This window comes from Rutidosis leptorrhynchoides, chromosome 2 (assembly GCF_046630445.1).
Source record: "Rutidosis leptorrhynchoides isolate AG116_Rl617_1_P2 chromosome 2, CSIRO_AGI_Rlap_v1, whole genome shotgun sequence".
Classification (NCBI taxonomy): Eukaryota; Viridiplantae; Streptophyta; class Magnoliopsida; order Asterales; family Asteraceae; genus Rutidosis; species Rutidosis leptorrhynchoides.
In genome coordinates, this window is record NC_092334.1 from 238062354 (window position 1) to 238350711 (window position 288358).

The 288358-nt window shown below is 35.7% G+C and overlaps 1 long non-coding RNA gene across 1 annotated transcript; it reads right to left on the reverse strand.

Moving 5' to 3' along the window:
* Positions 1-174184: 174184 nt before the first annotated feature.
* LOC139891718 (uncharacterized) lies at positions 174185-176125 on the reverse strand. The gene is made up of 3 exons (XR_011773812.1): positions 175814-176125; positions 174454-174593; positions 174185-174377 (listed from the first exon to the last, which is right to left on the reverse strand). It is a non-coding gene; the product is annotated as an uncharacterized lncRNA (long non-coding RNA).
* Between the last annotated feature and the right edge of the window lie 112233 nt (positions 176126-288358).

Sequence of the window (288358 nt, forward strand, 5' to 3'; positions counted from 1 at the left end):
CGATATGAGACGTTTTTCAAAGACTGCATTCATTTTTAAAACAACCATAACCTTTATTTTATCGATAAAGGTTTAAAAGCATTACGTAGATTATCAAATAATGATAATCTAAAATATACCATTTACACACGACCATTACATAATGGTTTACAATAAGAATATATTACATCAAAAATAAGTTTCTTGAATGCAGTTTTTACATAATATCATACAAGCATGGACTCCAAATCTTGTCCTTATTTTAGTATGCAACAGCGGAAGCTCTTAATAATCACCTGAGAATAAACATGCTTAAAACGTCAACAAAAATGTTGGTGAGTTATAGGTTTAACCTATATATATCAAATCGTAACAATAGACCACAAGATTTCATATTTCAATACACATCCCATACATAGAGATAAAAAATCATTCATATGGGGAACACCTGGTAACCGACATTAACAAGATGCATATATAAGAATATCCCCATCATTCCGGGACACCCTTCGGATATGATATAAATTTCGAAGTACTAAAGCATCCGGCACTTTGGATGGGGTTTGTTAGGCTCAATAGATCTATCTTTAGGATTCGCGTCAATTAGGGTGTCTATTCCCTAATTCTTAGATTACCAGACTTAATAAAAAGGGGCATATTCGATTTCGATAATTCAACCATAGAATGTAGTTTCACGTACTTGTGTCTATTTTGTAAATCATTTATAAAACCTGCATGTATTTTCATCCCAAAAATATTAGATTTTAAAAGTGGGACTATAACTCACTTTCACAGATATTTCCTTCCTCGGAAATAAGACTTGGCCACGGATCGATCCACGAACCTATAACAATTATGTACATATATATCAAAGTATGTTCAAAATATATTTACAACATTTTTAATACGTTTTACTGTTTTAAGTTTATTAAGTCAGCTATCCTTGTTAGTAACCTACAACTAGTTGTTCATAATTAGATGTACAGAAATAAATCGATATATATTATCTTGAATCAATCCACGACCCAGTGTATACACGTCTCAGGCTAGATCACAACTCAAACTATATATATTTTTGGAATCAACCTCAACCATGTATAGCTAACTCCAACATTACTGCATATAGAGTGTCTATGGTTGTTCCAAATAATATATATAGATGGGTCGATATGATATGTCAAAACATTTGCATACGTGTCTATGGTATCCCAAGATTACATAATATATTAGAATACATGTATAATACAATATAAGTTAGCTAGGATATGATTAATATAGATTTATTACAAATTTTCACGTAGCTACAACAAGCAAAAATAACCAATCTTGTTTTACCCATAACTTCTTCATTTTAAATCCGTTTTGAGTGAATCAAATTGTTATAGTTTCATATTGAACTTAAATTTATGAATCTGTATAGAAAAAGTATAAGTTTATAGTCAGAATTACAGGTTACAAGTCATTTTTGTAAAGGTAGTCATTTCAGTCGAAAGAACGACGTCTAGATGACCATTTTGGAAAACATACTTCCACTTTGAGTTTAACCATGATTTTTGGATATAGTTTTATGTTCATATGAAAAATTATTTTCCCAGAAGAACAACTTTTTAATCAAAGTTTATCATAGTTTTTAATTATCCAAACCAAAACAGCTCTCGGTTTCACTACGACGGCGTATATCCGATTTTATGGTGTTCATCGTGTAAGCATCTTTTAAATCATTAAGTTAGCATATCATATAGATATAGAACATGTGTTTAGTTGATTTTAAAAGTCAAGTTAGAAGGATTAACTTTTGTTTGCGAACAAGTTTAGAATTAACTAAACTATGTTCTAGTGATTACAAATTTAAACCTTCGAATAAGATAGCTTTATATGTATGAATCGAATGATGTTATGAACATCATTAATACCTCAAGTTTTCTGGATAAAACTACTGGAAATGAAAAAAATGGATCTAGCTTCAAAGGATCCTTGGATGGCTTGAAAGTTCTTGAAGCAGAATCATGACACGAAAACAGTTCAAGTAAGATTTTCACTCGAAATAAGATTGTTATAGTTGTAGAAATTGAATTAAAGTTTGAATATGAATATTACCTTGAATTAGAAAGATAACCTACTATAAATAACAAAGGTTCCTTGATCTTAGATGATTACTTGGAATGGATTAGAAAGCTTGGAAGTAGACTTGCAAACTTGGAAGTATTCTTGATTTTTATGAAACTATACTTATGGAATTTATGAAGAACACTTAGAACTTGAAGATGAAACTTGAGAGAGATCAATTAGATGAAGAAAATTGAAGAATGAAAGTGTTTGTAGGTGTTTTTGGTCGTTGGTATATGGATTAGATATAAAGGATATGTAATTTTATTTTCATGTAAATAAGTCAAGAATGATTACTAATATTTTTGTAATTTTATGAGATATTTCATGCTAGTTGCCAAATGATGGTTCCCACATGTGTTAGGTGAATCACATGGGCTGCTAAGAGCTGATCATTGGAGTGTATATACTAATATTACATACATCTAAAAGCTGTGTATTGTACGAGTACGAATACGGGTGCATATGAGTAGAATTGTTGATGAAACTGAACGAGGATGTAATTGTAAGCATTTTTGTTAAGTAGAAGTACTTTGATATATGTCTTGAAGTCTTTCAAAAGTGTAAGAATACATATCAAAACACAACATGTATATACAATCTAATGAAGTCGTTAAGTCTTCGTTAGTCGTTACATGTAAGTGTTGTTTTGAAACCTTTAAGTTAACGATCTCAATTAATGTTGTTAACCCAATGTTTATTATATCCAATGAGATGTTAAATTATTATATTATCATGATATTATGATGTATGAATATCTCTTAATATGATATATACATTAAAATATCGTTACAACGATAATCGTTACATATAAGTCTCGTTTCGTAATTCTTGAGTTAGTAGTCTTGTTTTTACATATGCAGTTCATTGTTAACACACTTAATGATATATTTAAATATCATTTTATCATGTTAAATATAGTGTATCAATATCTTAATATGATACATATGTATTTAGTAGACGTTATCATAACGATAATCGTTATATATATCATTTCGAGTTTCTTAACTTAGTAATCTCATTTCTTATGTATATCACACATTGTTAATATACTTAGTGAGATACTTACTCATCATAATCTCATGTCAACCATATATATATGTATATATATACCATAACATGTAGTTTTTACAAATTTGTAACGTTCGTGAATCGCCGGTCAACTTGGGTGATTAATTGTCTATATGAAACTTATTTCATTTAATCAAGTCTTAACAAGTTTGATTGCTTAACACATTGGAAACATTTAGTCATGTAAATATCAATCTCAATTAATATATATATAAACATGGAAAAGTTCGGGTCACTACAATTTAGGCCCCGCTAAATATAAATTTAAAACTATTGCTCTCACCTCTCGATAGCTGATTCTGATGCCTTGCGGCCTAACGACAATCCATAAATAAAACCGTCTGTTTCGGTCATATCAACCGCATAATTATGAATGGCCGCTTAATGACACTTTTCCGAATACTCTGCGATTAGTGATAAGTCACTGTGAAGATACAAATGATGACACGCGCTAACGCAATGCGTTTGGATCACCTGTTTTAATTCTAAAAAATGCAAAACATTCAAAAGTGCAGCGTCAACTTTCTGATAATTCAGAAAGTGATCCTGAAATTATGGAAGTCACAAGAATTAAGCGTAAAAGGCCTGGAACACCGATTCCATGCTATATTGAAGAAGGCGAAACTTCGCAAGCCATAAAAAAAGAAAACGCGCAGATGTTTCTTATAGATATGTTTCAAAAACCTACGCCAAAAGATATGCAGCGTAAGTTTGAACAACCTGATGTTATTCAAAAGATGATTGAAAAGTATTGCTCTGACAGTAAAGAAACACGCACTAAAAAAGCAACAAAAATCACTTTTGTGACGGATAAGTTTGTTTTGCATATTTCAGATTATCCAATCACAACGCCACCAATTATGCCTACAAAATAGGGTGTGTACTCAGGATTGAATGATCCACTAGATTTTTTACAGCCGTTTGAAGGCGTAGTGAGTACATACAATTGGGATGAGCCGGTTGCATGTCGCGTTTTTCCTATGCTTCTACAGGGACTTGCGCGAGAATGGTTTCACAACTTGAATGCGTGAAGCATTGTTGGTTTCATTGATCTTCACGAAACGTTTCTCTTGCAGTTTCAAAATCTCTTGCCGCAGAAGAAAACGCACATTGAGTGCCATGATATAAAGCAAGGATTTAAGGAAACGCTTGGTGGTTTGCTAACACGCTACACTTATGAGTGTCAAAAGAAACCTAATTTGCATGAAGATCAAAAGATTTCAGGATTTGTTCATGCTATTAATCCGCAAAAACATCCTATGCTGGTGCGACAATTGCGAAGAGATGTACCACAAAACTTTGTGAAGGTTATGCACGAAACTTATGATTATATTCGTTGTGGAGAAGACATCAATATTACACTGAATTTTAATTAGGAAAAAGAGAAGAATTGGCACGATGATCATGACTCTTACCGTGATGGTAATCAAGACAGTTATCACGATAATAAATGCGGATCAGGATATCAGCGAAGAAATTACAATGGAGGATATCCACGCAATGATCGAAAGCGAAACAATGGTGATAATGTTAACCATGTTTACAACAATCGCGACCGCAATTCTTCAAGAAAGTGGAGCAATAATTCATTCAGTATAATCCAAACATTGTCAAAAATGCCAAAGGAAATTTTATTGTAAGAACGCATTGCAAGAACTTTTCCAGATCCGCCATCGCTATCTGAAAATAACAGGCGCGATAAATCAAAGTTTTGTATTTTTCATGACGATTATGGTCACGACACAAATAGATGAAGTGACCTGGTTCAGTTAATTGCTGAAGCAAAAACACAAGGTAAGCTGGATTATTTGTTAATTGCTAAAACAAAGAGCATAACAAATTCAATGATTGCGCCCATTCTATCTAACACGCCAAAAACACCAAATGTCAGCGCAACTGTGCAATAAGAGCGAAAGGCTCCCACAGTTAAAAATTTGGGCGCAAAGGTTGTAGGGAAAAAGCAAAATTTGCAAGAAATTCAAGTAATCAACATGGTTCAAGTGAGCAATGGTACGCCGAAGAGAAAGGCGTTGGAAAATGGCAGTTTTGCCAATAACATTTCCTCCTGTACAAGATTCCGGATTATCGGAAGAGCCTATAATTATTTCTTGCAAGATTACAGATACAGGAATTGCCATCATGAAAGTGTACATAGACACGGGCAACAGTGTCGATGTGATGTATGAGCAATGTTTTCGCAAACTGCTGGAAGATATCAAGGCAAAATTGAAGCCAACCGCAGTTTCATTATCTGGATTTTCTGGTGAATCTACATGGGCTTTAGGCCAGTTAGAGCTAAACATTGAGCTCGTGGATGTGGTAGATGCAAAGCTAACACGAAAAGCATGTTTGAACTTATATGTTATGCGGTCTGCTTCATGCTTTAATGTGCTCTTAGGATGCACTGAGCTTTGTAAACTTGGTGTCATTTCCTCAACAATACATGGCATGGTCAAATTTGCAACATGTAAATGGATTGCAATAGTAACCTCTATGGACACAGAACCAATATGCGCATTGATTCCTACGCAGGAAAATGTGGGTGTTGAAGGTCACAGAGTTGTGACCAACTGCATTGTTCCAAAACAAAACAGCAGCAACTTGGATGATAATGCAAAGCCAATGGCAATGGCAGTGCAAATTATAGCGCAACAGCCAGTTCATTTTGTTGCAAAAACACCTACTGCGGAATGCCGTAGTGGTTTGTTTAAAGCAAAACTTATGTGCACATTATGCCTTGTTACGGAGGGATTGCTCGAATATTTTAAAAGGAAATTCACACATGTTTTAATGGATATGCTAACCTCGATTAAAATCGAAGGATCTGTTAACATGATCACGCATGCAAGGGAAATCAAAACACATGCGTTGTTTGATCAGAATACAACATGAAATGTTGCAAAAGAAGAATATGAACATTGCGGGAATTATGCAAGTTTAATGAGCAACAATTAATGAGCAAAGTGCTTCATTTTGGTATTCGTGCAGTATGACGCAATATCAGGAACATCGTTACGATGCACAAAAAGTTGTGAATATTATGAAAATTGTTACCTCATAGAGGGCTGTTTGTATGAAACTTTTGAATTGGTGCAATGATGTTATGCTTTATGCATAAGAAAATTTTAATGAATAAATGAAAATTTTGTCACGCTGTTGTGAATATCTTTTTTGGCACAAGTAATGATCAGTTTGCATAGAAAGCCGCATTAATTTTTAAAGCGATGGATAAGCCCGCTTCATTGAATCATCACATATTATAAGTATTGACAGAATGATGGAACTTACACATATTATTATCCTAAGTTTTTGAGTTAACTCAAACATAGATGCTCTGCAATACATACTTGGCGTATTTTAAACGCATATTTTGCCTAAGGGTCTTTTCGACGGACTTAGAAGATTCATATACGATAAAAGATTGTTTCACAATAGTAAATATTTGTTATGTGCACAATAATGAATATCGAAATTGCAAAGGACAAGTCTAGAAATTATGAATATAAAATGGAAACAAAGCGCTATATAAATTTAAACAGTTGCAACTGAGATATAAAGAAATTTCATTACTATACGCAATAGAATTGCCTCAAATAATTTACAATGCATTGCAATCAAATTGAAGAAATATACGCTATACAAAAGAAACTATGCGAAAAAACTACAATTTGAGAGCCATTATATCTTCCGCAGTCACATCATCCTTGCGGCTGATCTCTAACAGCGCAGAAATCTCAATATATTTAACTTCTGGCACACACTTGTCATATGCTTCAATTGCATCTTCCATTGGGCACACTTAGATCATAACGACTTCAGGCAGTGGCTCGGCGTGGTTGGTGACTTTATTTAGAAGATCTAAAAACTCACAACGCTTTTGAATTCTTGCAGCCTAGAGATAACTGCAAAACTTTTCAGTCACAGGCGCAGAATCTATGATCTTATAGCCTAGCTCAGGCAAATAGTTAACGAGTTTTTTGAATTGATCTTCTGCATGTTTAGCTCTCTCACTTGGCTCTGGTGCAGCAGCAGACATCCTGGCAACTTGATCTTGAGATTCTTTAAGTGCAGATCGCGCAGTCTCAAGATCTAAGGTCAATTGCAGGTTGTCCTCTTCAAGTCTGTGAACTATTGCTCATTGTGTTTCGGTTGCCAACCTTTCAGCTTCAATAGTTCTTAACAGCGCATCGCGATGCTTTACGCCATCTATCATCGAACAGACTGCATTAAAGCAGTTTTGAATGTAAACATTCTCTACGGCCATATCACTAAGTTTGTGATACTCGTCACACACATCAGTTGGCACAACTTTGTGAAACCTCTTGAGTTGATCAGTGACTGCAGCCCCACTAACGCTAAGGTTTGCAGCAAAGTTGTCAATGCACATGGACTTGATTGGATTATAGGGAGACTTGAAAACATTTTGGAGGTCGGGGTCGCTAAAGACATCCGTAGGAATGTCTTGGTTGATGATGAATTGCTCATCCGTGTCTTCCATAAGGTCTACAAATTTAGGTAAAAATCATAAATACACATGTAGTAAACACAAGGCAAATGCATAAATAAATTCGCATAGCTGCTACATAAAGCTATTGTACTATTTACCTTTCTCGGTAATCTCCTCCGCAATAGGAGAGATGCGAGGGTGTTTGCGCCTAGTTTCTTTTGCAGTGGACTCACTTGTGGTGCTCTTGCACTTGCCTTTATCAGTGCCTTCTGGAATGATGGCAGTATTGAACAGTGGCTCTTCTGTAGTGACCCGAACTTTTCCATGTTTATATATATTAAATAAAATTGATATTTATATGATTAAGTGTTTCCAACATGTTAAGCAATCAAACTTGTTAAGATGTGATTAATTGAAATAGGTTTCATATAGACAATTGACCACCCAAGTTGACCGGTGATTCACGAATATTAAAACTTGTAAAAACTATATGATGTCATATATATGGATATATATATATATATATATATATATATATATATATATATATATATATATATATATATATATATATATATATATATATATATATATATAGTTAACATGATATTATGATAAGTAAAAATATCATTAAGTATATTACCAATGAACTACATATGTAAAAAACGAGACTACTAACTTAATGATTTTGAAACGAGACATATATGTAACGATTATCGTTGTAACAATATTTAACTGTATATATATCATACTAAGATATATTAATATATCTTAATATCATGATAATGTAATAATTTAACATCTCTTTAGATATAATAAACAATGGGTTAACAACATTTAACAAGATCGTTAACCTAATGGTTTCAAAACAACACTTACATGTAATGACTAACGATGACTTAACGACTTAGTTAAATTGTATATACATGTAGTGTTTTAATATGTATTCATACACTTTTGAAAGACTTCAAGACACTTATCAAAATACTTCTACTTAACAAAAATGCTTACAATTACATCCTTGTTCAGTTTCATCAACAATTCTACTCGTATGCACCCGTATTCGTACTCGTACAATACAGAGCTTTTATATGTATGTACTATTGGTATATACACTCCAATGATCAGCTCTTAGCAGCCCATGTGAGTCACCTAACATATGTGGGAACCATCATTTGGCAACTAGCATGAAATATCTCATAAAATTACAAAAATATTAGTAATCATTCATGACTTATTTACATGTAAACAAAATTACACATCCTTTATATCTAATCCATATACCAACGAACAAAAACACCTACAAACCCTTTCATTCTTCAATTTTCTTCATCTAATTGATCTCTCTCAAGTTCTATCTTCAAGTTCTAAGTGTTCTTCATAAATTCTATAAGTTCTAGTTTCATAAAATCAAAAATACTTCCAAGTTTGCTAGCTTACTTCCAATCTTGTAAAGTGATCATCCAACCTTAAGAAATCTTTCTTATTTATAGTAAGATATCTTTCTAATATAAGATAATACTCATATTCAAACTTTATTTCAATTTCTATAACTTTAACAATCTTATTTCGAGTGGAAATCTTACTTGAACTTGTTTTCGTGTCATGATTTTGCTTCAAGAACTTTCAAGTCATCCAAGGACCCTTTGAAGCTAGATCTACTTTTCTCATTTCTAGTAGGTTTATCCACAAAACCTGAGGTAGTAATGATGTTCATAAAATCATTCGATTCATATATATAAAACTACCTTATTCGAAGGTTTAAACTTGAAATTACTAGAACATAGTTTAGTTAATTCTAAACTTGTTCGCAACCAAAAGTTAATCCTTCTAACTTGGCTTTTAAAATCAACTAAACACATGTTCTATATCTATAGGATATGTTAACTTAATGATTTAAAACCAGAAAATACAAAAAACACCGTAAAACCGGATATACGCCGTCGTAGTAACACCGCGGGCTGTTTTGGGTTAGTTAATTAAAAACTATGATAAACTTTGATTTAAAAGTTGTTATTCTGGAAAAATGATTTTTCTTATGAACATGAAACTATATCCAAAAATCAAGGTTAAACTCAAAGTGGATGTATGTTTTTCAAAATGGTCATCAAGACGTCGTTCTTTCGACTGAAATGACTACCTCTTACAAAAATGACTTGTAACTTATATTTTTGACTATAATCCTATACTTTTTCTGTTTAGATTCATAAAATAGAGTTCAATATGAAACCATAGCAATTTGATACACTCAAAATGGATTTAAAACGAAGAAGTTATGGGTAAAACAAGATTGGATATTTTTTTATTGTTGTAGCTACGAGAAATATTGTAACAATTCTATACAAATCATATCCTAGCTAAGTTGTTGAAAAGTCCATTTCATATTGATTATAAACGTTCCATATTAATTGATTTCGTTGCGAGGTTTTGACCTCTATATGAGACGTTTTTCAAAGACTGCATTCATTTTTAAAATAACCATAACCTTTATTTTATCAATAAAGGTTTTAAAAACATTACGTAGATTATCAAATAATGATAATCTAAAATATACTATTTACACACGACCATTACATAATGGGTTACAATAGAAATATATTACATCGACATATATTTCTTGAATGCAGTTTTTACATAATATCATACAAACATGGACTCCAAATCTTATCCTTATTTTAGTATGCAACAGCGGAAGCTCTTAGTATTCACCTGAGAATAAACATGCTTTAAACGTCAACAAAAATGTTGGTGAGTTATAGGTTTAACCTATATATATCAAATCGTAACAATAGACCACAAGATTTTATACTTCAATACACATCCCATACATAGAGATAAAAAATCATTCATATGGTGAACACCTGGTAACCGACATTAACAAGATGCATATATAAGAATATCCCCATCATTCCAGGACACCCTTCGGATATGATATAAATTTCGATGTACTAAAGTATCCGGTACTTTGGATGGGGTTTGTTATGTAGTGACCCGAACTTTTCCATGTTTATATATATTAATTGAGATTGATATTTACATGATTAAATGTTTCCAACATGTTAAGCAATCAAACTTGTTAAGACTTGATTAATTGAAATATGTTTCATATAGACAATTGACCACCCAAGTTGACCGGTGATTCACGAACGTTAAAACTTGTAAAAACTATACGATGACATATATATGGTTATATATATAGTTAACATGTTTTTATTATAAGTATGTATATCATTAGGTATTTTAACAATGAGTTATATACATAAAAAATGAGACTATTAATTTAAGAAACTCGAAAACGATATATATAACGATTATCGTTATAACAACGTCTTACTAGGTACATATGAATCATATTAAGATATTGATACACTTGGTTAATTATGTTAAATGATAAGTAAATATATTATTAAGTGTATTAACAATGAAATACATATGTAAAAATAAGACTACTAACTTAATGATTTCGAAACGAGACATATATGTAACGATTATCGTTGTAACGACATTTAACTGTATATACATCATACTAAGATATATTATATATCATAATATCATGATAATATAATAATTTAACATCTCATTTGTTATAATAAACAATGGGTTAACAACATTCAACAAGATCGTTAACCTAAAGGTTTCAAAATAACATTTACATGTAACGACTAACGATGACTTAACGACTCAGTTAAAATGTATATACATGTAGTGTTTTAATATGTATTCATACACTTTTTAAAGACTTTAAGACACTTATCAAAATACTTCTACTTAACAAAAATGCTTACAATTACATCCTCGTTCAGTTTCATCAACAATTCTACTCGTATGCACCCGTATTCGTACTCGTACAATACACAGCTTTTAGATGTATGTACTATTGGTATATATACTCCAATGATCAGCTCTTAGCAGCCCATGTGAGTCACCTAACACATGTGAGAACAATCATTTGGCAACTAGCATGAAATATCTCATAAAATTACAAAAATATGAGTAATCATTCATGACTTATTTACATGAAAACAAAATTACATATCCTTTATATCTAATCCATACACCAATGACCAAAAACACCTACAAACACTTTCATTCTTCAATTTTCTTCATTTAATTGATCTCTCTCAAGTTCTATCTTCAAGTTCTAAGTGTTCTTCATATATTTTACAAGTTCTAGTTACATAAAATCAAGAATACTTTCAAGTTTGCTAGCTCACTTCCAATCTTGTAAGGTGATCATCCAACCTCAAGAAATCTTTGTTTCTTACAGTAGGTTATCATTCTAATACAAGGTAATAATCATATTCAAACTTTGGTTCAATTCCTATAACTATAACAATCTTATTTCAAGTGATGATCTTACTTGAACTTGTTTTCGTGTCATGATTCTGCTTCAAGAACTTCGAGCCATCCAAGGATCCGTTGAAGCTAGATCCATTTTTCTATTTTCCAGTAGGTTTATCCAAGGAACTTAAGGTAGTAATGATGTTCATAACATCATTCGATTCATACATATAAAGCTATCTTATTCGAAGGTTTAAACTTGTAATCACTAGAACATAGTTTAGTTAATTCTAAACTTGTTCGCAAACAAAAGTTAATCCTTCTAAATTGAATTTTAAAATCAACTAAACACATGTTCTATATCTATATGATATGCTAACTTAATGATTTAAAACCTGGAAACACGAAAAATACCGTAAAACCGGATTTACGCCGTCGTAGTAACACCGCGGGCTGTTTTGGGTTAGTTAATTAAAAACTATGATAAACTTTGATTTAAAAGTTGTTATTCTGAGAAAATGATTTTTATTATGAACATGAAACTATATCCAAAAATTATGGTTAAACTCAAAGTGGAAGTATGTTTTCTAAAATGGTCATCTAGACGTCGTTCTTTCGACAGAAATGACTACCTTTACAAAAACGACTTGTAACTTATTTTTCCAACTATAAACCTATACTTTTTCTGTTTAGATTCATAAAATAGAGTTCAATATGAAACCATAGCAATTTGATTCACTCAAAATGGATTTAAAATGAAGAAGTTATGGGTAAAACAAGATTGGATAATTTTTCTCTTTTTAGCTACGTGAAAATTGGTAACAAATCTATTCCAACCATAACTTAATCAACTTGTATTTTATATTATGTAATCTTGAGATACCATAGACACGTATACAATGTTTCGACCTATCATGTCGACACATCTATATATATTTCGGAACAACCATAGACACACTATATGTGAATGTTGGAGTTAGCTATACAGGGTTGAGGTTGATTCCAAAATATATATAGTTTGAGTTGTGATCAATACTGAGATACGTATACACTGGGTCATGGATTGATTCAAGATAATATTTATCGATTTATTTCTGTACATCTAACTGTGGACAACTAGTTGTAGGTTACTAACGAGGACAGCTTACTTAATAAACTTAAAACATCAAAATATATTAAAAGTGTTGTAAATATATTTTGAACATACTTTGATATATATGTATATATTGTTATAGGTTCGTGAATCAACCAGTGGCCAAGTCTTACTTCCCGACGAAGTAAAAATCTGTTAAGTGAGTTATAGTCCCATTTTTAAAATCTAATATTTTTGGGATGAGAATACATGCAGGTTTTATAAATGATTTACAAAATAGACACAAGTACGTGAAACTACATTCTATGGTTGAATTATCGAAATCGAATATGCCCCTTTTTATTAAGTCTGGTAATCTAAGAATTAGGGAACAAACACCCTAATTGATGCGAATCCTAAAGATAGATCTATTGGGCCTAACAAACCCCATCCAAAGTACTGGATGCTTTAGTACTTCAAAATTTATATCATATCCGAAGGGTGTCCCGGAATGATGGGGATATTCTTATATATACATCTTGTTAATGTCGGTTACCAGGTGTTCACCATATGCATGATTTTTATCTCTATGTATGGGATGTGTATTGAAATATGAAATCTTGTGGTCTATTATTATGATTTGATATATATAGGTTAAACCTATAACTCACCAACATTTTTGTTGACGTTTTAAGCATGTTTATTCTCAGGTGATTATTAAGAGCTTCCGCTGTCGCATACTTAAATAAGGACAAGATTTGGAGTCCATGCTTGTATGATATTGTGTAAAAACTGCATTCAAGAAACTTATTTTGTTGTAACATATTTGTATTGTAAACCATTATGTAATGGTCGTGTGTAAACAGGATATTTTAGATTATCATTATTTGATAATCTACGTAAAGCTTTTTAAATCTTTATTGATGAAATAAAGGTTATGGTTTGTTTTAAAATGAATGCAGTCTTTGAAAAACGTCTCATATAGAGGTCAAAACCTCGCAACGAAATCAATTAATATGGAACGTTTTTAATCAATAAGAACGGGACATTTCATGTTAGGCCCAATAGATCTATCTTTAGGATTCGCGTCAATTAGGGTGTCTGTTCCCTAATACTTAGATTACCAGACTTAATAAAAAGGGGCATATTCAATTTCGATAATTCAACCATAGAATGTAGTTTCACGTACTTGTATCTATGTTGTAAATCATTTATAAAACCTGCATGTATTCTCATCCCAAAAATATTAGATTTTAAAAGTGGGACTATAACTCACTTTCACAGATATTTCCTTCCTAGGAAATAAGACTTGGCCACGGATCGATTCTTGAACCTATACAAATATGTACATATATATCAAAGTATGATCAAAATATAATTACAACCATTTTTATTATGTTTTAAAGATTTGAGTGTATTTAGTCAGCTGTCCTCGTTAGTAACCTACAACTAGTTATCCACAGTTAGATGTACAGAAATAAATTGATATATATTATCTTGAATCAATCCACGACCCAGTGTATACACATCTCAGGCTAAATCACAACTCAAAGTATATATATTTTTGGAATCAACCTCAACCCTGTATAGCTAACTCCAACGTTACTGCATATAGAGTGTCTATGGTTGTTCCAAATAACATATATATTCATGGGTCGATATGATATGTAAAAACATTTGCATACGTGTCTATGGTATCCCAAGATTACATAATATATTAGAATAAATGTATAATACAATATAATTTAGCTAGGATATGATTTGTATAGATTTGTTAAACATTTCCCGTAGCTAAAAAGATCAAAAATATCCAATCTTGTTTTACCCATAACTTCTTCATTTTAAATCCGTTTTGAGTGAATCAAATTGCTATGGTTTCATATTGAACTCTAATTTAAGAATCCAAATAGAAAAACTATAGGTTTATAGTCGGAAATTTAAGTTACATGTCAATTACTAAAGAGGTAGTCATTTCCGTCGAAAGAACGACATCTTGATGACCATTTTGAAAAACATACTTTCACTTTGAGTTTAACCATGATTTTTGGATATAGTTTCATGTTCATATTAAAAATCATTTTTCCAGAAGAACAACTTTTAAATTAAAGTTTATCATAGTTTTTAATTATCCAAACCAAAACAGCCGCCGGTTTCACTACGACGGCGTATATCCGATTTTATGGTGTTCATCGTGTTTCCAGGTTTTAAATCATTAAGTTAGCATATCATATAGATATAGAACATGTGTTTAGTTAATTTTGAAATTCAAGTTAGAAGGATTAACTTTTGTTTGCGAACAAGTTTAGAATTAACTAAACTATGTTCTAGTGATTACAAGTTTTAACCTTCGAATAAGATAACTTTATATGTATGAATCGAATGATGTTATGAACATCATTACTACCTCAAGTTTTCTAGATAAAACTTTTGGAAATGAGAAAAATGGATCTAGCTTCAAAGGATCCTTGGATGGCTTGAAAGTTCTTGAAACAGAATCATGACACGAAAACAGTTCAAGTAAGATTTTCACTCAAAATAAGATTGTTATAGTTGTAGAAATTGAATCAAAGTTTGAATATGAATATTACCTTGAATTAGAAAGATAACCTATTGTAAATAACAAAGGTTCCTTGATCTTAGATGATTACTTGGAATGGATTAGAAAGCTTGGAAGTAGACTTGCAAACTTGGAAGTATTCTTGATTTTTATGAAACTATACTTATGAAATTTATGAAGAACACTTAGAACTTGAAGATGGAACTTGAGAGAGATCAATTAGATGAAGAAAATTGAAGATTGAAAGTGTTTGTAGGTGTTTTTGGTTGTTGGTATATAGATTAGATATAAAGGATATTTTTAATTTTGTTTTCATGTAAATAAGTCATGAATGATTACTAATATTTTTGTAATTTTATGAGATATTTTATGCTAGTTGCCAAATGATGGTTCTCACATGTGTTAGGTGACTCACATGGGTTGCTAAGAGCTGATCATTGGAGTGTATATACCAATAGTACATACATCTAAAAGCTGTGTATTGTACGAGTACGAATACGGGTGCATACGAGTAGAATTGTTGATGAAACTGAACGAGGATGTAATTGTAAGAATTTTTGTTAAGTAGAAGTACTTTGATATGTGTCTTGAAGTCTTTCAAAAGTGTAAGAATACATATCAAAACACAACATGTATATACATTCGAATGGAGTCGTTAAGTCTTCGTTAGTCGTTACATGTAAGTGTTGTTTTGAAACCTTTAAGTTAACGATCTCAATTAATGTTGTTAACCCAATGTTTATTATATCAAATGAGATGTTAAATTATTATATTATCATGATATTATGATGTATGAATATCTATTAATATGATATATGAAGATATTTCGTATGCCCGAGAGACATATTAAATTAATGTGGCTAATATGTTTTGATCCAAGTCAGGTCATACCCAATAACAAGCTTATCGACACCTTATTCGTATTTGATCTTAACGATTGGATCATTGATTAAATACGCGACACTTGAAATTTAAGGAAAAGGTTTCTTAAATAATATTACTTGATATGTTTATATAAGTTATGGAACAACTTATATAACAAGGATTTAATTATTTATAGGTTAAATAATTAATTAAGTTATGTTGCATTTTATAAAATTGGTTTTATAAAATATACATAACAAATAATATACAATTTTATAAAATGTGTTTTATGAAATCAAGTTTTATAAAAACTGATTTTATAAAATCAGTTTTTTTATATAAAGTATATTAAAAAACTGCATAGAATTCTGCTCAAAAAGAGCTGAAAGCCGTGGCCTTTTTTTGGACTCAAGGGAGTTCTAAATTTTGTTTTACAAGCTCATATCTAGTGTCAATCAAATCCTAACTAATTACAAAGGTGTTGGGGTTATTGCTTGTGGGTATTACACACTTGAGGCTTCAAGTTAGAGGCTTTCTTACCATCATCTTCATCATCATCTTGCACTTTTGTAAACTACCCTCAACAAGCTTGAGGAGGTATGAATCTTCTCTACTTGTTCTTATTTGTAAGCATATATTCAAGACTTGATATTATCATGGAATTTAACTTATTATATTAACATGTTAACATGAACTTTTCATAATGTTTCCGCTTGTTTTAACTCTATTTAATTTATATAATGATCATGTTAACTATGAGAATATGTTGTTTTGAAACTTGTTAAATTCCATCAATGGTATCTAGAGCCGAGGTCTATGGATTATGCTTCTTATATGATCTTTAAACCCACTAAATTTGCATTCTAAGTACATGCATGAAAATGGAATGCAAAAATTTTCGGGTTTGGGAGTGTTATTAAAGTTGGTCGATTTCTAAGGGGTTCCAAAAGGGTTTGGAACTTGCAAATTGGTCATATTTGGTTGTATGTTGTTGTTCACAATCTAGCCAAGACCTTGTGTTTGAATGGATATTTGTTTGGTTGATTTATTATTTTGATATGGTTGTAATATTCATTCAATTTGGTTTGTAAAATTAATTAATCATTTGGTATGTAATATTAATTTTGGTTATGTAATTTATTTTATATTTGGTATGTAAAATAGATTAGGTTGTATTTTCATTTTTTAGAAAAAATGTATTAGGATATATTTTGTAAAAATGAAGATGCAAGATGATGACTTGAAGGACACAAGAAGGAGCATTTGGATGCAAGATTAAGTGGGAGATTTAAAATCTCCTACTTTGTGTTATAACCCCTTAACCGGTGACATTTGTTTTCGGCTAAACAAATGTCTACCAAAATGGCTTGATTGTGAACACATTAGTTTTGCATGCATGGTTGTATATTGTGTTTGTATGTTTGGTTACTACAAGTTAATCACAAGTTAACAACAAGCAAAATGATAATTTAATTGGTTAAATTAGACATTATTTATGACATGAAAAACGACGATTTAATTGGTTAAATTAAAAATGGTAAAAGGACATTAATAAATGGTTATTAAGAACACCAAAAGGATTATAATAAATGGTTATTGAATCACATATATAAAATGGTTTATATCAAGTAATTGGCTAAATTACAAGACATGAAAATGGTTTTCCATAAGTACCATACACTAAATGCATGTTGGTGTATGGCATAAAAGTTTTCTTAAACTAGAAATAATGGAAACTTAAAATCCCTTCAATTAACAAGGTAAACAAGTTGAACGCCATCCTTTTGTGCAACACTTAAAAATATTAGGGGACTCATAATGGGATAAAGGTCACTTAACCGTTATGAGCAAACTAATATGATTGAGGTAAATTTCGCACACTTGTGGGATAAAGGTCACCTAACCACTTGTATGTTAAATTTACACGTTTACGTAAGTAGGACGACTTGATTTGGGAATCATGAACTTAGGTCACCGAAGCATGAGGAACAAATAGGCGTTGATGGGATAAATATGCCATGCAAAAGGATTGCATGATCCCATAACTTAGAAGTTGCAAAAGGATTGCAATTGTCATATAATGACTACCTAGCTAAATCAAATGACGGGATAAAGGTCACCTAACCGAAATTTGGTTTACCATTGGATTCTAAAATTTGATAAATATCAATTGGATTTAAAGGGTATTGATTGTTAAATTAAAATTAATACTTAAACAACTTTGTTAAATTTTGTAGATGGCCGCCAATAACAACAACATTCCAAACGCACCTATCAACTTTAACAACCTATCGTTGAGGTCAATCCTCGAAAAAGAATAACTCAACCATACGAACTTCATGGATTGGTTTCGCAATCTAAGAATTGTCCTCAAACTAGAGGATAGGGTGTATGTGTTGGAAGACCCCATTCCCGATCAACCGGACGAGGATGATACGGAAGCCATGGCTTACTGGGAGAAATATTGCACCGATTCAGTGCAAGTTTCTTGCCTCATGCTTGGGACTATGATACCCGAACTCTAAAAGGATTTTGAGCATCATAGTGCATATGACATGATCACACAGTTGAAGGAGATGTTCCTTCAACAAGCTCGTGTCGAGCGCTTCGAAACGGTTCGAGCGCTTCATGCATGTCGGATGGACGAATCCCAATCCGTTTCATCTTATGTCCTTAAGATGAAAAGCCTAATTGATCGAGCAAACCATCTAAATTGCAACATGTCTAATGAATTAGCCACGGACCTTATTCTCAACTCATTGTCAAAAAGGTTTGACACATTTGTAATGAATTACAACATGAATGGTTGGGATAAAAGCATTGGCGAATTACATGCCATGCTTAAGACGGCAAAAGCAAGCATGAGTAAAAGGACTTCACCCGTGTTTACGATCAATGAAGGCGGGTCCAAAAACAATAACACTTCTAAGCCGAAGGCGGCTAAGACGAAAGGACCCGCCTACCAAGGCAAGGACAAGGGAAATGGGAAGATGGTTACCCCATCCCACAACAACAAGAAGCAAAAGGTTGCCGGTAAAGCTAACCCCAAGGAAGATCCGTGCTTCAGTTGCGGTGAAATGGGTCACTGGAAACGCAACTGCCCTGTCTACCTGAAGGAGTTGAAAGAAAAGAGGGATGCAGGGCAAACCTTAGGTAATGTATATATGGTATACATTGAGCTTACTATTACTTCTTCTAATACATGGGTATTAGACACAGGATGTGGAACTCACATTTGCAATTCTATGCAGGGGTTCAAAAGAAGTAAACAAGAAGCGGGAACATCAAGTCTCTACAAGGGAAATGGAACTAAGGTGCACGTAGTAGCTCAAGGTGACTTTGTTTTAAAGCTTCCAAGTGGTTTGGAACTTATTTTGAAAAATGATTTGTATGCACCTGATTTATCTCGAAACATTATTTCTGTATCCCGTTTGAAACAATGTGATTTTAATCTTAATTTCATTAATGATGATATCCATGTTTCTTTAGATAATGTGTTCTATTTTAAGGCTTCGCCTGTGAATGGTATTTATGAATTGGTTCATGATGACACATCATACAATAGCTCAATATACCATGCAAACACCAAGAAACTCAAAAGGGATTTGAGTGATTCCTACTTATGGCATTGTCGCCTTGGTCACATAAACTAGAATCGAATGCATACACTTCAAAAGAATGGACTTTTGAAATCAAATGAACTAGACTCCTTTGATGTATGTGAATCTTGTTTACAAGGCAAAATGACTAAAGCACCTTTCAAAGGGACCTATAAAAGGGCTAAGGACTTATTGGGATTAATACATTCGGATGTATGTGAACCCTTTAAGCCCATGACTAGGAAAGGTGAAAGATACTTCGTCACTTTCATTCATGACTTCAGTCGTTTCGGATATATCTACTTGTTAAGATACAAGGACAAAACTTTTGAAGCATTCAAAGAGTATCAAAACGAAGTACAAAATCAACTCAACAAGACAATCAAGGTACTTCGTACCGATAGAGGAGGTGCATACCTAAGCGATGCTTTCCAAGATCATCTTAAAGGTTGTGGGATTATCTCGCAGCTCACTCCTCTGGGAACACCCCAACTAAATGGAGTTTCCGAAAAGAGGAACCGAACCCTAATGGATATGGTTCGATCTATGATGGCTAGAAGCTCATTGCCTCTATCATTTTAGGGTTATTGTCTATGCTCCGCGGCTCGTATTCTAAATATGGCCCCAACCAAGAAAGTGGAACGAACTCATCATGAGATGTGGTTTGGAAAACCTCCATCTCTATCATACTTAAAGGTATGGGGATGTGAAGCTTATCCTAAGCGTTACGTCCCCAATAAGTTGAATGCTCGATCCACGAAGTGTATCTTCATAGGATATCCCAAGGATGATATGGGATACTATTTCTATGATCCAATCGAGCAAAATGTATTTGTTGCTCGAAAGGCTAAATTCCTTGAAACTAAGTTCCTAATGGAAGGAAATAGTGAAAGGAAGATAGATCTTGAAGAGGTTCAAGATCAAGTAGATGATACACAATTGGTTGACACTAGTACTCAACATGAAAATGTTGAGAATGATCAAATGGGTGATCAAAATACACAAGACGTTCACAGATCTGGTAGGATTAGTAATCCTCCTGAGAGATATGGGTTTCTCATGGATGGTTGCTATGTAGTTGATTTGGATGAACCAACAAACTACCAAGATGCTTTATCAAGGATTGATAAGGATAAATGGCAGGAAGCCATGAACGCTGAGATGCAATCCATGTATGACAACTGAGTTTGGGAACTTATTGAACAACCTACTGGCTCAAGGCTAGTTGATTGTAAATGGCTTTTCAAAATGAAAACCGACATACATGGAAACTTGGATACATATAAAGCTAGACTTGTAGCAAAAGGTTTCACTCAAACTCAAGGGGTTGACTATGATGAAACTTTTTTTCCTGTGGCAATGCTAAAGTCTATTAGGATATTACTTGCCATTGCTGCTCATTATGATTATGAAATATGGCAAATGGATGTCAAAACCGCTTTCCTAAATGGACATCTTGAGGAAGATGTCTATATGGTTCAGCCTGAAGGTTTTGTTGATCCAAAATATCCTAAAAAGGTATGCAAGTTAAAGAAGTCAATCTACGGATTGAAACAAGCATCTAGAATGTGGAATCATCGTTTTAATGAGGAGGCCAAGAAATTTGGCTTCATTAAAAATGGTGATGAAGCTTGTGTATACAAGAAAGCTAGTGGGAGCACTATCATGTTCCTTGTATTATATGTGGATGATATATTATTATTTGGAAATGATATTCCATTAATGCAAGGTGTTAAAACTTGGCTAAGTAAATGCTTCTCCATTAAGGATCTTGGAGAAGCACAATATGTTTTAGGGATTGAGATCTACAGGGATAGATCCAAGAAACTGATAGGTTTGAATCAAAGTGCATACATTGAAAAGATCTTGAAAAGTTTCAAGATGGAGAACTCTAAGAAAGGTCTGGTACCTATTCAAAAGGGAACACTTCTCAGTTCATCATAGTGCCCCACCACGAAAGATGAACAGGAGAGAATGAAGAAAGTCCCATATGCGTCTGCCATTGGGTCAATCATGTATGCAATGATATGCACTAGACCGGATGTGTCATGCACTCTTAGCCTGACAAGTAGATACCAGAATAACCCAGGAAACAGTTATTGGATTGCTGTCAAAAGTATATTGAAATACCTTAGAAGGACTAAGGATATGTTTCTGATATATGGGTCTGGTGAGGAGGAACTCACTGTAAAAGGTTACGTGGATGCGAGTTTCCAAACTGATCGAGATGATTCTCGATCACAATCCGGTTATGTCTTCACATTAAATGGAGGTGCAGTCTCTTGGAAGAGTTCAAAATAGAATGTTGTTGCTTTATCCACTACAGAGTCGGAGTACATCGCCGCATCATTGGCAGCTCTGAAAGCTGCATGGATGAAGAAATTTATCGATGACTTAGGAGTAATCCCTTCCATTCAGGACCCTCTTGAGATCTTTTGTGACAACGAGGGTGCGATTGCTCAAATCAAGGAACCTCGTGCTCACCAAAAGACCCATCACATTGAGCGGAGATTCAACTACATAAGCGATGAAGTTGAAAAGGGAAAGATATGTATTCGCAAAGTTCACACAGATCTTAATATAGCGGATCCTCTCACGAAGCTCTTACATGGATCAAAACATGCAGGACATGTTTGTGCATTAGGGCTTGGATATTCTAGTGATTGGTCATGATCTGTTTTAAGTATAGTAAAGGAACAAAATTGTTCAACTCATTAATATAATTATGGTATTAATTTATTTTGAGTTATGTTATGTAATACCCCGTTTTTCCTGTGCGTATCGAAAGGTACATACTTAATCATTTATACGTTTGAAACTCGCTAGTTTATGCGTAATGGTATAGATATATGTGTGTGTGTGTGTGTGTATATATATATATATATATATATATATATATATATATATATATATACTTGATAATGGGTGCGCATACAAGTTTATGCATGGGCCTTGATAGCGTTAAGTCTTATGAGACTATTATTGAAGGTTAGGCGAATGTAGGAGGCGGGATTTAAGTGTACGAATTAAATAAAATCAAATTTTGTTTAAGGTTGTCGAAGTGTCCAGGTGACGGCCAATGCCGCGCCGCGACAAACTGGGCCGCGCCGTGGCATATAAAGCAAATCCAGAGCAGAATGTGGGTTAAGAGAGGTTGCTTTTCCTTCGTAATGTCGCGCCGCGACATATAGCACCGCGCCGCGGCATCTCTGCTTTTCTGACTCCGATGTTTACTCTATTTAAAAGGGTTTTAGGGGTAATTTGGTCTTTTCGCGTGTAGATCAGATTTGAGCATTTAATCACAACCACTTGTTCATTTAATGTAATTTCTTTTCTCTTTTCTTCCCAAAACTTAAAACCCATTTGGATTAAAAGTGAGATTTGGAGTTGGAGAATTGTGAATCAAACATTGGAGCAAGATTTAAAGTTGTTCCTTGTATCTCTAGCTACGCGTTGATAATCTCAGTAAGTTCTAACTCTAAGTTTTGAGTTTTAAATTGATTAATGACTAGGGTTTGGTTACTAGAGATTTGTATGACCCATTTGGGGGTAAAATGGGTGAAATTTGGGTTATGTTGTTGTTATGGAACCCTAATAACCATAATCTAGGGTTTGGTTTAATGAAATGGAGTTTGTAGGTGTTAATGGTATTGTCAAGCATTAAACACTTGTTGAAATGGTAAATAGGTCATGTTTGACAAGTTTGGTAGTGAAAGTGTTAAATGGATCCAAAATGGGCTAGTTGACCTAGTTTGGGCGAAATGGGTATAAATTACCCTAAGTTTGTGTTAATTGAGGTTATTAGACTTTAATGCACTAGCTTTAGTGGTTAAAGTCGGGTCTTGGCCATTTAAGGGCGGTATTGGTGTGATTGAGTCATTTAATGTGAATTGGGTCATTAAATGCTCAAGTAAGTGTAATGTGGTTAATTCCACTAGTTGGTGTATTGAATGTGTACTTAATGAATTTAGGTACATTGTCTTGAAGTTCGAACGTGCATAATCATCATCCTTGTGTCAAGGTGAGTGGAATAAGTATACATGTACGTATATGATGTGTTTACTTGTAGAAATGGATATGTGTTGTCCAAGTTAGTGATATATGCGTTGTACGCTAACGGTTTTAAGAACGAATATATGTTGTCTAATTTAGTGATTATATGTGTTGTACACTAATGATTTATGAATGGATATGTGTTGTCCGATTTAGTGTTATATGCGTTGTACACTAACGATTTTATAAACGGATATGTGTTGTCCAAGGGTTAGTCATATATGTGTTGTGCACTAACGGTTGTTATGAACACCAATGGGAAATTAGAGTACCATTCCTTTTACGATTGGTTAACCATGGTTGTATGAATTGTGCATTAGCATACTTAAATATGAACTATATGCTTTTGTCATTGCTAGCTCAATGTGAATTGCGGTCATTGGTATATGCATAATGTTTTGCATGGTTGTCGAATTGCTAGCTTGTGTACGGTGTTGTGTAAGTGTCTGCAAGTAGATATATTATATATGTGTATGTATAATTATTGCATTCACTAAGCATTAGCTTACCCCTCTCATTGTTTATCTTTTTAGATGCATGCATGGACAAGGGCAAGGGGGTTATTGGGCACTAGGTGTCCTTGTTGATGTTGTGATGAAGCTTTTGGAAGTTGACCTACGTTTTGGGTAGTTTAGTCCCAAACCATGCTCAAGGGGTCGTTTGAATTATAAACTATCATTTGTAGTTGGTCAAACTTGTATCTCATTCGTTAATGGCCTTTGTGCCTTTTTGTAAACATTAAACTCGTAGTATGTTTTAATGAAGCGTGTGGAATGGTTTACATATTTAATTGGCGCGTAAATGTGTATCATTTTAAAAAAGAAAAATTTATCGTACGAAGTACGGGTTGGGTTGTTTCAAGTGGTATCAGAGCATGGTCTAAGGAATTTATGCGACTTGAGATAGGTGCCTAGACTTAGACTTTATTGTGTATGCGCTTTTATACGGGACTTGTAGGACTTTGGGTCCAATCGGGAATTGTTAGTACTTTGGTTTATGTGAACTAACCTCGTGCTAATTGAATTATGTTGTGTTTAGCAATCATCAAGCGAGATGGATGTTGTACTAGCGAGTTAATGCGACGTGTTCGCGTAACAATGATTAGCTACCATTATTACGGGTGCAAATCGTGTCAAACAAGTAATGTACGACGATTGTTGAGTAAGATGGAGTAGTGTGGGGTATACGTATATGCATACGTGTTATGTCCTTTTGTTTCGTTCGTTGTTTAATCTTTTCCGTTTTATAGAATGAAGATGAGAAACGGACACGACACCGAAAATGGGGGTACGAGTGAGGACGTTGAGTTCACGGCCAAAGTTGAGGCCATCTTTAAACATCAAAAGGCGGAGTTCCTCGAGGATGTTAAGAAAATGTTTCTAGATACGATTGACGAGCAATTAGTCAATGTAGTCAAGGAGCAAGTGAAGGCCGTTCATCAAGAGGATAATGTGGGGAGACGGGACTTCTTTTATAAGAATTTTAAGGATTCTCAACCTCCCACCTTTGACGGTGAACGAGACCCTCTCAAGAGTGCCTGATGGATCTCCGATATGGAAGGGGCTTTTCGTACTTGTGAATGTCCTCTTGATAAGAAGACAAGGTATGGTTGTAGCATGTTAAGGGGTGACGCCAAGCTATGGTGGGATGCGAAAATCCAAGTTTATGGTGAAGAACAATGCATGGATTTTACTTGGGATGAATTCAAGGTAGAGTTTTTCGATGAGTATCGAACTTCGGCCGATCTAACTAGGCTTAAGGACGAGTTACGTTCCTTGAGGCAAGGGTCAATGGATTTGAACACTCTCAAATCCGTGCTTTTGTCCAAAACCCAATTTTGCCCAGAGTATGTCGGGAATGATAAGATGTTGAAGGAAGATTTTTATAGGATCTTGAATGATAATTATGAAGAGAAAATTAGTGTGAACGTGGTGAAGAGTTTTGATGAATTGTTCAATATGGTGAAGGGTTTTGAAGCGCTTGTGTTGAGAAAGAATAGTTTTACTTTTGGAAAGAGGAAGTTCGAGAATTCGAGCCAATCGAGCTTTTCCAACAAAAGGAACAAGAAGGGCTCCGAAAATGTTAACAGTGTGAAGAAAGGTGGCTCCGGTGGTCATGTACCCACTTGCTATACTTGTAGGCAAAAAGGTCACATCTCTCGTGATTGCCCCAACTCACCTTCCACACCCAAATTTACTTGTTTCAATTGTGGCAAAGAAGGGCACAAGTGGCCCGAGTGTCCCGAGTTGCGCAATGATAATGTTAAGCGGTTAGAAAAGGCGGCGGGTATGGCTAGGGGTCGAAATTATTTGATGACCAATGATGAAGCCAAACAATCGAACGAAGTTGTCTCAGGTACTTTCATTGTTAACTCTAATCCAGCAAGGATTCTATTTGATAGTGGTGCAAATTTGTCTTTTGTGTCATCTCGATTTGTACCTAAACTTAATAAGCTATTGGCTAAGTTAAGTCGTCCGGTAGAAGTCGAAATAGCGGACGACAAGACGGTGCTAGTGGTTGACGTATGTAAAAATTGTGATGTTGTGTTTGGTGCCGAAAACTTTAAAATTGATCTCATCCCTATGACTTTGGGCGATTTTGATATCATTGTTGGTATGGATTGGCTCGATCGAAATAGAGCCGATATCGCATGCCACGAAAAATCTGTTCGAGTGAAGACCCCAAGTGGAGAAGAGTTAGTTATTCACGGTGATAAGCGTAGGAGACTTATGCCGATATGCACTTTTGTACGGGCACGTCGTTCTCTTGTTAGTGGTGGCATCGCTTTTCTTGCCCATGTTGTTGATACTCGTGATGAGCCACCACCTATACGTGAAATTCCGGTGGTTAGTGAGTTCGAAGATGTTTTTATGGATGAGTTACCGGGTGTTCCGGCGGAAAGACAAGTAGAATTTCGCATTGAGTTAGTTCTGGGAGCTACTCCCATTGCTAAAACTCCTTATCGTTTAGCGCCGACAGAAATGCAAGAGTTGTTAAATCAAACCCAAGAGTTGCTAGAAAAGGGTTTCATTCGACCGAGCTCCTTGCCATGGGGTGCTCCGGTCTTGTTTGTGAAAAAGAAAGATGGAAGTATACGGATGTGCATCGATTATCGGGAGTTGAACAAAGTGACGATGAAGAATCGCTATCCATTACCTAGGACAACTCCAAGGTGCAACGTATTTTTCTAAGATTGACTTACGGTCCAGCTATCATCAAGTACGGGTCCGTGAGGAAGACATAGAGAAAACGGCTTTTCGAACGCGTTATGGGCATTTTGAGTTTGTAGTTATGCCTTTTGGTCTTACGAATGCACCGGCGGCATTCATGGATCTTATGAACCAGGTGTGCCAACCAATGTTGGACAAGTCGGTAATTGTGTTCATCGACGACATACTTGTTTATTCTAAGAGTATGAAGGAACATGAGCACCATTGCGTGAAGTGTTGAAGACATTGCGGAAGGAGAAGTTGTATGCAAAATTCTCCAAATGTGAATTTTGGCTAAGGGAAGTTCAATTCCTTGGCCATATTGTGAATCAAGAAGGAATTCAAGTAGACCCGGGGAAGATAGAAACGGTGAAGAGTTGGGGACAACCGACTACGCCTACGGAAATCCGAAGCTTTCTCGGATTGGCCGGTTATTATCGTCGGTTCATCCAAGACTTTTCTAAGATTGCTTCTCCTTTGACTAAATTGACGAGGAAGAACGTAAGATTCAATTGGGAGAACGAGCAAGAAATCGCTTTTCAACTGTTAAAAGAGAAGTTGTGTCAAGCTCCGATGTTAGTTTTGTCGGAAGGGGTGGAAGATATGACGATTTATTGTGATGCGTCGTTAAATGGGCTCGGGTGTGTTCTAATGCAAAGAGGTAAAGTCATTTCTTATGCCTCTTGATAATTAAAGGAACACGAAACGAGATATCCGACTCATGATCTTGAATTGGCGGCGGTGGTTCATGCGTTGAAAATTTGGTGCCACTACTTGTATGGTGTCAAGTGTACGATTTATTCGGACCATAAGAGTTTGAAACATCTCTTTACTCAACGAGATTTGAATTATCGTCAACGTAGGTGGATGGATGTGGTAAAGGATTATGATTGTGAGATACTTTACCATCCAGGAAAGGCAAACGTGGTCGCAGATGCGATGAGTCGAAAGAGTCAACATCCGGCGATACGAGTAGGATCGTTACGCATGATTATTACTAACGATTTCCTTGTAAAGCTTGGTGAAATTCAAATAGAAGCGTATGTTCACAACAAGCATGAAGATCGGATTGTGGGGCAGACGGAGTTCATTACTATGGGCTCGCGTGGTTTGTTGTCATTTCAAGGAAGAGTGTGGGTACCTAAGATGGGTGGTAACCGACAAGTGCTACTTGATGAAGCACATAAGTCAAGGTACTCCATTCATCCGGGTGCAACAAAGATGTACTATGATTTGAAGAAAGATTATTGGTGGCCCGGTCTGAAGCGTGATATGGTTAAGTATGTTGAACAATGCGTCATGTGTTTGCAAGTTAAAGCCGAACACCAAAAGCCGTATGGTAAGTTACAACCCTTGGAAGTCCCGAAATGGAAATGGGAGCACATTACCATGGACTTCATTACTAAGTTACCGAAGACGGCGAGAACCCAATGTGATACGATTTGGGTCATAGTTGATCGATTGACGAAAAGTGCTTTGTTTCTTCCCATTCGGGAAACGATATCATCGGAGATGTTATCCAAGTTGTTTATCAAGGAGGTGATATCGAGACATGAGATTCCTATATCTATTGTTTCGGATCGAGATACTCGTTTTACCTCCCGGTTTTAGAACAAGTTTCATGAAGATATGGGTACTCAATTGAAAATGAGCACGGCGTATCATCCTCAAATGGACGGTCAAACCGAACGTATGAATCAAACTTTGGAAGATATGTTACGAGCGTGCATTATTGATTTCGGTGGTAGTTGGGATGAGCATTTGCCTTTGGTGGAATTCTCGTACAATAATAGTTATCATACTAGTATCGGGATGCCGCCATATGAGATGCTTTATGGGCGTAGGTGTCGAACCCCGATTTGTTGGGGTGAAGTGGGACAAAAGGAAATCAGGAGTTCCGATTTGGTCTTGGAGATGAATAGTAAGATTGAAATGATTCAGGCTCGACTTAAAGCGGCTCAAGATAGACAAAAGTCTTATGCCGATAAAGGTAGGAGAACGATAGAGTTTCAAGAAGGTGACATGGTGATGCTTAAGGTTTCTCCATGGAAGGGTGTTATCCGGTTTCGGAAACGAGGAAATTTAGCTCCTCGGTTTATTGGTCCTTTCAAGGTTTTGGCATGTGTTGGTGAGGTTGCTTATCGACTAGAGTTACCCGAAGAACTTGTGGGAATTCATAACACATTTCATGTTTCCCATCTTTGTAAGTGTCTTGCGGATGACTCGACTTGGGTGCCTTTAGATGAGATTACGTTGAATAATAAGCTAGAGTATGCGGGAGAACCGGTTGCAATCCTTGATGAGAAGCTTAAGATGTTGCGGAACAAGGAAGTTAGAACTTTCAAGGTGCAATGGCGACATCGAAGGGGTTCCGAGTTTACATGGGAATCCGAAGAGTTTGTTTTGATTTATCTTCCTTCTTGTCATGCGGCTTGGATCGCGAGGACGCGCTCCGATTCAAGTGGGGGAGAGTTGTAACACCCCATTTTTTCTGTACGTATCGAATGGTACATACTTAATCAATTATAAGTTTAAAACTCGCTAGTTTATGCGTAATTGTATAGATATATGCGTATATATATATATATATATATATATATATATATATATATATATATATATATATATATATACATACTTGATAATGGGTGCGTATACAAGTTTATGCATGGGCCTTGATATCGTTAAGTCTTATGAGACTATTATTGAAGGTTAGGCGAATGTAGGAGGTGGGATTTAAGTGTACGAATTAAATAAAATCAAATTTTGTTTAAGGTTGTCGAAGTGTCCAGGTGACGACCAATGCCGCGCCGCGATAAACTGGGCCGCGCCGCGGCATATAAAGCAAATCCAGATCAGAATGTGGGTTAAGAGAGGTTGTTTTTCCTTCGTAATGTCGCGCCGCGACATATAGCGCCGTGCCGCGGCATCTCTTCTTTTCTGACTCTGATGTTTACTCTATTTAAAAGGGTTTTAGGGGTAATTTGGTCTTTTCACGTGTAGATCAGATTTGAGCATTTAATCACAACCACTTGTTCATTTAATGTAATTTCTTTTCTCTTTTCTTCCCAATTTCTCTCCCAAAACTTAAAACCCATTTGGATTAAAAGTGAGATTTGGAGTTGGAGAATTGTGAATCAAACCTTGGAGCAAGATTTAAAGTTGTTCCTTGTATCTCTAGCTACGCGTTGATAGTCTCGGTAAGTACTAACTCTAAGTTTTGAGTTTTAAATTGATTAATGACTAGGGTTTGGTTACTAGAGACTTGTATGACCCATTTGGGGGTAAAATGGGTGAAATTTGGGTTATGTTGTTGTTATGGAACCCTAATAACCATAATCTAGGGTTTGGTTTAATGAAATGGAGTTTGTAGGTGTTAATGGTATTGTCAAGCATTAAACACTTGTTAAAATGTTGTTGAAATGGTAAATAGGTCATGTTTGACAAGTTTGGTAGTGAAAGTGTTAAATGGATCCAAAATGGGCTAGTTGACCTAGTTTGGGCGAAATGGGTATAAATTACCCTAAGTTTATGTTAATTGAGGTTAGTAGACTTTAATTCTCTAGCTTTAGTGGTTAAAGTTGGGTCTTGGCCATTTAAGGGCGGTATTGGTGTGATTGAGTCATTTAATGCGAATTGGGTCATTAAATGCTCAAGTAAGTGTAATGTGGTTAATTCTACTAGTTGGTGTATTAAATGTGTACTTAATGAATTTAGGTACATTATCTTGAAGTTCGGACGTGCATAATCATCATCCTTGTGTCAAGGTGAGTGGAATAAGTATACATGTACGTATATGATGTGTTTACTTGTAGAAATGGAAATGTGTTGTCCAAGTTAGTTATATATGCGTTGTACGCTAACGTTTTAAGAACGGATATATGCTGTCCAATTTAGTGATTATATGTGTTGTACACTAATGATTTATGAATGGATATGTGTTGTCCGATTTAGTGTTATATGCGTTGTACACTAACGATTTTATAAACGGATATGTGTTGTCCAAGGGTTAGTGATATACGTGTTGTGCACTAACGGTTGTTATGAACACCAATGGGAAATTAGAGTACCATTCCTTTTATGATTGGTTAACCATGGTTGTATGAATTGTGCATTAGCATACTTAAATATGAATTATATGCTTTTGTCATTGCTAGCTCAATGTGAATTGCGGTCATTGGTATATGCATAATGTTTTGCATGGTTGTCGAATTTCTAGCTTGTGTACGGTGTTGTGTAAGTGTCTGCAAGTAGATATATTATATATGTGTATGTAAAATTATTGCATTCACTAAGCATTAGCTTACCCCTCTCGTTGTTTATCTTTTTAGATGCAGGTGTGGACAAGGGCAAGGGGGTTATTGGGCACTAGGTGTCCTTGTTGATGTTGTGATGAAGCTATTGGAAGTTGACCTACGTTTTGGGTAGTTTAGTCCCAAACCATGCTCAAGGGGTCGTTTGGATTATAAACTATCATTTGTAGTTGGTCAAACGTGTATCACATTCGTTAATGGCCTTTGTGCCTTTTTGTAAACATTAAACTCGTAGTATGTTTTAATGAAGCGTGTGGAATGGTTTACATATTTAATTGGCGTGTAAATGTGTATCATTTAAAAAAAAAAAAAATTTATCGTACGAAGTACAGGTTTGGTTGTTTCATGTTCCTATTTTTCATATTTTATCCATGAATAAGTAATTATTCTAAATTCTGTAGTCGATCACATTTGTGGGAACAAGTGTGAGGTTTAGACTATTATGAACTTGGATTGGTACACATTCACGGGATGAATGTGGGGTAAGGTTGCAACCAAGGTTCATAGATATTTGTGGGACACAAATATTGAAAGACCCGCCCTCAAGACTTACTAAATGGAGCCTTTGTGGTTGATCACATGTAATCTTGATTAAAGGCGAATATCATTGTATCCTCTGACCTGAGATACATATTGGATTCGAATATTTACCAAGTATTGTGCCTTGATTCTTTCCTTCGCTATTCTGAAATATGGTAGTTCACAAGGAAGAGCTCAGGTATAATGCAAGGTATATATTTAGGATGTATGTAGTCAAGATGGAATTTGTCCCTCTTATTCGTTGAGAGTCAGATGTCTAAGGCCTGATAAAGTTAAATCTAGAAGAGAGTGATCACTCTATGTCTCTTGGATTTAACATGACATCTAGGACGAAAGGAAATAATGAAAGATTCACCTATTCATATTCAAGATGGGAACTCAAAAGGGATGATGTTATTGAATGGCACAAAGTCATAACATATTGGGGGTGATGGATGGTCGTTAGGTGGTATCCATCACTTGCATTAATTTATTATGTTTCTCGTGCAAGTGGGAGATTGAAGGTATTTTGTATGCCCGAGAGACATTAAATTAATGTGGCTAATATGTTTTGATCCAACTTGAAATGTCCCGTTCTTATTGATTAAAAATGTTCCACATTAATTGATTTCGTTGCGAGGTTTTGACCTCTATATGAGACGTTTTTCAAAGACTGCATTCATTTTTAAAACAAACCATAACCTTTATTTCATAGATAAAGGTTTTAAAAAGCTTTACGTAGATTATCAAATAATGATAATCTAAAATATCCTGTTTACACACGACCATTACATAATGGTTTACAATACAAATATGTTACAACAAAATAAGTTTCTTGAATGCAGTTTTTACACAATATCATACAAGCATGGACTCCAAATCTCGTCCTTATTTAAGTATGCGACAGCGGAAGCTCTTAATAATCACCTGAGAATAAACATGCTTAAAACGTCAACAAAAATGTTGGTGAGTTATAGGTTTAACCTATATATATCAAATCATAATAATAGACCACAAGATTTCATATTTTAATACACATCCCATACATAGAGATAAAAATCATTCATATGGTGAACACCTGGTAACCGACATTAACAAGATGCATATATAAGAATATCCCCATCATTCCGGGACACCCTTCGGATATGATATAAATTTCGAAGTACTAAAGCAGCCGGTACTTCGGATGGGGTTTGTTAGGCCCAATAGATCTATCTTTAGGATTCGCGTCAATTAGGGTGTCTGTTCCCTAATTCTTAGATTACCAAACTTAATAAAAAGGGGCATATTCGATTTCGATAATTCAACCATAGAATGTAGTTTCACGTACTTGTGTCTATTTTGTAAATCATTTATAAAACCTGCATGTATTCTCATCCCAAAAATATTAGATTTTAAAAGTGGGACTATAACTCACTTTCACAGATTTTTACTTCGTCGGGAAGTAAGACTTGGCCACTGGTTGATTCACGAACCTATAACAATATATACATATATATCAAAGTATGTCCAAAATATATTTACAACACTTTTAATATATTTTGATGTTTTAAGTTTATTAAGTCAGCTGTCCTCGTTAGTAACCTACAACTAGTTGTCCACAGTTGGATGTACAGAAATAAATTGATAAATATTATCTTGAATCAATCCACGACCCAGTGTATACGTATCTCAGTATTGATCACAACTCAAACTATATATATTTTGGAATCAACCTCAACCCTGTATAGCTAACTCCAACATTCACATATAGAGTGTCGATGGTTGTTCCGAAATATATATAGATGTGTCGACATGATAGGTCGAAACATTATATACGTGTCTATGGTATCTCAAGATTACATAATATACAATACAAGTTGATTAAGTTATGGTTGGAATAGATTTGTTACCAATTTTCACGTAGCTAAAATGAGAAAAATTATCCAATCTTGTTTTACCCATAACTTCTTCATTTTAAATCCATTTTGAGTGAATCAAATTGCTATGGTTTCATATTGAACTCTATTTTATGAATCTAAACAGAAAAAGTATAGGTTTATAGTCAGAAAAATAAGTTACAAGTCGTTTCTGTAAAGGTAGTCATTTCAGTCGAAAGAACGACGTCTAGATGACCATTTTAGAAAACATACTTCCACTTTGAGTTTAACCATAATTTTTAGATATAGTTTCATGTTCATAATAAAAATCATTTTCTCAGAATAACAACTTTTAAATCAAAGTTTATCATAGTTTTTAATTAACTAACCCAAAACAGCCCGCGGTGTTACTACGACGGCGTAAATCCGGTTTTACGGTGTTTTTCGTGTTTCCAGGTTTTAAATCATTAAGTTAGAATATCATATAGATATAGAACATGTGTTTAGTTGATTTTAAAAGTCAAGTTAGAAGGATTAACTTTTGTTTGCGAACAAGTTTAGAATTAACTAAACTATGTTCTAGTGATTACAAGTTTAAAACTTCGAATAAGATAGCTTTATATATATGAATCGAATGATGTTATGAACATCATTACTACCTTAAGTTCCTTGGATAAACCTACTGGAAATGTGAAAAATGGATCTAGCTTCAACGGATCCTTGAATGGCTCGAAGTTCTTGAAGCAGAATCATGACACGAAAACAAGTTCAAGTAAGATCATCACTTGAAATAAGATTGTTATAGTTATAGAAATTGAACCAAAGTTTGAATATGATTATTACCTTGTATTAGAATGATAACCTACTGTAAAAACCAAAGATTTCTTGAGGTTGTATGATCACCTTACAAGATTGGAAGTGAGCTAGCAAACTTGAAAGTATTCTTGATTTTATGTAACTAGAACTTGTAGAATATATGAAGACACTTAGAACTTGAAGATAGAACTTGAGAGAGATCAATTAGATGAAGAAAATTGAAGAATGAAAGTGTTTTTAGGTGTTTTTGATCGTTGGTGTATGGATTAGATATAAAGGATATGTAATTTTGTTTTCATGTAAATAAGTCATGAATGATTACTCATATTTTTGTAATTTTATGAGATATTTCATGCTAGTTACCAAATGATGGTTCACACATGTGTTAGGTGAATCACATAGGCTGCTAAGAGCTGATCATTGGAGTGTATATACCAATAGTACATACATCTAAAAGTTGTGTATTGTACGAGTACGAATACGGGTGCATACGAGTAGAATTGTTGATGAAACTGAACGAGGATGTAATTGTAAGCATTTTTGTTAAGTAGAAGTATTTTGATAAGTGTATTGAAGTCTTTCAAAAGTGTATAAATACATATTAAAACACTACATGTATATACATTTTAACTGAGTCGTTAAGTCATCGTTAGTCGTTACATGTAAGTGTTGTTTTGAAACCTTTAGGTTAACGATCTTGTTAAATGTTGTTAACCTAATGTTTATAATATCAAATGAGATTTTAAATTATTATATTATCATGATATTATCATGATATTATCATGTATGAATATCTCTTAATATGATATATATACATTAAATGACTTTACAACGATAATCGTTACATATATGTCTCGTTTAAAAATCATTAAGTTAGTAGTCTTGTTTTTACATATGTAGTTCATTATTAATATACTTAATGATATGTTTACTTATCATAGTATCATGTTAACTATATATATATCCATATATATGTCATCATATAGTTTTTACAAGTTTTAACGTTCGTGAATCACCGGTCAACATGGGTGGTCAATTGTCTATATGAAACATATTTCAATTAATCAAGTCTTAACAAGTTTGATTGCTTAACATGTTGGAAACATTTAATCATGTAAATATCAATCTCAATTAATATATATAAACATGGAAAAGTTCGGGTCACTACAGTACCTACCCGTTAAATAAATTTCGTCCCGAAATTTTAAGCTGTTGAAGGTGTTGACGAATCTTCTGGAAATAGATGCGGGTATTTCTTCTCATCTGATCTTCACGCTCCCAGGTGAACTCGGGTCCTCTACGAGCATTCCATTGAACCTTAACAATTGGTATCTTGTTTTGCTTAAGTCTTTTAACCTCACGATCCATTATTTCGACGGGTTTTTCGATGAATTGAAGTTTTTCGTTGATTTGGATTTCATCTAACGGAATAGTGAGATATTCTTTAGCAAAACATTTCTTCAAATTCGAGACGTGGAAAGTGTTATGTACAGCCGCGAGTTGTTGAGGTAACTCAAGTCGGTAAGCTACTGGTCCGACACGATCAATAATCTTGAATGGTCCAATATACCTTGGATTTAATTTCACTCGTTTACCAAATCGAACAACGCCTTTCCAAGGTGCAACTTTAAGCATGACCATCTCTCCAATTTCAAATTCTATATCTTTTTTTTAATGTCAGCGTAGCTCTTTTGTCGACTTTGGGCGGTTTTCAACCGTTGTTGAATTTGGATGATCTTCTCAGTAGTTTCTTGTATAATCTCCGGACCCGTAATCTGTCTATCCCCCAATTCATTCCAACAAATCGAAGACCTGCACTTTTTACCATAAAGTGCTTCAAACGGCGCCATCTCAATGCTTGAATGGTAGCTGTTGTTGTAGGAAAATTCTGCTAACGGTAGATGTCGATCCCAACTGTTTCCGAAATTAATAACACATGCTCGTAGCATGTCTTCAAGCGTTTGTATCGTCCTTTCGCTCTGCCCATTAGTTTGTGGATGATAGGCAGTACTCATGTCTAGACGAGTTCCTAATGCTTGCTGTAATGTCTGCCAGAATCTTGAAATAAATCTGCCATCCCTATCAGAGATAATAGAGATTGGTATTCCATGTCTGGAGACGACTTCCTTCCAATACAGTCGTGCTAACTTCTCCATCTTGTCATCTTATCTTATTGGCAGGAAGTGTGCTGATTTGGTGAGACGATCAACTATTACCCAAATAGTATCAAAACCACTTGCAGTCCTTGGCAATTTAGTGATGAAATCCATGGTAATGTTTTCCCATTTCCATTCCGGGATTTCGAGTTGTTGAAGTAGACCTGATGGTTTCTGATGCTCAGCTTTGACCTTAGAACACGTCAAACATTCTCCTACGTATTTAGCAACATCGGCTTTCATACCCGGCCACCAAAAATGTTTCTTGAGATCCTTGTACATCTTCCCCATTCCAGGATGTATTGAGTATCTGGTTTTATGAGCTTCTCTAAGTACCATTTCTCTCATATCTCCAAATTTTGGTACCCAAATCCTTTCAGCCCTATACCGGGTTCCGTCTTCCCGAATATTAAGATGCTTCTCTGATCCTTTGGGTATTTCATCCTTTAAATTTCCCTTTTTTAAAACTCCTTGTTGCGCCTCCTTTATTTGAGTAGTAAGGTTATTATGAATCATTATATTCATAGATTTTACTCGAATGGGTTCTCTGTCCTTCCTGCTCAAGGCATCGGCGACCACATTTGCCTTCCCCGGGTGGTAACGAATCTCAAAGTCGTAATCATTCAATAATTCAATAATTCAATCCACCTACGTTGCCTCATATTCAGTTGTTTCTGATTAAATATGTGTTGAAGACTTTTGTGGTAGGTATATATAATACTTTTGACCCCATATAAGTAGTGCCTCCAAGTCTTTAATACAAAAACAACCGTGCCTAATTCCAAATAATGCGTCGTATAATTTTGTTCGTGAATCTTCAATTGTCTAGACGCATAAGCAATCACCTTCGTTCGTTGCATTAATACACAACCGAGACCTTGCTTTGATGCGTCACAATAAATCACAAAATCATCATTCCCTTCAGGCAATGACAATATAGGTGCCGTAGTTAGCTTTTTCTTCAATAACTGAAACGCTTTCTCTTGTTCATCATTCCATTCAAATTTCTTCCCTTTATGCGTTAATGCAGTCAAGGGTTTTGCTATTCTGGAAAAGTCTTGGATGAACCTTCTGTAGTAACCAGCTAGTCCTAAAAACTGGCGTATGTGTTTCGGAGTTTTCCCACTTTTCAACAGTTTCTATCTTTGCCGGATCCACCTTAATACCTTCTTTGTTCACTATGTGACTGAGGAATTGAACTTCTTCCAACTAAAATGCACACTTTGAAAACTTAGCGTACAATTCTTCCTTCCTCAATACTTCTAACACCTTTCTCAAATGTTCACCATGTTCTTGGTCATTCTTTGAGTAAATAAGTATGTCATCAATGAAAACAATGACAAACTTGTCAAGGTATGGTCCACACACTCGGTTCATAAGGTCCATGAACATAGCTGGTGCATTAGTTAAACCAAACAGCATGACCATAAACTCGTAATGACCGTAACGTGTTCTGAAAGCAGTCTTTGGAATATCATCTTCTTTCACCCGCATTTGATGATACCCGGAACGTAAGTCAATCTTTGAATAAACAGACGAGCCTTGTAGTTGATCAAATAAGTCGTCGATTCTCGATAGTGGGTAGCGGTTCTTGATGGTAAGTTTGTTCAACTCTCGGTAGTCGATACACAACCTGAATGTACCATCTTTCTTCTTGACAAGCAAAACAGGAGCTCCCCACGGTGATGTGCTTGGTCGAATGAAACCACGCTCTAAAAGTTCTTGTAATTGGCTTTGTAGTTCTTTCATCTCGCTGGGTGCGAGTCTGTAAGGAGCACGAGCTATTGGTGCAACTCCTGGTACAAGATCTATTTGAAATTCAACGGATCGATGTGGGGGTAATCCCGGTAATTCTTTCGGAAATACATCGGGAAATTCTTTTGCAATGGGAACATCATTGATGCTCTTTTCTTCAGTTTGTACTTTCTCGACGTGTGCTAGAACAGCATAGCAACCTTTTCTTATTAGTTTTTGTGCCTTCAAATTACTAATAAGATGTAGCTTCGTGTTGCCCTTTTCTCCGTACACCATTAAGGGTTTTCCTTTTTCTCGTATAATGCGAATTGCATTTTTGTAATAAACGATCTCTGCTTTCACTTCTTTCAACCAGTCCATACCGATTATCACATCAAATCTCCCTAACTCTACTGGTATCAAATCAATCTTAAATGTTTCGCTAACCAGTTTAATTTCTCGATTCCGACATATATTATCTGCTGAAATTAATTTACCATTTGCTAATTCGAGTAAAAATTTACTATCCAAAGGTGTCAATGGACAACTTATTTTAGCACAAAAATCTCTACTCATATAGCTTCTATCTGCACCCGAATCAAATAAAACGTAAGCAGATTTATTGTCAATAAGAAACGTACCCGTAACAAGCTCCGGGTCTTCCTGTGCCTTTGCTGCATTAATATTGAAAACTCTTCCGCGGCCTTGTCCATTCGTGTTCTCCTGGTTCGGGCAATTTCTAATAATGTGGCCCGGTTTTCCACATTTATAACAAACTACATTGGCATAACTTGCTCCGACACTACTTGCTCCGCCATTACTCCTTCAGACACCATTTGTTCCTTTCGTTCTATTAACCCCTGGTCCGTAGACCTCACACTTCGCCGCGCTATGACCATTTCTTTTACACTTGTTGCAAAATTTGGTGCAGAACCCCGAATGATACTTTTCACACCTTTGGCATAGCTGCTTCTGATTGTTGTTGTTGTTACGGTTATTATTGTTGTTGGGACGATTGTTGTAGTTGCTGTTGTTGTTGTTGTTGTTGTTGTTGTTGTTGTTGTTGGGCCGTTTGTTGTAGTTGCGATTGATGTTGCGATTGTTGGGATAATTGTTGCGATTATTGTTGTAATTGCTGTTGTTGTTGTATTGGTGATTCTTATCACCGTTTTCCTCCCACTTTCTTTTGACTTGCTTCACATTGGCCTCTTCAGCAGTCTGTTCTTTAATTCTTTCTTCAATCTGGTTCACTAGTTTGTGAGCCATTCTACATGCCTGTTGTATGGAGGCGGGCTCGTGTGAACTTATATCTTCTTGGATTCTTTCCGGTAATCCTTTCACAAACGCGTCGATCTTCTCTTCCTCATCTTCGAATGCTCCCGGACACAATAGGCACAATTCTGTGAATCGTCTTTCGTACGTGGTAATATCAAATCCTTAGGTTCGTAACCCTCTAAGTTCTGTCTTGAGCTTATTGACCTTGGTTCTGGGACGGTACTTCTCGTTCATCAAGTGCTTGAATGCTGACCACGGTAGTGCGTACGCATCATCTTGTCCCACTTGCTCTAGATAGGTATTCCACCATGTTAACGCAGAACCTGTGAAGGTATGTGTAGCGTACTTCACTTTGTCCTCTTCAGTACACTTACTTATGGCAAACACCGATTCGACCTTCTCGGTCCACCGTTTCAATCCGATCGGTCCTTCGGTTCCATCAAATTTCAAAGGTTTGCAGGCAGTGAATTCTTTGTAGGTGCATCCTACACGATTTCCTGTACTGCTAGATCCAAGGTTATTGTTGGTATGTAGCGCAGCCTGTACTGCGGCTATGTTTGAAGCTAGAAAAGTACGGAATTCCTCTTCATTTATATTCACGATGCGTCGAGTAGTCGGTGCCATTTCCTTCAAAATAGTCAAATGGAACAAGTTAATCATACAGAATATTAAGAGTAGTTAATAGTATTTCGTAGCATAATATGAACTCATTTATAAAAGCTTTTTCTTCATATTAGCATTTTATAAGTTTAAATTCGGGTAGTACCTACCCGTTAAGTTCATACTTAGTAGCTAATATACAATTCAACTACTACAATTCTATATGAAAAACTGATTATAATAATATTTCGCGTTCAAACTTTTATACAATATTTTACAAACTTACAATACCGCTTATTTTACATATAGCATGAAATATAGCACACAATAAATTTGATACAAGATGGTTGTGAAGATAATTCTAGCTAGTACATAAGTCGTTCAGCAAAGGCAATAAAGACACGTAATTCAGACGTCCAGAAACAAGTCATGCATTCTGGTTTTACTAGGATTACTTCCCATCCTTGGTCTTGTGGAACATAACCGTTATGGCCGTTGATAAGACAGCGTGTTGTAACATCGTCAAAGGGATGAGGGTTACGTAATGTCCAACAGTCCCGTAACAATCTAAAAACCTCATTTCTTACCCCAATTATCGACTCCGTCACTTGTGGAAACGTTTTGTTTAATAGTTGTAGCACGATGTGCTTGTTCTCACTTTGGTGAGAAGTGAACATTACTAATCCGTAAGTATAACATGCTTCTTTATGTTGCATGTTAGCCGATTTTTCTAAATCACGAAGTCCAATATTCGGATATATTGAGTCAAAATAATTTCTTAACCCATTGCGTAAAATAGCATTTGGGTTCCCCGCAATATATGCGTCAAAGTAAACACATCGTAACTTATGGATTTCCCAATGTGATATCCCCCATCTTTCGAACGAAAGCCTTTTATAAACCAAGGCATTCTTGGAACGTTCTTCGAATGTCTTACAAACTGATCTCGCCTTAAATAGTTGTGCCGAAGAATTCTGACCGACTCTAGACAAGATTTCATCAATCATGTCTCCGGATAGGTCTCTTAAAATATTGGGCTGTCTATCCATTTTGTGTTTTTATACAGTAAAATAGACAAGAGTTAGATTCATAAAAAAAATACTTATTAATACAAGCAATTTTTACATATATCATAAAGCATAAGCACACTATATTACATATATTACACCACACGAATACAACTATCTTATTCCGACTCGCTTGTTTCTTCTTCTTCGGTTTTGGTTCGTTTTGCCAAGTTTCTAGGGATATATGATGTTCCCCTAATACGAGCCGTCGTTTTCCACATTGGTTTAGAAAAACCTGGTGGTTTAGAGGTTCCCGGGTCATTGTTACAACTTAAGGACTTCGGGGGTTGACGATACATATAAAGTTCATCGGGGTTGGAATTAGATTTCTCTATTTTTATGCCCTTTCCCTTATTATTTTCTTTTGCCTTTTTAAATTCAGTTGGGGTAATTTCTATAACATCATCGGAATTCTCGTCGGAATCCGATTCATCGGAGAATTGGTAATCCTCCCAATATTTTGCTTCCTTGACGGAAACATCATTGACCATAATTAACCTTGGTCGGTTGGTTGAGGATTTTCTTTTACTTAACCATTTTATTATTTCCCCCACCGGTTCTATTTCTTCATCCGGTTCCGATTCTTCTTCCGGTTCCGATTCTTCTTCCGGTTCCGATTCTTCTTCCAGTTCCGACTCTTCTTCCGGTTCCTCTTCGGGAACTTGTGAATCAGTCCACGAATCATTCCAATTTACATTTGACTCTTCATTATTATTAGGTGAGTCAATGGGACTTGTTCTAGAGGTAGACATCTATCACATAATATCAAACGCGTTAAGAGATTAATATATCACATAATATTCACATGTTAAAAATATATAGTTTCCAACAAAATTTGTTAAGCAATCATTTTTCAAGTAAACACGGTCGAAGTCCAGACTCACTAATGTATCCTAACAAACTCGATAAGACACACTAATGCAAAATTCTAGGTCTCTAAGACCAACGCTCGGATACCAACTGAAATGTCCCGTTCTTATTGATTAAAAACGTTCCATATTAATTGATTTCGTTACGAGGTTTTGACCTCTATATGAGACGTTTTTCAAAGACTGCATTCATTTTAAAAAAAACCATAACCTTTATTTCATAGATAAAGGTTTTAAAAAGCTTTACGTAGATTATCAAATAATGATAATCTAAACTATCCTGTTTACACACGACCATTACATAATGGTTTACAATACAAATATGTTACAACAAAATAAGTTTCTTGAATGCAGTTTTTACACAATATCATACAAGCATGGACTCCAAATCTCGTCCTTATTTAAGTATGCGACAGCGGAAGCTCTTAATAATCACCTGAGAATAAACATGCTTAAAACGTCAACAAAAATGTTGGTGAGTTATAGGTTTAACCTATATATATCAAATCATAATAATAGACCACAAGATTTCATATTTCAATACACATCCCATACATAGAGATAAAAATCATTCATATGGTGAACACCTGGTAACCGACATTAACAAGATGCATATATAAGAATATCCCCATCATTCCGGGACACCCTTCGGATATGATATAAATTTCAAAGTACTAAAGCATCCGGTACTTTGGATGGGGTTTGTTAGGCCCAATAGATCTATCTTTAGGATTCGCGTCAATTAGGGTGTCTGTTCCCTAATTCTTAGATTACCAGACTTAATAAAAAGGGGCATATTCGATTTCGATAATTCAACCATAGAATGTAGTTTCACGTACTTGTGTCTATTTTGGAAATCATTTATAAAACCTGCATGTATTCTCATCCCAAAAATATTTGATTTTAACAGTGGGACTATAACTCACTTTCACAGATTTTTACTTCGTCGGGAAGTAAGACTTGGCCACTGGTTGATTCACGAACCTATAACAATATATACATATATATCAAAGTATGTTCAAAATATATTTACAACACTTTTAATATATTTTGATGTTTTAAGTTTATTAAGTCAGCTGTCCTCGTTAGTAACCTACAACTAGTTGTCCACAGTTAGATGTACAGAAATAAATCGATAAATATTATCTTGAATCAATCCACGACCCAGTGTATACGTATCTCAGTATTGATCACAACTCAAACTATATATATTTTGGAATCAACCTCAACCCTGTATAGCTAACTCCAACATTCACATATAGAGTGTCTATGGTTGTTCCGAAATATATATAGATGTGTCGATATGATAGGTCAAAACATTGTATACGTGTCTATGGTATCTCAAGATTACATAATATACAATACAAGTTGATTAAGTTATGGTAGGAATAGATTTGTTACCAATTTTCACGTAGCTAAAATGAGAAAAATTATCCAATCTTGTTTTACCCATAACTTTTTCATTTTAAATCCGTTTTGAGTGAATCAAATTGCTATGGTTTCATATTGAACTCTATTTTATGAATCTAAACAGAAAAAGTATAGGTTTATAGTCGGAAAAATAAGTTACAAGTCATTTTTGTAAAGGTAGTCATTTCAGTCGAAAGAACGACGTCTGGATGACCATTTTAGAAAACATACTTCCATTTTGAGTTTAACCATAATTTTTGGATATAGTTTCATGTTCATAATAAAAATCATTTTCTCAGAATAACAACTTTTAAATCAAAGTTTATCATAGTTTTTAATTAACTAACCCAAAACAGCCCGCGGTGTTACTACGACGGCGTAAATCCGGTTTTACGGTGTTTTTCGTGTTTCCAGGTTTTAAATCAATAAGTTAGAATATCATATAGATATAGAACATGTGTTTAGTTGATTTTAAAAGTCAAGTTAGAAGGATTAACTTTTGTTTGCGAACAAGTTTAGAATTAACTAAACTATGTTCTAGTGATTACAAGTTTAAACCTTCGAATAAGATAGCTTTATATGTATGAATCGAATGATGTTATGAACATCTTTACTACCTAAAGTTCCTTGGATAAACCTACTGGAAAAGAGAAAAATGGATCTAGCTTCAACGGATCCTTGGATGGCTCGAAGTTCTTGAAGCAGAATCATGACACGAAAACAAGTTCAAGTAAGATCATCACTTGAAATAAGATTGTTATTGAAATGTCCCGTTCTTATTAATTAAAAACGTTCCATATTAATTGATTTCGTTGCGAGGTTTTGACCTCTATATGAGACGTTTTTCAAAGACTGCATTCATTTTAAAACAAACCATAACCTTTATTTCATCAATAAAGGTTTAAAAAGCTTTACGTAGATTATCAAATAATGATAATCTAAAATATCCTGTTTACACACGACCATTACATAATGGTTTACAATACAAATATGTTACAACAAAATAAGTTTCTTGAATGCAGTTTTTACACAATATCATACAAGCATGGACTCCAAATCTCGTCCTTATTTAAGTATGCGACAGCGGAAGCTCTTTGTAGCGACCCGACCAAATCATGTTTGACGGCGCCGTCTACTTAGGTCCCGTTACGTGGTCATAAGTCTTTAAGACAAAGTTTGACCAAAATATGTCGCCTTCATTTCAAAATAAAGATTGTTCCCAAAGTTCACAAGAATTGTTCAACCAATAGTTAAGTTACAACGTTATAATACGAATGAAATCTAGGCGACACGGTTTAAAGTAAAGTCAAAAGACGCTCCATGAAATGCACATATACTCGACATCCAATGCAAGTATCAAATAATGAGCGGAAGCATGTATCATGTATCGTTCAAAGACCTGAGAAAAAACATAGAAATCTGTCAACGAAAACGTTGGTGAAATCATAGGTTTAAGTAAGTAAGTACAAGTGAACCACAAGATTTGCATCAATGAAATAATAGTAATACATTCCAAAAGTTTGTTTCACGAGCACCCAATTATCAATGCTTAACATTTCCTTCCATTGAACCCCATCACTTAGTGCTAGAACATACACTGTTTCTCGAAAATATATTTCATTCGTAAACGGTAGCGAACCGTTTGAATGAGGGTTTGTCAAACCCATATGGATCCATACAACATAAGTTCTCGCTTACACCCGGCAAGTGTAACTAATGATAATCGAATTGAGGATTTTGTTCTAAACTCGTATGTAGAATGTTTGTTTTCCTGTACTTGTGTTCACTTAGTAAAAGAAATGTTTATGTTTTCTCATCCCAAATGTAAGTTCAAAAAGAGTAAAAGTGGGACTATGATCTCACCTTGAGTGCACGAGTAGTAAAGTACTTCGACAAGTAAACGTGTGCAAAGAACAATGCTAGTCTTGACCTAAACAATAGGTTTGTATCAATAACGGTAAACACAATAGGTCAAAGATGTTCAATTAGTCCTATGGCTCGTTAAGACTCGATCATAATAGCATGTGAATCAAATTGTCATGTTTCATGCAAGGTACAAGTATAAAAACATGTTAGAACGATCGTATAATTGTTTGGTTAAGTTTGACTAAAAGTCAAACTTGGTCAAAGTCAAGGTCAACGGGGTCGGGTCGGGTATCCGACAATTTTCCCATGATGAGAAATCATTTATGAGCAGAATGGCCAAGTTTCATGTTAATCGGAGTTACGGTTAAGCGGGAAACATTTCGTGAAAGGAAAAATAAAAACAAAAATGAGCTGGGCATATGCGCGGCGCGCAATGGGTTGCGCGGCGCGCACCCAAGTGTAAATCCTGGTCAGAACTTAACCAAAGGGGGTAAACATCTGGGATTTCTGTTTTGCGCGGCGCGCGGGTATATGCGCGGCGCGCAATACCTGGGAAACATGCAGTTTGCAGAAAAATGGTCCAAGTCACGAACCAAAATACAAACAATCACATTTTATGATCCGCAAACAATTAGAACATGTATCTTATATCATCGGAAAGGTATTTTTACAAGGAATACAACTAAACACAATTCATCAATCACAAACATCATTTACAATAGCCGAAATCTCATCAAGTGATCAATAAAAGTCCATTTTCAAAGTTTCAAGTTCGTAAAACGTATTTTATGATTCGGGAATCCAATTTACACATACGATATGCCGTTCCGAAGGTAATTAAGCATACAATGTGTCTAAACACTTACTAACAACATTAACAAGCATTCAACGCAACAAAAGTTCATTTCAAAGTCTATCAAACCCTAACCAAAATTCACAAAAATCAATAATCATGTTCATGAAGTTTTCTAAGGCAACCTACACATCAAATTGAAGCTAGTGATGCTAGTAACACAATTAAAACATTAACTTTTAACATCTAACAACATATGATCATCCAAAATTCAAGAACAACACACCAAAATTCAAGTTCATGCTAGTTACACTAAAACAACGAGATCGAGCATACAAATTACATACACGACATCACAATGAGCCATAGACACTAACTAACACCATTTCAAGTCAAAAACACGAATTTAGAGAAATCTAGAGTTTTAGAAATGTTACCCAAACGAGATGAAGTTGGTACCAAAATGAAGAGGATGAAGAGAGGATCACGAATATGTAATTTATTTTGTTGTAAGCCTCCTAGATCGGATTTAGATGATGATTGAATGAATTTGGTTTTGGGTGTGTGTTCTTGCTAGGGAGAAAGAGAGAGAGATGGAGGTGGAAATGAATGGGTGAAAGGGGTTGACCCTTTGACCTAGTCAAGGGTTTGATCCCTTGTCAAGTTTAGTCCCTCAACTTTCGTTCGGGTGCGGGAATTACCTAAACGAGATAATTTAAAACGCGTATCAACGGGAGATGTTATAAACATATAACGGACTTTATATTAGTATAACGGAAAAGTAAATGGAAAAAGGCGGGATGTTACATTACCTACTCCTTAAAAGAAATTTCGTCCCGAAATTTAAGTAGGCGTAGTAGTCGTTGTTTCTTCCTCGAGATCTTGCGTTTCCGAATTCACGAATAGATGAGGATACTTCCTTTGCATTTGATCTTGTCTTTCCCAAGTAAACTCGGGTCCCCTTTTGGCGTTCCAACGGACTTTAACAATCGGAATTCGGCTTTGTTTCAATGTCTTGACGGAGTTGTCCACAATTTCAACCGGTTCCTCCACAAAATGAAATTTGTCATCAATAGTAAGTTCTTCGAGAGGGATGACGATATCGGGTTCGGCAAGACACTTTTTCAAGTTAGATACATGGAAGGTGGGATGAACGGAGTTCAATTGAGGCGGAAGATCTAAACGATAAGCAACGGTTCCAATACGCTCCAAGATTTCGAAAGGACCAATATACCGCGGATTTAGCTTCCCGCGTTTCCCAAAACGGATTACACCCTTCCAAGGTGCGACTTTTAACATTACTCGGTCACCGACTTGAAATTCAAGATCGTTGCGTCGTTTGTCGGTATAGCTCTTTTGACGACTTCGGGCCGTCCTAAGCCTATCTCGGATTTGAACGATTTTCTCGGTGGTTTCGTGAATGAGTTCGGGTCCGGTGATTTGCACGTCGCCTACCTCGGCCCAACAAAGAGGTGAACGACATCTGCGGCCATATAGCGCTTCAAAAGGTGCGGCTTTAATACTCGCGTGATAACTATTGTTGTAAGAGAACTCGGCGAGAGGTAAGTGCTTGTCCCAAGCTTTTCCGAAATCAACCACGCAAGCTCGTAACATGTCCTCTAAGGTTTGAATTGTACGTTCGCTTTGTCCATCGGTTTGAGGATGATATGCGGTGCTCATGTCTAAACGCGTTCCCAACGCTTCTTGCAATGTACGCCAAAATCTAGAAACAAAACGGCCATCTCGGTCGGAGATAATCGATAATGGTACACCGTGTCGGGCTACGATCTCCTTAATGTAAAGTTGTGCAAGTTTCTCCATTTTGTCCGTTTCTTTCATGGCAAGGAAGTGTGCGGATTTGGTGAGACGGTCAACAATAACCCAAATGGTATCATAACCGCCCGTCGTTTTTGGTAGTTTGGTGATAAAATCCATCGTTATCCTTTCCCACTTCCATTGCGGGATCTCGGGTTGTTGAAGTAGTCCGGACGGTCTTTGGTGTTCGGCTTTGACTTTGGAACATGTCAAACACTTGGAAACATAAGTAGCTACGTCCCTTTTGATGTTCGGCCACCAATATAGTTGTTTAAGGTCGTGGTACATCTTATTGGCACCGGGGTGAATCGAGTATCGTGACTTATGGGCTTCATCTAAAATAAGGCTTCGTAGATCCCCATAACTAGGCACCCAAATTCTTCCGGCGAAATATCGGAGTCCGGTTTCTTTAACTTCGAATCGAGAGGTGAGGACGTTCAAGTGTTCGAGAGAGATGTTTTCATCCTTGAGAGCCTCATCTTGGGCTACCCGAATTTGGCTATTAAGGTTGCTGTGAATGGTGATGTTTAAGGCTCGGACACGGAGAGGCACCGCTCTTTCTTTTCGACTTAAGGCATCGGCTACTACATTTGCCTTCCCGGGATGGTAACGAAGCTCGCAATCGTAGTCGTTTAAGGTTTCAATCCACCTTCGTTGTCTCATGTTTAGTTGCTTTTGATCGAAAATGTGTTGAAGGCTTTTGTGATCGGTGAAGATAGTACTCTTGGTTCCATAAAGATAGTGTCTCCACATTTTAAGTGCAAAGACAACGGCTCCTAGTTCGAGATCATGTGTCGTATAGTTTCGTTCATGAATTTTGAGTTGTCGAGAAGCATAAGCAATGACTTTCGTTCGTTGCATCAATACACACCCAAAACCATGTTTTGAGGCATCGCAATATACAACAAAGTCATCATTGCCTTCGGGAAGTGACAAGATAGGAGCGGTGGTTAGCTTCGTTTTCAAGATTTGAAATGCGGATTCATGTTCGGTCGCCCAAATGAATTTCTTTCCCTTGTGAGTCAATGCGGTTAGAGGACGTGCAACCAAAGAGAAATTTTCGATGAATCTACGATAGTACCCGGCGAGACCCAAAAATTGACGAATGTGAGTAGGAGTAGTAGGAGTCTCCCATTTGCTAATGGCTTCGATTTTCGTTGGATCGACTTTAATACCTTGGTCACTTACAACATGACCAAGAAATTGAACTTCCTTTAACCAAAATTCACACTTGGAGAATTTGGCATAGAGTTGTTCTTGTCTTAAAAGTTCAAGCACAAGTCGGAGATGTTGTTCGTGCTCTTCTTCATTTTTAGAATAGATCAATATGTCATCGATGAACACAATAACGAATTTATCGAGATACGGTTTGCACACGCGGTTCATAAGATCCATGAATACCGCCGGTGCGTTAGTGAGACCAAATGGCATGACAAGGAATTCATAACTACCATAACGAGTTCGGAAAGCGGTTTTGGAGACATCTTCCCCCTTAACCCTCAATTGATGATAACCCGAGCGGAGATCGATTTTCGAATATACACAAGACCCTTGTAGTTGATCAAAGAGGTCATCGATGCGAGGGAGAGGATATCGGTTCTTAACCGTCAATTTATTTAGTTCACGATAATCAATGCACATTCGTAGGGATCCGTCTTTCTTTTTAACAAACAAAATCGGAGCGCCCCAAGGTGAATGGCTAGGTTGGATAAAACCTCGATCAAGTAGTTCTTGGATTTGACTTTGCAATTCTTGCATTTCAGATGGAGCGAGTCTATATGGTGCACGTGCTACGGGTGCGGCTCCCGGAATAAGATCGATTTGGAATTCAACCGGTCGATGAGGTGGAAGACCCGGCAATTCGTCGGGAAACACGTCGGAAAAGTCACTAACAATTGGCACATCATCGATATGCTTCTCATCGGACTCGACTTTCTTAACGTGGGCAAGGATCGCAAAACAACCCTTACGGAGTAGTTTTCTAACTTTAAGGCACGAAACGAGGTTGAGTCTGGTGCAACTTTTATCGCCATAAACAATCAAAGGTTCACCATTCTCGATAGGAATTCGGATTGCGTTAAGATCACAAAGGATGTGAGATTTCGTTTTGACTAACCAATTCATACCGATTATTACATCAAAGCTTCCTAGTTCCATGGGTATCAAGTCAATTTCAAATTCCCTACCCAAAATGTTTAACGTACACCCCCGGTAATATGTGTCGGCACTTAATAGTTTTCCGTTAGCCACTTCAATGGTATAAGTGGTATCTAATGGAAGAGGTGGAGTGCTAAAAGAATGGGTCAAAGTCTTGGATACAAAGCATTTATCGGCACCCGAATCGAATAAGCAAGAGACATAAGAATTGTTGAGAAGAAACGTACCCGTGACTAGTTCAGTGTCATCCCGAGCTTCCTCGGTGTTGATGTTGAAAGCTCGGCCGCGCGTATTGGGGTTATCTTTCTTCTTTGGGCATGCATTTCTATAATGACCCGTTTGGCCACATTCGTAACAAGTGCCCGTCTTTGGTGCATTGGGCCACTTTCGAGCGACGGGAGTGGCACTTTTACAATCGTTGGCCTTATGACCAATTCCTTGGCACCGATGGCAAATTAGCTTACTACATTCGCCAAAATGATGTTTGTTGCATTTGTTGCAAAAAGGTAGATTCCCGGCATAGCCCTTCTTGCCGTCGAAAGTGAAAGATTTCTTGGCAAAGTTGTTGTTGCTTGATTGGGAGGGTTCCCACTTTCTTTTGTTGCCGCCCGATTTATCCTCGGCCTTAGGTGCCGGAACTACGATTTCGTCAACCGTTTCAATTAGTTGGCGAGCCATGTTCATAGCGGCTTGATGAGTAGTGGGTTTGGATGACATCACCCCTTGTTTGATGCTTTTTGGAAGACCAAGCATGTAGAGCTCAATCCTTTGAGATTCGGGGTTAACAAGATTAGGACACATCAAGGATAGTTCGGCGAAGCGTTGATTATAAGCTTTAAGATCGTTTCCGACCGCTTTCAAAGCTCTTAGTTCTTCCTCAAGTTTTCGGGTTTCTTCGCGCGGAAAATATTCAACAATCATCTTTTCCTTTAGATCGGCCCAAGAGAGGGCATGAGCTTCATCGGTACCCACCGATTGAACATAGGTGTTCCACCATGTTAGAGCAATCCCGGAGAAAGTGTGAGTGGAGTATTTGACCTTGTCTTGGTCCCGACAACCGCTTATGCTAAAGACGGCTTCCGTTTGCTCAAACCATCGGGTGAGCACGACCGGTCCCCCGGTTCCATCAAAAGTGTGAGGTTTGCACCCCATGAAAGCTTTATAGGAGCATCCCTCGTTTGAGTTTCCGGCTCCATTGTTGTTGTTGTTGTTGTTGTTGTTGTTGTTGTGGTTGTTATTATTATTGTTGTTGGATGAGTGACCGGCCATGGCCGCATCTACGGCGGTAGCTATCATCCGTTCGAGAGCTTGTTCGGGAGTTTCATTGCGGCGTACACGACGAGGAGCCATTGTTCCTTCAAGACACAAGAATATCATTGATTAGTATTCTCAATAATACTAACCGTGATATAGAATAAAGATAAAGAGAAGTTTTTCCTCGACTCGCCTTAAATTCTTTATGTCATAATGTCGGAACGTTCATATGAGTCACCGTAATATAATCCCGGAAATTATATTACCCTGATTCGTATGTGCATTCGACATCATTTCATATAGTCAAGGTGGCGCGTCAATCAAATTAAACAACGTGAGATTAAGATGAACTAAGAGTAGATATGAGTAGAAGCGTTCGAGTATAAATGCACAAGTAGTCAAGTAATTCCTACTTCAAGTCTATATGCCGGTTGTAGTCTAGACTCACCAATGTACCCTATGACTCGGGGTTGACACTAATGAACTCTAAATCCCTACAACCAACGCTCTGATACCATCTGTAGCGACCCGACCAAATCATGTTTGACGGCGCCGTCTACTTAGGTCCCGTTACGTGGTCATAAGTCTTTAAGACAAAGTTTGACCAAAATATGTCGCCTTCATTTCAAAATAAAGATTGTTCCCAAAGTTCACAAGAATTGTTCAACCAATAGTTAAGTTACAACGTTATAATACGAATGAAATCTAGGCGACACGGTTTAAAGTAAAGTCAAAAGACGCTCCATGAAATGCACATATACTCGACATCCAATGCAAGTATCAAATAATGAGCGGAAGCATGTATCATGTATCGTTCAAAGACCTGAGAAAAAACATAGAAATCTGTCAACGAAAACGTTGGTGAAATCATAGGTTTAAGTAAGTAAGTACAAGTGAACCACAAGATTTGCATCAATGAAATAATAGTAATACATTCCAAAAGTTTGTTTCACGAGCACCCAATTATCAATGCTTAACATTTCCTTCCATTGAACCCCATCACTTAGTGCTAGAACATACACTGTTTCTCGAAAATATATTTCATTCGTAAACGGTAGCGAACCGTTTGAATGAGGGTTTGTCAAACCCATATGGATCCATACAACATAAGTTCTCGCTTACACCCGGCAAGTGTAACTAATGATAATCGAATTGAGGATTTTGTTCTAAACTCGTATGTAGAATGTTTGTTTTCCTGTACTTGTGTTCACTTAGTAAAAGAAATGTTTATGTTTTCTCATCCCAAATGTAAGTTCAAAAAGAGTAAAAGTGGGACTATGATCTCACCTTGAGTGCACGAGTAGTAAAGTACTTCGACAAGTAAACGTGTGCAAAGAACAATGCTAGTCTTGACCTAAACAATAGGTTTGTATCAATAACGGTAAACACAATAGGTCAAAGATGTTCAATTAGTCCTATGGCTCGTTAAGACTCGATCATAATAGCATGTGAATCAAATTGTCATGTTTCATGCAAGGTACAAGTATAAAAACATGTTAGAACGATCGTATAATTGTTTGGTTAAGTTTGACTAAAAGTCAAACTTGGTCAAAGTCAAGGTCAACGGGGTCGGGTCGGGTATCCGACAATTTTCCCATGATGAGAAATCATTTATGAGCAGAATGGCCAAGTTTCATGTTAATCGGAGTTACGGTTAAGCGGGAAACATTTCGTGAAAGGAAAAATAAAAACAAAAATGAGCTGGGCATATGCGCGGCGCGCAATGGGTTGCGCGGCGCGCACCCAAGTGTAAATCCTGGTCAGAACTTAACCAAAGGGGGTAAACATCTGGGATTTCTGTTTTGCGCGGCGCGCGGGTATATGCGCGGCGCGCAATACCTGGGAAACATGCAGTTTGCAGAAAAATGGTCCAAGTCACGAACCAAAATACAAACAATCACATTTTATGATCCGCAAACAATTAGAACATGTATCTTATATCATCGGAAAGGTATTTTTACAAGGAATACAACTAAACACAATTCATCAATCACAAACATCATTTACAATAGCCGAAATCTCATCAAGTGATCAATAAAAGTCCATTTTCAAAGTTTCAAGTTCGTAAAACGTATTTTATGATTCGGGAATCCAATTTACACATACGATATGCCGTTCCGAAGGTAATTAAGCATACAATGTGTCTAAACACTTACTAACAACATTAACAAGCATTCAACGCAACAAAAGTTCATTTCAAAGTCTATCAAACCCTAACCAAAATTCACAAAAATCAATAATCATGTTCATGAAGTTTTCTAAGGCAACCTACACATCAAATTGAAGCTAGTGATGCTAGTAACACAATTAAAACATTAACTTTTAACATCTAACAACATATGATCATCCAAAATTCAAGAACAACACACCAAAATTCAAGTTCATGCTAGTTACACTAAAACAACGAGATCGAGCATACAAATTACATACACGACATCACAATGAGCCATAGACACTAACTAACACCATTTCAAGTCAAAAACACGAATTTAGAGAAATCTAGAGTTTTAGAAATGTTACCCAAACGAGATGAAGTTGGTACCAAAATGAAGAGGATGAAGAGAGGATCACGAATATGTAATTTATTTTGTTGTAAGCCTCCTAGATCGGATTTAGATGATGATTGAATGAATTTGGTTTTGGGTGTGTGTTCTTGCTAGGGAGAAAGAGAGAGAGATGGAGGTGGAAATGAATGGGTGAAAGGGGTTGACCCTTTGACCTAGTCAAGGGTTTGATCCCTTGTCAAGTTTAGTCCCTCAACTTTCGTTCGGGTGCGGGAATTACCTAAACGAGATAATTTAAAACGCGTATCAACGGGAGATGTTATAAACATATAACGGACTTTATATTAGTATAACGGAAAAGTAAATGGAAAAAGGCGGGATGTTACACTCTTAATAATCACCTGAGAATAAACATGCTTAAAACGTCAACAAAAATGTTGGTGAGTTATAGGTTTAACCTATATATATCAAATCATAATAATAGACCACAAGATTTCATATTTCAATACACATCCCATACATAGAGATAAAAATCATTCATATGGTGAACACCTGGTAACCGACATTAACAAGATGCATATATAAGAATATCCCCATCATTCCGGGACACCCTTTGGATATGATATAAATTTCGAAGTACTAAAGCATCCGGTACTTTAGATGGGGTTTGTTAGGCCCAATAGATCTATCTTTAGGATTCGCATCAATTAGGGTGTCTATTCCCTAATTCTTAGATTACCAGACTTAATAAAAAGGGGCATATTCGATTTCGATAATTCAACCATAGAATGTAGTTTCACGTACTTGTGTCTATTTTGTAAATCATTTATAAAACCTGCATGTATTCTCATCCCAAAAATATTAGATTTTAGAAGTGGGACTATAACTCACTTTCACAGATTTTTACTTCGTCGGGAAGTAAGACTTGGCCACTGGTTGATTCACGAACCTATAACAATATATACATATATATCAAAGTATGTTCAAAATATACTTACAACACTTTTAATATATTTTAATGTTTTAAGTTTATTAAGTCAGCTGTCCTCGTTAGTAACCTACAACTAGTTGTCCACAGTTAGATGTACAGAAATAAATCGATAAATATTATCTTGAATCAATCCACGACCCAGTGTATACGTATCTCAGTATTTATCACAACTCAAACTATATATATTTTGGAATCAACCTCAACCCTGTATAGCTAACTCCAACATTCACATATAGAGTGTCTATGGTTGTTCCGAAATATATATAGATGTGTCGATATGATAGGTCAAAACATTGTATACGTGTCTATGGTATCTCAAGATTACATAATATACAATACAAGTTGATTAAGTTATGGTAGGAATAGATTTGTTACCAATTTTCACGTAGCTAAAATGAGAAAAATTATCCAATCTTGTTTTACCCATAACTTCTTCATTTTAAATCCGTTTTGAGTGAATCAAATTGCTATGGTTTCATATTGAACTCTATTTTATGAATCTAAATAGAAAAGGTATAGGTTTATAGTCGAAAAAATAAGTTACAGGTCGTTTTTGTAAAGGTAGTCATTTCAGTCGAAAGAACGACGTCTAGATGACCATTTTAGAAAACATACTTTCACTTTGAGTTTAACCATAATTTTTGGATATAGTTTCATGTTCATAATAAAAATCATTTTCTCAGAATAACAACTTTTAAATCAAAGTTTATCATAGTTTTTAATTAACTAACCCAAAACAGCCCGCGGTGTTACTACTACGGCGTAAATCCGGTTTTACGGTGTTTTTCGTGTTTCCAGGTTTTAAATCATTAAGTTAGCATATCATATAGATATAGAACATGTGTTTAGTTAATTTTAAAAGTGAAGTTAGAAGGATTAACTTTTGTTTGCGAACAAGTTTAGAATTAACTAAACTATGTTCTAGTGATTACAAGTTTAAACCTTCGAATAAGATAGCTTTATATGTATGAATCGAATGATGTTATGAACATCATTACTACCTTAAGTTCCTTGGATAAACCTACTGGAAAATAGAAAAATGGATCTAGCTTCAACGGATCCTTGGATGGCTCGAAGTTCTTGAAGCAGAATCATGACACGAAAACAAGTTCAAGTAAGATCATCACTTGAAATAAGATTGTTATAGTTATAGAAATTGAACCAAAGTTTGAATATGATTATTACCTTGTATTAGAATGATAACCTACTGTAAGAAACAAAGATTTCTTGAGGTTGGATGATCACCTTACAAGATTGGAAGTGAGCTAGGAAACTTGAAAGTATTCTTGATTTTATGTAACTAGAACTTGTAGAATATATGAAGAACACTTAGAACTTGAAGATAGAACTTGAGAGAGATCAATTAGATGAAGAAAATTGAAGAATGAAAGTGTTTGTAGGTGTTTTTGGTTGTTGGTGTATGGATTAGATATAAAGGATATGTAATTTTGTTTTCATGTAAATAAGTCATGAATGATTACTCATATTTTTGTAATTTTATGAGATATTTCATGCTAGTTGCCAAATGATGGTTCTCACATGTGTTAGGTGACTCACATAGGCTGCTAAGAGCTGATCATTGGAGTGTATATACCAATAGTACATACATCTAAAAGTTGTGTATTGTACGAGTACGAATACGGGTGCATACGAGTAGAATTGTTGATGAAACTGAACGAGGATGTAATTGTAAGCATTTTTATTAAGTAGAAGTATTTTGATAAGTGTATTGAAGTCTTTCAAAAGTGTATAAATACATATTAAAACACTACATGTATATACATTTTAACTGAGTCGTTAAGTCATCGTTAGTCGTTACATGTAAGTGTTGTTTTTAAACCTTTAGGTTAACGATCTTGTTAAATGTTGTTAACCCAATGTTTATAATATCAAATGAGATTTTAAATTATTATATTATCATGATATTATCATGTATGAATATCTCTTAATATGATATATATACATTAAATGTCTTTACAACGATAATCGTTACATATATGTCTCGTTTAAAAATCATTAAGTTAGTAGTCTTGTTTTTACATATGTAGTTCATTGTTAATATACTTAATGATATGTTTACTTATCATAGTATCATGTTAACTATATATATATCCATATATATGTCATCATATAGTTTTTACAAGTTTTAACGTTCGTGAATCACCGGTCAACTTGGGTGGTCAATTGTCTATATGAAACATATTTCAATTAATCAAGTCTTAACAAGTTTGATTGCTTAAAATGTTGGAAACATTTAATCATGTAAATATCAATCTCAATTAATATATATAAACACGGAAAAGTTCGGGTCACTACAGTACCTACCCGTTAAATAAAATTTCGTCCCGAAATTTTAAGCTGTTGAAGGTGTTGACGAATCTTCTGGAAATAGATGCGGGTATTTCTTCTTCATCTGATCTTCACGCTCCCAGGTGAACTCGGGTCCTCTACGAGCATTCCATCGAACCTTAACAATTGGTATCTTGTTTTGCTTAAGTCTTTTAACCTCACGATCCATTATTTCGACGGGTTCTTCGATGAATTGGAGTTTTTCGTTGATTTGGATTTCATCTAACGGAATAGTGAGATCTTCTTTAGCAAAACATTTCTTCAAATTCGAGACGTGGAAAGTGTTATGTACAGCCGCGAGTTGTTGAGGTAACTCAAGTCGGTAAGCTACTGGTCCGACACGATCAATAATCTTGAATGGTCCAATATACCTTGGATTTAATTTCCCTCGTTTACCAAATCGAACAACGCCTTTCCAAGGTGCAACTTTAAGCATGACCATCTCTCCAATTTCAAATTCTATATCTTTTCTTTTAATGTCAGCGTAGCTCTTTTGTCGACTTTGGGCGGTTTTCAACCGTTGTTGAATTTGGATGATCTTCTCGGTAGTTTCTTGTATAATCTCCGGACCCGTAATCTGTCTATCCCCCACTTCACTCCAACAAATCGGAGACCTGCACTTTCTACCATAAAGTGCTTCAAATGGCGCCATCTCAATGCTTGAATGGTAGCTGTTGTTGTAGAAAAATTCTGCTAACGGTAGATGTCGATCCCAACTGTTTCCGAAATCAATAACACATGCTCGTAGCATGTCTTCAAGCGTTTGTATCGTCCTTTCGCTCTGCCCATCAGTTTGTGGATGATAGGCAGTACTCATGTCTAGACGAGTTCCTAATGCTTGCTGTAATGTCTGCCAGAATCTTGAAATTAATCTGCCATCCCTATCAGAGATAATAGAGATTGGTATTCCATGTCTGGAGACGACTTCCTTCAAATACAGTCGTGCTAACTTCTCCATCTTGTCATCTTCTCTTATTGGCAGGAAGTGTGCTGATTTGGTGAGACGATCAACTATTACCCAAATAGTATCAAAACCACTTGCAGTCCTTGGCAATTTAGTGATGAAATCCATGGTAATGTTTTCCCATTTCCATTCTGGGATTTCGGGTTGTTGAAGTAGACCTGATGGTTTCTGATGCTCAGCTTTGACCTTAGAACACGTCAAACATTCTCCTACGTATTTAGCAATATCGGCTTTCATACCCGGCCACCAAAAATGTTTCTTGAGATCCTTGTACATCTTCCCCGTTCCAGGATGTATTGAGTATCTGGTTTTACGAGCTTCTCTAAGTACCATTTCTCTCATATCTCCAAATTTTGGTACCCAAATCCTTTCAGCCCTATACCGGGTTCCGTCTTCCCGAATATTAAGATGCTTCTCCGATCCTTTGGGTATTTCATCCTTTAAATTTCCCTCTTTTAAAACTCCTTGTTGCGCCTCCTTTATTTGAGTAGTAAGGTTATTATGAATCATTATATTCATAGATTTTACTCGAATGGGTTCTCTGTCCTTCCTGCTCAAGGCATCGACTATCACATTTGCCTTCCCCGGGTGGTAACGAATCTCAAAGTTGTAATCATTCAATATTTCAATCCACCTACGCTGCCTCATATTCAGTTGTTTCTGATTAAATATGTGTTGAAGACTTTTGTGGTCGGTATATATAATACTTTTGACCCCATATAAGTAGTGCCGCCAAGTCTTTAATGCAAAAACAACCGCGCCTAATTCCAAATCATGCGTCGTATAATTTTGTTCGTGAATCTTCAATTGTCTAGACGCATAAGCAATCACCTTCGTTCGTTGCATTAATACACAACCGAGACCTTGCTTTGATGCGTCACAATAAATCACAAAATCATCATTCCCTTCAGGAAATGACAATATAGGTGCTGTAGTTAGCTTTTTCTTCAATAACTAAAACGCTTTCTCTTGTTCATCATTCCATTCAAATTTCTTCCCTTTATGCGTTAATGCAGTCAAGGGTTTTGCTATTCTGGAAAAGTCTTGGATGAACCTTCTGTAGTAACCAGCTAGTCCCAAAAACTGGCGTATGTGTTTCGGAGTTTTCGGGATTTCCCACTTTTCAACAGTTTCTATCTTTGCCGGATCCACCTTAATACCTTCTTTGTTCACTATGTGACCGAGGAATTGAACTTCTTCCAACCAAAATGCACACTTTGAAAACTTAGCGTACAATTCTTCCTTCCTCAATACTTCTAACACCTTTCTCAAATGTTCACCGTGTTCTTGGTCATTCTTTGAGTAAATAAGTATGTCATCAATGAAAACAATGACAAACTTGTCAAGGTATGGTCCACACACTCGGTTCATAAGGTCCATGAACACAGCTGGTGCATTAGTTAAACCAAACGGCATGACCATAAGCTCGTAATGACCGTAACGTGTTCTGAAAGCAGTCTTTGGAATATCATCTTCTTTCACCCGCATTTGATGATACCCGGAACGTAAGTCAATCTTTGAATAAATAGACGAGCCTTGTAGTTGATAAAATAAGTCGTCGATTCTCGGTAGTGGGTAGCGGTTCTTGATGGTAAGTTTGTTCAACTCTCGGTAGTCGATACACAACCTGAATGTACCATCTTTCTTCTTGACAAACAAAACAGGAGCTCCCCACGGTGATGTGCTTGGTCGAATGAAACCACGCTCTAAAAGTTCTTGTAATTGGCTTTGCAGTTCTTTCATCTCGCTGGGTGCGAGTCTGTAAGGAACACGAGCTATTGGTGCAGCTCTTGGTACAAGATCTATTTGAAATTCAACGGATCGATGTGGAGGTAATCCCGGTAATTCTTTCGGAAATACATCGGGAAATTCTTTTGCGACGAGAACATCATTGATACTCTTTTCTTCAGTTTTTACTTTCTCGACGTGTGCTAGAATAGCATAGCAACCTTTTCTTATTAGTTTTTGTGCCTTCAAATTACTAATAAGATGTAGCTTCGTGTTGCCCTTTTCTCCGTACACCATTAAGGGTTTTCCTTTTTCTCGTATAATGCGAATTGCATTTTTGTAACAAACGATCTCTGCTTTCACTTCTTTCAACCAGTCCATACCGATTATCACATCAAAACTCCCTAACTCTACTGGTATCAAGTCAATCTTAAATGTTTCGCTAACCAGTTTAATTTCTCGATTCCGACATATATTATCTGCTGAAATTAATTTACCATTTGCTAATTCGAGTAAAAATTTACTATCCAAAGGCGTCAATGGACAACTTAATTTATCACAAAAATCTCTACTCATATAGCTTCTATCCGCACCCGAATCAAATAAAACATAAGCAGATTTATTGTCAATAAGAAACGTACCCGTAACAAGCTCCGGGTCTTCCTGTGCCTCTGCCGCATTAATATTGAAAACTCTTCCGCGGCCTTGTCCATTCGTGTTCTCCTGATTCGGGCAATTTCTAATAATGTGGCCCGGTTTTCCACATTTATAACAAACTACATTGGCATAACTTGCTCCGACACTACTTGCTTCGCCATTACTCGTTCCAACACTATTTGTTCCTTTCGTTCTATTAACCCCTGGTCCGTAGACCTCACACTTCGCCGCGATATGACCATTTCTTTTACACTTGTTGTAAAATTTGGTGCAGAACCCCGAGTGATACTTTTCACACCTTTGGCATAGCTGCTTCTGATTGTGGTTGTTGTTGCAGTTATTATTGTTGTTGGGATGATTGTTGTAGTTGCTGTTGTTGTTGTTGTTGTTGTTGTTGTTGTTGTTGTTGTTATTGGGCCGTTTGTTGTAGTTGCGATTGATGTTGCGATTGCTGGGATAATTGTTGCGATTATTGTTGTAATTGTTGTTGTTGTTGTATTGGTGATTCTTATCACCGTTTTCCTCCCACTTTCTTTTGACTTGCTTCACATTGGTCTCTTCAGCAGTCTGTTCTTTAATTATTTCTTCAATCTGGTTCACTAGTTTGTGAGCCATATACATGCCTGTTGTATGGAGGCGGGCTCGTGTGAACTTATATCTTCTTGGATTCTTTCCGGTAATCCTTTCACAAACGCGTCGATCTTCTCTTCCTCACCTTCGAATGCTCCCGGACACAATAGGCACAATTCTGTGAATCGTCTTTCGTACGTGGTAATATCAAATCCTTGGGTTCGTAACCCTCTAAGTTCTGTCTTGAGCTTATTGACCTCGGTTCTGGGACGGTACTTCTCGTTCATCAAGTGCTTGAATGCTGACCACGGTAGTGCGTACGCATCGTCTTGTCCCACTTGCTCTAGATAGGTATTCCACCATGTTAACGCAGAACCTGTGAAGGTATGCGTAGCGTACTTCACTTTGTCCTCTTCAGTACACTTACTTATGGCAAACACCGATTCGACCTTCTCGGTCCACCGTTTCAATCCGATCGGTCCTTCGGTTCCATCAAATTCCAAAGGTTTGCAGGCAGTGAATTCTTTGTAGGTGCATACTACACGATTTCCTGTACTGCTAGATCCAAGGTTATTGTTGGTATGTAGCGCAGCCTATACTGCGGCTATGTTTGAAGCTAGAAAAGTACGGAATTCCTCTTCATTCATATTCACAGTGTGTCGAGTAGTCGGTGCCATTTCCTTCAAAATAGTCAAATGGAACAAGTTAATCATACAGAATATTAAGAGTAGTTAATAGTATTTCATAGCATAATTGAAATGTCCCGTTCTTATTGATTAAAAATGTTCCATATTAATTGATTTCGTTGCGAGGTTTTGACCTCTATATGAGACGTTTTTCAAAGACTGCATTCATTTTAAAACAAACCATAACCTTTATTTCATCAATAAAGGTTTAAAAAGTTTTATGTAGATTATCAAATAATGATAATCCAAAATATCCTGTTTACACATGACCATTACATAATGGTTTACAATACAAATATGTTACATCGAAATCAGTTTCTTGAATGCAGTTTTTACACAATATCATACAAACATGGACTCCAAATCTTGTCCTTATTTTAGTATGCAACAGCGGAAGCTCTTAGTATTCACCTGAGAATAAACATGCTTTAACCGTCAACAAAAATGTTGGTGAGTTATAGGTTTAACCTATATATATCAAATCGTAACAATAGACCACAAGATTTCATATTTCAATACACATCCCATACATAGAGATAAAAATCATTCATATGGTGAACACCTGGTAACCGACATTAACAAGATGCATATATAAAAATATCCCCATCATTCCGGGACACCCTTCGGATATGATATAAATTTCGAAGTACTAAAGCATACGGTACTTTGGATGGGGTTTGTTAAGCCCAATAGATCTATCTTTAGGTTTCGCGTCAATTAGGGTGTCTGTTCCCTAATTCTTAGATTACCAGACTTAATAAAAAGGGGCATATTCGATTTCGATAATTCAACCATAGAATGTAGTTTCACGTACTTGTGTCTATTTTGTAAATCATTTATAAAACCTGCATGTATTCTCATCCCAAAAATATTAGATTTTAAAAGTGGGACTATAACTCACTTTCACAGATTTTTACTTAGACGGGAAGTAAGGCTTGGCCACTGGTTGATTCACGAACCTATAACAATATATACATATATATCAAAGTATGTTTAAAATATATTTACAATACTTTTAATATATTTTGATGTTTTAAGTTTATTAAGTCAGCTGTCCTCGTTAGTAACCTACAACTAGTTGTCCACAGTTAGATGTACAGAAATAAATCAATAAATATTATCTTGAATCAATCCACGACCCAGTGTATACGTATCTCAGTATTGATCACAACTCAAACTATATATATTTTGGAATCAACCTCAACCCTGTATAGCTAACTCCAACATTCACATATAGAGTGTCTATGGTTGTTCCGAAATATATATAGATGTGTCGACATGATAGGTCGAAACATTGTATACGTGTCTATGGTATCTCAAGATTACATAATATACAATACAAGTTGATTAAGTTATAGTTGGAATAGATTTGTTACCAATTTCCACGTAGCTAAAATGAGAAAAATTATCCAATCTTGTTTTACCCATAACTTCTTTATTTTAAATCCGTTTTGAGTGAATCAAATTGCTATGGTTTCATATTGAACTCTATTTTATGAATCTAAACAGAAAAAGTATAGGTTTATAGTCGGAAAAATAAGTTACAAGTCGTTTTTGTAAAGGTAGTCATTTCAGTCGAAAGAACGACGTCTAGATGACCATTTTAGAAAACATACTTCCACTTTGAGTTTAACCATAATTTTTGGATATAGTTTCATGTTCATAATAAAAATCATTTTCTCAGAATAACAACTTTTAAATCAAAGTTTATCATAGTTTTTAATTAACTAACCCAAAACAGCCCGCGGTGTTACTACGACGGCGTAAATCCGGTTTTACGGTGTTTTTCGTGTTTCCAGGTTTTAAATCATTAAGTTAGCATATCATATAGATATAGAACATGTGTTTAGTTGATTTTAAAAGTCAAGTTAGAAGGATTAACTTTTGTTTGCGAACAAGTTTAGAATTAACTAAACTATGTTCTAGTGATTACAAGTTTAAACCTTCGAATAAGATAGCTTTATATGTATGAATCGAATGATGTTATGAACATCATTACTACCTTAAGTTCCTTGGATAAACCTACTGGAAAAGAGAAAAATGGATCTAGCTTCAACGGATCCTTGGATGGCTCGAAGTTCTTGAAGGAAAATCATGACACGAAAACAAGTTCAAGTAAGATCATCACTTGAAATAAGATTGTTATAGTTATAGAAATTGAACCAAAGTTTGAATATGATTATTAACTTGTATTAGAATGATAACCTACTGTAAGAAACAAAGATTTCTTGAGGTTGGATGATCACCTTACAAGATTGGAAGTGAGCTAGCAAACTTGAAAGTATTCTTGATTTTATGAAACTAGAACTTTTGGAATTTATGAAGAACACTTAGAACTTGAAGATAGAACTTGAGAGAGATCAATTAGATGAAGAAAATTGAAGAATGAAAGTGTTTATAGGTGTTTTTGGTCGTTGGTGTATGGATTAGATATAAAGGATATGTAATTTTGTTTTCATGTAAATAAGTCATGAATGATTACTCATATTTTTGTAATTTTATGAGATATTTCATGCTAGTTGCCAAATGATGGTTCCCACATGTGTTAGGTGACTCACATGGGCTGCTAAGAGCTGATCATTGGAGTGTATATACCAATAGTACATACATCTAAAAGCTGTGTATTGTACGAGTACGAATACGGGTGCATACGAGTAGAATTGTTGATGAAACTGAACGAGGATGTAATTGTAAGCATTTTTGTTAATTAGAAGTATTTTAATAAGTGTATTGAAGTCTTTCAAAAGTGTATAAATACATATTAAAACACTACATGTATATACATTTTAACTGAGTCGTTAAGTCATCGTTAGTCGTTACATGTAAGTGTTGTTTTTAAACCTTTAGGTTAACGATCTTGTTAAATGTTGTTAACCCAATGTTTATAATATCAAATGAGATTTTAAATTATTATATTATCATGATATTATCATGTATGAATATCTCTTAATATGATATATATACATTAAATGTCTTTACAACGATAATCGTTACATATATGTCTCGTTTAAAAATCATTAAGTTAGTAGTCTTGTTTTTACATATGTAGTTCATTGTTAATATACTTAATGATATGTTTACTTATCATAGTATCATGTTAACTATATATATATCCATATATATGTCATCATATAGTTTTTACAAGTTTTAACGTTCGTGAATCACCGGTCAACTTGGGTGGTCAATTGACTATATGAAACATATTTCAATTAATCAAGTCTTAACAAGTTTGATTGCTTAACATGTTGGAAACATTTAATCATGTAAATATCAATCTTAATTAATATATATAAACATGGAAAAGTTCGGGTCACTACAGTTATAGTTATAGAAATTGAACCAAAGTTTGAATATGATTATTACCTTGTATTAGAATGATAACCTACTGTAAGAAACAAAGATTTCTTGAGGTTGGATGATCACCTTACAAGATTGGAAGTGAGCTACCAAACTTGAAAGTATTCTTGATTTTATGAAACTAGAACTTGTAGAATATATGAAGAACACTTAGAACTTGAAGATAGAACTTGAGAGAGATCAATTATATGAAGAAAATTGAAGAATGAAAGTGTTTGTAGGTGTTTTTAGTCGTTGGTGTATGGATTAGATATAAAGGATATGTAATTTTGTTTTCATGTAAATAAGTCATGAATGATTACTCATATTTTTGTAATTTTATGAGATATTTCATGCTAGTTGCCAAATGATGGTTCCCACATGTGTTAGGTGACTCACATGGGCTACTAAGAGCTGATCATTGGAGTGTATATACTAATAGTACATACATCTAAAAGCTGTGTATTGTACGAGTACGAATACGGGTGCATACGAGTAGAATTGTTGATGAAATTGAACGAGGATGTAATTGTAAGCATTTTTGTTAAGTAGAAGTATTTTGATAAGTGTATTGAAGTCTTTCAAAAGTGTATAAATACATATTAAAACACTACATGTATATACATTTTAACTGAGTCGTTAAGTCATCGTTAGTCGTTACATGTAAGTGTTGTTTTGAAACCTTTAGGTTAACGATCTTGTTAAATGTTGTTAACCCAATGTTTATAATATCAAATGAGATTTTAAATTATTATATTATCATGATATTATTATGTATGAATATATCTTAATATGATATATATACATTAAATGTTTTTACAACGATAATCGTTACATATATGTCTCGTTTAAAAATTATTAAGTTAGTAGTCTTGTTTTTACATATGTAGTTCATTGTTAATATACTTAATGATATGTTTACTTATCATAGTATCATGTTAACTATATATATATCCATATATATTTCATCATATAGTTTTTACAAGTTTTAACGTTCGTGAATCACCGGTCAACTTGGGTGGTCAATTGTCTATATGAAACATATTTCAATTAATCAAGTCTTAACAAGTTTGATTGCTTAACATGTTGGAAACATTTAATCATGTAAATATCAATCTCAATTAATATATATAAACATGGAAAAGTTCGGGTCACTACACAAGTCGGGTCATACTCAATAACAAGCTTACCGACACCTTATTCGTATTTGATCTTAACGATTGGATCATTGATTAAATACGCGACACTTGAATTTTAAGGAAAAGGTTTCTTAAATAATATTACTTGATATGTTTATATAAGTTATGGAACAACTTATATAACAAGGATTTAATTATTTATAGGTTAAATAATTAATTAAGTTATGTTACATTTTATAAAATTGGTTTTATAAAATATACATAACAAATAATATACAAGTTTATAAAATGTGTTTTATGAAATCAAGTTTTATAAAAACTGATTTTATAAAATCAGTTTTTTTATATAAAAGTATATTATAACATTGCAATGTGAGTGGCATGGGAGTTACAATAAGCATGCATTTGTTTATTACTTACTACCCATGCTTAACTAAGACCAAGACTTAGTATTCTACACTTACACATGCATTCAAACATATCAAGGAAGCTTAAAAAAAAACTGCACATAATTCTGCTCAAAAAGAGCTGAAAGCCGTGGCCTTTTTTTGGACTCAAGGGAGTTCTAAATTTTGTTTTACAAGCTCATATCTAGTGTCAATCAAATCATAACTAATTACAAAGGTGTTGGGGTTATTGCTTGTGGGTATTACACACTTGAGGCTTCAAGTTAGAGGCTTTCTTACCATCATCTTCATCATCATCTTGCACTTTTGTAAACTACCCTCAACAATCTTGAGGATGTATGAATCTTCTCTACTTGTTCTTATTTGTAAGCATATATTCAAGACTTGATATTATCATGGAATTTAACTTATTATCTTAACATGTTAACATGAACTTTTCATAATGCTTTCGCTTATTTTAACTCTATTTAATTTATATAATGATCATGTTAACTATGAGAATATGTTGTTTTGAAACTTGTTAAATTCCATCAATATATACATTAAAATATCGTTACAACGATAATCGTTACATATAAGTCTCATTTCGTAATTCTTGAGTTAGTAGTCTTGTTTTTACATATGTAGTTCATTGTTAACACACTTAATGATATATTTAAATATCATTTTATCATGTTAAATATAGTGTATCAATTTCTTAAAATGATACATATATATTTAGTAGACGTTATCATAACGATAATCGTTATATATATCATTTCGAGTTTCTTAACTTAGTAATCTCATTTCTTATGTATATCACACATTGTTAATATACTTAGTGAGATACTTACTCATCATAATCTCATGTCAACCATATATATGTCTATATATACCACAACATGTAGTTTTTACAATTTTGTAACGTTCGTGAATTGCCGGTCAACTTGGGTGATCAATTATCTATATGAAACTTATTTCATTTAGTCAAGTCTTAACAAGTTTGATTGCTTAACACGTTGAAAACATTTAGTCATATAAATATCAATCTCAATTAATATATATAAACATGGAAAAGTTCGGGTCACTACACTTGTATTGTATTATACATGTATTCTAATATATTATGTAATCTTGGGATACCATAGACACGCATGCAAATGTTTTGACATATCATATCGACCCATCTATATATATTATTTGGAACAAACATTGACACTCTATATGCAGTAATATTAGAGTTAGCTATACAGGGTTGAGGTTGATTCCAAAAATATATATACTTTGAGTTGCGATCTAGCCTGAGACGTGTATACACTGGGTCGTGGATTGGGTCAAGATAATATATATCAATTTATTTTTTGTACATCTAACTATGGATAACTAGTTGTAGGTTACTAACGAGGACAACCGACTTAATAAACTTAAAACATTAAAACGTATTAAAAATGTTGTAAATATATTTTGAACATACTTTGATATATATGTACATATTTGTTATAGGTTCGTGAATCGACCAGTGGCCAAGTCTTACTTCCCGACGAAGTAAAAATCCGTGAAAGTGAGTTATAGTCCCACTTTTAAAATCTAATATTTTGGGATGAGAATACATGCAAATTTATAAATGTTTTACGAAATAGACACAAGTAAATGAAACTACTTTATATGGGTGAATGATCGAAGCCGAATATGCCCCTTTTTAGCTTGGTAGCCTAAGAATTTGGGAACAGACCCCCAAATTGACGCGAATCCTAAAGATAGATCTATTGGGCCCAACAAGCCCCATTCTGGAATTTGGAATGCTTTAGTACTTCAAAATTATCATGTCTGATGGGTGTCCCGGAATGATGGGGAAATTCTATATGCATCTTGTTAATGTCGGTTACCAGGTGTTCACCGTATGAATGATTTTTATCTCTATGTATGGGATGTATTGAAATATGAAATCTTGTGATCTATTATTTCGATTGATAAACATATAGGTTAAACCTATAACTCACCAACATTTTTATTGACATTTAAAGCATGTTTATTCTCAGGTGATTATTAAGAGCTTCCGCTGTTGCATACTAAAATAAGGACAAGATTTGGAGTCCATGCTTGTATGATATTATGTAAAAACTGCATTCAAGAAACTTATTTTTGATGTAATATATTCTTATTGTAAACCATTATGTAATGGTCGTGTGTAAACGGTATATTTTAGATTATCATTATTTGATAATCTACGTAATGCTTTTTAAACCTTTATAGATAAAATAAAGGTTATGGTTGTTTTAAAAATGAATGCAGTCTTTGAAAAATGTCTCATATAGAGGTCAAAACCTCGCAACAAAATCAATTAATATGGAACACTTATAATCAATATGAACGGGACATTTCAGTTGGTATCCGAGCGTTAGTCTTAGAGAACCAGAAATTTGCATTAGTGTGTCTTATTGAGTTTGCTAGGATACATTAGTGAGTCTGGACTTCGATTGTGTTTTCTTTAAAAACGATTGCTTAACACTTTTGTTGGAAACTATATGTTATTAACATGTAAATATTATGTGATATATTAACCTCTTAATGTGTTTGTTATTGTGTGATAGATGTCTACCACTAGTACAAATCTCATCGACTCACCTAATAATAATGAAGAGTCGAATATAATTTGGGAAGATTCACAAATTCCCGAAGAGGAACCGGAAGAAGAGGAACCGGAAGAAGAGGAATCAGAAGAGGAGGAACCGGAAGAGGAGGAACTGGAAGAAGAAGAGGTTCCGGAGGATGAAATTTTGATACCTACAGTAAATCGATTAAATAAAAGAAAATCATCAACCAACAGACCAAAGTTAAAAATGGTCAATGGTGTTTCCGCCGAGGAAGCAAAATATTGGGAAGATTACCAATTTTTCGATGAATCGGATCCCGATGAGGATTCCGACGATGTTATAGAAATTACCTCAACCGAATTTAATATGGCAAAAGAAAATAATAAGGGAAAAGGTATAAAAATAGAGAAACCTGATTCCAACCCCGATGAACTTTATATGTATCGGCAACGTCCATATTTCCTAAATTGTAACAATAACCTGGGAACCTCTAAACCACTAGGTTTTTCTAAACCATTGTGGAAAATGACAGCCCGAATTAGAGGAACATCATATATCCCTAGAAAATTAGGAAAACGAACCAAGTCCGAAGAAGAAGAAATCAGTGATTCAGATTAGAGAGTTGTAATCATGTTGTGTATTATATATATTGTAGTGACAAGAAATGATCTAGCTTCAAAGGATCCTTGGAGGGCTTGATTGTTCTTGAAGTAGAATCATGACACGAAAACAAGTTCAAGTAAGATTTCTACTCGAATTAAGATAGTTATAGTTATAGAAATTGAATCAAAGTTTGGATATGAGTTTTACCTTGAATAAGAAAGATAACCTACTGTAAATAACAAAGGTTTCTTGATCTTATATGATTACTTGGAATGGATTAGGAAGCTTGGAAGTAAACTAGTAAACTTGAAAGGATTTTCAAAGTGTTCTTGAAGTGTTCTTCCTAAGATGATTATAGCTTGAATCTTGAAGTAATTTTTGATAAAGATGATGATTAGTTACTGGAAAAATTCATTCATAAGTGTGTGTGTGTATGTGTTGAGAGAGAATTAGAAAGAGAATTGAAGGTGAAATGGAGTGAATGATGAGTGGTGAGTGGTGAGTGGGGTTAAAAGGAGTTCTAGTTAGTTGACTAGTTCATGGTAGAAGTTAAAATTGATTAGTCATGCATGACATAATCAAGAGTAGAATCCCATGCTAGTTCCTATTGGTATATACCCATAGTAAGTACGTCTAGAAGCTGTGTATAATACGGGTATGAATACGACAAGAATTCTTGATGAAAAAAAAGAATGGGAATGTAACTGTAACCATTTTCGTTAAGTATGAGTGTTTTGATATATGTCTTGAAGTCTTCCAAAAGTGTATTAATATATCTTAATACACTACACGTATATACATTTTAACTGAGTTGTTAAGTCATCGTTAGTCGTTACATGTAAGTGTTGTTTTGAAACCTTTAAATTAACGATCGCATTTAATGTTGTAAACTCATTGTTTATTATATCTAATGAGATGTTAAATTATTACATTATCATGATATTATGATGTATGAATATATCTTAATATGATATATATACATTAAAATGTCGTTACAACAATAATCGTTACCTATATGTCTCGTTTCGAATTCCTTAAGTTAGTAGTCTTGTTTTTACATATGTAGTTCATTGTTAATACACTTAATGAGATACTTACTTATGATAATTTTCATGTTAACTATATATATATATCCATATATATATCATCATGTAGTTCATTGTTAATACACTTAAGATGATTATAGCTTGAATCTTGAAGTAATTTTTTATGAAGATGATGATTAGTTACTGGAAAAATTTTTTCATAAGTGTGTGTGTGTGTGTGTGTGTTGAGAGAGAATTAGAAAGAGAATTGGAAGTGAAATGGAGTAAATGATGAGTGGTGAGTGGTGAGTGGGGTTAAAAGGAGTTCTAGTTAGTTGACTAGTTCATGGTAGAAGTTAAAATTGATTAGACATGCATGACATAATCAAGAGTGGAATCCCATGCTAGTTCCTATTGGTATATACCTATAGTAAGTACGTCTAGAAGCTGTGTATAATACGGGTATGAATACGACTAGAATTCTTGATGAAAAAAAAGAATGGGAATGTAACTGTAACTATTTTCGTTAAGTATGAGTGTTTTGATATGTGTCTTGAAGTCTTCCAAAAGTGTATTAATATATCTTAATACACTACATGTATATACATTTTAACTGAGTCGTTAAGTCATCGTTAGTCGTTACATATAAGTGTTGTTTTGAAACCTTTAAGTTAACGATCGCATTTAATGTTGTTAACCCATTGTTTATTATATCTAATGAGATGTTAAATTATTACATTATCATGATATTATGATGTATGAATATATCTTAATATGATATATATACATTAAAATGTCGTTACAACGATAATCGTTACCTATATGTCTCGTTTCGAATTCCTTAAGTTAGTAGTCTTGTTTTTACATATGTAGTTCATTGTTAATACACTTAATGAGATACTTACTTATGATAATTCTCATGTTAACTATATATATATATATATATATATATATATATATATATATATATATATATATATATATATATATATATATATATATATATATATATATATATATATATATATCACCATGTAGTTGTTACAAGTTTAAACGTTCGTGAATCGCTGGTCAACTTGGGTGATCAATTGACTACATAAACTCATTTCAATTAATCAAGTCTTAACAAGTTTGATTGCTTAACATGTTGGAAACATTTAATCATGTAAATATCAATTTCATTTAATATATATAAACATGGAAAAGTTCAGGTCACTACAGTACCTACCCGTTAAATAAATTTCATCCCGAAATTTTAAGTTGTTGAAGGTGTTGACGCATCTTCTGGAAATAGGTGTGGGTATTTCTTCTTCATCTGATCTTCATGCTCCCAGGTGAACTCGGGTCCTCTACGAGCATTCCATCGAACTTTAACGATCGGTATCTTATTTTTCTTGAGCCTTTTAACCTCACGATCCATTATCTCAACGGGTTCTTCAACGAATTGTAGTTTTTCATTGATTTTAATTTCGTCTAAAGGAATAGTGAGATCATCTTTAGCTAAGCACTTCTTCAGATTCGAGATGTGAAAGGTATTATGTACATTGGCGAGTTGTTGAGGTAATTTAAGTCGGTAGGCTACTGGTCGGACACGATCTAAAATCTTGAATGGTCCAATGTATCTTGGATTTAGTTTCCCCCGTTTACCAAATCGAACAACGCCTTTCCAAGGCGAAACCTTAAGCATGCCCATCTCTCTAATTTCAAATTCTATATCTTTCCTTTTAAGGTCCGCGTAGCTCTTTTGTCGACTCTGAGCGGTTTTCAACTGTTGTTGAATTTGGATGATTTTCTCGGTAGTTTCTTGGATTATCTCCGGAACCGTAATCTGTCTATCCCCCAATTCATTCCAACAAATCGGAGATCTGCACTTTCTACCATAAAGTGCTTCGAACGGTGCCATTTTGATACTCGAGTGGTAACTGTTGTTGTAGGAAAATTCTGCTAATGGCAGATGTCGATCCCAACTGTTTCCAAAATCAATAACACATGCTCGTAGCATGTCTTCAAGCGTTTGTATCGTCCTTTCGTTCTGCCCATCAGTTTATGGATGATAGGCAGTACTCATGTCTAGACGAGTTCCCAACGCTTGCTGTAATGTCTGCCAAAACCTTGAAACAAATCTGCCATCCCTATCAGAGATAATAGAGATTGGTATTCCATGTCTGGAGACAACTTCCTTCAAATATAATCGCGCCAACTTCCCCATTTTATCATCTTCTCTCATTGGCAGAAAGTGTGCTGATTTGGTGAGACGATCGACTATTACCCAAATAGTATCAAAACCACTTGCAGTCCTTGGCAATTTAGTGATGAAATCTATGGTAATGTTTTCCCATTTCCATTCCAGGATTTTGGGTTGTTGAAGTAGACCTGATGGTTTCTGATGTTCAGCTTTGACCTTAGAACACGTCAAGCATTCTCCTACTATATCTTGCAATATCAGCTTTCATACCCGTCCACCAAAAGTGCTTCTTGAGATATTTGTACATCTTTCCCGCTCCGGGATGTATTGAATATTTCGTTTTATGTGCTTCCCCAAGTACCATTTCTCTCACATCCCCAAACTTTGGTACTCAAATTCTGTCATCCCTATACCAGGTTCTGTCTTCCTGAATTTTAAGATGTTTCTCTGATCCTTTGGGTATTTCATTCTTTAAATTTCCTTCTTTTACAACTCCCTGTTGCGCCTCCTTTATTTGAGTAGTAAGGTTAGTACGAATAATTATATTCATAGCTTTTACCCGTATAGGTTCTCTGTCCTTTCTACTCAAAGCGTCGGCTACCACATTCGCCTTCCCTGGGTGGTAACGAATCTCAAAGTCATAGTCATTCAACAATTCAATCCACCTACGCTGCCTCATATTCAGTTGTTTCTGATTAAATATGTGTTGAAGACTTTTGTAGTCGGTATATATAATACTTTTGACCCCATATTAGTAGTTCCTCCAAGTCTTTAATGCAAAAACAACCGCACCTAATTCCAAATCATGCGTCGTATAATTCTGCTCGTGAATCTTCAATTGTCTAGACGCATAAGCAATTACCTTTGTTCATTGCATTAATACACAACCGAGACCTTGCTTTGAGGCGTCACAATATATCACAAAATCATTATTCCCTTCATGCAATGCCAATATAGGTGTCGTAGTTAACTTTTCCTTCAACAATTGAAATGCTTTCTCCTGCTCATCCTTCCATTCAAATTTCTTTCCTTTATGCGTTAGTGCAGTCAAGGGTTTTGCTATTTTTGAAAAATCTTGGATGAACCTCCTATAATAACCAGCCAGCCCTAAAAATTGGCGTATGTGTTTTGGAGTTTTCGGGGTTTCCCATTTTTCAACGATTTCAATCTTTGTCGGATCCACCTGAATACCTTCTTTGTTCACTATGTGACCGAAGAATTGAACTTCTCCCAACCAAAATGCACACTTTGAAAACTTAGCGTACAGTTTTTCTTTCCTCAATAATTCTAGCACTTTTCTTAAATGTTCTTCGTGCTCTTGATCATTCTTTGAGTAGATAAGTATGTCATCATGAAAACTATGACAAACTTGTCGAGATATGGGCCACACACACGGTTCATGAGGTCCATGACCACAGCTGGTGCGTTAGTCAATCCAAACGGCATAACCATAAACTCTTAATGATCGTAACGCGTCCTAAAAGCAGTCTTTGGAATATCATCCTCCTTCACCCGCATTTGATGATACCCAGAATGTAAATCAATCTTTAAATAAACCGACGAGCCTTGTAGTTGATCAAATAAGTCATCGATTCTCAGTAGTGGGTAGCGGTTCTTGATGGTAAGTTTGTTCAACTCCCGGTAGTCGATACACAACCTAAATGTACCATCCTTCTTCTTAACAAACAAAACAGGAGCTCCCCACGGTAATGTGCTTGGTCGAATGAAACCACGCTCTAAAAGTTCTTGTAATTGACTCTGAAGTTCCTTCATTTCGCTGGGTGCGAGTCTGTATGGAGCACGAGCTATTGGTGCAGCTCCCGGTACAAGGTCTATTTGAAATTCAATAGATCGGTGTGGAGGTAGTCCCGGTAATTCTTTCAGAAATATATCGGGAAATTCTTTTGCGACGGGAACATCATTGATGTTCTTTTCTTCGGAATTGACTTTCTTGACGTGTGCTAGCACAGCATAGCAACCTTTTCTTATTATTTTTTGCGCCTTCAGGTTACTAATAAGATTTAACTTCGCGTTACTCTGTTCTCCGTACACCATTAAGGGTTTTCCTTTTTCTCGTATAATGCGAATTGCATTTTTGTAACAAACGATCTCTGCTTTCACTTCTTTCAACCTGAAAGGACCCGTTCATATACATTATAAATGATTCACAATAGTTGATTACATTGCGAGGTATTTGACCTCTATATGATACATTTTACAAACATTGCATTCATTTTTAAAAGACAATCTTTCTTTACATCAAAAATTGACAGGCATGCATACCATTTCATAATATCCACTATCTAACTATAAATTGATTTAATAATAATCTTTGATGAACTCAATGACTCGAATGCAACGTTCTTCGAAATATGCTATGAAAGACTCCAAGTAATATCTTTAAAATGAGCAAATGCACAGCGGAAGATTTCTTTAACACCTGAGAATAAACATGCTTTAAAGTGTCAACCAAAAGGTTGGTGAGTTCATTAGTTTATCATAATCATTTATTTCCATCATTTTAATAGACCACAAGAATTTCATTTCCAGTTCTCATAAATATACGTCCCATGCATAGAGACAAAAATAATCATTCATATGGTGAACACCTGGTAACCGACATTAACAATATGCATATAAGAATATCCCCATCATTCCGGGATCCTCCTTCGGACATGATATAAATTTCGAAGTACTAAAGCATCCGGTACTTTGGATGGGGCTTGTTGGGCCCGATAGATCTATCTTTAGAGTTCGCGTCAATTAGGGTATCTGTTCCCTAATTCTTAGATTACCAGACTTAATAAAAAGGGGCATATTCGATTTCGATCATTCAACCATATAATGTAGTTTCAATTACTTGTGTCTATTTCATAAAACAGTTATAAAAACAGCGCATGTATTCTCAGTCCCAAAAATATATATGGTGAAAGCATTTAAAAAGGGAATAATGAAACTCACGCATATAAATATTGTAAAAACAGTTAATACAGCATTTGCATGTATTCTCAGCCCAAAAATGTAATGAGTAAAAAGGGAGCAAATGAAACTCACCATACTGTATTTCGTAGTAAAAATACATATAACGTCATTGAACAAGTGCAAGGTTGGCCTCGGATTCATGAACCTATATTAATTATATATATTTATATGTTGGTCAATATTTGTATAGCAATTTAGGTCAGGTCATAGTGTAATCCTATCCTATAGCTCGAGTCTGACTCTACAGTATAGTAACATGTTATATTACTCATGCTCAATTAAGATTCTAGTAAAAGGTGACGTGTGAAACAACGTAACACAAATGGTTTCATAATCATAAAATAGTATTTTAGGTTTTTTTTTTTTTTTTTTTTTTTTTTTTTTTTTTTTTTTGAGAAAATCAATACAAAAAGTTAACTGAAAAGTTAACAGAAAAAGTCAAAGTTCAAAGTCAAAAGTCAAAGGTTAAAGTCAAAAGTCAAAGGTCAAAGTAAAAATGAGGTCGCATGCAAATATATAATAACTTATACAAAAATGATTTTCGGTCAAACATGACTAAACGGGCCACTTCAGCTATTTTTAGAAAAATTATCGGAACTCCGATTGATAAACGGCCAAAGATAAAAGTTACACATTACCAAAAAGATTAAGCATAAATATTACAGAAGTAAACTAAACCTAGACAACTCGTAGTTGCCAACACGTTTTCGGCATTTCAAAGTTAATTTTTCAGCTTTAATAAATTTACAAAAGTGACCGAGTAGCCTACTTTGGAGATTTTTAGAAAATTCCTCAAAACTCGTATTGACAAACGGTCAAAGCCTGCAAATTCTCATTACCACAAAGATATAACATGATTTTTGGCAAGAGTAAACACATATCAGGCCGACCATGACAACTGATACAAAACTGACATTTTTAAATAAAAAAGTTTCAGCTCTTTTTAGAATTTTAAAATGTGACCAAACCGTCAACTTTGATGATTTTTAGAAAAATCGTCGAGACTCGAATTGACAAAACGGATAGAGTCGTTTATTAGACCTTATAGCAAAGAATTCAGTGGTATTTTTTTATATATGAAACAACGCAGATCAGCGAGAATTTCAATTCCCGTTTCGACATTTCATCAAAATTTGCAAAACTTCTTTTGTCCATAACTTGACAACCGTTCAACGAAATGAGACATGCTTTATATGAAAATTCATCTACTCGACGAGTAGAATCCAAATAACCGCTTTTTATAACCCAGATAATTAGTTCACTAATTATCATCAGCAATTTTAATTACGAAATTAATTATGCAATTTGTTTATTTCATAACTTTCTAACCGTTACTTGGATTCAAGTGATTCTTAAACCAAAATTCAACTATTTTTCGCTAGCTTTCCAACGACATGCATATCTTATACCTTATCTTAATCGTATATGTAACTAATTCAGGAATCAACATAACCTATCTAATGGCAATATCAAAAGTACAAGCATGCATAATCCTATATACTCGAGCACTAGTCAGGGATACACTATTAGTATGTAAAAATTAAATTATGAGTACTCACATATCAATATTGAGATTCAATATTGCAGGAAAGGTACGTAAACGCAACGGAGATGATAAACACTATATTGACCTCACGAGCATACCCATGAACCATACTCAATCACCTCCATAGCTATAACCCATAATTTGCTTAATCCTATCCCACTCGAAAAAACAACTTCGAAATTACTCGGACAGCACTCCGTCGTAATATTTTATGTATACTAATAATATCTTGAGATAATACGGAGTAAATATATATATGTAAATCGATTGAGAGAGTTTAGAGAAAACTATTTTCAAGTTTCTATGAAATAATGAAACCTATTGAATTCTATTTATAATAGATTTTTGAATTATTAAAGTGAATTATTAAAGTATGAATTATTAAAGTGAATTATTAAAGTATGAATTATTAAAGTGAATTATTAAAGTATGAATTATTAAAGTGAATTATTAAAGTATGAATTATTATAGTGAATTATTAAAGTATGAATTATTAAAGTTAAAGTAAAGTAAAAATAAAGTAAAGGTAAAGTTTAAGTATAGTAAAAGTATAAAACTATGTACGTATAATACGCGTACAAATATATATAATATTAATTTAAATCGTTATATATATTTAATAAAATAAAATATAAATATCGTTATCTTTATCATACTAGTTAAGTAATGAGTTGTCAAAACTGGTTCTAGATATTTATAAAAGTTATATACGTTTTAATAATAAAGTTCTTTTTAAACTGAAAACGTTTTTGTACGTTTGAAACTAAATAGATTAATCGAGTCTTTATGAGATTCAGTCTTCCACTATCCTTTGTCTAGTTCTCAATGATTGACAATTTGTTCATATTTATAAATCAATTTACCATTTTCCGAATATTGTTAAAATGAAAAGATTTCTCAAATCAAAGTGGGTCTTTAAACAGAGACTTGTAATCATAAATCAATATATCTGATAATTCAATCATTTGATCTTATCTTCTAATTCTATTGATAAACATTTTGAAACAGATACAATCATATAAAGTATTTAATCTAATATTTTGTTTACGTTTCAAGTTATAATATATATACACATATACATATATAATCATATTCGTTTAATGGTTCGTGAATCGTTGGAACTTGGTCGAGGTTGAATGAATGTATGAACATAGTTTAAAATTCTTGAAATTTAACTTAACAAATATTGCTTATCGTGTCGGAAACATATAAAGATTAAAGTTTAAATTTGGTTGGAAATTTCCGGGTTGTCACAGTACCTACCCGTTAAAGAAATTTCGTCCCGAAATTTGAGTGAAAAGGTCGTGAATGATAATAAGTATGTTTTCATGATGCATACGGGCTGAAAATTAGAGATTTATCATCAGCGAATAATTTGGATAAACAATCCATTTATATGAAGAGTACGAATGAAGCTAACATAGAAGAGTGAAATGAGTAAGTGTAGATTCATCTTATCATTTGACGTAGATATGATTGATTCCCAGATTTTAAGGGATTTGAAGAAAATCTTCTTAATAAGATTTGACTCTCCGGTAATCAAGGGAATTAGGATCCGCTTTAAATGCGATCGTCCATTTTAATTGTTCTATCGGAGATTTTCTTATAAATTCACCTCCTTCGTTTCCTTACAACTCACACCATCTGTTGATACATTTTATGCAAGTCCCTAGACATCTACCCACGTCCATTGCAGGTACAACAGTTTACAGGCCACCATGATTGCTCGTTATTATCCTATCCATGTTTGTATGTGGTTACAGGAACTGCAGGAACGAGATTTAGATGTTTGACTATGTTAGACTTAGTCAGACGTACGAGTGAAGCCTCACTAGTACGGATGACAGGCTCATACGCATGGTTGATGCTGAGCTAAGTCACAATTATAACCTAAATGATAAGACACGAGTGAGTGATCACCCGTACAGTTGATGAAGCCAACTCGTACGTGTGATGAATGAATCGTATGGGTGTGTCAATAGCAGGGGTATATAAAGTCTTATGTTCTTCATTTTAGGTTAAGCCTCTTATTTGTTACACACACTCAGATCTAGTGAGCTCCTTCGATTCTCTCTCAGTCCAAATCACCCATGTGGTGAATAATAGCTCTAGGTGTTGATCTAATCACACTTGATTTAGTTGTGGTTTGACTAAATTAATAAAAAAAAAAAAACTTAACCTATTCACTAGAGGGTTTGATTCACTTATTCTGCCATTGTGTGAGTTAAATCTGTTGATTTCTAAGTTCCTAGTCATGTTTCATCACCTTCTATTCTTTCTCCCTCAACTCATATTTTAAAGTATTCATCAATATGCTCCATCCAGCTCTGATTCTCGATATACTTCTAACTTTCATATCGGTCATTCTTCTTTTTCATCTACCGCCGGAAGAATCTATTTACTTCTACTATACTCTTGGGTTTATAGTGTTCCTAGTTCTCCCGTGTCTTTATATTGCCATATGCATCGATATATATGGTTTATAATTTCTGGTTTGTCGTTGGGCTTTATATGTTCCCTTATATTTCAAAGTCTCTTCTTCTGTCTTCTATAATCATTATCATTCACAGTTAATGCTCTCTTTTATTTGCTGCAATTTATACCCCAATTTCTATTTCAGAGTTTTGTCCTTTCGTTTCTTCTTCTTGCGATTAAGCACCGCTTGTAATGGTCCAGAATTCACAGATACGAATTTCGAAATGAACATTGTTAATGTTCTAGGAAGGAAATTGTGATGGCACGATCTTGACTTGTCAAATTACTAAAATACCTTGGAAAAGGCCGAATCATCAAGAAATAATTTCTTGATATTTTAGAGGTTAAATAGAATACAAGAGTCGTATAACATGGCACATGATGATGTTATGATCTGTGAATCATCATGTTCCATTTAGAAACTCAGCATGACTTACTGTAATATAATCACATTGATCAAGTGTCATTATATTATACTAATTCATGCTTCAGTTCTCAACACTACTTCAAAATATTCCTATTTTAAACTTGAATCTTTCAGAATTTAGAAACTAAAATAGTTTCTTTTATGATGTAATACAGATAGCGCGAAGAGGTAAATGATTTCAAATAAGAAAAATTAAGAAAATATCTTCAGAAATATGGAGGATATTTATAATGAAAGATATGATGATATTTTAGAATTTCTAATATCAGAGGATGATGAAGAATATTGTCCGCAGGGGTTTAGAGTCAGGAGCAAGGTATTCGTTAATGACTTCAGAAGATACTGAATTATTTGGATCCTTTGAAGTCAGGTTCAGTCTTTGTAATTTGTCCACAGCCTCCTTCCTACTTTGATCAATCCGTTTTCCAGTTCCAAAACTTCTCTTTTTCTGCGCTTTGCCAGCACACTTCATCATTATCATCCAGCTTTTACCATTTAAAGTCGTTTATAGTTTTTGCTGCTTCATCAGCATTTTTTCCATTTTCGGAGAACCAATTTGTAGTTCGAAGTGTTTTTCAGAATCTTCACATTCAAATTAAGTCCAGAAGATAGACGTTATATATACACATATAACTGTTGGCGTAGACATGCTGCGAGATTTCAAAATACTGATTGCTAATTCCCAATGATTCGTATGGAAATTCTCATTACAAGATGCGAATGAGTAAATGATGGGGTTTCAATGAATAATTATAATGACTTTTTGGAGAGGCTAAAGTCAAAGGGTAATGAAGTTGTTGGTACATCTGCTAATAATATGGTGGAATGTAAAAGGTTCCCTGGTAACGATGGTGTATATCTCAAGGTTATAATAAGGTTAGTCTGACTGAAAAGTCGAAGTTGACTTGCTGGAGCTGTGACAAAACTGGCTACTTTGAATAGGAGTCGCAAAGTTATTTTTGCTAATAAATGCTAAAGAATCTGACGCGGATACGTTGTTTAAACTTTTACTTTGGTTTCAAGAGTTTTTCAGGTACATAACTGTGGGTAACATGTGGTTGGATCATCATCTCGATTGCTCATCATTCGAAGTGTCTTCAGAAATTTTCGAAGGGTTTGAACACAGATTGTAATCGTTAACATACATTTGATGTTCTAACACAGTTTTGAATTCAAAATATAGCTTGTGAAAGATGTAAGGATCTAAGAGTGATGATTTTGGTCATATCTCAAGTTAAATTTTGAGATTTCAAAATCAGAATATGTAATTAAATTTTGAATGAGTATGGTTGTTTTGATTTCTATAAAAGAATGTATATTGTTGTGAAAGTGGGGAGTATAATGGATGATTTGCTGAATCAGATTCGAAGAATGTAACATATTAATTGTGAATTTATATATCTCTCGGGTATTACCTACCCGTTAAAAAAATTTCACAATTAATATTTTGTACAAAAGAATTTTATTACAGTCTTTATGAAAATATATATATGTATATTTTCTTCAGATGTAACATAGATTTAATGAGTTAATGTTAAATTAAACTCATTTGATTTACGGTTGAAACTAGAATTGAATAATCCCTAAAGGCTTTAAAAAGTACATAACTTTTACGCAGTATTTCTTTAATGACATTGAAATTATGAATCAATACTTCGTTATTTGTTGATGTATGATGTTCGGTTCGTGGAATTCTTGTGAATTTCGCAAAGTACGAATGATGTTATCTGAAAAGTTTCGGGTACATTGATGATGAAAGTGTAAAATCAAATATATACTTGATTTATTATGAATTGGAATTTGTTGAATTGCGACAGAGATTGTAGTTAACGCTGGTTAAGTTGCTGCCTAAGGACGTACATTATTGCATATTTGTAATATGAATTAACCGAGTAGTTAAGATTCACACACAATAGCTTAGCACGGAAAGATTTATTTTTATTTCAAAATATATAAAATATACATATAATTTCTTCAAAGGGAATGAGTTAATTCTTCATAACTCGTTGATACAATATACGGGTTATTGATTCGTAATGATGTCCATAGTGATTCTTGAGCTGACGGAGTTTGTGATGTTATAGGTGTTGTTGATTCTGATGTTGACTGTACTGATGATGCTGGTGACGCTGACGGTACTTTTGATGCTGTTGGTAAAACAAGTTTAACTTGTTAATCACACACCATTTTTGTCAGGGTTTCTACTCTTCCTTCTATCATTTTGGTTCGCTTAACTGATTTATGGTTAGGGCTAGATTAGATAATCTCTAAGACTTTAGAGATTACATAATCTGCGCGGAATGTTTCTCCAATGAAGTTATGAATTAATACTTCGTCGGTTATTGTTGTTGGTATTCCTTGGTATCTACAGGGCGTATGACATTGGTGCTCGTGGGACATTGTGTAAAGTTGAGGTTTACGACGTGGTTGTGGTTGGGGTGGTAATGGTACTATTGGCGTTGATGATGGTGTTACTGGTTATGCTGCTGATGCTGTTGCTAGTGTTTGTAATCTCTGCACCATATTCTCCAAAGCCACTACCCGAGTGCGAAGCTCGTTGACTTCTTCTATTACACCGGGGTGATTGTCGGTTCGGACGAGCGGATAAATAAAATCTAAAATTTGATGTAATATATAATCGTGACGAGATACTCTGGAAATGAGCGAGAAAATGGTGTTTCGGACAGGTTCGCCGGTAAGTGCTTCAGGTTCTTCATCAAGAGGGCAATGTGGTGGATGGAAGGGATCACCTTCTTCTTGTCTCCAATGATTGAGGAGGCTACGAACCCATCCCCAATTCATCCAGAATAGGTGATGACTGATTGGTTGATCTATTCCGGTCACCCTGCTTTCGGAGCTTGAATGGGATTCCATTTCGGAATCTGAGTGACTTGAACTGATGACGAATTCCATTTCGTACGATTGGATAAAGGATTTTTTTCTTTCGATATGAAATGATTTTGGCTAACGGATGGTATTCTAATTACATAGAATATATATATATATATATAGATCAAAAGATTTTGTAGATTACGGAGGACTTTGCGGGATATGTCAGGCAAAGTTTAAAGTAACAGATACGATAAGATATGATTTAGCAGATATGCTAAGATATGAATTTTTGTCTATACACTATTCATGCAATCAATACAGCAAGACGTGTCTTAGACTAAAAATGATAAGCAGGTAATTTCCTGAGGATGATAAGTAGTTAATTTTTGACACAAAATGATAAGCAAAACTTTTGACATGCAGATACGGTCGAAGTCCAGACTCACTAATGCATCCTATCGACTTATCAGTTAGACACACTAATGCAGACCTGGTTCGCTAAGACCACCGCTCTGATACCAACTGAAAGGACCCATTCATATACATTATAAACGATTCACAATAGTTGATTACATTGCGAGGTATTTGACCTCTATATGATACATTTTACAAACATTGCATTCGTTTTTAAAAGACAATCTTTCTTTACATCAAAAATTGACAGGCATGCATACCATTTCATAATATCCACTATCCAACTATAAATTGATTTAATAATAATCTTTGATGAACTCAATGACTCGAATGCAACATTCTTCGAAATATGCTATGAAAGACTCCAAGTAATATCTTTAAAATGAGCAAATGCACAGCGGAAGATTTCTTTAACACCTGAGAATAAACATGCTTTAAAGTGTCAACCAAAAGGTTGGTGAGTTCATTAGTTTATCATAATCATTTATTTCCATCATTTTAATAGACCACAAGAATTTCATTTCCAGTTCTCATAAATATACGTCCCATGCATAGAGACAAAAATAATCATTCATATGGTGAACACCTGGTAACCGACATTAACAATATGCATATAAGAATATCCCCATCATTCCGGGATCCTCCTTCGGACATGATATAAATTTCGAAGTACTAAAGCATCCGGTACTTTGGATGGGGCTTGTTGGGCCCGATAGATCTATCTTTAGAGTTCGCGTCAATTAGGGTATCTGTTCCCTAATTCTTAGATTACCAGACTTAATAAAAAGGGGCATATTCGATTTCGATCATTCAACCATATAATGTAGTTTCAATTACTTGTGTCTATTTCATAAAACAGTTATAAAAACAGCGCATGTATTCTCAGTCCCAAAAATATATATGGTGAAAGCATTTAAAAAGGGAATAATGAAACTCACGCATATAAATATTGTAAAAACAGTTAATACAGCATTTACATGTATTCTCAGCCCAAAAATGTAATGAGTAAAAAGGGAGCAAATGAAACTCACCATACTGTATTTCGTAGCAAAAATACATATAACGTCATTGAACAAGTGCAAGGTTGGCCTCGGATTCACGAACCTATATTAATTATATATATTTATATGTTGGTTAATATTTGTATAGCAATTTAGGTCAGGTCATAGTGTAATCCTATCCTATAGCTCGAGTCTGACTCTACAGTATAGTAACATGTTATATTACTCATGCTCAATTAAGATTCTAGTAAAAGGTGACGTGTGAAACAACGTAACACAAATGGTTTCATAATCATAAAATAGTATTTTAGGTTTTTTTTTTTTTTTTTTTTTTGAGAAAATCAACACAAAAAGTTAACTGAAAAGTTAACAGGAAAAGTCAAAGTTCAAAGTCAAAAGTCAAAGGTTAAAGTCAAAAGTCAAAGGTCAAAGTAAAAATGAGGTCGCATGCAAATATATAATAACTTATACAAAAATGATTTTCGGTCAAACATGACTAAACGGGCCACTTCAGCTATTTTTAGAAAAATTATCGGAACTCCGATTGATAAACGGCCAAAAATAAAAGTTACACATTACCAAAAAGATTAAGCATAAATATTAAAGAAGTAAACTAAACCTAGACAACTTGTAGTTGCCAACACGTTTTCGGCATTTCAAAGTTAATTTTTCAGCTTTAATAAATTTACAAAAGTGACCGAGTAGCCTACTTTGGAGATTTTTAGAAAATTCCACAAAACTCGTATTGACAAACGGTCAAAGCCTGCAAATTCTCGTTACCACAAAGATATAACATGATTTTTGGTAAGAGTAAACACATATCAGGCCGACCATGACAACTGATACAAAACTGACATTTTTAAATAAAAAAGTTTCAGCTCTTTTTAGAATTTTAAAATGTGACCAAACCGTCAACTTTGATGATTTTTAGAAAAATCGTCGAGACTCGAATTGACAAACGGATAGAGTCGTTTATTAGACCTTACAGCAAAGAATTCAGTGGTATTTTTTTAATATATGAAACAACGCAGATCAGCGAGAATTTCAATTCCCGTTTCGACATTTCATCAAAATTTGCAAAACTTCTTTTGTCCATAACTTGACAACCGTTCAACGAAATGAGACGTGCTTTATATGAAAATTCATCTACTCGACGAGTAGAATCCAAATAACCGCTTTTTATAACCCAGAAAATTAGTTCACTAATTATCATCAGCAATTTTAATTACGAAATTAATTATGCAATTTGTTTATTTCATAACTTTCTAACCGTTACTTGGATTCAAGTGATTCTTAAACCAAAATTCAACTATTTTTCGCTAGCTTTCCAATGACATGCATATCTTATACCTTATCTCAATCGTATATGTAACTAATTCAGGAATCAACATAACCTATCTAACGGCAATATCAAAAGTACAAGCATGCATAATCCTATATACTCGAGCACTAGTCAGGGATACACTATTAGTATGTAAAAATTAAATTATGAGTACTCACATATCAATATTGAGATTCAATATTGCAGGAAAGGTACGTAAATGCAACGGAGATGATAAACACTATATTGACCTCACGAGCATACCCATGAACCATACTCAATCACCTCCATAGCTATAACCCATAATTTGCTTAATCCTATCCCACTCAAAAAAACAACTTCGAAATCACTCGGACAACACTCCGTCGTAATATTTTATGTATACTAATAATATCTTGAGATAATACGGAGTAAATATATATATGTAAATCGATTGAGAGAGTTTAGAGAAAACTATTTTCAAGTTTCTATGAAATAATGAAACCTATTGAATTCTATTTATAATAGATTTTTGAATTATTAAAGTGAATTATTAAAGTATGAATTATTAAAGTGAATTATTAAAGTATGAATTATTAAAGTGAATTATTAAAGTATGAATTATTAAAGTGAATTATTAAAGTATGAATTATTAAAGTTAAAGTAAAGTAAAAATAAAGTAAAGGTAAAGTTTAAGTATAGTAAAAGTATAAAACTATGTACGTATAATACGCGTACAAATATATATAATATTAATTTAAATCGTTATATATATTTAATAAAATAAAATATAAATATCGTTATCTTTATCATACTAGTTAAGTAATGAGTTGTCAAAAGTGGTTCTAGATATTTATAAAAGTTATATACGTTTTAATAATAAAGTTCTTTTTAAACTAAAAACGTTTTTGTACGTTTGAAACTAAATAGATTAATCGAGTCTTTATGAGATTCAATCTTCCACTATCCTTTGTCTAGTTCTCAATGATTGACAATTTGTTCATATTTATAAATCACTTTACCATTTTCCGAATATTGTTAAAATGAAAAGATTTCTCAAATCAACTCGGGTCTTTAAACAGAGACTTGTAATCATAAATCAATATATCTGATAATTCAATCATTTGATCTTATCTTCTAATTCTATTGATAAACATTTTGAAACAGATACAATCATATAAAGTATTTAATCTAATATTTTGTTTACGTTTCAAGTTATAATATATATACACATATACATATATAATCATATTCGTTTAATGGTTCGTGAATCGTTGGAACTTGGTCGAGGTTGAATGAATGTATGAACATAGTTTAAAATTCTTGAAATTTAACTTAACAAATATTGCTTATCGTGTCGGAAACATATAAAGATTAAAGTTTAAATTTGGTTGGAAATTTTCGGGTTGTCACACAACCAGCCCATACCGATTATCACATCAAAACTCCCTAACTCTAATGGTATCAAATCAATCTTAAATGTTTCGCTAACCAGTTTAATTTCTCGAATCCGACATATATTATCTGCCGAAATTAATTTGCCGTTTGCTAATTCGAGTAAAAATTTATTATCCAAAGACGTCAATGGACAACTTAATTTAGCACAAAAATCTCTACTCATATAACTTCTATCCGCACCCGAATCAAATAAAACATAAGCAGATTTATCGTCAATAAGAAACGTACCCGTAACAAGCTCTGGGTCTTCCTGTGCTTCTGCCGTATTAATATTGAAAACTCTTCCGCGGCCCTGCCCATTAGTATTCCCCTGATTCGGGCAATTTCTAATAATATGGCCCGATTTTTCGCATTTATAACAGACTACGTTGGCATTACTTGCTCCGACACTACTTGTTCCGACATTACTCGTTCCGACATTATTTGTTCCTTTAGTTCTGTTATACATTGGTCCGTAGACCTTACACTTTGTTGCGCTATGACCATTTCTTTTACACTTGTTGCAAAATGTTGTGCAAAACCCCGGGTGATACTCTTCACACCTTTGCCATGGCTGTTTCTGATTATTATTGTTGTTGCGGTTGTTATTGTTGTTGGGATGATTATTGTAATTGTTGTTGTTGGATGTTTGTTGTAGCTGTTGTTGTTGGGATTGTGATTGTTGTTGTTGCGATTTATGTTGCGGTTGTTGGGATAGTTGTTGCGATTGTGGTTGTAATTGTTGTTGTTGTACTGGTGACTCTTGTCACTGTTTTCCTCCCACTTCCTCTTGAGTTGTTTCGTGTTGGCTTCTTCGGCCGCCTGCTCTTTAATTCTTCCCTCAATCTGATTTATGAGTTTATGAGCCATCCAACTTGCCTTTTGTATGGAATCAGGCTCGTGTGAACTCACATCTTCTTAAATCCTTTCTGATAATCCTTTTACAAACGCGTCGATCTTCTCTTCTTCATCTTCGAACATTCCCGGACACACAATAGGCACAACTCTGTGAATCATCGTTCATACATGGTAATGTCGAACCCTTGTGTTCGTAACTCTCTAAGCTCTGCCTTGAGCTTATTGACCTCATTTCTAGGACGGTACTGCTCGTTCATCAAGTGCTTGAATGCTGACCATGGTAGTGCGTAAGCAGCATTTTGTCCTACCTGTTCAAGATAGGTTTTCCACCACGTTAACGCAGTACCTGTGAAGGTATGCGTGGCGTACTTAACTTTGTCCTCTTCAGTACACTTACTTATGGCAAACACCGATTCGACCTTCTCGGTCCACCGTTTTAATCCAATTGGACCCTCAGTTCCATCGAATTCTAGAGGTTTGCAGGCAGTGAATTCTTTGTAGGAGCATCCTACACGATTTCTTGTGGAATTAGCTCCACTGCTAGATCCAGAGTTATTGTTATTTTGCATCGCAGCCTGTACTGCGGCTATGTTTGCTGCAAGGAAAACACGGAAATCTTCCTCGCTCATGTTCAAGTTCTGACGAGTCGTCGGTGCCATTTCCTTCAAAAATAGCCAAAAGAATTGAGTTAATCATATAGAATTTAAGAGTAGTCAATAGTATTTCGTAGCATAATATGAACTTATTTATAAAAGCTTTTTCTTCATATTAGCATTTTATAGTTTTAATTCGGGTAATACCTACCCGTTAAGTTCATAGTTAGTAGCTACTATACAATTCAACTACTACGATTCTATATGAAAAACTTTTTACAATAATATAATTCGCGTTCAAACTTTTATACAATAATTTACAAACATACAACCACTATTCTACATATAGGATGAAATATTTCACATAATAACTTTAATACAAGGCAGTTGCAAAGACAATTCTAGTTAATACGTAAGTCGTTCAGCAATGCATTCAGGTTTTACTAGTATTATTTCCCATCCTTGGTCTTGTGGAAAATAACCGTTGTGACCGTTGGCTAGACAGCATGTTGTAACATCGTCAAAAGGACGAGGGTTACGTAATGCCCAACAGCCCCGTAACAATTTAAAAACCTTATCTCTCACCTCAACTACCAAGTCTGTCACTTGTGGGAACATTTTATTTAAAAGTTGCAACCTAATGTCCTTTTTCTCAATTTGGTGAGAAGTGAACATTATTAATCCGTAAGCATAACATGCTTCTTTATGTTGCATGTTAGAAGCTATTTCTAAAGAACAGAGTCATATGTTGGGATGTGTTGGGTCAAAATAGGTTCGTAACCCGTAGCGTGAAATTGCATCTGGGTTTCCCGCACTAAATGCCTTAAAGAAAACTTGGCGTAACTTAAAGTCTCCCCAATGTGATATACCCCATATTTCAAAGGAAAGCCTTTATAAACTAAGGCATGCTTGGAACTTTCATCAAATGTTCTACAAACTTATTTCACCGTGAATAATTGTGCCGACGAATTCTGACCGACTTTAGACAAGATTTCATCAATCATGTCCCCGGGTAGGTCTTCTAAAATTTTTGATTGTCTATCCTTAACATCCATTTTTGTTTTTATACTGTAAAATAAAAAAGGATTAGATTCGTAAAAGATAATTAACAAACAATACAAACATTTTTTACATATAACATAAAAATACAAACACACTACAATACATATATTACACAGCATGATTACAACTCTTTATTCCGACTCACTCGTTTCTTCTTCTTCGGACTTAGTTCGTTTGGCTAATTTCCTAGGGATACATGGTGATCCTCTAATACGAGCTGTCATTTTCACAAATGGTTTAGAAAAATCTGGTGGCCTTGATGCCCCCGGATTATTGTTAAAATCTAAGAAATACGGGCATTTACGATACACATAAAGTTCATCGGGGTCGAAATCAGGTTTCTCTATTTTGATGCCCTTTCCCTTATTATTCTCTTTTGCCTTATTAAATTGAGTTGGGGTAATTTCTATAACATCATCGAAATTCTCGTCGGGATCCGATTCATCAGAAAATAGGTAATTTTCCCAATATTTTGCTTCCTTGGCGGAAACACCATTGACCATTTTTAACTTTGGTCCATTGGTTGAGGATCTTCTTTTATTTAATCGTTTTAATGTAGGTATTAATATTTCATCATCCGAAACCTCTTCTTCTTCCGGTTCCTCTTCTTCCGGTTCCTCCTCTTTCGGTTCCCCCTCTTCCGGTTCTTTCTCTTCCGGTTCTTCCTCGGGAATTTGTGAATCTTCCCAAAATATATTCGACTCTTCATTATTATTAGGTGAGTCGATGGAATTTGTACTAGAGGTAGACATCTATCACACAATATCAAACACATTAAGAGATTAATATATCACATAATATTTACATGTTAATAATATATAGTTTCCAACAAAAAGTGTTAAGCAATCGTTTTTAAAGAAAACACGGTCGAAGTACAGACTCACTAATGCAACCTAACAAACTCGGTAAGACACACTAATGCAATTTTCTGGTTCTCTAAGACCAACGCTCGGATAGCAACTGAAATGTCCCGTTCAAATTTATTATAAACGTTCCATATTAATTGATTCCGTTGCGAGGTTTTGACCTCTATATGAGACGTTTTTCAAAGACTGCATTCGATTTGAAAAAAAATTATAACCTTTATTTTATCGATAAAGGTTTAAAATGATAATAAAAAATATAACGTTTTCACACGCCCATTACATAATGGTTTACAATAATATTACACAACAGTATATGTCTTCGAATGCAGTTTTCAAACAATATTATACAAACATTGACTCCAAATCTTGTTCTTAATTTAGTATGCAACAACGGAAGCTCTTAACAATTACCTGAGAATAAACATGCTTAAAACGTCAACAAAAATGTTGGTGAGTTATAGGTTTAACCTATATATTTATCAATCGTAATAATAGACCACAAGATTTCATATTTTCCTTTTTCATAAACATCATCCCATACATAGAGATAAAAATCATTCATATGGTGAACACCTTGTAACCGACATTAACAAGATGCATATAAGAATATCCCCATCATTCCGGGACATCCATTGGACATGATATAAAAACTCGAAGTACTAAAGCATTCGGTACTTTGGATGAGGTATGTTAGGCCCAATAGATCTATCTTTTGGATTCGCGTTAATTAGGGGTGCACTAATTCTCAAAATTAGCGATGTTCTCTAATTCTTAGGCTACAAAGCAAAAAGGGGCATATTCAGCTTCGATCATTCACTCATATAATGTAGTTTTGATTTCTTGTGTCTATTTCATAAAACATTTATAAAACTGCATGTATTCTCATCCCAAAAATATTAAATTTTTAAAAGTGGGACTATAACTCACTTTTACAGATTTTTTACTTCTTCCGGGAGTAAAACTTGGCCACTGGTCAATTCACGAACCTATAGCAAATATGTACATATATATCAAAGTATGTTCAAAATATATTTACAACATTTTTATTACGTTTTAATGATTTGAGTTTGTTAAGTCAGCAGTCCTCGTTAGTAACCTACAACTAGTTGTACACAGTTAGATGTACAGGAATAAAGCAATATCTAATATCTCGAATCAATCCACGACCCAGTGTCTATAAGTCTCAAGCTAGATCACAACTCAAAGTATATATATTATTTTGGAATCAACCTCAACCCTGTATAGCTAACTCAAGCATTACTGCATATAGAGTGTCTATGCTTGTTCCGAAAAATATTATATAGATGGGTCGATATGATATGTCAAAACATTGTATACGTGCCTATGGTATCCCAAGATTACATAATATATGTTAGAATACATGTGTAATACAATATAAGTTAGTTAAGTTATGATTTGTATAGATTTGTTACAAATTTCACGTAGCTACAACAAGCAAAATTATTCAATCTTGTTTTACCCATAACTTCTTCGTTTTAAATCCGTTTTGAGTGATTCAAGTTGCTATGGTTTCATAATGAACTGAAATTTATGAAACTAAAAAGAAAAAGTATAAGTTTATAGTTGGAAATACAAGTTAAAAGTCATTTTTGTAGAGGTAGTCATTTCAGTCGAAAGAATGACGTCTTGATGACCATTTTGAAAAACATACTTCCACTTTGAGTTTAACCATAATTTTTGGCTATAGTTTCATGTTCATAAGAAAAATAATTTTCCCAGAAGTATAGCTTTTAAATCAAAGTTTATCATAGTTTTTAATTATCCAAACCAAAACAGCCCCTGGTTTCGCTACGACGGCGTATGTCCGGTTTTACAGTGTTCTTCGTGTTTCTAGGTTTTAAATCATTCAGTTAGCATATCATATAGATATAGAACATGTGTTTAGTTGATTTTAAAAGTTAAGTTAGAAGGATTAACTTTGTTTGCGAACAATTTTAGAATTAATTAAACTATGTTCTAGTGATTACAAGTTTAAATCTTCGAATAAGATAGTTATATATATATATATATATATATATATATATATATATATATATATATATATATATATATATATATATATATATATATATATATATATGAATCGTATGATGTTATGAACATTATTACTAACTCAAGTTTAGTAGGTACACCTACTGGAATTGACAAGAAATGATCTAGCTTCAAAGGATCCTTGGATGGCTTGAAAGTTCTTGAAGTAGAATCATGACACGAAAACAAGTTCAAGTAAGATTTCTACTCGAATTAAGATAGTTATAGTTATAGAAATTGAATCAAAGTTTAGATATGAGTTTTACCTTAAATAAGAAAGATAACCTACTGTAAATAACAAAGGTTTCTTGATCTTAGATGATTACTTCGAATGGATTAGGAAGCTTGGAAGTAAACTAGTAAACTTGAAAGGATTTTCAAAGTGTTCTTGAAGTGTTCTTCCTAAGATGATTATAGCTTGAATCTTGAAGTAATTTTTGATGAAGATGATGATTAGTTACTGGAAAAATTCGTTCATAAGAGTGTGTGTCTGTGTGTGTGTGTGTGTGTGTTGAGAGAGAATTAGAAAGAGAATTGGAAGTGAAATGGAGTAAATGATGAGTGGTGAGTGGTGAGTGGGGTTAAAAGGAGTTCTAGTTAGTTGACTAGTTCATGGTAGAAGTTAAAATTGATTAGACATGCATGACATAATCAAGAGTGGAATCCCATGCTAGTTCCTATTGGTATATACCCATAGTAAGTACGTCTAGAAGCTGTGTATAATGCGGGTATGAATACGACTAGAATTCTTGATGAAAAAAAAAGAATGGGAATGTAACTGTAACCATTTTCGTTAAGTATGAGTGTTTTGATATATGTCTTGAAGTCTTCCAAAAGTGTATTAATATATCTTAATACACTACATGTATATACATTTTAACTGAGTCGTTAAGTCATCGTTAGTCGTTACATGTAAGTGTTGTTTTGAAACCTTTAAATTAACGATCGCATTTAATGTTGTAAACTCATTGTTTATTATATCTAATGAGATGTTAAATTATTACATTATCATGATATGATGATGTATGAATATATCTTAATATGATATATATACATTAAAATGTCGTTACAACAATAATCGTTACCTATATGTCTCGTTTCGAATTCCTTAAGTTAGTAGTCTTGTTTTTACATATGAAGTTCATTGTTAATACACTTAATGAGATACTTACTTATGATAATTTTCATGTTAACTATATATATATATATCCATATATATATATCATCATGTAGTTGTTACAAGTTTAAACGTTCGTGAATCGCCGGTCAACTTGGGTGATCAATTGACTACATAAACTCATTTCAATTAATCAAGTCTTAACAAGTTTGATTGTTTAACATGTTAGAAACATTTAATCATGTAAATATCAATTTCATTTAATATATATAAACATGGAAAAGTTCTGGTCACTACAACGAGTACAAATTTAGTGTGGCAAATGTTATTCACTCTTCGGCGGCCTTACGTTGTTTTGGGATGTGGTGAGTGTCACTCAACGTATACATTCTTCGTCGACCATATTCGTGTGTACATGGTGGTGCCATCCGGAAGGTGCCTTCATGGCCATGTGCACTTGTTTGGTAGTGTTAATGCATTTGATGACTAACACTATTTCATACGGTTAACCATATTGGAATGTTGTAGCGTAATGTGTTGTTTTGGGATTGTATGCTTTGTGATGATAGCTTTTATGCGGAAATTTGTGTAAGTGGTACAAATAAGTGATTTATGTATGTATGCATATAAGTATTGCACTCACTAAGCATTGTAGCTTACTCCCTCGTTGTTTATCTTTTTATAAATTGAGACACTTCGAAGGACAAGAGTAACGGATTGGCTTAGCTTGCGTGTTTGGTGGTCTTAGGAAGACGCTTTTGTTATTGGTCCCGACAGTCATGCTCACTTTTTGGGTCAATTTGGTTAAACGAGTCATGTTAAATGTTGGTTAAATTATGGGATCTGATTTCCCATTGTTGTAAACTTGTAACTTGATGTATTTTGGAATTATGTTTAACGTATAAGCAGGTTTTGGAGATCAAAGACTTGTGTTGTCGATTTCTGTGTCTTGTGAAAAATTGGGAACAAAACAGGATTTGGAACAGCTTGTTGTCGCGTCGCGACACTCCCATGTTGAGATGCGACCAATAGTATGTTTTAAATGTCGAGCATTTTTAAGGATCTGAGAATCAGAATTTGGGTGGTATCGCGACGTGACCATGCAAGGTTGTGACACGACAATGCACTTGGGCTGGTGGTCAGGTCTGATGAAACTCTAGACATTAAAAGTATGCTTGACCTCGCCTGTAACCAAGATGGTCCGCGACGCGAGAGATCTCTGTAAATAGAAAAAATTCACAAGTCTTTTCGGTAATCGGTTTGGGGTCGTTTAAAAAAAAGTGAGGTGATCCTTGACTAAAAGCTTAAACTATTTAGCATGCTTCAACTTAAAAAGATTGTGCCGATACTATATCTCAAATTAGAAACTGTTCAGTGTATGCACGTTCGGTATTGGAAATAGATACCATACGTGATATAGGTGCTTCTAAGTGATCTAAACATCTATTAGGAAAAACCACTAATAATATTCCCATACTTACCCTTTTTTCCAACACTTACTAAAAGTGTTGATGATTCACCTAGAAAACATATTGAACCTATAGCCTTTTATTCCTAAAATTCACTGAATAACCCAAATAAAGTAGAAAAACTCATTCTGTCATGTTTGAGTCTTTTTGATAAATCGGACATCAGATTTATTTGTGAAGTCACCCCGCTAAAAAAATAACAAGGATATGAAAGGTGTTACTATCTTCAAAACAAATATTTAGAAAGAGATAAAATGAAAATTGTAGTCTATGGGATTCGAACCTAGATCTTGTAGGGTGCTAGATCATCTAACCACCTAAGGCTTTTCAGTCTGAGATCGGTTCATCAAAAGTTTGCTACATGGATCAAAGAAGTTGCGATTTTAATTATCAAACTCTATTCTATACAAAAAGAAAGAAAAGTTATCTATTAGATAGGAGAATAAAAGAAAAAGATACTGGAAGTCCTGAAGATTCGAAGAAAAACTACAAAACTAATAAAAATGCCATAAATAAAAACCAAGCCTTCCTTACCTTTCTCGCCTAACATTATAAACCAAATACAGATGTTTTTTGATAGTTAGTGCCGTTTCTATCTTTCAAATACTTAGGATGTGATCAATCTGACCAATCATATGACTCGAGATGCAGTATGACCGGCTTCTGAGCGATATACATTAGAATAGGTGACCCAATATACTTGTGTAAATTGAGTGACCACGAAATAGAGGAAGCCTAGTCGTGTATATTCCACATTAGAGAATTGAGAGTAATACCCATAGACTTATTCTCGTATTTCCTATAAGTGATACCTAATTAAACAAATTTTTGAAGGGTATTTGTTTAGGATAAAGTTATCACTGTAGTAAATTCCTAAAAAGCAGGATTTCTATTTAAAATATCTCTTGAAGGAATTTATAGTTCCAACATTTGCTTGAGGGCAAACAAAACACCAAGTGTGGGATACTTGATATCACTCAAAACAGACATGTTTTTACTAGTGATATCACCCGTTTTTTTACCTTAATATCAACCAAATGATCTATAAACATGCAAAATCATACAAATTATAATATTGAGGGGTCAAATGGCAGAATTGCCAAAATAAGGCTAAAATAGGATTTTAACAAGGTTTTTAACACCTTTTCTATCGGTATACTCTACCTACTTAGCCTTGAAATTTGTATTCTTAGACTCATAACAGCCATGAAGAACTCTTGGAGTTTGGAATCTACAAGCTTAAACTGAAGAACAAGGCAAAGTCAAAATTAGGGTTTCCAAAAACCCTAATTTCAGAGATCACTCTAAACCACTACTCCGGAAGACTGAGAGGACTAGCAGACTTATCAACACTCAATTGAAGCTCATTCATAAAGATCTAACCATGACCTAGATCCAGTCTGCATCTGGTTGAAGAAATTAAGAGGTTTCAAGACTTACACATACCAGAAACACACACAAAACCCTAATCACTCTATACTTCAAATAAAACCACAAGGAACATCAAGAAGTGATTCAATGATTTATTTGTGACTATTATAAGTCTAAAGAACCCCAAGTAAGTGCATATGAAAATTCAAGCCAAAACATATACCGGTATTTAAACAACCTACAATTAGAAACCCGTATACGACAAACACAGAAGGCAAGATCACAACTGAGCAACTAGTTACACCAACTGGAAACCCAGTTGGTGCAACTGATGACCCGGTATCATCAACTGACGACCCAGTTGATGCAACTGGTGACTCAGGAAATGCAACTGATGGCCCGAACTAAACAACTGGCGACCCGAACTTTAAAACTTGCGACCCAGTTGAGCTAACTGGCAACCCAGTTAAGCTAACTGGTGACCCAGTTAGCAGAAATTGGAGACCCAGTTCGCAAAAACTGGTGACCCAGTTAGCAAAAACTGGCGACCTAGTGAAGCTAAGTGGCGACCAGGAACATTTAACTGGCAACTCGGATTCTTCAACTGGCAACTCGTACTTTGAAACTGGCGACCCAGACTTTGAAACTGGCGAACCAGGTTACAAAACTGGCGAACCAGTTCACTATAAAAGAAGGCTCTGATCGTTCATACAAACACACACCTCACACCTCTCAAAACACACACTCGATACTCTACCATTTTCGTTTCTAGTTTCTACACACCCATTGTCCTAAATAAATACCAAAAACACTATAGTCATACCGAAGCAATAGTTATAATAGCTAGGTGTTGACCATGTTCTAAACACGGTCGGTATGTATAAGTATAGTTGTAATAATGGATGCTGTTATAATGGTAGTGTTATTTTATATTCAAGAACAATGGTGTTGAATTCAAGAATATAAAGTCACGCTGCTGATTTCATTATATTCAAGAACTCCGGTGATATCTAACTCATTAACTCTCTTTAATTGCATATATATATATATATATATATATATATATATATATATATATATATATATATATATATATATATATATATATATATATATATATATATATATATATATATATATATATATATATATATATATATATATATATATATATATATATATATCGTCAAAAGTACAAACCAGAACCACAAAAAAGGCGAGAACTTTTAATTTACAAAAATTTTCACATGTGAGTAGATTGAAACACCCATAAATGTTTATGGAGAGTAAGAATGAACATAAAATAGTTTGAAAACTTATATTTGTAACATCCTGATGCCGGGCCTGGATGAAATTACCTAATTACCCTTTTTGTCCGTTTGGTGTTTTAGTGAGCATTTTATTAAATTGATTATTTGTTGAGTGTTTTTATTTAATTATTAGTCCAGTGGGTTTGTTTTGTGACCAGGGTCACATAAATTATTTGTTTATTAAATTTGGACTTCGTTTGGGCTACCGAACGAGGTACGTTGCATTTCAGTAAACAGATAAATACCTGTGTTTTATCAGGAATGGGATTTAATCCCCATTTATAAGCCAAAAACTGCTTCACCCCTTGTTTTATTTCCTGATTCGTGGTTTTCTTCTTCCCCCTTCTCTGTTCTTCGATCAATATACACACACACCTAGCTTTCAATTTTAAGGAAGAAGATGAAGAAATTGCATGCTTAAAAAGTGGTGTTTTTCCTCCTCCCTCCCTCTCTTTTCTCTGTCACAAAACCTACCACAACCATGAACCCTAGCTTTTTGATTAATGGTGTACTTAGAAGAATTGAAAGCTCCTAAAATCTAATTGTGTTCATCTCTAGCATCTAATAAGGTTTGTTTCCCTAATTTCATTTCAACTTTTGTTAATTTAGGGTTCTCACAAAAATGATAAAAAATTTGATAATCTTGCTTAAATCTTGGCTTTGTGATATTGTTTAGTTTGATTTATGCTAATTTATGAATGTGTACATGTTTTCATGTATTCGGAGGTTTGTATATGGCTTGAAATAACAAGAAACGACATTTTTTGGGGTGCACCATGGTAGAGACAGCAGCTACGGCTCCTGTTGCTGTTGGTTTTTCGGCGGCTTACTGCCGCTGGCAGCCAGTGATGGTGGTTGGCGGCCGGTGGCGGTGGTTGTTGTTTTTCGGTGCACGGGATGGTTTGGTTTGTTTTTTTGGACTCCGACCCGTTCGTATTAAAAATATTGACTTGTTCGCCCATTTGGACTTTGACCCATTTATATGAATTAATTAATTTGGAAAAATGCATATGTTTGTAAGTGAAATTATATTCGTTGTTTCTTATGTTACTCATGACCAGTTCTTTTAGCGTTAGACGTTTTCGTACGTGTTTAAGTATTAATGTATATTGTTCAGGTTTGCCCATTTAACCGTGATCCAATTATTAGTATGACTCGTGTTATTATAAGCAGTTGTGTATAACGGGTGTTAGCTCGTGTCCCGTTTTGCTTGTGATCCAACTGTGGGTCGTGACTTATTTTGTTAATAATAAATTTGGGATTTAAATTGTGCAAATGGTGCATTTGGTGTGGAATACTTATTTTGACCATTGACCCGTTAGTTAGAATATCTTGTGTATTATTATATTAATTTATGTGCTTGATCGTGAACTTGTTACTTGTTCAAAAACAGCCCAGTTGATGCATTTAATGTAAGTCCCTTGACATCTATCGTATGTTTGTGATTAGTACTTCAGTTTGTAGGTTACCATGATCGCTCGTTGTTATCCTATATGTGTTTATATGTAGTTACAGGTACTGCAAGAACACGATATGGAAGTTTGACTATCTTATACTCAGTCAGACGTACGAGTGAAGCCTCACTCGTACGACTGACAACCTCATACGCACGAGTGTGCTGAGCTGAGTCACAAACCTAATCTGTTTACACATACATGAGTGAGTGATCAACCGTACGGCTGAGCCAGTCCACTCGTACGAGTGAGACCTGACTCACGCTGTTGACTTAACAGCAGGGTTATATAAGTGTTTATATTCTTCATTTTAGGTTAAGCCTCTCATTACACACACATCACTCAGATCTGGTAACCTGTCCGATTCTCTCTCAACCCAAATCCTTGAAAAAGGTGAATAATAGCTCTAGGTGTTAATTTAATCACACAATCATTGTTGTGGTTTGACTTAATTAATCCCAAAAAGAATTTTCATATTCACTAGAGGGTTTTATTCGCTAATTCTGCCTTTGTGTGAGTTAAACCTGTTGATTTGGAAGTTCCTAGTCATGTTTCATCATTGGTATCAGAGCTTAGGTTGTGATTTCAACATCTTCCTAGTGATTTTTGGTGATTAAAGAGTTTATTATTTGGGTTTTTGAGTTTAGAGTGGTTTTGATCAAAAAGGAATCTTCTTTACGTGTGTAATTGTAATTAGAGAGTGTGTTTATGTTAGTTTAGTGCTAATCCAGCTCGTGGATGAAGAAATTGAGGTTTAACATCATTTTCTAGGGTTTTAGAGTGATTTAGGGTAAACAACAGGTCACACGAGTGGGTCACCTGAAATTTCCTCACTCGCGCGACTGAGCCTCACTCGTGAACTCATCTGCATGGTTTAGCATAACCTTAGTTAGGTTAAGTGACTACAGTCTGATCACATGAGTGATCATATGGTTGACTGTGACACGTACGAGTGATCACACGGTTGATCCTTACTTGCACGTTTGAGGTTTAGTGTTGGTTCTTTTGACTGTTAAGGTCATACGTACGATTAAGTTGTGACACGTATGACTGAGGTAGTGATACATACGTTTGAGGTTCTGACACGTACGGCTGAGATCCTGAACCGCACGGTTTACCTGTTTGGTAAAATTATCAAGATGTTTAATTCGAACGATTATGCGTTAGCTGCACCATTAGTTCAGAGTATCACGAATATGACGCAACGATTACTCCTTGCTGAAAGTGAATCCGGAAGTGCTACGAAATGTCCAAGATTGATGAATATGGATAACTACTCCACTTAGAAGTCAATATTTAAAAATTGGTCTGATGGTCAAGAGACGAAGCTTTGGAAGTACATTGAAACCGAATTTCAATGTCCACGATCACCAGTTACGAATGAGTTGTATACGTTGCATAATATGCCTTCGGAAGAACGTGAAGAGTATAACTTGGAGAAGAAGATGTACTGTAACTTGACAAGTGCTCTTGATGGTCTGATTTTCCATCAATTCCTATGTCATGATAATTCGTTCAAGATTTCGGAAGCACTCCATACTTTCAATGAAGGAAATACATCTTACAGAACTAGAAAAGGTTTAGAGTTGAAAGCTAAGTTTAATCGTTTTCACTGGCAAGTCAGAGAATCTATTACTGAATTGGTTAAAAGATACCATCATCTGCTAGCTGAACTACACAAGCATGATGTAACCATTGTAACACCCTAGGCAAATCCCACATCGCCCACAGACATGAGTGATCATGGGATTATAAGGTAATACTCACGCTTAAATAACACAACGCATTTTGGGACCACAGGCAGAGCAGATGTATGAGTACGCTGCAGTTAAGCGTGCTCTGGCGAGAGCACTACCAGGATGGGTGACCTCCTAGGAAAATGCTTCTCGTGTGTGGTAGCCAAGAAAAAGCCGTGCGCCTGCGGGCAAAGCGGACAATATTGTGGTCATGTTAAGCTGGGGTGTTACAGAATGGTATCAGAGCCATTCATGTGCCGTTGGGGGTGGTGGGGCAAACCTCATCGAGGACTATGAGTCCCCGAGGGGGGGTGAATGTAATACCCTAGGCAAATCCCACATCGCCCACAGACATGAGTGATCATGGGATTATAAGGTAATACTCACGCTTAAATAACACAACGCGTTTTGGGACCACAGGTAGAGCAGATGTATGAGTACGCTGCAGTTAAGCGTGCTCTAGCGAGAGCACTACCAGGATGGGTGACCTCCTGGGAAAGTGCTTCTCGTGTGTGGTCGTCAAGAAAAAGCCGTGCGCCTGCGGGCAAAGCGGACAATATTGTGGTCATGTTAAGCTGGGGTGTTACAACCATTGCTGAGAAAGATAAAGTGACATGTCTAGCTGGAGCATTACCATTAGAATGGAATGGTTTCGTACTAACTATGAAAACCAGTGAAGAACTTACTACTGCTATAGTGAACTTGTTTATCGCAAGACTTCAGAAAGAAGAATTAGCGTTGTTAAACAAAGTTAAGAGGTCTAAACAAGTTCAAGACACCAAAATGTATTGTCCAAATGGTTATATACCTCCTAAATCAGTCATGCACCTTTTCGAACTGCCTTTGCTACGAACAATCAAAATATGTATGGTTTGAATGTCAGCAGTGCACCTATTCAACAACCTTCATATCCACCACAAGTTTCACCATGTTCACTCAACACTCAATCGCAACCTACTTCCAATACTAAAGAGTCATCTACACCGACTGCTTCAGATGTTCTATCTGCTCTTAAGATTGAGAACATAAGGAAAGCTGGGAAAGAAAAGATTAGTGAATATATAGCTTTACTATCAAGCCTTGTAAATTCTTATAATAGTTATCTTAATGGTCGTGTGGGTAACATTCATCTAACAACTGAAGATTATCATCAACATGATAAGGACGAAGTAGAAAAGATGGATATCATGTGGGCTATGACAAATCTTGTGAGAAGAGCTAGAGATTACGAAGAGCGAACTGGAAAACCGATTAGTCTGACCAAAGATACCAAACTGGGATTTGATATGAATACTGTTACCTATTACAACTGTGGAGAATTAGGTCATTTTTCAAGACAGTGTACAAAACAGAAGAAGCAGGGTAATCGAAATCCTTTCAAGAATCAGAACTATAATTCTCAGAGTCAAACAACAAAGCGTGAGATCTACATTACTGATAAAGTAAATGAAGCAGAAACAGCTGAGAAGCCTAACAAAGCTTTGGTTGTTATTCATGGAGACGGTGATGATTGGTCCATCAAATTGAAGGTAGATGATCAACAACCTAAAGCTAACATGGCAAAGATCACTGAAGTAGAAGAAGACTGTGTCACTGTGTCACTGAAGAGTTATCTCGAACCATTCGGAAGGAGAAGATTCAGAAACAGGTTAAAGAAAAATTCAAGAAAGCACGTGATTTAGTTACTCGTACACCTGAATCTGGAAGTGTTTCACCAACGTCGTCAGAGGACTACTACTTCAACAGTTGGAAGAGTAAATATGGTGATACCTCAGTGTTTGAAGACAGTCTAGAAGCTGATCAACATGAAGAAACCTTATTTGATGCTAACAAGGAACTAGATGAATGGGGTAGAATGATTGCGAAGAGTTGGAAATGTTAGTTCTCATGGGTGAACGTTCAGATCTTGAGAGTGTAAATTTAGAAGATGATGATTCAGACAAAAAGTCAGACTCAGGAGTTGAAGTTAAAGCTGATCATACTGGACTTGATCAAACTAATTTTGAAGCAGTGAACAAGCAAGCAGTAGATTTACTAAAGATATGCTTATCAAAAAGTGATCTTGAGAAAGTTTCTGGGATAACAAGAGCTAAAGATATTTGGGACAGACTTGAACAGATTCATTTGGGAAAAGATGCTGATACATCAGAGTTTCTTACAGATTCATCAGAATCAGAAGATGAGTTCGATGATGGGAAGAAGACAAATTACTTTACATTTATGGCTAAGACTTCTTCATCAAATAATGCTCAACATGTATCTTCTGATCCATCTACTGATAATGAATGTGTTAAATGCGCTGAATCTAAAATAACAATAGACAATTTAACCAAGGCTTATGCGGAGATGAAAGATAAATGTGATGCCCCGTACAAAACCATCGTGTACGATTCGTCAACAACAGGATCTTTACACGGTTGAATACTACATGCTGTTTGAAAACCGATTCGCATTCATTAAAAAGATAACGTTTTACAAAGATAACATGTCATAAGACTTATTACAAACCATTGTTCCAAAATAACATAAGTTTACGAATGCAAAACATAAGTTTCATAATTTGAGACATCTCTAGTAATGCAGTGGATAACTAGTACAGTAGGTCAATAACAGCAATTCAATAATAGCATGACAGCAAGTGTAACAGCGGAAGCAATAAACCTCTAGGCACCTGAGAAATACACGCTTAAAAAGTCAACACGAATGTTGGTGATCTATAGTTTAAGTTGTAATAGTAACGTAAGATAGGCCACGAGATTTCAGTGCTGCAACAGCGTATCAAAACAGTATGAAAAGTATATGCATAACCGTGGGCACCCGGTAACTAGACTTAACGTTTATAACCCCCTGAAACTACACTTGTCGAGTTCATATGTTCACGAAGTATTAAACACCCATTAAATGCTAGCGCGACTAGCCCGAGGGGGGATATCAAACCCTATGGATCCATATCTAAGATTCGCGTTCACCAGTTCAAAGACCAATGACTAAACGTTACCGTGCTAAAGGGAATGTTTATGCCGTTATATAACCCACACACATATAAAGTTTAAGTACTCATGCCTAACATGTAAAACGTAAAAATCGCATGTATTCTCAGTCCCAAAAATAGTAAAAGTGGTAAAAAGGGATGCTATAACTCACAGTGATAAAAGCGGTAAAGTCGGTAATGAAAGTACGCAAGTAGTAAGTCGGTCTGAAAGTTCGTCAACCTAATAGGTCAGTAGGTTGTCTTTATAAATTCTAATAGTGCATAAAATAAGTTTAAGTGTCATCATCATCATCATTCATCATCATAAAAGCTAAGTAAGTTTGACGAGAATAGAGATCGAAACAATAGGCTGAATTCGGTCAGCTTTTACGACCTCTACGTAAATCGAAAAGATGCATGGTCAGTGGATATGCCTCCGTATATGAGTCTCCTAATAGCTGACCAATTTTCAGAACCTAACTCGTCTTCATTTGACCGTGGCGACGGTTTAAGTGCGAGTAGGTCAGAAATTTCAGCACAACGTTAATAGGGTGTAGTGACTATCGGAGGGCCATAAATCCTAAACCGTAACTCGGATTAAGACAAGGCCTAAACGGAAAATCATATAATCGAACCGAACTAACTGAAAATCAACTTTCCAGCAGCCCAGGTGGTCAGATCAGATACGAAAATCAGTGGACAAGTGCTCCGGTGGGGTTCTTGGTGCTTGATGCTCATCACGGTTCTCATCCTTGATGCTTGTAGCTTCAAGTGTACAACTCGTTGATGGTTTAGCATCACTTTTGACCAAGATTCACCATCAATACACAATATGTTAAGACCAAGTAAGAACACAACTCATTCATGAGTCTTAGATGCATGATGAACCAAGGTTACATCATATCCTTAGTCTTAACACAATTTCAATTCACAATAACAACTAAAGCTACAAACTTTACATCAATTCAACAAGTATAAGCACAATCCAAGTCAAATGTGGTGATGGAACCCTAAGCTAGAGAGCTTGGATCCATTTCACACAAGTTACAAGGTTGCAAAGCTAGAAAGCTTGAACCTTTAAGTGTTCTTGAAGATCTTGAAGCATAAAGCTTGGATCTTTAAGATATATGAAGATAACTGTAAGACCCGAATAATTGTAGTGTACATGTGTGTATATAAGTTACTCAAGTTTTGGGGTTTTGGTTGCACATAATTAAAAAGAGAAAAGATGCTGAACTGAGAGGTCGCGCACCTCGCGGCTAGGTGGCGCGCCGCGCCATCTGTCTTCGACAGATTCTCCTCTTCTTTTAAAATAGATATTTTGAGGGCATTTTGGTCAAAACACATTGGAGCCCGAATTTAATACCTTGGATCAGTTTTGGAGCTTCATTCACTCCATTCCCAACACCTTATCTTCTCCAATTAAACTCTAGAGAGAGAGTGCAATCCTTGAGAGAGAAAGCTCCATTAAAGGGTGAAAGAGGTTGAATCGGGTCTTGGTGCAAGTTATAAAGTCGTTCATCTAGTCGATAGCTACGTGGTGATTGTGTTGGTAAGTTATAAAACCCGATTTCTTACTTTAATTGCTTTAAGGGTTAGGGTTTGGGCTAGTGATGAACCAAAGACCCATTTTGTTAGTATTTTGGGGATTTTTGGTGAATATGGGTTATGAAGGCTCATTTATGACTAACCTAGGATTTGAATGTGCTAATTGGACTTTTGAGTCTTAAATTTGGTTAGTTAGTTGCTAGAACACTTTAATAATATGTAAATGGGTGTTATTGGGTATGGATGACCCAAATGGGTGTGTTGACCTTGAAATGGGTCAAATGAGTCTTTAATGACCTAAGTGGCCTAGCAAGTATGAAAACGAGTTAGCTTTGTGACCTAAATGTGTTTTAAACCCATCTTGACGAATGATTAGGGTTTTGGTGTGTGTTGACCCAAATTAGGGTTAAGGGTGCAAATGGGTTGAAATTGCACCTTGGGTCAAAATGGCTTAGAATGGTGAAAGAGTTTGGTTGACCGACTTGAGTTTGCGTTTAATGAGGTGTATAATATGATAGGTACGTTACTTTGAGGTCTTGCAAGCTCGGGTATCTTTTCACAAGACTTTGAGGTGAGTGGAATAATTATATGCGTATGTATATAATGTATCTATTTGTTGTAGCGTGAAATGTGTAGTGTCGAGGTGCTAAGACACCATGTTTCACGTGAAGAGTATAGCATCGAGGTGTTAAGATGCCACTCGGGTGTAGCATCGAGGTGTTAAGATGCCACCTAGGAGTGTAGTGTCGAGGTGTTAAGACACCACTCCGTAAATTAATGAGTAATGCATCGAGGTGTTAAGATGCCACTCGGGGTAATGTGCCGAGGCGTTAAGGTGCCACCCTAGGGGTTAGTGGTGCGAGGTGTTAAGTGCCCTAACGGATGTTGTGAACACCGATGGCGTTTTCGCGAGCGCCGTTCCCTTGTACTATTGGTTAACCATGGTTATTTGTGTTGTAAGCATATTATATTATTCGAGTTATATTCATATGCGGTTGTTATGCTAGCTTGTGGTATTGGAGATTTATAGCTTGCTATTGTGACGATAAGCTAAATGTGTATGCTAGCGTGTTTGCGGTTTGGTGTGTAAGTGTATGCAAGTAGGTATAATTATATATGTATTCGTATAATTATTTCATTCACTAAGCTTTGCTTACCCTCTCGTTGTTTACTATTTTTATAGGTTCGGTTATGGACAAGGGTAAGGGCATTATCAGGGAATAGAGATTCCCGCTTTGTTGATTAGGGGACGTTTTTTGGAAGTTTAGTTCTTGGAGTTTGACCGAGACTTGGGTAGTTTAATCCCAAACGCCATGCTCGTAGTGTAGTTTGGTACTTAAACTTTTTGGCGGTCGAAACTCATATTTTGTATTAAACTCGTAAAACGGCCGAAGTGGGCCCCGCTTTGTAAATCTTATTTTACGTTTGAATTGTGTTAGTTTTACATATTTGAATGTGTGGTTAAAAGCGTGTCGTCTAAAAATGTCGGGAACTAGTCGATCTTTTTCGCATTTTGAGACTTTCCGGACAGACCCGAATGGCGCGCCGCGCGGCCATCCTGGCGCGCCGCGCCAGTTCACTGTGCAGTAAAAAACAAAAAATTATTTTGTATTTTTCACGTGGTTTGCTCGCGGGTTGGTTTGGGTTGTTACAATAACAAACACAAGTTTGAATCTTTTTCATAAAACAACATGATCAAAGCAAAAAGAACTTAGATCTAACAAAAAGATATGAAGATTCAAGCCAGAAAGCTTGCATCTTGATTGTTCTTGAAGATCTTGAAGCATAAAGCTTGGATCTTGAAGATGCATGAAGATTACAAACAAAAGTTTGAATCTTTATCATAAAATAGAAAGATTAAAGTATAAAAGAAGTAGATCTACAAAAGATATGAAGATTCAAGCTAAAAAGCTTGAATCTTCCATGTTCTTGAAAGATTCATGCTTGAATCAACAAGATATAAGTAAGATCAAAGCTAAAAGGAACTTTGATCTCCATAAAATGATGATGATGATCATGAATTTGAAAAGAAAAAGAAGAAGGAAAAGAAGACTTACAAGTAATGCTAGAAAGGAAAGAAAGAAAGAAAGAACAAGTGTGTGAAAAACCAAAATGATCAAGTGTGGAAATGAGGGACTAAAGGCTAGTATTTATAGGAATAATTTCACTTGGATTGATGACATGGCAAGGCCATTTGGCTGAAATTTTGAGGAGGGGAGGGGGAGACACCGTGTTGCTTTATGGGTCATGGTTGTCTAAAGTGTGTCCTTTTGCTAGAATCCCATGTGACAATTAGATAAATCTTATCCATTATGCTAGTATGACTCACTAATTAATTTATTTATTATTTATTTATTATTATGGGCTACTAGGAATAATACTTGGGCTAATTAATTGGGTCACTAGCTAGAGTAGGTGGGCTTGAGTCCAACAAGGTAGAAAGTCCAACAAGACTAACTATTGGGCTTTAGCAATTAAATAAATAAAATTAAGCATCCAAAAGCCCAGATAATTATTATTAGAAAATAATAATTAATATTTCGCAGTCCAAAAGTTCCGGTTCCGACAAAAGTCAAACGTGCGCGCAGTCCGCGGTTTATTCGTAACGGCAAGTAACACTAACGGTTATAAAGCATCCAATGGACAAGTTAAGCATTCCACATACACCGAGGCATGTTTTAAGGTATATATGAATATAAAACATGTGTGCCAAGGTTCCAGAGTAATAAAGTAACATAGTACGCACAAATACGCAGTTTCGCAAAAATACAAGGCATAAAAGCAAGTCGAAAAAGTCGGGTCGTTACATTACCCACCTGTTATTGGAAATTTCGTCTCGAAATTTAAGCTGAGGCAGGTGTTGGAGTCGGGAAAAGGTGAGGATACTTCTGCTTCATTTGATCCTCTCGCTCCCAGGTAAACTCAGGTCTACGCTTGGCATTCCATCGAACTCGAACAATTGGAATCTTATTGCGTTTCAAGGTTTTGACCTCACGGTCCATAATTTCGACAGGTTCTTCCATGAAGTGGAGTTGGTCATCAATGGTAAATTCTTCCAATGGTATGATAAGTTCCGGTGGAGCAAGACATTTCTTCAAATTTGATACATGAAAGGTAGGATGAACGGCACTCAACTGAGTCGGAAGATCCAAACGGTAAGCAACGGGTCCAAAACGTTCCAAAATTTCAAAAGGACCAATATATTGCGGGTTTAACTTTTCGCGCTTTCCAAAATGGATTACACCCTTTAAAGGTGCGACCTTCAACATTACTCGGTCACCCACGTTGAATTCGAAGTCTTTACGTTTAAGATCAGCATAACTCTTTTGGCGATCGCGGGCCGTCTTAAGTCTTGCCTGAATCTGAGAAATCTTCTTCGTCGTTTCATGGACTATCTTGGGTCCGGTGATTTGCACTTCACCTAACTCGGCCCAACAAATAGGATAATGGCACTTGCGGCCATACAACGCTTCAAAAGGCGCGGCTTTAATACTTGAATGATAACTGTTGTTGTAAGAGAATTCGGCTAGCGGCAGATGCCTTTCCCAAGACTTTCCAAAGTCAATAACACAGGCATGCAACATGTCCTTTAATGTCTGAATCGTTCGTTCACTCTGGCCGTCGGTCTGGGGGTGATACGCGATGCTCATGTCGAGACGGGTTCCCAAGGCTTCTTGCAAAGAACGCCAGAATCTGGAAGCAAAACGGGGCTCGCGATCTGAGATAATTGATAGAGGCACACCATGATGAGATACAACTTCTTTGATGTACAGTTGAGCAAGTTTCTCCATTGTGTCTGTTTCTTTCATCGCTAGAAAATGAGCAGATTTGGTAAGACGGTTAACGATAACCCAGATTATATCGTATCCGCCCACCGTCTTTGGTAGCTTCGTAATAAAATCCATTGTAATTGCTTCCCATTTCCATTGTGGGATTTCTGGTTGCTGAAGTAATCCAGATGGCCTCTGATGTTCAGCCTTAACCTTCGAACAAGTTAAACACCTTCCAACATAAGTTGCAACATCCTTCTTAAGATTTGGCCACCAATACTGTTCCTTGAGATCGTGGTACATTTTTCTAGCTCCTGGATGAATCGAATATCTCGAATTGTGGGCTTCATCAAGTATAAGGTTCCGTAAATCTCCATAACGAGGTACCCAAATTCTTTCGGCATAACATCGGAGTCCAGACTCCTTAACCTCAAATTTAGAGATGAGAATGTTTAGGTATTCGTGAGATATGTTCTCCTCCTTGAGAGCCTCTTCTTGGGCTACTCAAATCTGACTATGGAGGTTCTAATGGATGGTGATGTTCAGAGCCCGAACGCGAAGAGGTACCGTCCTATCCTTTCAACGTAAGGCGTCAGCTACAACATTGGCCTTGCCCGGATGGTAGCGAAGTTCACAATCGTATTCGTTTAGCGTCTCAATCCATCGACGTTGTCTCATGTTTAGTTGCATCTGATCGAAGATGTGCTGAAGGCTTTTGTGATCGGTGAATATGATACTCTTTGTCCCATAAAGATAGTGTCTCCACAACTTCAAAGCGAAGACAACGGCTCCAAGTTCGAGATCGTGAGTAGTGTAGTTTCGCTCGTGTACCTTCAGTTGACGAGATGCATAGGCAATGACCTTCGTTCTTTGCATCAATACACAACCAAAACCATTCTTCGAAGCATCGCAGTACACAACAAAGTCGTCACTGCCTTCAGGAAGAGATAAGATAGGTGCGGTGGTTAACTTCTTCTTCAGGGTTTGAAATGCTGCTTCTTGTTCTTTTTCCCAAACAAACTTCTTCCCTTTATGAGTTAACGCAGTCAAAGGAAGCGAAATCAAAGAGAAACCTTCAATGAACCTTCGGTAATAACCGGCAAGACCTAGAAATTGGCGGATGTGAGTCAGAGTAGTGGGGGTTTCCCACATGCTGATAGCCTTGATCTTGGCAGCATCAACTTTGATACCTTGATCACTCACAATATGACCCAGAAATTGGACTTCCTTCAGCCAAAATTCACACTTGGAGAATTTGGCATAAAGTTGCTCTTGTCTCAAGAGTTCAAGCACTAACCGAAGATGTTGCTCATGTTCTTCTTCGCTCTTGGAGTAGATGAGGATATCATCTATGAAGACGATAACGAACTTATCTAGGTATGGCTTGCAGACACGATTCATGAGGTCCATGAATACAGCGGGTGCGTTGGTTAAACCGAATGGCATCACGAGAAACTCATAATGACCATAGTGGGTTCTAAACGCAGTCTTCATCACATCACTTTCCTTCACCCTCAATTGCTGATAACCTGATCGCAAATCGATCTTAGAATAAACGCTTGATCCTTGCAGCTGATCAAAAAGATTGTCAATTCGGGGAAGAGGATATCGATTCTTGATCGTCATCTTGTTCAGCTCACGATAATCGATACACATGTGGAAGAATCCATCCTTCTTCTTCACGAATAAAACAGGTGCGCCCCAAGGCGACGAGCTCGGTTGGATAAACCCTCGGTCGAGCAATTCCTGCAGTTGACTCTGCAACTCTTGCAGTTCTGAAGGTGCCAGACGATACAGCGCACGAGCTACGGGTGCAGCTCCCGACATTAGATCGATTTGGAACTCCACTGCTCATGGTGGCGGTAATCCAGGCAACTCTTCCGGAAAGACGTCGGGGAATTCATTCACGATTCGCACGTCATTCACACTCTTCTCCTCTTATTCTAAAGCCTTTACGTGTGCTAAAACAGCAAGACGTCCTTTCTTCATGATCTTCTGCGCTTTCATACAACTAATGAGGTTCAGTTTCGAACTACATCTCTCTCCATATATAACCAGTGGCTCACCATCTCCTTGTGATATACGAAGAGCTTTATCTCCACAGATAACATTAGCCCTTACTTTAGTCAACCAGTCCATGCCGACAATCACGTCAAAGCTTCCCAATTTGATGGGTATCAAGTCAATTTCGAAATCCACGCCAGCTATGTTAATAATAGCTCCTCGGCCAATTTGGTTAACTTTCTCAAGTTTCCCATTGGCTACCTCAACTAGCATACTTTCTTTTAAAGGAACTAATAACCAATTTATCTTATCACAAAAGTGTCTACATATATAGCTTTTATCGGCACCAGTATCAAATAGGACAGAAGCTAAAAGATTGTTGATAGTGAATATACCTGTAACCAAGTCGGGGTTCTCACGTGCATCCCTTGCATTAACATTAAAAGCTCTACCACGCGGTGGTCCGCCGTCCTTCTTCTTATTGTTGCAATCATTCCTAAAGTGGCCCTGCTGTCCACACTCATAGCATTTCCTTGGCCCATTTGGGTTTGTCCTTGCAGCTGGGACGGGAATCTTGCAGTTCTTACCAACATGTCCGATCCTGTTGCACTTTTCACAGACCGCATTACAGTACCCAGTGTGGTGTTTGTAACACCTCTTGCACTGCGGTAGAGTACCCTTGTAGTTCAGGTTTGAACTTGTACCGGGGTTGGGGTTTCCATCGTTGTTGTGCCTCTTGGCAGGGGTTTGATCGTAGATTCTTCCCTTGTTATTATCCCACTTGCGCTTGTCACTACTACCCGCTTCAGACTTAGACTTCTTCGGTTCATCGATGAGAATCTGATTCATGAGTGTATGCGCCATGCGCATTGCTTCGGGAACATTCGGTGGCTTAGACGAGGTGACATTACCCTTGATGGACTTAGGGAGTCCCCAAAAGTATCTCTCCATACGCTTGAATTCCGGGGTGACCATGGTAGGACACATAAGAGCTAACTCAAGAAATCTCCAATTGTAACCATCGAGATCGTTGCCAACAGCTTTCAATTGCATAAACTCTATTTCCATCTTTTGTATCTCGGTTCTCGGATAATACTCATCAATCATAGCCGCTTTGAACTCCTCCCATGGCGTAGCATACGCCTCATCAATACCTTGTGCCTGTGCCATGGTGTTCCACCACGTGAGGGCGCCATCAGATAGCGTGCAAGAAGCAAATTTGGTTTTGTTAGACTCGGAACAGTTGCTGACTCGGAATACTGATTCAAGCTTTTCAAACCATCTTGTGAGACCAACAGGCCCCTCAGTTCCACTGAAGTTATGTGGTTTACAGCTCTGGAATTCCTTGTAGGTTCACCCATTTCGAACGGGTTGGATAACCGGCGGTGGTTCAGCTTGAGGGTTCATTTCTGCCAAGGCTGCGGCGACTCGTTCATTAATCATCTCTTCGATTTGAGCTGCTGTAGGTGTTGTTCGTGTGTTTGCCATTGCCCTTCGAAACAGAAATTTTGACTTAAGTCAAAATCCAGCATTTAATATATAATAATATAGTATATAGTAAACAGGGAAACAACATAACGCATGCCAATTAAGTAACGCAACCAGGCATAAATACCGCAAAACCAACATACAGTAACGTAAATAGAACACCGTGCAAGAATTTAACAATACAAAGTTCTATTAATAAAGAGTTGCATACATAAGTTCGTACATTACATAAGGAAAACATGGAACTACAACGAGATTACAAAATGGAACCTACTACAAAGCTCTATGGTGACGGTGGGTAAAGGATGTCCAGCACATGGGACATCTGCTCCTCGAGCTCAGTCACCCGAGCACGGAGGATCTCCACCTCCCTCGCCAGTTCCTCGACAGAGGGAGGGGCTGGCAGAGCAGGCGGTGCTGCTGGTGCAGGAGGTGCTAGTGGTGCATATGGTCCGGCTCCCGAGGTAGATGCTGCATGGCGGTAAGGATTACGCACGAACGGATCAGCCGAGTAAGGCACGACCCGCTTATGGGCGGTAACCCTACGACGCTGACCATGTGCGTTAGTAAACGCTCGACCTCCGTTGATCCCCGGAATAACGGTGCCATCGAAATAGTACCGCTTCTTTGGCGGGGTGGAGGGTGGCTGCACAGGTGTATCATCAAGGTTCTCCTCGTCGGAGTCGTCGTCACTAGTGTCATCTGTGGATGAGTCGTCGGATGATGAATCAGCTGGGGTGGCGGCGATCGGCGACCGGTAGTCATGATCCGGTATCTGAAAGGTGGGATCGGTATGACACATCCATCAGGAAGCCATCGGCACCAATGGTTATGCTCAAACCATTGTTCCAAAATAACATAAGTTTACGAATGCAAAACCTAAGTTTCATAATTTGAGACATCTCTAGTAATGCAGCGGATAACTAGTACAGTAGGTCCATAACAGCAATTCAATAACAGCATGACAGCAAGTGTAACCGCGGAAGCAATAAACCTCTAGGCACCTGAGAAATACACGCTTAAAAAGTCAACACGAATGTTGGTGAGCTATAGTTTAAGTTGTAATAGTAACGTAAGATAAGCCACAAGATTTCAGTGCTGCAACAGCGTATCAAAACAGTATGAAAAGTATATGCATAACCGTGGGCACCCGGTAACTAGACTTAACGTTTATAACCCCCTGAAAGTACACTTGGCGAGTGCGTATGTTCATGAAGTATTAAACACTCGTTAAATGCTAGCGCGACTAGATCGAGTGGAGATGTCAAACCCTATGGATCCATATCTAAGATTCGCGTTCACCGGTTCAAAGACCAATGACTAAACATTACCGTGCTAAAGGGAATGTTTATGTCGTTATATAACCCACACATATATAAAGTTTAAGTACTCGTGCCTAACATGTAAAACGTAAAAAGTGCATGTATTCTCAGTCCCAAAAATAGTAAAAGTGGTAAAAAGGGATGCTATAACTCACAGTGATAAAAGCGGTAAAGTCGGTAATGAAAGTACGCAAGTAGTAAGTCGGTCCGAAAGGTCGTCAACCTAAATCAAATGTTACTAGGTTAGTAGGTTGCCTTTATAAATTTTAATAGTGCATAAAATAAGTTTAAGTGTCATCATCATCATCATTCATCATCATAAAAGCTAAGTAAGTTTGACGAGAATAGAGATCGAAATAATAGGCTGAATTCGGTCAGCTGCTACGACCTCTACGTAAATCGAAAAGACACATGGTCAGTGGCTATGGCTCCGTATATGAGTCCCCTAACATCTAACCAATTTTCAGAACCTACCTCGTCTTTTTTTGACCGTGGCGATGGTTTAAGTGCGAGTAGGTCAGAAATTTCAGCACAACGTTAATAGGGTGTAGTGACTATCGGAGGGCCATAAATCCTAAACCGTAACTCGGATTAAGACAAGGCCTAAACGGAAAATCATCTACTCGAACCGAACTAACTGAAAATAAACTATCCAGCAGCCCAGGTGGTCTGATCAGATACGAAAATCAGTGGACAAGTGCTCCGGTGGGGTTCTTGGTGCTTGATGCTCATCACGGTTCTCATCCTTGATGCTTGTAGCTTCAAGTGTACAACTCGTTGATGGTTTAGCATCACTTTTGACCAAGATTCACCATCAATACACAATATGTTAAGACCAAGTAAGAACACAACTCATTCATGAGTCTTAGATGCATGATGAACCAAGGTTACATCATATCCTTAGTCTTAACACAATTTCAATTCACAATAACAACTAAAGCTACAAACTTTACCTCAATTCAACAAGTATAAGCACAATCCAAGTCAAATGTGGTGATGGAACCCTAAGCTAGAGAGCTTGGATCCATTTCACACAAGTTACAAGGTTGTAAAGCTAGAAAGCTTGAACCTTTAAGTGTTCTTGAAGATCTTGAAGCATAAAGCTTGGATCTTTAAGATATATGAAGATAACAAACACAAGTTTGAATCTTTTTCACAAAACAACATGATCAAAGCAAAAAGAACTTAGATCTAACAAAAAGATATGAAGATTCAAGCCAGAAAGCTTGCATCTTGATTGTTTTTGAAGATCTTGAAGCATAAAGCTTGGATCTTGAAGATGCATGAACATTACAAAGAAAAGTTTGAATCTTTATCATAAAATAGAAAGATTAAAGTATAAAAGAAGTAGATCTACAAAAGATATGAAGATTCAAGCTAAAAAGCTTGAATCTTCCATGTTCTTGAAAGATTCATGCTTGAATCAACAAGATATAAGTAAGATCAAAGCTAAAAGGAACTTTCATCTCCATAAAATGATGATGATGATCATGAATTTGAAAAAAAAAAAAAAAAAGAAGAATGAAAAGAAGACTTACAAGTAATGCTAGAAAGGAAAGAAAGAAAGAAAGAATAAGTGTGTGAAAAACCAAAATGATAAAGTATGGAAATGAGGGACTAAATGCTAGTATTTATAGGCATAATTTCACTTGGATTGATGACATGGCAAGGCCATTTGGTCGAAATTTTGAGGAGGGGAGGGGGAGACACCATGTTGCTTTATGGATCATGGTTGTCTAAAGTGTGTCCTTTTGCTAGAATCTCATGTGACAATTAGATAAACCTTATCCATTATGCTAGTATGACTCACTAATTAATTAATTTATTATTTATTTATTATTATGGGCTACTAGTAATAATACTTGGGCTAATTAATTGGGTCACTAGCTAGAGTAGGGTGGGCTTGAGTCCAACAAGGTAGAATGTCCAACAAGACTAACTATTGGGCTTTAGCAATTAAATAAATAAAATTAAGCATCTAAAAGCCCAGGTAATTATTATTAGAAAATAATAATTAATATTTCGCAGTCCAAAAGTTCCGGTTCCGAAAAAAGTCAAACGTGCGCGCAGTCCGCGGTTTATTCGTAACGGCAAGTAACACTAACGGTTATAAAGCATCCAATGGACAAGTTAAGCATTCCACATACACTGAGGCATGTTTTAAGGTATATATGAATATAAAACATGTGTGCCAAGGTTCCGGAATAATAAAGTAACACAGTACGCACAAATACGCAGTTTCGCAAAAATACAAGGCACAAAAGCAAGTCAAAAAAGTCGGGTCGTTACAATAAATGTCAAGCAAACCTTGTGACCAATAAAGTTGAAAACGAGTTGAAAGAGCAGATCAAAGTTTATAAAAAGCGACTTCACGATCTTAAATGTTATAACTTTGACATAAATCAAGCTTTAATTAAACGTGTTGACACAATCAATGAACTAAAGAAAGAAAATGAATGTCTTAAAGCTGATTTAGAAGCAATTTCAATTAAAATGAAATTTTGGGCAAGTGCATCACAATGGAATGCTTTAATGGTGGAAATTAATGACACCAAGAGCAAGGGTATTGGATATAAGTCTGCATCTCCTCCTTTTCAAAACACATTTGTTAACGCAAACGTAGTTGATGGTCGACCAGAAGACTGTATTCCTCCAAGTTATGAAGATTATGTTGAAAAGAATAAAAAATTTAGCTCAACTAAGAATACAACTTCTGATGATACTGCTGAAGGTACTTTAAATCACGAGGAAGATAGGAAAACTGGTTTAGGACATAATTCTAAGGGAAGTAGGATAAGAACACCAAAAGGTCCTGTTAAAATTTTAAGAAATCCTAGATTTGCTGACAAACCTGTTCCTCCTGTTACCCCTAAGCCTGTTCCAAGAGATAAATCAAATGATTCTCCTGTGTTCGTAAGAACACAAGACCCTTCATCTTCGAACTCTATTAATGTGTATCAATTTAGAGGACATAGGGAGTTTTATCAATGTTTTAACTGTGCTGTCTTTGGACACATTGCTGCTTATTGTCCTAGAAGAGTTCGTTCCACTAGACATAAGATTGACTTGGCACATGATAATCTTAGATCATCTTATGTTCATAGAACAAATTCACCTGTAGGTAATGAAAGTCGTGATAAGAGGTTTAAGACAAATGTTGTTTATGGGGAATCTAAGAGAAAGAATTTCAATAGATCTGTTTCACCCGTGAAAGGTAAAATTCCAAAAAAAAGTTTTGAGGAAAATGTGACCGGGTTTTGTGATCAAGAAAAATCTTTTGAACCAAAGATGAGGTCGACCTCACAAAAAGCAAGTCGTAGGAAATATTTTTCACGAATCAGACCGCAGATGAATCACTCAGATTCAGAGATGAATGTCAGCTACCAAAAGCATGACACCTCTCCTACCGAGTTTACTAAGTTTATGGTTTCAAATGATGAGATTCCTCCTGACTCAAACGGGAAATGGATGGAATTTCAAGCTGTGGGTGTTAATGGATAACCTACAGCCGTTCGGGCCTGGGTTCCCATTATCAATTAATTCTCTTAATGTGATATGAAGGGAACCAGGGTACCTGCAAACAACACCTGGATAGTGGATAATGGTGCTTCGAGGCATATGACTGGACAGCTATCTCTTCTTTCGGATGTACACCCAATAAATGGGGGTTATGTTGCATTTGCTGGAGATAAAGGAGGTCACATTTCAGCTCAAGGATTATTAAAGAATGAGAAAGTTAGTTCTGACAAAGGGAACTATTGTCAAGAGCTTGTAAATAATTTGTTGTCAGTTTCATAAATGTGTGAAAAATCATTCAAGGTTGCGTTTGATGACGAATTCAGCTATATTTTGAAACCAGAGTTTGTGATTCCTCCAGAAATGATTTTGATGAAGGCTCCTAGACAAGCTGATTTATACATGCTGGATATGAATGTTGCTATTTCAACTACTGAACATCATCAAGCTTTTATTTCTAAAGCAACTAAACAAGATTCTATCACATGGCACAAACGCATGAGTCATTTAAGTTTTCAGAAAATGAATCACCTTGTTCACAATAATCTTGTAGAAGGTATTGATCTTCGATCTTTTCAGATTCTAGGAACATGTGTTCCGTGTAAGAAGGGTAAACAGAGCAAGAAAGCTCATAAGCTGGTGAAGTACAATCCAATCTCTGCTCTACTTGAATTGTTACATATGGATTTTTTCGGTCCAATTCGTTTTGAAAGCATTGATGGAAGTAAGTACTGTCTGGTCGTAACTGATGATTATTCAAGATTCTCTTGGGTAATGTTTTTGAAAGAGAAGTCCGATACTTTTGATAATTTTAAACTTCTAATCAATCGATTAGAGACAGGTTTTAATCTAAAGGTAAGAAAGATTTGTTGTGATAATATCACAGAATTCAAGAATCAGTATCTCGCAGGTTTCTGTATTGAAAAAGGTATCAATATGCAATTTAGTTCTGCATATGCTCCTCAGATGAATGGTGTTACTGAAAGAAAGAATAGGGTATTGATTAATACAGCTAGAACAATGCTGGCAGATTCATCGTTACCTGTTCAGTTTTGGGGAGAAGCTGTTGCAAATGCTTGTTACACTATGAATCGAGTTCTAACAGTTAAGCGACTGGGTAAAACTTAATATGAGTTATTGCATGGGAGAAAACCATCTTTTGAAGCATCTAGAACCATTTGGTGCATCGTGTACCATCTTGAAAAGAAAACCGGGAAGTAAGTTTGATTCTAAAGTGGTTACTAGAGTATTTCTTGGGTATAGTTCTCCTAACAAGCGAGTTTTCAACAATAAAACGAGATGTGTTAAAGAGTGGTCTGAAGTTGATGTCCTAAAGGAATCAAATGAAGTGTGCTCCTAAGGGTTATCCTTGGATTTATAACTATGATGAGCTGATTGACTCATTCAATCTTGCTCCAGATCAGACAGAGAATGAAGTAGAGTTACAAATTCCGTTTGACTTACAGAATGAACCTGAAGTATCTGCACCTACTCCAACTCCAACTCCTTTACCGATAGTCAATGACTCAGTTCAAGATTCAGATCAAGATATTGATCCAGTGTACGATACTTGCAGATCTGATATTTCAAGTGAAAGTTTTGACAATCCTGAATATATTGGAGATACCACGAATCTACATCACGAGATACCTATTCATGCACAACCAGTTCCCAGAACTACAGTTGTTCATTCTAGAGAGAATATTATTGGAGATCCAAATGCATGTGTTAGAACGAGAAGACAGGTTCAGTTTGATGGTCAAGTTGATACTCATATGACAGCTGTTGCTGCTTACTACGAGTACTCATGTCATATTTCTAGAATAGAGCTAAAGACAACAAAATAAGCGTTGAAGCATGTTGATTGGGTCATGGCCATGCAAGAAGAGATTCAGCAACTCAATCATTTGGATATTTGGAAGTTAGTTACTAAATCGCATGGAGCTAAAGTAATTGATCTCAGATGGGTTTGGAAGTGCAAATTTGACGAAGATGGCAATGTTATCCGTAACAAAGCAAGATTAGTTGCTAAAGGTTATCAGCAAGATCCTGAATTCGATTACGATGAAGTTTTTGCCCCTGTTTCCAGATTGGAAGCTATTCTCATTTTCTTGACTTTTGCCTCATTTATGAAGTTCAAAGTGTATCAAATGGATGTCAAGAGTGCATTTCTTTATGGCAAGCTTAATGAAAGAGTATATGTCATTCAACCACCTGGTTTTGAAGATCATCTTCATCCTGACAAAGTTTACCGTTTACAGAGAGCACTTTATGGATTACATCAAGCCCCGAGAGCTTGGTATGGACGTTTGTCAAGTTATCTGATCGAAAAAGGTTATCAAATGGGCAGGTAGATTGTACTCTGTTTACGAAAGTTAAAGATGATGATATTATCTTAGTCCAGATTTATGTAGACGACATTATTTTCGGAGCTACGAAGCAGGAACTCGTTGATGAGTTTGAGCAGGTGATGAAAGACGAATTCGAGATGAGCAAATTGGGTCTCTTACACTATTTCCTTAGTCTGCAAGTCGAGCAAACTGAAAATGGAATTTTTCTTTACCAAGCAAAATATGTGAATGATATACTCGAACGTTTTGGTATGACTCAAGAACGTCCTGTGTCGACACCGCTAGCTGTGAATCACGGTATTTCGTTAGATTGTGAAGGGGAACCTGTTTATCCTACATACTATCGAGCAATCATCGGATTGCTCATGTATCTCACTGCATCTAGGCCGGATATTATGTTCGCAACATGTCTGTGTGCATGCTATCAAGTTAATCCTAATACAGTTCATCTCACAGCTGCCAAAAGAATTCTACATTATGTGTTACATTCTCTAAATCTTGGCATCTGGTATTCGAATGAAGACAAGTTTGATCTTGTAGCATACAGTGATTCAGACTATGCAGGTTGCAAAATCCACAAAAAGTCTACATCAGGAGGATGTCAATTTCTAGGTGAAAGGCTGGTGACCTGGCAATGCAAGAAATAAACTGCAGTTGCTCTTTCTACATGTGAAGCTGAATATATTGCTACTACTAGTTGCTGTTCGCAAGTTGGTTGGATTCAACAACAACTTCGCGATTACGGACTAAGAATCTCTTTCTCTCCTCTTTATATTGATAATACTGCTGCTATTGCAATTACTAAGAATCCTGTTCAACATTCTAAGACTAAGCACATAGGTGTTAAGTATCACTTTCTTAGGGATTGCCATGAGAAAAGGATAATTGAGGTTAAGAGAATTGGTACTAAAGACTAGAGGGCTGATCTTTTCACTAAGGCTTTTGATAAACCTAGGTTCTTGCTACTATTAGAGATGAATGGCATTGTTGATCGAGACAAAGTAATTTCGGATGTTGATTGTGAGGATTAATCAAGCTTTTAGACTTTACATGTAGGATGCATGACATATATATTTTTGTTTATATTATCTGTACTGTATATTTTTGCTTGCTGTCTGCATTTACTTGCATGATTTCTTTCATGTTTGCATGCTAGTCTGTAGATATTTTCTGTTCCTTTTGTTAAAATGCTAAAAGACAAAAAGATTTTATGTTTTAGTATTTTAGGAGGAGTATTTGTTACCACAGAAAATACCTAAAAAGTATAAAATGCCTCATCAGAAAATCCTAAAAAGTTGAAAATTCCGAAAATGAGCTTGTTTTGGATTAATATGTGGGAGATGAAGAAATTACTGTACTGAGAATTGATATTTGATTAGTAAGGACTGATTTGAACATTTATGTTTATCTGTTGTGTGATGTACTGATAGATGTGACTTACGAATTCTTGGCATTAGACAATCATACTAAGAATAACAATCATCTAAGATTTAGAAGTCATGGACGATCTGTAGCATTTGAAGGTAATCACCTAGTTATCTCTGAGTCTGTATGAAGTGATAATTGTTGAGGAACTCAACAGTCGGTTGAGGGTATCCCCTATCATAATTGATAATCAATAGAAAAGGTTGGGGTGGATTTAAGGTTGAAGATTATCTGTTTGGCCGGTGCATACCACGTTGTCATGGGCCTAAGACTTAATAATCGAAACTAAACCCCGAAAATATCAGAGAAAATTAGTTTATGTCGAAGTAAGTATCCCTTCTCGCTTAAGGTCAAAAAGTATAATTCTTTATTGCGGACCGTTCAAGCATTTAAGGGAGAACACCTTCGAGTGATCTGAGCACACAACAAAGAAACATGAGTCCAAGCATAAATATGGAAAATCCATTCATGATGCAGCTCAAAATCAATATATCAAAAGACAATGATATGCTGAAAAAGAAATATTAAAAGAAAATCAAAGTAAAAAATAATTGGCATATCAAGATGGCAAAGTCCTGAAAGTTGAAAGAATGAGGAATGCTGATTCATGAAGAGCTCATAAAGAACTCAGATCATTCTTAGTGTGACGCCCCCGTGCAGCTTGAATTGTTTAATCACGACGTTCACACCGAACTATCAAGATTCTTGTCGTCTGCAATTTAGAGTTATACCCATTAAGGCTGTAAGTTAGGAAGATACTTACCTAGATATACTTTAAATACATATATATGAAAGTTTATCTTTCGATTCCGTTTTCCATGACAACTTAAACATAAAGAAGTTAAGGGCCTTAAGATTTATTTCATGTGACGACTAGTCGTAGGCAAGTCTGCTTTAACTGTAGAACAATCCCCGCGGTAAATAATGCGCCTATTCAGATAATTCAATATATTTTGAGATCTGCCAACCAACTAGATTGAAGATTGTCAACACATTGGTAGAAGCCAAAAGCTGTAAGGGTTATTCAAAATGCTGTGAGAACCATCATGTCCAATTTGAATGAAGTACATTGATAGAGATAATGGAAAGTTACATGTAATGACTTGACAACCTAATAAAAATGCACAATCATAAGTAATGAATGAATTAAGGATTAATGAACTTAGCGTGATTTCAAAAATCACTGCTCTATAATGTTCAAGTAATTAATGCCAACATGATTGTCAAAGTGTCCGGAATGAATATGTTCATGTTTAATGAGGATTGATATCAGTAATTGCATGATAATAGACATAGACTAGACAATTGGAAACGAACAACAGAAGTTGATTCAATATGTCAGTTCTGACATTTTTAAAATTGTATAATCATCTTGCTCACAAAAAGAATGTGGATTTGTATGTTTTTGTCTATCTGTTTGTTAAATAGTGTGCATTGAAAACTGTAAAACAACAAAAAGATTTTGGTTTGCTTGCTATTGCATTTCATGATAGAATGTATTTCCTTTGCATATTTTTAGTTGCATGACATTATATCTCAGAAAATTCATAAAATTTTTATTTTTCATTTGTTTTCTGATTATCCTCTGAATGCACAATGACATTTGAAAGAACCTTGTTGAGATCAAGATATTTCTGGCCACCAAATCCATAAGATAGAAGTTTGTAGTGCTAGGGATTGTTTAGAGGATTTTAATGATTTAAGGTATTAGTGATCTTAAGATGACATTACAATGTAGGATTTAACCTGGTGAAACAGAGTGTTTGATGTAATAATCTCACTTTGGTTAAGATGTTTAGACTGCCTAAGTGTTAATGATCATTTCTTGATGGGTTAGTGATTTATGACTCAAAATGAAGGTGCTAGTTAGCTCTAAGATTATCAAATGAGTCGAAATCCTAAATTTGTGAAAAATTGAAATTGCCAAAGTGGCTCACTCGCACGTTTGAAGTGTGAACCGTACGAGTTACCACACGACTGAGGTCAACCGTACGGGTGACCAAGTTCTAGACTTGTCCATAGTTTTCTAGGTCAATCACACGAGTGACTGTGAAGCACGCGGTTGGAAGGTGAATCATGTGCTCGACCATACGGTTGAGCACGAGGGTATAAATCAAGGTTGCAAAAGACGCGAGACGGGGTCGAGACGGTCGGGTCCTAAAAGGGTCGAGACGGTCGAGACGGGGTCGAGATGGAGGTCTAGACGGATGTTGACTAACGTTGACTTTTAAATAAAAATGTTATATATTATATATTATATATATATATATATATATATATATATATATATATATATATATATATATATATATATATATATATATATATATATATATATATATATATATATATATATCTATATATATATATATATTGTACATTACATTATTCCAAACATAAGCATTTCACACATGTTTAAATACTTCAACATTTCAAACATAAAAAAGAAACCCTAAGTAATAGCACAACGTTTAATATTAAAAAAAAAAAAAAAAAATCAGAAAAACCCGTTTTTTTCCGTCTCGGACCGTGTTTGACCGTCTTTTGACCGTTTTTTGGCCGATTTCTGTTTTTTCAAACGTTTTATGTATAAACGGGACGGGGCACTCCAAAATCCGTCTACACCCCCATTTTTTCGGTTTTTTACAACACTGGTATAAATAGGGGAGTGAGGAATAATGTGTTCACTTTTGCACTTAAACACCCATTTTGCCCTCAAAATTCGACCCTCGCCATTCAAGTTTTCCACCGTATGTTTTGTTAAGCATCAAAATCCGATCACAGCGCCACTAGTTTGGTATGATTTCATCGATTTTTACTTAGTTAATTTGTTGTTTAAATGTGTCAAAACCCTAGTGGGTTATAAGTCAAATTTTGTGTAATTGCAATGCGTTTTGATTGTTGTTTGATTTTTTTTGTATTAAACGCTATCCACACTTGCTATCGTGATGAAAATCGAATCCTAAAACACACAAACATGTAATCCCATCAATTTAAAAATAGCATTTAATATTGGTTTCATCAGACATGCACGAGTGACCTCACTCGCACGCGTGGGACATGACTCGCACGAGTCAGTGCACTGTTAAGGCTTAACCGTGTGAACATTTGAGCCCACTCGTATGATATCACTTAGTGTTTATTTGGTTGCTCACTCGTTTGAATGAGCTGACACGTGTGCTTAATCGCACGAGTCACCACACGGTTGACTGTCACTCGCTTATCCATGCTGCCTCAACCGTGTACCTTGTCTGAAACCATGTTCTTGTTCAAACGTGTCAATAGTGACACGAGTGACCATGTTACTCATACGACTGACATATCAACCGCACGTGTGACAGTACCACTCGCATGGTTTAACATGATTATGACACTTTGTTACAAATGCTTTGATGATTTATGATATATGGTTTCTGGTTTTAACTTTCCTGTTGATGTTTCAGTTTGTTAAGATACTACCAATGGCTGAACCACAAGCTAATGTTCCGGTTGTTAACCAAGAAGCTCAGGGGGAGCAAGTATAGAATCCTCTGGTTAATCCTGTTAACCCACCTTCTTAACCAAAAATTATTTTAGAAATGGGTGATCAGAACAACCAAGTTGCTCTCTACGACACTACTCTTGAGAAAGGAGATCACTTTGTAGAAATTGTTGACTTTCTTAGGCGATCAAGGATCCATACTGCCATTTCTACTCAGTGTACAGCATACTACAGCCACTAAAGGGAATTATGGAAGAATGCAGTACTAGATGTGTCAGAGGATGAAGCTAAGTTGGTTAGTAACATTCAAGGGAACGAGATTGTGGTTTCAAAGACAGTGATTAGAAGGATTATAGGCTTTAATGATGAGAACTGCTCCCACATGACTATTAATCAAGAAAGAATCCACGGATGCTTTAAAATATGTGGATACTCTGGTTACCTAGGTGGTAATTCTGAACTAATGAAGACGCTTCTGCCTCCACAGTATCGATATCTTTCTCACGTGTTGATGCATTGTTTGAGTGGATGAAAAGCTGGGTTTGATAAGTTTAACGAGAAAGTGCAAAGCATGTTTGTTGCACTGGTTCTAAAGGCTCCGTATGATTTCTTCGAATTTGTTTTCTATTACTTCAAAGCTAATCACTTCAGTTCCACACAGAGATATCTCATCTACACCCATTTTTCTTTAAATGATTATCAATGATGCTGCACCAGACTTACCAAAGCTTGAACATGATATCATTCCTCTACGTCCAATGAATGTTGTGACATTTCAAAGAATGGAACAAACTCGAAATGAGGAACTAAAACCTGATTTCAATAGAAAGCTTGTTTGCCATCTAATCAAGGAGAACTATAGATGTCCATCTGGTAATGCTTAGAGAAACAATGATTCCGACTCAAACTATGAAGTTACTGATGAAGAAGAGGGAGAAGGTGATAATCGGAAAGCTGCTGGTGAAGCTCAAGAAGGAAACAATGATAATGATGGTGATGATGATGAAGCGACTGAAGAAGATACGAATTTGATTCGTAGGAAGAGGAAAGGAAAAGAACCGATGACTTCCAGACAACCTAAAAAGAAGGAGAGGAGAACAAACACCATAATGACTCACCACAGAGATCATCTCATGGAGGTTCAAAGCAATAAGCTCAACACCAACCTTCCGGTTTTATGAAGGATGCTAGAGCCGTCGTTACCTCACCTAGATCTGTCGTGATAACACCTCAGATTACTCCGTCTGAATTCAAGACACAACAAAATCTTCTATTGCCTTTGATCACTAAAATTACGAATCTTGAAAATTAAGCCATTGAAGAGAAGAAGGCTAGTGATGCAAAGATTGAGCTGTTGGTGGAAGATAATAAGAAATTGTGGAAACACGTGAATCGTGAGAAGGAGAAGTCTGCGAAGATGAAGAAGCAAATTGTGGAAGTTAAGAATCTGAATGAGATCAAGTTGAAAGAGTTGAATGATAATATCAAACAGTTCACCTTTGGTAAAACTAAGTTGATAACGGATAGAGGAGAAGCGTATTCCTCTAATTTGGGTGGTGACGATGAAAAAGATGAAGAAGATGCTGGCACCATAACTGAAGGACCCTCTTTTGAAATTCCATTAGTGATACCTATTCGAAGTTTCAATGAATATGGTGAGGTCTTTACTACTGAATATTATATGAATTATTCTAATGTTTTTAATGATGCAGAAAGGGGGACGTTTCACCAAGTGATTTTCCAGCGGAACAACTTGCTGCTCTGGCATATGATAGTGATAATGATATAGAAGATGCAGAGATAGTTGAAGCTAAAAACAAGGCTCCACAAGAAGAGCCAGTTGCTGAAGTCCCTCCCGAATCAATCCAAAATATAGATTTAAGTGATTTTGATAATTTATTCCAGGATGAAAAGAGTGAAGATTCTGTTGGTGAAGGTAATGTGAAAGAGGATGTGATTATTGAGTCTGAAGATGAACTTGAAACAGAATCTGAGAATAATGAAGAAGAAGAAGTTGAAATTGTTATCCCTTCGCTCGAGCCCTACTTGAATCCATCACTCAATACTTTAAGTAACTTTTTCAATTTGAGTAGTGAGGTGAAACAAAGAAGTTGATTGAATTAGAAAAGGCGAGGAAAGTATACAAGGAGCAAATTAAGGAAGTTGATGTTTTGATGGAAAGGAATAAGAGAATCCGACATGAGAAATTGCTCGTTGAGAAAGAAAGGAATGAGATTGAAATGAAGAATAAGAAACTCCGAGCCGAGCAAGCTAAGGCCGAGGGATGGAATGAGATTAAGAAATGGTTTGAACGTGATAGGGTTAAGGTGAATAGAAACATTGAAGAAGACGAGATTCGTCAAAGCTGGTGGAAACAGAACATTGTTAACCCTGATCAGATGAATAAGCCAGAACTCGAGCAGAAGTTTGTTAGTTTCTATGAAAAAGGGAAGAGAACCAAGAAGTATGCCAAGGGTAAAATATTGAGCTGGGGTTACTTCAAGGAGATCAATTGTTTTATGATCAAAAGAGTAAGAGGAGTTGATTATATGGCAAGACCGAGTCACTTCAAAACTCTACCTTACTTTGAGATCATGCAACTTGCAAAGCTGAAGATGTTGAACGCTGAAGATAGTGACCTTTCCAGACAGTTCCTAAGAATACTGAGATTTGAGTACAAAACAGGAAAGTGGGATATCTTCAAGTCAACAGCCGCCAAGTTTTCCATGCACCCGACAAAGCTGAACTCTAAAGGTGGACCTGTTCATGTTGTTAAGTTCCGTCCAGCTAAGTATTTGAAACAATCTCCCTTGATGCCATTACCTAAGGACATTTGCAAAAACTTCAGATGGTGGTTCTATGACGAATTGTCGAAAGAAGCAGTAATCCTTACTGCGATTGAGAAGAATGATGGAAGCATATAGTTTGACAATGAGAGGATCTTGGATCATATGTGGCTGAGGAACTTGTCGAGATTTAATGTGGAGACGCTTCACCGCCATCACATTAAATTCAGAGATGATAGAAAAGAGGAAGCTATGAGATATCAGCATGTGATCGATGTCTACCATGCCTACCTCAACAGAGAAAGTGATACTCAAAGCTCAAATCAAGCTCAGGCCAATTGAATCTTGTCAGATACTGTGTTGCTGGTTTGTATTTTGTTTTTGATGTTATTATGTGAGAGAGAGAATCTGGATATGTATTGATATTAAACTGATGTTACTCTTGAACTTATATGTATTTCACGAACATTTACTTCATTGTAACCGATGTTCTAGGTCCTGGGGGGAGTTGTTGATGCATTTTATGTAAGTCCCTAAACATCTATCGTACGTTTATGATTAGTACTTCGGTTTGTAGGTTACCATGATCGCTCGTTGTTATCTTATCTGTGTTTATATGTGGTTACAGGTACTGCAAGAACGTGATATGGAAGTTTGACTATCTTAGACTCAGTCAGACATACGAGTGAAGCCTCACTCGTACAGCTGAAAAGCTTATACACACGAGTGTGCTGAACTGAGTCACAAACCTAATCTGTTTACACATACACGAGTGATCAACCGTACAGCTGAGCCAGTCTACTCGTACAAGTGAGACCTGACTCGCGCAGTTGACTCAACAGCAGGGGTATATAAGTGTTTATGTTCTTCATTTTAGGTTAAGCCTCTCATTACACACATATCACTCCGATCTGGTAACCTGTCCGATTCTCTCTCAACCCAAATACTTGAACAAGGTGAATAATAGATCTAGGTGTTAATCTAATCACATAATCATTGTTGTGGTTTGACTTAATTAATCCCAAAAAGCATTTTCATATTCACTAGAGGGTTTGATTCACTAATTCTGCCTTTATGTGAGTTAAACCTGTTGATTTCGAAGTTCTTAGTCATGTTTCATCAAGCCCAAAACCCAATTTTTGTGGGCAAAACCGAGAGGGACAGCAGCGTAGCTGCTGCTACTGTTTCCTGCTGCTGTTAACAACTTATTAACTACTGTTAATAGCTTATTATCTGCTATTCACAGCCTATTAACTGCTATTCGCAGCTTGTTTGCTGTTGTTTGCCCATCGTGGCTCACATCAGCTTGGCGTGGCCGCATCTCGATAACCCGTACACTTTTTCTATGGTTCGTGTGTTGGTTTGTTCACCCGTTTGACCCCGTTTAACTCACTTGGACTATATTGTGTCAAAATCGGTATTTGTTGGTTTTGATACGTCCATGATGTCGTGTCAAGTGAATTTATATGTTTCGATATTTTAAAGTGGGTTTGAGCTTATTTGTGTAAAGTGGGAAATTATGACCCAATTAGGTCATAATTGTCCCGATGACCCGTATATGTGATTTTATATATATATAATTGAGAATATTGTTGTATTGTATGTACGTATGTATATATATAGTGTATGTATATCTATATATACATATAGTGTATGTACGTGTGTATATATTTATAGTGTGCGTCTATATATATATATATACTTATAGTGTATGTACGTTTAAATATATGCATGTAAATATGTATATATATAAGTGTTTATTATAAGTGATGTGTTTGGGTGAGTGCAAATGTATATGTATATATATATATATATATATAGAGATGTAAATATATATGTGGCGTATATATATAAATATAATGAATATCATATAGTTAGTATTTGTGGTGCAATTTACTAACTTGTTCGGTGTTTATTCTCAGGTGGTACAAACAAGGAGAAGATTCGGTGATATTAGACTACCGAGTTTAGCTAGTGATCGATGAGTGGGTTTATCTCTGGATAGAGTTTAAGTAGCTGATCACGCTACTCATGTTTACTCTCATTTATCTTGATTATACTGTGTAAAAATGCAATTCTTAGATAGTTGCAATGTTATTTAGTGATTGTCATGCTCGTGAGTTGTTGTAAGCCTATTGTATGTGGTTGTATGTGCACTATGTGATTGACACCAGTCGGGCCTGGGGAGACTAGGGACTCGTGACCGTGCCTTGGGAGGTTAGAGTTCGTATGAGGTCAACCGTGCCTAGGGAGGTTGGGTCCATAGGCTACTGATTGTGAGTATAGTGTGAACGACGCATCCCCTGGGTCTGGATGACTATATTGTGAATCGAGTAGCAAGGGCTATCGGTAGACTCTAGCCCGATCAGCTAGGAGTTGTGTGCTTGTACAATCCGTCGATCCTCATATTGTCGTGTTTGTATGCTAGTTGGTGGTTAGCATGTTGTGATATTAGTGCAAAGCTTGTGTGATGCTTAAGCTTATTCTGTTAGATAGATTCCATTCACTTAGCGATGCACTAACCCCCACATTTACACCCCTTCAGGTTTAAGTACTGCTAGGATTGGGATTTGGGCTGAAGACGTGTTTGACTTGAAGTACTCTGATGTGTCTTATTTTAAAATGAAACTGTATTTTATATAATCCGGTTTGTAATAAATAACTTAATTACGTGTTTTATGAATAACGTGGTGTTTGTTGAATTAAGATTTTCGCTGTGATTTAAAAAAAATGGTTGGCGTTACTAGTTGGTATCAGAGCATTGGTTTGGCAACCATATACATGCGTGTACCTGTTCCCAAACCTCGAGTTAAGTCAAAAACGTCTGTGGGGTGAGGTTAAGTGAATGTAGGATATCAAGTGTGTTAGTTTTGATTGAACTAACATATTATCTACTAAGCTTTGTGTGAGATGTTGTGATAAGACAGGTATGAAGATCGATTCCACGCTGCTGGTGCCCTATTGATCCTCAGTGCTGACAGAACTACAGTGGACGGGTTCAATACTGAGTTGAGTAAAGGATTTGACGAGTTTTAGTTACCATGACTCCAAGGATGATGATCGAGTTTCAAAATGAAAGAGGATCAAAGGTGCGGGTGAGATTGAGGTGTTGATAGATTCAGAAGATGTCTTCTTATCCGTAAAGGTACATTCTTGTTACATTATTGTAATTATTATTAGTGTACCCGTAGATTGTGTTTCTGTGCTCGTTGTAATGATGGTGGATGACGATTTTTGTGATTACTTGTGATATGATTACTTCCTCTTGTAAGGAAGAAATGGTTGACAGATTGACGACTCTAGTTACGACAATGTTGTCCGGAGCTACCCTTGACAGTGTCGGGATTTTACTCCCTTTGACCGATTACTCGGTACCTTAGAGCTTACTAAATACGGTAATTGCATTATGACTATCATGCTAATTGTTTGAGATATGGCATGTGACTTGTTTTGTGATAGTGGTATGCTAATAATGAAATGTCCCGTTCTTATTGATTAAAAACGTTCCATATTAATTGATTTCGTTGCGAGGTTTTGACCTCTATATGAGACATTTTTCAAAGACTGCATTCATTTTTAAAACAAACCATAACCTTTATTTCATAAATAAAGGTTTAAAAGGCTTTACGTAGATTATCAAATAATGATAATCTAAAATATCCTGTTTACACACGACCATTACATAATGGTTTACAATACAAATATGTTACATCAAAATCAGTTTCTTGAATGCAGTTTTTACACAATATCATACAAACATGGACTCCAAATATTGTCCTTATTTTAGTATGCAACAGCGGAAGCTCTTAGTATTCACCTGAGAATAAACATGCTTTAAACGTCAACAAAAATGTTGGTGAGTTATAGGTTTAACCTATATATATTAAATCGTAACAATAGACCACAAGATTTCATATTTCAATACACATCCCATACATAGAGATAAAAATCATTCATATGGTGAACACCTGGTAACCGACATTACCAAGATGCATATATAAGAATATCCCCAACATTCCGGGACACCCTTCGGATATGATATAAATTTTGAAGTACTAAAGCATCCGGTACTTTGGATGGGGTTTGTTAGGCCCAATAGATCTATCTTTAGGATTCGCGTCAATTAGGGTGTCTGTTCCCTAATTCTTAGATTACCAGACTTAATAAAAAGGGGCATATTCGATTTTGATAATTCAACCATAGAATGTAGTTTCACGTACTTGTGTCTATTTTGTAAATCATTTATAAAACCTGCATGTATTCTCATCCCAAAAATATTAGATTTTAAAAGTGGGACTATAACTCACTTTCACAGATTTTTACTTCGTCGGGAAGTAAGACTTGGCCACTGGTTGATTCACGAACCTATAACAATATATACATATATATCAAAGTATGTTCAAAATATATTTACAACACTTTTAATATATATTGATGTTTTAAGTTTATTAAGTCAGCTGTCCTCGTTAGTAACCTACAACTAGTTGTCCACAGTTAGATGTACAGAAATAAATCGATAAATATTATCTTGAATTAATCCACGACCCAGTGTATACGTATCTTAGTATTGATCACAACTCAAATTATATATATTTTGGAATAAACCTCAACCCTGTATAGCTAACTCCAACATTCACATATAGAGTGTCTATGGTTGTTCCGAAATATATATAGATGTGTCGACATGATAGGTCGAAACATTGTATACGTGTCTATGGTATCTCAAGATTACATATATACAATACAAGTTGATTAAGTTATGGTTGGAATAGATTTGTTACCAATTTTCACGTAGCTAAAATGAGAAAAATTATCCAATCTTGTTTTACCCATAACTTCTTCATTTTAAATCCGTTTTGAGTGAATCAAATTGCTATGGTTTCATATTGAACTCTACTTTATGAATCTAAACAGAAAAAGTATAGGTTTATAGTCGGAAAAATAAGTTACAAGTCATTTTTATAAAGGTAGTCATTTCAGTCGAAAGAACGACGTCTAGATGACCATTTTAGAAAACATACTTCCACTTTGAGTTTAACCATATTTTTTGGATATAGTTTCATGTTCATAATAAAAATCATTTTCCCAGAATAACAACTTTTAAATCAAAGTTTATCATAGTTTTTAATTAACTAACCCAAAACAGCCCGCGGTGTTACTACGACGGCGTAAATTCGGTTTTACGGTGTTTTTCGTGTTTCCAGGTTTTAAATCATTAAGTTAGCATATCATATAGATATAGAACATGTGTTTAGTTGATTTTAATAGTCAAGTTAGAAGGATTAACTTTTATTTGCGAACAAGTTTAGAATTAACTAAACTATGTTATAGTGATTACAAGTTTAAACCTTCGAATAAGATAGCTTTATATGTATGAATCGAATGATGTTATGAACATCATTACTATCTCAAGTTCCTTGGATAAACCTACTGGAAATGAGAAAAATAGATCTAGCTTCAAAGGATCCTTGGATGGCTTGAAAGTTCTTGAAGCAGAATCAAGACACGAAAACAATTTCAAGTAAGATTTCCACTCGAAATAAGATTGTTATAGTTATAGAAATTGAATTAAAGTTTGAATATGATTATTACCTTGTATTAGAAAGATAACCTACTGTAAGTAACAAAGGTTTCTTGATCTTGGATGATTACTTGGAATGGATTTAGAAAACTTAGAAGTAAACTTGCAATCTTGGAAGTATTCTTGATTTTATGAAACTAGAACTTTTGGAATTTATGAAGAACACTTAGAACTTGAAGATAGAACTTGAGAGAGATCAATTAGATGAAGAAAATTGAAGAATGAAAGTGTTTGTACGTGTTTTTGGTCGTTGGTGTATGGATTAGATATAAAGGATATGTAATTTTGTTTTCATATAAATAAGTCATGAATGATTACTCATATTTTTGTAATTTTATGAGATATTTCATGCTAGTTGCCAAATGATGGTTCCCACATGTGTTAGGTGACTCACATGGGCTGCTAAAAGCTGATCATTGGAGTGTATATACCAATAGTACATACATCTAAAAGCTGTGTATTGTACGAGTACGAATACGGGTGCATACGAGTAGAATTGTTGATGAAACTGAACGAGGATGTAATTGTAAGCATTTTTGTTAAGTAGAAGTATTTTGATAAGTGTCTTTAAGTCTTTCAAAAGTGTATGAATACATATTAAAAAACTACATGTATATACATTTTAACTGAGTCGTTAAGTCATCGTTAGTCGTTACATGTAAATGTTGTTTTGAAACCTTTAGGTTAACGATCTTGTTGAATGTTGTTAACCCATTGTTTATTATAACAAATGAGATGTTAAATTGTTATATTATCATGATATTATGATATATAATATATCTTAGTATGATGTATATACAGTTAAATGTCGTTACAACGATAATCGTTACATATATGTCTCGTTTCGAAATCATTAAGTTAGTAGTCTTATTTTTACATATGTATTTCATTGTTAATACACTTAATAATATATTTACTTATCATTTAACATAATTAACCAAGTGTATCAATATCTTAATATGATTCATATGTACCTAGTAAGACGTTGTTATAACGATAATCGTTATATATATCGTTTTCGAGTTTCTTAAATTAATAGTCTCATTTTTATGTATATAACTCATTGTTAAAATACCTAATGAGATACATACTTATAATAAAATCATGTTAACTATATATATAACCATATATATGTCATCGTATAGTTTTTACAAGTTTTAACGTTCGTGAATCACCGGTCAACTTGGGTGGTCAATTGTCTATATGAAACCTATTTCAATTAATCAAGTCTTAACAAGTTTGATTGCTTAACATGTTGGAAACACTTAATCATGTAAATAACAATTTCATTTAATATATATATATATATATATATATATATATATATATAAACATGGAAAAGTTCGGGTCACTACAGTACCTACCCGTTAAATAAATTTCGTCCCGAAATTTTAAGCAGTTGGAGGTGTTGACGTATCTTCTGGAAATAAATGCGGGTATTTCTTCTTCATCTGATCTTCACGCTCCCAGGTGAACTCGGGTCCTCTACGAGCATTCCATCGAACCTTAACAATCAGTATCTTGTTTTGTTTAAGTCTCTTAACCTCACGATCCATTATTTCGATGGGTTCTTCAATGAATTGAAGTTTTTCATTGATTTGGATTTCGTCCAACGGAATAGTGAGATCTTCTTTAGCAAAACATTTCTTCAAATTTGAGACGTGGAAAGTGTTATGTACAGCCGCGAGTTGTTGAGGTAGCTCCAGTTGGTAAGCTACTGGTCCGACACGATCTATAATCTTGGTACCCAAATTCTTTCAGCCCTATACCGGGTTCCGTCTTCCCGAATATTAAGATGCTTCTCCGATTCTTTGGGTATTTCATCCTTTAAATTTCCCTCTTTTAAAACTCCTTGTTGCGCCTCCTTTATTTGAGTAGTAAGGTTAGTGTGAATCATTATATTCATAGATTTTACTCGAATGGGTTCTCTATCCTTTCTGCTCAAGGGGTCGGCTACCACATTTGCCTTCCCCGGGTGGTAACGAATCTCAAAGTCGTAATCATTCAACAATTCAATCCACCTACGCTGCCTCATATTCAGTTGTTTCTGATTAAATATGTGTTTAAGACTTTTATCGTCGGTATATATAATACTTTTGACCCCATATAAGTAGTGCCTCCAAGTCTTTAATGCAAAAACAACCGCGCCTAATTCCAAATCATGCGTCGTATAATTTTGCTCGTGAATCTTCAATTGTCTAGACGCATAAGCAATCACTTTCGTCCGTTGCATTAATACACAACCGAGACCTTGCTTTGATGCGTCACAATAAATCACAAAATCATCATTCCCTTCAGGCAATGACAATATAGGTGCCGTAGTTAGCTTTTTCTTCAATAATTGAAACGCCTTCTCTTGTTCATCCTTCCATTCAAATTTCTTCCCTTTATGCGTTAATGCAGTCAAGGGTTTTGCTATTTTGGAGAAATCTTGGATGAATCTTCTGTAGTAACCAGCCAATCCTAAAAATTGACGTATATGCTTCGAAGTTTTTGGGGTTTCCCACTTTTCAACGGTTTCGATCTTTGCCGGGTCCACCTGGATACCTTCTTTGTTCACTATGTGACCGAGGAATTGAACTTCTTCCAACCAAAATGCACACTTTGAAAACTTAGCGTACAATTTTTCTTTCCTCAATACTTCTAGCACTTTTCTCAAATGTTCTTCGTGCTCTTGATCATTCTTTGAGTAAATAAGTATGTCATCGATGAAAACAATGACAAACTTGTCAAGATATGGCCCACACACTCGGTTCATAAGGTCCATGAACACAGCTGGTGCGTTAGTCAATCTAAACGGCATAACCATAAAGTCGTAATTGTAGTGACCCGAACTTTTCCATGTTTATATATATTAATTGAGATTGATATTTAAATGATTAAATGTTTCCAACATGTTAAGCAATCAAACTTGTTAAGACTTGATTAATTGAAATAGGTTTCATATAGACAATTGACCACCCAAGTTGACCGGTGATTCACGAACGTTAAAACTTGTAAAAATTATATGATGATATATATATGGTTATATATATAGTTAACATTATATTATGATAATTAAACATATCATTAAGTATATTAACAATGAACTACATATGTAAAAACAAGACTACTAACTTAATAATTTTGAAACGAGACATATATGTAACGATTATCGTTGTAACGACATTTAATGTATATATATCATATTAAGAGATATTCGTACATCATAATATCATGATAATATAATAATTTAAAATCTCTTTTGATATTATAAACATTGGGTTAACAACATTTAACAAGATCGTTAACCTAAAGGTTTCAAAACAACATTTACATGTAACGACTAACGATGACTTAACGACTCAGTTAAAATGTATATACATGTAGTGTTTTAATATGTATTTATACACTTTTGAAAGACTTCAATACACTTATCAAAATACTTCTACTTAACAAAAATGCTTACAATTACATCCTCGTTCAGTTTCATCAACAATTCTACTCGTATGCACCCGTATTCGTACTCGTACAATACACAGCTTTTAGATGTATGTACTATTGGTATATACACTCCAATGATCAGCTCTTAGCAGCCCATGTGAGTCACCTAACACATGTGGGAACCATCATTTGGCAACTAGCATGAAATATCTCATAAAATTACAAAAATATGAGTAATCATTCATGACTTATTTACATGAAAACAAAATTACATATCCTTTATATCTAATCCATACACCAACGACCAAAAACACCTAAAAACACTTTCATTCTTCAATTTTATTCATCTAATTGATCTCTCTCAAGTTCTATCTTCAAGTTCTAAGTGTTCTTCATAAATTCCAAAAGTTCTAGTTTCATAAAATCAAGAATACTTTCAAGTTTGCTAGCTCACTTCCAATCTTGTAAGGTGATCATCCAACATCAAGAAATCTTTGTTTCTTACAGTAGGTTATCATTCTAATACAAGGTAATAATCATATTCAAACTTTGGTTCAATTTCTATAACTATAACAATCTTATTTCAAGTGATGATCTTACTTGAACTTGTTTTCGTGTCATGATTCTGCTTCAAGAACTTCGAGCCATCCAAGGATCCGTTGAAGCTAGATCCATTTTTCTCTTTTCCAGTAGGTTTATCCAAGGAACTTAAGGTAGTAATAATGTTCATAACATCATTCGATTCATACATATAAAGCTATCTTATTCGAAGGTTTAAACTTGTAATCACCAGAACATAGTTTAGTTAATTCTAAACTTGTTCGCAAACAAAAGTTAATCCTTCTAACTTGACTTTTAAAATCAACTAAACACATGTTCTATATCTATATGATATGCTAACTTAATGATTTAAAACCTGGAAACACGAAAAACACCGTAAAACCGGATTTACGCCGTCGTAGTAACACCGCGGGCTGTTTTGGGTTAGTTAATTAAAAACTATGATAAACTTTGATTTAAAAGTTGTTATTCTGAGAAAATGATTTTTATTATGAACATGAAACTATATCCAAAAATTATGGTTAAACTCAAAGTGGAAGTATGTTTTCTAAAATGGTCATCTAGACGTCGTTCTTTCGACTGAAATGACTACCTTTACAAAAACGACTTGTAACTTATTTTTCCGACTATAAACCTATACTTTTTCTGTTTAGATTCATAAAATAGAGTTCAATATGAAACCATAGCAATTTGATTCACTCAAAACGGATTTAAAATGAAGAAGTTATGGGTAAAACAAGATTGGATAATTTTTCTCATTTTAGCTACGTGAAAACTGGTAACAAATCTATTCCAACCATAACTTAATCAACTTGTATTGTATATTATGTAATCTTGAGATACCATAGACACGTATACAATGTTTCGACCTATCATGTCGACACATCTATATATATTTCGGAACAACCATAGACACTCTATATGTGAATGTTGGAGTTAGCTATACAGGGTTGAGGTTGATTCCAAAATATATATAGTTTGAGTTGTGATCAATACTGAGATACGTATACACTGGGTCGTGGATTGATTCAAGATAATATTTATCGATTTATTTCTGTACATCTAACTGTGGACAACTAGTTGTAGGTTACTAACGAGGACAGCTGACTTAATAAACTTAAAACATCAAAATATATTAAAAGTGTTGTAAATATATTTTAAACATACTTTGATATATATGTATATATTGTTATAGGTTCGTGAATCAACCAGTGGCCAAGTCTTACTTCCCGACGAAGTAAAAATCTGTGAAAGTGAGTTATAGTCCCACTTTTAAAATCTAATATTTTTGGGATGAGAATACATGCAGGTTTTATAAATGATTTACAAAATAGACACAAGTACGTGAAACTACATTCTATGGTTGAATTATCGAAATCGAATATGCCCCTTTTTATTAAGTCTGGTAATCTAAGAATTAGGGAACAGACACCCTAATTGACGCGAATCCTAAAGATAGATCTATTGGGCCTAACAAACCCCATCCAAAGTACCGGATGCTTTAGTACTTCGAAATTTATATCATATCCGAAGGGTGTCCCGGAATGATGGGGATATTCTTATATATGCATCTTGTTAATGTCGGTTACCAGGTGTTCACCATATGAATGATTTTTATCTCTATGTATGGGATGTGTATTGAAATATGAAATCTTGTGGTCTATTGTTACGATTTGATATATATAGGTTAAATCTATAACTCACCAACATTTTTGTTGACGTTTAAAGCATGTTTATTCTCAGGTGAATATTAAGAGCTTCCGCTGTTGCATACTAAAATAAGGACAAGATTTGGAGTCCATGTTTGTATGATATTGTGTAAAAACTGCATTCAAGAAACTGATTTCGATGTAACATATTTGTATTGTAAACCATTATGTAATGGTCGTGTGTAAACATGATATTTTAGATTATCATTATTTGATAATCTACGTAAAGCTTTTTAAACCTTTATTTATGAAATAAAGGTTATGGTTTGTTTTAAAAATGAATGCAGTCTTTGAAAAACGTCTCATATAGAGGTCAAAACCTCGCAACGAAATCAATTAATATGGAACGTTTTTAATCAATAAGAACGGGACATTTCAGTTGGTATCCGAGCGTTGGTCTTAGAGAACCAGAAAATTTGCATTAGTGTGTCTTATCGAGTTTGTTAGGATGCATTAGTGAGTCTGGACTTCGACCGTGTTTTCTTTAAAAATGATTGATTAACATTTTTGTTGGAAACTATATATTTTTAACATATGAATATTATGTGATATATTAATCTCTTAACGTGTTTGATATTATGTGATAGATGTCTACCTCTAGAACAAGTCCCATTGACTCACCTAATAATAATGAAGAGTCAAATGTAAATTGGAATGATTTGTGGACTGATTCACAAGTTCCCGAAGAGGAACCGGAAGAAGAGTCGGAACCGGAAGAAGAATCGGAACCGGAAGAAGAATCGGAACCGGATGAAGAAATAGAACCGGTGGGGGAAATAATAAAACGGTTAAGTAAAAGAAAATCCTCAACCAACCGACCAAAGTTAATTATGGTCAATGGTGTTTCCGCCAAGGAAGCAAAATATTGGGAGGATTACCAATTCTCCGATGAATCGGATTCCGACGAGAATTCCGATGATGTTATAGAAATTACCCCAACTGAATTTAAGAAGGCAAAAGAAAATAATAAGGGAAAGAGCATAAAAATAGAGAAATCTAATTCCAACCCCGATGAACTTTATATGTATCGTCAACCCCCGAAGTCCTTAAGTTGTAACAATGACCTGGGAACCTCTAAACCACCAGGTTTTTCTAAACCAATGTGGACAACGACGGCTCGTATTAGGGGAACATCATATATCCCTAGAAACTTGGCAAAACGAACCAAAACCTAAGAAGAAGAAACGAGCGAGTCGGAATAAGATAGTTGTATTCGTGTGGTGTAATATATGTAATATAGTGTTCTTATGCTTTATGATATATGTAAAAATTGCTTGTATTAATAAGTATTTTTTTATGAAACTAACTCTTGTCTATTTTACAGTTTAAAAATACAAAATGGATAGACAACCCAATATTTTAAGAGACCTACCCGGAGACATGATTGATGAAATCTTGTCTAGAGTCGGCCAGAATTCTTCGGCACAACTATTTAAGGCGAGATCAGTTTGTAAGACATTCGAAGAACGTTCCAAGAATGTCTTGGTTTATAAGAGACTTTCGTTTGAAAGATGGGGGATATCACATTGGGAAACCCATAAGTTACGATGTGTTTACTTTGACGCATATATTGCGGGGAACCCAAATGCTATTTTACGCAACGGGTTAAGAAATTATTTTGACTCAATATATCCGAATATTGGACTTCGTGATTTAGAAAAAGCGGCTAACATGCAACATAAAGAAGCATGTTATGCTTACGGATTAGTAATGTTCGCTTCTCACCAAAGTGAGAACAAGAACATCGGGCTACAACTATTAAACAAAACGTTTCCACAAGTGACGGAGTCGGTAATTGGGGTAAGAAATGAGGTTTTTAGATTATTACGGGACTGTTGGACATTACGTAACCCTCGTCCCTTTGATGACGTTACAACACGCTGTCTTATAAACGGCCATAACGGTTATGTTGCACAAGACCAAGGATGGGAAGTAGTCCTAGTAAAACCAGAATGCATGACTTGTTTCTGGACGTATGAATTACGTGTCTTTATTGCCTTTGCTGAACGACTTGTGTACTAGCTAGAATTGTCTTCACAACTATCTTGTATCAAAGTTATTGTGTGCTATATTTCATGCTTTATGTAAAATAAGCGGTATTGTAAGTTTGTAAAATATTGTATAAAAGTTTGAACGCGAAATATTATTACAATCAGTTTTTCATATAGAATTGTAGTAGTTGAATTGTATATTAGCTACTAAGTATGAACTTAACGGGTAGGTACTACCCGAATTTAAACTTATAAAACGCTAATATGAAGAAAAAGCTTTTATAAATGAGTTCATATTATGCTACGAAATACTATTAACTACTCTTAATATTCTGTATGATTAACTTGTTCCATTTAACTATTTTGAAGGAAATGGCACCGACTACTCGACACACCGTGAATATGAATGAAGAGGAATTCCGTACCTTTCTAGCTTCAAACATAGCTGCAGTACAGGCTGCGCTACATACCAACAATAACCTTGGATCTAGCAGTACAGGAAATCGTGTAGGATGCACCTACAAAGAATTCACTGCCTGCAAACCTTTGGAATTTGATGGAACCGAAGGACCGATCGGATTGAAACGGTGGACCGAGAAGGTTGAATCGGTGTTTGCCATAAGTAAGTGTACTGAAGAGGACAAAGTGAAGTACGCTACGCATACCTTCACAGGTTCTGCGTTAACATGGTGGAATACCTATCTAGAGCAAGTGGGACAAGATGATGCGTACGCACTACCGTGGTCAGCATTCAAGCACTTGATGAACGAGAAGTACCGTCCCAGAACCGAGGTCAATAAGCTCAAGACAGAACTTAGAGGGTTACGAACCCAAGGATTTGATATTACCACGTACGAAAGACGATTTACAGAATTGTGCCTATTGTGTCCGGGAGCATTCGAAGATGAGGAAGAGAAGATCGACGCGTTTGTGAAAGGATTACCGGAAAGAATCCAAGAAGATATAAGTTCACACGAGCCCGCCTACATACAACAAGCATGTAGAATGGCTCACAAACTAGTGAACCAGATTGAAGAAAGAATTAAAGAACAGACTGCTGAAGAGGCCAATGTGAAGCAAGTCAAAAGAAAGTGGGAGGAAAACGGTGATAAGAATCACCAAAACAACAACAACAGCAATTACAACAATAATCGCAACAATTATCCCAACAATCGCAACATCAATCACAACTACAACAAACGGCCCAACAACAACAACAACAACAACAGCAACTACAACAATCATCCCAACAACAATAATAACCGCAACAACAACAACAATCAGAAGCAGCTATGCCAAAGGTGTGAAAAGAATCACTCGGGGTTCTGCACCAAATTTTGCAACAAGTGTAAAAGAAATGGTCATAGCGCGGTGAAGTGTGAGGTCTACGGACCAGGGGTTAATAGAACGAAAGGAACAAATGGTGTCGGAACGAGTAATGGCGGAGCAAGTAGTGTCGGAGCAAGTTATGCCAATGTAGTTTGTTATAAATGTGGAAAACCAGGCCACATTATTAGAAATTGCCCGAACCAGGAGAACACGAATGGACAAGGCCGTGGAAGAGTTTTCAATATTAATGCGGTAGAGGCACAGGAAGACCCGGAGCTTGTTACGGGTACGTTTCTTATTGACAATAAATCTGCTTACGTTTTATTTGATTCGGGTGCGGATAGAAGCTATATGAGTAGAGATTTTTGTGCTAAATTAAGTTGTCCATTGACGCCTTTGGATAGTAAATTTTTACTCGAATTAGCAAATGGTAAATTAATTTCAGCAGATAATATATGTCGGAATCGAGAAATTAAACTGGTTAGCGAAACATTTAAGATTGATTTGATACCAGTAGAGTTAGGGAGTTTCGATGTGATAATCGGTATGGACTGGTTGAAAGAAGTGAAAGCGGAGATCGTTTGTTACAAAAATGCAATTCGCATTATACGAGAAAAAGGAAAACCCTTAATGGTGTACGGAGAAAAGGGCAACACGAAGCTACATCTTATTAGTAATTTGAAGGCACAAAAACTAATAAGAAAAGGTTGCTATGCTGTTCTAGCACACGTCGAGAAAGTACAAACTGAAGAAAAGAGCATCAATGATGTTCCCATTGCAAAAGAATTTCCCGATGTATTTCCGAAAGAATTACCGGGATTACCCCCACATCGATCCGTTGAATTTCAAATAGATCTTGTACCAGGAGCTGCACCAATAGCTCGTGCTCCTTACAGACTCGCACCCAGCGAGATGAAAGAACTGCAAAGCCAATTACAAGAACTTTTAGAGCGTGGTTTCATTCGACCAAGCACATCACCGTGGGGAGCTCCTGTTTTGTTTGTCAAGAAGAAAGATGGTACATTCAGGTTGTGTATCGACTACCGAGAGTTGAACAAACTTACCATCAAGAACCGCTACCCACTACCGAGAATCGATGACTTATTTGATCAACTACAAGGCTCGTCTGTTTATTCAAAGATTGACTTACGTTCCGGGTATCATCAAATGCGGGTGAAAGAAGATGATATTCCAAAGACTGCTTTCAGAACACGTTACGGTCATTACGAGTTTATGGTCATGCCGTTTGGTTTAACTAATGCACCAGCTGTGTTCATGGACCTTATGAACCGAGTGTGTGGACCATACCTTGGCAAGTTTGTCATTGTTTTCATTGATGACATACTTATTTACTCAAAGAATGACCAAGAACACGGTGAGCATTTGAGAAAGGTGTTAGAAGTATTGAGGAAGGAAGAATTGTACGCTAAGTTTTCAAAGTGTGCATTTTGGTTGGAAGAAGTTCAATTCCTCGGTCACATAGTGAACAAAGAAGGTATTAAGGTGGATCCGACAAAGATAGAAACTGTTGAAAAGTGGGAAACCCCGAAAACTCCGAAACACATACGCCAGTTTTTAGGACTAGCTGGTTACTACAGAAGGTTCATCCAAGACTTTTCCAGAATAGCAAAACCCTTGACTGCATTAACGCATAAAGGGAAGAAATTTGAATGGAATGATGAACAAGAGAAAGCGTTTCAGTTATTGAAGAAAAAGCTAACTACGGCACCTATATTGTCATTGCCTGAAGGGAATGACGATTTTGTGATTTATTGTGATGCATCAAAGCAAGGTCTCGGTTGTGTATTAATGCAACGAACGAAGGTGATTGCTTATGCGTCTAGACAATTGAAGATTCACGAACAAAATTATACGACGCATGATTTGGAATTAGGCGCGGTTGTTTTTGCATTAAAGACTTGGAGGCACTACTTATATGGGGTCAAAAGTATTATATATACCGACCACAAAAGTCTTCAACACATATTTAATCAGAAACAACTGAATATGAGGCAGCGTAGGTGGATTGAATTATTGAATGATTACGACTTTGAGATTCGTTACCACCCGGGGAAGGCAAATGTGGTAGCCGATGCCTTGATCAGGAAGGACAGAGAACCCATTCGAGTAAAATCTATGAATATAATGATTCATAATAACATTACTACTCAAATAAAGGAGGCGCAACAAGGAGTTTTAAAAGAGGGAAATTTAAAGGATGAAATACCCAAAGGATCGGAGAAGCATCTTAATATTCGGGAAGACGGAACCCGGTATAGGGCTGAAAGGATTTGGGTACCAAAATTTGGAGATATGAGAGAAATGGTACTTAGAGAAGCTCATAAAACCAGATACTCAATACATCCTGGAACGGGGAAGATGTACAAGGATCTCAAGAAACATTTTTGGTGGCCGGGTATGAAAGCCGATGTTGCTAAATACGTAGGAGAATGTTTGACGTGTTCTAAGGTCAAAGCTGAGCATCAGAAACCATCAGGTCTACTTCAACAACCCGAAATCCCGGAATGGAAATGGGAAAACATTACCATGGATTTCATCACTAAATTGCCAAGGACTGCAAGTGGTTTTGATACTATTTGGGTAATAGTTGATCGTCTCACCAAATCAGCACACTTCCTACCAATAAGAGAAGATGACAAGATGGAGAAGTTAGCACGACTGTATTTGAAGGAAGTCGTCTCCAGACATGGAATACCAATCTCTATTATCTCTGATAGGGATGGCAGATTTATTTCAAGATTCTGGCAGACATTACAGCAAGCATTAGGAACTCGTCTAGACATGAGTACTGCCTATCATCCACAAACTGATGGGCAGAGCGAAAGGACAATACAAACGCTTGAAGACATGCTACGAGCATGTGTTATTGATTTCGGAAACAGTTGGGATCGACATCTACCGTTAGCAGAATTTTCCTACAACAACAGCTACCATTCAAGCATTGAGATGGCGCCGTTTGAAGCACTTTATGGTAGAAAGTGCAGGTCTCCGATTTGTTGGAGTGAAGTGGGGGATAGACAGATTACGGGTCCGGAGATTATACAAGAAACTACCGAGAAGATCATCCAAATTCAACAACGGTTGAAAACCGCCCAAAGTCGACAAAAGAGCTACGCTGACATTAAAAGAAAAGATATAGAATTTGAAATTGGAGAGATGGTCATGCTTAAAGTTGCACCTTGGAAAGGCGTTGTTCGATTTGGTAAACGAGGGAAATTAAATCCAAGGTATATTGGACCATTCAAGATTATTGATCGTGTCGGACCAGTAGCTTACCGAATTGAGTTACCTCAACAACTCGCGGCTGTACATAACACTTTCCACGTCTCAAATTTGAAGAAATGTTTTGCTAAAGAAGATCTCACTATTCCGTTAGATGAAATCCAAATCAACGAAAAACTCCAATTCATCGAAGAACCCGTCGAAATAATGGATCGTGAGGTTAAAAGACTTAAGCAAAACAAGATACCAATTGTTAAGGTTCGATGGAATGCTCGTAGAGGACCCGAGTTCACCTGGGAGCATGAAGATCAGATGAAGAAGAAATACCCGCATCTATTTCCAGAAGATTCGTCAACACCTTCAACAGCTTAAAATTTCGGGACGAAATTTATTTAACGGGTAGGTACTGTAGTGACCCGAACTTTTCCATGTTTATATATATTAATTGAGATTGATATTTAAATGATTAAATGTTTCCAACATGTTAAGCAATCAAACTTGTTAAGACTTGATTAATTGAAATAGGTTTCATATAGACAATTGACCACCCAAGTTGACCGGTGATTCACGAACGTTAAAACTTGTAAAAATTATATGATGATATATATATGGTTATATATATAGTTAACATTATATTATGATAATTAAACATATCATTAAGTATATTAACAATGAACTACATATGTAAAAACAAGACTGCTAACTTAATAATTTTGAAACGAGACATATATGTAACGATTATCGTTGTAACGACATTTAATGTATATATATCATATTAAGAGATATTCGTACATCATAATATCATGATAATATAATAATTTAAAATCTCTTTTGATATTATAAACATTGGGTTAACAACATTTAACAAGATCGTTAACCTAAAGGTTTCAAAACAACATTTACATATAACGACTAACGATGACTTAACGACTCAGTTAAAATGTATATACATGTAGTGTTTTAATATGTATTTATACACTTTTGAAAGACTTCAATACACTTATCAAAATACTTCTACTTAACAAAAATGCTTACAATTACATCCTCGTTCAGTTTCATCAACAATTCTACTCGTATGCACCCGTATTCGTACTCGTACAATACACAGCTTTTAGATGTATGTACTATTGGTATATACACTCCAATGATCAGCTCTTAGCAGCCCATGTGAGTCACCTAACACATGTGGGAACCATCATTTGGCAACTAGCATGAAATATCTCATAAAATTACAAAAATATGAGTAATCATTCATGACTTATTTACATGAAAACAAAATTACATATCCTTTATATCTAATCCATACACCAACGACCAAAAACACCTACAAACACTTTCATTCTTCAATTTTCTTCATCTAATTGATCTCTCTCAAGTTCTATCTTCAAGTTCTAAGTGTTCTTCATAAATTCCAAAAGTTCTAGTTTCATAAAATCAAGAATACTTTCAAGTTTGCTAGCTCACTTCCAATCTTGTAAGGTGATCATCCAACCTCAAGAAATCTTTGTTTCTTACAGTAGGTTATCATTCTAATACAAGGTAATAATCATATTCAAACTTTGGTTCAATTTCTATAACTATAACAATCTTATTTCAAGTGATGATCTTACTTGAACTTGTTTTCGTGTCATGATTCTGCTTCAAGAACTTCGAGCCATCCAAGGATCCGTTGAAGCTAGATCCATTTTTCTATTTTCCAGTAGGTTTATCCAAGGAACTTAAGGTAGTAATGATGTTCATAACATCATTCGATTCATACATATAAAGCTATCTTATTCGAAGGTTTAAACTTGTAATCACCAGAACATAGTTTAGTTAATTCTAAACTTGTTCGCAAACAAAAGTTAATCCTTCTAACTTGACTTTTAAAATCAACTAAACACATGTTCTATATCTATATGATATGCTAACTTAATGATTTAAAGCCTGGAAACACGAAAAACACCGTAAAACCGGATTTACGCCGTCGTAGTAACACCGCGGGCTGTTTTGGGTTAGTTAATTAAAAACTATGATAAACTTTGATTTAAAAGTTGTTATTCTGGGAAAATGATTTTTATTATGAACATGAAACTATATCCAAAAATTATGGTTAAACTCAAAGTGGAAGTATGTTTTCTAAAATGGTCATCTAGACGTCGTTCTTTCGACTGAAATGACTACCTTTACAAAAACGACTTGTAACTTATTTTTCCGACTATAAACCTATACTTTTTATGTTTAGATTCATAAAATAGAGTTCAATATGAAACCATAGCAATTTGATTCACTCAAAACGGATTTAAAATGAAGAAGTTATGGGTAAAACAAGATTGGATAATTTTTCTCATTTTAGCTACGTGAAAACTGGTAACAAATCTATTCCAACCATAACTTAATCAACTTGTATTGTATATTATGTAATCTTGAGATACCATAGACACGTATACAATGTTTCGACCTATCATGTCGACACATCTATATATATTTCGGAACAACCATAGACACTCTATATGTGAATGTTGGAGTTAGCTATACAGGGTTGAGGTTGATTCCAAAATATATATAGTTTGAGTTGTGATCAATACTGAGATACGTATACACTGGGTCGTGGATTGATTCAAGATAATATTTATCGATTTATTTCTGTACATCTAACTGTGGACAACTAGTTGTAGGTTACTAACGAGGACAGCTGACTTAATAAACTTAAAACATCAAAATATATTAAAAGTGTTGTAAATATATTTTAAACATACTTTGATATATATGTATATATTGTTATAGGTTCGTGAATCAACCAGTGGCCAAGTCTTACTTCCCGACGAAGTAAAAATCTGTGAAAGTGAGTTATAGTCCCACTTTTAAAATCTAATATTTTTGGGATGAGAATACATGCAGGTTTTATAAATGATTTACAAAATAGACACAAGTACGTGAAACTACATTCTATGGTTGAATTATCGAAATCGAATATGCCCCTTTTTATTAAGTCTGGTAATCTAAGAATTAGGGAACAGACACCCTAATTGACGCGAATCCTAAAGATAGATCTATTGGGCCTAACAAACCCCATCCAAAGTACCGGATGCTTTAGTACTTCGAAATTTATATCATATCCGAAGGGTGTCCCGGAATGATGGGGATATTCTTATATATGCATCTTGTTAATGTCGGTTACCAGGTGTTCACCATATGAATGATTTTTATCTCTATGTATGGGATGTGTATTGAAATATGAAATCTTGTGGTCTATTGTTACGATTTGATATATATAGGTTAAACCTATAACTCACCAACATTTTTGTTGACGTTTAAAGCATGTTTATTCTCAGGTGAATATTAAGAGCTTCCGCTGTTGCATACTAAAATAAGGACAAGATTTGGAGTCCATGTTTGTATGATTTTGTGTAAAAACTGCATTCAAGAAACTGATTTCGATGTAACATATTTGTATTGTAAACCATTATGTAATGGTCGTGTGTAAACAGGATATTTTAGATTATCATTATTTGATAATCTACGTAAAGCTTTTTAAACCTTTATTTATGAAATAAAGGTTATGGTTTGTTTTAAAAATGAATGCAGTCTTTGAAAAACGTCTCATATAGAGGTCAAAACCTCGCAACGAAATCAATTAATATGGAACGTTTTTAATCAATAAGAACGGGACATTTCAGTAATGACCATAACGCGTCCTAAAAGCAGTTTTTGGAATATCATCCTCCTTTACTCGCATTTGATGATATCCAGAACGTAAATTGATCTTCGAATAAACCGACGAGCCTTGTAGTTGATCAAATAAGTCGTCAATTCTCGGCAGTGGATAACGGTTTTTGATGGTAAGTTTGTTCAACTCTCTGTAGTCAATACACAACCTAAATGTACCATCCTTCTTCTTGACAAACAAAACAGGAGCTCCTCATGGTGATGTGCTTGGTCGAATGAAACCACGTTCTAATAGTTCTTGCAGTTGGCTTTGCAGTTCTTTCATCTCGCTGGGTGCGAGTCTATAAGGAGCACGAGCTATTGGTGCAGCTCCTGGTACAAGATCTATTTGAAATTCAACGGATCGATGTGGGGGTAATCCCGATAATTCTTTCGGAAATACATCGGAAAATTCTTTTGCGACGGGAACATCATTGATGCTCTTTTCTTCAGTTTGTACTTTCTCGACGTGTGCTAGAACAGCATAGCAACCTTTTCTTATTAGTTTTTGTGCCTTCAAATTACTAATAAGATGTAGCTTCCTGTTGCCCTTTTTTCCGTACACCATTAAGGGTTTTCCTTTTTCTCGTATAATGCGAATTGCATTTTTGTAACAAACCGATTATCACATCAAAACTCCCTAACTCTACTGGTATCAAGTCAATCTTAAATTTTTCGCTAACCAGTTTAATTTCTCGATTCCGACATATATTATCTGCTGATATTAATTTACCATTTGCTAATTCGAGTAAAAATTTACTATCCAACGGCGTCAATGGACAACTTAATTTAGCACAAAAATCTCTACTCATATAGCTTCTATCCGCACCCGAATCAAATAAAACGTAAGTAGATTTATTGTCAATAAGAAACGTACCCGTAACAAGCTCCGGGTCTTCCTGTGCCTCTGTCGCATTAATATTGAAAACTCTTCCACGGCCTTGTCCATTCGTGTTCTCCTGGTTCGGGCAATTTCTAATAATGTGGCCCGGTTTTCCACATTTATAACAAACTACATTGGCATAACTTGCTCCGACACTACTTGCTCCGCCATTACTCGTTCCGACACCATTTGTTCCTTTCGTTCTGTTAACCCCTGGTCCGTAGACCTCACACTTCACCGCGCTATGACCATTTCTTTTACACTTGTTGCAAAATTTGGTGCAGAACCTCGAGTGATACTTTTCATACCTTTGGCATAGCTGCTTCTGATTGTTGTTGTTGTTGCGGTTGTTATTGTTGTTGGGATGATTGTTGTAGTTGTTGTTGTTGTTGTTGTTGTTGTTGTTGTTGTTGTTGTTGTTGTTGTTGTTGTTGTTGTTGTTGGGCCGTTTGTTGTAGTTGCGATTGATGTTGCGATTGTTGGGATAATTGTTGCGATTATTATTGTAATTGCTATTGTTGTTGTATTGGTGATTCTTATCACCGTTTTCCTCCCACTTTCTTTTGACTTGCTTCACATTGGCCTCTTCAGCCATCTGTTCTTTAATTCTTTCCTCAATCTGGTTCACTAGTTTGTGAGCCATTCTACATGCCTGTTGTATGGAGGCGGGCTCGTGTGAACTTTTATCTTCTTGGATTCTTTCCGGTAATCCTTTCACAAACGTGTCGATCTTCTCTTCCTCATCTTCGAACGCTCCCGGACACAATAGGCACAATTCTGTGAATCGTCTTTCGTACGTGGTAATATCAAATCCTTGGGTTCGTAACCCTCTAAGTTCTGTCTTGAGCTTATTGACCTCGGTTCTGGGACGGTACTTCTCGTTCATCAAGTGCTTGAATGCTGACCACGGTAGTGCATAAACATCATCTTGTCCCACTTGCTCTAGATAGGTATTCCACCATGTTAACGCAGAACCTGTGAAGGTATACGTAGCGTACTTCACTTTGTCCTCTTCAGTACACTTACTTATGGCAAACACCGATTCGACCTTCTCAGTCCACCGTTTCAATCCGATCGGTCCTTCGGTTCCATCAAATTCCAAAGGTTTGCAGGCAGTGAATTCTTTGTAGGTGCATCCTACACGATTTCCTGTACTACTAGATCCAAGGTTATTGTTGGTATGTAGCGCAGCCTGTCCTGCGGCTATGTTTGAAGCTAGAAAAGTACGGAATTCCTCTTCATTCATATTCTCGGTGTGTCGAGTAGTCGGTGCCATTTCCTTCAAAATAGTCAAATGGAACAAGTTAATCATACAGAATATTAAGAGTAGTTAATAGTATTTCGTAGCATAATATGAACTCATTTATAAAAGCTTTTTCTTCATATTAGCGTCTTATAAGTTTAAATTCGGGTAGTACCTACCCGTTAAGTTCATACTTAGTAGCTAATATACAATTCAACTACTACAATTCTATATGAAAAACTGATTATAATAATATTTCGCGTTCAAACTTTTATACAATATTTTACAAACTTACAATACCGCTTATTTTACATAAAGCATGAAATATAGCACACAATAACTTTGATACAAGATAGTTGTGAAGATAATTCTAGCTAGTACACAAGTCGTTCAGCAAAGGCAATAAAGACACGTAATTCATACGTCCAGAAACAAGTCATGCATTCTGGTTTTACTAGGACTACTTCCCATCCTTGGTCTTGTGGAACATAACCGTTATGGCCGTTGATAAGACAGCGTGTTGTAACGTCGTCAAAGGGACGAGGGTTACGTAATGACCAACAGTCTCGTAATAACCTAAAAACCTCATTTCTTACCCCAATTACCGACTCCGTCACTTGTGGGAACGTTTTGTTTAATAGTTGTAGCCAGATGTTCTTTTTCTCACTTTGGTGAGAAGCGAACATTACTAACCCGTAAGCATAGCATGCTTCTTTATGTTGCATGTTAGCCGCTTTTTCTAAATCATGAAGTCCTATATTCGGATACATTGAGTCAAAATAATTTCTTAACCCGTTGCGTAAAATAGCATTTGGGTTCCCCGCAATATATGCGTCAAAGTAAACACATCGTAACTTATGGGTTTCCCAATGTGATATCCCCCATCTTTCAAACGAAAGTCTCTTATAAACCAAGACATTCTTGAAAAGTTCTTCGAATGTCTTACAAACTGATTTCGCCGTAAATAGTTGTGCCGAATAATTCTGACCGACTCTAGACAAGATTTCATCAATCATGTCTCCGGGTAGGTCTCTTAAAATATTGGGTTGTCTATCCATTTTGTGTTTTTATACTGTAAAATAGACAAGAGTTAGATTCATAAAAAAAAATACTTATTAATACAAGTAATTTTTACATATATCATAAAGCATAAGCACACTATATTACATATATTAGGGATTCGAACTTTAACAAGGTTTTAATACTTTGTTAATAATTACACCAGGTTATCGACTATGTGTAATCCAAGGTTTTAATACATTGTTAACAATTACACCAAATACCCTTGTATGTAATCCAGCCCTGTTATAATTAGTCAATGATACATTAATTTATTCACATGGCCATAATGAATAATAAATTACCCAATCCAATTGATTAATTAAATTATTTGTAAAAGATGTCGTATAAACGTCACTAAATAGGACATTCATAATCGTTTAATAACTATTAGATTAAATAATTTGAAGATAGGTTCGACAGATTCTAATGAGTTGTCATTCGATTAGACAATATCCCCCATCTATTAATAGTCCATAGTCCTATGTTCACAAGTGCCGGTCTTTTGTCCAAACCCTAATTATGGTACAAAATCCAATAACCCCGTCTTAATATTTAGCCCAACATCACGATTACTTCAGCTCAAATAAGCATAATAATAACTTAGTTACGAGACATTAATTTAAAAAGGAAGAACATAGCTTACAGTGATTATTAATAGCATGGCGTTACACGGACAGAACTCCGACTTTAAAACCCGTAAAACATATCTTACAATAACCTTATTATTATTAACTTAAATTAAAATTAAAATTATAAATATATATAAATATGAATTACAGAAAGAAAGAAAGAAGTGTGAAGAGGTGTGTTGAGTTCGTTGAGCAAACTGGCTATTTATAGGACTTGGCCCAACTTTTTGGTCCATGCGATCGCATGGAAAATAGGTTTCCAGGCCAGGCGATCGTATGGCCGTCCTTTCCTGCTCACATGTCTTTTGTTGCTTAGCTCTTTCGGAGTGTAACTTGTACGTTGACGTGTTCTTTGTTGCTTTAAAGTCTTTTACCCTTTACTTCTTCACTTGTATCATCTTCGCGGTAGAAATATTTTTGTTTTGTGAACTTCACTCTCCCACTCTGATCTGCTCTCTGAATGTTGAGTTACGTCCATATATGCTTCCTCATGTATGACTTTATGAATTTAATATCCAATTCCAGCGTAAAAGTCTTGGGATAATATATATTATACTCCATCGTCACTTTAGTTGGTGACTAGCTATCCCATTCTTGTCTAACACTTGTGATTTAATATGGAATAAATCAAGCATGCTGACCCATATTTTCCATTGTTTATTCATAGTGCCACATATATGCTCCAACTTTATTTGTTAAATCGATTTTTTTAACAAAAGGCAACACCAATTCAGTTCATCTTTATATTATTTCAATCTCAATGCTGCAAGTTAAGAAGGCATTTAATCTGGTCTATGCTGACACTTTACTTCATCATTTGTTGATTGCTTCAATCTCTTGTACTTTGTGCATTTATACTTGTACATCTTCCGGTGTTTTGACATTTTCTTGATTTAATCTTCATTTTCGCTCTTCGTAACACTTTGAAATTTTATACAAATTACATCTTAAAATTACACAATTACAATTAAAATCCTCCAACTTAGGATTGATATTGCGACTAAAAATATGTTCATTATGAGCAATATCAAAATCCCCACACTTGAACATTGCGTGTCCTCAAGCAATACAGAACTAGAAATACTCTGAAGTAATATAAATCACACTTCACACAATTTACTCTTTTATTTTTCACTCTATTTTTCACACTATATACAATGATGATAATTTTCTTTTTTAAAGTCACGGTACAAATTTCATAGTACCTCTAGATATTAATCTAGAAGCATTTTTCGTCAATTCAATTCATAAACAACGATCAAGTTTCAAATTAATGAAACTTAAGGGCCGCAGTTAAAGTCCTACGTGACTTAGAAAAATTTGGATCCTTAGGGAAAATAGGAACCTGATGAAAATGTTTTGTATTTTGAAAATGTATGCTACTTTTTACCCTAGACAAGTTTCCCGGATAACCCTTCACTGGTGTTTGCAAAATGTTTTTGTGGGTTGTGTGGGTTTCATATTTTTTAAAATTTTAACTCAAAACTTGCGGTTTTGTGTCACCCACTTGCTAACCTTATATTCGGAAAGCAACACGTCTAGTATACTTGCTCCGTATATTACCTTTCGGTAAACTACCGTCCGGTTGTAAAGGAAAGCGATGAACAAGCAACTGTTAAGGAAATGTCTCATGACATGCAGATAATTATGGTCAAAAATGTGTCGGGTGCAATTACTATCCTTTGTAGGAGAAATAGTAAAGATCACCCTATAATTTTTCGGTCTGGCACAAGGTCCTGTCTTCGACCATGCTATGCAACCACCGTTCTTACGGTTGACACCCGATTTGGTTCAGGTGACCTAATGAATTCCGATGAATTCTCAGGATTTTACGTTCAATGGTAATGAACGTAATGAAAATAGGTTTTCAGAAAACAAATCGGTTTTCATTTGATCAAAATATTTTCTCGTTCAAGCTCGAGTTTAGATATCATCGAATTCCATGAGTTTGTAATTCTCAATCTTTAAGGTCAATCTCAAGGATTGAGTAATATCAGGCTTAAAAGCTGATTTTTAATCTTTAAGGAGATTATCCTGGGGGTCTGATTCATTAGTCTTATTAAGCTAATTTGCACAGGGCCCTCTCCATTTTATGAGACAGATCCTCTCATGGTTAGGATAAGTCTGACCACATGGCGACCCTGTTTGATGCTGAGATCCGTGGATTTCCAGCTGATTTTCGAGAAAACTTTTCAAGGTTTTTCGTAGACTCTACAACTGGTCTGGACGACAACTTTCTGACCTAAATCAAGGAGCGCGTGTCTTTTTCGGAAGATTTTACTTCCTTTTAATGATGAAATTGATTCATCGTGTAGATCCATCTTTCTTTCAAATATATTACAGTAAATCGGGTGAAACTGATTAGGTTACTCTAAAACAAAAGTATCTGCAATAATCTTGTACAAATATATGTGATATATGTTAAAGAACTTAGTGCATTCTTCTAACACTTAGCTTTTATTTTATTTCTTTCTTTTCCTTTTTATTCTCCTTTATTCCATTTTAAATGAATTCTAACGTTTTGGGTTGTTTCTCAATTTATGTCCTTTCCGAGGTGACAATAATTTCGGTATTATCACCTAGTTTTATCGTTCATAAATATGTATAAATATGATTTTGAATTCATTTAGTTGAAATTTTTTCAAATTTTCACAAAATTTGGCAATTAAACCAAGTGTAAACCCGAGAGAATTTATAACCCTTCCCCACACTTGAGATCTTGCAATGCCCTCATTTGCAAGAAATCAGTAAAAATTTAAATTCATGAGGGTGATTAGTGTAGAAAAGTGATTAAAAATACCCAGTTTGTAATTACTAAGCTCGTCGAATGATAGATGGCGCGTCTCATCGTTCATTCCTTTTGTTGTAATTTCACATATGTTTTACGTCTTATCATCAAAATTAGTAGCTTTTGCTGAACTTAATATCAGTCTTTGAAATTGCGTTGTTTTACTCTGTTTTGTACATAACATAAAATACAAACGTATATATACAAATTTTTGAAGTTTGGTATATAACCCCACGTTCATATAATATTTTTGGCATACTTTAGATCAATAATATTAAAATAATGGTAACAAAATTTTTTGCCCCATCCTTGGGTAAAGCAATTTTGGTTCCATAACCTAGTCTTTAACTTACGACGAATTTTAGAAGTCATTTTTTTTTAAATTTAAAGAAATAAAGTAAATTTTATTTTTAAATTCACACAAAACTTAAATTTAAAAAGCATATTAATTTCATATAAAACCTACAAAACAATAAAAATTCAGAATGGAGGGAGAAAACTAGTTCTTTAGTGTCTGCTAGTGGAAAAGACCAATCGAATTCTATTCTCAAAACTACACGAGAGCAGAACAACTAACTCTAGACAACATTTTTATTTTAGAACATTTGAATCTCCCCACACTTAGGTAGCTGTGGTGTCGAAATTGTGATTAACTTCATCGTCAGTTTCTTTTGAACCATAATCAACTTTCATATCTGTGACTTTTGCTTTAAGCCATTGGTCGGATTCCTGTGTAATATCCACAAATTCAACTAGTTTCGCGTTTTCTTTAGGCGACAGATTGGATATAACCGGTTACATAACTTAAAGTTCCCCTTAGTTCTAGCATCGCGAATCCGTTTAATAAGTTTCTTCATTGAACTGTTAATAACGGAGTCATTTAATTTCGTATCAAAAATGGGGTTCTTTGTTATCAAGTCATCATTAGGTGTTACTTCATCTTCCCCACACTTAGGCGTTTTATTATTGTTAAGCACTACCGTTGGAGTTGGTAAAACAATATGGTTCTTACCAATCGTTTTTATTAGTTCAACGATTTTGGTTTGTGGAGATTTAGACTTTCGAATCACAAAGGTGATCGATTTTTCACCATTACTAAGTGTCATTCTACCCTCTTTTACATCAATAAACGCCCCGGTGGACGCTAAGAATGGTCGACCTAAAATTAGAGGAATGTTTGAGTCCTCTTCTATGTCAATGACAATAAATTCAACTAAAAAGGTTAAGTTACCCACTTGAACGGGTAGGTTGTCAGCAATTCCAACAGGGTGCTTAATGGTTTGATCAAAGAGTCGAACACTCATTTTCGTTGGACTTAGCTCACCTGCTCCTAATCTCTTATATAATGAAAGAGGCATAACACTCACACTTGCACCTAAATCTGCTAGTGCATTATACATGAAACAATCACTAAGTAGATAAGGAACAATAAATTCACCCGGATCACCCAACCTGGGTGGAACTTTTGGTGGAACTGTCTTCACCGGGTTTACTTTTACGGTTTTTGTTTCTTGTACATTCTTATTCTTTTTCTTCTTTCCAAAGGTATCACAAACTTTATTACCTATTACTTGCTCATACTCAACTCCTTTTCTTGGAAACATGATGGGTGGTCTGTATGGTGCCACCACTGGCTTTACATACTCGGGTGGTGGTGGTGTTGCTTCTTCATTGTTACTCACATCTAAAACCTTCCCATCTTCTGGTGCTGGTTTTTCAAAATTCGTTGAAATCATATTAACATTCTCCTTCTGAGTATTTACTTCAGTATCACTCGGTAGCTTTCCTTATTCCCTCTTACTTATCATGCTAGCAAGAGTACCTACGTGTTTTTCTAGATTCAATGGAAGCTTGTTGAGTTCTTAATGACTGATCAAACCTCTCATTTGTTTGGGTTTGAGATGTAATAAATTGTGTTTGAGATTCCATTAGCTTTGCCATCATTTCTTCCAGATTTGGCTTTTTCTCTTCGGTTTGTTGTGATGATTTATACAAGCTAGGTCTTTGTTAATTGAAAGTGTTGTTTTAAGTTGGTTGGTTATTCGGACCTTGTTGGTTATACGAGTTATTGTTGGGTCCATTTGGATTGTAAAGAATGTTTTGATATCGATTGAAGTTTGGCCTTGGCGGTTGATAATTATTTTGATAATTATTTCCCGGCCTTTGGTTCATGTAGGAAACATTCTCACGTTGTTCCATCGTTTGTTCAATGTGACAATCTTTCGTTAAGTGTGTTCCACTGCATTGCTCACAACTGATTCATATTGCATGAATATCTTTAGTCATCTTTTCCATTCGTCTCTAGAAAGAATCTATTTTTGCAGAAACGGAATCAAAGTCATGGCTAGAGTCGGCTCTAGCCACTTTAGATGAACGAAAAATATCTTTTTCCTGGTGCCACTCATGTGAGTGGAAGGCTGTGTTATCAATAATTTTGTGAGCTTCAGTTACGGTTTTCTTCATAATGGAACCACCAGCTGCTGTATCGATGTCTTTTCGTGTAGCAAAGTCGACACCTTGGGAGAATATTTGTACTATTTGATAAGTGTCTAAACCGTGTTGATGTCATCCTCTTAACAACTTTCCGAATCTTGTCCACGCCTCATATAATGTTTCATTTGGCTTTTGCGCGAACGTAACAATTTCTCCTGAAAGTCTCATGACTTTAGATGCCGGAAAGAATCTTTTAAGAAAATTTTCAACTAAGATATCCCATGTGTCAATCGGTCCTTCGGGTAACGATTCTAACCAATCTTTGGCTTCTCCCTTTAAAGTCCAGGGAAAAAACATGAGATAGATCTGTTCATCATCAACTTCTTTGATTTTGAATAGAGTACAGATCCTATTAAAGGTTTGAAGATGTTCGTTTGGATCTTCTTTTGGCGTACCACTATATTGGCATTGATTAGTTACCATGTGTAGGATTTGTCCTTTGATTTCATAATCTGGTGCATTAACATCTGGCTGAATAATGGCGTGGCCTTGGCCAGTGTGTGTGGTTCTCATTCGGTCTTCCATACTTTGAGGTTCCATTACTTCCATAATTGAATTTGTTGAATACGAATCACTAGAGGATTCTGATTTAACGGTTTATGGTTCAGGAGGAATGATCAGTGGTTCAGGATCTTGGAATTGTCCTTGAATATCCTCCGGGTTCTCAATTGTGAAGTCGGGTTCAAAAAATGAATTATTGGAAATTTGAATTGGAGTACTTGTTCGACTAGATGATGATTCTAAAGAAAAATCAACGGCGACAATATTGGCTAGATGTCTTGATCGAGTTACAGGTGGTGAACGTATGAAACGTGGTGAACGTTTTGCTCGGTGCATTCACTGAATATCCTATTAGTTATAAAGATAAAAATTATATAAGTTATCAAATTAATAGACTTTTCTGATTTTGCCTACATTTCGAATAGCCAATAGATGCAGCAGGTAGCCAGGACCCTTTAAATCGAATGCCCACAACTCGCCACTAACAAATCTAAATATTACTACGAACCAAAAAATTGGTGTGTATCAATTCAATCGCTTACAATAATTTTTCGTCGAAATTTAAAGAAAATAAAAAGTCTATGTCCTAAAAACTAGAGCGTAGAAATGAGAAAGAAGAGCGCGCCGAAAAACAAAAGGTCGAAAAATAAAAATAAGAAAGAAAAACGTCGAAACTTAAAAGTCTAAAAACTAAATCTAAAAAGTTGCGCCTAAAGGTATTAAGGCTTAAAAGGAATTCTATTTCGAAAATGGAAATAAACTTAAATTAGGCACTAAAATATATAAACGGCGTCGCAAAATTCTAAAGCGCCTAAATCTTAATTCTAAAGAAAAAGCACTTAAGGTATTTTACGGCAAAGTCTTAAAAAAATTTACGACAAATCTATAAATACGAAACGAATGATACGATTAAAAAGATACAAATAATAAAAGATATAAAATAAAAATGATAAAAATAAAATTTTATATAAAATATTTTTTTTTATATTATTATTATATAATAATATTAATGTATATAAAAATAATTAAACTTAATATTACAAATTAAATATTAAAACTAGGAATATTAATTAAAATAAAACCCTAATTTAAATAAATAATATTTAAACTTAACCCAAATTTAACTAAATAATTATAATTATAATTAACGCTACAGCATAATTAATACGATTAAGGTTTCTGGTCTGTCAGATCGTATCATGCGTTCGCATGGTTTTAGAGCATCCGGATCATGCGATCGCATGGACCTGCTGGACCAGGAAGTACTTGGGCTTCGAACAGGCTTCGGCCTAATTTCTATTTTAATTACTTTTTTTTTATATATGCAGGCTCAAATTTGGTAGTGCAGATTCAAAATTGAGTGCAAGTTCAAAATAATGCAGATTCAAAACTCGTTTTTTTTAATATATGATAGAAAATATATATAAAATAAAAATAAACTTATATATATATATATATATATATATATATATATATATATATATATATATATATATATATATATATATATATATATATATTTTTTAAAAACTAAAAATAAAAATACTTTTTATAGACAAATCTTAAAAATATATATATATATATATATATATATATATATATATATATATATATATATATATATATATATATATATATAAATAATTATTACAAAAACAAAATATTTTTACGAAATAAGAATAATATATTTTTACAAAAATATAGTTTTAATATAGCATTTTTCACCGATTCCCCGGCAGAGGCGCCAAAAACTTGATGTGCGAGCGAAGGTATACGAAATACTATTATTGTTTACTACGAAATACGACGAAATTACACAAGTTTTATTACTTATTTATATAGATGGGATATACCTAAACCTTGCTACAACACTATAGGTAGTGTACCTAATCGTAGAGTAGTGTAGTTTTTAGTAAGTCCGGTTCGTTTCACAGGGAGCTAGTGATTACGTATTATATTTTTAACAACTATATTTATATAAAATATATATAATTATATATAGTAATATTATTATAAAAGAGGGGGGGTTTACCGTTTAATGATCGGTTTGTCGATTTTAAATAAAGCGTAAAGATAAATGACGATAATTAAAATGCGTAAAATAAATAACAATGACGATATATAAAATTGCGAATAATAAAATGACAATAATTAAAAGTACGATGAGAAATACAATAAAAGAATTATGCTTATTTAAACTTCCGTAATCATGATGTTTGACGTTTTGATTTTAATTAATTACTCTGGGTCAATTGTCCTTTGTCCTGGCTTATTTGATACCTATCTGGGTTTTGCCCATAATAGTCCATCGGTCATAATTATAAAATGCTCGTCAAATTAACCTTATTCCCGAAGTCAAATATTCCAACTAATTAGGGATTCGAACTGTAACAAGGTTTTAATACTTTGTTAATAATTACACCAGGTTATCGACTGCGTGTAATCCACGGTTTTAATACTTTGTTAACAATTACACCAATTACCCTTGTATGTAATCCACCCCTGTTATAATTAGTCCATGATACATTAATTTATTCACTTGGCCATAATGAATAATAAATTACCCAATCCAATTGATTAATTAAATGATTTGTAAAAGATGTCGTATAAACGTCACTAAATAGGACATTCATAATCATTTAATAATTATTAGATTAAATAATTTGAAGATAGGTTCGACAGATTCTAATGAGTTGTCATTCGATTAGACAATACCCCCCATCTATTAATAGTCTATAGTCCGATGTTCACAAGTGTCGGTCTTTTGTCCAAACCCTAATTATGGTACAAAATCCAACAACCCCGTCTTAATATTTAGCCCAACATCACGATTACTTCGGCTCAAATAAGCATAATAATAACTTAGTTACGTGATATTAATTTAAAAAGGAAGAACATAGCTTACAGTGATTATTAATAGCGTAGCGTTACACGGACATAACTCCGACTTTAAAATCCGTAAAACATATCTTACAATAACCTTATTATTATTAACTTAAATTAAAATTAAAATTATAAATAAATACAAATATGAATTACAGAAAGAAAGAAAGAAGTCGGAAGAGGTGTGTCGAGTTCGTTGAGCAAACTGGCTATTTATAGGACTTGGCCCAAATTTTTGGTCAATGCGATCGCATAGAAAATAGGCTTCCAGGCCATGCGATCGCATGGCTGTCCTTTCCTGCTCACATGTCTTTTGTTTCTTAGCTCTTTCGGAGTGTAACTTGTACGTTGATGTGTTCTTTGTAGCTTTAAAGTCTTTTACCCTTTACTTCTTCACTTGTATCATCTTCGCGGTAGAAATATTTTTGTTTTGTTAACTTCACTCTCCAGCTCTGATCTGCTCTCTAAATGTTGAGTTACGTCCATATATGATTCCTCATGTATGACTTTATGAAATTAATATCCAATTCCAGCATAAAAGTCTTGGGATAAATATATATTATACTACATTGTCACTTTAGTTGGTGACTAGCTATCCCATTCTTGTCTAACACTTGTGATTTAATATGGAATAAATCAAGCATGCTGACCCATATTTTCCATTGTTTATTCATAGTGCCACATATATGCTCCAACTTTATTTGTTAAATTGATTTTTTAACAAAAGGCAACACCAATTCAGTTCATCTTTATTTTATTTTAATCTCAATGTTGCAAGTTGAGAAGGCATATAATCTGGTCTATGATGACACTTTACTTCATGATTTGTTGATTGCTTCAATCTCTTGTACTTTGTGCATTTATACTTGTACATCTTCCAGTGTTTTGATGTTTTCTTGATTTAATCTTCATTTTCGCTCTTCGTAAAACTTTGGAATTTTATACAAATTACATCTTAAAATTACACAATTACAATTAAAATCCTCCAACTTAGGATTGATATTGCAACTAAAAATATGTTCATTATGAGCAATATCACTTACGTACTTTTAAACCTTTTGGGACAATTTACTGACTTAGTAACCATTGACTTAGGTTGAGGATCTTTTGGATCGACCAACTTACTTGTTTGGAATGACTTACTACTTGCTTACATTTTCGTATCGATTTTACCGCACATTCACTGTGAGTTATAGCTCCCTTTTTACTTTAACTATTTTTGGGACTGAGAATACATGCGCTTTTTATGTTTTACATACTGGACACGAGTACTTTAACTTTATATATGTGTGGGTGACATGACAGCACAAACATTCCCCTTAGCTCGGTAATGTTTAACTATTAGTTTATGAACCGGTAGACGCGAATCTTAGATATGGATCCTTAAGGTTTGACATCCCCACTCGGGCTAGTCGCGCTAGCATTTAACGGGTGTTTAATACTTCGTAAACTTACGCACTCTCCAAGTGTACTTTTAGGGGGTGATATTTATATTACTTTGTTAAGTTAGTTACCGGGTGCCCACGGATAAGCATATACTTTATCATAGTGATTTGAAATACTGGTTTGAAATGCTGATTTGAAGCACTGAAATCTCGTGGTCTACATTACTTTGCTGCGCACATTAAAACTATAGCTCACCAACATTTGTGTTGAATTTTTAAGCATGTTATTTCTCAGGTGCTTAGACGATTTGCTTCCGCTGTTATAGACTCGCTGTGTTAGACTTCTGCTGCATTGTTTAGAGATGTCTCAATCATGGAACTTTTATTTTGCATTCACAACTTATGTTATTTACGAGCTATGATTTTGTAATGACCTTTGTGTCACACACTTATGTTAATGCTCTTTATTCGTAGAAGCACGTTATCTTTTGTAAAACATTTGACGTTGGTAAAAACGTTATCTTTTCATGAATGCAAAACTTGTTTTAAAATAGCATATAGTATTGTAACCGTGTAATGGACCTGTTGTTGATAATCTGTACACATTGATTTTGTACGGGGCATCACATTTGGTATCAGAGCATTGGTTGTAGGGAATTAGGTTGCATTAGTGTGTCTTGACCGAGTCGAGTAGGATTCACTAATAGGACTAATCTACAACTTGCTCGTTTACTTGTTTATGCGAAACTGCTGCATGCTATTGTTATATATTACTACATGTTACTGCTTATTACTACTACATGCTACGGGTTACCCGATACTACTGCATGACACTACTATCTACTACAGTTTTGTATACTGCAATAGATTACCTAGGTTATTGTTGATGATGTTTCTTGCTACATGTCTGCTATTCGCTGTACCGACTTGGAAAATTTATCTTTCCCAATTCAGATGTTTTTCTGAACCCTTTTCCCCACTCGTCTAACCCTAAGAACTAGTAATGTAATCCACCTATTACTACCGTTCCACCGCTCCAGAGATCGAAACATTACTTCACGCAATCTAGGAAGGGTACCCCTCGGATTACAAGCCCACTAAAGTTGATCCTCGGAGGAGGAGATATTTGAGGACTTGTCGGAGTAAACGCACCTCGCCCCACCCCCCGAGCTCACACTAATTAGCCACGTACAAAGTATGAACATTAGAAGGTTGTTCAGTTTCCGCAAGTTGACCCGTATCCCGTACGCTTTCATGATCGTCACTTATCTCTTTCATCCTTCACCACTACTCGACGATCTAACGACATTTCTGGACTTAGGTCCCTAACACTCTTAGGCATTGGAGAAGTCGGGAAGGCATCTCCTTTCACAAGGTCAGAGTGTCTCCTACTGATGCTCAGCCATACCCAAAGACTTGGGAGTCGCCTCAAAACATATCGTATTACTACTTGCTACACGTACAACTCGACACGAGACCCAGATTAAATTTTTAGAAAGGAACCTAACGACATTACCTGAACCCGAACATTTTGAAGAAAATTTCAGGACATTTAGGCATTGATGCATGACCTACGAAACCTACGCACGCACACCGACAAGCCGTGAGATTAATTATGTAGATTTTGTTTTGAGATAACATAGATAAAGCACCGTTTGATGAAATTGAGTAGAACTTGAAGTGATCACGTTACATTGACCATATGGAGTGATATTGGAATGAACGTACGATTTAGTACAATATAATGACACCCGGCCAGTGTATTTATATTGAAGTAAATCATGCATAAGTTCCAATGTTACTACATAAGGAATATGAAGTGATTCAAAGAAAATTTTGGTAGGAACCACTTGAGTATACGCATTATGGTCTGTTAGAGGTAGGGAAAGAATAACCACGTAGCCCAGATACTGTACAAGGAGGGCCTTGATTGCCGAACTGATAACCCAAAAATTTGTTATAGATATAGACACCCTGGACACTTAAGGAAAAAGTTCTCAATTAGGAAAAACTTTGGACTTACTTGCGGTAGAGCAATCGTTATCTCAGCTATGGAGACTCGCATGGATCCTAATTTTAGTTAGGGTACGTTTCATCACAACGTTTTATTTTCTCGAAGTTGTTTAATACTAGAGCGATAGAAACCTTATATCTAAGAACCTTAGTGTTATGACTAATAAGCGATTAACAACCATGAGAGTTAAGTATTCTATAGTACAAGCTAATGGTAAGCTGGCAGAGATAGATGAATAATTTAAGGTAGTACCTTAAAATTAACAGGTGGGTCATCTGGAGATGACCTCATGTCAACAAAACTTGGAAGTTTCAAAGTAGTAGTTGGAAAGGATTAATTACCTATGCACAAGCAGATGTTATTTGAGAAGATTGATAGAATTTTTCACGGTAGTATAATAAGATTTGGTTGGAATGAACCTTAAGATTAACCTAACACCCTATATATATATATATATATATATATATATATATATATATATATATATATATATATATATATATATACATATATATATATATATGTATATATATATATATGTATATATATATGTACATAATGAACCTTAAGATTAACCTAACACCCATCTATTTGGGAAGCTTGATGTAAAAGTTGGAATGGACTTTAGGATTAACCTAATACTCATCAAGTTAGGAAGCTTTGATGTAATAGTTGGAATGGACTGGCTTTCAAGGATGAAAGCGAAAGTTATTTATAGTGAGAAGATTAATCGTATACCTCGCAAGAATGGTGAGCCATTAATAGTTTACAGGGAGAGAAGTAGCCCAAAGCCGAACCTTATTAGTTGCATGAAGGCACAAAAGGTTATGAGAGAAGGGCGTTGTACTATTTTGGCACATGTGAAGAAATTGGAGACTGAGGAGAATATTGCTCAAGAACGCTCGAACAGTCTCGTCTCTCGATTCGAGATTAAAGAGACCGGACTCCGATATTTCGCCAAAAGAATTTGGGTACCTAGTTATGGGGATTTACGAAGCCTTATTCTAGACAAGGCCCATAAGTCACGGTATTCGATTCATCCCGGAGCTGGTAAGATGTACCACGATCTCAAGGAACAATATTGGTGGCCGAACCTTAAAAAGGACATTGCTACTTATGTTGGGAAGTGTCTGAATTGTTCTAAGGTCAAAGCTGAACACCAAAAGCCATCTGGGTTACTTCAAAAATCCGAAATCCCACCATGGAAATGGGAAGGAATAACAATGGATTTCATCACGAAGCTACCGAAAACGGTAGGCGGTTATGACACTATCTGGGTTATTGTTGTGTAACACCCTAATATCTATTGTACATAAGTCTAAATATAGTACATAAAGCGTGGGAATAATTCTGGAATTTAACAGTGATCAGATTCTGTTCAGGCCTAAATGCGCTCAGCGCACACTTAGGGGTGCACGTGGCGCACTCCCACTGTAGCCGGGTTCTTTTCATTTAATCAGATATTTTGGAAGGGCATTGTGGTAATTTCACTTAGGGACGAGATAAGATCACAGATCAGTGGGTTGGGAGTCATAACTCCACTTTCAACCACCATTTTCTTTTTACTTTAATTCTAGTGGGAGAAACCCAAATTTGAGTGAGAGAAAGCTCAAGTAAAGAAAGAAGGAGCTAGTTTCGGGTCTTAGCTCGGGTTATAAGGTTGTTCATCTCCCCTCTAGCTACTTTTTAGTTGTGGTGGTAAGTTCTAATTTTGATTTCCTTAATTTAATTTGTTTAAGGGTTAGAACTTGGGTTAGTGATGAACATAAAACCTTTTGTTGGTGATTTTGGGGGTTTTGGGTAAGATTGAGTCAAGAGGACTCAAGAATGACTAACCTAGGGTTTCAAAGTAATAATTGGTGTTATTGAGTCTAAAATGGTTAGTTATTCACTAGCTCACTTGTGTTGCTAGTAAAATTGGTTCTAGGGTTTATGGCTGACTTGAAATGGGTCAAATGGGTGGGTTTGACCTAGCGGGATAAATTGAGTATGAAAACACCCTAGTTATGTGTTGATGGAAGTCTTAGAACCTTAGTCACTAGCTTTTAGTGATTAGTTGTGGGTCTCGACCTATAATGTGCGATTCTAGTGCAAATGGGTCATAAATTCACTAGTGAGGTTAGTTGGTGGGTAGTCCAACTTATTATGTGAATTAATTGGGAATTAATTGTGTTAGGTGACTCGCTTTGAAGGTTACAAGTTATTGTTGGAAATCTCGCCAAGTCGACAAGGTGAGTGGAATGATTATACATGTGTGTATATAATGTATTTACTTGTACGAGATTCGATGTGGGTTTAAGTTCGGGCAGTCGATACCACATCGGGTCAATATATGATTGTGTGTGGGCGTGTAGGGTGGGTTTAAAGTTCGGGCGTTCGATACCACATGACACGTGACGGGTGGGTTTAAAGTTCGGGCGATCGATACCATTACGGGGTTAGTGTCATAATTCGTTGTGCGCTAACGGTTGTTGGGAACACCGATGGGAAATTCGAAGTACCATTCCTTTGTACTATTGGTTAACCATGGTTATGTATTTGTAGTGTGGCACTTATTATTATTCGAGTTATATATGCTATTGTTTGTGCTAGCTTGTGGTCTTAGAGATTTAGCGTTATACCTTGCGTTGGTATGTCATTTAAATTGCTAGCGTGTATGAGGTAATTGTGTATGTGATTGCAAGTAAGTAGGTTATATATGTATGTGTATAATTATTGCATTCACTAAGCGTTAGCTTACCCTCTCGTTGTTTACCTTTTTAGGATCCGGCTTGGATAAGGGCAAAGGTATTCGCTTGGATTAGTGGCTCTCGGGGGTTTTAGCTTTTTGGAAGTTCGACCAAGATTTGGGTAGTTTAACCCCAAACACCATGCTCTAGTGACGTTTGGCAATTAAACTTTTTGTGGTCGAAACTCGTATTTCGTACTTAATGGTATTTTGGGCATATGTGGGCCCCGCGATGTAAATTCGTTTTATCATTGATTCGTGCTAGTTTTACTTATACTAATATGATGTGAAAAGCATTTCATCTAAAAATGATGGGAAGTGTTGGATCGTTTTACGAAAATGGAACAAATTGGACAGCGGGCTGCCAGGCCCTATGCGCGCCTCGCACAGGAAGGGTTGCGCGCCGTGCACCCTTCCTGGTCAGGCCTGCTTCGAAATTTTTTATTTTTATTTTGCAGTTTTGGTTGGTTAACGGGTTGGGATGTTACAAGTGGTATCAGAGCATGGTCTAAGGGATTTAGGTGACTTGAGATAGGCGCCTAGACTTAGACTTTTGTGTTGTTGAATAATATGCGGGACTTGTAGGACTACGGGTCGGTGCGGGTTTTGATTAGTTCTTTGGTGCATAGGTGGACTAACTATGCTTATGTTATGACATACTAATCATGTGTTATTGTTTTGAACATCGAGCAAGATGGTTGTGATACGTTTGAGCATGACACGGCATGCGAGCGTAATAGTGAGTCGCAACCACTATTACGGTTGCAAGTCAAGTCAAGCAAGGATGTGCGACATGTATCGGGCTAGATGTGGTGTGTGTGCGGTCATATGCAGAGGTATATATGTGTATTAAATTGTTGGTGATGTCTAATCCATTTTTAATCTTTAGAATGAAGACGCGAAACGGAACGGATACGAATGGCAATGGTGGTCCCTCTCATGTGGAGGAAGATGAGATGACTACTAAGATTGAGACCGCTTTAGAAAACTATGTTTCGGTTTTCTCACGAAGGGTTAAACAAATATTCGAAGAGTCGGTTTCGGAACAAATTGTCGATATGATTCAAGAACGAATGACCAATGCCGTCAAAGAAGAAGTTGAAAGGAGGTTTCCTAGACCTCAAAATGGGGGCGAGTTGGAGTTTAGCTATAAGAACTTCTTGGCGACTAAGCCTCCTCACTTTCACGGAGATCCCGACCCCATGAAAAGTGCGGCTTGGATCTCCGATGTTGAAGGTTGTTTTCGCACGACCGAGTGCCCACCCGAGAAGAAGACAAGGCTTGCTACTAGTTTGTTGAGGGGGCATGCTAAAGATTGGCTCGATGGTAAAATTGATATGGTGGGTGATGCGGCTTTTGTGGGGTTGTCTTGGGCGGAGTTCAAGAAGGAGTTTTTCCTCGAATATCGTACGCAAGCGGATCTTTCCAAATTGCGCAACGAGTTAAGGAACATGCGTCAAGGGTCTTTGGACCTAAACACTCTCAAAACCAACTTTTCGCCAAAGCGCGTTTTTGCCCCGAGTATGTGGGGAACGATCAATTGTTAATGGAAGACTTTCATGCGACCCTTAGAGATGATTTGAAGGGTAAGATTAGTATTGGTCATGCTGAGACTTTTGCAAAGCTTTTGGCGGTGGCGAAGGGGTTTGAAGCGCAAGCTCCGAGTCCGGTTAGTTATGCGCCAAGTAAAAGAAAGTTTGAAGCTTCTAGTTTTTCGAACAAGAAGAGTAAGGGAGCAACTGAAAGTGTCGGTAGCGTGAAGAGGGGTGCTTCTAGTGGTCACATGGTCACATGTTTCAATTGTGGGCAAAAGGGTCACTACTCTCGTGATTGTCCAAAACCGCCTACTAATACAATCACGTGTTTTAATTGTCAAAAAGAAGGGCACCAGAAGTCGGAGTGCCCCGATCTCCGAAATGATCATGTTAAGAGAATAGAGAAGGCGGCGGGGTCGGCAAAGGGGCGTAATTATTTGATGATCAATGATGAAGCTAAGCAATCCAATGAAGTCGTCTCAGGTACTTTCATGGTTAACTCTAATCCGGCGAGGATTCTATTTGATAGCGGTGCAAATTTGTCGTTTGTGTCTCCAAAATTTGTGCCTAAACTTAATAAACCGTTAGCTAAGTTAAGTCGTCCAGTAGAAGTCGAAATAGCGGATGGCAAGACGGTTGTAGTGGTTGATGTGTGTAAAAATTGTAATTTTGTGTTTGGTACCGAAAACTTTAAAATTGATCTCATCCCGATGACTTTGGGTGATTTTGATATCGTGGTTGGTATGGATTGGCTCGATCATAATAGAGCCGATATTGCATGCCATGAAAAATCTATTCGTGTGAAGACCCCAAGTGGGGGAGAGTTAATTATTCATGGCGATAAGCGTAGAAGACTTGTGCCGATATGCACTTTTGCACGGGCACGTCGTTCCTTGTTAATGGTGGCATGGCTTTTCTTGCCCATGTTGTTGATACTCGTGATGAGCCACCACCCATTCGCGAGATTCCGGTGGTTAATGAATTCGAAGACGTTTTTGCCGGATGAGTTACCGGGTATTCCGACAGAAAGACAGGTTGAATTTCGCATTGAGCTGGTTCCGGGAGCTACTCCCATTGCTAAAACTCCTTATCGTTTAGCACCGACGGAAATGCAAGAATTGTTAAATCAAACCCAGGAGTTACTTGAGAAGGGTTTTATTCGACCGAGTGCTTCGCCATGGGGTGCTCCGGTCTTGTTCGTGAAGAAGAAAGATGGTAGTATGCGTATGTGCATTGATTATCGGGAGTTGAAAAAAGTGACGATCAAGAATCGTTATCCATTGCCTAGGATTGACGATTTGTTTGACCAACTCCAAGGTGCGACGTATTTCTCAAAAATTGACCTACGGTCCGGCTATCATTAAATGCGGGTCCGTGAGGAAGATATTGAGAAAACGGCCTTTCGAACGCGTTACGGGCATTTTGAGTTTGTAGTTATGCCTTTTGGTCTTATGAATGCACCGGCGGCATTCATGGATCTTATGAACCGAGTGTGCCAACCTATGTTGGACAAATCGGTGATTGTATTCATCGAAGACATACTTGTCTATTCGAGGAGTATGAAGGAACATGAACATCATTTGCGTAGTGTGTTGAAGACGTTGCGGAAGGAGAAGTTGTATGCTAAGTTCTTAAAATGTGAATTTTGGCCAAGGGAGGTTCAATTCCTTGGCCATATTGTGAACAAGAATGGTATTCAAGTAGATCCGGGGAAGATAGAGACTGTGAAGAATTGGGGACAACCGACTACGCCTACGGAAATCCGAAGTTTTCTCGGATTGGCCGGTTATTATCGTCGGTTTATCCAAGACTTTTCAAATATTGCTTCTCCATTAACTAAGTTGACAAGGAAGAATACGAGATTCAATTGGGAGAACGAGCAAGAAATCGCTTTTCAATTGTTAAAAGAGAAATTGTGTCAAGCTCCGGTCTTGGTGTTGCCGGAAGGTGTAGATGATATGACGATTTATTGTGATGCTTCTTTAAATGGGCTCGGGTATGTTCTAATGCAACGAGGTAAAGTCATCGCTTACGCCTCACGCCAACTAAAGGAACATGAAAAGAATTACCCGACACACGATCTCGAACTAGCGGCGGTGGTCCATGCTTTGAAAATTTGGCGCCATTACTTGTATGGTGTCAAGTGTACGATTTATTCGGATCACAAGAGTTTGAAACATCTTTTTGATCAACGGGATTTGAATTATCGTCAACGTAGATGGATGGATGTGGTGAAGGATTATGATTGTGAGATACTTTATCATCCGGGCAAGGCGAATGTGGTCGCGGATGCGTTAAGCCGAAAGAGTCACCACCCGGCGTTACGATTGGGATTGTTACGTATGATTATTACTAACGATTTTCTTGAAAAGCTTGGTGTGATTCAAATAGAGGCTTACGTTCACAACAAGCATGCGGAACGAATTGTGGGACAATCAGAATTCATTACTATGGGTTCGCTTGGTTTGTTGTCTTTTCAAGGGAGAGTGTGGGTGCCTAAGATGGGTGATTACCGGCGGGTGCTACTTGATGAAGCACATAAGTCAGAGTATTCCATTCATCCGGGCGCGACGAAAATGTATCTTGATTTGAGGAAAGATTATTGGTGGCCGGACATGAAACGCGACGTTGTTAAGTATGTAGAGCAATGCGTCACGTGTTTGCAAGTTAAAGCCGAACACCAAAAGCCGTATGGTAAATTGCAACCGCTAGAAATTCCGATGTGGAAGTGGGAGCATATTACCATGGATTTTATTACCAAGTTGCCAAAAACGGCAAGAACCCAATTTCACTACTACATTTCGGCACATTTAGACGTGTAAAAAATCCTTTTTAGACGTGTTGAACAACACGTCTACATGTGACGGCTTCAATTGAGTGGTGACATATAGTGCGGTTCAAGGAACCGCTCTAAAAACTCTCAAGTAGACGTGTTGTCAAATCGTTAGATTAGGCTGTTCCGTTATGTCTTTTTAGACGTGTTCCGTTATTTAAAATTAGACGTGTTCCGTTATTTACAATTAGACGTGTTGCGTTATTTGCAATTAAACGTGTTCCGTTAGTTGCAATTAAAGGTGTTCTGTTAGTTGCAATTAGACGTGTTCTAGTAAATTTTAACCATGGTTAAACTTGAATATTTTAAATAATATCTACCAAATACAGCCAAATAATTTCTAGCGCCAAATAAATTAAAATCTCAAATATTTCAAATAACACCCGCCAAATACAAAATGCATCAAATATACCAAATTAAATTTACTACAAAACCAAACTATATATATATATATATATATATATATATATATATATATATATATATATATATATATATATATATATATATGTATATATATATATATGTATATATATATGTATATATATATATATGTATATATATGTATATGGGCAGGATCAATGGGGAAGTAACCAATCGGGGGGAAGCAAAAATTTTTTTTTTTCGTTTTTTTTGAAATTTTTTTTTTTGGCATCAAGATCACACGAAAATATGAACATTTAGAAGAGACACTTCGTGATGAATGTTATTATTTAGGCGGGAAAACGATCGACAAAAATAACATTCAAGATAATATTGTTCGTGAAGAATATGAAGGTTTTTTTTCCATGTTTTGTGAAGTAAAATTTAGCCCGATTTAGAGTTTAGGGTTTAGGGTTTGGTGTTTTGGGTTTATTCCATAAACCCTAAACCCTAAACCCTAAACTCTAAACCGTTCGTGTCAAAAACTCAATCTAAATCCTAAATCTAAACCCTAAATCTAAACCCTAAACCCTAAATTTCTAAACCCTAATATCTAAACCCTATAAACCCTAATATCTAAACCCTAATATCTAAACCCCAATAGCGAAAACCTCAAAATACGCTCGAAAAACACGATAATTGTTATATATTACTTCTTCAAGCGTTTTCCCGCCAAAATAAAAACATTTATCACAAAGTGTCTCTACTAAATGTTCATATTTTCATCTCATCTATAACGTTCGTGAAAAAAGTTTTTTCAAAAAACGAAAAAAAAAAATTTTTGCTTCCCCCCCTTCCCCCCGAATAGTTACTTCCCTCTTGATCCTAGCACTATATATATATATATATATATATATATATATATATATATATATATATATATATAAAGTATTTACAAAAAAAGTCATAAATGTAATTTACAATGTATGATTCTAAACTAAAAAACACTAATAAAACACTAAACTAATATAAGGTAGATATAGTTGGTTCTTTGCCATCCCTGTGCCAGTCTTGTCTTGCCTCCTCTCCCTCTGCCAACAACATTATAAATAATTTTACATGTTTAGTTATGTAATGCTTTGTACTTAGAAAGGATATTTAAGATACCTTAAATGAGAAATTGTTAACTAGAGATCTTTTTGTGTTAGGTTCTCCTACTGCAACTGTCAAATTCAGTTTTTAATAGTATTCAAGTGCAGATTGTGATGTTCACTCCAAAGAGAGATAAGTACTTACAGGCTGTAGTCCTGTGTGGAACAAAAAAAAAAAAAAAAGAATTATATTCTTGCAACTACAAATGAAACAACTGCCACATTCACAAACGATCTTTTCACAATCATATTTCGAACAATGAAACACAAAACAATGATAAATCAAACAGTATGAATTTCATTGTCGACATTCACAAACAAAACGGCAGTTCACAAACATGTTTAAATGCTCCAGTATGCAAGAACAATAAACCAAATGGTATACAATCAACATAGTACAAAGTAGTCAAATCATTAGCATTCATCAATTAGATAGAGAAATTTAATTGACCTCTAAGATCCATTATGTATAACAGTTGCTGAATAACACTTCTACGTTGTTGTTTACACTTAAATTAAGAATATACAACACTTCTATATGGGCCTGTATATGTTGTTTACACTTAAATTAAAATCCCTTTGCATTATGATATTAGCTAAAAGGGCAGCCTCTTGGACCATATTCGATTTCTTAAAATCCATATGCACTAATAAATAAGATTGATCGTAAATGAAATAACCTTCTTCTTTCATCTTATTACCTATTGTAGCAGTTTCAGCACCGATGACTTGAAACACTAAATTTTTAACAACCTAAATGAAGAAAGCAGATGCCTTTTTTGGATCTTTTGATAGTTCTTTATCAATACATACATAAAAGCTTTTCTTGAGTAAACTCGAACTTTGACTTTAACCATTTCTAAGTTATCAGACTAGTAACCAGGGGCGGCCCAATGGGGGTACAAGGTGGACATATGTCCAGGGCCCAATTTTTTAAGGGGCCCAAAAAAAAATTTCCTTATACTAGTCCATGTAATTTTGGGCCTTTTTGCTTGTATTATCCTTGGGCCCAAAACAAAATATTATCCTTGTAGGGGTCTTGGGGCCCTTTTGCTTCGCACCGTCCCGGGCACTCAAATTCTCGAGACCGGCCCTGCTAGTAACTATTGGCAAGGTGAATGAATACAGCGGGGCGGCTGCCATGGCGGTACCCTGGTAAACTATTTCTTCCATCGATTTCAGTTTTGAATGTACAGAGCTAATAAAATCGATGCTTGGATTCATCGTTTGAACAATATTGGGACACTAAATTATTACCTTATTACCTTATAAAATCAAAATCAAATTATGAAAGAGGTTAACATGTTGCTGCAAATATCAAAAGTGTTTACCTATTAAATCATGAAATCTCTTAAATAAAATGTTAGACTTTGTACCTGGGGAGAGAAGGAAGAATAAAAGGGAATTTAGGGTCCATACACCATCTGCTTCCCAAATACCTAACCACTGCCGCTCCTACGATCGGCCAAACTCGACTCAGTATCAACTATAGTGAAATTTATACGGTCGTGTTCAGGAAATCGTGACGAATTTAGTGGTGGTGGTGGTGGTGGTGGTGGTGGTGTCCAATACGCAGGGAGTGTTGAGAAATCGACACTCAAAAGAAGTTGGGGGTAAATGGGTTTTTGAAGAGTGAGATATATTGAAGGAGAATTGAGAAGGGCGAATTGAGAAGGGCGTGATATGCAGGGGAAATAGGGGGATTTGTTAAAATACAATGCAAATTTAGAATAATATGGAATTAGTAAATGTATATGGGTAAAATATCTAGATATTAATATGTATATGAAAAATATCTAGATATTAAAATGTATAGAAAAATCTAGATATTTATATGTGTAAGAAATATCTAGATATTTATATGTATAAAAATATCTAGATATTTATATATCCATGGAAATATCTAGTTTCTGATAATCGTTACATATATGTCTCGTTTCGAAATCCTTAAGTTAGTAGTCTTGTTTTTATCCGAAGTTTGCGCTGAATGTGGCGCTCTCCGGCCAGGGCTTAAACGCTAGGCGGCCTTCAGGGCTTATGCAGAAACTTCCATGGAGTAGTATAAATATAGGTGGTGGGTTCATTTGTGTAAGGTGTGAAGTAAGTTGTGAAGTTGTGAGAGTGAAATAAGAAGTGAGTTGTGAAGAAGAGAAGAAGAGTGTGAGTTAACGGAAGTAGAGAAGAGAAAGCTTGTAAGTAATATTGTAATTGTAATTTAATATAAGTGTTTTTGTTAAGTTTCCCGATCAAGCCTTAGTTTGTGTTTAAGTTCTTAGTGCACTTTTGTTGTTCTTATTATATGGTCGGCTCTGCCGCCTAAGTAATACATGGTCGGTTATACCGCCTAAAGATATATGGTCGACACTGTCGCCTAAGTACATTGTGCACTAAGGATTTATAAAATTAAAGGCTAACCAACGTCAAAGTGTTGGTGTAGTGAGTCTAGTATAGTCTAGATCCTCTATAGTGGTGTGTTGGGCTCGTCGAAGCTTCCAACAATTGGTATCAGAGCGAGTCGTTCGGGACCATTTATAGTGGAGGAAATTGGTAAACGTTGGACGTTTACATCGACTTGTTTTCACCAAGGCTCTAAGGGAGATTCTGTCGGAGCACAGTTAGGAACTGTGAAAGCTCATTGGTCTGGGACTAAGCTTATTGGACGTTGGACGTCATGATGGCAGATCTTGCAAGTACGAACAGTGGAATCAAGAGTCTCAATAACCACAACTATGGTTATTGGAGGACTTGCATAGAATCCTACCTACAAGGACAGGATTTATGGGAAATAGTTGCTGGCAGTGACACAACGCCTCCACCGAAAGAAAATGCTGAAGCCTTAAGAAAATGGAACATCAAGGCCGGGAAGGCTTTATTTATATTGAAGACTACAATCGAGGAGGATCTATTGGAGCACATTCGTGACGAGAAAACACCAAAGGCAGCTTGGGAAACTTTTGAAAAATTATTTTCAAAGAAGAATGAAGCACGCCTCCAGCTCTTGGAAAATGAGCTCGCGGGTATCTCACAGGGAAGTCTGTCTATTTCTCAGTATTTCACCAAGGTGAAATCTATTTGTCGTGAGATATCTCAATTTGCTCCTGAAGAGAAAGTGAGTGATGCAAGGATGAAGAGAATTATCATCCATGGCTTAAGATCCGAGTATAATGGATTTATAGCCGCTGTGAGAGGATGGCCTACTCAACCATCATTAATAGAGCTGGAGAATCTATTGGCTAATCAAGAGGCATTAGCCAAGCAGATGAATGAAGTAACTATAAAAGACGGAGAAGATGCACTCTTCACCAATAAGAAGAAAGCAACATCTCGAAGACAAGAGGCGATGAAAGAAAGTAAGACATATGGATGGAAGGGCCACCCAAAATCAAAAGGCAACGCTTCAGGGGGAGCTCCACAAGGAAGAAGAGATCATCGCCAACAATACGGGGAAAATGATAAGATAAAGAATGGTGAATGCTTCAATTGTGGCAAGAAGGGTCATTTTGCTCGAGAATGTAGATTCCCCAGAAGGCGAACTTTCGAAGGAAATGTGGCCGCCGCAAGAGATGAGAAGAAAGAGGTCACATTCGAAGCAACCATTAATGAGGAAACATGGGATGCAGAAGCAGGACTCTCCGTTGAAGCTGACATGGATGATCAAGCTCTTGCAGCAACCTTAAAGTCAAAAATAAACTACAAAGATGATTGGATCATTGATTCTGGGTGCTCAAATCATATGACCAATGATGAGACGAAGCTGCAAGAAATGGAGGATTACAAAGGAAAGAGAGTGTGTTGACAGCCGACAATTCAAGGTTGTCTATTTCTCACATTGGAAAGACAATAATTCCAAATAAAGGCGACTCTCATAAGCTCCAACTCGAGAAGGTGTATCTTGTCCCTGGCCTAAAGAAGAATTTACTGTCAGTACCACAATTAACAGCAGAAGGGAACTATGTGCTCTTTGGACCAGAAGATGTGTCCGTATTCAAGAGAGTAAAGGTGGTTGGCAATCCAGTTATGCATGGAAGAAGAATAGAATCGGTCTATGTATTATCTGCTGAAACAGCTTATGTGGATAAGACTCGAAATAATGAGACGGCTGATCTGTGGCATGAACGTCTTGGGCATGTGGGATACAATAAGTTAAAGGACATGATGGTGAAACGCGTAGTAAATGGGCTTCCTCAAATTGATATCCGAACAGATACAATATGTGCTGGATGTCAATTTGGCAAAGCTCATCAATTGCCATTCAAGGAGTCAGAGCATCAGTCCAAGACACCACTACAGCTCATACACTCAGATGTCTTCGGCCCAGTGAAACAAACATCACTTGGAGGTATGAAATATATGGTGACATTCATTGATTACTTCTCAAGATATGTTTGGGTTTACTTCATGAAGGAGAAGTCGGAGACTTTTCTGAAGTTTAAAGAGTTCAAGAACAAGGTAGAAAGTGAGCTCAATACTAAGATCCGGTGCTTACGCACAGATAATGGAAGAGAATATTTATTTACTGAGTTCAATATGTATCTTGAGAAGCACAAGATCAGAAGGCAATTAACTTGCCCCAATACTCCACAACAGAATGGAGTGGCGGAACGCAAGAATCGTCACCTTGCCGAAACTTGTAGAAGTATGCTTCATGGTAAGAATGTACCAGGCAGATTTTGGGCCGAATGTATGAGGACGGCATCGTACGTGATTAACAGACTCCCACAAACAAAGTTGTGATATATTTCACCATATGAAAGATTATGGAAGATCAAACCAACCGTCAACCATCTCAAAGTTTTTGGATGTGTATGCTACGTCTTCGTGCCAGATCATCTACGAAGCAAATTTGAGAAGAAGGCAATTCGGTGCATTTTTGTCGGTTATGATGAATCAAGAAAAGGATGGAGATGTTGTGATCCAAATACCGGAAAGTGCCATACTTCAAGAAATGTGGTATTTGATGAAGCGTCTTCATGGTGGTCACCTCAAAAGATAGAGCTTCCAGAATCTCATGGATTAGAAGAAGGTCCAGAAGAAAAAGAAGAACATAAAGAGCACATATTGGATCCAATAAAAGAAGGAGAAGGGTCGTACTCTAAGGAAAAGAGTCCATGGAAAACTGGTGTGCATCAATCTGTATCCGAGGAGGTTTGTCCAAGCCAAATGGATGTCGAGGAGCATGTACAAGAATTACGGAGATCAACAAGACCGAGGCAACCTAATCCAAGGTATGCCAATGCTGCTCATGTGGATGAATCAATACCTATTGAGCCTTCCACTTATGAAGAAGCAGCACAAAGTCAAGAATGGAAGAAAGCGATGGAAGAAGAAATTAATGCACTAAAAGAAAACCAGACATGGAGTTTAGTTCCAAAGCCAAAAGATGTAAAACCAATATCTTGTAAATGGGTTTACAAGGTGAAGACTCGATCATATGGCTCCATTGAAAGGTATAAAGCTCGACTTGTTGCTAGAGGTTTTTCTCAACAATATGGGCTGGATTATGAAGAAACGTTTAGTCCAGTGGCAAAGATCACAACAATTTGAGCTCTACTAGCTTTAGCTGCTAGCAAATCTTGGAAGTTATGGCAGATGGATGTCAAGAACGCTTTCTTACATGGAGAACTTGACAAAGACATTTATATGGAGCAACCAATAGGCTTTGAGAACAAGATCCATCCTGAGCATGTCTGCAAATTAAAGAAAGCATTATACGGCTTGTAATAGGCTCCAAGAGCTTGGTACGGGAAGATTGGCGAGTTCTTAGTACAAAGTGATTTCACAGTTGCTCCTTCAGATTCTAGTTTATTTGTGAAACAAGATCAAGGAAAACTAGCCATAGTGCTAGTATATGTGGATGACTTAATCATCACGGGAGATCACTATGAGGAGATCCAAAGAACAAGAGAGAATTTGTCTATCAGATTTCATATGAAGGAGCTTAGAGAACTCAAACATTTTCTTGGACTCGAAATAGAGCAGAAAAGAGAAGGATTATTTCTGGGACAACAGAAATATGCGCGAGATCTTTTACAAAAGTACGGAATGCTTAATTGCAAACCTATCTCAACTCCGATGGATCCGAATACAAAACTACGAGCAGATGAAGGAAAAAGTCTTCAAGATGTTACCATGTATCGAAAGATGGTCGGAAGTCTTATTTATCTCACACTAAGCCGGCCAGACATATCTTATGCAGTTGGAGTGGTTAGTCGATACATGAGCAATCCGAAGAAGCCTCACCTTGATGTTGTACGACGCATCTTAAGGTATGTTAAAGGCACTATTAACTTTGGCATTTTGTACAAGAAAACAAAAGAATGTCACGTGACTGGATATTGTGACGCCGATTACGCTGGAGACTATGATACACGACGGTCAACAACTGGATACATGTTTAGTCTTGAATCGGGAGTAATATCATGGTGCAGCAAGAGACAACCAACTGTATCCTTATCAAGCATTGAAGCAGAATATCGATCGGCATCATCAGCAACACAAGAAATTACATGGTTGAAACAACTAATGGAAGATCTTCATCAATCAACAGATTATCAAGTAAAGCTTTTCTGTGATAATCTATCAGCTATTCGATTAGCAGAGAATCCAGTCTTCCATGCAAGAACAAAACACATAGAAGTGCACTATCACTATGTACGCGAGAAGGTCCTTGAAGGGGAGATCAAGATGGTGCCAACAAAGACAGATGAACAAGTTGCAGATATATTCACCAAGAGCCTAAGTAAACCAAAGTTTGAAAAATTCAGAGAAGCACTTGGAATGGTCTGCAAGACATCGTTGGAAGAAAATTTGCATTGAGGGGGAGTGTTAAAATACAATGCAAATTTAGAATAATATGAAATTAGTAAATGTATATGGGTAAAATATCTAGATATTAATATGTATATGAAAAATATCTAGATATTAAAATGTATAGAAAAATCTAGATATTTATATGTGTAAGAAATATCTAGATATTTATATGTATAAAAATATCTAGATATTTATATATCCATGGAAATATCTAGTTTCTAGAAACTTCCATGGAGTAGTATAAATATAGGTGGTGGGTTCATTTGTGTAAGGTGTGAAGTAAGTTGTGAAGTTGTGAGAGTGAAATAAGAAGTGAGTTGTGAAGAAGAGAAGAAGAGTGTGAGTTAGCGATAGTAGAGAAGAGAAAGCTTGTAAGTAATATTGTAATTGTAATTTAATATAAGTGTTTTTGTTAAGTTTCCCGATCAAGCCTTAGTTTGTGTTTAAGTTCTTAGTGCACTTTTGTTGTTCTTATTATATGGTCGGCTCTGCCGCCTAAGTAATACATGGTCGGTTATACCGCCTAAAGATATATGGTCGACACTGTCGCCTAAGTACATTGTGCACTAAGGATTTATAAAATTAAAGGCTAACCAACGTCAAAGTGTTGGTGTAGTGAGTCTAGTATAGTCTAGATCCTCTATAGTGGTGTGTTGGGCTCGTCGAAGCTTCCAACAGGATTCAAACCCTAAAGAATCTGATGATTCAAACACGAATATCAATTGCAGACCTTGAGAAACCCTAATTTTTCAGGTTCATAGAAAATCAATTGTGACTAGAAAATGGAAGATGGTAAGATCAAATGATGATGACTCTGGTTTGTCTTCCCAATTAAAGCACAAAAAAAATTAAGAGAAAACTCTTAATTTATCTTCCCATCACAAATACGAATGAATGTGATTATTGTAAAAAAAAAAAAAAAAAAAAACCCTAAAAATGGCGATGAATGGTTAGAGTGTGTTAATACCATGAATGGTCGGGAAGGTTAAAAAGTTTAATTAGACGTCATAATTGTAAGGGTTAGGTTGATTAAACGGAGCTCGTTAACTTATATAACCCGTTAACTTATTTAAACTTATTTAGACGTGTTTCAGTTAAAAGACGTTTGTTGCAAATTAATTAGACGTGTTTTGAAAAACTTATTAGACGTGTTTACAATTAGACGTGTTGTTTTTTGTTTTTTTTCATTTAGACATGTTCCTGGTAAAAGTTATTAGACGTGTTGTTAATTAGACGTGTTCCTTGAAATACTTGTTAGACGTGTTGTCAATTAGAGGTGCTCCTGGTAAAAGTTATTAGACGTGGTTACCAATTAGAGGTGTTATACTTATTTAGACGTGTTGCAGGTTTCTAATTAGACGTGTTGCTACTATTATTTAGACGTGTTTTGTGTTTTTTTTTTTGTAAAAACCTTAATTAGACGTGTTCCGTTTGATAAATTAGACGTTTTATGTAGTGAACACGTCTAAATGAAGGGCTCTAAATGAGCCGAAATGTAGTAGTGTTTAATACTATTTGGGTGATTGTTGATAGATTGACGAAAAGTGCATTGTTTCTTCCTATTAAAGAAGCAATTACGTCGGAGGCACTTGCGAAAATGTTCATTAAGGAGGTGATATCGAGACACGGCGTTCCCGCGTCTATCGTTTCGGATCGGGACACGCGTTTTACTTCTCGATTTTGGAAGAAGTTTCATGAAGATATGGATACGAGGGTGAATATGAGTACGGCGTACCATCCTCAAACGGACGGTCAAACCGAACGTACGAATCAAACATTGGAGGATATGTTGCGAGCGTGTATTATTGATTTCAGTGGTAGTTGGGATGAACACTTGCCTTTGGTGGAATTCTCGTACAATAATAGTTTTCACTCTAGTATTGGAATGCCACCATATGAGATGTTATACGGTAGAAGGTGTCGAACCCCGATTTGTTGGGGCGAAGTGGGTCAAGGGGAAGTCGGGAGCACCGACTTGGTATTGGAGACGAATAGTAAAATCAATATGATTCGGACTCGTTTGAAAGCGACGCAAGATAGACAAAAATCTTATGTCGATAAACGTAGGCGACTGATCGAGTTTCAAGAGGGTGACATGGTGATGCTCAAGGTTTCGCCGTGGAAGGGTATTATTCGGTTTTGAAAACGGGAAAAGTTAGCTCCTCGGTTTATTGGGCCATTTAAGATTTTAGCTCGTGTTGGCAAAGTTGCGTATCGTTTGGAATTACCCGAAGAGCTTGCGGGGATCCATAATACATTTCATGTTTCCCATCTCCGTAAGTGTCTTGCGGATGATTCGTCATGGATGTCATTGGATGAGATTGAGCTAAACAACAAACTAGAATATGTTGAAAAGCCGATTGCTATATGAAATTTCCCGTTCTTATTGATTAAAAACGTTCCATATTAATTGATTTCGTTGCGAGGTTTTGACCTCTATATGAGGCATTTTTCAAAGACTGCATTCATTTTTAAAACAAACCATAACCTTTATTTCATAAATAAAGGTTCAAAAAGCTTTACGTAGATTATCAAATAATGATAATCTAAAATATCCTGTTTACACACGACCATTACATAATGGTTTACAATACAAATATGTTACATCGAAATCAGTTTCTTGAATGCAATTTTTACACAATATCATACAAACATGGACTCCAAATCTTGTCCTTATTTTAGTATGCAACAGCGGAAGCTCTTAATATTCACCTGAGAATAAACATGCTTTAAACGTCAACAAAAATGTTGGTGAGTTATAGGTTTAACCTATATATATCAAATCGTAACAATAGACCACAAGATTTCATATTTCAATACACATCCCATACATAGAGATAAAAATCATTCATATGGTGAACACCTGGTAACCGACATTAACAAGATGCATATATAAGAATATCCCCATCATTCCGGGACACCCTTCGGATATGATATAAATTTTGAAGTACTAAAGCATCCGGTACTTTGGATGGGGTTTGTTAGGCCCAATAGATCTATCTTTAGGATTCGCGTCAATTAGGGTGTCTGTTCCCTAATTCTTAGATTACCAGACTTAATAAAAAGGGGCATATTCGATTTCGATAATTCAACCATAGAATGTAGTTTCACGTACTTGTGTCTATTTTGTAAATCATTTATAAAACCTGCATGTATTCTCATCCCAAAAATATTAGATTTTAAAAGTGGGACTATAACTCACTTTCACAGATTTTTTTACTTCGTCGAGAAGTAAGACTTGGCCACTGTTGATTCACGAACCTATAACAATATATACATATATATTAAAGTATGTTCAAAATATATTTACAACACTTTTAATATATTTTGATGTTTTAAGTTTATTAAGTCAGCTGTCCTCGTTAGTAACCTACAACTAGTTGTCCACAGTTAGATGTACAGAAATAAATCGATAAATATTATCTTGAATCAATCCACGACCCAGTGTATACGTATCTCAGTATTGATCACAACTCAAACTATATATATTTTGGAATCAACCTCAACCCTGTATAGCTAACTCCAACATTCACATATAGAGTGTCTATGGTTGTTCCGAAATATATATAGATGTGTCGACATGATAGGTCGAAACATTGTATACGTGTCTATGGTATCTCAAGATTACATAATATACAATACAAGTTGATTAAGTTATGGTTGGAATAGATTTGTTACCAATTTTCACGTAGCTAAAATGAGAAAAATTATCCAATCTTGTTTTATCCATAACTTCTTCATTTTAAATCCGTTTTGAGTGAATCAAATTGCTATGGTTTCATATTGAACTTTATTTTATGAATCTAAACAGAAAAAGTATAGGTTTATAGTCAGAAAAATAAGTTACAAGTCGTTTTTGTAAAGGTAGTCATTTCAGTCGAAAGAACGACGTCTAGATGACCATTTTAGAAAACATACTTCCACTTTGAGTTTAACCATAATTTTTGGATATAGTTTCATGTTCATAATAAAAATCATTTTCTCAGAATAACAACTTTTAAATCAAAGTTTATCATCGTTTTTAATTAACTAACCCAAAACAGCCCGCGGTGTTACTACGACGGCGTAAATTCGGTTTTACGGTGTTTTTCGTGTTTCCAGGTTTTAAATCATTAAGTTAGCATATCATATAGATATAGAACATGTGTTTAGTTAATTTTAAAAGTCAAGTTAGAAGGATTAACTTTTGTTTGCGAACAAGTTTAGAATTAACTAAACTATGTTCTAGTGATTACGAGTTTAAACCTTCGAATAAGATAGTTTTATATATATGAATCGAATGATGTTATGAACATCATTACTACCTCAAGTTTAGTAGGTAAACCTACTGGAAGTGACAAGAAATGATCTAGCTTTAAAGGATCTTGGATGGCTTGAAAGTTCTTGAAGTAGGATCATGACACAAAAACAAGTTCAAGTAAGATTTTTACTCGAATTAAGATAGTTTATAGATATAGAAATTGAATCAAAGTTTGAATATGAATATTACCTTGAATAAGAAAGATAACCTACTGTATATAACAAAGGTTTCTTGATCTTAGATGATTACTTGGAATGGATTAGAAAGCTTGGAAGTAAATTAGTAAACTTGAAGGGATTTTTGAAGTGTTCTTGAAGTGTTCTTCCTATGATGATTATAGCTTGATTCTTGAAGTGATTTTTGATGAAGATGATGATTAACTACTGGAAAAATACGTTCATAATAGTGTGTGTGTGTGTGTGTGTGTGTTGAGAGAGAATTAGAAAGAGAATTGGAAGTGAAATGGAGTGAATGATGAGTGGTAATTGGTGAGTGGTGAGTGGGGTTAAAAGGAGTTCTAGTTAGTTGACCAGCTCATGGTAGAAGTTAAAATTGATTAGTCATACATGACATAATCAAGAGTGGAATCCCATGCTAGTTCCTATTGGTATATACTCATAGTAAGTACGTTTTGAAGCTGTGTATAATACGGGTAAGAATACGACTAGAATTCTTGATGAAAGAAAAGAATGGGAAAGTAACTGTAACCATTTTCGTTAAGTATGAGTGTTTTGATATATGTCTTTAAGTCTTCCAAAAGTATTTTAATACATCTAAATACACTACATGTATATACATTTTAACTGAGTCGTTAAGTCATCGTTAGTCGTTACATGTAAGTGTTGTTTTGAAACCTTTAAGTTAACGATCTCAATTAATGTTGTTAACCCATTGTTTATTATATCTAATGAGATGTTAAATTATTATATTATCATGATATTATGATATATTAATATATCTTAATATGATATATATACATTTAAATGTCGTTACAACGATAATCGTTACATATATGTCTCGTTTCGAAATCCTTAAGTTAGTAGTCTTGTTTATATGTATATAACTCATTGTTAATATACTTATGGAGATACTTACTTATCATAATCTCATTTTAACCATATGTATATCCATATATATATCGTCATGTCGTTTTTACAAGTTTTAACGTTCGTGAATCGTGGGTTAACTTGGGTGGTCAATTGTCTATATGAAACATATTTCAATTAATCAAGTCTTAACAAGTTTGATTGCTTAACATGTTGAAAACATTTAATCATGTAAATATCAATCTCAATTAATATATATAAACATGGAAAAGTTCGGGTCACTACAGTACCTACCCGTTAAATAAATTTCGTCCCGAAATTTTAAGCTGTTGAAGGTGTTGACGAATCTTCTGGAAATAGATGCGGGTATTTCTTCTTCATCTGATCTTCACGCTCCCAGGTGAACTCGGGTCCTCTACGAGCATTCCATCAAACCTTAACAATTGGTATCTTGTTTTGCTTAAGTCTTTTAACCTCACGATCCATTATTTCGACGGGTTCTTCGATGAATTGGAGTTTTTTGTTGATTTGGATTTCATCTAACGAAATAGTGAGATCTTCTTTAGCAAAACATTTCTTCAAATTCGAGACGTGGAAAGTGTTATGTACAGCCGCGAGTTGTTGAGGTAACTCAAGTCGGTAAGCTACTGGTCCGACACGATCAATAATCTTGAATGGTCCAATATACCTTGGATTTAATTTCCCTCGTTTACCAAATCGAACAACGCCTTTCCAAGGTGCAACTTTAAGCATGACCATCTCTCCAATTTCAAATTCTATATCTTTTCTTTTAATGTCAGCGTAGCTCTTTTGTCGACTTTGGGCGGTTTTCAACCGTTGTTGAATTTGGATGATCTTCTCGGTAGTTTCTTGTATAATCTCCGGACCCGTAATCTGTCTATCCCCCACTTTACTCCAACAAATCGGAGACCTGCACTTTCTACCATAAAGTGCTTCAAACGGCGCCATCTCAATGCTTGAATGGTAGCTGTTGTTGTAGGAAAATTCTGCTAACGGTAGATGTCGATCCCAACTGTTTCCGAAATCAATAACACATGCTCGTAGCATGTCTTCAAGCGTTTGTATCATCCTTTCGCTCTGCCCATCAGTTTGTGGATGATAGGCAGTACTCATGTCTAGACGAGTTCCTAATGCTTGCTGTAATGTCTGCCAGAATCTTGAAATAAATCTGCCATCCCTATCAGAGATAATAGAGATTGGTATTCCATGTCTGGAGACGACTTCCTTCAAATACAGTCGTGCTAACTTCTCCATCTTGTCATCTTCTCTTATTGGCAGGAAGTGTGCTGATTTGGTGAGACGATCAACTATTACCCAAATAGTATCAAAACCACTTGCAGTCCTTGGCAATTTAGTGATGAAATCCATGGTAATGTTTTCCCATTTCCATTCCGGGATTTCGGGTTGTTGAAGTAGACCTGATGGTTTCTGATGCTCAGCTTTGACCTTAGAACACGTCAAACATTCTCCTACGTATTTAGCAACATCGACTTTCTTACCCGGCCACCAAAAATGTTTCTTGAGATCCTTGTACATCTTCCCCGTTCCAGGATGTATTGAGTATCTGGTTTTATGAGCTTCTCTAAGTACCATTTCTCTCATATCTCCAAATTTTGGTACCCAAATCCTTTCAGCCCTATACCGGGTTCCGTCTTCCCGAATATTAAGATGCTGCTCCGATCCTTTGGGTATTTCATCCTTTAAATTTCCTTCTTTTAAAACTCCTTGTTGCGCCTCCTTTATTTGAGTAGTAAGGTTATTATGAATCATTATATTCATAGATTTTACTCGAATGGGTTCTCTGTCCTTCCTGCTCAAGGCATCGGCTACCACATTTGCCTTCCCCGGGTGGTAACGAATCTCAAAGTCGTAATCATTCAACAATTCAATCCACCTACGCTGCCTCATATTCAGTTGTTTCTGATTAAATATGTGTTGAAGACTTTTGTGGTCGGTATATATAATACTTTTGACCCCATATAAGTAGTGCCTCCAAGTCTTTAATGTAAAAACAACCGCGCCTAATTCCAAATCATGCGTCGTATAATTTTGCTCGTGAATCTTCAATTGTCTAGACGCATAAGCAATTACCTTTGTTCGTTGCATTAATACACAACCGAGACCTTGCTTTGATGCGTCACAATAAATCACAAAATCATCATTCCCTTCAGGCAGTGACAATATAGGTGCCGTAGTTAGCTTTTTCTTCAATAACTGAAACGCTTTCTCTTGTTCATCATTCCATTCAAATTTCTTCCCTTTATGCGTTAATGCAGTCAAGGGTTTTGCTATTCTGGAAAAGTCTTGGATGAACCTTCTGTAGTAACCAGCTAGTCCTAAAAACTGGCGTATGTGTTTCAGAGTTTTCGGGGTTTCCCAATTTTCAACAGTTTCTATCTTTGCCGGATCCACCTTAATACCTTTTTTGTTCACTATGTGACCGAGGAATTGAACTTCTTCCAACCAAAATGCACACTTTGAAAATTTAGCGTACAATTCTTCCTTCCTCAATACTTCTAGCACCTTTCTCAAATGTTCACCGTGTTCTTGGTCATTCTTTGAGTAAATAAGTATGTCATCAATGAAAACAATGACAAACTTGTCAAGGTATGGTCCACACACTCGGTTCATAAGGTCCATGAACACAGCTGGTGCATTAGTTAAACCGAATGGCATGACCATAAACTCGTAATGACCGTAACGTGTTCTGAAAGCAGTCTTTGGAATATCATCTTCTTTCACCCGCATTTGATGATACCCTGAACGTAAGTCAATCTTTGAATAAACAGACGAACCTTGTAGTTGATCAAATAAGTCGTCGATTCTCGGTAGTGGGTAGCGGTTCTTGATGGTAAGTTTGTTCAACTCTCGGTAGTCGATACACAACCTGAATGTACCATCTTTCTTCTTGACAAACAAAACAGGAGCTCCCCACGGTGATGTGCTTGGTCGAATGAAACCATGCTCTAAAAGTTCTTGTAATTGGCTTTGCAGTTTTTTCATCTCGCTGGGTGCGAGTCTGTAAGGAGCACGAGCTATTGGTGCAGCTCCTGGTACAAGATCTATTTGAAATTCAACGGATTGATGTGGGGGTAATCCGGGTAATTCTTTCGGAAATACATCGGGAAATTCTTTTGCGACGGGAACATCATTGATGCTCTTTTCTTCAGTTTGTACTTTCTCGACGTGTGCTAGAACAGCATAGTAACCTTTTCTTATTAGTTTTTGTGCCTTCAAATTACTAATAAGATGTAGCTTCGTGTTGCCCTTTTCTCCGTACACCATTAAGGGTTTTCCTTTTTCTCGTATAATGCGAATTGTATTTTTGTAACAAACGATCTCTGCTTTCACTTCTTTCAACCAGTCCATACCGATTATCACATCAAAACTCCCTAACTCTACTGGTATCAAGTCAATCTTAAATGTTTCGCTAACCAGTTTAATTTCTCGATTCCGACATATATTATCTGCTGAAATTAATTTACCATTTGCTAATTCGAGTAAAAATTTACTATCCAAAGGCGTCAATGGACAACTTAATTTAGCACAAAAATCTCTACTCATATAGCTTCTATCCGCACCCGAATCAAATAAAACGTAAGCAGATTTATTGTCAATAAGAAACGTACCCGTAACAAGCTCCGGGTCTTCCTGTGCCTCTGCCGCATTAATATTGAAAACTCTTCCGTGGCCTTGTCCATTCGTGTTCTCCTGGTTCGGGAAATTTCTAATAATGTGGCCCGGTTTTCCACATTTATAACAAACTACATTGGCATAACTTGCTCCGACACTACTTGCTCCGCCATTACTCGTTCCGACACCATTTGTTCCTTTCGTTCTATTAACCCCTGGTCTGTAGACCTCACACTTCGCCACGCTATGACCATTTCTTTTACACTTGTTGCAAAATTTGGTGCAGAACCCCGAGTGATACTTTTCACACCTTTGGCATAGCTGCTTCTGATTGTTGTTGTTGTTGCGGTTATTATTGTTGTTGGGATGATTGTTATAGTTGTTGTTGTTGTTGTTGTTGTTGTTGTTGTTGTTGTTGTTGTTGTTGTTGTTGTTGTTGTTGTTGTTGTTGTTGTTGTTGTTGTTGTTGTTGTTGTTGTTGTTGTTGTTGTTGGGCCGTTTGTTGTAGTTGCGATTGATGTTGCGATTGTTGGGATAATTGTTGCGATTATTGTTGTAATTGCTGTTGTTGTTGTATTGGTGATTCTTATCACCGTTTTCCTCCCACTTTCTTTTAACTTGCTTCACATTGGCCTCTTCAGCAGTCTGTTCTTTAATTCTTTCTTCAATCTGGTTCACTAGTTTGTGAGCCATTCTACATGCCTGTTGTATGGAGGCGGGCTCGTGTGAACTTATATCTTCTTGGATTCTTTCCGGTAATCCTTTCACAAACGCGTCGATCTTCTCTTCCTCATCTTCGAATGCTCCCGGACACAATAGGCATAATTCTGTGAATCGTCTTTCATACGTGGTAATATCAAATCCTTGGGTTCGTAACCCTCTAAGTTCTGTCTTGAGCTTATTGACCTCGGTTCTGGGACGGTACTTCTCGTTCATCAAGTGCTTGAATGCTGACCACGGTAGTGCGTACGCATCGTCTTGTCCCACTTGCTCTAGATAGGTATTCCACCATGTTAACGCAGAACCTGTGAAGGTATGCGTAGCGTACTTTACTTTTCCTCTTCAATACACTTACTTATGGCAAACACCGATTCGACCTTCTCGGTCCACCGTTTCAATCTGATCGGTCCTTCGGTTCCATCAAATTCCAAAGATTTGCAGGCAGTGAATTCTTTGTAGGTGCATCCTACACGATTTCCTGTACTGCTAGATCCAAGGTTATTGTTGGTATGTAGCGCAGCCTGTACTGTGGCTATGTTTGAAGCTAGAAAAGTACGGAATTCCTCTTCATTCATATTCACGGTGTGTCGAGTAGTCGGTGCCATTTCCTTCAAAATAGTCAAATGGAACAAGTTAATCATACAGAATATTAAGAGTAGTTAATAGTATTTCGTAGCATAACATGAACTCATTTATAAAAGCTTTTTCTTCATATTAGCGTTTTATAAGTTTAAATTCGGGTAGTACCTACCCGTTAAGTTCATACTTAGTAGCTAATATACAATTCAACTACTACAATTCTATATGAAAAACTGATTATAATAATATTTCGCGTTCAAACTTTTACACAATATTTTACAAACTTACAATATCGCTTATTTTACATATAGCATGAAATATAGCACATAATAAATTTGATACAAGATGGCTGTGAAGATAATTCTAGCTAGTACACAAGTCGTCCAGCAAAGGCAATAAAGACACGTAATTCATACGTCCAGAAACAAGTCATGCATTCTAGTTTTACTAGGATTACTTCCCATCCTTGGTCTTGTGGAACATAACCGTTATGGCCGTTGATAAGACAGCGTGTTGTAACGTCGTCAAAGGGACGAGGGTTACGTAATGTCCAACAGTCCCGTAACAATCTAAAAACCTCATTTCTTACCCCAATTACCGACTCCGTCACTTGCGGGAACGTTTTGTTTAATAGTTGTAGGCCGATGTTCTTGTTCTCACTTTGGTGAGAAGCAAACATTACTAATCCGTAAGCATAACATGCTTCTTTATGTTGCATGTTAGCCGCTTTTTCTAAATCACGAAGTCCAATATTCAGATATATTGAGTCAAAATAATTTCTTAACCCATTGCGTAAAATAGCATTTGGGTTCCCCGCAATATATGCGTCAAAGTAAACACATCGTAACTTATGGATTTCCCAATGTGATATCCCCCATCTTTCGAACGAAAGCCTTTTATAAACCAAGGCATTCTTGAAACGTTCTTCGAATGTCTTACAAACTGATCTCGCCTTAAATAGTTGTGCCGAAGAATTCTGACCGACTCTAGACAAGATTTCATCAATCATGTCTCCGGGTAGGTCTCTTAAAATATTGAGTTGTCTATCCATTTTGTGTTTTTATACTGTAAAATAGACAAGAGTTAGATTCATAAAAAAAAATACTTATTAATACAAGCAATTTTTACATATATCATAAAGCATAAGCACACTATATTACATATATTACACCACACGAATACAACTATCTTATTCCGACTCGCTTGTTTCTTCTTCTTCGGTTTTGGTTCGTTTTGCCAAGTTTCTAGGGATATATGATGTTCCCCTAATACGAGCTGTCGTTTTCCACATTGGTTTAGAAAAACCTGGTGGTTTAGAGTTTCCCGGGTCATTGTTACAACTTAAGGACTTTGGGGGTTGACGATACATATAAAGTTCATCGGGGTTGGAATTAGATTTCTCTATTTTTATGCCCTTTCCCTTATTATTTTCTTTTGCCTTTTTAAATTCAGTTGGGGTAATTTCTATAACATCATCGGAATTCTCGTCAGAATCCGATTCATCGGAGAATTGGTAATCCTCCCAATATTTTGCTTTCTTAGCGGAAAAACCATTGACCATAATTAACCTTGGTCGGTTGGTTGAGGATTTTCTTTTACTTAACCGTTTTATTATTTCCCCCACCGGTTCTATTTCTTCATCCGGTTCCGATTCTTCTTCCGGTTCCGATTCTTCTTCTGGTTCCGACTCTTCTTCCGGTTCCTCTTCGGGAACTTGTGAATCAGTCCACGAATCATTTCAATTTACATTTGACTCTTCATTATTATTAGGTGAGTCAATGGGACTTGTTATAGAGGTAGACATCTATCACATAATATCAAACGCGTTAAGAGATTAATATATCACATAATATTCACATGTTAAAAATATATAGTTTCCAACAAAATTTGTTAAGCAATCATTTTTCAAGTAAACACGGTCGAAGTCCAGACTCACTAATGCATCATAACAAACTCGATAAGACACACTAATGCAAAATTCTGGTTCTCTAAGACCAACGCTCGGATACCAACTGAAATGTCCCGTTCTTATTGATTAAAAACGTTCCATATTAATTGATTTCGTTGCGAGGTTTTGACCTCTATATGAGGCGTTTTTCAAAGACTGCATTCATTTTTAAAACAAACCATAACCTTTATTTCATAAATAAAGGTTTAAAAAGCTTTACGTAGATTATCAAATAATGATAATCTAAAATATCCTGTTTACACACGACCATTACATAATGGTTTACAATACAAATATGTTACATCGAAATCAGTTTCTTGAATGCAGTTTTTACACAATATCATACAAACATGGACTCCAAATCTTGTCCTTATTTTAGTATGCAACAGCGGAAGCTCTTAATATTCACCTGAGAATAAACATGTTTTAAACGTCAACAAAAATGTTGGTGAGTTATAGGTTTAACCTATATATATCAAATCGTAAAAATAGACCACAAGATTTCATATTTCAATACACATCCCATACATAGAGATAAAAATCATTCATATGGTGAACACCTGGTAACCGACATTAACAAGATGCATATATAAGAATATCCCCATCATTCCGGGACACCCTTCGGATATGATATAAATTTCAAAGTACTAAAGCATCCGGTACTTTGGATGGGGTTTGTTAGGCCCAATAGATCTATCTTTAGGATTCGCGTCAATTAGGGTGTCTGTTCCCTAATTCTTAGATTACCAGACTTAATAAAAAGGGGCATATTCGATTTCGATAATTCAACCATAGAATGTAGTTTCACGTACTTGTGTCTATTTTGTAAATCATTTATAAAACCTGCATTTATTCTCATCCCAAAAATATTAGATTTTAAAAGTGGGACTATAACTCACTTTCACAGATTTTTTTACTTCGTCGAGAAGTAAGACTTGGCCACTGTTGATTCACGAACCTATAACAATATATACATATATATTAAAGTATGTTCAAAATATATTTACAACACTTTTAATATATTTTGATGTTTTAAGTTTATTAAGTCAGCTGTCCTCGTTAGTAACCTACAACTAGTTATCCACAGTTAGATGTATAGAAATAAATCGATAAATATTATCTTGAATCAATCCACGACCCAGTGTATACGTATTTCAGTATTGATCACAACTCAAACTATATATATTTTGTAATCAACCTCAACCCTGTATAGCTAACTCCAACATTCACATATAGAGTGTCTATGGTTGTTCCGAAATATATATAGATGTGTCGACATGATAGGTCGAAACATTGTATACGTGTCTATGGTATCTCAAGATTATATAATATACAATACAAGTTGATTAAGTTATGGTTGGAATAGATTTGTTACCAATTTTCACGTAGCTAAAATGAGAAAAATTATCCAATCTTGTTTTACCCATAACATCTTCATTTTAAATCCGTTTTGAGTGAATCAAATTGCTATGGTTTCATATTGAACTCTATTTTATGAATCTAAACAGAAAAAGTATAGGTTTATAGTCGGAAAAATAAGTTACAAGTCGTTTTTGTAAAGGTAGTCATTTCAGTCGAAAGAACGACGTCTAGATGACCATTTTAGAAAACATACTTCCACTTTGAGTTTAACCATAATTTTTGGATATAGTTTCATGTTCATAATAAAAATCATTTTCTCAGAATAACAACTTTTAAATCAAAGTTTATCATAGTTTTAATTAACTAACCCAAAACAGCCCGCGGTGTTACTACGAAGGCGTAAATCCGGTTTTACGGTGTTTTTCGTGTTTCCAGGTTTTAAATCATTAAGTTAGCATATCATATAGATATAGAACATGTGTTTAGTTAATTTTAAAAGTCAAGTTAGAAGGATTAACTTTTGTTTGCGAACAAGTTTAGAATTAACTAAACTATGTTCTAGTGATTACGAGTTTAAACCTTCGAATAAGATAGTTTTATATATATGAATCGAATGATGTTATGAACATCATTACTACCTCAAGTTTAGTAGGTAAACCTACTGGAAGTGACAAGAAATGATCTAGCTTCAAAGGATCTTGGATGGCTTGAAAGTTCTTGAAGTAGGATCATGACACAAAAACAAGTTCAAGTAAGATTTTTACTCGAATTAAGATAGTTTATAGTTATAGAAATTGAATCAAAGTTTGAATATGAATATTACCTTGAATAAGAAAGATAACCTACTGTATATAACAAAGGTTTCTTGATCTTAGATGATTACTTGGAATGGATTAGAAAGCTTGGAAGTAAATTAGTAAACTTGAAGGGATTTTTGAAGTGTTCTTGAAGTGTTCTTCCTATGATGATTATAGCTTGATTCTTGAAGTGATTTTTGATGAAGATGATGATTAACTACTGGAAAAATACATTCATAATAGTGTGTGTGTGTTGAGAGAGAATTAGAAAGAGAATTGGAAGTGAAATGGAGTGAATGATGAGTGGTAATTGGTGAGTGGTGAGTGGGGTTAAAAGGAGTTCTAGTTAGTTGACTAGCTCATGGTAGAAGTTAAAATTGATTAGTCATACATGACATAATCAAGAGTGGAATCCCATGCTAGTTCCTATTGGTATATACCCATAGTAAGTACGTTTTGAAGCTGTGTATAATACGGGTAAGAATACGACTAGAATTCTTGATGAAAGAAAAGAATGGGAAAGTAACTGTAACCATTTTCGTAAAGTATGAGTGTTTTGATATATGTCTTGAAGTCTTCCAAAAGTATTTTAATACATCTAAATACACTACATGTATATACATTTTAACTGAGTCGTTAAGTCATCATTAGTCGTTACATGTAAGTGTTGTTTTGAAACCTTTAAGTTAACGATCTCAATTAATGTTGTTAACCCATTGTTTATTATATCTAATGAGATGTTAAATTATTATATTATCATGATATTATGATATATTAATATATCTTAATATGATATATATATATATTTAAATGTCGTTACAACGATAATCGTTACATATATGTCTCGTTTCGAAATCCTTAAGTTAGTAGTCTTGTTTATATGTATATAACTCATTGTTAATATACTTATGGAGATACTTACTTATCATAATCTCATGTTAACCATATGTATATCCATATATATATCGCATGTCATTTTTACAAGTTTTAACGTTCGTGAATCGCCGGTCAACTTGGGTGGTCAATTGTCTATATGAAACATATTTCAATTAATCAAGTCTTAACCAGTTTGATTGCTTAACATGTTGGAAACATTTAATCATGTAAATATCAATCTCAATTAATATATATAAACATGGAAAAGTTCGGGTCACTACACTATACTTGATGAAAAGGTGAAAATGTTGCGTAACAAAGAGGTGAGAACCTTTAAGGTCCAATGGCGTCGTAGTAAAGGTTCCAAGTTTACATGGGAACCCGATTCAAGTGGGGGAGAGTTGTAACACCCTAATATCTATTGTACATAAGTGTAAATATAGTACATAAAGCGTGGGAATAATTCTGGAATTTAACAGTGATTAGATTCTGTTCAGGCCTAAGTGCGCTCAGCGCACACTTAGGGGTGCGCGGTGCACTCCCACTGTAGCCGGGTTCTTTTCATTTAATCAGATATTTTGGAAGGGCATTGTGGTAATTTCACTTGGGGACGAGATAAGATCACAGATCAGTGGGTTGGGAGTCATAACTCCACTTTCAACCACCATTTTCTTTTTACTTTAATTCTAGTGAGAGAAACCCAAATTTGAGTGAGAGAAAGCTCAAGTAAAGAAAGAAGGAACTAGTTTCGGGTCTTAGCTCGGGTTATAAGGTTGTTCATCTCCCCTCTAGCTACTTTTTAGTTGTGGTGGTAAGTTCTAATTTTGATTTCCTTAATTTAATTTGTTTAAGGGTTAGAACTTGGGTTAGTGATGAACATAAAACCTTTTGTTGGTGATTTTGGGGGGTTTTGGGTAAGATTGAGTCAAGAGGACTCAAGAATGACTAACCTAGGGTTTCAAAGTAATAATTGGTGTTATTGAGTCTAAAATGGTTAGTTATTCACTAGCTCACTTGTGTTGCTAGTAAAATTGGTTCTAGGGTTTATGGCTGACTTGAAATGGGTCAAATGGGTGGGTTTGACCTAGCGGGATAAATTGAGTATGAAAACACCCTAGTTATGTGTTGATGGAAGTCTTAGAACCTTAGTCACTAGCTTTTAGTGATTAGTTGTGGGTCTCGACCTTTAATGTGCGATTCTAGTGCAAATGGGTCATAAATTCACTAGTGAGGTTAGTTGGTGGGTAGTCCAACTTATTATGTGAATTAATTGTGTTAGGTGACTCGCTTTGAAGGTTACAAGTTATTGTTGGAAATCTCACCAAGTCGACAAGGTGAGTGGAATGATTATACATGTGTGTATATAATGTATTTACTTGTACGAGATTCGATGTGGGTTTAAGTTCGGGCGGTCGATACCACATCGGGTCAATATATGATATGGGTTTAAGTTCGGGCGTTCGATGCCATGTCATGTATGTGTGTGGGCTTGTAGGGTGGGTTTAAAGTTCGGGCGTTCGATACCACATGACACGTGACGGGTGGGTTTAAAGTTCGGGCGATCGATACCACTACGGGGTTAGTGTCATAATTCGTTGTGCGCTAACGGTTTTTGGGAACACCGATGGGAAATTCGAAGTACCATTCCTTTGTACTATTGGTTAACCATGGTTATGTGTTTTTAGTGTGGCACTTATTATTATTCGAGTTATATATGCTATTGTTTGTGCTAGCTTGTGGTCTTGGAGATTTAGCGTTATACCTTGCGTTGGTATGTCATTTAAATTGCTAGCGTGTATGAGGTAATTGTGTATGTGATTGCAAGTAAGTAGGTTATATATGTATGTGTATAATTATTGCATTCACTAAGCGTTAGCTTACCCTCTCGTTGTTTACCTTTTTAGGATCCGGCTTGGATAAGGGCAAAGGTATTCGCTTGGATTAGTGGCTCTCGGGGGTTTTAGCTTTTTGGAAGTTCGACCAAGATTTGGGTAGTTTAACCCCAAACACCATGCTCTAGTGACGTTTGGCAATTAAACTTTTTGTGGTCGAAACTCGTATTTCGTACTTAATGGTATATTGGGCATATGTGGGCCCCGCGATGTAAAACTCGTTTTATCATTGATTCGTGCTAGTTTTACTTATACTAATATGATGTGAAAAGCATTTCGTCTAAAAATGATGGGAAGTGTTAAATCTTTTAACGAAAATGGAACAAATTGGACAGCGGGCTGCCAGGCCCTGTGCGCGCCGCGCACAGAAAGGGTTGCGCGCCGCACACCCAGCATGGTCAGGCCTGCTTCGAATTTTTTTTTTTTTTATTTTGCAGTTTTGGTTGGTTAACGGGTTGGGATGTTACATGTTGATCGTCTCACCAAATCTGCTCACCTTCTAGCCATGAAAGAAACCGATACAATAGACAAACTTGCACAACAATACATAAAGGAAATTGTATCCCGTCACTTCATCAATTCAAATTCTATATTAAAGACTACCCAAGAGTCTTATTTGATACTCATTCCTACGCGACTCTAAATCCTAACTTATTCCGAGAGATTTCTAATTTGATGATAATCACACTATCATCCTTCTTACTTCGATATTAGTCATACCAGTTCAAAATTTTCTAAAATCATTGGGTGGTTAATTCCCATCCCCACACTCCCCCATTCGTATCTCACTTATAAGCAACAGCTTCACACTTAAGCATTTTTGGTTAAAGGACTTATGCCCTACTAATAGTCATCAACCACATTTAAATTCAATAATTTTCATTACCTCGTGACATTGTTGCTCAAATATCACCCGAAATTTTCAAAGATCTTTTACTTGATCCTCATCAATCTTTTTCCAACTTGTAACCTCCGAAATATGAAAATTTTGTTTGCCAAAATTTTACACACACTATTTTACTGTGCGATCCTCTCAAAGTTTTATAAAATAAATAAATTGATTTTATTACCATGTTATATATAATAAAGTAAATAATTACTTATTTTTTACTAGTACATATGAAATTTTACTTTCACTTTTACAAATCAATTCTTTAAAAGATATTTTACTTAAAATATTACATGTTGTACATAACTCTAGTTTACTAAGAACTTTGTTTCTTTTCTTAATTTTCACTTTAAACATTTTCTATAAAATTTTCGTTGCTTGTTATATAAAATTTTTCGTGTTATTCGTATCCAAGTCATCATGAAGACTTTACAACCATCGAAATCGAGAGATTCATGTGTGTGTTTGTGTGTGATAAAGGCACTTACTGCCACGTCATGCAGAGCCTTTGGGCATCCACTATCACTTAAACCATTCAAAATTATTGCGTTACCCTAGGAATCTTATTTGCCAAACCTGTTGGAGCGATGCTGTTTCTTACATAACTCTTAAGTCCTGACTTATTCCAGGGGATTCTCATTTAGTGATATTAACACCATCAGTATTCCGACTTTAATATTAGTCATAACCTGTTTAGCATTTTGCAAAGTCAAGATGCGATTAACTTCTCGTCCTCATGCTCTATCCTTCATACCTCACTTTTTAGCAACGGCTTCGCACGTGAACATTTTTGGCCCAAAGAGTTATGTCCTGATAATTATCAAAACTACATTTAATTCATTAGTTTTCATTACCTAGTAACATGTCACCCGATGATTCAAAGATTTTTCACTCGATCTTTTTCAACTCGTAACCTCTGAAATACGAAAAACTATGTTTATCAAATTTTTTTACACGTTGTTTATTTGTGCGGTCCATATGAGATTTATGGACAAATGAAAGAAATAAAATTTTTCTGTCACTTATGCGATTTATAAAATCATATATGTATGTATATAATTAAGTTAATAAATTTATCTTTACTTATTTTGGTTAGTACATACTAAGTTATACCTTCAAATTATTTAAAAATTGCTCTTTTATTGAGTTGTTTAACTTAAGTCAAATAGTTTTGTACAAAATGGTACACGTTGTACATACTTCTAAATTTACTAAGAACTTCGTTCCGTTCATGTTGTCACATCAAACGTTTAAAGATTTTTCAAAACTTCCTGGTTGATTTTATTAAAGGTTTTCGTATTAGTCTACACCATGTATGGATCACCCTTCTTCTCGTCCTCCGTTTAGGGATGAAGCTTACCATTAGGATCTTTGTTAAAACCTCTTGAGCCACTTTGGATGGCAGCTTTATAAGATTTGTTAGGAAGTCTTTACGCTCATAAAATGTTCCTCTTAAGGTTAGACATGGCAAAAACGCGGGCCGATAAATCTGTTTTCTGAGGTACACTCAGTGGTCACCCTATTGTAAGAAAGGCACTAGGTGGGTTTCTACTCTCAATATTTCACGGCTAATTATCCAGTATGATCCATTATGTTGAGGTACAAGAAATCATTTTTGAGATTCTTTTCACTTGGAGTAGACCATTCTTTATGACCAAGGGTTCACGTATCTTCTCATCCGCGCATCCCCTTAAGTATAAGGATAAATTCAGATCAACTCGCTCGTTGTATGAAGAGTTCACTCTCATTCAAAGATCACACCTTTCGTGCAATTTTCTTTCGGAAAAGTAATGTAAAATACTATAAAAATCTATGAATCTTGTTATCCTCTTGGAAGGGACTGTTTAAAACATATATAACACTGATGTGGTTACTCTATTCGTTGGTGGCAACTATATGTTGTTCTAGTCGATGTTAACCCTAACTTCAGCATGTAACTGGAAGCATATAGTTACATTATGGAACTGTGCTTTCATTCCATCCCAGGATAAGTTCACATGCAGTATGTTAAACTGGGGGATATCTTTCATTGTTCGTTCAGACCATCCTGAAGACACTATAAATAATTATGGCTTGCATTGCATGTAAGTCTGATTAGTCACTTTCAGCTAAAATTTCAATTCATTTATTCAAATGAAACATTTCTTAAATATCGGGTTCTTTATGCCTATGGTCCCCTTCCGAAATTAAGGGGTTAGTAAAATTTGTGGCTAACACTATCCAGACATCAAATCGCATAGTTGTGATCACCATGTTTTCCATTCTACCTGTCAGCTTTGTATTACGACATAAGCGCTCAATGTTTTAGATGATTTTGGTAACATTCATGATGCATTTCATGCATCCAGCTTACTGAAGATGCCTGTAAGGCTAAAAACATCATCTTTCCTTTTGTGGATATATATTCAGATGACATACTCATGTTAACAAGAAACGAAATCAATTTGTTGATCTTAAGGTCAAGAGACTTGATTAATGGCATATACCTATTCTTACTTTTATACGCCCAAGTAACTTTCAAGGTAAATAGCTCACTTCTGAGCCCACGAGTCTCTCGAAACTTTGATACACTCCTTTTTCTTCAAATTCGATACCGTTGTTGGTCACTCCTCAAAATTTTGGGACGAAATTTTCTTTAACGGATGGGTACTGTAACGACCCGACTTTTTTGACTTATATTTTTGTGCTCTATACTTTCACGAATTTGCGTATATGTGCGTACTGAGCTAGTTTATGCTTTGAGATCTTTATTCATGATTAATTTCTTTCGTTAGTATCTTACAACATGTTGTTAATTGCGTAATCACTTAACTTGATCCTCGAATGCTTTTACGACCGTTAGTGTCACTTGTCATTTTGAACGAGCTACGTACTTTGTACACGCTAAACTTTTTTCATAATTGGAATATTATGACTACGTAATACTAATTGTTATTTTTTAATGACAATTACTTGACTTATGGGTTGCTTAATTACGCTTAGTAATTTACTAATGCACACTAGTTAGTCTTAATGGACTTTTTACCTTAATGAACTTAGGCCCACCCTACTCTAGTTAATGGACCATTGAATTAGCCCAACTTTAATGGATTTATGATCCATTAAGATGTAGGACAAAAACCCATTAAGATGAGCCAACATACTAGCATTTTTGTTAACCATTACTACACATGTTGCATGGGATCCCAACAACAAGCACCACCTTTAGACCACCACCATGCAAAAAGTAAAAAGTTGTCCCCCCTCACCCCCTTGGCCTACGGTTTTGGAGACACAAAGCACCACCTCCACCACTATAAATACAAGCCTTATTCTTTCATTTCGCACTTGATCTCATTCTCATTTTACACACACTTGCTCTCTAATTTTCTCTCTAGTCTTTCTCACACTAAAATCGTAAGTTCTTGAATTTTATTTCTTCTTCTTTTTCTTCTTTAATTTCGACATCATCATCATCATTAAAGGATTAAGCTTTTTAGCTTTTTGATATTGTTATATCTTGTAGATTCAAACTTTGATTAAGAATCTTCAAGAACATGAAAGATTCAAGTGTAACATCCGTTTTGGTTCAGCACGTGGGACGGCGTCCAAATGCTTGGGACGCCGTCCAAGTTCAAAAGGCTGGACGCCGTCCAGATTCTTGGGACGCCGTCTAGAATAACTGGCGGGCCAGCTGTTGGTTTTTGATATTTTAAGAGGGGTATTTTGGTACTTTCACAATGGAACGAGTTAATGCCTTTAGATCAGTTTTGGTGGAGTCATTACTCCACTTACACCAACCTCATCTTCTTCACTTCATTATAGAGAGAGAGTGATTCCTAGAGTGAGAGAGCTCAAGCAAAGGAGGAAGAAGTTATTTTCGGGTCTTAGCTTGCGTTGTAAGGTTGTTCATCTAGTCGCTAGCTACACGGTGATAGTGGGGGTAAGTCCTAATCTCCATTTCCCTACTTAATTAGTGTTAAATGGTTAGGGTTTGGGTTAGGGTTGAACATAAAACCCATATGTGGTGATTTTGGGGATTTTGGGTAAAGATGGTTCATGTAAGACTAAAGAGTTACTAACCTAGGGTTTCAAAGTCATAATTGGTATTAATGAGTCTTAAAGGTTTAATAAATCACTAGCTCACTTGTGTTGTTAGTGAAAAGTGTTGTTAGGGTTCATAGTTGACTTGAAATGGGTCAAATGGGTGAGTTTGACCTAGCGGGTTAAATTGGGAATGAAAACACCCTAGTTATGCGTTGTTGGAAGTCTTAGAACCTTAATCACTAGCTTTTAGTGATTAGTTGGGGAATTGGACCTTGAGTTGGTGATTTTAGGGCAAATGGGTCATAAATACCCATTTGGGCCATAAATGCACTAGTTAGAATAGTTGGTGGAAAGTCCAATTTGTTATGTGTATTAATTGAGAGTTAATTGTGTTAGGTGACTCGCTTTGAAGAATTCAAGTTGTTATTGGAAATCTCGCCTAGACGACAAGGTGAGTGGAATGATTATACATGTGTGTATATAATGTATCTATTTGTAGGGCGGGGGTTGGGGCCGGGTATACGTGTCTATACCACCAAGAGTTAGTGATATATTTCGTTGTACACCAAAGATGGACATTTCGTTGTCCAAATTACCCAAGAGTTAGTGATTTATTTCGTTGTACACTAACGATTGCTTGAACGGATATTTCATTGTCCGTGTCGCCTAGGGGTTAGTGATATATGTCGTTGTACACTAACGGTTGTTACGAACACCGATGGGAAATTCGAAGTACCATTCCCTTGTGTTATTGGTTAACTATAATTACACGTTGTGTTGTAGTATATATATATATGCTATTGATGTGCTAGCTTGTGATCTTGAAGAGTTTAGAGTTATACTTGCGATGGTATGCTTGTAAATTGCTAGCGTGTATGAGGTATTTGTGTAATGCTTGCAAGTAGGTGTATTATATATGTATATGTATTATTGTTGCATTCACTAAGCGTAAGCTTACCCTCTCGATGTTTACCTTTTTAGGATCCGGTTTGGATAAAGGAAAAGGTATTCGCTTGGACTAGTGGCACCTCGAGGGTTTTAGCTTTATGGAAAGTTCAGCCAAGATTTGGGTAGTTTAACCCCAAACACCATGCTCTAGGTGTCGTTTGGTATTTAAACTTTTGTGGTCGAAACTTATATTTTTGAACGAAATTGTAAAACGGGTCGTTGTGGGCCCGGTGATGTAACCTTGGTTTTTATTGTGGGAATCTCTTAGTTTTTACATATATTGATGTGATGTGATAATTGGTTTCGTTGAAAAGTGTCGGGAGTCGGGTTTTTCGCACACGAGTAAAGGCAAACGGATCAGTAGGTTTTAGTTCATTGGGACGCCATCCCAAATCCTTGGACGCCGTCCCAGTTTTAAGTGCTGGACGTCGTCCCGATTTCTGGACGCCGTCCAGATGGGCAGTCACAGAAATTTTTTTTTTTTGTGTCGTGTTTTTGTTATAATGAGGGTTGGGTTGTTACAAGTGGTATCAGAGCATGGTCTAAGGGATTTAGGTGACTTGAGATAGGCGCCTAGATTTAGACTTTTGTGTTGTGGAATTATATGCGGGACTTGTAGGACTACGGGTCGGTGCGGGGTTTGATTAGTTCTTTGACGCATAGGTGGACTAACTATGTTATATTACGATGTTACTAATCATGTGTTATTGTTTTGAACATCGAGCAAGATGATTGTGATACGTTTGAGCATGGCACGGCATGTGAGCGTAATAGTGAGTCGCGACCACTATTACGGTTGCAAGTCAAGTCAAGCAAGGATGTGTGACAAGTATTGAGCTAGATGTGGTGTGTGTGCGGTCATATACATAGGTATATATGTGTATAAATTTGTTGGTGATGCCTAATCCATTTTCAATCTTTAGAATGAAGACGAGAAACGAAACGGATACAAATGGCGATGGTGGTCCTTCTCATACGGAGAAAGCGGACGAAATGACCACTAAGATAGAGGCCGTTCTAGAAAACTATGTTTCGGTATTCTCTCGGAAGGTTAAACAAATATTCGAAGAGTCAGTTTCGGAACAAATTGTCGATATGATTCAAGAACGAATGACTAATGCCGTTAAAGAAGAAGTTGAAAGGAGGTTCCCCAGACCTCAAAATGTGGGCGAGTTGGAGTTTAGCTATAAGAACTTCTTGGCAACTAAGCCTCCTCACTTTCACGGGGATCCCGACCCCATGAAGAGTGCGGCTTGGATTTCTGATATTGAAGGTTGTTTTCGCACGACCGAGTGCCCTCCCGAAAAGAAAACAAGGCTTGCTACTAGTTTGTTAAGGGGTCATGCTAAAGATTGGCTCGATGGAAAGATTGATATGGTGGGTGATGCGGCTTTTGTAGGGTTGTCTTGGGCGGATTTCAAGAAGGAGTTTTTCCTTGAGTATCGTACGCAAGCGGATCTTTCCAAATTGCGCAACGATTTAAGGAACATGCGTCAAGGGTCTTTGGACCTAAACACTCTCAAAACCAATTTTCTCGCCTAGGCGCGTTTTTGCCCCGAGTATGTGCGGAATGATCAATTGTTAATGGAAGACTTTCATGCAACCCTTAGAGATGATTTGAAGGGTAAGATTAGTATTGGTCATGTTGAGACTTTTGCTAAGCTTTTGGCGGTGGCGAAAGGGTTTGAAGCGCAAGCTCCGGTTCCAGTTTCGGTGGTTAGTTATGGGTCGAGTAAGAGAAAATTTGGGGCATCTAATTACTCCAACAAGAAAAGCAAGGGTGTGTCCGAAAGTGTTGGTAGTGTGAAGAAAGGTGCTCCTAGTGTTCACGTGACCACATGTTACAATTGTGGGCAAAAGGTCACTACTCTCGTGATTGCCCAAAACCGCGTACTAATGTGATCACGTGTTTTAATTGTCAACAAGAAGGGCACCGAAAGTCGGAGTGTCCCGAACTCCGAAATGACCAAGTTAAGAGAATAGAGAAGGCGGCGGGGTCGGTAAGGGGACGTAATTATTTGATGACCAATGATGAAGCTAAGCAATCCAATGAAGTCGTCTCAGGTACTTTCATGGTTAACTCTAATCCGGCGAGGATTCTATTTGATAGCGGTGCAAATTTGTCGTTTGTGTCTCCAAAATTTGTGCCTAAACTTAATAAACCGTTAGCTAAGTTAAGTCGTCCGGTAGAAGTCGAAATAGCGGATGGCAAGACGGTGCTAGTGGTTGATGTGTGTAAAAATTGTAATGTTGTGTTTGGTGTCGAAAACTTTAAAATTGACCTCATCCCGATGACTTTGGGTGATTTCGACATTGTTGTTGGTATGGATTGGCTCGATCATAATAGAGCCGATATTGCATGCCATGAAAAGTCTATTCGTGTGAAGACCCCAAGTGGGGGAGAGTTAATCATTCATAACGTAGAAGACTTGTACCGGTATGCACGTTTGCACGGGCACGTCGTTTCCTTGATAGTGGTAGCATGGCTTTCCTTGCCCATGTTGTTGATACTCATGATGAGCCACCACCCATTCGTGAAATTCCGATGGTAAGTGAATTTGAAGATGTTTTTCCGGATGATTTACCGGGTGTTCCGGCAGAAAGGCAAGTTGAATTTCGCATTGAGTTGGTTCCGGGAGCTACTCCCATTGCTAAAACTCCTTATCGTTTAGCACCGACGAAAATGCAAGAATTGTTGAATAAAATTCAAGAGTTACTTGAGAAGGGTTTTATTTGACCGAGTGCTTCACTGTGGGGTGCTCCGGTTTTATTCGTGAAAAAGAAGGATGGAAGTATGCGGATGTGTATCGACTATCGGGAGTTAAATAAAGTGACGATCAAAAATCGTTATCCGTTGCCTAGGATTGACGATTTATTCGACCAACTTCAAGGCGCGACGTACTTCTCTAAAATTGACCTACGGTCCGGCTATCATCAAATGCGGGTCCGTGAGGAAGATATCGAGAAAACAGCCTTTCGTACTCGTTATGGGCATTTTGAATTTGTGGTTATGCCTTTTGGTCTTACGAATGCACCGGCGGCATTCATGGATCTTATGAACCGAGTGTGCCAACCTATGTTGGACAAGTCGGTAATTGTGTTCATTGACGATATTCTTGTCTATTCTAAGAGCATAACGGAACATGAACACCACTTGCACGAATATTGAAGACGTTGAGAAAAGAGAAGTTGTTTGCTAAATTCTCAAAATGTGAATTTTGGCTAAGGGAGGTTCAATTCCTTGGCCATATTGTGAACAAGGATGGTATTCAAGTGGATCCGGGGAAGATAGAGACGGTGAAGGATTGGGGACGACCGACTACGCCTACGGAAATCCGAAGTTTTGTCAGATTGGCCGGTTATTATCGTCGGTTTATCCAAGACTTTTCAAAGATTTCTTCTCCATTAACTAAGTTGACAAGGAAGAATACGAGATTCAATTGGGAGAACGAACAAGAAATCGCTTTTCAATTGTTGAAAGAGAAATTGTGTAAAGCTCCGGTCTTAGTATTGCCCGAAGGTGTAGATGATATGACGGTCTATTGTGATGCTTCTTTGAATGGGCTCGGGTGTGTTCTAATGCAACGAGGTAAAGTCATCGCTTACGCCTCTCGCCAATTAAAGGAACATGAAAAGAGATACCCGACTCATGATCTCGAATTAGCGACGGTGGTCCATGCTTTGAAAATTTGGCGCCATTACTTGTATGGTGTCAAGTGTACGATTTATTCGGATCACAAGAGTTTGAAACACCTTTTTGATCAACGGGATTTGAATTATCGTCAACGTAGATGGATGGATGTGGTGAAGGATTATGATTGTGAGATACTTTATCATCCGGGCAAAGCGAATGTGGTCGCAGATGCGTTAAGCCGAAAGAGTCACCACCCGGCGTTACGATTGGGATTGTTACGTATGATTATTACTAACGATTTTCTTGAAAAACTTGGTATGATTCAAATAGAGGCTTACGTTCACAACAAGCATACGGAACGAATTGTGGGGCAATCGGAATTCATTACGATGGGTTCGCGTGGTTTATTGTCTTTTCAAGAAAGAGTGTGGGTACCTAAGATGGGTGATTTCCGAAAGGTGCTTCTTGATGAGGCGCACAAGTCTAAGTATTCCATACATCCGGGGGCGACAAAGATGTACCATGATTTGAAGAAAGATTATTGGTGGCCGGGCATGAAACACGACGTTGTTAAGTATGTTGAGCAATGCGTCAAGTGTTTGTAAGTTAAAGCCGAACACCAAAAGCCGTATGGTAAGTTGCAACCGCTAGAAATTCCGATGTGGAAGTGGGAGCATATTACCATGGATTTTATTACCAAGTTGCCGAAAATGGCAAGAACCCAATTTGACACTATTTGGGTGATTGTCGATAGATTGACGAAGAGTGCGTTGTTTCTTCCTATTAAAGAAGCAATTTTGTCGGAGGCGCTCGCGAAGATGTTCATTAAGGAAGTGATATCGAGACATGGCGTTCCCACGTCTATTGTTTCGGATCGGGACACGCGTTTTACTTCTCGATTTTGGAACAAGTTTCATGAAGACATGGGTACGAGGGTGAATATGAGTACGGCGTATCATCCTCAAACGGATGGTCAAACCGAACGTACGAATCAAACATTGGAGGATATGTTACGTGCGTGTATTATTGATTTTGGCGGTAGTTGGGACGAACATTTGCCATTGTTGGAATTCTCGTACAATAATAGTTTTCACTCTAGTATTGGAATGCCACCATATGAGATGTTATACGGTAGGAGGTGTCGAACCCCGATTTGTTGGGGTGATGTGGGTCAAAGGAAGTCAGGAGCACCGACTTGGTATTGGAGACAAATAGCAAAATCGATATGATTCGGGCTCATTTAAAGGCGGCGCAAGATAGCCAAAAGTCTTATGTCGATAAACGTAGGCGACCGATCGAGTTTCAAGAAGGTGACATGGTGATGCTTAAGGTTTCACCGTGGAAAGGTATTATTCGGTTTCGAAAACGGGGAAAATTAGCTCCTCGGTTTATTGGGCCATTTAAGATTTTGGCTCGTGTTGGTGAAGTTGCTTATCGGTTGGAATTACCCGAAGAGCTCGCGGGGATCCATAATACATTTCATGTTTTCCATCTCCGTAAGTGTCTTGCGGATGATTCTTCATGGATGCCACTAGATGAGATCGAGTTAAACAACAAGTTGGAGTATGTCGAAGAGCCGATTGCTATACTTGATGAAAAGGTGAAAATGTTGCGTAACAAAGAGGTAAGAACTTTTAAAGTCCAATGGTATCGTAGTAAAGGTTCCGAGTTTACGTGGGAACCCGAAGAGTTTGTGTTGGTTTATCTTCCTGCGTGTCATGCGGCGTGGATTGTGAGGACACAATCCGGTTCAAGTGGGGGAGAGTAGTAACATCCGTTTTGGTTCAGCACGTGGGACGCCGTCCAAGTTCAAAAGGCTGGACGCCGTCCAGATTCTTGGGACGTCGTCCAGAACAACTGGCGGGCCAGCTGTTGGTTTTTGATATTTTAAGAAAGGTATTTTGGTACTTTCACAATGGAACGAGTTAAGGCCTTTAGATCAGTTTTGGTGGAGTCATTACTCCACTTACACCAACCTCATCTTCTTCACTTCATTATAGAGAGAGAGAGTGATTCCTAGAGTGAGAGAGCTCTAGCAAAGGAGGAAGAAGTTATTTTCGGGTCTTAGCTCGCGTTGTAAGGTTGTTCATCTAGTCGCTAGCTACACGGTGATAGTGGTGGTAAGTCCTAATCTCCATTTCCCTACTTAATTAGTGTTAAATGGTTAGGGTTTGGGTTAGGGTTGAACATAAAACCCATATGTGGTGATTTTGGGGATTTTGGGTAAAGATGGTTCATGTAAGACTAAAGAGTTACTAACCTAGGGTTTCAAAGTCATAATTGGTGTTAATGAGTCTTAAAGGTTTAATAAATCACTAGCTCACTTGTGTTGTTAGTGAAAAGTGTTGTTAGGGTTCATAGTTGACTTGAAATGGGTCAAATGGGTGAGTTTGACCTAGCGGGTTAAATTGGGAATGAAAACACCCTAGTTATGCGTTGTTGGAAGTCTTAGAACCTTAATCACTAGCTTTTAGTGATCAGTTGGGGAATTGGACCTTGAGTTGGTGATTTTAGGGCAAATGGGTCATAAATACCCATTTGGGCCATAAATGCACTAGTTAGACTAGTTGGTGGAAAGTCCAATTTGTTATGTGTATTAATTGAGAGTTAATTCTGTTAAGTGACTCGCTTTGAAGAATTCAAGTTGTTATTGGAAATCTCGCCTAGACGACAAGGTGAGTGGAATGATTATACATGTGTGTATATAATGTATCTATTTGTAGGGCGGGGGTTGGGGCCGGGTATACGTGTCTATACCATCGAGAGTTAGTGATATATTTCGTTGTACACTAACGATGGACATTTCGTTGTCCAAATTGCCCAAGAGTTAGTGATATATTTTGTTGTACACTAATGATTGCTTGAACGGATATTTCGTTGTCCGTGTCGCCTAGGGGTTAGTGATATATGTCGTTGTACACTAACGGTTGTTACGAACACTGATGGGAAATTCGAAGTACCATTCCCTTGTGTTATTGGTTAACCATAATTACACGTTGTGTTGTAGTATATATATATATATATATATATATGCTATTGATGTGCTAGCTTGTGATCTTGAAGAGTTTAGAGTTATACTTGCGATGGTATGCTTGTAAATTGCTAGCGTGTATGAGGTATTTGTGTAAGTGCTTGCAAGTAGGTGTATTATATATGTATATGTATAATTGTTGCATTCACTAAGCGTAAGCTTACCCTCTCATTGTTTACCTTTTTAGGATCCAGCTTGGATAAAGGAAAAGGTATTCGTTTGGACTAGTGGCACCTCGGGGGTTTTAGCTTTATGGAAAGTTCGGCCAAGATTTGAATAGTTTAACCCCAAACACCATGCTCTAGGTGTCGTTTGGTATTTAAACTTTTGTGGTCGAAACTTATATTTTTGAACGAAATTGTAAAACGGGTCGTTGTGGGCCCGGTGATGTAAACTTGGTTTTTATTGTGGGAATCTCTTAGTTTTACATATATTGATGTGATGTGATAATTGGTTTCGCTGAAAAGTTTCGGGAGTCGGATTTTTTGCACACGAGTAAAGGCAAACTGATCAGTAGGTTTTAGTTCATTGGGACGCTGTCCCAAATCCTTGGACGTCATCCCAGTTTTAAGTGCTGGACGCCGTCCCGATTTTTGGACGGCGTCCAGATGGGCAGTCACAGAAATTTTTTTTTTTTTTTGTGTCGTGTTTTTGTTATAATGAGGGTTGGGTTGTTACATCAAGCTTTCTAGCTTTGGATCTTCATTACTTTATTGGATCTAAGCTTTCTAGCTTATGATCACTTTATTTTTGTTAAATGATCAAAACTTGTGTTTATGATCTTCATGAAACTTGAAGATCTAACTTTTGCTTTAAAGATCTTCAAGAACATAAAAGATTCAAGCTTTCTAGCTTTGGATCTTCATTACTTTGTTGGATCTAAGTGTTGTAGCTTAAGACCACCTTATTTTTGTTAAAAGATCAAAACTTGTGTTTATGATCTTCATGAAACTTGAAGATCTAGCTTTTTGCTTTAAAGATCTTCAAGAACATAAAAGATTCAAGCTTTCTAGCTTTGAAATCTCATAATTATTGTTAAGGGATCCAAGCTTTCTAGCTTAGGGTTTCATTACTTTGTTTGATCTAAGTTATGTAACTTAAAGTCTTGCTTGAATTGAATCAAAGTTTGTAGCTTTAATCTTGAATAGAACTTGTATTTGTGTTAAGACTAAGAACATGATGTAACCTTGGTTCATCATCTCTTAAGTGAGTTGTATTTCTTCTTATTCTTGACATTGTGTGTTGATGGTTGAAACTTGGTCAAAGTGATGCTAAACCATCAAGAGTTGTGCACTTGAGGCTTATACGCAACAAGGATGAGAACCGTGATGAGCATCAAACACCAAGAAACCCATCGGAGCACTTGTTTTCTATTTTTCAGGGTCTAATCAGACTCTTTGGGCTTCTGGAAAGTTGATTTACAGATAGTTCGGTTCGAGTAAATGACATTTCGTTTAAGACTCGTCTAAATCCGATATACGGTTTAGGATTTATAGCCTTCCGAAAATCACTACGCCTTTGTAACGACGTGCTGAAATATTCTGACCTACTCGCGCTTGAACCGTTGCCACGGTCAAACGACATCGAGTTAGGATCTGAATATTGGATAGCGGTAAGAGGACTCACATACGGAGCCTTGGCCACTGACCACGCATCTTTTCAGTTTGTATAGAGGTCGTAGCAGCTAATCGAAATCAGCCTTTTGTTTTGATCTCTATTCTTGTTGAAAACTTACTTTATCTTTTACGAATGATGATGATGATGATGATGTTTAGGACTTTACATATGTACTTTTAAACCTTTTGGGACAATTTACTGACTTAGTAACCATTGACTTAGGTTGAGGACCTTTTGGATCGACCAACTTACTTGTTTAGACCGACTTACTACTTGCTTACATTTTCGTATCGATTTTACCGCACATTCACTGTGAGTTATAGCTTCCTTTTTACTTTAACTATTTTTGGGACTGAGAATACATGCGCTTTTTATGTTTTACATACTAGACACGAGTACTTTAACTTTACATATGTGTGGGTGACATAACGACACAAACATTCCCCTTAGCTCAGTAACGTTTAACTATTGGTTTATGAACCGGTAGACGCGAATCTTAGATATGGATCCATAGGGTTTGACATCCCCACTCGGGCTAGTCGCGCTAGCATTTAACGGGTGTTTAATACTTCGTAAACTTACGCACTCGCCAAGTGTACTTTTAGGGGGTGATATTTATATTACTTTGTTAAGTTAGTTACCGGGTGCCCACGGATAAGCATATACTTTATCATAGTGATTTGAAATACTGGTATGAAATGCTGATTTGAAGCACTGAAATCTCGTGGTCTACATTACTTTGCAGCGCACATTAAAACTATAGCTCACCAACATTTGTGTTGACTTTTTAAGCATGTTATTTCTCAGGTGCTTAGACGATTTGCTTCCGCTGTTATAGATTCGCTGTGTTAGATTTCTGTTGTATTGTTTAGAGATGTCTCAATCATGGAACTTTTATTTTGCATTCACAACTTATGTTATTTACGAGCTATGATTTTGTAATGACCTTTGTGTCACGTACTTATGTTAATGCTCTTTATTCGTAGAAGCACGTTATCTTTTGTAAAATATTTGACGTTGGTAAAAACGTTATCTTTTCATGAATGCAAAACTTGTTTTAAAATAGCATATAGTGTTGTGTAATGGACCTGTTGTTGATCATCTATACACATTGATTTTGTACGGGGCGTCACATATTAGACGGTTTTCTTCAAGACTGGATGGGCTAGTCACCAAACCGTCACAACGGCTCAAGACGGGGTCTTTTGCAACAGTGTTTGAACCTATCCCTATATATATATATATATATATATATATATATATATATATATATATATATATATATATATATATATGAGTTGCTATTATCGGCGAGATTTAAAATTAATGATAGTCATGATTATTAACATATAAATGAAACTAAGGATATTAATCATTCATAAAGATGATAGAATTAAATATATGTATATTTAAACTTGGTTTGACTATTATACTAGTTCACGGATTAAACATTCCATCTGTTTGTGTGGTTAACGATCTACTTAAACTTAAAATGTGATATTACTCGAATTATACATTTAATCCTCGCAACATCCGTTTTCATTTGGCTATGTTTTGATGGAAATAATGCATGATATTGCTGTTTAGAGCTGAAATGATGGTTCAAGGCTAAAAGCCTAGCTTAGTGCAAAATTGACCAAGTCTTAAGCCAAATTTAGTGAAAATTGATCAAATGCTGAAAAACTAGCTCAAGAACGCCATTTTGCCTTTTGGAACAGAGTTCCTTTGTGCTTCATGTTAAGAACGTCATTCATCTTTTATGGAATGGCGTTCCATTGCAAAGGAAATTTGAAAAATTACATCAGAACATTTTGGGTCATTTCAAGAACACCGCTAGACATTTCAGAACGGTGTACCTATCTCAAGTTACCAAGAACGACATTCTTAGACCAAGAACGGCGTACCTGTGCCACGTTCTGTGGAACGGAGTTCCTACCTGAAGTTTAGAAATCTGGGTACCCGACTATATAAAGGAAATTTTAGGGTTTTAAGGGTGTGCATCATTAGAGCTGTAGTCTTATCCTTGAATTTCACCCTGAGAGCCCTAATTTCACCAACAAGGAGGAGGTTAAGGAAGATTTGAAGGATCAAGCTCAAGTGGGTGCATTACTAGTGTTAGATCTTCATTTTGGGTTGTAATTTCCACCTTTGTTCTTCATTACTTCACTTTGATTACTTGAAACTTGAATAACGATATTTATTTGCTCAATCACTTCTTTGATTATTGTTATTCTAGCCATGATTGGCTAGATTTATTGTGTTTTCTTGTTTATGAAGCTCTAGTGTATGGATTTGCCCCAAACTAATGAGTAATTGTTGTTTGAATGAAATAATTGAGAATTTGTTATTGAGTTAGCTAATCATCCATTGATAGTATTGTTTTGGACTTAACTTTGATTATATGAGTTGATTGATCATTTCTAAGTGATTTCAAATAACATTCAATTTGTACTTTAACATGTTTGCATGATCTAGACAATCAAGGAAAGGATTACAAGTGATTGTGTCCATTAATTTAATGGTTTTCAAAGTGTTCTTAGTCAAAACTAGTGGAGCTCAGTTTTCTTAAGTGATTTTGATTATTAAAGGATTTTAAGTGATTTTAATCCTAGCATAATCTCAATGACTTCTCATAATTCAACTTGATCTTGTAATTCGATGCTTATGCGAGTTTCTAAAGGCTAACTTGATTAAGGTTTAGTAGTGATATTAAACGTTTACTAGTTCAACAACGAATGTGATAACAATTGGAATAAAAGGGGGCAATCCAAGCACAAGGGTAGATTAAACAAGTAGAAACTTCTTTGTAATTTGATTTCCTATTTCGCTATTTACTATTTCAAGTATTAGTTGTTAGTCAAAATCAATCAAAACCCCCAATCAAATCTAGGACCATTACTTGTTTTCGATATCCGATTAAACCTACTCTATTGGGACGAACTTGATTGAATGCATATATGCAAAGTGCTATGATGATTCGGTTTAAGTTGCTCGTTAGTTGGGTGCTTGTTGTAGTATTTGAATCTAGTTGATCTTTAGGAGTCTTTGGTGCATAACATCAATACTTTTCGGCACTGCTGCCGGGGAGTAGTGTTAAATTGGATTCTGTAATTTAGCTAGTGATTGTTAGATCCTTTTGTGAGGATTTATTCTTGCATAAGTTACTTTTCTTGTTTTATATATATATATATATATATATATATATATATATATATATATATATATATATATATATATATATATATATATATACATATATGTTGTGCGGAAAATGTTTGTGGTTGTTTTGTGATCAAGGTTAGGTGGTACATGATATTGAGGTCCAACAAGGATCAATATTGTGAGAATCTACTATCCGAACCCGAGAAATAAATTCATGATTATTATCGATTAAGGGACGAAAGGGTTATAAGAACAAATGTTGAAGCGTTACCTTTGTATTTTTTCGACACGGAGGGAGGAAATCCATTTGGGGTAGGTTCTCAAGTTCATCAAGTTCCACCACCTATAACAGATCTAAATGATGTTCCTATGTGGAGTACTACGCTTAGTGCACCACTGACGTTTGCACCTTCTATTGCTAGACCTCCAATTACGGCAAAAAATTGGAAGTTTGAAGGAAATTTCATGACTTTTTTGAAAGATGTTCAAATCGAAGGCAAAATGCAAGAAAATCCATATGATCACCTTGATGCTTTCAATGAACTTTGACATTTATACAAGTATAATGGGGTATCCGAAGTTTCTTTCAAGCTTAAAGAATTTCCTTTCTTGGTAACGGGAGATGCTAAAGATTGGCTCAAGAATCAACCACCGGGTTCGATTTCAAATTTCCAATATCTGAGTGAAAGTTTCTACACCGTTTCTACCCACCAACGAAGGTGGAGTGTTTGAAGATGGTAATTAATACATTTAGTCAAAGAAGTGATAAATCTCTTCATGATGCTTAGGAGAGGTTGAAGAAATTACTTAGGGCTTGTCCTCAACGCCGATTGAACAAGAAGGATCAAATTCATGTGTTTTATCGGGGCATCATTGAGCAACCTAGGGCTATTCTTGACTACTCCGCGGATGGTGTGTTTATGTACAAGACGCCTACCGAGGCGGAGAAATTGTTAGAGGACATGACCATTCATACCTTTGAGTGGAATCCATCAGCTAGAGACTGTCCAAGGCGTAATGTTTCAATTGTTGATAGTGAAGAGTATGGGGGAGTTAATTTAGCATCTTTGTCCAACCAATTCAAAACCTTTGACAAGCAAATCAAAAGGTTGCAACAAACGGGTGTTGCAATGCAAGTGGGATGTGAAAGGTGTGATGGTCCTCACCTTACGAAATATTGTCATCAAGTTATTCAAGTCAAAGTCGATAGTCTACCAATGATGATGGAGGCTAAGAAAACTATGCGGGGTATGTTAGGAAGGGTGATTTAATGATTAATGACATTCCGGGGAACCAAGGTTATCAAGGAAACATGGGTTTCCAAAGGGGTAGTTCATCGGGCTACAACAACAAATTTCAAAAAAACCAAGGTTACCAAGGAGGCCAAAAGCAAGTATCCTTCAATTTTCAAGGAAACCGGCCACCTGGATTCAACAACAACAACAACAACAACAACAACAACAACTGAAACAACAACTTCACCCCAAATTACAACCAACAACCCTATGATAGCAACCAACAAAATTACCTAATTTCCAACCAACAACAAATTAACCAAACCAAAACCATAGTTATAACCAAAACCAATACCAACCAACCACTCAACAACAATTCGAAAAGAAGCCACCTATTGAGCATGTGTTGATAAGTTACATGAAGAAGGCCGAGACGAACGAAGCATTATTGAAACAAGAAACCAAGTTGATTAAACAACAAATGCGGAATCAACAAGCCTCTATTCAAAATTAGAGAAAAATTTAGGTCGAGTTACAAACATTCTATCGGGGAGACCACCAGGTACTCTACCAACAAATACCCAACCCAACCCTAACCATCCTTCAAACTATAACCAAGCTAGTTCATCCAATACTACACTAAAAGACAAGAATCCCCAATATTCCAACTACTCTCAAGTGAATGTCATCTCTATCATCGTAGAGGATGATCAAACCGATTGTCCTTCTGTTTTCACATTTGAGTATGAGGACACAAATGGTGATTTTATTGAGGAAAGTGAAGAGTTTGATATGGGTGAAGGAATAAACACTGTTTTGGTGTATTTAAGTGTTAGGATTGGTTCGATGTTTCGGATTATACTCCCCGTTGTGTGAAGGACATGATGGCTATGGAGACTATCGAGTACCCATGTGTGATAATAGGAGATGAGGTCAAGGAGATTGAATTAAGAAAGGATGAAAAGGGGATTAATTTGTACAAGTGGGGAAACAGGGCAAAGGTATAAAATGGGTTGAAGAAGGATGAGCAAAAGGTCAAGATTGAGGTACATGCTACACCAAAGTTGCGGGAATACAACACGCCTATCCAGTATCCTCAAACTTTACTTCCAAAACAAACAAAGGAGGCAGTTTGTAAGTCTCCACACGTTGAAAATGAAAATATTTGTGTGAATGTTCCCTTGGTGGAAGTGCTCGCGAATATGCTCAACTATGGGAAATTCTTAAAGACACTCATGGACAAAAAGGGCGAATTTGAACAAGCATCCACCGCTTTCCTAAAGAGGGAGTGTAATGGAATTTTGAGAAAAAAGGATTTACCACCCAAACTGGGCGATCCTGGGCCTTTCCTAATCCATTTTCATGTAAACGGGTCGAAAATGCTAACCTCTTTAGCCGACTCGGGGGCAAGCATAAATTTCATGCCCTACTCTTTATACACAAGGTTAGGCCTTGGTGATCTTATACCGACTAAAACGGGAGTCAAACTAATTGACCAATCAATTAGTCAACCTTTGGGAATTGCCGATAATTTAATTGTCAGAGTGGGCGAAATGGAAGTCCCGGCCGATTTTGTTATTGTTGATATCAAAGAGGACCTTGTTGTGCCCCTTGTATCGGGTAGATCTTTTTTAGCAACCGCGGGTTCCTTGTTTAACCTATGGGCCAGGAAGTTGACTTTAAGAGACTGGGCCAAAAGCATTAGCTTCCAAAGCAAATGCAACACTTTACCCCCATACCCAAATCCACACCAAATATGGTTGCTAGTGTCCAATGTGATAAAAGCACAATTCAAGTTGGTTCACCAACTAAATATGGTGGCGAGTTAGTTAAAGAAACCCCAAGTCAATCTAATGATGAAGTTGAGCTCATTGATAAATCAATGAGAAAGCTATATGGGAGAGTTCATCGAGTTACATCCAAGAATGATGAGCATTTAAGACACCAATTAGTGTCCAACTTGCCTAAACATGAAAAGGTTAAGCTCAAAGAATTGATCATGGAGTCTAAAGTTGTGGATAATTGGTTGTTGTCAATAATTGGATATAGTTATCCAAGTGGTGGTCTCCCTAGATCAAAGAAGGGGGAAACCTACCACCCCGATATTAGTTGAACTTAAACGTGGATGCGAGTCAGGTGATAGACTCGTTAAACACTTTCTACAACATTGTACATAGCTTATTCTAGGATTGCATTTCATGTAGGTTGTATGATATTGGTTATTTCTAGTTGCATTTGCATTTAGGTTCATTGCATGCATTTGGGAAACTTGGAAAATACCAAAAATAGCTTGTGAATAATGGGAATTAAGCTAAAATGGAGAGAAATATGATTTCTAGAAATTCTTAAGGTGGAACGATGTTCCTAAAAGAGGAACGACGTTCCTGTGTGAAGGAAATGACAAATTTGTTAACAGAATGAAAATGAGATTTTAATTCGTATTTAAGAAACGACGTTCTTGATCCTGGAACGACGTTCAATTTTGTAGTTGTGAAGAACGACATTCTGTTGGGATTTAACAAGTTTCATAATACTTATAATCATTCAAGAAATAAGATTTGCGGAAGCGTATAAATTTCCATTTTAAAACTTGTAAATCTTTAACCATTTAAAGTTAAATCCCAAATAGGATCAAGTTGTGAAACATACTTACAAACTAAGAGTGGGTTTAGAGATTATACCTCCTCAAGCTAGTTGAGGGTTGTTTTCAAAGTTGCAAGATGATGATGTAGATGATGATGAATGCAAGCCTCAAAGTGATGAAACCTCAAGAGATTATACCCCAAACTTGACACCAACACCTTGTACAATGGTTAGGATTTTTGACACTTGAAAATAAGCTTCCAAATAAGCTCAAGAACTCCCTCTTGGACAGCAGAAAAATCAGCCTGAATTCAGCAAAAGGAGCTGAATTTCACTTGCTATTTTTGTGTATTTTTATGTATCACTTGAGTCAAGCCTTGGTAAACTAGTTAGGCATGTTCCTTAGGAGTTGTGTCAACTTTAAAGTAACCAAAATAAGCATGGGGTGTCTCCTTAGAGTCCCAAAATCTGCACACTTATAATGTTTAATAATAATACTTGTAAGTTTATAAAAGTTTATAAACTTGTTATAAACTTATGTATTATTTTGTTACTTATATATTTTATAAAACCTTTTATAAAATATAACACGATATAATTATTTAAACCCATAAACAATTATATATAAATTATCTAAATAATTTATCTCAAGTGATAATATTTTAGAAACCCGATTTTCTAAAATCTAAGTGTCGCGTATTTGTTTAATGATCCAATCGTTAAGATCAAATACGTATAAGGTGTTGGTAAGCTTGTTATTGGGTATGACCCGACTTGGATCAAAACATATTAGCCACGTTAATTTGATATGTCTCTCGGGCATACGAAAAACCTTCAATCTCCCACTTGCACGAGAAACATAAGAAATTAATGCAAGTGACGGATACCACCTAACGACCGTCCATCACCCCCAATATGTTATGACTTAGTGCCATTCAATAACATCATCCCTTTCGAGTTCCCATCTCGAATATGATTAGGTGAATCTTTTCATTATATCCTTTCATCCTAGATGTCATGTTAAATCCAAGAGACATAGAGTGATCACTCTCTTCTAGATTTAACTTTATCATGCCTTAGACATCTGACTCTCAACGAATAAGAGGGACAAATTCCATCTTGACTACATATGTCCTAGATATACACTATGCATTATACCTAAGCTCTTCCTTATGAACTACCATATTTCAGAATAGCGAAGGAAAGAATCAAGGCACAATACTTAGTGAATATCCGAACCCAATATGTATCTCAGGTCAGAGGATACGATGATATTCGCCTTTACTCAAGATTACATGTGATCAACCACAAAGGCTCCATTTAGTGAATCTTGAGGGCGGGTCTTCCAATATTTGTATCCCACAAATATCTATGAACCTTGGTTGTAACCTTGCCCCACATTCATCCCGTGAATGTATACCAATCCAAGTTCACAATAGTCTAAACCTCACACTTGTTCTCACAAATGTGATCGACTACGGAATTTAGAACAATTACTTATTCATGGATAAAATATGCAAAATAGGAACATAACTCAAAATAAATTAATACCATAATTATATTAATGAGTTTGAACAATTTTGTTCCATTACAATACTTAAAACAGATCATGACCAATCACTAGAATATCGAAGCCCTAATGCACTAACATGCCCTTGATGTTTTGCACCATGTAAGAGTTTCGTGAGTGGATCCGCTATATTAAGATCTGTGTGAACTTTGCGAATACATATCTTTCCCTTTTCAACTTCATCCCTTATGTAGTTGAATCTCCGCTCAATGTGACGGGTCTTTTGGTGAGCACGAGGTTCCTTGATTTGAGCAATCGCACCCTCGTTGTCACAAAAGATCTCAAGAAGGTCCTGAATGGAAGGGACTACTCCTAAGTCGTCGATGAATTTCTTCATCCATGCAGCTTCCTGCGCTGCCAATGAGGTGGCAATGTACTCCGACTCTGTAGTGGATAATGCAACAACATCCTGTTTTGAACTCTTCCAAGAGACCGCACCTCCATTTAACGTGAAGACATAACCGGATTGTGATCGAGAATCATCTCGATCAGTTTGGAAACTCGCGTCCACGTAACCTTTTACAGCGAGTTCCTCCTCACCAGACCCATATATTAGAAACATATCCTTAGTCCTCCTAAGGTATTTCAATATACTTTTAACAGCAATCCAATGACTGTTTCCTGGGTTATTCTAGTATCTACTTGTCAAGCTTAAAGCGCATGACACATCCGGTCTAGTTCATATCATTGCATACATGATTGACCCAATAGCAGACGCATATAGGACATTCTTCATTCTTTCGTGTTCATCTTTTGTGGTGGGGCATTGAGATGAACTAAGGAGCGTTCCTCTTTGAATAGGTACCAAACCTTTCTTAGAGTTCTTCATCTTGAACCTTTTCAAGACCTTTTCAATGTATGCACTTTGATTCAAACCTATCAGTTTCTTGGATCTATCCCTATAGATCCCAATCCCCAAAACGTATTGTGCTTCTCCAAGATCCTTAATGGAGAAGCATTTACTTAGCCAAGTTTTAACACATTGCATTGCCGGAATATCATTTCCAAATAACAATATATCATCCACATATAGTACAAGGAACATGATAGTGCTCCCACTAGCTTTCTTGTATACACAAGCTTCATCACCATTTTTAATGAAGCCAAATTGCTTGGCCTCCTCATTAAATCGATGATTCCAATTCTAGATGCTTGTTTCAATCCGTAGATTGACTTCTTTAACTTGCATACCTTTTTAGGATATTTCGGATCAACAAAACCTTCAGGCTGAACCATATAGACATCTTCCTCAAGATGTCCATTTAGGAAAGCGGTCTTGACATCCATTTGCCATATTTCATAATCATAATGAGCAGCAATGGCAAGTAATATCCTAATAGACTTTAGCATTGCCACAGGCGAAAAAGTTTCATCATAGTCAACCCCTTGAGTTTGAGTGAAACCTTTTGCTACAAGTCTAGCTTTATATGTATCCAAGTTTCCATGTATGTCGGTTTTTATTTTGAAAAGCCATTTACAATCAACTAGCCTTGAGCCAGCAGGTTATGTAACAAGTTCCCAAACTTGGTTGTCATACATGGATTGCATCTCAGTGTTCATGGCTTCCTGCCATTTATCTTTATCAATCCTTGATAAAACATCTTGGTAGTTTATTGGTTCATCCAAATCAACCACATAGCAACCATCCATGAGAAACCCATATCTCTCAGGAGGATTACTAATCCTACCAGATCTGCGAACGTCTTGTGTATTTTGATCATCCATTTGATCACTCTCAACATTTTCATGTTGAGTGCTAGTGTCAACCAATTGTGTATCATCTACTTGATCTTGATCCTCTTCAAGATCTATCTTCCTTTCAATATTTCCTTCCATTAGGAACTTAGTTTCAAGGAATTCAGCCTTTTGAGCAACAAATACATTCTGCTCGGATGGATCATAGAAATAATATCCCATATCATCCTTGGGATATCCTATGAAGATGCACTTCGTGGATCGAGCATTCAACTTATTAGGGACGTAATGCTTAGGGTAACCTTCACATCCCCATACCTTTAAGTATGATAGAGATGGAGGTTTTCCAAACCACATCTCATGAGGAGTTCGTTCCACTTTCTTGGTTGGGGCCATATTTAAAATACGAGTCGCGGAGCATAGACAATAACCCCAAAAAGATAGAGGCAACGAGCTTCTAGCCATCATAGATCGAACCATATCCATTAGGGTTCGGTTCCTCCTTTCGAAAACTCCATTAAGTTGGGGTGTTCCAGGAGGAGTGAGTTGCGATAATCCCACAACTTTTAAGATGATCTAGGAAAGCATCGCTTAGGTATTCACCTCCTCTATCGGTACGAAGTACCTTGATTGTCTTATTGAGTTGATTTTGTACTTCGTTTTGATATTCCTTGAATGCTTCAAAAGTTTCGTCCTTGTGTCTTAATAAGTAGACATATCCGAAACGACTAAAGTCATCAATGAAAGTAACGAAGTATCTTTCACCATTCCTAGCTATAGCCTTAAAGGGTCCACATACATCAGAGTGTATTAATCCCAATAAGTCCTTAGCCCTTTCATAGGTCCCTTTGAAAGGTGCTTTATGAAAGGACCCGTTCATATACATTATAAACGATTCACAATAGTTGATTACATTGCGAGGTATTTGACCTCTATATGATACATTTTACAATCATTGCATTCGTTTTTAAAATACGAACTTTCTTTACATTGAAAATTGACAGGCATGCATACCATTTCATTATATCCACTATCCAACTATAAATTGATTTAATAATTATCTTTGATGAACTCAATGACTCGAATGCAACGTTCTTCGAAATATGCTATAAAAGACTCCAAGTAATATCTTTAAAATGAGCAAATGCACAGCGGAAGATTTCTTTAACACCTGAGAATAAACATGCTTTAAAGTGTCAACCAAAAGGTTGGTGAGTTCATTAGTTTATCATAATCATTTATTTCCATCATTTTAATAGACCACAAGAATTTCATTTCCAGTTCTCATAAATATACGTCCCATGCATAGAGACAAAAATAATCATTCATATGGTGAACACCTGGTAACCGACATTAACTAGATACATATAAGAATATCCCCTATCATTCCGGGATCCTCCTTCGGACATGATATAAATTTCGAAGTACTAAAGCATCCGGTACTTTGGATGGGGTTTGTTAGGCCCAATAGATCTATCTTTAGGATTCGCGTCAATTAGGGTGTCTGTTCCCTAATTCTTAGATTACCAGACTTAATAAAAAGGGGCATATTCGATTTCGATAATTCAACCATAGAATGTAGTTTCAATTACTTGTGTCTATTTCGTCAAACATTTATAAAAGCGCATGTATTCTCAGTCCCAAAAATATAAAGGATAAAAAGGCAAATGAAACTCACCATACTGTATTTCGTAGTAAAAATACATATAACGTCATTGAACAAGTGCAAGGTTGGCCTCGGATTCACGAACCTAAATTAATTATATATAATTATGTGTTGGTCAATATTTGTCTAACAAATTAGGTCAAGTCATAGTGTACCACAATCCTAATGCTCGAGACTAATATGCAAAAGTCAACAAAAGTAAATTTGACTCAAAATAATTTCCAAAAATCTATACATGATTAATATATAGCTTAAATATCGTCATTTTATATTTTTAAATATTTTTAAAAGATTTATTAGAGTAATAATATAATTTATTTATTAATAAATAAAATTTTATATTAAATTTATGTAATAAAATATACTTTTATATATATTAAGTAATAAAATTTATAGGGTTCATTTAATATCATAAAGATAATATGATAGGTATTATTAAAGTAAGTTATTACACGTAGTAAAATATGTTTGTATCACATATTTATTTGATAAAATAATATCTATAATGATAGTAAGTAAAAGTTGTATTATTTTGTAATAATAATTATTATTATAAAAATATCAATATTTATAATTACTAAGATGACATTATGATAAAACGATAATTCTAATTATGATAACTTTAATATTTACGATAATTTTTAATATTATCTTTAAAATAATAATTCTATTTAAAATAATAATAATAATGATATTTTATAGTAATAATGACATTTCTATTAAAATGATAATTTTTGTTAAAATGATAGTTTTAATACTAACGATACTTTTAATAATAATAGTAATGATAAAAATAATAAGAACGATAATTTTATCTAAATCAATATCTTATAATATTTTAATTTCATCATGATACTCTTACTCATTATTTCCTAATCGTTTCGTTTAATAGCTTTTAATCGTCTTTTATATCGTGTTCATAATAATGATAATAATAGTAATCAAAATAATTAGGTGTTACAAATATTTGTTTTAATTACACTTATATTAATAATGATAGTTACTATAACATTATTAACGATAATACTAATAATTATCTTAATGATAATATAGTAATAATATTAATAACAATAACAATAACCATTTTTAAATAATGATATATATTAATAATGATAATAATAATAATAATACTAATAATAATAATAATAATGATAATAATTGGATAATAATAATAATACTAATTATAACTTTAACGATAATAACGATAGTAATAATAAAAAAAATTAACAATTTTAATGATAAATCCCTTTTATTGATAAAGATAATAATAATGATAATAATAATAAGATAAAACTAGAACGACGATAAAAAACGACGATAATAATAATCATTTTTAATAAAAATATCAAAAATTCAATTGATTATAACTTCTAATCCGTTCATCGAAACCATTCGATATCTAAAGGAAAAGTTCTTAATTTTTCGCTAGCTTTCCAAGGACATGCATATCTTATACCTTATCTCAACCGCAAGTGTAACTAATTCAATATTCAACCTAACCTGTCTAAGGGCAATATCAAAAGTACAAGCATGCATAATCCTAAATACTCGAGCACTAGTCAGGGATACACTATTAGTATGTAAAAGTTAAATTATGAGTACTCACGTATCAATATTGAGATTCAATATTGCAGGAAAGGTATGTAGACGCAACGGAAATGATAGACACTATATTGACCTCATGAGCATACCCATGAACCATACTCAATCACCTCCATAGCTATAACCCATAATTTCCTTAATCCTATCCTACTCGAAAAACAATTTCGAAACCACTCGGACAGCACTCCGTCGTAATATTTTATGTATACTAATAATATCTTAAAATAATACGGAGTAAATATATATATGTAAATCGATTGAGAGAGTTTAGAGAAAAATATTTTCAAGTTTCTATGAAATAATGAAACCTATTGAATTCTATTTATAATAGATTTTTGAATTATTGAAGTGAATTATTAAAGTATGAATTATTAAAGTGAATTATTAAAGTATGAATTATTAAAGTATGAATTATTAAAGTGAATTATTAAAGTATGAATTATTAAAGTGAATTATTAAAGTTAAAGTAAAGTAAAAATAAAGTAAAGGTAAAGTTTAAGTATAGTAAAAGTATAAAACTATGTACGTATAATACGCGTATAAATATATATAATATTAATTTAAATCGTTATATATATTTAATAAAATAAAATATAAATATCGTTATCTTTATCATACTAGTTAAGTAATGAGTTGTCAATAATGGTTCTAGATATTTATAAAAGTTATATACGTTTTAATAATAAAGTTCTTTTTAAACTGAAAACGTTTTTGTACGTTTGAAACTAAATAGATCAATCAAGTCTTTATGAGATTCAATCTTCCACTATCCTTTGTCTAGTTCTCAATGATTGACAATTTGTTCTTATTTATAAATCACTTTACCATTTTCCGAATATTGTTAAAATGGAAAGATTTCTCAAATCAACGTGGGCCTTTCAACCGAGACTTGTAATCATAATTCAATATATCTGATAATTCAATCATTTGATCTTATCTTCTAATTCCATTGATAAATATTTTGAAACAGATACAATCATATAAAGTATTTAATCTAATATTTTATTTACGTTTCAAGTTATAATATATATACACATATACATATATAATCATATTCGTTTAATGGTTCGTGAATCGTTGGAACTTGGTCGAGGTTGAATGAATGTATGAACATAGTTTAAAATTCTTGCAATTTAACATAACAAATATTGCTTATCGTGTCGGAAACATATAAAGATTAAAGTTTAAATTTGGTTGGAAATTTCCGGGTTGTCACAGTACCTACCCGTTAAAGAAATTTTATCCCGAAATTTGAGTGAAAAGGTCGTGAGTGATAATAAGTATGTTTTCATGATGCATACGGGCTGAAAATTAGAGTTTTATCATCAGCGATTAATTTGGATAAACAATTCATTTATATGAAGAGTACGAATGAAACTAACATAGAAGAGTGAAATGAGTAAGTGTAGATTCATCTTATCATTTGACGTAGATATGATTCATTCCCAGATTTCAAGGGATTTGAAGAAAATCTTCTTAATAAGATTTGACTCTCCGGTAATCAAGGGAATTAGGATCCACTTTAAATGCGATCGTCCATTTTAATTGTTCTGTCGGAGATTTTCTTATCAATTCACCTCCTTCGTTTCCTTACAACTCACACCTTCTGTTGATGCATTTTATGCAATTCCCTAGACATCTACCCACGTCCATTGCAGGTACAACAGTTTACAGGCCACCATGATTGCTCGTTATTATCCTATCCGTGTTTGTATGTGGTTACAGGAACTGCAGGAACGAGATTTAGATGTTTGACTATGTTAGACTTAGCCAGACGTACGAGTGAAGCCTCACTAGTACGGCTGACAGGCTCATATGCACGGTTGATGCTGAGCTAAGTCACAATTACAATCTAAATGAGAAGACACGAGTGAGTGATCACCCGTACGGCTGATGAAGCCAGCTCGTACGTGTGATGAATGAATCGTATGGGTGAGTCAACAGCAGGGGTATATAAAGTCTTATGTTCTTCATTTTAGGTTAAGCCTCTAATTTGTTACACACACTCAGATCTAGTGAGCTCCTCCGATTCTCTCTCAGTCCAAATCACCCAGGTGGTGAATAATAGATCTAGGTGTTGATCTAATCATACTTGATTTAGTTGTAGTTTGACTAAATTAATCAAAAAAAAAAAAAAACTTAACCTATTCAGTAGAGGGTTTGATTCACTTATTCCGCCATTGTGTGAGTTAAATCTGTTGATTTCTAAGTTCCTAGTCATGTTTCATCACCTTCTATTCTTTCCCCCTCAACTCATATTTTAAAGTATTCCTCAATATGCTCCATCCAGTTCTGATTCTCGATATACTTCTAACTTTCATATCGGTCATTCTTCTTTTTCATCTACCACCGAAAGAATCTATTTACTTCTACTATACTCTTGGGTTTATAGTGTTTCTAGTTCTCCCGTGTCTTTATATTGCTATATGCATCGATATATATGGTTTATAATTTCTGGTTTGTCGTTGGGCTTTATATGTTCCCTTATATTTCAAAGTCTCTGCTTCTGTCTTCTATAATCATTATCATTCACAGTTAATGCTCTCTTTTATTTGCTGCAATTTATATCCCAATTTCTATTTCGGAGTTTTTTCCTTTTGTTTCTTCTTCTTGCAATTAAGCACCGCTTGTAATGGTCCAGAATTCACATATATGAATTTCGGAATGAACATTGTTAATGTTCTAGGAAGAAAATTGTGATGGCACGATCTTAACTTGTCAAATTACTAGAATACCTTGGAAAAGGCCGAATCATCAAGAAATATTTTCTTGATATTTTAGAGGTTAAATAGAATACAAGAGTCATATAACATGGCACATGATGATGTTATGATCTGTGAATCATCACGTTTCATTTAGAAAATCAGCATGACTTACTGTAATATAATCACATCGATCAAGTGTCATTATATTATACTAATTCATGCTTCAGTTCCCAACACTACTTCAAAATATTCCTATTTTAAACTTGAATGTTTCAGAATTTAGAAACTAAAATAGTTTCTTTTATGATGTAATACAGATAGCGCGAAGAGGTAAATGATTTCAAATAAGAAAAATTAAGAAAATATCTTCAGAAATATGGAGGATATTTATAATGAAAGATATGATGATATTTTAGAATTTCTAATATCAGAGGATGATGAAGAATATTGTTCGCAGGGGTTTAGAGTCAGGAGCAATGTATTCGTTAATGACTTCAGCAGGTACTGAATCATTTGGATCCTTTGAAGTCAGGTTCAGTCTTTGTAATTTGTCCACAACCTCCTTCCTACTTTGCTCAATCCGTTTTCCAGTTCCAAAACTTCTCTTTTTCTGCGCTTTGCCAGCACACTTCATCATTATCATCCAGCTTTTACCATTTAAAGTCGTTTATAGTTTTTGCTGCTTCATCAGAATTTTTTTTTTCGGAGAACCAATTCGTAGTTCGGAGTGTTTTTCAGAAACTTCACATTCAAATTAAGTCCAGAAGATAGACGTTATATATACACATATAACTATTGGCGTAGACATGCTGCGAGATTTCAAAATACTGATTGCTAATTCCCAATGATTCGTATGGCAATTCTCATTACAAGATGCGAATGAGTAAATGATGGGGTTTCAATGAATAATTATAATGACTTTTTGGAGAGGCTAAAGTCAAAGGGTAATGAAGTTGTTGGTACATCTGCTAATAATGTGGTGGAATGTAAAAGGTTCCCTGGTAACGATGGTGTATATCTCAAGGTTATAATAAGGTTAGTCTGACTGAAAAGTCGAAGTTGACTTGTTGGAGCTGTGACAAAACTGGCTACTTTGAATAGGAGTCGCAAAGTAATTTTTTCTAATAAATTCCAAAGAATCTGACGCGGATACGTTGTTTAAACTTTTACTTTAGTTTCAAGAGTTTTTCGGGTACATAACTGTGGGTAACATGTGGTTGGATCATCATCTCGATTGCTCATCATTCGAAGTGTCTTCAGAAATTTTCGAAGGGTTTGAACACAGATTGTAATCGTTAACATACATTTGATGTTCTAACACAGTTTTGAAGTCAAAATATAGCTTGTGAAAGATGTAAGGATCTAAGAGTGATGATTTTGGTCATATCTCAAGTTGAATTTTGAGATTTCAAAATCAGAATATGTAATTAAATTTTGAATGAGTATGGTTGTTTTGATTTCTATAAAAGAATGTATATTGTTGTGAAAGTAGGGAGTATAATGGATGATTTGCTGAATCAGATTCGAAGAATGTAACATATTAATTGTGAATTTATATATCTCTCGGGTATTACCTACCCGTTAAAAAAATTTCACAATTAATATTTTGTACAAAAGAATTTTATTACAGTCTTTATGAAAATATATATATGTATATTTTCTTCAGATGTAACACAGATTTAATGAGTTAGTGTTAAATTAAACTCATTTGATTTACGGTTGAAACTATAATTGAATAATCCCTAAAGGCTTTAAAAAGTACATAACTTTTACGCAGTATTTATTTAATGACATTGAAATTATGAATCAATACTTCGTTATTTGTTGATGTATGATGTTCGGTTCGTGGAATTCTTGTGAATTTCGCAAAGTACGAATGATGTTATCTGAAAAGTTTCAGGTACATCGATGATGAAAGTGTAAAATCAAATATATACTTGATTTATTATGAATTGGAATTTGTTGAATTGCGACAGAGATTGTAGTTAACGCTGGTTAAGTTACGGCCGAAGGACGTACATTATTGCATATTTGTAATATGAATTAACCGAGTAGTTAAGATTCACACACAATAGCTTAGCACGGAAAGATTTATTTCAATATATATATATATATATATATATATATATATATATATATATATATATATATATATATATATATATATATATATATATATATATATATATATAATATACATATAATTTCTTTAGAGGGAATGAGTTAATTCTTCATAACTCGTTGATACAATATACACGTTATTGATTCGTAATGATGTCCACAATGATTCTTGAACTGACGGAGTTTGTGATGTTATCTGTGTTGTTGATTCGGATGTTGACTGTACTGACGATGCTGGTAATGCTGACGGTACTGTTGATGCTGTTAGTAAAGCAAGTTTAGCTTGTTAATCAGACACCATTTTTGTCAGGGTTTCTACTCTTCCTTCTATCATTTTGGTTCGCTTAACTGATTTATGGTTAGGGCTAGATTAGATAATCTCTAAGACTTTAGAGATTACATAATCGCCGCGGAATGTTTCTCCAATGAAGTTATGAATTAATACTTCGTCAGTTATTGTTGTTGGTACTCCTTGGTATCTATGGTGCGTATGGCGTTGATGCTCGTGGGACAGATTGTGAAGTTGAGGTTTACGACGCGGTTGTGGTTGGAGGTGGTAATGGTACTGTTAGCGTTGATGATGGTGGTACTGGTTATGCTGCTGGTGCTGCTGCTGGTGTTTGTAATCTTTGCACCATATTCTCCAAAGCCACTACCCGAGCGCGAAGCTCGTTGACTTCTTCTATTATACCGGGGTGATTGTCGGTTCGGATGAGCGGATAAATATAATCTAGAATTTGATGTAGTATATAATCGTGACGAGATACTCTGGAAATGAGAGAGAAAATGGTGTTTCAGATTGGTTCGCCGGTAAGTGCTTCAGGTTCTTCGTTAAGAGGGCAATGGGGTGGATGGAATGGATCACCTTCTTCTTGTCTCCAATGATTGAGGAGGCTACGAACCCATCCCCAATTCATCCAGAATAGATGATGGCTGATTGGTTGATCCATTCCAGTCACACTGCTTTCAGAGCTGGAGTGGGATTCCATTTCGGAATCCGAGAAACTTGAATTAATGATGAATTCCATTTCGTACGATTGAATAAGGATTTTTTTTTTTCGATATGAAATGATTTTCGGTTATCGGATGGTATTCTAATAACATAGAATATCCATAGATATAGAAAAAAAGATTTTGGTAGATTACGGAGGGATTTGCGGGATATGTCAGGTAAAGTTTAAAGTAACAGATACGATAAGATATGATTTAGCAGATACGCTAAGATATGAATTGTGTCTATACACTACTCATGCAATTAATGTAGCAAGACGTGTCTAGACTAGTAATGATAAGCAGGTAATTTCCTAAGAATGATAAGCAGATGATTTCCGACTAAAAATGATAAGCAAAACTTTTGACATGCAGACACGGTCGAAGTCCAGACTCACTAATGCATCCTAACGACTTATCAGTTAGACACACTAATGCAGACATGGTTCGCTAAGACCACCGCTCTGATACCAACTGAAAGGACCCGTTCATATACATTATAAACGATTCACAATAGTTGATTACATTGCGAGGTATTTGACCTCTATATGATACATTTTACAATCATTGCATTCGTTTTTAAAATACGAACTTTCTTTACATTGAAAATTGACAGGCATGCATACCATTTCATTATATCCACTATCCAACTATAAATTGATTTAATAATTATCTTTGATGAACTCAATGACTCGAATGAAACGTTCTTCGAAATATGCTATGAAAGACTCCAAGTAATATCTTTAAAATGAGCAAATGCACAACGGAAGATTTCTTTAACACCTGAGAATAAACATGCTTTAAAGTGTCAACCAAAAGGTTGGTGAGTTCATTAGTTTATCATAATCATTTATTTCCATCATTTTAATAGACCACAAGAATTTCATTTCCAGTTCTCATAAATATACGTCCCATGCATAGAGACAAAAATAATCATTCATATGGTGAACACCTGGTAACCGACATTAACTAGATACATATAAGAATATCCCCTATCATTCCGGGATCCTCCTTCGGACATGATATAAATTTCGAAGTACTAAAGCATCCGGTACTTTGGATGGGGTTTGTTAGGCCCAATAGATCTATCTTTAGGATTCGCGTCAATTAGGGTGTCTGTTCCCTAATTCTTAGATTACCAGACTTAATAAAAAGGGGCATATTCGATTTCGATAATTCAACCATAGAATGTAGTTTCAATTACTTGTGTCTATTTCGTCAAACATTTATAAAAGCGCATGTATTCTCAGTCCCAAAAATATAAAGGATAAAAAGGCAAATGAAACTCACCATACTGTATTTCGTAGTAAAAATACATATAACGTCATTGAACAAGTGCAAGGTTGGCCTCGGATTCACGAACCTAAATTAATTATATATAATTATGTGTTGGTCAATATTTGTCTAACAAATTAGGTCAAGTCATAGTGTACCACAATCCTAATGCTCGAGACTAATATGCAAAAGTCAACAAAAGTAAATTTGACTCAAAATAATTTCCAAAAATCTATACATGATTAATATATAGCTTAAATATCGTCATTTTATATTTTTAAATATTTTTAAAAGATTTATTAGAGTAATAATATAATTTATTTATTAATAAATAAAATTTTATATTAAATTTATGTAATAAAATATACTTTTATATATATTAAGTAATAAAATTTATAGGGTTCATTTAATATCATAAAGATAATATGATAGGTATTATTAAAGTAAGTTATTACACGTAGTAAAATATGTTTGTATCACATATTTATTTGATAAAATAATATCTATAATGATAGTAAGTAAAAGTTGTATTATTTTGTAATAATAATTATTATTATAAAAATATCAATATTTATAATTACTAAGATGACATTATGATAAAACGATAATTCTAATTATGATAACTTTAATATTTACGATAATTTTTAATATTATCTTTAAAATAATAATTCTATTTAAAATAATAATAATAATGATATTTTATAGTAATAATGACATTTCTATTAAAATGATAATTTTTGTTAAAATGATAGTTTTAATACTAACGATACTTTTAATAATAATAGTAATGATAAAAATAATAAGAACGATAATTTTATCTAAATCAATATCTTATAATATTTTAATTTCATCATGATACTCTTACTCATTATTTCCTAATCGTTTCGTTTAATAGCTTTTAATCGTCTTTTATATCGTGTTCATAATAATGATAATAATAGTAATCAAAATAATTAGGTGTTACAAATATTTGTTTTAATTACACTTATATTAATAATGATAGTTACTATAACATTATTAACGATAATACTAATAATTATCTTAATGATAATATAGTAATAATATTAATAACAATAACAATAACCATTTTTAAATAATGATATATATTAATAATGATAATAATAATAATAATACTAATAATAATAATAATGATAATAATTGGATAATAATAATAATACTAATTATAACTTTAACGATAATAACGATAGTAATAATAAAAAAAATTAACAATTTTTAATGATAAATCCCTTTTATTGATAAAGATAATAATAATGATAATAATAATAAGATAAAACTAGAACGACGATAAAAAACGACGATAATAATAATCATTTTTAATAAAAATATCAAAAATTCAATTGATTATAACTTCTAATCCGTTCATCGAAACCATTCGATATCTAAAGGAAAAGTTCTTAATTTTTCGCTAGCTTTCCAAGGACATGCATATCTTATACCTTATCTCAACCGCAAGTGTAACTAATTCAATATTCAACCTAACCTGTCTAAGGGCAATATCAAAAGTACAAGCATGCATAATCCTAAATACTCGAGTACTAGTCAGGGATACACTATTAGTATGTAAAAGTTAAATTATGAGTACTCACGTATCAATATTGAGATTCAATATTGCAGGAAAGGTATGTAGACGCAACGGAAATGATAGACACTATATTGACCTCATGAGCATACCCATGAACCATACTCAATCACCTCCATAGCTATAACCCATAATTTCCTTAATCCTATCCTACTCGAAAAACAATTTCGAAACCACTCGGACAGCACTCCGTCGTAATATTTTATGTATACTAATAATATCTTAAAATAATACGGAGTAAATATATATATGTAAATCGATTGAGAGAGTTTAGAGAAAAATATTTTCAAGTTTCTATGAAATAATGAAACCTATTGAATTCTATTTATAATAGATTTTTGAATTATTGAAGTGAATTATTAAAGTATGAATTATTAAAGTGAATTATTAAAGTATGAATTATTAAAGTGAATTATTAAAGTATGAATTATTAAAGTGAATTATTAAAGTATGAATTATTAAAGTGAATTATTAAAGTTAAAGTAAAGTAAAAATAAAGTAAAGGTAAAGTTTAAGTATAGTAAAAGTATAAAACTATGTACGTATAATACGCGTATAAATATATATAATATTAATTTAAATCGTTATATATATTTAATAAAATAAAATATAAATATCGTTATCTTTATCATACTAGTTAAGTAATGAGTTGTCAAAAATGGTTCTAGATATTTATAAAAGTTATATACGTTTTAATAATAAAGTTCTTTTTAAACTGAAAACGTTTTTGTACGTTTGAAACTAAATAGATCAATCGAGTCTTTATGAGATTCAATCTTCCACTATCCTTTGTCTAGTTCTCAATGATTGACAATTTGTTCTTATTTATAAATCACTTTACCATTTTCCGAATATTGTTAAAATGGAAAGATTTCTCAAATCAACGTGGGCCTTTCAACCGAGACTTGTAATCATAATTCAATATATCTGATAATTCAATCATTTGATCTTATCTTCTAATTCCATTGATAAATATTTTAAAACAGATACAATCATATAAAGTATTTAATCTAATATTTTATTTACGTTTCAAGTTATAATATATATACACATATACATATATAATCATATTCGTTTAATGGTTCGTGAATCGTTGGAACTTGGTCGAGGTTGAATGAATGTATGAACATAGTTTAAAATTCTTGCAATTTAACTTAACAAATATTGCTTATCGTGTCGGAAACATATAAAGATTAAAGTTTAAATTTGGTTGGAAATTTCCGGGTTGTCACACTTTAGTCATTTTGCCTTGTAAACAAGATTCACATACATCAAACGAGTCTAGTTCATTCGATTTCAAAAGGCCATTATTTTGAAGTGTATGCATTCGATTCTTGTTTATGTGACCAAGTCGACAATGCCATAAGTAGGAATCACTCAAATCCCTTTTGAGTTTCTTGGTGTTTGCATGGTATATTGAGCTATTGTATGATGTGTCATCATGAACCAATTCATAAATACCATTCGAAGGCGAAGCCTTAAAATAGAACACATTATCTAAAGAAACATGGATATCATCATTAACAAAATTAAGATTAAAACCATATTGTTTCAAACGGGATACAGAAATAATGTTTCGAGATAAATCGGGTGCATACAAAACATTTTTCAAAATAAGCTCCAAACCACTTGGAAGCTTTAAAACAAAGTCTACATGAGCTTTCACTTGCACCCTTGCTCCATTTCCCATGAAGAGACTTGTTGTTCCCGCATCTTGATTACTTCTTTTGAACCCCTGCAAAGAATTGCAAATATGAGTTCCACATCCTGTGTCTAATACCCATGTATTAGAAGAAGTAATACTAAGCTCAATGTATACCATATATACATTACCCAAGGTTTGCCCTGCATCCCTCTTTTCCTTCAACTCCTTTAGGTAGACCGGGCAGTTGCGTTTCCAGTGACCCATCTCACCGCAACCAAAGCACGGATCTTCCTTGGAGTTAGCTTTACCATCAACCTTTTGCTTCTTGTTGTTGTTGGTTGGGGTAACCATCTTCCCTTTTCCCTTGCCTTTGCCTTGGTAGGCGGGTCCCTTCCTCTTAGCCGCCTTTGGCTTAGAAGTGTTATTGTTTTTGGACCCGCCTTCATTGATCGTAAACACGGGTGAAGCCCTTTTACCCATGCTTGCTTCTGCCGTCTTAAGCATGCCATGTAATTCGCCAATGCTTTTATCCCAACCATTCATGTTGTAATTCATTACAAATGTGTCAAACCTTTTTGACAATGAGTTGAGAATGAGGTCTGTGGCTAATTCATTAGACACGTTGCAATTTAGACGGTTCGCTCAATCAATAAGGCTTTTCATTTTAAGGACATAAGATGAAACGGATTGGGAGTCGTCCATCCGACATGCATGAAGCGCTCGAACCGTTTCGAAGCGCTCGACACGAGCTTGTTGAAGGAACATCTCCTTCAACTGTGTGATCATGTCATATGCACTATGATGCTCAAAATCCTTTTGGAGTTCGGGTATCATAGTCCCAAGCATGAGGCAAGAAACTTGCAACGAATCGGTGCAATATTTCTCCCAATAAGCCATGCCTTCCGTATCATCCTCATCCGGTTAATCGGGAATGGGGTCTTCCAACACATACGCCCTGTCCTCTAGTTTGAGGACAATTCTTAGATTGCGGAACCAATCCATGAAGTTCGTATGGTTGAGTTTTTCCTTTTCGAGGATTGACCTCAACGATAGGTTGTTAAAGTTTATTGGTGCGTTCGGAATGTTGTTGTTATTGGCGGCCATCTACAAAATTTAACAAAGTTGTTTAAGTATCAATTTTAATTTAACAATTAATACCCTTTAAATCCAATTGATATTTATTAAATTTTAGAATCCAACGGTAAACCAAATTTCGGTTAGGTGACCTTTATCCCGTCATTTGATTTAGCTAGGTAGTCATTATATGACAATTGCAATCCTTTTGTAACTTCTAAGTTATGGGATCATGCAATCCTTTTGCATGGCATATTTATCCCATCAATGCCTATTTATTCCTCATGCTTCGGTGACCCTAAGTTCATGATTTCCAAATCAAGTCGTCGTACTTGTGTAAAAGTGTAAACTTAACATACAAGTGGTTAGGTGACCTTTATCCCACAAGCATGCGAAATTTACCTTAATCATATTAGTTTGCTCATAACGGTTAGGTGACCTTTATCCCATTGTGAGTTCCCTAATATTTTTAAGTGTTGCACAAAAGGATGGCGTTCAACTTGTTTGCCTTGTTAATAAGGGATTTTAAGTTTTCATTAATTCTAGTTTGAGAAAACTTTTATGCCATACACCAACATGCATTTAGTGTATGGTTCATTTGAAATCCATTTTCATGTCTATAAACCATTTTATATATATGATCCTAATCATGTTCTTAATAACCGTTTATTAATGTCCTTTTAGCCATTTTTAATTTAACCAATTAAATTGTCGTTTTGCATGTCGTTAATAAATGTATAATTTAAACAATTAAATTGCCATTTTGCTTGTTGTTAACTTGTGTGATTAACTTGTAGCATACAAACATACAATCCACAATCATACAATAAACAACCATGCATGCAAAACAAATATGTTCACAATCAAGCCATTTTGGTAGACATTTGTTTAGCCGAAAACAAATGCCACCGGATAAGGGGTTATAACACAAAGTAGGAGATTTTAAATCTCCCACTTAATCTTGCATCCAAATGCTTCTTCTTGTGTTCTTCAAGTCTTCATCATCTTCATCTTTTTACAAAATAGATCCTAATACATTTTGTCTAAAAAAGTGAAATTACAACTTAATCTATTTTACATACCAAATATAAAATAAATTACATAACCAAAATAATATTATTACATACCAAATGAATAAATATTAAATCAACCAAACATGCAACCAAACACAAGGTCAAGGCTTAGATTGTGAGCATCATCAACATAAGTGATAGGCAATACAGAATCATAAGTGATTGGAAACACAGAATCACAAGTGATCTGCAACACAGAATCACAAGTGATTGGCAATACAGAATCACAAGTGATCGGCAACACAGAATCACAAGTGATTTGCAACACAGAATCACAAGTGATTTGCAACACAGAATCACAAGTGATTGGCAATACAGAATCACAAGTGATCGGCAACACAGAATGCAGAATCCCAAGTGATTTTGGCCAAAATGACAAACCACTCAAAACCGAAAATTTTACATTCTACTTCATGCATGTTCATAGAATGCAAAATTATAGTGGGTTTAATATCCATCTCGAAGCATATTTCAACAACTTCGGCTCTAGATACCATTGTTGGGATTTAACAAGTTTCATAATACTTATAATCATTCAAGAAATAAGATTTGCGGAAGCGTATAAATTTCCATTTTAAAACTTGTAAATCTTTAACAATTTAAAGTTAAATCCCAAATAGGATCAAGTTGTGAAACATACTTACAAACTAAGAGTGGGTTTACAGATTATACCTCCTCAAGCTAGTTGAGGGTTGTTTTCAAAGTTGCAAGATGATGATGAAGATGATGATGAATGCAAGCCTCAAAGTGATGAAATCTCAAGAGATTATACCCCAAACTTGACACCAACACCTTGTACAATGGTTAGGATTTTTGACACTTGAAAATAAGCTACCAAATAAGCTCAAGAACTCCCTCTTGGACAGCAGAAAAATCAGCCTGAATTTAGCAAAAGGAGCTGAATTTCACTTGCTATTTTTGTGTATTTTTATGTATCACTTGAGTCAAGCCTTGGTAAACTAGTTAGGCATGTTCCTTAGGAGTTGTGTTAACTTTAAAGTAACCAAAATAAGCATGGGGTGTCTCCTTGGAGTCCCAAAATCTGCACACTTATAATGTTTAATAATAATACTTGTAAGTTTATAAAAGTTTATAAACTTATTATAAACTTATGTATTATTTTGTTACTTATATATTTTATAAAACCTTTTATAAAATATAACACAATATAATTATTTAAACCCATAAAAAATTATATATAAATTATCCAAATAATTTATCTCAAGTGATAATATTTTAGAAACCCGATTTTCTAAAATCTAAGTGTCGCGTATTTGTTTAATGATCCAATCGTTAAGATCAAATACGTATAAGGTGTTGGTAAGCTTGTTATTGAGTATGACCCGACTTGGATCAAAACATATTAGCCACGTTAATCTGATATGTCTCTCGGGCATACGAAAAACCTTCACATTCTAAATTGAAGAACGACGTTCCTGTTTTGTGTGTACAAGAACGACGTTCCTGAAGAAGGAACGGCGTTCCTGCCTGTTATAAGTGAATTTTCTGGGCAATTTTGAATCACTTTTCACAAACACCGACACACTCATTTTCTCAAGAACGGCTTTCTACCCCAAACCCTAGCACTCAAACATCATAATCACCTATATTCTTTAAATTTTATGCATCAATTTCATCAAACATCATGACTAAAGTAAGATTCTTGCATTTTAATTACTTGTTTCATCAATATTTGTGAGATTTTTACTTTTTGTCTATCAATGCTTACTATGATGATTATGCATGATTAATGATGCTTGCAATTGTTTTATTGATGATTATATGTTACATTATTGTCTAGTTACATAATGTGCATGATTGATAACATCGATTTACACTTTGAATTTTTAGGGTTCATCAATTTGGGGGTTTTTGCTAGTTGTTCAATTGAGTTATAATTCGGTGTAGTTAATGGTTATTTACTAGTCCACCATGTTTCTGTTGCCATTAATCCTTATAATTAGTGTTATTATGCTACGAATTTACAATTAGGTTTCTTGACTTTGGGGTTTGACCAATGTTGACTATTTGACTTGTGAATTGTTGATGGTTTGCATGAATCACTTTCGTTTATGTGTTTTAATATGAATAATTGGTATTCTTGCATGTTGCTCTATGTCTTACGAGAATTTCACTTTGTCAAGTTTGACCAGAGTTGACTTTTATACTATTGTTTCATGTTGACCAGTTTTGACCTTAACGTAGAATGTTGTGAAGCTTGAGATAATTAATTGAGAGGAGTTGCCATATGATGTATTTGACGAGATGGATTTTGTGATTACGTTATTGGTAGTGCATGTTTGTTGCCTTATTCTAATTTGTTACATATATTCTTGGCATGTTTGTGTCTTGTGTAGTCAAAGCAGCCCGCTTGTGGACAATATTCCCAAATGACAAAAAGGCAAAAGAGCCTAGCTGATAAGCAAAAGGGGAAGCAAACCGATCCGAGTAGGGTAGAATCCGAACCCAAAGGGGAACAACAACCCTAAGGGGACTTCATGACCCACCCATGGATCTGAAATATTATAAATCAAGAGCAACCCCAATGGACCGAACACTGATTAATCGATATGGTAAGCCCGTGCATCCCGCAAAATACATCGACTAGGACCACTTAAGAAAGCGGGGATGTACGAAAGATTCTTAAGCGCTTTGGTCACAAAAAGGAGAGATAATTCCCTCCTAAGGGCATGAATCAAACTCTTTGAAATTCGGAAATACATTTATGCTACCTTGACCATTGAGTTTTTGACAACTTTGACCATGAACTATAGGGTGGATCGAATTGACCAATACAACTATATGACCTTTTTCTTGGGTGGGATGGCTCGAAGCCTAAGCATGTTTGAATTTATCTAAATTTTGGGAATCTATGAAGAGTTTGATAACGACAAGGATGCCTTGTGGGAATACCTAAGCACTTGCCGGTATTTCGAGACTGAATTCAATTACCAAAGGATTTGGACTAGAATGAGCAAAGGTCCCCATATGCCGGGTAAAACATCCTCAAATACCCTCAAGAACACCATACAAAAGCTTATAGCTAGACTTGTGGCAAACACGATCAATAACCGCAAAGAGAACATTGAGAAAATGCCACTCTTGGACATTTGGCTCATCTACCACATTTACAACCATTGGAATGTTCACATTCCTCATACTATCTCAAAGATCTTACACGATAGTGATGGTACCAAGTCCAAAAAGCCAACGGTAGGGGGCACATTGTCATGCTCATAGCTAAGTATTTCAACATCAATTTTGAGGGATTGCAACGAATTGAAATGAAAAGGTGTGGAACTAAAGATTATATTGGTGGGGAAATCTTGGTGAGAGATGGGGAAGGTTTTGACGAGTATGTAGCGCCCAACGATGAGGGAAATAGTGATGAAGGGGTCCCGATCAAGCACCAACGGGTGCGGGATCAAGTGGAGTAGACCTTGGTGGGGGTAGCGGTGGCGGCTATATAAGTCAAGAGTACTTGGACCAACGATTGGGAAAAATGTGCTTAGTCCAAGACGAACGCTATTATGAACACCGCTACTATGATTGGGGAAATCCGACACTCAACTTATGGCAAGGACATGCCCTCTGAGTTCACCATACCGACCCACATGGGTTCCTACCCAAAGAGCCACCCTTTCCCCCTTATGATCTCTAAAACCCCACCTATCAAGTGTATTTTTGGTTATGATCCCAATGAAGCTTTGAGGCAAGCACAAGCGAACCACCAACTCGAAATGGAGAGGCAAAAGAAGGAGGAAGAGGATAAAAGGAATATGGTTCTTGGAGATCAAGGAAACCCACAACATGGGCCCAATTGTTTCAATTCCCTTTGCCAATGAATAAGTAATGTCTTAATTTGTGTGATGAAAATAATATTTGTGGTATGTTTGGTTTGAAACAATTTGTGATGGTATTTGGAACAATTGGGTGTGTTGGATATTTATGTTTGCGAACTTAGATTCGTGAAGGATGCAAGTTTTTTTACATCTAATTTGGAATTTTGGATGTTTGAAACAAATTACATTTGGGATGATTGTAATAACTTTACACTTGTGATCATATGTTTGATGTTTAATGGAATGTTGTTGGTATAGCTTGTGGTTGTTTGCGTGGTATTGTGGCTTGTTTGTTGATTCTTAGTGACAGGATATTGTTGATGATAGATCCAACCCTTGCATTATGTTCAGGCATCAAGCACAATAACATGCAATATTTGGGGATACTTTTCGATTTTCATGACAAAGAAGACAATTGTTCTTCAAACCGGTCTCGTATACTCTTCTCTTCTCTTCTTAATGTCCCTTCAAATTATTTTAAGATTCATGAATACATGTAATAGGGACATTACATGGATTGGGGGGGGGGGGGGGGGGAATTTCGGGCCAATTGTCTAAACTTTGAAATTTTTGCATATACTTAAAGCGAAATCAATGCAAGTTTGTTAAATAATTTTTGGAATAAGTTTTTGCCGTTACATAACACAAATCATTAAGTAACAAATGGTATAAAACTTGTATTTTATGGTTGATTCAATCATCCATCTAAGTGGAAGTAAAGTCTTCGACTCATTACCAACTTAAGTGCTTAAAGTACACATCTTTTTGAGAAGCAAAGTGGTTATGGAAGTAAAGTCTTCCATGGTATTTCAAAAACTAAGTGCCTAAAGTTTCAAACTTTATCACTTTATGATGATTCAAGCCATCCTTTAAGGAAGTAAAGTCTTCCAAATTTCATTTCACTTGATGTAGGACACTTCCTAATCTACATCATTTCATACTTGCATCATCTCACGATGTAAAGTACCGAGGGAAGAGGAGCCTTGAGCTTCACAATGTGCTATCTTTAAGAGCAGAGGCTTCGTGCTAATGTTGCTTAAACATCACACGCCATGACCAAAAGCCATGACACCTCTCTCAATTATGGAAAGGTAGTATCTACTTCCTACCTTCTTTCAATTTTAGCATAAAAGCTAGATGTGTGGGAAGTAGGGTCTAAGGACCTTAAATAAATCAAGTGTTCAAAGTTTCAAACTTTGACACTTTCGGGTGATCGAGTCAACCCATTTAAGGAAGTCAAGTCTTCCGAGTTGTGTTTTACTTGGCATGAGATCTCTCTAATCCATGCCATTTCATACTAAGAATCGTTTCATGATGTGAAGGTACCATTGGGAGAGAAAGTCATGAACTTTAGACCCAAAAATAGGATTGGTAGGGCAAATCCAATCCCTTGTGGCCTTTCCATCTTGCCCCTTGCACACAGGAGTGATTTTTTTAAGATTGGTCACTTGTCCCGCGCCGTTGACTATTACCAAGTTAACCGTGGAAGGCACCTTCAACACTCACATAAGGTAGTTGTTGTTCCATCGCCTCCGAACCGGGAGGTAGTTCACTTTTTGATATACCGGGACAACAATTACCCATGCGGTTGTCCCTTTTTGGATATACCGAGATGGCTTTGGATGCACAAAACTTTAAAAGCCAAAAATTTCCAAAAAACTCGTCTTGTGTAAAAACTTGACTTGTTTTCCCGTTTAAAAAATGTAAAACATTTTTCTAACGACGTTGTTTTCCCTATGGTCAAACCCTTTTTGGATAACTCATGACATAAGTGTTCTCAACCCCGAAGTGAAGCGTTTGGGCAATCTTTGATGATGATGAATGGAGGTTGATGGTGGAGATGAAGATTGTTGAGGTTTGGAAATGCTCATAGAAAGGTTTGCAATATAGAACTTGACTTATGCTTGATTTGATCTAAATGTGATGCTTTTATGGGTCTTGTTGATCTTAAGCTTTTCTAGGATGCATGTTTGTGTTTTGATGAGTATTTAATTGTGGAGATGTGAAAAAGGTAGTTAGGCTTGAATTTTTGATGCTTTTGAGGAAGATTTTGAAGATTGAAGTGTTGTTTGTTAGCGTTTATGAAAACATCAAGTGACTTGGCATATTGTTTCTTGAGTCCCGCCCCATTTTGTAACTTTGGGCGACTTTGGAAGCCAAGTCCTTGGTTGTGAATGAAGATGAAGAGGCTGAGATCTTGATATGGTGATGTAATGTTTATTATTGAAGTATAGATTGAAGATGGTCAAGAGTTTTGTCGGAGTTAGTTGAATGAAGAGTTGTTGAAGATTGTTTAAAGCCTTAGAAGATTGGGTGGAGTTTGAGCTTGTCATTGTGTAATCGCAAGCCTTGGAGTTCACTTGTTCCTTTGAAGTTGCATGCTCATTGAGGTAATTCTTTGAGTATGATATTTGCACTTGATATTACTATACTCTTGAGGCATTATCTCCATTGATTGTTAATTTGAGCTTGCTTGAGAACATGCAAGGCTTAAGTGTGGGGGATTTGATATTACTCGAATTATACATATAATGCTCGCAACATCCGTCTTCTTTTGGCTATGTTTTGATGAAAATAATGCATGATATTGTTGTTTTGAGTTGAAATGATGGTTCAAGGCTAATAGCCTAGCTTGGTGCAAAATTGACCAAGTCTTGAGCCAAATATAGTGAATATTGATCAAGTGCTGAAAAACTGGGTCAAGAATGTCGTTCTGCCTTTTGGAACGGCATTCCTTTGTGCTTCATGTCAAGAATGTCATTCCTCTTTTATGGAACGGTGTTCCATTGCAAAGGAAATCGGAAAAATTACATCAAAACGTTTTGGGTAATTTCAAGAACGCCGTTCTACAATTCAGAACGACGTACCTCTCTCAAGTTAGCAAGAATGAAGTTCTTAGACCAAGAACGGCGTACCTGTGCCACGTTCTGTGGAACAGTGTTCCTTAAGTAGGAACGGCGTTCCTACCTGCAGTTCAGAAATCTGGGTACCCGACTATATAAAGGAAATTTTAGGGTTTTTAAGGGTGTGCATCATTAGAGCTGTAGTGTTATCCTCGAATTTCACCCTAAGAACCCTAAATTCACCAACAAGGAGGAGATTAAGGAAGATTTAAAGGATCACGCTCAAGTGGGTGCATTACTAGTATTAGATCTTCATTTTGGGTTGTAATTCTCACCTTTGTTCTTCATTACTTCACTTTGATTACTTGTAACTTGAATAATGCTGTTTATTTGCTCAATAACTTCTTTGATTAGTGTTATTCTAGCCATGATCGGCCAGATTTATTGTTTTTGCTTGTTTATGAAGCTCTAGTGTATGGATTTGACCCAAATCTAATGAGTAGTTGTTGTTTGAATGAAATATTTGAGAATTTGTTATTAAGTTAGCTAATGATCCATTACTAGTATTGTTCGGACTTAACTTTGATTATACGAGTTGATTGATCATTTCTAAGTGATTTCAAATGAGATTCAATTTGTACTTCAACATGTTCACATGATTTAGACAATCAAAGAAATGATTACAAGTGATTATGTCTTCTAATTGAATGGTTTTCAAAGTGTTCTTAGTCAAAACTAGTGGTGCTTAGTTTTCTTAAATGATTTTGATTACTAAAGGATTTTAAGTGATTTTAATCCTAGCATAATCTCAATGACTTCTTATAATTCAACTTGATCTTGTAATTCGATGCTTATGTGAGTTTGCAAAGTTTAACTTGATTAAGGTTTAGTAATGATATTAAACGTTTATTAGTTCAACAACGAATGTGATAACAATTGGAATAAAAAGGGGGCAATCCAAGCATAAGGGTGGATTAAACAAGTAGACACTTCTTAGTTATTTGATATCTTATTTCGCTATTTACTATTGCAAGTATTAGTTGTTAGTCAAAATCAATCAAAACTCCCCAATCAAATCTACGATGATTATTAGTTTTCAATATCTGATTAAGCCTACTCTCTTGGGACGAACTTGATTGAATGCTTACATTCAAAGTGCTATGATGATCGGGTTTTAGTTGCTCGTTAGTTGAGTGCTTGTTGTAGTATTTGAATGTAGTTGATATTTAGGAGTCTTTGGTGAACACCATCAACATGTCAAAACTTTATTAAATATAATTATCTTTCTTTGCTAACATCTCAGGTGAGATTGAAGTAATTATATTCATATAATTATGGAAGGGCATGGCTGGCTGTATTGGTTGAGATAAACAGTTTGATTGAAAAGAGGGTTTCTAGTCAAACGTATATAGTACCCTAAAAGAGTTCGGACATTGCACTCGATTTACTCCAACATCCATGATGAACTCATATCAGTCTTTAAATTTACATATAAGTAATTAGTATGTTCATTTGAAAATCTAATAATAACTTTATTGTTAAGATAAACTGTAATATGAAATGGGCCACCGTCTTATACGGATAGCCTTATTGAAGGCCGCTTGTACTCTTTAAGGGTGCGGTGTCGAGGACAGGTAAGTAACCGTACAGTCAGAATCACCCTTGACTTAAAGATTTCCAGTGACATCCTGAATTGGAACCAGACCAATTCAGGAGGACTTTAAGTTTACAATAAAATCTACTAGATGACAAATTACCATCTCTATTATTAATATATTCGATTAATCATCCTTTAAAAAGATTAATAATCACTTATAGCAACATCCTGTTAACTACAACAAAACTTACGCATATTTTTATATATTATTTGTGTGTGGATTGTGTGTAGTCATTATATATTTATATAATATAATATAAAAATCTACCAGACTTATATCATGAGATGTGGTTTCATTAAAAGAAAATGTTAATATATCATTTCCAGTTTAAGTCGAACGACCTCAGGTGATATTTACCGCTTGCTTAAATATAAGTTAGGTAGTATAATATGTTTTGAGAGCCAGCAAAATATAAATTTAAAACCTAGCAATAACTGATCGCGTGAGCGGATCTCACCTACACCATTACATACAACGACAGGCGTCGAGAATAAAAAGTGACCATACGTTGCGCATCAGTGGTCGTGGTAAAGGAAATGGTCGTGGAAGGGGTGGTCGTTGGTCATCTCATGATAATGGAAACACTCATGGCAAGGACAAGAAACACATCAAATGCCTTAACTACAACAACTATGGTGATTTTGCATCTAAATGTAAAGCACCAAAGGAAAGGAATGCTGAAGCCAGTGGCGGAACCAAGATTTTGTTTTTCACCAGGGGCGAAATTTCTTTTAAAAGCGTAGCAATATTTTTGGGCAAAATATGGAGATTTGTTTAACAATGTATGGAGGTTTTTGGGCAAAATACAGAAGTTTTTGGGCACAATACAGAGGCTTTAGGGGCAAAATATGGAGACTTTGGGTAAAAAAAGCTACTTGGGGCAAAATCGAAAAATTCCAAATTTTTGCACTGAAAAATTACAAATCCACTGAGAGCGGGCGCCCCACCCTGCCCCCAGATATTTCCGCCTCTGGATGAAGCAAATCCGCCTCAATCTCAAGAGGAAGAACCTGCTCTACTCTACTGACCATCTGTGGTGATGAAGAAACATTGGTATTACTTAATGAAGAAAAAAATTTCTAGGGAAGATTGAGTTAACGAAAAAAATGTGTAGTATCTTGATAATGGGGCGAGTAATCTCATGACCGGCACGAGAGAATAATTTTTAGAATTAAATGAACACCAATAATGGTGGTATATATTGACCCTATAGGGAGGTTTTACCGAATCCGTTCACGGACCTCTACACGGACCACTGCCCGAATGGATGTATTCTCGGGTACCGTCGATCGGGTACGGGTTTCCAATCGAACGTGTGTTACGTGTAAATGATGAGGGTCGTTGAAATAACTGATCTGCTGATGCTAAAAAATTTCCGTTCAAACAAAAAATATATATACCAGCTCTACATATCAATATAATAAGTTTGGGTCAATTAACATATGCTGGATATTGAATTGAGATGTTAAAAAAACCTCTAAAGATCCATGATAAGTGTGGGAATTTAGTTATCAAAGTGGGGAGATCAAAGAACGGGCTGTATAAAATGTTATTAAGCATATCCAAACCTATATGCTTATTAACAAAGGCGGACGATGAAGCCTGGATTTTGAATGCTCGGTTACGGCATGTAAACTTTCGTATCATTGAATCTATGGTCCGAAAGGGTTTGGTTCGAGGGGTACCAATGATACGACATCCTACTTAAGTGTGTGAAGAGACTATGGTGGCTAAACAGACATGGCATTCATTCCCAAAGGTGGCACAATATCGTGCTAAACAACCTTTAGAATTGATCCACGCAGACTTATGTGGACCAATATCTCCAATGACATCTAGAGGTAATCGATATTTCCTTCTGATTGTGGATGATTTTAGTAGATATATGTGGTCTCGTGTGATCAGTTCAAAGGATGAGGCATTTCAAGGTTTTGTAAAGTTCCAAAAAGATGTGGAAGCAGAAAGTGTTAAATTAAAGATGAGTAGTATTCTTTTTGTGTGTCCTTAAACAGTACATAATACATAAATTTATAGAGGGCAAAACTCTAATAATGAAAATGGGCTAGGTCCAACTGCTAAATACATGGGCTAAACTATAATGGATAACATTCCCCCGCAGTTGGAGCGGGAGTACGGCGAACGCTCAAACTGGATCTGAACTCGTCGAATAGAGTAAATGGAAGGCCTTTGGTGAAGATGTCTGCAACCTGATATCTGGATGGAACATGTAGAACCCGGACATGTCCTTGAGCAACTAAATCTCTGACAAAGTAAATGTCTATCTCAATGTGTTTGGTCCGCTGATGTTGGACCGGATTAGATGCAAGGTGCACGGAGCTAACATTATCACAGTAAACTAGTGTAGCATAGGTGAGAGGGCAATGAAGCTCTCGAAGAAGATTACGTATCCAACATGTCTCGGCAACAGCATTGGCAACTCCTTGATATTTTGCTTTGGCACTAGAGCGAAGAGTAAGTTGCCACTTTGAAGACCAAGAAAGAAGATTGTTTCCAAGGAAGACACAATACCCAGAAGTGGAGCGTCTTGTGGTAGGGCAACCGGCCCAGTCAACGTCAAGTAAGCAACCAAAGTGGTAGGGGACGATGCATATAACTGTACTCCCATGTCAAGAGTCCCCCGAATATAAAGCACAATCCGCTTGAGAGCATGTAAGTGTTGCTCCCGAGGGTCATGCATGAAAAGACAAATCTGCTGAACTGCATAAGAGATGTCTGGACGAGTGAAGGTGAGATACTGTAATGCACCTGCAAGGATACGATATGAAGTTGGGTCCTGCACAGAGGGACCGTGGGCAGTGAGCTTGGCGCCTGGCTCAACATGGGTCCTACACGGTTGACAAGAACTCATACCGGCTCGATCAATAATCTCTATGGCATACTGCTTCTGAGACAAGAACATACCAGTGGCAGTACGCGATGCTGAGATGTTAAGAAAATAATTCAACGATGCTAAGTCAGTCATAGAAAATTCCTTATGTAAAGACTGAATAATCCGCTGAAGCAAGCTAGTGGAGGATGCTGTCAACACAATGTCATCTACATACAGTAGGAGGTAAGAAATGTCTGATCCATGAAGATAAATAAATAAAGAAGTGTCACATCTACTGTGGTGGAATCCAAGGCGTTCAGCATATCATGCAAAGCGCTGAAATCATGCGTGTGGGGCATGTTTGAGGCCATATAAAGATTTCTGCAGTAAACAGACATGGTCGGGATATCTAGGATCTCGAAAACCCAGAGACTGATGCATGTAAACCGTCTCAGACAGCTGGCCATGAAGAAATGCGTTCTTAACATCTAGCTGATGAACATGCCAATGTCGAGAAATAGCTAAGCTGAGAACAGTGTGTATAGTTGCCGGTTTGACAACCGGACTGAATGTCTCATCACAATCAACACCAATCTGATGGATACGACCATTAGCAACAAATCGAGCCTTATACCTGCTTAAGTTACCATCTGCATCACACTTATGCTTAAATAACCACATGGAGCGAACAATGTTCGTGTCCGATGGGCGAGGCACAAGTTTCCAAGTACTATTGTTCATTAAAGCATTATATTTGTCAGTCATAGCTTGTTTCCAGTTATGGTCATGGAGTGCATCTGGGTAAGAACTGGGAACGGGGGATATAACAGATGTGTGGAGGTTAACTCGTTGAAGAGGTTTCGTAGTACCGAGGCGAGTACGGGTAATCACAGGGTGAGTAGACTGAGAGGTAGTAGATGTGGTAGCCTGAGTGGGAGGAGGCTGTGTATCTGGAAGAGAGGTAGTGGTGGGCTGCGTATTATCAGTAGCCTCATTTGGAAGAGGTTGTGTTTCCGGAAGAGAGGTAGTAGTTGACTGTGTATTATTAGTAGCCTCATTTGGAAGAGGTCGTATCTCCGGAGAAAGAGGGGAGTCAGATATATGGAAGGAGCGGGAGAAGAGATTAGGAGGAGGATCAAGAAAGTCATAAGAGGGAGGCTGAGTTGGTGTCATAGAGCCGAAAGGGAAAGAAGTCTCATCGAATGTGACATGACGAGACAGAATGATTTTATTTGTAGTTAAGTCAAGGCAGCGGTAGCCACGATGGTTTGATGGATAGCCGAGAAAGATGCAGGGAGTGGATCGAGGCGCGAGTTTATTTGTGGTGTTGAGATGAGGATAACAAAGGCATCCGAAGACGCGAAGATTGGTGTACGTGGGTTTTTGTTGGTAGAGACGGGTGTGTGGTATTTCATGATTAATTGCAGAAGAGGGGAGAATATTAAGAAGATGAGCGGCCATATGGAGAGCTTCTACCCAATAGATTGGTGAAAGGTGAGCTTGAAAGAGAAGAGTTCGAATGAGGTTATTAATGGTGCGGAGCATGCGTTCGGACTTTCCATTTTGTTGAGATGTATGAGGGCAATAGAATTGGAATAGAATGTCGTGGGTTTGTAGGAGTTGATGGAAGGCGGTGTTATCGAACTCGCCGCCGTTGTCACATTGGAATGCTTTTATCTCTTGTTTAAACTGAGTTTGTACAAATGTGCGGAATTGGATAAATTTAGTTAGTGCTTCAGATTTATTTCGTAACGGAAAAACCCATACGTAATAGGTATAATGATCAAGAAAAATAATGTAATATTTTAAACCACTAATGCTAGAAACAGGAGAAGTCCATAAATCAGAATGAATAATATCAAAAGGCGCGGTAACATTAGTGCTAGAAACAGAAAAATGAAGACGAACAAGTTTGCCAAGTTGACACGCATGACACAACACAGAGGGCATAGTTTTATTACAAATAATATCTTTATTGGAAAGAAGTTTGCGAAAAACATCTTGCCCTGAATGACCAAGACGTTGATGCCAGGTAACGGGACTAATAGTGAGAGCATGCTGAGGAGATGGCGAAGTGACAGGGTAGAGATCCCCGGTGCTATCACATCGGAGAAGAAGACTACGCGTCAGATAATCTTTCAATGAAAAACCAAAAGGATCAAATTCGACGGTGACAAGATTATCACGAGTAAATTGACGAACAAAAATGAGATTTGTTACAATATTTGGGGTAACGAGAACATTATGTAAGTGTAGGGGTGGTGAATATTAGGTAACAAGCTATGACCAGTGTTGGTAACGGGAATAGTGTTCCCATTGCCTACGGACTGACGGATATTTGCAATTATTAAAAATAGTACTAAGATTATTAATGGAAGAGGTAAGATGAGTGGATGCACCAGTATCCATGTGCCAACTCGGATCGCCAAAGTCTTGTAATCTCATAGTATTAAAGGTATGTTGCATAACATTCTCCTGACCAATTTGATGACCATTCGAATGCGTCCCAAAACTATCTGATTGGGCTGGAAGATTGAGCCCATTAGTACTATAACTTAAGCCTGCTGAAAATTTATTTTGGGCCTGAATTATTTTCATTAAATGAGCTGCTCGAGAATAATCTAGCGTATTCATTTTTGAATAATTGAGATATTAAAATGCCAAAAGGAGCAGAAGAATAAGGGTGATTTTATGGTAATGATAAATAATAAATAAAATTAACAAAAAGAAATATCCATGTGCTGAAGGAATATCGAAGTTAAAAGTGAAGTGCCACCTTACAAATATAAAGACGATGGGAGCGGATAAAAAAGATTAGAAAGTGTTGCGGCGCGTTTGATTACCGACGGCTGATTCTTTTCTTTATTTTTCTTGGATTTCTTCAAACCATTAAAACAAAATTAAACCCTTTTGATTACTTTTGTTTTTTTTATGTTTCCCGAAGCAGACAAACTTAAGCTAGGAATAATGAAGCAAAACAAAGTTTTGGAAGAGTATTGATCGGTAGGTGATTTAATTTTTTCTTTTGTGAAGTGAACGATGGCTTTAGTTAATTTATGATTTTTGGATAATTTGACAGGGAAGACGTCTCGGGATCAAACTGTAAAATCCCGTTTTTCCCACACGTGATTTAAGGTACATATTTAACCATTAGTACGCTTATAACTCGTTCGTTTATGTGATGAAATGAAATAAAGTGTTAGACGTTATATATATATATATATATATATATATATATATATATATATATATATATATATATATATATATATATATATATATATATATATAAAAGAGAATGCATGCATGTATAAGTGTATGCATGTGTTTTGTTGGTGTTACGTCTTGTGAGGTTTAAAGACGAAGTTTAGACGTATATAGGAAGCGTGAACGAGGTGTACTAGTCGTATAAATCGATGATTAGTTTAACATAGTCGAAATGGCTAGGTGCAGGCCATTGCCACGCCGTGAGTTTCCTGGTCGCGCCGCGACGAATAACATGAATCAGATTCAGGGGGCTTGTTAAACAGCTCGAAATATTAGTGTATCGCCGCGCCGCGGCATTTGAGGTCGCACCGCGACATTCCTGGCAGCCTGATGCCGATTTCAGCTTTTAAAAGGTGTGGTTCGGGGGTATTTTCTTCTTTTCGCGTATGGATCTGATTGGGACTCTAAATCCCAACCACTTATCTCATTTTATTCATTTTCCTTTCCATTTTCTTTCTCTATTTCATCTCAAAACATAAAACCCATTTAATTTCAAAGTGAGATTTGAGATTGAAGATTTGAGATTTGATCTTTGGAGCAAGAAGTAATATTGTTCCCCCCGTTCTTAGCTACGAGTGGATAGTGTTGGTAAGTCTTAACTCCGTGTTTTAAGTTTTAGTTAATTTATGGCTAGGGTTTGGCCATTTGAGACTTGTAAGACCCAATTGGGGACTTAATGGGTGAATTTGGGTTAATTTGATGTGAGGAACCCCAAATGGAGTTAACCTAGAGTTTGGTCATATAACTTGAGGTTGTAAGTGTTAAATGGTGTTGTTAATTACTATTACACTTGTAAAATGATGAAAGAATTGTTAATGGGTTAAGTTTGACCAAAACTTGTAAGTCTAGGTGTTAAAATGGGTCAAATGGGTGATTGTTGACCTAGTTGGATGAGATGGGTATGAAATACCCATAAATTGTGTTAGTTGGTGTTAGTAGACCCAAATCACTAGCTTTTAGTGATTTATGATGAGTCATGGCCATTAATGGGCGGTTTTGGTGGATGTGAGTCATTTAATGCATTAGGTCATTAAATGCTCAAGTGTTAAATGTTGGTGTCTAGCCCAACTAGTATGTGTATTGAAAGTGTACTTAATGAATTAGGTACTTTGCCTTGAAGCTGTCGAAAGTGCATAATCATCATCTTGGTGTTAAGGTGAGTGGGATAAGTATACATGTATGTATTTGTGTGAATGGATATGTGTTGTCCAAGTTGGTGGTATATGTCGTTGTACCCTAATGGTTTTTATGAACGGATATGCGTTGTCCGAGTTGGTGGTATATGTCTTTGTACACTAACGGTTTATTGAACGGATATGTGTTGTCCAAGGGTTAGTGATATATGTTGTTGTACACTAACGGTTGTTATGAACACCGATGGGAAATTCGAGTACCATTCCTTTGTACGAATGGTTAACCATGGTTGCGTGAATTTTGTATGTAGCATATTAAACTGTGAACCATATGCTATTGTCTTGGCAAGCTTATTGTAAATTTGCGGATAGTCGTTATGCATGATGTTTGCATGGTTGTCGAATTGCTAGCTTGTATGTGGTTTTGCGTAAATGAATGCATGTAGATAGATTATATATGCATATGTATAATTATTGCACTCACTAAGCGTTAGCTTACCCCTCTCGTTGTTTATCTTTTTAGATGCAGGTGCGGACAAAGGGAATGGGGTTGTTGTATACTAGTTCCCCATGTTGGATTTGTGTTGAAGCTTTTGAAGTTGACCTAGCATTTTAGGTAGTTTAGCCCCAAACCATGCTCGGGTGTAGTTTGGATTAAAACTATCATTTTAAATGGGTCGAACTTGTATTACATTTAATTAATGGCCTTCGTGCCTATTGTAAACATTTAACTTGTGGTATTGTTTTAATGGATCGTATGGAATGGTTTACATCATTGAATGGCGCGTAAATGTTTTAATTACTTTTTAAAAAAAATTTACTCGTGTTAAATACAGGTTGGGTTATTTCAAGTGGTATCAGAGCATGGTCTAAGAGATTTAGGCGACTTGAGATAGGTGCCTAGACTTACACTTTATTGTATGTGCGCTTTATGAGGGACTTGTAGGACTTCGGTTCGGATCGGGTTCTGGTTAGTACATAGGTTTATGTGAACTAGCCTTGCGCTATTTGTTTGTGTTGTATTTGAAATCCATCAAGCGAAATAGACATTGTACTAGCAAGTTAATGTGAGGTGCTCGCGTAGCAATGATTAGCTACCATTGTTACGGGTGTATATGTGTATATGTATGTGTTATGTCTTTTGTTTCGTTGTTTAACCTCTTTCGTTTTATAGAATGAAGATGAGAAACGGACACGACACCGAAAATGGGGGCACGAGTGAGGACCCCGAGTTCACGGCCAAAGTTGAGGCCATTATGAAAAGTCATCATGCGGCTTTCCTAGAATATGTTAAGAAGATGTTTCTAGATACGATTGACGAGCAATTAGTCAATGTAGTAAAGGAACAAATTAAGGTTGTCCTTCAAGAGGATAATGTTGGGAAGCGAGACTTTTTCTATAAGAACTTCAAAGATGCTCAACCTCCTACTTTTGAGGGCGAACGGGATTCACTTAAGAGTGCCCGATGGATCTCCGATATGGAGGGGGCTTTTCGTACTTGTGAATGCCCTCTTGATAAGAAGACGAGATACGGTTGTAGCATGCTGAGAGGTGATGCTAAGTTGTGGTGGGATGCGAAAATCCAACTTTATGGCGAAGAACAATGTATGGATTTTACTTGGGACGAGTTCAAAGCAGAGTTTTTCCAAGAGTTCCGAACTTCGGCCGATCTTACTAGACTTAAGGACGAGTTGCGTGCCTTGAGGCAAGGGTCGATGGGTTTGAACACTCTCAAATCTGTTTTCTTGTCAAAGACCCAATTTTTCCCGGAGTATATCGGGAATGATAAAATGTTGACGGAAGATTTTTACCGAACCTTGAACGATAGTTATCAAGAGAAGATTAGTGTGAACATGGTGAAAAGTTTTGATGAGTTGTTCAATATGGCCAAAGGTTTTGAGTCGCTTGTCTTGAAAAAAAGTGGCTTTACTTTTGGCGAAAGGAAGTTTGAAGCTACTAGTCATTCAAACAAGAAGAGTAAGGGTGTGAGTGAGAGTGTTGGTAGTGTGAAGAAGGGTGTCTCCAGTGGTCACGTGGTCACTTGCTATAATTGTAGGCAAAAAGGTCACATTTCTCGTGATTGTCTGAAATCATCATCTACAACCAAGCTCACTTGTTTTAATTGTGGTAAAGAAGGGCACCGAAGGACGGAGTGTCCCGATTTTCGGGGTGATCATGTTAAGAAATTGGAGAAAGCGGCGGGTACGGCTCTGGGGCGAAATTATTTGATGACCAATGATGAGGCCAAGCAATCCAATGAAGTTGTCTCAGGTACTTTCATGGCTAACTCTAATCCGGCAAGGATATTATTTGATAGCGGTGCTAATTTGTCTTTTGTGTCGCCTCGATTTGTGCCTAAGCTTAACAAACCACTAGTTAAGTTAAGTCATCCAGTAGAAGTTGAAATAGCAGATGGTAAGACGGTGCTAGGGGTTGATGTGTGTAAAGATTGTAATGTTGTGTTTGGTATCGAAACGTTCAAAATTGATCTCGTTCCAATGACTTTGGGTGAGTTTGATATTGTTGTTGGTATGGATTGGCTCAATCGTTATAGAGCCGATATTTCATGCCATGATAAGTTCATTCGTGTGAAGACCCCAAGTGGGGGAGAGTTGATTATTCATGGTGATAAACGAAGAAGACTTGTGCCGCTATGCACTATTGCACGGGTACGTCGTTTTCTTACTAACGGTGGTATGGCTTTTCTTGCCCATGTAGTTGATACTCATGATGAGCCACCATCCATTCGTGAAATCCCGGTGGTTAATGAATTTGAAGACGTTTTTCCGGATGATTTACCGGGTGTTCTGGCGGAAAGACAAGTCGAATTTCGCATTGAGTTGGTTCCGGGAGCTACTCCCATTGCTAAAACTCCTTATCATTTAGCTCCGAAGAAAATACAAGAGTTGTTAAATCAAACCCAAGAGTTGCTTGAAAAGGGTTTTATTCGACCGAGTTTCTCGCCATGGGGTGCTCCGGTTTTGTTTGTGAAAAAGAAGGATGGTAGTATGCGGATGTGCATCGATTATCGGGAGTTGAACAAAGTGACGATCAAGAATCGTTATCCATTGCCTCGGATTAACGATTTGTTTGACCAACTCCAAGGTGCAACGTATTTTTCTAAGATTGACTTACGGTCCGGCTATCACCAAGTGCGGGTCCGTGAGGAAGACATAGAGAAAACGGCTTTCCGAACTCGTTACGAGCATTTTGAGTTTGTAGTTATGCCTTTTGGTCTTACGAATGCACCGGCGGCATTCATGGATCTTATGAACCGAGTGTGCCAACCTATGTTGGACAAGTCGGTAATTGTGTCCATTGACGACATACTTGTTTATTCTAAGAGTATGAAGGAACATGAACACCATTTGCGTGAAGTGTTGAAGACGTTGCGGAAGGAGAAGTTGTATGCTAAATTCTCCAAATGTGAATTTTGGCTAAGGGAAGTTAAATTCCTTGGCCATATTGTGAATAAAGAAGGTATTCAAGTAGATCCGGGGAAGATAGAAACGGTGAAGAGTTGGGGAAAACCGACTACGCCTAAGGAAATTCGGAGTTTTCTCGGGTTGGCCGGTTATTATCGTCGGTTTATCCAAGACTTTTCTAAGATTGCTTCTCCTTTGACGAATTTGACGAGGAAGAACGTGAGGTTTAATTGGGAAAACGAGCAAGAAATTGCTTTCCAATTATTAAAGGAGAAATTGTGTCAAGCTCCGGTGTTGGTACTACCAGAAGGGATCGAAGATATGATGGTTTATTGTGATGCCTCACTAAATGGAATCGGGTGTGTTCTAATGCAAAGGGGTAAAGTCATCGCTTACGCCTCTCGATAATTAAAGGAACACAAAAAGAGATACCCGACTCATGATCTTGAATTGGCGGCGGTGGTTCATGCGTTGAAAATTTGGCGCCACTACTTGTATGGTGTCAAATGTACAATTTATTCGGATCATAAGAGTTTGAAACATCTCTTTAATCAACGAGACTTGAATTATCATCAACGTAGATGGATGGATGTGGTAAAGGATTATGATTGTGAAATACGTTATTATCCGGGTAAGGCAAACGTGGTTGCGGATGCGTTAAGTCGAAAGAGTCAACATCCGGCAATACGAGTAGGATCGTTACGCATGATTATTACTAACGATTTTCTTGTGAAGCTCGGTGAGATTCAAATTGAAGCTTTTGTTAACAACAAGCATGAGGAACGAATCGTGGGGCAAACGGAGTTCATTACCTTAGGCCCGCATGGTTTGTTGTCTTTTCAAGGTAGCGTGTGGGTACCTAAGATGGGCGATTACCGAAAGGTGCTACTTGATGAAGCACATAAGTCGAAGTATTCTATTCATCCGGGTGCAACAAAGATGTACTATGATTTGAAGAAAGAGTATTGGTGACCCGGCATGAAACGTGATGTTGTTAAGTACGTTGAACAATGCGTCACGTGTTTGCAAGTTAAAGCCGAACACCAAAAGCCGTACGGTAAGTTACAACCGTTGGAAGTTCCAAAATGGAAATGGGAGCACATTACCATGGACTTCATTACTAAGTTACCAAAGACGGCGAGAACCCAATATGATACGATTTGAGTGATAGTTGATAGATTGACGAAGAGTGCTTTGTTTCTTCCCTTTCGGGAAACGATATCGTCGGAGACTTTGTCTAAGTTGTTTATCAAGGAGGTGATATCGAGACATGGGGTTCCTATATCTATCATTTCGGATCGAGATACTCGTTTCACGTCTTGGTTTTGGAATAAATTTAATGAAGATATGGGTACTTAATTGAAAATGAGCACGACGTATCATCCTCAAACGGACGGTCAAACTGAGCGTACGATTCAAACGTTGGAGGATATGTTAAGGGCGTGTGTTATTGATTTCGGTGGTAGTTGGGATGAGCACTTACCATTGGTGGAATTCTCGTTCAATAATAGTTACCACACTAGTATTGGAATGCCACCTTTTGAGATGCTTTATGGGCGTAGATGTCGAACTCCTATTTGCTGGGGAGAAGTGGGTCAAAGAGAAATCGGGAGTACCGATTTGGTTCTAGAGACGAATAGTAAGATTGAGATGATTCGGGCTCGACTTAAGGCGGCCCAAGATAGAAAAAAATCATATGCCGATAAAGGTAGTAGACCGATTAAGTTTCAAGAAGGTGACATGGTGATGCTTAAGGTTTCGCCATGGAAAGGTGTTATTCAGTTTCGAAAGCGAGGAAAGTTAGCTCCTCGGTTTATTGGTCCTTTCAAGGTTTTGGCTCGTGTTGGTGAGGTTGCTTATAGACTAGAGTTGCCCGAAGAACTTGCGGGAATTCATAATACGTATCATGTTTCCCATCTCCGTAAGTGTCTTGCGAATGACTCGACTTGGGTGCCATTAGATGAGATTGCGTTGAATAATAAGCTAGAGTACGTTGAAGAACCGATAGCCATTCTTGATGAGAAGGTTAAAATGTTGCGAAACAAGGAAGTTAGAACTTTCAAAGTGCAATGGCGACATCGAAAGGGTTCTGAGTTTACGTGGGAATCCGAAGAGTTTGTTTTGGTTTATCTTCCGGCTTGTCATGCGGCTTGGATCGCGAGGACGCGCTCCGATTCAAGTTGGGGAGAGTTGTAACATCCCGTTTTTCCCACACGTGATTTAAGGTACATATTTAACCATTAGTACGCTTATAACTCGTTCGTTTATGTGATGAACTGAAATAAAGTGTTAGTCGTTGTGTGTGTGTATATATATATATATATATATATATATATATAAGAGAATGCATGCATGTATAAGTGTATGCATGGGTTTTGTTAGTGTTACGTCACGTGAGGTTTAAAGACAAAGTTTAGACGTATATAGGAAGCGTGAACGAGGTGTACTAGTCGTATAAATCGATGATTGGTTTAACATAGCCGAAATGGCCAGGTGTAGGCCATTGCCGCGCCGCGAGTTTCCTGGTCGCGCCGCGACGAATAACATGAATCAGATTCAGGGGGCTTGTTAAACAGCTCGAAATATTAGTGTATCGCCGCGCCGCGGCATTTGAGGTCGCGCCGCGACATTCCTGGCAGCCTGATGCCGATTTCAGCTTTTAAAAGGTGTGGTTCGGGGGTATTTTTGTCTTTTCCGTATGGATCTGATTGGGACTCTAAATCACAGCCACTTATCTCATTTTATTCATTTTCCTTTCCATTTTCTTTCTCTATTTCCTCTCAAAACATAAAACCCATTTAATTTCAAAGTGAGATTTGAGAGTGAAGATTTGAGATTTGATCTTTGGAGCAAGAAGTAATATTGTTCCCCCCGTTCTTAGCTACGAGTGGATAGTGTTGGTAAGTCTTAACTCAGTGTTTTAAGTTTTAGTTAATTTATGGCTAGGGTTTGGCCATTTGAGAATAGTAAGACCCAATTGGGGTCTTAATGGGTGAATTTGGGTTATTTTCATGTGAGGAAACCCAAATGGAGTTAACCTAGAGTTTGGTCATATAAATTGAGGTTGTAATTGTTAAATGGTATTGTTAGTTACTATTACACTTGTAAAATGATGAAAGAATTGTTAATGGGTTAAGTTTGACCAAAACTTGTAAGTCTAGGTGTTAAAATGGGTTAAATGGGTGATTGTTGACCTAGTTGGATGAGATGGGTATGAAATACCCATAAATTGTGTTAGTTGGTGTTAGTAGACCCAAATCACTATCTTTTAGTGATTTATGATGAGTCATGGCCATTAATGAGCGATTTTGGTGGATGTGAGTCATTAAATGCTCAAGTGTTAAATGTTGGTGTCTAGCCCAACTACTATGTGTATTGAAAGTTTACTTAATGTATTAGGTACTTTGCCTTGAAGATGTCGGAAGTGCATAATCATCATCTTGGTGTTAAGGTGAGTGGGATAAGTATACATGTATGTATATGATGTATGTATTTGTGTGAATGGATATGTGTTGTCCAAGTTGGTGGTATATGTTGTTGTACCCTAACGGTTTTTATGAATGGATATGCGTTGTCCGAGTTAGTGGTATATGTCGTTGTACACTAACCGTTTATTGAACGGATATGTGTTGTCCAAGGGTTAATGATATATGTTGTTGTACACTAACGGTTGTTATGAACACCGATGGGAAATTCGAGTACCATTCCTTTGTACGATTGGTTAACCATGATTGCGTGAATTTTGTATTTAGCATATTAAACTGTGAACCATATGCTATTGTCTTGGCTAGCTTATTGTAAATTTGCGGATAGTCGTTATGCATGATGTTTGCATGGTTGTCGAATTGCTAGCTTGTATGCGGTTTTGCGTAAGTGAATGCATGTAGATAAATTATATATGCATATGTATAATTATTGCACTCACTAAGCGTTAGCTTACCCCTCTCGTTGTTTATCTTTTTAGATGCAGGTGCGGACAAAGGGAAGGGGGTTGTTGGATACTAGTTCACCATGTTGGATTTGTGTTGAAGCTTTTGAAGTTGACCTAGTGTTTTGGGTAGTTTAGCCCCAAACCATGCTCGGGTGTAGTTTGGATTAAAACTATCATTTTAAATGCGTCGAACTTGTATTACATTTAATTAATGGCCTTCGTGCCTATTGTAAACATTTAACTTGTGGTATTGTTTTAATGGATCGTATGGAATGGTTTACATCATTGAATGGCGCGTAAATGTTTTAATTACTTAAAAAAAAAATTACTCGTGTTAAATACGGGTTGGGTTGTTTCACAAACCCTAACTCCTGATACCATGTTAAATTAAAGATGAGTAGTATTCTTTTTGTGTGTCCTTAAACAGTACATAATACATAAATTTATAGAGGGCAAAACCCTAATAATGAAAATGGGCTAGGCCCAACTGCTAAATACATGGGCTAAACTATAATGGCTAACAGAAAGTTCAAGTAAGATCAAGATGATGAGAACTGATTGTAACACCCCGTCAAAAATCCCTTTAACGGAATGTTAACTCTGGTCCCAGTGCTTGGCTTGACTTCTACGTAACAGTAATATCCTACAGCGGAAGCAATTAATACCTGAGAACAAAACTCGCAAAACGGATCAACAATAATGTTGAGTGAATCTACAGGTTTTAGGTAACCAATACAGTATGTTTGAGAAATGACATTTACAAAACGTTTATTAGTGGAAGACCAACAAGGTTTAATGTTAAAGTTTGTAGACAACACCGTTTTCCGTTTCAAAAGTTTGTTGACACTACCATGTCAAGTTTCAATCATTTGCAGACAATACCATATCAAGTTTTATCTCAGTTGTTCGTAAACCACAGTTTTAAATAACATTGTATAGTATCTGAAAACAGATCAGAAAAATAGTTTAATTTCCTTAACCACGAGATTTTACAAGTACAACACCAAGTCGTAAAAACGTTTGCATAATATGAGCACCTGAATACTAGCAATGACCCGAGTATAGAAACCACTATACCCGCCCTTACCTTGTAAAGTGTTATACACTTGTTCGAGTGTATCTAATGTTCAAAATAAATGCACCACAGTTATTATAGCGGGTGAGGTTGTCAACCTAACGGATCCGTCCATCTAAATTGTGCTTACACCGATGGTATTAAAAGTATTCAAGCTAGAGGCTTTTTGAACAAACTCAAAATGCATATATAGTACTCATGTCGATACAAAAGCATTTGATAAAGTAATATAACAGCGTGTATTCTCATCCCTGAAAACATGTAAAAAGTGGGACTGTGGACTTACCTTTGAATAAAACTCGGATTGAAAGACAAAAACTTGTAATGATTATAGCTGAGTAATGCAACCTAAGTATACGTATTTAGGTTGGTCAATATGTGTATCTTAAATAAGGGTGGTTTCATAGTATAAGTTGTCTTATTGCTCGACTCAACGCGTTTTCAAGTAAAAGTCAACTATATCATGCAAGTCAAACAAAGTCAACCAAAGTCAAACTAAAAGTCAAACTTGGTCAAAGTAGTCAACTAAAGTCAATATCAATAGGTTCATGTCAAATGTTGGTCAACATGTCAAACCTAAGTCAAACAATACGTTTCAGGTCATGAATGATCATTTTTACAATTTCAGTTTATCGTTGTGCACAAAGTTCATGAACACGTAGCATACTTAGCACAATATCTCATAGTAAAAAATTCACGTAAACATGGCAAACTCCAGATCATAAATATACTTAAAATCAATTCCAAAAATTCTGGCCAGGGACTCATACGATAATTAAAAGTCAGAAATCAGAAGGGGTACATTTGGGGTTTGCCCAGTCAGTTTCTGACCGCGCACTGATTTCGTTTAAGATATAACCGGAGTTAGGGACATGCAATTTATACAAGACCAGTGGCCATAGTTTAAGGATAAGTCAAAGTAACACATATCAAAAATCTAGCAAATTTTGTTTAGCCAATTTGTACAGTTTATTCATGAAAGTTGAATGTTCAGTTTTTCAGCCCAAATCAGAATTCACAAAAAGTACGGCTCTATTGTGCCCAATGAATAAGGTTTCAGTAATTGACATAAACTAACAATAAGTCGCATATCATGTTAAAATTCATATTCCAGAAGCTTACATGCTCATTCAATAAACACGATCCACAGAGTATAAAACAGAGAGCAATTTACAGATTCGATTCTAGTTTAGCTAGTCACATTTGCACGCGATTACCCGAAGATCTAGATACAATTAGCCTATGATATCTACATGAAAGGTGAAATAATTTTTGTGTAAATTTCAAATATGCAAAGCTTTAATCACAGAAGTTACCACATTTTATCATACAAGGTTATTTTCATGCAAGCGCTGTATAAAACTACTTTTACACTAATTCAAGCATATCTTGGGTTATACATAAGCAAACGACACGATATCCTAGTCTAAATTGAGTGTTTTTAAATTATCTTTCCAGTGGTATAATTTTCACATGCCAATTCATGGTCTATGAAATCCAGATTTCTGATCAATCACGAAAACACAACGTTAATTTCAATTAAGCATAACTTGATCATCCGGAAAGGAAATCAAACGAATCCAAAGCCTAAACTCAATAGGATTTCGCAAGGAATCTGAATATAAAATAATAATTAACATTTGAAAAACATTTTTTTTCTGATCATGCATAAACAAATTTGTTTTTAAACCCTAACTCATCAAACAATCAATATAACGATTACAATTAACACGTATGCATATAGACTTGAGCAATTGACAACATAACTATGAAACTTTATTAAAAATCAGATTTTTAATATTAGGGTTCATGTAAATATACCTTAGATCAATAAATCGTATATACCCACGCGTAGCTATCAATGTGAATTGCAACTTTCGTGTTGAAGGTTTTATCAAAAATTGAAAATTGAGGGTTATGGTATGGTGATGGTGATCAACGAGCAGGAGGGAGGAGAGAGCAGTCGACTGGTGAATTTTTGTGAGGGTTTACTTAAATTTAGGTTAAACACTCTAACTTATACTAACCTAGTTTAATCAATTTGCACATAAGGTCCCCCAAGTAGTCAAAAGTAAACATAAAAGGGTGGGGAGGGGGTGTTCGGCCGAATGGGCCTCATGGGGTACTCCCGGGCTCGTGTTATCCAATTCCTTGTACTCGTGGTCCGTTTCAAGTGTCGTTTAGTCGTACCGAAGGCCCGGAACGCTAAACCGATCGTTAAACGCAACCAAACGTTAATTTATTAAACCCAATAAATTAGTTATTTTTGAAAAGTTAATAATTAATAAATTAATTATTAAAATAAACCCGAGCGTTTCGTTGCTCAAAAAGCAGTTATCAAAATCGTATCGTTTTTATCGTATTTCATTATCCGAAATATTTATTTGAATTAATATCAATCCATATTAATTATTGTAACCCTCCAAAGATCAAATATGCATTTATTACACGTAAACGCACAAAAGTTAAATAATCGCCGTTAAGTAAACTAACAGAAGGTTAACGGAAGTAACGGAAAAAGCAGGGTTGTTACATTACCCACCTGTTATTAAAAATTTCGTCCCGAAATTTTAGTGATCGTCCTCTGAAGTAGTTTTCTCGGGAAATAGTTGCGGGTATTTCAGTCTCATCTGGTCTTCACTCTCCCACGTGAACTCTGGTCCTCTTCTCGTGTTCCACCGAACTTTAACGATAGGAATTCTGCTTTGTTTCAATTGTTTGACCTCACGGCCCAAGACTTCGACTGGTTCCTCAATGAAATGAAGTTTGTTGTTGATACGTAGTTCCTCTAAAGGAATAATCAAATTATCATCGGCTAGGCACTTCTTTAGATTGGATACATGAAAAACATCGTGTACACCGCTGAGAGCTTATGGCAGTTCTAATCTGTAAGCTACCGGTCTAACTCTTTCAGTTATCTCGAATGGTCCAAAATATCTAGGACTCAGTTTACCTCATTTCCCGAATCGTACAACACCCTTCCAAGGTGATACTTTAAGCATAACTTTGTCACCAACTTGGAATTCTATGTCCTTCCGTCTAACATTGACATAACTCTTTTGACGACTCTGAGCCGTTCTCAATCGTTCCTGAATTTGTAGGATTTTCTCAGTTGTCTCCTGAATAATCTCAGGGCCTGTCAACTGACTATCTCCCAATTCGCTCCAACAAACGGGAGATCTACACTTCCTTCCGTACAATGCTTTGAAATGTGCAGCCTTAATGCTCGCATGGTAGCTGTTATTGTATGAGAACTCAGCTAGTGGTAAATACTTATCCCATCCGTTCCCGAAATCGATGACATATGCCCTCAGCATGTCCTCAAAAGTCTGAATAGTTCGCTCGCTCTGGCCATCTGTCTGGGGGTGATATGATGTTCTGATAATGCTAAAAACGAACATATATTTCATAGCATTATTCCTCAAGAAAGACAAGCTTTTAGTTGCAATTGTTCTATTTAAAAGTGATATTCGCTTAAATAATAAAAGGTGAAGACAAAAGACAGATTCGACGAATTGAAGACGCAAACGACCAAAAAGCTCAAAAGTACAAAATACAATCAAAGAGGTTCCAATTATTGATAAGAAACGTCTCAAAATTGCAAGAGTACAAGATTCAAAACGCAAAGTACAAGATATTAAATTGTACGCAAGGACGTTCGAAAATCCGGAACCGGGACCAGAGTCAACTCTCAACACTCGACGCAACGGACTAAAAATTACAAGTTAACTATGTATATAAATATAATATAATATATAATTAATTCTTAAAATTAATATATATATTATAATATATTTATAATCGTCGGCAAACAAAGAGCCAAAGCTGGGTGAGCTGTAATTTCAAACTCCGCGAGTTGCGGAGTTAAGGAAAAAATTACGCGACTCGCGGAGTTCACCTGGACTCAAATTCCTATAAAAGCCAACGCAGTTCGACGAAAAATATATCCAAAAATCTCTCTTTCTCTATATGTAAACGTAATATATATATATATATATATATATATATATATATATATATATATATATATATATATATATATATATTAATTTTAATTTTAATTTTAATTATAATTTTAATAATAAGGGTATGTTAGCGAATGTTGTAAGGGTGTAAGTCGAAATTCTGTCCGTGTAACGCTACGCTATTTTTAATCATTGTAAGTTATGTTCAACCTTTTTACATCAATGTCTCGTAGCTAAGTTATTATTATGCTTATTTAATCCGAAGTAATCATGATGTTGGGCTAATTACTAAAATTGGGTAATTAGGCTTTGTACCATAATTGGGGTTTGGACAAAAGAACGACACTTGTGGAAATTAGACTATGGGCTATTAATGGGCTTTATATTTGTTTAACTAAATGATAGTTTGTTAATTTTAATATAAAGATTTACAATTGGACGTCCCTATAAATAACCATATACACTCAATCGGACACGATGGGCGGGGTATTTATAAGTACGAGTAATCGTTCATTTAACCGGACACGGGAATGGATTAATAGCCACTAGAATTATTAAAACAGGGGTGAAATTATGTACAAGGACACTTGGCATAATTGTTAACAAAGTATTAAAACCTTAAGTTACATGCAGTCGATAACCTGGTGTAATTATTAAACAAAGTATTAAAATCTTGTTACAGTTTAAGTCCCCAATTAGTTGGAATATTTAACTTCGGGTATAAGGATAATTTGACGAGGACACTCGCACTTTATATTTATGACTGATGGACTGTTATGGACAAAAACCAGACGGACATATTAAATAATTCAGGACAAAGGACAATTAACCCATGGGCATAAATCTAAAATCAACACGTCAAACATCATGATTACGGAAGTTTAAATAAGCATAATTATTTTATTTCATATTTAATTTCCTTTATTTTATATTTAATTGCACTTCTAATTATCGCACTTTTATTTATTGTTATTGTATTTAATTGCACTTTTAATTATCGTACTTTTTAATTATCGCAATTTTGTTTATCGCAATTTCATTATCGTTATTTACTTTACGCTTTAAATTAAGTCTTTTATTTATTTTTAATATTTTACATTTGGTTTTAACTGCGATTAAAGTTTTTAAAATCGACAAACCGGTCATTAAACGGTAAAAACTCCCCTTTATAATAATAATATTACTTATATATATTTGTATTTTTATAAATTTAAACTAATATAGCGTTAAGCTTTGTGAAAAAGATTCCCTGTGGAACGAACCGGACTTACTAAAAACTACACTACTGTACGATTAGGTACACTGCCTATAAGTGTTGTAGCAAGGTTTAAGTATATCCATTCTATAAATAAATAAATATCTTGTGTAAAATTGTATCATATTTAATAGTATTTCCTTGTAAAATATAAGCTATTTTATATACACCTCGCATAACATCAAGTATTTTTGGCGCCGCTGCCGGGGATTTTAAACGCCGAAAGCGCAACGCTAATAAAAAAAAAAATTTTATTTTTAGTTTGCTAATATAAAAAAATACGCTTTTGTAAAAATACGTTTTAAATATTCAAAAATATAAAAAGAAAAACAAAAATATAAATATTTTTAAGAGTTTGTTAAATATTTAAGTTTTATAAAGTTTCTTTATTTTTATTTTATAAAAAAATTATAAGTTTTATTTAAATATTTTGTTTTTATTAAAACATAAAAAAACCGAAAAAAATATATATATATAAATCTAGTTTTAAGATTTTTATTTATAAAATTATAAAGTATTTTATTTCTATTTTAGTTTTTTAAGATAAGTTTTATTTAAATTATATAAATATATTAATTAAATTAAAAACAAAAAAAAATAAAAAAAAATAATTACGTTGAAAAACTGAAACGAAACAGCCTGTCATCTGAAATTTCGATCCCCGCGACTCGCGGAGTTTGTTACCTGGAATACCGCAACTCGCGGAGCCGTCTGACACGGGTTACGCAGAACCCTAATTTCGCATTAATTACGTAATTATTATTATTATTATTAATTAAAAACCCTAATTAGGTTTTAATTTTTAATTAATTAAGTTTAGTTTATTTATTTAATTTGTATATTTAGTTTAATTAATTTAAATAAATTATAAAATTAACACTCTTAATAAATAAATAATATAAAAATAATATTTTTATAAAAATTGTACTTTTTACAACTTTTAGTATATTTTTATATTTTATTTTTTTAATTGTTTTTAGCGTAATATTTGTATTTTTCGCTCGTATTTAGTTTTAATTCATAGTTTTTGTCATAGTTATTTTTATTTCTAGATTTTTTGGCTTTGCCGTAAAATCTTTTAAGTGCTTTTTCTTTAGACTAAGATATAGGTGCTTTAGAATTTTGCGACGCCTTTTTAAGTTTTAGTTCCTTTTTAAGATATTGCCATTTGGGATACAGTTTTACTTGTAAGCTTTAATATTTTTAGACGCCTTTTACCTATGTATCAATTATCATTCCAATTAGTAATCTCAATTTGCGATTATAATTTTAAGTTAGTGATAGTAATAAGGTTGGGTTAGTCAAGTATTTTTAAGTTTTATAAGTCACTCTTTTTCTTTCTTATTTTTTCGATCTTTTCTTTTTCGACCTTTTTCGACGCGCTCTTTTTCTTTCTTATTTCTCGCCATTCTAGTTTTAGGACATAGATTTTTATTCTACTTCTTATCTAAATTTCTTAAAATTACGAAAATTTATTTTAAGTGGTTAAATTGATAGACATCAAAATTTTCTGGTTCGTAGTAATAGTTGGATTTGTACGTGGACTGGGTTATTGGAGCCAAACAGTCCTCAATTATATTTAGACCAAACGAATCCTGCCCCTCTGCTGCATCTTTTGGCTATTCGAAACGTGGGCAAAATCAGAAAAGTCTATTAATTGGATAACTTATATAATTTTTTTCTTTCCTTTTAAAAACTAATAGGATATTCAGTGAATGCACCGAGCAAGACGTTCACCACCTTTTGTACGTTCACCACCTGTAACTAGATCAAGACATTTAGCAAATATTACCGCCGTTGATTTTTCTTTAGAATCGTCATCCAGTCAACCAAGTACTCCAATTCAAATTTTCGATAATCCATTTTTTGAACCCGACTTCATAATTGAGAATCCGGATAATATTCAGGGACAATTCATAGATCCTGAACCATTAAATTTTCCTCCGGAACCACCAATCATTCAAACAGAGATTGTTGAGGAACGAACCATTAAATCAGAATCCTCTAGTGATTCCGATTCAACAAATTCAATTATGGAAGTAATGGAACCTTTAAGTATGGAAGACCGAATGAGAGCTAAACGCACTGGCCAAGGTCACGCAATTACTCATCCAGACATTAATGCGCCAGATTATGAAATCAAAGGACAAATTCTACATATGGTGACTAATCAATGCCAATTTAGTGGTGCGCCGAAGGAAGATCCAAATGAACATCTTCGTACCTTTAATAGGATCTGCACTCTATTTAAAATAAGAGAAGTTGAGGATGAACAGATATATCTCATGTTATTTCTCTGGACTTTAAAGGGAGAAGCCAAAGATTGGTTGGAATCGTTACCTGAAGGGGCGATTGATACATGGGACGTTTTAGTTGAAACATTTCTTAAACAATTCTTTCCGGCATCTAAAGCCGTAAGACTTCAAGGAGAAATTGTTACGTTCACACAGAAACCGAATGAAACTCTATATGAGGCGTGGACTAGATTTGGAAAGTTATTAAGAGAATGCCCGCAACATGGTTTAGACACCTGTCAAATAGTACAAATATTCTACCAAGGATGCGACATCACTACAAGAAAAGACATAGATATAGCAGCTGGTGGTTCTATTATGAAGAAAACCGAAACTGATGCTTACAAAATTATTGATAACACTGCTTCCCACTCACATGAGTGGCACCAAGAAAAAGATATCGTTAGATCATCTAAAGCAGCTAGAGCCGATTCTAGCCATGACTTAGATTCCATTTCTGCAAAGATAGATGCTGTCGAGAGACGAATGGAAAAGATGACTAAGGATATCCACTCAATACGAATTAGTTGTGAGCAGTGTGGAGGACCACATTTGACAAAAGATTGTCTCAGTATTGAACTAACAATGGAACAAAGAGAGAATGTTTCATACATAAACCAAAGGCCTGGAAATAATTATCAGAATAATTATCAACCGCCATGACCAATCTACAATCAAAACCAGAATTATAACCGAAATGTTCCATACAACAACCAACAAGGTCCAAGTAATCAACAAGTATCTAACAATACTTACAACCAGCAAAGACCTAATTTTCAAAACAAACCACCACAAACCGATGATAAAAAGCCGAATTTAGAAGATATGATGACGAAGCTAGTTGAAACTCAAACGCAGTTTTTCACATCTAAAAAAAAAACTAATGAACAAAATGCTCAAGCATTTAGAAATCAACAAGCTTCTATTCAAAACTTGGAACAAGAAGTAAGTAACCTAGCAAGGTTAATAGGTGAAAGAAAACCGGGAAGTTTACCTAGTGATACAAATGCTAACCCCCGGAATGAAACAGCTAAAGTCATTACCACAAGAAGTTGTACAACACTTAAATAACCTGAAATACCTGTAACTTCTGATGAAGCTATTCCTACTCCACAAGAACCACAACCTGATCAAGATAAGGAAAAAGAACCGGTAGTTGAAAAGGTTAATAAAGATAACACAGCTAAGGATAAACCTTATGTTAAACCATACCAACCACCACTTCCTTACCCCGAGTAAAAGGAAGAAAGAGAAACTTGAAGCCGAGCAATCCAAATTCTTGGATATGTTTAAACAGATAAATGTAAATCTTCCTTTCATTGATGTGATTTCAGGAATGCCTAGATATGCTAAATTCTTGAAAGATCTAATCTCAAATAGAAAGAAAATGGAAGAACTTTCGGCCGTTACTATGAATGCTAATTGTTCAGCAGTGCTGTTGAATAAGATACCAGAAAAATTATCTGATCCAGGAAGTTTCACAATTCCATGTTTTCTGGGTAGTCTTAGTTCAATAGAAGCATTGGCAGACTTAGGTGCTAGTATAAATTTAATGCCGTATTCACTATACACTAAACTAGACCTTGGAGAATTGAAACCAACAAGAATAAGTATACAACTAGCCGATAGATCAATAAAATATTCTAGAGGGATAATGGAGAACATGCTAGTTAAAGTTGGTACTTTAGTATTTCCAGTAGATTTTGTTGTTCTGGACATGGAAGAAGATTCTCAAGTTCCTCTCATATTAGGAAGACCATTCTTAAACACGGCTAAAGCAATGATAGACGTGTTCGGTAAGTAATTGACCCTAAGTATAGAGGACGAGAGTGTTACCTTTTCAGTTGATAGAGCAATGCAACAACCGCAATCTGCAGATGATACATGTTATTATATTCAAACTATAGATTCACATGCAGAATTGTTAGAAGAATTTCCAGAATTACAAGGAACAGGAGAATGTTCTTTAGGAGAAGGTAATGAACCAATTGATGAAGCTGAAATGTTAGCTACACTAATAGCTAATGGATATGAACCAACAACAGAAGAAATTCAAATGCTAAAAGAAGAAGACAGATATCGATATAAATCATCAATAGAAGAACCACCGACATTAGAATTAAAGCCACTTCCAAACCATTTGGAATACGCTTATTTACATGGTGAATATGAATTACCTGTAATAATATCGTCTTCTCTTACTGAAAATGAGAAATCACAATTCATTCCTGTGTTGAAAGCTCATAAACCAGCCATTGCATGGAAGATTCATGATATTAAAGGAATAAGTCCTTCGTATTGCACACATAAAATCCTTATGGAAGAAGGTCATAAAACGTATGTGCAACGCCGACGAAGACTAAATCCGAATATGCAAGATGTTGTTAAAAAAGAAATAATTAAACTGCTAGATGCAGGTTTAATTTATCCAATTTCTGATAGTCCATGGGTAAGCCCAGTTCAATGCGTGCCTAAGAAGGGTGGCATGACTGTCATTACAAATGAAAAAATGAGCTTATTCCTACTACGACTGTAACAGGATGGCGTGTGTGTATTGATTATAGAAAATTAAATGACGCCACCAGAAAAGATCACATTCCCTTACCTTTCATTGATCAAATGTTGGAAAGATTAGCCGGAAATAGTTATTATTGTTTTCTTGATGGATTTTTCGGATATTTTCAAATTCCAATAGCACCCGAAGATCAAGAGAAAACCACGTTCACGTGCCCTTATGGTACTTTTGCTTACAAACGCATGCCATTTGGACTTTGCAACGCCCCTGCAACCTTTCAAAGGTGTATGATGGCGATTTTTCACGACATGATAGAAGAATGCATGGAAGTTTTCATGGATGACTTTTCAGTCTTCGGTGATACTTTTGAAACATGTCTAGCTAATCTTGAACGAATGCTGATTAGATGCGAACAATCAAATCTAGTTCTTAATTGGGAGAAATGCCATTTCATGGTTAAAGAAGGCATCGTTCTTGGACATAAAATTTCAAAAGAAGGAATTGAAGTGGATAGAGCTAAAGTAGATGTAATTTCTAAACTTCCACATCCCACCAATGTTAGAGGAGTTAGGAGTTTTCTAGGGCATGCCGGTTTTTACCGACGTTTCATAAAAGATTTTTCTAAAATTGCCACTCCTATGAATAAACTCCTAGAAAAAGATGCTCAATTCATCTTTTCAGATGAATGTATCAAATCTTTTAATATTCTTAAAGAGAAACTCACTAATGCACCGATCATGATAACACCGAATTGGAATCTACCGTTTGAACTAATGTGCGATGCAAGTGATTTTGCAATGGGAGCCGTTTTAGGACAAAGGATTGAAAAACGATTTCAACCTATATATTATGCTAGTAAGACGTTACAAGGAGCACAAACGAACTATACAACTACTGAAAAAGAACTCCTTGCTATTGTCTTTGCTTTTGACAAATTTCGTTCATATCTCGTTCTAGCAAAAACGGTGGTCTATACCGACCATTCTGCTCTTAGATACCTATTTTCGAAACAAGATGCCAAACCAAGATTAATCTGTTGGATCTTACTCTTACAAGAGTTTGATATTGAAATCCGAGATAAAAAAGGAGTAGAAAATCTCGCCGCTGATCATCTTTCTCGTCTTGAAAATCCCGAATTAGAAGTTCTAAATGAATCGGCCATACAAGACAACTTTCCTGATGAATATCTATTGAAGATAGATTATACTGAAATTCCATGGTTTGCAGACTATGCAAACTACTTAGTATGTGGATTCCTTGAAAAAGGATTATCGTACCAAAAACGAAAGAAATTCTTCAGTGATATAAAACACTATTTCTGGGAAGATCCACATTTGTTTAAAAGTTGTCCCGATGGAATAATACGCCGATGTGTATTCGGAGATGAAGCTAGTAAAATTTTAAACCATTGTCACACAGGACCAACAGGAGGGCATTATGGGCCTCAACTAACAGCAAGAAAAGTTTATGATGCTGGATTCTATTGGCCTACAATTTACAAAGACGCACACCATCTTTGCAAATCCTGTGATGCTTGTCAAAGGGCCGGAAAAATAAGTCAACGTGATGAAATAACACAAAATGTCATTCAAGTATGCGAAGTATTTGACATTTGGGGTATTGACTTTATGGGTCCATTTCCAAAATCTCATAATAATCTCTATATTCTCGTCGCCATTGATTATGTATCTAAATGGGCAGAAGCACAAGCTCTCCCAACTAACGATGCACGAGTTGTAGTCAACTTTTTAAAACGTCTTTTTGCAAGGTTTGGAACACCGAAAGCTTTAATAAGTGATCGGGGTACTCATTTCTGTAATAATCAACTTGAGAAAGTTCTTAAAAGATATGGAGTAACTCATAAAATCTCCACCGCATATCATCCACAAACAAGTGGACAAGTTGAAAATACCAACCGAGCTTTAAAACGTATTCTAGAGAAAACCGTAGGATCAAATCCGAAGGAATGGTCCATTAAATTGGAGGATGCACTCTGGGCTTTTAGAACAGCCTACAAAACTCCAATTGGAACCACACCTTTTAAACTCGTCTACGGAAAAGCATGTCATCTTCCAGTAGAAATTGAACACAAAGCATTTTGGGCTTTGAAGACATGTAATCTTGATTTACATGAAGCTGGATGTCTACGATTAAGTCAACTAAATGAATTAGAAGAATTAAGACATGAAGCATACAAAAATTCGTTAATCTATAAAGAAAGAACGAAGAAATGGCATGATAAAATAATCAGAAGTTCAAAAGAATTTAAAGAAGGAGACAGAGTTCTTCTTTTCAATTCACGATTCAAGCTATTTCCTGGAAAATTGAAATCAAGATGGTCTGGACCATTCATAGTCAAAAGAGTTTTCCCATACGGAACGATAGAATTAATAAATTCAAATGGAATTGAATTTAAAGTTAATGGTCACAGAGTTAAACATTACATAGATAATCCGATGGAAGTCGACAATGAAGTTAATCACAATTTCGATACCACAGCTAACTAAGTGTGGGGAGAATCAAGTCTTTAAAGGATAATATGTATTTCTGTTAGAGTTAGATTTTCTGTTTTCGTGTAGTTCTCGAAAATGGAACCCGAATGGTCTTTCCTTAGCAGACCCTAAAGAACTAGTCTTCTCCCCCCATTCTGAATTTTTATTTTTTTAGGTTTTTACAAAATGAAGACTGCCTGTGAACTAAACCATGGTCTAATGCTACACGCTTTGATCACTAAACGTAATAATGACACACTTCCGAGTGAAATAGTATCAGTAATCAGAGAAAGATTGGACGGAGTAAGAAAAGAATCCAGATGCGAAGATAATAAGTTACAATTTGGTAAAGGAAAATCAAAATCCGCAGCGAAAAGAAGAGCACGACACCTTGAAAGATGTCACAAATGCGGAAAATGGTCACATGGAGGTAAATGTTCAAATAATCAAACCTATTCAAACACCGAATTTGTTACTTTATGCAGAGACGGACAGTTCATATGTTTAGAAGAAAAAACACTGAATGCTCGAGGTTACGCCTTTGTAGCTATGGAAAACCAATTAAACCGACTATCTTATGAGTGGGATAGATCATATAACTAAGAATACTATCTCACAGGTAAGTCTGTACAGTTTTTATTTTTTTTTTATTTTCATTTTTAACCTTTTGATAATAAACGCTAATTTGTTCGCTATAAAGTATTAAATTGGTATTGAATAAAATTAGGTTTGGCGACCGAAATTATTGATATCATACAAAAATTTATTACATCACTGCGAAATTTAACGTTTATTCTTAAGGTATAAATATCTTTAATCAATCAACCCAAAATATTTCAAAAATTCGTCATGAGTTAAATTAGGTCATGGAACCGAAATTACTTTACCGAAAAGAGGGGCGCATATTTTTGATAATATTTGATTGATTAAAGTGGGATAAAAGCCAAAAAGATTTTTAATTTTATTTTTACCATGTTTTTAAAATTAATATATAAATCTTAAATTAATATTGTGAACTTTGTAAGATCAATATATTTAAGTTTGTCAATATTTGAAAAATTTTAATATTTTTAATATAAGTTTGTATGTATAACAACAAAATTAAATATAAGTTTGGTGTGAATTTATAATATGAATTTTTAATTAAGTTTGGTGTGAATTTTTAATTTTATGCATTTTAAATTTAAGTTTGGTGTGAATTTAAAAACGAAAATTTACTTTATTTCGTTAAGTTAAAAATATGATTTTTAAAATTCGTCGTAAGTTGAAGACTAGGTCTTTGAACCGAAATTGCTTTACCCGAGGGAGGGACGAGAACTTTTATTATCATTATTTTTAATCTTATTAAACTAAAGTATGCCAAAAACATTAAAAAAACCCAAAAATCTTTACTTTTAAAACCGCGCTTTGAATTGACAAATTTTAAAATTTTGTCGAGGGACGGACTAGGACATCGATCCGAAACACCCTCGCTCCTAAAAGAAAAACAAATTTTTAAAATTTAATTAATTATAAGTTTTATAAAGTATAAGGTTTTATAAAAAAAAAAAAAAAAAACCAAACGCCGCGAGTTGCGGAGTTTGTAAGGTCCAAATGCCGCGACTCGCGGAGGACCAAAAACCCAGAAAAAAAAATAAAACGCAAAGAAACAGATCAGTCCACCCACAACCACACTCCAAACTGCGAAAATACACCCGAAAATACCGAAAAACACACACCAAATTCGCAATTTTTGACCGTTTTTCATCAAATATTTTACTAAAATCATGTTGAGAAGGATGCTATCAAGGAATTACTCAAGAAAAACGGTAAATTTCTACACTTAAACACCATTTAATCCGAAAATTGGTGTTCTTGAGCAATTTTTTTCCCAATTCTATTTTGATACTTTTTAGTGTAATTATGCTTAAATTGCTTATGTATTATGCTTGTATAACCTAGATTGATGCTATTTAACATGATTAGAAGCCTTAAACTTCAAATTTTGAGTAATTTAGGGTTTGTGTTCTTGAGCAATTTGGGGCTTTTTGATATAAACAGGTTATGGCCGATTTTTGTCATGAATTGTTGCTAAATTAAGTAGTGTAACATGTTTAGGTAGTTAAATGATCCAAACTTTGAGCCTAAGCATGATTTTGAGAATTAAAGTGGACTTTTTCAAGTCTAAAATTCATGAACTTGATTTTTGATAGATAATGCCATTTGAAACTTGTTTAATTGCTAGTAATGATTATTTTGACATGTTATTTGAGTTGAATGCTTATGAACTTGGTGAACATTTTCGTATATGCTTATTTGAAAAAGTGTAGATTTGATAAAAATATGAAAATGAGCTTATGTTTGATATAAATTGAACATGTCATTGTAATTATTTTGATTGATGATTTTGCTGACACTAATGCATATTTGGATGCACAAAAATTGTGTTTGATGTGTTTTGCAGACTGAAAGGGGTGAATCTTCATCCCAAGCTCGCAATGCTCCTGCTAAGAATGCGGAACAATAGGAGGTGGATAACTACTACAAACAAGATATACCTCATCCAGTCATGACATTTTCAGATATGCACTTGGAAGAGTTGCACCCGAACTTGAGATTTGACAGACGTTGAATAGATTATCCAAAATACCAAAGGGGCTTGCATACTCTTCATTCTAAAGCTGTTGAAGTACCTAGGGTAATAGAATGGGCACCGTTAGAATCGGTAGAATTAGCCGGGCCAATTAGGGAATTACGTACACAGAGGTATGGTAATTCTACTTTTAACGATTGGGTACGTTTATTCAACATGCGTAGACCTGTATATAAAGTATGGTGTGAAGAATTATTGTGTAGTATAGAAATAAATGATCGGGTAGTTAGTTTAACCGATCGATCTTTTATTAGATTTTTATTAGGAGGTTCGATGCGCCACATGTCTTTACTAGACATGGCTCAGGCCTTACGTATATATACGCCTGAGGAGTTAGCATCTGTCGATTGTAGAGGGTTGATATTAAATGGTAGGAAAATTGATGAAAATTATGATACGCATGGTGTATGGAGTCAAATGACTAGCCATCACCGATTTAAAGGGGGAAATTACTCTTATTTGGATATAGATAGAGCAGAGTTAAGAGTAATTCATAGGTTTTTAGCTAATTCGATTACACAAAGAGGTAAGAATAAGGAAAAGGTAAATGAACAGGATTTGTTTTACCATATGTGTATTCAAGACCCACAAAGCGCTGTAAGTATACCTTATTGTGTGAGTTATTATTTATCAGCTATGGTTAGGGGGATGAGACCGCATAGCATAATAGGAGGTGGTATATTTATTACTTTGATTGCTGAATATCTCGGTGTGGATATAAGTCGGGGGGGATTATTAGTCGAAGAACCAGAACCCCGCGATACAATAGGTTTAAATGTATACCATAGTGCGAAGGTTTTGAAGAGGCGAAATAATGCCGCAGTACAATACCATGGTAGACATCCACAGGTTGAGAGAAACCAACAGCCAGGTAATGTGGGAGGAGGAAATGAAATGACAGAAATGCAAAGGTTTATAGCTTCACAAGAGTATGAAAATGATAGACATCGAGCATTTGAAGATTGGCAAGTTCATCAAAACCAAATCATAGCTCATTGCCAACATGTAGGTAGAAACTATATTCCTACTCCATCGCCCGTATTTCCTCCCTGGTCTATAGAGATCCAACCACCGTATCCTACGTATAACCCAGCCGAAGCATTTTATAACACATATGATGCATGGAACCCCTACTGGTATCAGTATCATCCCTAGTCTACTTAGTTTTATTTATTTTATAATTTGTAATGTTGATACATTTAATACTTATGTTGGAATTGTATTAGTTTTTATAATTTACAAATTTTTATTTTTAGATTTTAATAATGTTTGAATGTGGGGTAATATACCAAACTTCAAAAATATGTATATATGTTTGCAGTTTATCTTATGTACACAACAGGGTAAAACAACGCATTTTCAAAGACTGACATTAAGTTCAGCAAAAGCAACTAATTTTGACGACAAGATGCAAAATAAATGTGATATAACAACAAGACGGAATGAACAAATGATATGCACCATTTATCATTCAGCAAACAAACGCCAATATGTTTGGAAACTTTGGTAAAATTTAATCATTTTCACACTAATCACCCTCAATAATTTAAATTGTTATTGATTTCTTGCAAATGAGGGCATTGCAAGATCTTAAGTGTGGGAAGGGGTTAAATTCTTTCGGATTTTAAAATTTTTATTTATACACTTGGTTACCATTAGAAATACTAGTAAAGTAGTAGTTGTATTAGAATCTAGTGCTCTCTGATAATAAAGAACAGCCCTAGTCTTATATACTGACTACCCAATTCTAGTAAAATTTTTCAAAATTTTCAATTAAATGAACTCAAAATCATGCTTATACATATTTATGAACGATAAAACTAGGTTTTAACACCGAAATTATTGTTACCTCGGAAAGGACATAAATTGAGAAACAAACCAAAATGTTAAAATTCTTTTAAAATGGAATAGAGGACAATAAAAAGAAAAATAAAAGCCAAGTGTGGAAAAATTTACCAAGATATTTTAAACATATGTCACATATTTCTGTAACAAATAACTGAAAATACTTTTGCTTTGGACTAAACTAAACTGTTTTACCCAATGAAAGAAAACAAGAGATGGATCTAGACGATGAATCAATTCCATCATTAAAAGGAAGTAAAGTCTTCCGAAAAAGAAACGCGCTTCTTGATTTAGGTCAGGAAGTTGTCGTCCAGACCAGCTGTAGGTTGACGAAAAATCTAGAAAAGTCATCACTAAAATCAGCAGGAAATTAACGGACCTCAGCATAAAACAGGGTCGCCAAGTGGTCAGATTTATCCTAACCATGAGAAGGATTTATCTCGTACAATGGGGGGACACCGTGCAAATTAGCTTGATAAGACTATTGAATCAGATCCCCAGAAAGGATAATCTCCTTAAAAATAAAAAATCAGCTTTTAAGACTGATATTACTCAATCCTTGAGATTGACCTTAAAGATTGAGAATTCAAACTCATGGAATTCAGTGATATCTAAACTCGAGCTTGAACGAGAAAATATTTTGATAAAATTACAAACCGGTTTGTTTTCTGAAAACTCTATTTTCAATGCGTTCATTACCATTGAACGTAAAATCCTAGGAATTCACCTGGAATTCATTAGGTCATCTGAACCAAATCGGGTGTCAACCGTAAGAACGGTGGTTGCATAGCATGGTCAAAGACAAGACCTTGTGCCAGACCGAAAAAAATTATAAGGGTGAGCTTTACTATTGCTCCTACCAAGGATAGTAATTACGTCCGACACGTTATAGACCATAATTAAAAGCATGTCAGGGGACATTACCTTAACAGTTGCTTGTTCAACGCTTTCCTTTACAACCGGACGGTAGTTTATCGAAAGGTAATATACGGGACAAGTGAACTGGACGTGTTGCTTTCCTAATACAAGGTTAGCAAGTGGGTAACACAAAACCACAAGTGTTGAGCTAAAATTTTCAAATCTGAAACCCACACAACCCATAAAAATATTTTGCAAACACCGGTGAAGGGTTATTCCGAAAAACTTTTCTAAGGTAAAAAAGTAGATTTAATTTTCAAAAGATCAAATGTTTTCATAAAGATCCAATTTCCTTAATGGATCTAAATTTTATAGTCATGTGAGACTGTAAACCTTATCGCTACTACCATTATTTATACCGCCGTATAGAAATCACTGATGTACAAAGTGTGAAGAATAAAGAAGTGATTCTAGTATTTCAAGACTATGTTGCTTGAGGACAAGCAACGCTCAAGTGTGGGAATATTTGATAATGCTAAAAACGAACATATATTTCATAGCATTATTCCTCAAGAAAGACAAGCTTTTAGTTGCAATTGTTCTATTCAAAAGTGATATTCGTTTAAATAATAAAAGGTGAAGACAAAAGACAGATTCGACGAATTGAAGACGCAAACGACCAAAAAGCTCAAAAGTACAAAATACAATCAAAGAGGTTCCAATTATTGATAAGAAACGTCTCAAAATTGTAAGAGTACAAGATTCAAAACGCAAAGTACAAGATATTAAATTGTACGCAAGGACGTTCGAAAATCCGGAACCGGGACCAGAGTCAACTCTCAACACTCGACGCAACGGACTAAAAATTACAAGTTAACTATGTATATAAAGATAATATAATATATAATTAATTCTTAAAATTAATATATATATTATAATATATTTATAAATCGTCGGCAAACAAAGGGCCAAAGCTGGGTGAGCTGTAATTTCAAACTCCGCGAGTTGCGGAGTTTGAAGGCAAAAAATTACGCGACTCGTGGAGTTCACCTGGACTCAAATTCCTATAAAAGCCAACGCAGTTCGACGAAAAATATATCCAAAAATCTCTCTTTCTCTATATGTAAACGTAATATATATATATATATATATATATATATATATATATATATATATATATATATATATATATATATATATATATATATATATATATATATATATTTTAATTTTAATTTTAATTTTAATTTTAATTATAATTCTAATAATAAGGGTATGTTAGCGAATGGTGTAAGGGTGTAAGTCGAAATTCTGTCCGTGTAACGCTACGCTATTTTTAATCATTGTAAGTTATGTTCAACCCTTTTACATTAATGTCTCGTAGCTAAGTTATTATTATGCTTATTTAATCCGAAGTAATCATGATGTTGGGCTAATTACTAAAATTGGGTAATTAGGCTTTGTACCATAATTGGGGTTTGGACAAAAGAACGACAGTTGTGGAAATTAGACTATGGGCTATTAATGGGCTTTATATTTGTTTAACTAAATGATAGTTTGTTAATTTTAATATAAAGATTTACAATTGGATGTCCCTATAAATAACCATATACACTCAATCGGACACGATGGGCAGGGTATTTATAAGTACGAGTAATCGTTCATTTAACCGGATACGGGAATGGATTAATAGCCACTAGAATTATTAAAACAGGGGTGAAATTATGTACAAGGACACTTGGCATAATTGTTAACAAAGTATTAAAACCTTGGGTTACACGCAGTCGATAACCTGGTGTAATTATTGAACAAAGTATTAAAATCTTGTTACAGTTTAAGTCCCTAATTAGTTGAAATATTTAACTTCGGGTATAAGGATAATTTGACGAGGACACTCGCACTTTATATTTATGACTGATGGACTGTTATGGACAAAAACCAGACGGACATATTAAATAATCCAAGACAAAGGACAATTAACCCATGGGCATAAAACTAAAATCAACACGTCAAACATCATGATTATGGAAGTTTAAATAAGCATAATTCTTTTATTTCATATTTAATTTCCTTTATTTTATATTTAATTGCACTTCTAATTATCGCACTTTTATTTATTGTTATTGTATTTAATTGCACTTTTAATTATCGTACTTTTTAATTATCGCACTTTTATTTATCGCAATTTCATTATCGTTATTTACTTTACGCTTTAAATTAAGTCTTTTATTTATTTTTAATATTTTACATTTGGTTTTAACTGCGACTAAAGTTTTTAAAATCGACAAACCGGTCATTAAACGGTAAAAACCCCCCTTTATAATAATAATATTACTTATATATATATTTGTATTTTTATAAATTTAAACTAATATAGCGTTAAGCTTTGTGAAAAAGATTCCCTGTGGAACGAACCGGACTTACTAAAAATTACACTACTTTACGATTAGGTACACTGCCTATAAGTGTTGTAGCAAGGTCTAAGTATATTCATTCTATAAATAAATAAATATCTTGTGTAAAATTGTATCATATTTAATAGTATTTCCTTGTAAAATATAAGCTATTTTATATACACCTCGCATAACATCATGTTCTCATATCTAAATGAGTCCCCATTGCTTTCTGTAATGACTGCCAAAATCTGGAAGTGAATTTGATGTCGCGATCGGATATAATGGATATAGGCACTCCATGCCTAGAGACGACTTCCTTAATGTAGATCTGAGCCAACTTCTCCATTTTATCAGTTTCTCTTATCGGTAAGAAGTGTGCGGACTTAGTGAGACGATCCACGATAACCCTAATAGTATCGTAACCTCCCACTGTTCTCGGCAGTTTCGTGATGAAGTCCATGGTTATACCTTCCCACTTTCACTGGGGAATCTCTGGTTGAGTTAATAATCCTGATGGCTTCTGATGCTCAGCCTTGACTTTAGCGCAAGTCAAGCACTTACCGACATAGGTAGCAATGTCAGCTTTCAAATTTTGCCACCAATAGAATGCCTTCAAATCCTGGTACATTTTATCTGATCCCGGATGAATTGAGCACCTTGACTTGTGTGCTTCCTCCAACATTAGTTCTCTCAATTCACCAAATTTTGGTACCCAGATTCGATTGGCAATGCACCGTGTTCCATCCTCCTTGATGTCAAATTTCTTATCCATTCCTCTGAGAAATTCAACATCGTCATTTTCTTGTTTCACTGCTTCTTGTTGTGCTTCGCGGATTTATGATGTGAGATTCGTACGGACGACTATGTTAAGAGCTTTAACCCTAAGAGGTCTCTCTCGCTCTTTTCTGCTTAAAGCATCCCCCACAACATTCGCTTTGCCCGGATGGTATTGAAGTTCGCAGTTATAATCATTAAGTAGTTCCATCCAATGTCGTTGTCGCAGGTTGAGTTGTTTCTGATCGAATATGTGCTGTAAACTCTTATGGTCAGTGAAGATAGTAAACTTGGTTCCAAACAGGTAGTGTCTCCACATTTTAAGTACAAAGACAATAGTTCCTAGTTCAAGGTCATGCGTAGTGTAGTTCTGCTCGTGAATCTTTAACTGATGCGATCCATAAGCAATAACCTTATTTCGTTGCATAAGCACGCAACCCATTCCTTGACGTGAGGCATCACAATAAACAACAAAATCTTCATTTCCCTCGGGTAGAGACAATACTGGTGCAGTTGTTAACTTCTCTTTCAACAACTGAAATGCGGACTATTGCGGTTCTGACCACTCGTACTTCTTGCCCTTATGAGTGAACGTGGTCAATGGTCGGGTGATCTTAGAGAATCCTTCGATGAATCTCCGGTAGTAACCAGCTAGACCCAAAAATTGCCTAATCTGCGTTGGCGTCTTAGGAGTTTCCCAATTCTTAACCGACTCAATCTTTGCTGGTTCAACTAGAATTCCATTGGCCCCTACAACATGGCCAAGAAATTGAACTTCTGGTAACCAAAAGTCACACTTAAAGAACTTTGCATACAACTGCTCATCTCTAAGCATAGTCAAAATCGAACGTAGATGCTGTTCGTGCTCTTCCTTGTTCTTGGAGTACACCAGTATATCATCAATAAACACAATGACGAATTTATCTAGGTATGGCTTACATACACAGTGCATGAGATCCATGAACACTGCTGGTGCGTTTGTCAAACCAAATGGCATCACTGTAAACTCATAATGTCCATAACGTGTTCTAAATGCTGTCTTCAGGATATCAGTTTCTTTGACTCTCAATTGGTGATACCCAAATCTCAAATCAATCTTCGAATAACAACTAGATCCCTGTAACAGATACCGATTCTTGATTGTCAACTTGTTCAATTCTCTATAGTCGATACACAATCTCATCGACCCATCCTTCTTTTTAACAAACAAGATCGGAGCTCCAACTCGGAAATTCATGGTTATGTGACCCACCTTCTAGTACCTGTCACAAACTAGGGCATTACAACCCTAATGTTCTTCACCACGGGAAGCTCTTGTAGTTCTAAAGGTGCAAGTATGTATATTGTACACGTAACGAGTGCAGCTGCTGACACCAAACCAATCCGAAATTCGACTTCACCGTGGGGTGGACGTGTAACCTTAGGGCAATCTCTAATAGTTGGGAAATATTCAGGTCTCTTAAATGTCGGCTCATCTTTACTCATGTGCCAGAATTGCGAGACATTCTCATCTCATGTACTTCTGGACCTTCGAGTAATTAGTGTAACATGATGGTGTACTAATCTCCTCTCCATACACCATTACCATCGGTGAAAGGAATTCAAATAGCCTTCTGGTCGTAGCTGCCTTGGTTGTATCGTCAGATAACCAGTTTGTTTCAACCTCGAGGTTAAAAACTCAACGGTTTAATATTTCTATAGAGTACACGTTGTCTAAGGAAGGTGCAGGGTTATAAACATTGCGACCAAATTCTCTAGCGCTAAATCTTCTCTCAGCATCAGTGTTGACAGCATATATGAACGTTATGGTTGATGAGTGAAAACGTGACGATTTCATGGAAAACGAAAATGAACAAGGTGTAATGGCAACTCAAACAAAATTTGATATTTAATCGAAAAGGGTTAGTACAATCTCCCAGGCATATGTGTCTCGTGGGAGCAGTTGAAGTGTAGTTGTAACACCCCGTTTTCCCCGTATATGATTTATAGGTGTATTGTGTATGTACGATAGGCGTATGAAGGGTTCGGGACATGTTCGGGTGTTGAGGTCTTGTATGCAAGAAAATGACTCAGATCACGCTGTGTGTCGCGGCGCAACAAATGAGGCCGCGGCGAGGCAATTAACTGGAAATCAGATCAGAAGTCCAACAAAAAATGATCCCAGACCTAGGAAAATGTCGCGGCGCGACATTTAAGGCCGCGGCGCGGCAATGTGGGCGAACTGGTTCCTGTTTTCGCAATACTTAGGTAAAGTGAGGGGCATTTTGGTCTTTTCGCGTTTGAACCAGATTGAGATCTTAAATCTCATCCACTCCTTTCATTTCCTAATTTCTTTTCCCTTTTCATTTCATTTTCCTCTCAAAAACTCAAACACCCAATTGGATTCAAATGGATTTTTGGAAAGGAAGAAATGAGATTTGATCTTTGGCGTAGTTGACAAGTTTGTTCTCCTCGTTCTTAGCTACACGGTGATACTAGTGGTAAGCTCTAACTCCGAATTTCATTTTCGTGTTCATCATTCAAATTTGGGGCTTTTGATTGTATGATTCATAAGTGAAACCCATTTAGTTGTTAATTGGAGATTAACACCAATATTCGGGTTTATTGTTGTTAAAGGCGGGTTTTAGGTTGGTTAATGATTTAACCATGTTTAAGACTTGTAAATGGTGTACAATCACTAGCATTAGTGATTATTGGTGTTTTGGAGACTTTTAGGGTTTTCGTGGTTGACTAATTTTGACTAGAGTCAAAATTAGGGTTTGTTGAGGATTATGACCCGAATGTCGATTCGATGAGGTTTGTAAACTTAAAATGGATTAAGTTGAAGTATAAAACCGAGTTAAACATGTTTTGGTGTCAAAACTTGTAAATGGTGAGATTTTGACCTTATGGGTCAAAATTAGGGTTTATGGGCGATTTTGAGAATGATAAGTGTTAACACTTGTGTTCGGGTTTAATTGGCATATTAGGACCATTATCACTTGTGTTAATGATTATTGGTTAGTTTGGGCGCGGTTTGTCCTTGAAAGTGCATTTGGGTCGAAATTGCACTAAGTGTCGAATTGGGTTGGTTTGTAGATACAATCTAAGTGTGTTGTTGAATTTGTGATAATGGATTAGGTACTTTCCATTGACGAATTGCAGATTACTTGGAAGCATTTTCTTCAAGGCGACAAGGTGACTGTTAATATCCTATATGCATATGTATGTGTAGGATGGGTGCGGGTCGGGTGAAGTGGTTCTCGGTCATAAAGCTCACTTCACATATAGGTGGATTGATGGATTTGTGTATAGGTCCAATTGGCACGTTTGTGCATTTTAGTTGACCACATTTGGCGAGGTACATGCTTGTGTGTACGTTATCACACGTGGTTGTGATTTGGATGTTATAACCCCAATGGCGAAGGGTTGATATTGTTGAGAAGTGAATCGCGTGTAGTCCGGATTCACGATGACTCGTGTAGTTCGGTCATCTTATTGAGGTAGTAATCTCGTGTAGTTTCAGATTACTAAGTCTCGTGTAGTTCGGCCAACCTCGATGTTGCGAAGATAGTAATCTCGTGTGGGTTCGGATTACTAAGGCTCGTGTAGCTCGGCCAATCTTCATTGTGGCGTTTGGTATTCGGTAATGGGTTAAGGGGTTAACCTTATTCGTTTTATATTGTTATATATTAATGTAATGTTGTGTTGTAGCTAACCCTCCGGGTGTAGCTTATTGGCGTTGCTCACATCGTCGTTGGTGAACTTATACTTTGTTGATATATTTAGCTTGTTGCTTAGAGATCGTACGGTATGCTTAGTGTAGTTGCCTTATACATGGATGCTTCGGTATGCGGTATTTGATATTTGTGTGGCGTGTCCATTTTATACATATATATGCATGTAGTATATTATCATTCACTAAGCGTTAGCTTACCCTCTCGTTGTTGATATTTTTATAGGTTCGCATGCTTGGCGGCTCGGGTAAGCTTGGGGATTAGAGATCTTGGCTAGGTTGCTTAGAAGATCTTGCTTTTGTATTCGATTAGGATTTGGGTAGCATAGTCCCAAATCACCATGCTCGGTTTTGGTTGGAAACTAAGCTAGTCGGGTCGTGTATGTCCGTTTGGACAATTAATCAATGTATTAAATGTTTTAAGGTTTATTAAACCTTCTATTGTATTAAAGATGTTTATGGAAACACAATTGGGACCTAAAGTATTAATTAACGCGTATTAAAAGGAAAAATTTTTATAGGCCGGTTTTAATACGGGTTGGGTTGTTTCAAGTGGTATCAGAGCATGGTCTAAGGGATTTAGGCGACTTGAGATAGGTGCCTAGACTTAGACTTTTGTGTGTGCTTATTGTTGCGGGACTTGTAGGTGAACGGGTCGGAACGGGTTATAGTTAGTGCCTTGTTTGTAGGTGGACTAACTAGGATTTTTGGCTTGTGTTGTGATGTTATTCCCTTGCGTGTGTTTATATCGCATGGAATCGTCGTTGTGTTGGTTATATCATCGAGCGAGGCGGTCGTTGTACTAACGAGTTGAGACGACGTGTGTGTGTAATAAGGACTTGCAAACCTTATTACGAGTGCAAATCGTGTCTAACAAGTGATGTACGACGAGTGTTGAGCAAGATGGGGCAGTGTTATGCGTGTCGTTTTATACGTTCGTGGATTAATCGTTTTGCATTCTTTAGAATGACGACGCGAAACGAGATCGAGATGAATGACGAGGAGTTTAACTCTAGAGTTGCGGCCGCCGTTGCGGAGCAAATGAGTGCGT